Genomic DNA, 221,495 nt, shown 5'->3' on the forward strand with positions numbered 1-221,495 from the left:
TATGTTTCCCCCAAGAACTTTGTGCAGACATTATTATGCATGCATTTGGATGTCACACCCTTTATTATTACACTGTTCGTACAAAGGTACAAACCTCCACAGTGGGCTTCATGATTAAACAAAGGCTGCTTCAGGTTTGTATTGATTTGCATAATAATGCACGTGTTGCTTTTTATTGCTTGTTACACATTGAGTCTCCATATTGAGAACTATAAGCACTGTAGGGTTATTTACAAGCACACAAACGGCTTCAGCAGACCTTAAAAAAGACATGTAATTTTAAATCATCTTATATGAAACTCCTTTTGCACCCACCAAGCATTTTTTAATGTATGGATTTCAACATCTTTGCCATCCTAAACAGCAACTTTATATACGGTATAAAAGAACAAAAAACAAAGAAGGTGATTTAAAAATATAGTCTTGCTACTTCTTAATTCATAATTTTACATTTTTGTGACATAATGCAGTGTTTTGTGGTGAGTTGATGAAAGAAAACTCGCCTGAAAGCTCTCAGACAGTACTTCTGAAATTGTTCAAATATCTTTAAGACCCACACAGATGCAATCATCAGTATTTTGTAATACGGGTTGAATAAATGGACACATTTGAGGAGAGAAAACAATTTCTGGGGTGGCCTAAACCCTGTTGGTGGCAGCTAAAGCTGTTTTTGCCTTATATACACTGTGTTTCCATGTATGTTTGCTCATGTTACAATAAATCAGCGCACCTATTTCTCATTTTCACAGGAAAATATGAAGAAATGAGAGGTCACTCAAGACTTTTTCACAGTACTATATATACAAACAATAAAACACTCCTTACTCACTGCTCAGTCAGTAAAATGAAATAAAGTATCATATAAAGTTTAGCTTTTTCTAACAGGTTACTACTTCTAATGAAATATTGTGACATTATTCCTTTGACTTTTATTGTTAGGACATGGTGTGCGTTCTTCCACTTCTGCATATGTTTTTATGTCTAACTTATGCGTAAAATAGCCTGATTCAAAAGGCTAAAAAAAAATCTTTGGTTTACTACCAAACTACGGCATTAGTTCTCAAGGGACACCTAAGACATCCTTCATTTAATCAGTGACTGAGTACCACAAAGATACTCTCTATTTAAACTAGCCTAGTCAGCTAGTTTAAATAGAGACTCAAACTTAATGTCAGACATCAGCAGCCATTTACACAATCAGTAGTTCTCTTTAGCTAGATCAGACTCCCACAAACATTAGCAGCAGCAGCTTTAATTATGTCCTTTTCATCTAATTCTAATCCTATTATTGGTGTTTTCAAACATTAAAAATGTGCTTCAGAAAGTTTTTTTAAAAGAAATTTGATTTTTAAGGGCCTGAGCAGGTAAATAAGGAGCAGTGATAGGTATGTTGATGGCATAATGTAAAAAGTTTTTTGGTTTTTTTTATTTAATGTGAAAAGAATATTAAAATTATTTTAGGACTAGACACGTACAGACGGCATTAATGAAATGTGTTAGTGATTTCCTAATCCAAGTGAAAACAGAAACATTCTGTAAAAGACAATAAGGAGTGTAAATACAGTAGATATGATTGGTTACTGGTTTTAAAAATACATTTAAAAAGTGGTGTTAGTTGGTTGTAATACTCCAATTCTCCACTAGGTGGAGCTGAAACCCCACGCTCACCTGTGCACACAAATTGGGGCAATTAAAGTTCTCATTCAGTCTGTTAACGTAACTTCTTCTGTGGTTTTCTTTCTTTCTTTATTTGGTGATGCTTTTGTTTCTTTGCTGTTATTCAAAGATAAATATTTTACAGGTCAGTGACGTACGAAAACATCGACGGGCGTGTTGCTGTTCGTGTGTGTGTGTGTGTGTGTGTGTGTGTGTAGAAATGTAGGAAGTAACGTTAACCTAACTTTCGGACCAGGACGACGCGGAGACGTAAATCCTGAGTTTCTGAACGAAGTTGTGATTTCTAGGAGGAAGGACGACGCCGACCTGCTGGGAAATTATTCTGTCTTCATTTGAAAGTCTCTCTTAACAGTTTCTTGGCTCGCTTTTACTTTAACACTCAGGTGAAGGTAGTTTTTTTGTTTGTTTATTTATTCCTCCTTAAAAGTAGTGTGTTAGGAGTCGGTTAGCGCCAAACGGAGGTGCAGAGATCTTCGTCTTCCCGCGGCTCTCAGCGCCTTTTCTGCTTTTAAAAGATGAAATGAGAGGTTTTGCTCAAAAGGTGAGGCTCGTTTTGGCATTTTAATTCTTTAGTGCTGTTTACCTGTGCGGCTGTTTACTTGGGAATTTAGATGGGAATAGTGGGAACTTAAACACTGCTGTTTGTCCTTCTTTTCCTGATTTTAAGTGTGTGTGTGTGTGTGTGTGTGTGTGTGTGTGTGTGTGTGTGTGTGTGTGCTTACACAGCGGACCCCTGCTGAGGTTTTGGAGCAGTGAGTTATGCTGAGGACTGTCTCTGACTGTCAGGATGAGCACTACAGATGGATCTGGGGCCCTAGAGTATGATGAAGAGGCCCGTGTTGTGCAGATTTACCCCAGGGTGTCGTATGACACAGCTGCCTACTGTCCCCTGCAGATCAGTGTTGGGGACACCGTGGCGTTGGTCATCCACAATGCTGTGGTTACTCTGGACCTGGACCCCAACCAGGCATACGACCTGCTGGAGGTGAGGAAGAGCGGGGGAAAGGAGAGGCCGCTGGAGGCAGGGGACTCCCCTTTGGAGCGAGTCCTGCTGTGGCCCAGAGAGGTGCAGAAGTGGCACCCTCAGAGCAAAGGGTACTACTTCATCCTGCAGCAGCAGCAGGTCAACAATGGAGGGTGCAGAACAGAGATCTGCACAGGGGAGTGTGATGACCTCTGCAGCCTCTCCACACTGACCGAGGAGAATGTTCTGGAGGTTTTACGCCAACGCTTCTACAAGCACAAAATCTACACCTACGCCAACAAGATCCTCATCGCCATCAATCCCAATAAGTTCCTGCCTGTTTACTACAACCCCATGTACGTCAAAATGTACGAGAACCAGCCACTGGGAAAACTGAGTCCTCACATTTTTGCCATCGCCGACGTGACCTTCCGCGCTATGCTGAACAGGCAGGCTAACCAGTGTATTGTGATAACTGGTGAGAGTGGCTCAGGGAAGACTGAAAGCAGCAGTTATCTCATTCATTGCTTGACTTCACTCAGCCAGAACATGTACTCCAGCGGGCTGGAAAGGACCATCCTCGGGTCCGGGCCGGTGTTGGAGGTAGGTCACTGTTATGTGATGCTGCTCAAACCACTGATGTAAAAAAAAAAAAAAAAAAAAATTCAAAATAAAAGTTGGAGCAGTCCAGAGTTTGCCCCCCCTCAAAAGAGGCAGAGGCAACAAGATACCAGAGCTTCTCACATAGCACAACATCTGATAAAAATCACCTTCGATTGTTATCATTTAGGTGTAGAAACACTGAAGAATTCACATTGTTGCCTCCTGAGTCACCAAAACAGTTCACCAAGTCGACTGATTCCAACTGCCACAAACATTTTTCACAGCGTCTCTATTACCTGTTAAATATCACTGCAAACTGAATGAGCTAAACCCACGATTGAAAAAAATCAGTTCTTGCTTTGTGACATTTGACAAAACACTCAACCTTTTCTTTAAAAGAGAGGTGATTTCCTGGTATGAGAAATTATCACTTTAGATTTTAGATCTTGCAGATAGCAGCACACCCATCTACCTCTCTGGGGGTTTTTTTTTCTTTCTTTTACTGAAAACATATTTTCAGTATTTCTACCTGTAACCCCAATTTTCTCTCTTTCTCTCCCTCTTTTTTTTCTTCACCAGCACATACTGCAAACCCCAAATAACATTTTAAGTTTTGTTGAAACATATTAGTTTTGGTTAATTTTTCGAACAGGTGTGTCAAACTTGTTTTAGTTTATGGGTCACACATTGCTTGAGCTGACGGTACAGTGGGGCAAACCAGTAAAACCACTGTAACATACACTAAATAAAAAAGATAAAAGAAGTGCAAAAAAAAGTACATTCAAAACCTCCACCTGGGCCATGGCCAAGCCCTTAGAAAGCTGCAGCTATACACCAGACATCAGACGGATTAACAGCATGGAATGTCTTAACAAATGTGGGGAAACGGTTAAATCTATACAGCTTGACACTATTTTCATTAGACTACATTGCACTGTGGTTTGTAAACTGTAAAGTCATAAAACCTTCAGATCAATGGCATTTTTGCCATTGATGGTGGTGTAGTGGTTAGCACTGTCACCAAAGAGAGTGGCTCAGCGTGGTTTACCTGGGGTTCCTGATTCCTCTGTGTGGAGTCCGTTTCACGTGTAACTAAATGCCCGCATTCACCAAGTGTTATTTGGCACAGATTTTCACACTGGGTGCCCTTTCTAACATGTCCACGATACAGGGATTTGTGTTTTCTCCCGGTCTCAAACCAAGATTTCTTGTATATTATCCGAATGTGTTAGCTGCTACACTGTGGAGTAGGGCTGCCACACACGATTATTTTGATAGTCGACTAGTCACCCATCATTTTTGCGATTAGTCAACTAATCAGATAATGCGTAAAACATACATCTTATTGCACCAGCATGCATCTTCTCTTATATAACTATCATTAGCTTACAGTTTAAGGTATGTGCTAACTAAAAATAAAGACAAGATGATCGTTTATTAAACTTTTAATGAAATTAGCAGATTGTCTCGGTTGAGTTTAATAAAGTCAGCCAGCTACTCCTTGCTATCCAAAATGTAACAGGACGTTGGAGTAAATTCTCGATCATCTCACACTTCTGTTAAATCAGTTGTCTGTTTGACGTTTATCCTACTGCTTTCGGATCTTACAAAGCTTCAAACGACGCGTCGACTACTAAAATAATTGGTCGTCAATGATTTTGATTGATTTTGTAACCAGTTGGGAAGTGGTTCCTGGCAGTTGCAAAGTGAAATTGGAGGACAAAGGGGTGCTTCACTGAAAACTTCTGTGATTGGTTTGGTAGCTAGCAGACTATCGCAGGCACCAATAGATGTCGACTTGTCAGTTTTTGTGCTATTTGTTCAAGTTTCACCTCAGCTTGCAGCATAATCAAGCATTTGCAGGCCTGCAAGTTTGACAATTTTGGTTTTTACAGAGTGATTATGTCATCTCACTTGCAGACTAATGTTGATCATTTGATTCTGCTGCTGTGAGTGACGTGACTAAAGCAGAAAGATTGCTTCAAGCTGAGGTCTGACTTGTGCTGATATGAGTTTTCTGATAGATGAGGGTGATTTTTGTTTTCTTATCCTTTTTTAGACATGCAAATGAAATGCAGAATGTTCCAAATAGTGAAACCACTGACTAGTAACTTCCTGCAGCAGAAACCTCAACTCAATCAAGAAAAACCACAAAAAAATTCAGCTCTAAAGGAAGCTCCTGTAATCATTTACTAGTGAAAAGCTCTGAAGAGCTATTAATACCATCACATTAGAATAGGAAAACAAATGAGCTTTGCTTTTTTTGTTTGTGATCTATTTGTTTTGCAAACATGTCTCACATCAGGACATCATGACATCTCACATCAGGATTTACATGAAGCTCAAACAATTTCCCAAAATCTGAAGGCACCAGAAAGTAAAGCAAAGTCTGCCGGCTGGGAATTCCCACTTCTTTTTTTGTTTTGTTTTTACCCACCGCTGTAGTTTCACTGTAGTCTGTGTTGTTTCTATCACACCATCGTCATGCTACAGTGTCCGTGTAAATGAGTAACGACACATTTCCCACTTGCTTTCTGTTTCATTTGCCTGTTGCACAATTGCACAGTGCATGACAGAGAGCAGACATGAAACTAGGCCAGATGCTTTTCCTCTTTTAAACTTATCTAAGTGTGTGTTGTATTTGCTCAAGGACTGAGAGGAGTTCGCTGACTTGGTGACAGAGATTTGCTTAAATCTCTCCCAGCTACCAAAATGTGTAAGAATGCTCTGTTTGAGTTTATGTACAGGCTTTATCTCTCTGTTGGTACAGCAACTAACCTCATACAAAGGATATCATCCCACTTTGTTTCCGATTATGCACGCACACATACATTCACACACCCACATGCAAACACAATCCCAAAGGACCAGCTTTTCACTGGACAGTTGCTAAATATGGATTCTTCTTCGCTCTAAACAAGTTGAGCGAGTTTCTCCTTCCAACAGGTTGCAGCATAAATATTTTTCCTGTTAGCTGAGCTTTACCTCCTTTTATAGTGTGTTGTGCTCTGTTCCCAAAAAGCTTATGGGGAATCGCCGATTTAGCTGCGTGGTTTATTTAGTATATCTTTATTTGTGTTTACTGTGGTTTATCTGTTGTATTTTATTTCTTTATTTTTTTTTAACCAGCAAAATGTTGAACAATTTTTACTGATGTCTGAGTTGTCATGCCACAGTGTTTACCACAGAAAGTCTGGCCTTGCAGCATGAAATAGGCACTCTTGTAGCAATCAGGATCAGTTGACGTTAATCTCTTTCGGGGGGGGGGGGGGGTTATTGTCGTGTAGTTAAGCCACTGGGATTTCCTTGTATGCATGAGTCACGCCTCAAGACTTGTTCCTTTTTATCTAAAATCTGAAAATATTGGGCCTTCTGTTTTTTCCCTGTAACTTTCAGTGTTATCTCAACTGTTGTTGGCACGTAGTGGAAAGTACACCTAGCTTTGATCTTTCTGATGCTAGGAAACGGCTACTGACTTCAGACTATTTTCAGTCTTTAGTCCGCAGATGATGACACCTTGCATTATCCAGAAATGGTGAATGATTGATTGGGTAGGTATTGGTGATCAGGAATGAGATTGCTGAGCTCCACTGGGAGGATTTGCAGGGTGTTGTCTTGAAGGGAATGAAACAGAGTAGAGAAAAGAAACAGGAACGTGTCAGAACGTGCTTGGGCAGGCCTGCTGCTAAACATAAAGAACAAAGTATAAATCACTTTTCTCTCTCTCTCTGTATCCCTCTGCTCTCTAATAAAGGCACTCTTTCAATCCATGCCCCTGGTTAGTTTAATCCGTGGATCATGGATTTTCACAAGTCGACATATCGAAGGAGATTACAGATTATTTGAAGCTGTTCTCTGTCCCATTTTCCCCTTTTCCGCCTTCAGCATTCCACAGTCCATTTGGCACCAGTTCCATTACTTATTTTGATTTGCAAGTCAGCAACTGCGACATTTAGGTGTTCACTGGTAAACATGAGCTAAGCCAACCATTCCTAGTGTGGGAATTGGCCCCCAAAAAAGGAGAAGTTAAATGAGCAGGATTTCGAGAGCGTTTAGATGATGTGCTTGATGTATTTTACATGATGAACGTGTCTGTCTGTCTCAGTGTTTGTTTCTTTGCCCAAGTCTTGGTCTAGGACAATCAAACGTGACAAAAATGTATCTCAGGCCCCTGATGGTTATTAACTATATCAGACATTATCATGTCATTGTGTTGCCTAGCAATCACCTAGCATTATGATTATATTAGCAGCATGATAGCATTTATGTACCTATAGCAATAAAAGCACCAAACCATTTTTTTTATTGTCATGACAGTAACCTCTCACCTGTACTGTCAAAAGCCAAATCATACAAGCTTAAAGCAACATGCTAGGTGATTTTTTTTTTTTTATTCTTTTACATATAACCATCCTCTACCACACTTTTCTTTTTTCTTTTTTTCTTTCTTTTTGCTTTAGTTAGTGTGATTACGTATATTAGTTTGCTAACAGAACAAATAAGTCAAACAGTACTGTATTATGCAAATGCATTAGTCAAATAAAACAAGACAGAACATTGCTGCTGTTGATATAATATTCATATTCAAATCAGCGGTGAAAGGTGTCGCAGACTGTCTGCACACAAGCTGGAGAACCACAAAATTTAATGAAAGAACAAAATAACTACTCCAAAATCGGAGGAATTTTTTGACATTAATGCCACATTTTTTTGTGTATTAGCAACTTTATTTTTATTGTCATCAATTATAATTTCATTTCCAATTTTTTTGTTTTTAATCAGGATCTCCATCAGCTTCAGTCTAAGCTGATCTACCTGGGATCTGTACACACACCATCCAACAGCCACGGCACATAAACATGAAAGAAGCAGGTTCCTCTTACACAAGCAGCATTGAGTTTCATAGACACAACAATAAGAAATTTTTTTTTTTTAAAAACACCTGCATTAGAGTCAATGCATAATCACTCTACAGACATAACGTATTCTCCAGTATAATTTCTATTTCATTATATCACTGCATGTCCCATTTACGTATTTATACTTTGCACTCATATTCACACAGCACATATACATCCTGTCTCCATCAACTGTCTTCTGTATTCAGATAACTTTAGTTACAGTTCTTGCTGGTTTTGGTAATACTGCTTTAAATTGTGAATGGGCTGATAGTCGGTCCAACAGTGAGCCGGCCCAATTTACCATGAACTTTCTTTGAAAAGGACCAGAACAGATAACACGACACGGCATTTAAAACCTGTTTCATAATCTTAGCACTGCTTGAAAAATAATAAACTATAAAATATATTAAAATTTATCACTGAAATTTTCTTCTTCTTCTTTCATGAAGAATAGAAAACAGCTTATTTTTTACATTTGCATGTCCTCAATGTGAAAAAAAAAGTTCCCCATTATAACTTCTTTCACTTCTGGTATTTCCCACTATGGTAATTGCTTTTTCTCAAGGCTAATTCATAGAGACCAACCTCACAAGCATCTACATATCTACCTGAATTAGTACCTCCATTATCTTTGGGTCTATAAAGGACCTCCATCTTTTTTCTGCATATCATGGGTTTTCTGAGTTTTGACGAGTGAGTGCACATTTCCAGCATGTGATTGAGGATGGGAGAGGAAGAATACCTGGTCTTTGTTATGTTCACAGATTGGTGGTTTACTGTGATGACTGTGATTTTTGTTCTGGTTTTCTTTACACCATCTGCGTTTGTCAGTGTTGTGATGGTTAAGTTAAAATTGTTACCCGTGTTTGAGGGAGCTGCTCGTTACACTGAGTCTTGATCCCAGTATAAAGTCTTTTTATTTATACTTTATACTGCATACCAGCTATCTTTTTGTCTCTCCACATACCTTTTATTTTTTTCCCAGCTGCATCCACCAACATTATTTAGTTGCCTTTATTCTTTATGTGAAATTGATTCATCTGAAATTTAAAAGGAAATTTGATAGTCTGTCGAAATTTACATGGGTGTAATTTTGAGAACTTTTCAGTGATTTTTAAAGTTGTTCCTCCTGGCATGTGATCAGAGCCGTGTGCGTATCTAGCTCACTGTCTGCACCGCTGCTCTGACCTGTTAGGACATGACCGTCAGCCGAGCAGATAAAGAAGGGGTGTTAGTTTAGCACCTGGGCCTGATTAGGAAAAACTATTTAATCACTACCCAAAAAAATGCAGACAATTACCGTACCTTTCTTTGAGTGTGAAGAAGCATAATTAATTCCCGTAAACATCGCCCATTACAACAAAACCTGAACAGCCTGAGGTTCCTAAGAAAGAGCAATTGAGTCATGACTTTTTAATGTCACAGTCATCATGCTAAAAATACAGTGACACAGACAATTTATCATCCTTACTTCAGTGGAAGGGTGGTGACTTTGTCTTTAAAACAGTCAAACTGACCTAAGTGCTCTGATTTGGCTTAAATGAGCAGCCCCCAAAACTTTGCTTTCCTTTTTAGAAAGTTTTCAAATAATCTGGGGGGACAAATTGGACCGTTTGGTAGACAGAATCCATGTGCGTCTCACTCTGTCGCACATGCATGCAAGCTTTAGATGGTTGGCATGGATGAGTCAGCAGCATCTATTAAGTGACAAACAATTATGGGCCTTTATCTGAGACTTTTAATAGCGGGACTAAGAAGAGACCTGATAACCGTGACAGTGGTCATAAAATTCCTTCAAGGAAGGGAAATAAATCTTAGTTTAATTGATAACAAATATAAAAGACAAAAAGACGGTGGTATAAGAACCAGCTGATGTTGAGAATTTTAAAAGGATGCATTAATCAGCGCTTAGCTGATAGGTTTTAGTTTTTGAATAAACATTTGTGAGGTTGAGCAACAGCAGGCAGAAAATACCAGCCAACAAAGAAGGAACTGGGCCTTAAATGACAGCAAATCTCTTTTCTTTCTCTTTTTTGTTTTAGTTTTTATGAACTCATGAGCAAAACACAATTTCAATGAGCTTCTGTTCTCAGTGCTCCTGCTTGTAATAGAGATGAACAGCTGTTAGCGACCTCTCTGAGCAAAACAGGTTAAATATCTGCAGAAAACACAAAAACAGTTTATAAAGTGAAGGTGCTTTTTTGCTTTCCTTTTTGTGTTCACTCCTGATTTATAAGATGTGCACTGAAGCACAACTCATTTACACCAACTCTATCCATGTCATTACATAAAACCGACTAATGGTAACAGTAATCTGCCATCCACAAACCTACATTTACTGTGTTTGGGTGCCAGTGTTTGTGGAAAACATGCCGATGAATTAGTCTGTTTATTTTACTGAAAACTGATGTTCTTTATGTTTTAAACAGGCCTTTGGCAACGCCAAGACCACAAAGAATAACAACTCCAGTCGCTTTGGGAAGTTCATCCAGCTCAACTACCTGGAAAGTGGTGTCATCAGAGGGTAAAGCGCCCTTTATTGTTTTTCTCATGGACCACCTCTGATTGAGTCGTGTCTCTTCAAAGTTAACCGTTTGTTTCATAGTAGTTTTTCTTCCAGTGTCACAAAAGAACAATTGCAGCTTCATGGGTTTTGTTGACGTTCTCTTCCTTTGTCTCTCGTTCAGGGCCGTTATTGAAAAGTACCTACTGGAAAAATGCCGCGTGGTGACCAGAGATAAGAGTGAGAGGTATAAATAAGACTCAAATAGAATACAAGATTCAAACATGTGCAATTTTTAGAAAATCTCTTCTGGCAATAATCATGTTCACACCACTCCCCAGTTTGTACAAGAAACCTTATGTCTACCATAGCCCAATAAAAGCGCTGAGTCATTGGGAAAGTTGAAGTGAAAATTGCTTCTCCTGCAGAAACTTCCATGTGTTCTACTATCTGCTGATGGGCGCGTCCAAAGACGAGCAGGAGGAGCTACATCTTCTAAAGCCACAGGATTATCTCTACCTCAAACAGGTACCTTTGATCCACAGGCTTTACAGCAGCAGTGAGAGAGAAAGTGGAAGACCAGCTTAAATACATGCCATATATAACGTTATCAAATGCGTGAAAACCAGCGAGATATGTTTTATGGAAACAGACCTACAGGGTCTTGAAACTTCTTGGAAGTAAAGAGAAGCCTGTGAAAGCAGCTGCAGTATAATTAATAAACAGATATTCACATGAAGCTAAAAAAAAAAACTACACTTTAATTGCACTTAACACCACACATGCTTTTCCTCCAAATAATATTACTATATGGAGGACCTAAGAACGTGTCTGACATGTTCGTTACTTTTCTCACTGACTCTTTTACCCTCGTCTCCCTGTTTATAGATGTAGATTTAACTGAAATTACAGGTTAACCACCTGATAAGAGTGTCTCCTGTTTATTGCATCAACCAGGGAAAATTGATATTCCCATTTATATTTTTTAATTTTTTAGCAGCTTTTATATTTTAATGATGGTAAACATTTGTTTTTATATGTTTTCCTTATTATAGTCATGTGACATTCATCTGTCGTGTGTCATAGCCAGCAGCCCATAACTTGAAAGGAAGGTGACTGGATTTTGTGGCAACATTGACTCATACTATGTCACCACACAATGCAACAGTAACTGCAATGCTACAAACTGGAGTAAAAGTAATCCAATTCAGTTTCATTTCTATAGCAACAACAGCAATAGCTATCTGTAGGGGCTGAAAACATGCCTTCTATGTGAGGATGAAGAGGAACCATAACCCTAAAAAGAGCCCCTGGTACACCACCAACCTGTTCATGTCTCTAATTGTTTTTCCTCTCGTGGCGACACACCCACTGAGGAACAAACGCTGGGTAATGGCGATTCTGTTTTGAGACATGTTAAGCTAGAGACACCAGCCGTAGTGAATTGTCGTTTAAGAACCAGACAGTGAAGGGACTTGAACCTGCTGGCCAACGATAAACATAAATGTTGTGTCAGTGTAGATGTGTATGTATGCTTTACCTGAGGTTGTTCATTATGCAGCTGCTGTACAGGAAATAAACATCTGTTCACGTAAAGCTGAAAAACTGCACTTTTAACTGAAACACTGCCTGTGCTTCTCCACTAAATTACATTATTAAATGCAGGACTTAAGAACAAGTCTGGCATGTTTGTTTATTTTTCACTGACTCTTTTACCATTGTCTCCCTGTTTATAGATGTAGATTTAACTAAAATTACAGTTTAACCACCTGAAAAGAGTGCTTGTACACTCAGACATGCGCAGACTGTTTTCCTTCGTGGTGATGAAAGGAAATGCTGGGCTGGCATGTAAAAGGGCATTTATTCTTCCAGGACCTGAAGCTCAGTAAAGGACCTCTCCAACAGCCAAACCCATGACATGACATTGACCAATAAGATGAAAGGAAGAAAAATCTGGTCAAAATTTGTACTTGTAACTCTAAACTTGCACACAAGCAAAGGGACTTGAGCGCAGAGTTTTACAGGTAGTTTTTTGCTTTCTGTGTGCAACCTGTGCGACCTTAACGAAAAAATTTTAAAGTTGTGTAAATATTTTTTACAAACAAAAATCTTTTTTACACGCACACAAATTCTCATCTAAAGATGCACAAACATCAAATTTTCAGATATTTTGGTTTACAAGGTTACAAAACTCAGTTCACAAATACGCATTTGATTTAGAAGTACAAATTATTTATTACCACAATTTGAGCCCATAGTGCAGCAGCTTGTATTCTGCCAGTGTATACATCTGCCACTGCTCTCGTGTTCTTTCCTCTAATAGTTCGTTCACTGTGAAGACGCGATCACTGCTGAAGTCTTGTACGTATCAGAAAAAGCGACTTTTGCTCAGTATTTCAAGTCCAACATGATCAGCTCAGTTTCACTCATGAAGACGTGCCAGTGCACAAGTATACATGGAAACAACAGCGTTACCCACTGCAATACAGACTCTATACCTGTGCATGCACACATAAAAATCCACACAGAAAGCATTTGATCTCAGCGTTACTGAGTTAAACCAAACATACAGGTTTGTGCATTCCTCAGTTTGCATGTTCTTGCATGATGCAGTGTGTGGATTCTTATATAACTACATCCATAAACATCTGTCTTTGCTTAACATGTATTTGTGTTCTGCATGTTCCACAGGAAGACCTGCTTTTAGATGATGAGGAGAAACTTGGGCAAGAGTACAAGAGGCTCCATCAAGCTATGGAGATGGTTGGGTTCCTGCCCTCCACTAAGAAACAGTATGTATGATAATGATAGAAAGAGCTAAAATGCTACAGACTAGAATAAAAGTTATACTATACTAGTGTCAGTAACAGGTCAGAGCTTGTCCGAAAGCACCTGGCAGCCTCGGGACAAGGCATGTGCAGAAAAGCAAAAACAACATAGTTTGTATGCTGTTCAGGTTGGTTTCCCTGACAAAAAAACACCCACAGCAATTCATAGTTTGAAAAGGTGGGAAGTTTAAAAAACAAAAGTAGTAATAAAGGGTTTTATAGATTTGGTCATGATTTTTTTTTTTATATTGAAGGAGGTGCAGACTTACACATGCAGCTTGCTTTTAAGCTTTTTTCTTTTAAGATAATGTGAAGCACTGGATGTCCCAAAAGGCAGCACTGATATATTTAGAGCAACAAAACAATGTTAAATATGCCACCAGTTCATCAGTGATGTGTGGATGAGATTGAGGGGGGGGGGGAAGTTTAAACAGTAATGTAAAAGTAATTGTGTGTCCTTTGGCTGTCTCATTTGGTCTTGGGCACAACTAGATTAACTTTGCATGGTTCACAGTTTTAAGTAATCCGTATTTAGCTCATACGTTTGTTTTGTGGGTTTTGCTGAGATTACTACATTGAAGATGTTGCCAGTGTCATTTAGAGCAATCTGAGGTTTTAAGGAACACTGACCACCTTTAATATGAACACTTAAAAAGTAAAAAAACCAATGAATTTTCTTCTACTTATTTAATTAAAGGGGCGGAGGCCTGGTGCCTGCCCCAAGACAGGCCCTTGGGTTTGAATCCATCTGTGTGGACTTTGCATGTTGTCTCCAGGTGCTCCAGCCTCCTCCCACAATCCATTCAGGTCTTTGGACTGTGGGAGGAAGCAGACGAGGATGAATAGACAGATTATATTACGGATACAGATTATATTGAAATTGAAATTCTGTGATATTATATGACAAAGTGGACATTTGGTTCATACATTTGATAAGATTAACTGACTGTGTTTGTGTCCAATGTGCAGCATATTTTCCATCCTCTCCGCCATCCTCCACTTGGGTAACGTCACATTCACTCAGTCAGACGACCCTCCGCGTTTGGAGGTTGGACCTCCTGAAGTCTTGTCTATACTGTCAGACCTGTTGAAGGTATGATCAGAAACAGCCGATTTAGTGTTACTGCAGTGTACTGCGTACTGCTACATTTGTAATGGTCACTTGAAAGGGTCCAGTTAAGTTCCAGAGAAAATGAAAACTAAACTGCGTCAGTGTGGTTTGTAAATAAACATGTCTCAGTCTGTAATTTTAGTGGCATTTGCAGAAGATTGAAGAAATGCCTCAGTACTTATGTATTTCTTTTTATTTCCAGGTGGAAGAGGAATCACTGGTGAATACTTTGATCAAGAGAAAAATGATAACTGCCAGCTTCACCATAGCTTTACCGTACACGCTAGATGAGGTAGTTTAAATGTTAACTTGATCTTTAATTTTACAAGTCAACTTTTATTGCCTTCTTCCTACATTAACGTCACATTTTAATCATCAGCTATATAGAAGAGAGAGATGATGATGTCACTCAGTAGTTGGTTAGTTTCTTTTTAGGAAGCCTCAAGCCTCAGCATGTTCAGCGTCATCATCAAGATGACTAGACTCTGTGTATGGAAAAAAAAAATCCAAAATTAGTCTCCATTCTGATTCTTACATGAACCAAGATTTACAAAACAAAACAAAACTCATGAGGAAAAGTGTTGCTAAGATTATAGATCAAGGGGCTTGAGCCCTGTTTCTCTCATAGACTTTTATAGAATTAAACCCCTAAAACAGCGGTCCCCAATATTTTCATGGACCGTCCTTTAATGTGTAGCAGATAAATACAACAATACGACCAAGACAAAAACTGTGGTGTTTTGTAACTATAATAATAAACGCGAATTCAGTGTGTAATTGTGTAACTTTATTAGCAGCGTCCATAGTACCAGTTGAAAACACGCCTCAACCACATTCCATAACAAGGTATAGACACCGCAACATTAGTGATTCAGCAATTCCAAGATGAGCAATCATTTGCTGTTGGTTACTATCACTGCAATTAGGGGAGGCTTTTTCCCAAACTCTGGGAACGAGCAGGCAAGTTAAAGCCGTACAGAAGAGGCATGTAAACACATCAGGGTAGAAAGGGAACACTCCCTTTTTACACTGAAAAACGAGTTTTGACACTCGTGATGCTAATATTATGTGACTGTAATGTTATGCTCCTGTGCTTTCAGGCCGTCGCAATGCGAGACTCCATGGCCCAATCTTTATACGGCGCTCTGTTTGACTGGATCATCCTTCACATCAACCATGCGACCATGAACAGACGAGACATGGAGGAGTCCATCTCAGTGAGTCGCATGATTCAATATAATAACGATATAATTGAGATGAAAAGCCTTTCCTTACTTTTCCATGCCCAAATTCATTCCTGCCAGGTTGCTTCACTTTAGATTCATTTAGTTGGTTTTTTTTATACGATTAGATTCAAATAAATCCATTAATATATGTGTGCTTTTTTTTTTTTAAATGGAACAGGTCTGTGTAATATTTAGCTCATAAATTAACACTTTTGAGTATGGTGCCTTTGAATTTGTCTGCATTGCTGTTTTGTTTTTAGTGTTTGTCCATCGGTGTCCTGGATATGTTTGGCTTTGAAAACCTCCAGTCAAACAGTTTTGAGCAGCTGTGCATCAACTACGCCAACGAGACACTGCAATGTTACATCAACCACAACATCTTCAGGCTTGAGCAAGTAGGTTTATTTATACACATTTACAACAAGAAAAAGTTCTTTTCATTATTATAACTGGACACACCATACACGTGCGCTTAACTGGCAAGTTCTGAAATACGTTCTTCTTCACAGCTTTTCACGCACATATTGGCATGTTTTACAACATACACTCAATGGCCACATTTTTTTCTGTTTTTCTCTTTTCTTTACTTTCAAATCAAAGAACATTGAGCAATCAGACAACAAATTGAATATGTGCAATAAATTGAAATTTGCGGATAGTAAATTTCATTTTACTATCATTGCAACACTGTATTACTAACGGCATTCTTGAGCTTGGAAGACTGATTCACAGTAACACATGACATGATTGCGTAAATATGTTGTGATAAATGCCAGGAGGAGTTTGTGGAAGAGGGCATTGTCTGGAAAAACATCGAGTTCAGCGACAACAGCGACTGCGTTCAGCTGTTCGACAAGAAGTCGATCGGACTCTTCGACCTGCTGGAGAAGGAGAGCAAGTAAGTGAACTCATATTACTGTAGACCTTATTAATTTAATTTTCATCTATATATATATTTTTTTTTAATTCAGTTTCCATAGTTCATTTGCTTGTTGAAATTATTTTTTTGTTACATAAAAATGTCTAATTAGTTCAGGTGTTCGTTTTACACTCTAATTAGACTGTCAAGACACAGAAAATGTTTCAGTACTTAAAGCCACCTCAGGCTGGCTGTGTAGGGAAAATAAACTATGACATGTTTTTTAAAAAAATATTGTTTGTTAGTTTTTTTTTGTTTGTTTGGTTTTTTTTTTTTACTTTCGCTAAAATGTATTTTAAAACTAGTGTGAAATCTTAGTTTAGTTTTTGTTAATATTTTGGGGGGGGGGGGGTTAAAGAAACAAATAAAATTTACATTATTGAAACTATTTAATTGTTTAATTACAAGGTAATGTAGTTAAAATAGAAATTTTGTATTAATGAATAGCCTATAATGACAATTATAACTTCGGTGAGGACATACTTTATACTTTAGTTATGTATTAGCAGACGAGTTAAACTTTTTGCCTTTTGCATCAGTTCATTTGTTACCAAAAATATACTGAAATCAAAGAAGTATCCGAGAGCACAAACCTCCAGCGAGGCAGCTCACATTCTGGGCAGTTTTAATTTTATTTTGCACATATTCAGATTGTTTTGTTTCATTTTTGTTTTTCTTCACACTTTAAGAAGTTTTTAGTGCAGTAAAAACAAGTTCAGACGGGCTTTTATTTGACCTGGTGAAAGACACATTGATATACATGACATAATTCTGTGTGTAATCATTGTTTTTGGTTTTTTTTTAATGCAGCTGTAGTTCATGTGTAGCGTTCATTTAATTGTAGTAAAATTCATTCAAGTGTTCAGTAATTAATATTAATTGAAGTTTGTTTTGGTTTAAAACAGGTTGTACACGTATTCAAATGGTTATATATTTAAATGATTGTAACCTGTTACTGTAATGAGAAAAAAAATCAAGTACACTTGCATTAGAACAGACTGTAATTAATCTTTTATGAACGCTCAAATTAAAAAGGAGTTAAATAAAAATTCAGTTTGAATTATTTTTCGGGCAAATCACAGCTAATAACAGGTAGAGATGATTCAGTTCATCACAGTATACTTTCTGTATTGTCAGTCTAGTAAATATGCCAGAGCCAACTCTTCTTTTTAAAATGTAATTATTTCTCTATGTAACGTCAGTTTAAAAAAAACAAAAACCACTATGGGATGAAATGATTTTTTTTATTTATTTTTGAGGTTGCCTTTATCTCGTCTTACCATTGTTTAGTCGTACATTTATTCCATATGTCAGCGGTCCCCAACCCCCAGGAGTCGTTTGGTGCTGGGCTGCGAGAGTTGAGGCTTTCAGGTCTTCAGGGTTTTTATTGTTTTTTATCTTTTTTTTTTAGTGTGTTTTTATTTTTTATTTATTTATTTAATTTTTTTTGCGTTTTTTATCGTTAACTCCGTTTTCCTGGGTCTTTTCCTGGGTGTTATCAATAAATCTTCTTTTTTGGGTTATTTTTGTTGTTGTATTTATCTGCGACACCTTAAAGGCCGGTCCGTAAAAATACTGTTGGACATAAACTGGTCCGTGGCCCAAAAAAGGCTGGTGCCTTATGTCATGTATTTTTCTTTCTCACTGTGTTTCTTCAGCCTCACCGAGGCCACAGACAAGAGTCTGCTGGTAAAGATAAAGAAGCAGCATCAGGACAACCCATACTTCAAACCATCTCCACACACAGAGCCAACTTTTGTGATTCAACACTTTGCTGGGAGGGTTAAATATCACATCAAGGTGGAGTAAAATTCTTCTTCTTTTTTTTGGCTTTGCAGTAACCTTGTTTGATAAGGAAGTGTGGGGGAAAAAAACTCTTTGCAGCCAAGTAAATCATTAATTCCCTCCACAGAGAAAACTGTGGAAGCATTGTTAGTTTTTAGTGTCAGACACATGTGTAAACACTGCGAAGGCTGTGAACCACACACGGTTGTGTACTGATCATTACTATTTCTCATTCATTAGGACTTCAGAAAGAAAAACACAGAACACATGCGTCCTGATGTCATATCACTTCTACGGAGCAGTGAGCGCTCCTTCATCCATCACTTGGTTGCTTCCAGCCCGGAAGCACAGTTCAGATGGGGTGTCCTCCGAGCAGCCATCCGCATCCTCACAGTATTCAAGAACCTGGGACGTCGACGGGAAGAATTAAGTGGGTAGTTTAGTTATGGTTGACAGTTATCTAAAAAAAAAAAGAGAGAGAAAAGTGAATTTCCTTTGTAGGACAACATTGGCACCTTTGTTTGACTTTCTTTCCTTAATGAGTTTGTCAGCCTTTATCAAGACAGTCGAGTTTCTTTATGTGAAATGTTTCTCATTTTTGTTATAATGTACAACTAGCTTGCTTTACTGTCGCCACAGCTGCTGCAAGGCGGAAGTCTTTTAAAGAGATACTAGATAAGCGCCGGAGTACTTTGACTCAACTATCCAGGTAAATATAACACACAAGTACATGAATGGCACATATTGGGAATTGGTCTCGATGCAGACACCAACAAGATATATGTCGTTTAGCACTGGATGATGAATAAAAAGCTTAACATCCAGTGAGTTAAGTTTCACATGGTCATATAAGCAAAAAACAAAACATAACATAAGAACGGTTCTGTGCTGATAAAGTTAAAGAGGTTCTCTCATTCTTGCAGTACCAGCACGAGTCTGGATTTCTCCTTTGATCACTCTGATGAACGACCAGTTGATGTATTTGATTTTTTGGCCATGGGTCACGACCAAACCAGCCAGCCCGTCTGCTGTACTGTGCAGAAAAGGTGAGCTTGCTTTTGGTTAAACAGTTATATTATATATAACAGTTTTTCATAATCCTCTTTCTGTCTGTTTTCTGCAGGAGAACTAAAAGCGGTCGACAGAAGCAGATTATCCCAAAGGTAAAGCCTCATAACTCATGGATGTTAACTGATTCTTTATCAATAGTCTTTGATTTTGTTTTAGAGTCAGGAAGCTCACAGTTATATTTATGTTTTATCAAACAGAACCTTGTTGATTTGCGTTCTCTCCGACACATTATTGGTCTCACGGGGCACGACCTAACCAGCAAATCCATCTTCCATCCTCACCGAAAATCAAATCCTTCTACAGTAGGCTCTCAGTTCCAGGTTTGTCTTCAGCATAACATCTAAAATATCCCTGGTGTGGAAACATTTTAATACTATGTCATTCTTAACGGTGATATCCTCAAGTGACACCCTATCAGAAAGGCTTAAAAACTCTGTTGCCGTTTAAGATGAAGTACTTTAATGAAAACTTGCTCACTGTTTGTATGCTTCTTGCAGGCATCACTCACAACTCTGATGGACAGAATTGCAAAAGCCGAGCCTTTCTTCATTTTCTGTGTGCGCGCCAATGCTGAAAAGGTAATCTGTGAATCTGTGGCATCATCATTATGAAGTTTATATGTTTCACTGAATAAGAAACTTCATCATTTTTTTTTTTGTTTTTTTGTTTATTTAAACAGAAGGAGCTGTGCTTTGATGATAAACTTGTCCTAAACCAAATCAGGTATACAGGCTTACTGCAGATAGTTCACATCCAGAAGTCTGGCTACAGTGCCAAATACACATTTGAGGTGGGCACTCGTTTTAATGTGATTCTACTTATAAATGTATATAAATAATCATCCTCAGGAAAGGAACAACTGATTCATTCATTTTCATCTTCTGATGCTGTTTTTCTCTCAATGGCAGGAATTTGTTGAGAAGTTTAGGATTTTGTTTCCACAAGGAACTGCTGCAACTCCAGCGCACATCACGGCACTGTTTGAGTGGATGGCTTTGGATAAGAAGACCTACCAAATAGGAAAAACAAAGGTAGATCACAATATCGCTTTTCAAACCAATCAGCCCCATATTAAATTGCCTCTGGTCTCCCTTTAAAAGCGTTCGTTAATAACTACAATTTCAGAATTACAATAATACATTTTAGAATTCTGACGCAAGTAAACTAATAAACACGCATAAATGTCAGAGAAGCAGGGTGTGTGTGTGCTAAAATCTAGAGAAGAGTTAACTGCACAAATGTGTCTGCATTTATTATATGTATGGCATCTTCTTATCTACTCAGGTTTTCCTTAAGGAAAAGCAACGGCAACTGCTTCAAGACACACTCAACAAAGAAGTGATGCGCCGCATCATCACCCTGCAGCGCTGGTTCCGCACGTGCCTCATAAGGTTCCACTTTCTGCACAAAAGAGATGCTACAATGATCATACAGGTGCAGCACTTTTGTTTATGCTCACTGCTAAACAAAAACAAAAAACTCTGAGGCTGAGCCAGTAAGATTTGGGTCACTTAGGCTCTTTTTTTTTTTTCTTGCTGTGCCAGTAACTGAAAATGTTCCTCAAAGTCAAAAACATACTTGATTAGGGCTAAAATAGTATTTCTGCTCTTACAGAGGAGATGGCGTCAGTTTTCTCTGACCCAAAATCGAACCGCTACATTGATGCAGGCAGCATGGAGGACGTCCATGGAGGCATCCAAACACACGGAGTGGAAGCAGGATGATGGCGGCTCCAAAGACCGGGGCGGACGGGAAAGGTACTGATGTGGCTGAAGTGCATTACAGGAGTAACAGCTCTTGTAGTTATTATTCAGATATGCCATTACTCGGATTGTGAGCATTACACTGATTGATCTCTTTGAATTGATGATGTATCCCACACTCAGTGCATTAGGCTCATTTATCTGGCGCAGAGTGCTGCATTCAAGGGCATGCAAGCAAGCAGTAGATGATTTCAGATTAATACTATAAGGAAATATGTGTTTGCTCACAAACACATGCCCTTGACAATCCAGTTTATTTTTAAAGGCATGCATTTATCAGGGTATGTACGCTGAAATGCACCATTTGAAAAATATGCTTGTCAGTGCCCTCTGGTGGCTAAATAATAGTAGGACAAAATAGGATATGTGCTAATCTGCTGTATCTGTGATAGCTTTACGGAAGCAAAATGGTCTCTGGTTTAATAATAAATTTCAGGTAAAATGAGAATTTAGCAGTTAAAAACTGTTAGGATTCATATTCATTTCACTTTTTTCTCTTATCTTTTTCTTTTTTTTTAATAACAGCTTGGGAAAAAGGGAGTTGAAGAGGCAGGAAAAAATGGAGCAGCCTGACCCAGTCAATAGTCTTGCTGTACAGCGGGACAAAGGCAATGAGAAACGTCAAGGCAAATCCCCTCCATCACTCACCAGACCCTTCTCCGTCCCTGTAGATCTAGTTTCCATTAACAATGACTCCACCAGCCACACTAAGGGAAACACACTTCAGCGCTACAAAGATTTCGGGGGATTCAAGGAGAAGGCCGATAGGTGGAAGGACAACAGACATAGTGAAGGAGATTCAGGTTCTGAAGCACTCCGGCAAAGAAATTATAGGAGAAATAAATTTCAGTAAGTTTTTCAACTTCTACAGTCAGTGGTTCTGCTAACATGGCCTCAGAAAAATGTTTTGAATACAGTCCAAGGTCCAAATTTGGGCAACCACCACAGTGCATTTTATTATTGATGTTTTTGAAGTGAAGACTTTGAGCTCACAAAGACTCAAAAGTAAAAGTTTAATAGGATGCCTGTTTCCTCATTCTTCAGTGATCAATTAAGCAGATAAGTGTTTAACTTTTTTTTTTTTTTAGATTTTCACTGAAAATCTGATCGTGAGACTCAGTGAGACGATGATGTAGGTGAAGGAGGCCATTGTTAGGCTGAAAAGAAACCCACCAAGAGATTTTTGAAACTTTAGGCGTGGCCACATTAACAAATCCAATAAATTTTTAAAGAGTAGGGAGTGCAAAGCACACCAAAAGGCCCAAAATGGGAGACACGTTTTTTCCTTAGCTAAGAAAAACCTCACCCAGCAAGTCCAAAACATTCTTTAGCAGGTAGGCGTATCATTGTCAAGGTCTGCAATCAAGAGGCGCCTTCATGAATGTGAATAGGGTGAAGATGAGACAATAGCCGGGAAAATGTCTGTTACTGCAGCTTTAAAAAAAAAAAAAAAAACTTTGCTCAGAAAGTTGAAAGTCACACTAAAGAAGGAGTTCAGTTAAACAGCGAAGAGCTCAGAGAGTCCAAATCTAAATGATTCAGCAAGAAGCTTAATCCCAAAATGAATGTAGGGCGTGCAGTATGACCAAGGTTTTCTGAGTCTGTCTTTGTGGCAGCACAGTGCAAACACGTTTGAGAAAGTGATTAGCTGCATCTCCACTATGTGGTGCAGAGGATGGTCATTATCCACAGCCACAGTTATTTGGATGACCTCCGCATCACCTGACAGAGGAATCCAAACAGTGTGTGGATTCACACTAGATCCAAACACCAGCAGCAAGGACAAATTCCCTTAGTGAGTAATACGGATGCATTTCTGCAGGAAATTATTACGCAATCAACATCCCAGTCTCCCTGAAAAGTCCTGAAGTCATGGAAGGTCACACTGTGGTCCGGGAAGTGAGAGTGTGTCTTCATGAAAAGCGCATCAAACTGCACTCTTTGTTCCCTCTGGTGTTAATCGGCTCACCACAGCTGGTCCATCTTATATTCCACAAAGATCACATGCTCCCCGATGATCGTTAGACCAGCTCCAGATTTCAAATCGCAGCTGGGATTTCAGACTTTGCTCCGGGCAGTCACATCATCATTGATGATCAGGTGTTGGAAGTTCTCTGTCGTTGAGAGTGCAAAGGAAGACAAGTAGTAGGCTTTTAGATCTTGACTTTGAAAGACTGGGGGGAAACAAAAGACAGCCACTTCATTTGCTTGAATGTGAGCCAAAAAAAACAACGTTAGATGGAGATAAAGTTAGTAAAATGAACAAAAAGCACAACAGCAGCAGGTTCTGCCACTTGCTTCCAATGAATGGCGTAATAAAAGCAGAGGGTTTACACTCAGGCAAAGAAAGGCATTAAACTTGATTGGGCTCGCACAGTTCTGGAAAAGAAGACAAAAAAATTTTTTGGACAGATGAAATCACCTGAAATTATGTCAGTTTGTCCAATTACCTTTGAGCCTCTGAAAATGGGGGACTGTCGGTGATTTTGGTTTTTTGGTTTTTTTTTTAAAGGCTGTAATTCCTAAACCCTGTACAATAGTACTGGTACAACCCTCGAGTTAAAGCTGCAAGTCTGCACAGTCTGCCTCAAAACTAAAAAGACAAAACTACAAAGATGATACCATTGTCCAAATAGTTATGGGTCTAACTGTATGACATGCTTTCTGTTTAAGCATCTTGAATAAGTATTTCTGCCTTAAGATCCTAAAGTATAGTTTCTCATGCTATTAATAATGATTGGAAAGTGTTTTATATTTAGTCAAACAATCACTCATTGCTTTTATTTCCCTCTACAAACAGCACCAAAAAGTCCATGTCTGCAGATGAACTTTCCAAGATCAGCTCATCAGGCTCTGACAGCTCATCTTCAGTCAACGAGGTAACATCAGCTCCTGTATCAGTGATTGACCTAAAAAGTTTAATTTAACCTGTCTTTATTATTTTTGTGCTCTTATTGAGTGATTGTTAGTGTCCTTGCTGCATGTATGATAGTGTTGTAGCTTTGTGTACTGTGAGCTAATGTTACAGTGAAAAACACATGAAAGGAGGCTTCTTGCACATCAAAGGAGGTCTCGCAGACCTCGTACCTCATCACTTTCCCTGGCCCAATTAGGTCAAGGTCCGGGTCCGCAAGCGCAAGAAACACAAGCGGCGCTTAGCCTACGCCCGCAGTGGTTTGATGTGTAACTTTGCTGGCTCCAAGGAGAGCGAGTACTGGAGCTTTCCACTGCCGCCCATAAGTCCCTGTGTGGCCAGTCTGACGAGCTTGGTCAGTAGCGCCGATGTCCGGGACCTCAAATCCAAGGTTGGATATAGGGATTTTTTTGCCAACCAGATCTCTTCTCTGCATGCAACTCTTGCATGTGTATGTACCAAATGGTTGGATAGCTTGGATTGTTCTGGGACTTCTGATTTCTGCTGTGCAGGCCAGGACAGTGAAAAATGGGCTGTTGCTTTCAAGCAGAAGGGAAATATTAAAGCCCGTTTTTAAAGCTCATTTCTGATCTTTCTTGTCTTTCCGACCAAAATGAGGAGAGGGTCAGCAAGGACAGAATATTAGAATATGAAAAGAATATTATTATGTGCTCTGATGTCAGTGTGTTTGGTCACTTCTTGTCGTTATGGTTATGCAACACAAACTAACATACAGTATTTAATAGGCGGCCATTATTAAATCAGTTTTGATTTATTAACTTATCATCAAGTCTTTTTAATTGTGGACTGAAACTTCTATTAATATTTAACTATAAGGAATTGTACATATTAAAGTAACATATGTTCCCCTTGACCCTGATAATGCATATATGCAAATATGACTTGTTGATTTCCTCTTTACAGAGCCATCCTGGTCTATTAACGACTGCTTAACATTAGGGCTGCCACAAAAAGATTATTTTGTTAGTAACCGATTATTTTTGCAATTAGTCGACTAATCAGATCATCATCCATTGGACGTAAAACGTACAGCTTATTGCACCAGCATGCATGTGCTCTTATATAACTATCATTAGCTTACAGCTTGAAGTGTTTAAGGTATGTGCTAACTAAAAATAAAGACAAGATGATAGTTTATTAAACTTTTAATTTTTAAATTTGGAGTAAACTCTCTACCATCTCACACTTCTGTTTAATCGGTTTTCTGTTTGACGTTTATTCAGCTGTGTGAACAATATAACAGTAGTTATAGTATAGATTTGAATGCTCGAGGTGTAAGTGCAGCCACTCAGCCTGTACTGCATGTGTCACAAGTTAAAAGACAAAGGCAGACTATGCTTACAGGATGTGATGTTACAACACTAGTGAAATATTAATGTGTCATATTTCAAACGTATTTCTTTGTTCTAACAAAGAAAATTAAAATCATGATGAACAACAGGAGTAGTGATTACTGTAACTATATCACCAAGTAAACTCGCAACATTTTTAAACATTTTGTTGTTCAGCAGCAACAAGACTGACGGACTGTGTTTGAGGTAATATCACAAATGTCACAGATTTAATATTTGGTGTTTATTTGCTGGCTTGTCGGTAGCGGCCCTTTAAAAGCAAGTCTACCACACATCTATTCGACCAACGCCAGCTGATCTGCGATGCCAGTTAATCTGGAACACCGGCTCTAGTGAGCCTTAACCACCCGGCTAGCTATCGAGCTGGTGGGTAACAGACGTCTCCGAAAACGTCAGGGCACTTTTGCAAATATGTGATGTCTTGATAAATTGGGCAAATATTTGAAGTTTACACAGCTACATTCTCGCCTAAAAATATCTTAAAAGTTTATTTTGTGACCCAAAAAGACACCCGACACAAATCTGGTAAAAGGGAGGACGCATTTGTCGCAGCATTTGGAGGAGTCTTTGAGTTTGGACATCCTTTGTCGCATCGCTGTTACGTAATCGACCTGCAAATGCGACTTCCGAAAGATGCAAAAGACACCTCTGAACTTGGACACAGCTAAGATACCGAAGACTGCTTCTTCTTCTTTGGCGTTTAACGGAAGCTGGTGATGGACTGTCACTATTGTGCTGCAGTTATATCATGTGCATTGGGTGTGGTTTGGTGGAGGCACTTGTAAATTTAAATGTAAGCCTTTAAGATGATATTGGTGCTTGCGCAGCAGGGGAGCACGGTTGGGGGGAAAGGAGTGACTGTCACTTTGGATCAGAACGTGATTTGTTTTGTTGTTGTTGGCTTCTTTACACAATTTGTGCTCCAGTTTTTAAAATCTTTGTGTTTCAGATAACTGATGGCTCAACGTTCTCCCTTCCAATCCACAACACCAATGAGGACAGCATAGGACATCACGACACCAGCACCCCTGATAGGTGAAGCCCTCACTCAGTTAATTTATAAAAATTCAAAATCCAACATTAACGTTCTGTGGTAATTTGATATTCTGCTACATGGAATTTATGCAGGTTGTCTTTTTTGCAGGACTTGGTCTCTCGGTAAATTCCTGAGGAAAATGGCACCCAGAATATCCCCCAGCAGTGAATCTCCAACAGATAAAGCAGGTAACCACAAGTCTGGAAATGCAGATTCAGTGTATTTATATAATGCAACACTGATGACACTTTAATGACTGACATGTAGTAAACTTTAAATGGGCTGCAGGAGATATTTAAGTCAAAAGATGTTGGATTTAGAACTGTATTTGATACGTTTTATAGCTTTAACTGTTGGATAAAGACCTCCTCCATGGCCATTCCTGCTACACCAACATAGTTTTAAAAAATGAGCATTTCATTAAAATTACAGGATTTAACCTTCAGTTAAGTCAAATCTTATTGTAATGTTATTACTAATATTGCTATCTGTCCTTTTGCTGCCAACAGTCACCTTCTCCAAGCACACTTCACATTCTAACCAAACGACAAACCAAAACAGTGCGAAATCAAATCGTAACCCCACCATTCGAATCAGCCGTGCCACACGGGGGTTGCAGTGGGACTCCTCTCTGGACCAAGAGGTTACTGACAGCAAGGAGCTACGAAACCTGGATGAGTTCCTTGGGAATCAGGTGAGATCACAACTTAAGAGGGAGAAGGAGCAGGTTTCTAACTTGAGTTTAAACCCACACGACTCTCTCATTTATACCATAAATGTGCTATTTTCAGGACTTACTTCTTAGGTAGATTATCATTGTACACATAGATGGGCAACATGAAATGGGTCCCAGTTATAGCCAGCCCAGTTATTTTACACAACTTTAAAACCAGATTTACAAGTTATTTAAAAAATGCCTTTTTTGGCACTAAATATTGTCCATATTTAGCACATTATTTCCTGTCTTCAGCTTCAATATCAGCTATCCACGTTTAGAAAAACGTCTAGTTGTTCACACTTTCCTCACCTTTGTCATCAGGTGAATGAGCTGCAAACTAGAAAGGATCTGTCGCCAGCTGAGACGATTTTTCTCACAGCCACGATGCAGTTCAGAGAGAACATCAAAGACATGTACTCTGTCCAGGTCAGTCAGTGTTTTAACTTGTTGGCTCAAATGACAGAGGAATATGGAAGGCAGCTTTTTCATGTTTTCCTTGTGAAAATCTTCATTTTTTTTACACTTTTACTGACCAAATAGCTTGAAAATAATAATTCTGTTGGCACCCTCAGAAGCCCCAGATTCACTACAAAGATCTGATGAAAGGCTTCCATAACAAGGTGAACACGCTAGCAGGAGCCACTGAAAAGGGAGAAGTTCCAATGGTGGTAAACCTCTTCCAGTCTGTGCTGGACGGCTTCATCAGGGCCACAAAGAAACGAGCAGCGTCTGAACCTGCAAAGGTAAATTTTATTGCATTCGGTCGATCCTCAGTTGCTAAAATACTTTAAGAGTACAGCTCATTTATATGTATATTTCCCTTCTGGGTTCTAGACGTTGAAGAAGAGAAGGAAAAAGGATAAAAGTGTAAGTGAAATATCATAATTGAATTTACTTCTCGTGAATCTTGCTGAGTCTCATGAGGGATCTTGCTTTATTTCTTGTGTCTACAGCTTGACAGTCCTCTGGATCACCTGTTCAGCACATACCAGGTGAACATTATGCAGTCATGTGACTTGTGTGGCTCCTACATCTGGGGAATGGAGAAAGCCTATATGTGCAGTGGTGAGTTAAGAAAACAATTTGTATGAGCATTTCAAGAAACAATAGACAGTTCAATTTGACTGTGTTTTCCTCCTGTTTTTATTTTAGCGTGTAAGTTGATATGTCACAAGAAATGCCTGAGCAAAATCATCACGGACTGCTCGACACGGTGTGCCAGGCAGGTAGGTATTTTTCAATCAAATATCGTAGTATGAAAGAATAAGTATAAAAACGTTCCCTTTTATTGCTTGAGACTCATGTCTACTCTTCTTATCTTGTGATAGGATGGCAGTTTACCAGCCTCAGCTCACTTTGGCGTGCAGGTGTGCGCCCTCACCAGTAAAGCCAACCCCGTGCCCATAGTGATGGAGACGTTGCTGATGCACGTGGAGCTAAACGGCCTCTACACCGAAGGGATTTACCGCAAGTCGGGCTCGGCCTGCCGAGCGAAGGAGCTTCACCAGGTTCTGCAGAAAAGTAAGAAATTAATGAAAGTTGAAATGCACGAAGTTTCCAGAAAAACTATTTTACAAGAGTATAAATTCTAAAAAAAAGTCATCAAATCTCCATAACCTAATGGCAAAAAAAGCCATTTAAAATAACCTCTTTTTGAGTATAATTTTTTGTGTGTGTGTGACCTGTTTTTTACCTTCAGATCCTGAGACAGTATGTTTGGATAACTACCCGATCCACACCATCACAGGCCTGATTAAACGCTGGCTCAGAGAGCTGCCTGACCCCCTCATGACATTTTCCCTCTACCACGACTTTCTGCATGCTGTGGGTGAGGAACTGTTTAAACTTTGAGCACTTTTTTTTTTTTCAGAAATGCCTTAATTCTCTGCAAACATCCTCTTAGACTTTGGTTCCATGTTTACATGTTAGTGTCACACAGCTTCTCCACATTTTTAATTACCTGCTCAGCCACGTCCCAAAGGTCCTCCACTTTATTGAGATCTGGAGACTGTGGAGGTCATTTAAGTACAGTGAACTAACTGTTCAAGAAACCAGATTGAGATGATTTGAGCTTTTTGACACAAGAGCAATGACACAATGTGATCTTCGTTTGGCACAGTTGGTAACAATATGCAGGTAGGTGTGGCATTCTGAGATGCTTATCAGGGCATTTTCAGCCAGAGAACTCCTGTTCATTCGGTTTCTGATCATTCTCTGTAAACGTTGTGTAAGAAATCCCAGTAGATAAAACACTTTCTGAAATAATCAGACCAGCCTGTCTGGTACAAACTACCACACCACAAAGTCTACTTTCTTCCGCATTCTGATGCTCAGTTTGAATTTAAGCTTGTTACTTTTACCATGTCTATATGTTTAAATGCATTGACTTGCTGTCGTGCATTTGGTTAATTAGATATTTGTGTTAATAAACAGTTGAACATGTGTAACTAATAATGTGGCGTGTTATGTGTATATGTTATTGCTTAAAAAGAAACATAGCAGTTATAACTGTGTGACTATTCTGCATAATATTGACAGACACTATGTACATGTTGACTCTGTGTTTCAATGGTGACTTTAAAATTTTCAGTATTTTCAAATATAAACAAATGTGAGTGCAGATATTTAAAATTTCCCCTGTTAATTCATCCCCAGAATTACCCGAGGAAGAAGAGAGAATAAAGGCCGTGTACCAAAAGCTCGAAGAACTTCCTCCTGCTAATTTCAGCACGTTAGAGCGGCTGATCTTTCACCTTGTCAGGTAGGCAGAGTCGACTTTTCTTCAGTCATGTGGTGAAAGTCCAGTGAGATTTTGACCCGTTTGTTTCTCTCAGAGTTGCAAAGGACGAAGAGCACAATAAGATGTCACCAAGTGCACTTGCTATTGTGTTTGCCCCCTGCATCCTGCGTTCACCTGATTCTGATGACCCCCTCCTCTGTATGAAGGACGTGCCTAGGACTACACTGTGAGTGATCATATTGTGCACTACTGCAACTTTACACAGTCCTTGTTAGACACTGTATTTCTAAAATAATAATAATATTAATTGACTGTTTTGCACAGTTGTGTGGAGATCCTGATCACTGAGCAGTTCAGGCGCTACAACGAAAAGATGCAAAATATCCAGGAGCTGGAACACGCGCAGGCCATGGCTGTCAATCAACTCAGACTCAGAAGACAAGCCACGGTGAGAGGACGCTACAAAGGAAGAGCAGAACAAATGCGACACCAAACAGCGTTTGTTTAACTGCATCAGTCCGGGTGATGTTTTGCATTAAGACAGACCCTGCTAAAGAGAAAAGTAAACTATCCCAGAAACACATATTGGAACTGTCCTTTCTGGGGTTCAGTGACTGCTCCAAGCTCGAGATGCGTTGTTTGTGGTCTTCCACCGCTTCCCACACAGCTTGAAATTTGGTCTCATACTTCTTGTAGGTGTCTCTTATTTCTGCCAAAGGTTCAGCTTTGTGCTCTGCTAGCTTCTCGGTTAGCGGAGCTGTGATTGTGCTAGCAAGGCTCGCCGACTCATCACGTTCTTGTTCCTCTTTCTTCCTATTTTTCGACATTTTCCAAAATAGCGGGCGCAAATGGTCCTTAGCAAACAGTTCTGAGCACAAAAAAAGTAAAGTAGGTAAATGATTAAGTAGAAGTTATAAAAGTTCGGGAGCACTAACAAATACGAGAGAGAGAGAGATAAACCCACAGATAGCTCACAATAATGCTGCTCTGGCCTCTGTGCAGGTTGTTGAACAGTCTGAGCTCAAGGTTCCACAGGAAACACAGCCTGATGAAGCGGTGAAGACCCTCCTTGAAAGGATCAAGTCCCTCAAGCAAGAAAAGTGAGCTAGTAATGTTTACTTCTAGTTGTACTCCTTTTATTCCTCTTATTTCTCTCATTTGAATGTTAATATCTTTTTTTGTTTACAGGTTGGACTTGGTCTCCAGGTTGCCTGAGCTGGATCAGGAAGAATCTGACATTGAAAACTTAGACTCCTCATCATGGTTGAGCACCGACAGCCTGGACCTACTAGGGACACTGGACTTGGAAGGTCAGTAAAGAGGTATGGTATTTTCGCCTTCCTCTGGGTGTAACAATGAGAGTTTGTCACTTGGTTAAACATTGTAAAGTTGTTTTTCACAAACCACCATTCACTTAACCTGTGTTCTGTGTTTTTTGATGTCACTGAGCTGGTCCGGGGTCTGTTTTGGCCACTTTAAAGTTTTTGCTCTCTCTCTCTCCCTCCCTCCCTCCCTCACTCTGAGAGTGTGTTTACTTTTGTTTTTTTGGGAGGGGGGGAGGGGTTGTTTTTTGTTTGTTTGTTTTGATATGATAGTATCTTTCACTTGCACTGATCTCTCATTATAGTGCAAAGCTTTAAAGTACATATTCAACACTGAACCAACTTCAGGTGTTATATCTGCCGCATTTCTAATGAAATTACAAAAGAACAGGCCTCGCCTGGCCATGAAACACATGTAAATGAGGAATTATGTATAAATCGCAGTAATTCCCTAACAATAAATCTTTTTTTTTTTTTTATAACACAAAAATTATGTCTTAGGTCAACAAATTATGACCTAAACGGGAGCTTCTCTTGTGTACTACATCTGCCATACCAAGTGTGTTTAGTAATGTTTGTGTTCTCAGGAAAACCAATCACGCATGTGAAAACCCAGGAACCTGACCTCCCTCCCAAACCTGCTGACCGGACACAGAGAATTAGACATCTAATGGTTCAACGCGATCATGAACAGAAAGAGTTCACATCTGGAGAAAAAGCAGATGTTATCCAGCCTCGAAAAGACACTCCCTCCCCAGCCAGCACGCCCCAGATAGCCAGTAAGAAGTTTAACGGGAGCTCTGACGACCTGGACATCCCTTACATTGACGAGGATGAAGATTTAAACGGAGAATAACACCATAAATTGTTATAATTTGAAAAATTCCCAAATGTGTATTAATGGAAACAAAAAAGTGTGCGCTTTGTTTTGTAGACGTTTCGATTTGTCCATGCTGGTATGGAAATGAACTGCTTTGAAAATGTATATGTATTTAATGGGAGATGATGCTGACTGTTCTTTCGGGGGAGGTTTTATTATTATTATTATTATTATTATGGCAGATCTGGATTAGTACTTCTCTTTGTATCAGTATACTGCGTGTAATTTTTTTAACCTATTTCAGAATTGTACAGCTCTGATTTTAATAAAAGGCAGATATTTTTGACGTGTTCTTTGTGACGAGCTCCGTCAAGAAATATAGAACGTGATAAAGAGCACTCAAGTACACAAGAGTGTCTTTTACTAATTAACTCTGAGCTCAATCACTGTGTTACTAATGAATGCCTTGTGTGTTGTTGGGGAATAAATAGCTTGTGCTTGTACCAGAAAACTTCTGACCTTGTACATAAAGTGATTCTGTCTCCTAAAGACTTCAGTGCTGCATTTTGTGTTCTCATCCTGCTCACAAAGACATCCCTTTAGTTGTATTTCTAGTTATATTGATTTAATTCTACACTACTGTGACTGATTAAGTTTACCTGACTGACTTTATTTGCTATTGCAAAGCTGTGCAACTTCACCAAGTCAGCATCTGTTTATAATTTCGTTTTCTTTTTTATTTTAGGACATCATCCAAGTTTTGCCAATATCACCGACTGAAATAAACCAAATGTTATCAAGGCTCAGCGTGCTGCAACATCCTCTAGTCACTAATGTACTTATTTTCTGTCATGTGTTAAAGGTTAATAGGAAAAATTTATTTTGATTATTTTATTACTCAAGTCAAGAATAAAAAATAAAAAAATGAAGCTGGAAATCGGGTCAAATCATAACAAGCTGAATTTAAATGTAATGCTGTTGACATTCAAACTCATATTTGCGGCAAATTTAATAAGTGAGTATTTAATTGGAATAAGTGTTAGAGTATTTTTTATTTATTCCAATAGCTGGGAAATTACAGTGTTACAGCAGTCAACAGTGAAACACAACTCAGTAAAACAAACACAACATCGGAGAATGAAGTAAAGGTATGAAATGACACTAGAATAGAAAGAAGTGAAGCCCTGACCACATCAAAATTGAAATGTCAGACAATTGGAGCTTAAATCTAAAATGTATGCAGATATTGTCATATGAGGTGGTTTTGAAAAACTGTTTGTGACACTGGGAAAAAAAATCACATCACATGTGAAAATATCAAGTTATCTCAAAATCTTTACTTAAAAACTTTACATTTCTAGTTATTTACTGGGAGGCTTGAGTTGGTAAGTTCAAATTGTGAGATTCTTATGTTATGCCTGTTGGAGAGATACAGTTCTAAATTTCAATGTTCTTGTATAACAGCCATAAAGTTTTTACTGTTTAATTCTAAATGAGATTTCAGTCACAAAAATGTGAGTTCAATAATGATATTAATTGAATTTCGTCTTCATTGATTACGCTCTTCAGAGGGCCAAACTTGGAGGTACATGGTTTGTTTTGCTTTATTTGTGGCTCACTGTGAATGTTACATCTGCACACATCCTGTGGTGGTTTTGCGTTTCCATTACCCAGAAGTCTAAAACTTTCATTTGTTTTAATTTCTTTTTTCTTTTTCTGCTACACAAGCAAAAAGAGGCACCAGCCCCTATTTGCTTTACATAGTAAATTTTATGTTTATATATAACTAGACCGTTTTTGCTGATATTTTAAATCATAATTTTCGTATAACTATTTCACATTTCTTATTTGTTTTTATCAATTGGTGTTTACATATTTTCTCTCCCACTGTATTGATTTTTTAATGCCATGCAAACTTTTATTTTAAGGCTACATGTAACCAAACTTTCACCTACATCTATACTACACACACGCACAATCGCTAACTTAGTATGCATACTACACAATCTTAATCCTAGGTTTAATAAAATAGCCATCTTTAGAGTATGATGTTCATTAAATATTTTGAGTTTGAATACGTATTTCCTCCAAAGGAATTTTCTTCACTGGGTTCGAAGAAGTAGTCAGACACGGTTTACGTTTCTTCGTAAACACAGTCACTCTCCAAATAAAGCATTTCCTCTTTGTTACCCGCGATGTGATGCTCACAAATCACCGTGTGAGGATCGATAGCGTTGACATCATCTGAGCCAATCCAACGCCCTGTTCTGCTTCGCCCTTGTATTAGACAGCCAATCGCTGGACGTCATTGCGCCAGAAGGGGTGGGTTGACATCTAGTACAGGAAGCCAGGCTGAGGTGAGGTGGGGAGGAGAGATCACAAAATAGTTAGCTCGCTGCTAGCTGCCTCCTGGAGCCGATTTGCCCGAAGTGCGATGAGCCCAGGAGGCGAAATTAGTGGGTTTTTTTGGTTTTGATTGGCGCAACGATGACCCTCTGACCCCAAGAATGGACATAAGTTAATGATGACGGGGGAGAAGAAGAAGAAGAAGCGGCTGAACCGCAGCATTCTTCTTGCAAAGAAAATTATAATAAAAGATGGAGGAAGGGTGAGTTAAATATTTATTTATCTCCCGTAAGTTAGCCTGCCATTGAGTTAAACGGGCTCTCGGCCGCCTGTGCTGGTGTGTTTATTTCGTGAAAATACGCGAGGTAATGCAGCTTTTGTTGCGGCTGTCGGTGGTAGCGGGCAACGTTGACCGTTAACGGAGGCTGGGTGTTGGGAGGGCTAACACTGCTAGCTGTGGGCTAGCATTTCCAGTATTAGCGGCCTGCGTTAGCTGCTTGTTAACACGTCAGCTCAGGTAACGGTAGGTCGTTGATACCGTTGTTAGCTCTGTTTCTTTTATTGATAAAGCAGACATTCAGTTACCTTTACTTTTAGCTTTTTCACTCTACATTAATGCTAATAGGAACTCACGTTTCTTTAAATTATGTGGCACTAAAAGTACCAGCTGGGACTAGCTCAACGTTAGCTTACAAGCATATGTGTTTAATTGGGCTTATTTTTTATTTGCCCTTACTAGCTGAATAGTTACATCTGGGTAGTTTTAAGGTGCTGTATGCGGTACAAAGCTAATGTGCAGTTACTTGGTTAATCTTATAAGTAGGTGAGGGCAGCATATTTAAACATGGGGTTTGTCATGTTGGTTAAAAACAAGCAGAACACAACATCGGACAACTAAAAACATTGGTATTAGCTTCCGAATTTAGAGCCAATCCCGATCTGATGTAAGGTAGGATAAGTGTACGTTAGCTGTCCAGAGTTTGGTGAGTCAGGTCCTATTGCCATATTTTTCTCCTGTCTCTGGTTTATTGACACCTGTAAAGCTGTAATGTTGTGACATTTTTTTATTTTGGATATTTGTATAAAGTTGCCTTGACTAAAGGGCAACTCCCATACAAGGGATTATATAGGTGATTCATTTAAATTTGTTTTGACTGTTGACTGTAGATGGTGGTGATTCTTCTAAATTAGGCTGCTGGCAGTGTGAGTATGGTGGAGCTGTTATAAACTCAGTGAGGCATCTGTACCGGTTACGTAATCAGTGGGACAGTAATGCCAAACATACTGAAAATCCATATGAAGACTAACAATTGTGATCATAATGAGGAGAACCACTTCAGATGATCACCTTACTTGATGGGGCTCTTTTCCACTCAGGCTCCATGTTTGTAATCAGTCTTTACTGTGGCTGTGACTGGTTCTGACCACTCAGCTATTAAGATTTCATTTATGAACATTGAGCAGGAGTGAATGATAGCATTAGACTCCCTAGTCAATGGCAGTGCATTAAGCTCTGAATGCGAGGCAGGGTGTCATTTAAATGGAGAAGTTGCTGCATCCATTCAGTGACACAGTTAGATGTTGTTCTTCATTTTCTCGGAGAAGCAGGCATCCCAGGGATACAGTTGTGATGGAGCAAAAAGGGTGGGAGCTTATTTGATTTACGCCCCTGTCAGGCCTGCAGGCTAGTGTGGTATGCTGGGAAATTACAAACCGCACAAGAGTCTTTCGGTTTAGGCTGGCGTATTTTATAGTTTCTACAATTATCACACAAAGTCATTTCCTGCCATAATTTGTTCTCAGTGTCCATGTACACGGCATCATGCGACATCTTCACCTTTGCAAAGATTAAATTGAGCTGGAATATAGTGACTTCCTCCCCACGATGTGGTTTTTATAAAAGGCAAAGGGGATTTCTATTTGCGTGTTACTCATTACAGATCTAGGCCTTTATTTTAAGAGTGACCCAGTAAGCTAAAATACTAACTGTTGTACTATGTCATCTGTTAAATCAAACTGTATAATTTAAATTTTTATGAATTTAGTAAATTATGATTGAGTAAACTTGGGTTTTCCCCTGGTTTACAATGGAATTTTGGGTGGTTAACATGATTGGTTTGAATATTGCTAAGAGTTGCCTTAATTGTTCATTTCTTGTTATTTCTGTCTGTTTGATAATGAAAAATCAATTTTAAGCTTCAGGAAATGAAACTCCACTTCAAAGAAAACGATTCTGGAGATTTTTACTTTGCGAGAATGTCAAAACCCATTTAGTAGGCTCCAGACAAACCTCGCATCTCTTGGTAAAAACGAATCCTCTTGATTTACATTCTGGTCATTGTCTTGGACTTAGTGCAATTCATAATGAGGGCAAAGCAGTATAGATGTGTCTTAATGTTGTAAGTATGTAATGCATTAATGTAACCACTGTGCTTCTTTTGCTCATGTCAGCTTGTGCAATTTAGATTTGAACGCTGCATCATTTACTGCAACTTCCTGTTGTAAAGTGCGTTCAGAGAAGTGTGTTGGTAACAAAATATTGCTCATAACTTGGCTATTGCTAGTGAAAACAAATGCTAGTTTAAGTAGAAGCAATCTGAGGTTATCTGTAAGGTCTTATCTGCAGGCTAAAATACAAAAGAAACATTTCTTACTCAGTAAGTGTCCTTTAGTCTATTTTATTTATAGTTTTCACATAATTTATGTGCATGTTAATCTCCTAATCATTGTCAGGTTGAGTAAATGTAGTCGTTTTATGCAGAAAAAGCATATGAAATACAATTATTTAGCAGTGTATCTGTCAAGTCAAAAAGAAAAAATCCCGTAATTTGGACACTTATTCAAATACAGGGTATGAAGTGAATTTCACTCTTGTACCCATCTGTGGGTTGTTCCACAGAATCAGGCGATGTGGAGTCTGTATCATTTAGCAGATTCCAGCTCTAGGTTTGATTTGTTAATGTCTTCCCACAAACAGGCACTTAAATGCATGTTACGGTCTCTGTTGCTTGTCATCTAACCGCCTTTCTACCTGTATGTCTGTGTTTGTCTCCATTCAGCCTCAGGGAATTGGGGAGCCCAGTGTTTACCATGCCGTGGTGGTCATCTTCCTGGAGTTTTTTGCATGGGGTCTACTCACTGCCCCGATGCTCACGGTAAGCCTAGAGTGTACGCATGCACATACACACTCTGTTATGTATACTGACATAACTGTTTATAGTCTAACACACCCACCTTTCCTCCTTTAAAACCCCAGCCAGCGAGTGGCATTTCTCAGACCATTGGTGTCTATGAATAATTGAATCTCCAATCGATTGAGCAAGACCAGGGTGGCGTGGTTTTGGTTTTTGTGAATGTGCATTGGCAGATGTTTTGCCAGCAGCTAACGAACTGAAAAATATGAAAAGGCCACCAAAGTGTTGTATTGTCTGAGCACTAGTTCTTTGTCTAAAAGGCTTATCAGGGGGTCGCTGGTTGGTGCCGTCAGCCCGGAAAACCACACCATACAATCACCTCGCTGCACCACACAGCAGCGTGGGGTGGGGTGGGGTGGTTCCAAGTATTTGACTCACAGTTTGAACAGCGTCATTTAGAGGAACTTCTCTCTAAAATGTCTCAATCAACAAGTATTTTGCACAATTTCATATTTTTTTAAAATAAATAAAGGGCTAAGATGACTGAGACCAATGAAGTACTTTAGTTTATACCAGCAGGGATTGTGTGTTCATCAAGCCTGTAGACTCCTGGTGAAACAAAGGACTGCAACAACACCACGCCAACGGGGGATTGTATGTTAATAGTTTTCATTCTTCTCACCCTGCCTTTTCACATTTCAGCCAAACTCGGCATTTACTGAATTCTTTCCTTTCTAGTTTCTCCTTGGGTTTTTTTTTTTTGTGCACATTCCTTTTCCTTCTCGTGTAAATGTCTGTGAGGAGAAACTGGTGTCTCAACAAATAATGAGTAAACATCTGTGAGCCACATGATGTAAAGCAGACAGGCTTACGCAACACGTGCTTCACAGCAGTCTCCTGTTTGAGGAGCTTGTTGTATGTGTAACTGTTTAGCATTAATTACTGGTTGGATGGGTGGGGTGGATTGGGAGGGCTGTTGCCTTCACAATCCCTGGACAGAGGCAGGATTTGCATTTTAGACTAATCAGAGGACGCCTGAAGATGAGAGCCACTGCTTCACTGCTCCCAGTGAGTGCACTGCTTCATTAGTATCCAGCAGCAACAGTCTTCACAGAGCATTCAGAGTGTGTGTGTTGGGTAACTGACTCCCAGAGGAAAACAGGGGATTCTTAGCTTTGCCATCAGCTTTCCCTCAGTACCCCCAAACAATAATCAGATCCTGTTGTTGTCCCAGTTGTGCTCATCGTGTCCTAAACTGCTTGTTCCTGCGCCAGTGTCAATGAACCATATCTGCCGTGGACTTTAAACCTGTGAACTTCATCTATCTGAACGCCTGTTTCCGTTCTGCACCCACTAATAATGAGCTGCTTGACTATGGCAAAAATCAGAATTGCATTTAATTTGGTTAATACTGAGATCATGTTTATTTAACAGGGTTACTCTTGGACTTGCAGAAAAAAAATAGTGGATTTTTCCTGCCATCAAAAGACACGCTAGGTACAGTCCTTAACAAATTTGTTAGATCACCTGTTGTAAATTAAATGCCAGAGAGAAATAAGTCAGAAACTTGTTTAAAACTGAAAATGACTAAATTAACTGAACTGAAGTCGTGTCTTTACACTCAGATTTGAGCTAGAAAACCAGATTTCTCTGAGAATTTAGAAATGAATCAAACAGATTTCAGGAATGCAAGTCAATGACTGTAATTTGCCATTTCTCTTTTTGTTGTTGTTGTTTAAAAAATTCATGGATAACAAGAATTATTATATTCGACCATTACACTGGGTGGAGTCTACTAATTTTGTTAAGCCCTTTAAGTCCCTACAAAAGAATTTCTTAATCTCAAGAGTGAGACAGAGACTGACAGTTCCCACTTTTTTTCAGCTTTATTTGCAGATTCTTGATTTTTATCAAATTGGTAAACATTTACTCTTAACAGAGCAGAGTGAAACAAATATGCTATAAAACAGAAATAATCATTTTGTTGATCAGTCTCTAACCACTCCACTCTGGAGATGATAACACCGAGGACAAAGGTTATTTATAGTTAACTAAAATTAAACCAAACAAGTAGTTGATGTCATTTTAGTTAGCTGGAATATAAATGAACACTAGACTTTAAAAAATGTAAAAACTAAGAAAATATTGTGTTTAGGTTAACCAAAATAAATTAAAAGTTTAGTTTAGATTCAACTGACAAATTCTTTTTAATATATCAGCACCTTCAACCTGAGATGCCTTTGAATTTATTGAGATGGCAGTGTTTTATGACATTTGGCCATTTGGTTTGTAGTATACTGTTATTATAACAAACAGTGATTGTGAAACCAACAAAAACTGATGTGAAACTAAACATTTCAGACCAATAAAAACTAAACTGAAGGAGTCTAACCCATCGTGGTTACTAAAAGTGAAACTAAACATTTCTAACCAATAAAAACTAAACTGAAGGAGTCTAACCCATCGTGGTTACTAAAAGTGAAACTTAAAACACACATTTGAAATAAATTTGAAACAAAAACTAAAGAAAAACACAAAACTGTAGTCAGCATAGCGCTGAGCAACCCTGGAAGCTTTATTAGTTTAGTAAACTTTGCAGGTCATTTGACTGCTCAAACAAATGAGGCTGTGAGTTTATCTTCCCAACATAAGCAGAACAAAAGCAACTTCATCGTGTTTCCTTCCCGAATAAAATGTGGGCACTCCAACATGTTCGGGTCAGTTGTTGTGGAAAGGAAAACTCAGATTTACTAGGGACCACCGGGAGCATGTTGTCTGGAGCCTTTATGATCTTTGCGCATTTGCAGTTCGATTGTGTTTAGTGCTCACAGGTGGATGGGAAGACAAGTTTGTCTATTGTGTGATTCAACGTGAGCATTGAATCATGTTGTAATAAGCCATTAAAAAATAAAAAAGGAGGGGGAAAAGCCAGGTGCCAAATTCTTTAGTCTTTTTTTTTCCCCTCCTTTTTTGTGCAAGTTTTAACCTTTTTCAGTGACAGTGAAGTCTCTGGGATCTTTTTTCTGTTTGTTTTAAACATGCAAAGCAGCTACATTGTTCATCCAATCAACCAAGTGTGCCCTTATCCAAGCATTTTCCAAGGGCGACTGCCCACATGGTTCTTTCATTCTGCCCGGGTTAACCTTTCAAACAAGATTGCACTGTTGACAGGAAAGGACGTCGTGCAGACGTTCTTGCGGTGGCTGGGTTTTTGTTTGGTTTTCCTCCCCCTATCAGCAGCTCTTGACCTTTTGTGGAGGATTTTTTCCAGCACAATAACAAAACATGAAATTAGGACCTTTCAAAATGATCCCTTTTCTAAATGGACATTTACAGCATTCATAGTAAAAATAAATAAAATATTTCAAATGGCCCTTCTTGAAGATCTGCATCAAAACTTTTTATTGAATGAAATGGCAAGCAGAAAAAATAATGTTACAGAATTATATGTGACAGCAATTTGTAAAACTACATCTGCTGTAACCAGTGTAGCAGGGAGACAACGGTTTGTGGTATCATGGAAAAATACGTTTTGTTTTTTTGTTTGTTTTAAATCTGTGCCTTGGTTGGTTGTTGGGGTTTTGTTTTTAAATATCCATCTGTGTGTTAATGAGTAATCTTATTAAATAATAAAATTTGCAGTGTTCCCCCTAAATAATTGTGATCATGTTTCTTGCCATAATTCTGCAGGCTTAATTCAGTGTTAATAAAGTGGTTTAATTTACTTTTATGTGTGTTTGCTCTGCAGGTATTACACCAGACATTCCCCCAGCACACATTCCTGATGAATGGGCTCATTCATGGTGTGAAGGTAAGAGACAGCACAACAAGACAATACAATAACTGGTCCGATTCATGTGTCTCACTATAAGACAGCTGGTTCTTGTCCTTCCTTCTGATTGGTTGTGTGATGTTCAAAGCTGTTGGAAAATGCTCAGACGTCTATGACTGTGTTACATCAGAATTATTGCACCAGAGTTTTTTGTTTTGAAATAAATAAATAAGGAAATGGGAGAAACACCCTTTAACCATCTTATCAGTGTTGAAGTTGCATAGGACTCATAAATAACTACATATAACAAATGTTATAGATATCTGGTTATGTTTCTTGTTATTGAAAGAAAAAGTACTAGTGGATTTATTGGATTTCTAAATCTGCAAATATAGAAGGCACTTGAGGAATGATAACAATCGCACAGTTAATGCCACTAATCAGATAAAGAGTATCCTCAATCTTTAAGCGTGCTTTGGTTTTTGTGTGTGTTTGCTGATAAGTTTCCCCTTCATATGTCATTGCTTAGCCAAAGGTGAAGAATTTTTGTTTTTGCTCATGTGTACATTACGCAAGTTTAGTGAGATTTGTGCAGTAACCATTTTACAAAGACCTTGTAGTTCACAATGATTTTACAACCATTACAAGGGTCATCTGTCCTTCACATTATATCTCACAAAATTAAATTGAGTGTAATCAATTAGGGTTCTTTTTTTTCTTTTTTTAAAGCAGGCTATAATCTCACTTTAATTTCATCACTGTCAATATATCTCAAGGCTTCTGCAGCAGCCGTGCGAAACAAAGTGATATATGAATGGAAATAAAAACCAAAGCCAATTTAAAAGTACCAAAAGAGGAAAAACAAACAGGGTTTTTAAATGACCCCATTAAAATCTTTCATTATTGTTACTGCACCAAGTGGCCAGTTCCCATAAAAACCCAATCAGTGTCCATCATCATGTTTGCCATCAGTGTATTTCCATGTTGAAATATGACTGCAAGCTGTCCAGTAACTGTAGCAGGTTCCCAAGCTGGACTAAGAATAAATGAAGCTCCTTCAAAGGTGATGTAGCGTAAGATAATCTACAGATTGGTTAAGGACATGCTTGTAATCATTTCAAGTTTTTGGTTACTAGGATTTAAGAATTGTGGCCCAATAATTTTTCCTTGCAAAACTGCAAAGCTTGTTAAATTCAATCCTAAGCAAGGTTCCTCTATGACAGGTCACAGCATTTTAAAGATGGTCTCGGTTCTCAGCGTGTGTTGGCCTGTAAGTCTTTATTTATTCTAGATTTAGCATGCCAGCCAGCTAGCTATAAGCGCTCTGTTATTATTTTGTTTGCTCTGGTTTAAAGTTTCCATTAGGAGTAAGTAGGGACTGAGGATGACTCACAGACAGCTGGAAAAAGTTTTATATAATTTTATTTTCAGTCACAGCAGCATGTTAATAGCAAAACTTTGAACATACAGTACTTTGCTGTTCAGTATTTACAATACCCCAAGAGATAACAGAAAGAGAAGGAAAACAAACCAAAGAAATCCTTACAAAACTAAAAACAAACAACAACAAACACAAAAATAAAATGTATAAGGGACATTCAGTGTACAGTTAAATATGATAGTGATATAGAGATATGGTATCCGGTCATGATAAGGTGGTCATTTTAAATGTTTCCATGTACATTAGAAATGGCTGCCATGCCTTAAGAAATTTGGTGGTTGAACCTGCCAGTGTATATCTCATCTTTTCCAAGTGCAAAAACCTCATGAGCTCTGCAAGCCACTGTTCATGTGTGGGAGGAGCTTCCTGCTTCCATCTTAAAAGTATAACGCGCCTTGCAATGAGTGAAGCAAAGGCAATAGAATTCGAATAGTATTTTGGCAGAGTGATGTTTTGAGGTATCACCCCAAAGATAGCCGTTAGAACAGAAGGATCATATTTAACGTTATATATCTCTGAAAAGGTGTTAAATATAGACACCCAATAGTTATGAAGATTGGGGCATGTCCAAAAGGTATGAAGGAGCGAACCTGTTTCTGCTTTACATCTGTTACACAGGGGGTCAGCTCCTGGATAGAACTTGGCTAACTTTTCCTTGGAGGTATGTAATCAGTGTAGGACCTTGAATTGGAGGAGCCCATGCCTGGCACATATCAAAGAAGAGTGTACCGCATGGAGAAAAGATTGCCAGAGTTCATCTGTTATATTCATCCCAAGGTCTTTCTCCCACTGTACTTTAAGGATGGAGAAAGAAGGAGATTGAAGACCCAACAATATAGCATCGATTTCTTTAATCGCCCCTCTCTTATCACTGTTTATCTTAATAATAATCCAAAGAAGTCTTCAAGTAATTCCGGAAATGAAGAAAAATAGACTCTTTACAAAGTGGCGAATTTGTAAATAGCGGAAAAAATGTTGCTGGGGAACATTAAAGTGCTTCAGGAGCTGCTTCACTGCTTCAACTCAACAAAGCTGATAGGCACGTTTTGACACAATTGGATGACTCAATTTGGAGCCAAGCTGGAGTCTCTGTAGTAAAATTTCTCATCCAGTACAGCATATTTTGAATATTTGCTGCCAAATATGGAAAAAGTTTTTTCAGTCATCGAGACTTATTTTACAGTTTTGAAACTCTGAGTTCTTGTTTACAGTGTGTGCATGTTCTTGAAAGTGAAGGTTACCCATTAGTAACATTACTGACACATCCAGCAGTATCTTATTCCTCTGTTCCCCTCTATCTTTTCAGGGCCTGTTATCATTTCTGAGTGCTCCACTAATTGGAGCGTTGTCAGACGTATGGGGACGCAAGTCCTTCCTGCTGCTAACAGTCTTCTTCACTTGCGCGCCCATTCCGCTGATGAAGATCAGTCCATGGTGAGTGCTGAAGCTTTGAAACGCCAGCATGTCACTGATCAACATTAACCAAAACAATCTGTAGTTTTAGCCGTTGTGTATGCTCACAGGTGAAGCTTTTGTCTTTTATTCAGGTGGTACTTTGCAGTCATCTCGATGTCCGGTGTCTTTGCCGTCACCTTCTCTGTGATCTTTGCCTATGTGGCAGACATCACACAAGAGCATGAGAGGAGCACTGCTTATGGTTTGGTAAGGAGGCACATTTCAAAAGCTTTTCAAAGGTGTCAGTTAAGAATCTGTCAATTATTTCATCCCTCTTTCCCTCTTTCCTTCAGGTATCAGCTACCTTTGCAGCAAGCCTGGTTACCAGCCCAGCCATTGGAGCCTACCTGTCTGAGGCTTACAGTGACACCTTAGTTGTGATCCTGGCCACAGTCATCGCTCTGCTCGACATCTGCTTCATCCTGATGGCTGTACCAGAGTCGCTGCCGGAGAAGATGAGGCCAGCATCATGGGGAGCGCCCATCTCCTGGGAACAGGCAGACCCCTTCGCTGTGAGTAACACAGTAATCTTTACTGATAAATTTCAGTGTACAGGCTGGGCCAACACAACAGCAGTGTGATTTATTATCTGTTAGTCTCTGGCTTAAAGAAAAACACAAAACATTGTGTGAACACTTACTTCACGCATAATTGAATGTTTCTAATTTTAGCTAAGAGCCTTAAACTGAAAGAACACTTAACACTGTGATTCACAACCAGTGATAAATTAATTGAAATAAGTGAGAAATAATGAGAAAAGTAACTACCCTTTACGTTCAAAGCACAACACAAAAAGTACAGTTTTTTTTTAAATGAGTCATTAATAATAATCTTTAAAAATCCAAATTATGCATTTAATCATTTAGCTGCTGGTTGCGCACTTCTCAGATCTTGGTGCTGCTGACAAGAAAACAAATGATTTACCTAAAGTTGTTAAACTATTTAAAGCATAACTTCACAGTGTAGTTATGAAAGCTTAAATCCACTGTTGTGTGGCGATATGTATTCCTTGAGACTTTCGAAGTCTGGATTATTGGAATCGTGTCTCTTCCAAACTTAATCTTTTCAGTAGCAAATTTACTCTGTAAGTACTTTGCTGAGCTGCTGTGAACACATAACACTGGGAGGAATTTGTAGTAAACAAGAGCAGTCTGAGGTTTCATACCAAGGCTGATAATTCCAGCATTGACAACATGCATGAGCTGCATCCCTGGATCCAAGAGGATTATCTGGATCTCGATTAGCTTGTGATATTTTCTTGAACATCTAGGTGATGTCTCCCAGTTTTACTTTTCTCAGTTCAATATGTATTTGTGAAAATACAATGTGGATGTCCAATTTTGAGCTTTTTCATAATGCTAAAAAGACACTCTGACTTTAGTCAGTACAGTCCAATAACCGCGCCAGAGGGAGTGTTCGCCCAGGGCGCCAAACAGGCTAGGACCGCCAATGTCTGTTAGCATTTTAATGCAAATCTGTCCAATTATTCCTAGAACCTCATTCCCACCAGCAAAAACTTGCAAAGTGTCAAACTGAATGCAAACTTTGTTTTTGCTCTAAGGCACTGCGCTGTGGAGTTTTTCCTCCCATCTCTTGAGTTTTCCAGTGAAAACATGTTCAGATGAAATATTTCGATGTCCATTAAGAACAGAAGGAATACATTTCCTCTGTTTAACAGAACAATCTGTTTAAATGTGCAGATTATGGACTTCTCTCATTTTCACACAGCGTCTTCAAAAAGTCCTTTTATTACAGAGTCGTTATCATTGTTGCTGATGGTTTGCAGATTAAGATAAAGTTATGTTAGCGTATATATGTAGCACATGTGAAAGTAAAGCTTTAATTTGAACACTTCACCCTTATCGCCCTCACAGCCTTTGCAGCTTATGGCTTAATAAATAAGTATATTTGATTAAGCGAGCATGTCAGAAACCACTCCTGTTTTGAATTCTTGCTCATGTTAACTCTTCTTGTTGCTCTCTTGGTCAGTCTCTGCGTAAAGTGGGCCAGGACTCTACGGTGCTCCTCATCTGTATCACAGTGTTCCTCTCCTACCTCCCTGAGGCTGGCCAGTACTCCAGCTTCTTCCTCTATCTCAGACAGGTGAACGCCAAACTTTCTTCCTCACACATTTCCAGAAAGACCACAAATGCCTGAAATATACACCAAAGCAAAATTTAGACACATCACAACCACTTGGTGGGACTGAGCTGCTAAATAAAAATGGCATTACTGGAGCATAAAGGAGATGCTATAAAAGTGTAAAATATAGTATACTGGGGGGGGGGTGTTTTGTTTGTTTGTTTTTTATTGAGGACAATAAAATTTATTATTTTACATTTTGGGTAATTAAAGGCTGAAAAGCTCAGGGACATGAGAAACCTGCTGACCACACACTTTCACTTCCACTGCTCCAAGACTGGCCGAACAGGTTTGCTGAGCCGCACGTTTCTTTAAAACTAGAGCAGATTCATTAGGTTTCTCCACAAAATGCTATCACAGGAAAATCATTGCTTTACACCCTAGCAGAAATAAGTGGACGGCTTCATTCATTATGCTGCAGGAGCATACGGGAGCAGCTGTGGGATTGTTTCTGTTTAACTGAAAGTTTCGAGTGGGGGTTTGTTTAGTTTGTGTAAACGGTGTCAGGTGAACCAGTTAGGCAGGTCCTTCACACGCAGGCTCATTTTGTGGGGGGAAGAAGCGACGCTGTCGTTTTGGGGCACCAGGGCTAACACACCCCTTGTCCCCTCTCTGCTGTCTGCATTGATGGAAATAAAAGGGAGCACTCCTGGTGTACTTAGCATAAATACACCAGGAATGTAAAGAACGCATTTTCTCTGAGGAAAAAGTAGTGTTACTGAAGACTCCAACCAAACCCTGTTCTTCCAATGTGCACACAATTGAAGGTTTTATGGTAAGATCTGTGCTCTATTGTTCATGTCCTAACCTGCGATAGCTCAACGCTCTCTCTCACCCTCAGGTCATAGGCTTCTCCTCAGAGACAGTGGCTGCCTTCATCGCTGTTTTGGGAATCCTCTCAATATTAGCTCAGGTACTGCTGTTTATTTACATTTACATCTGATATCAATCATTCTACTTTACTTCCATTAAGCATGACGGTGTTTTGTTTTTTGGTTGTTGTTTTTTTTTTTTTTACTGGCTGATTTATTTTCTCAGTCAAAATGCTGTCTTTGTAAACTTTATAGACTGGCTTTTGGATCATGTTGCCCCACTTTGATTGGTCTATTTTGATCGGATTTCTTTTTCTCTCATTTATGCTTTTATTTTAATGCAGCGCTGTCTTACTATTCTTACTATCTCTTATAGTCTCTATTTTGTTGATTTGTGTTCCCGAACACAAGTTTTCCAGCATTATTTTCATGTTCCTGAACACAATCCGTCTGCGGTCTCATTTTGCTGTCGATGTCCACCAAATTATTCTTTTCCACACAAAAAAATACCTCATTTGGGGGTTGGAGGCATTTGTTGTGGCAATGATGATTTTACTCCTGAGACCCAAGTTGAAATCATAGATGGGTTAGGCATTAAAAGCCATTTGGTTAGAGTTGTTAAAACATCATTTTTGGGGTCTCTGACACTTTTTTTTTTTTTTAGTTTGTTGGTTGACATGGTGACTCTGTGGACCCACATTGTCTGTACAATTTGCTCCCTACATTACTTTTAAAGCCGTGCCGTCAAGAAAAACATGGGGGAGTGTTATGTAAAAGAAGACGAAAACAAAATTTCTCTCATTTGAATTCATGCATAATTATTTCAGCTGCGTTTCAGGACTTGGATGAGAAGCTGTTTAAGTTTAATGTGGGTTTTGATTGTTGTTGATCAGTGCCTGGTATAATTTGGGTCTTTATGTTTTGTGTTCCCTTAGACGGTTGTGTTGGGGATCCTGATGCGCTCTATAGGAAATAAGAACACAATCCTGCTTGGCCTCGGCTTTCAGATCCTCCAGCTGGCCTGGTATGGCTTTGGATCTCAGCCCTGGTTAGTATTTCCTAATGCAAACACTCACATTTCTTCATTTATTCGCATCAGCAGAACTTGAGGTCACAAAGATCCTACTGGTTGAAAATTGGAACGTGTAGTTGTATTTCATATTTGTTTTCACTTCCTCCATGTGTAATGTGTGTGTTCATGGAGCCCGGGTTGAGAGTGTAGCATGGTTTCTCTGGTGACTGCGGTTAAATGTTGTAACACCATCCAGCCGCTGTAATGCTGATTGTGTGCAGAACAGCAGGGCTACAAATGCGACGGAGGAGAGTTAAAGAAATGAAGCCAACGCCTGAGTGCAAAAGCACTGCGGCTCCTCTAGTGGCCATGCTAGCTACAATGCTAGCTACAAACGCCAGTTGGTTCCCGTAGACTCCAGTGCTAAAATGTCCAACTTCATAGTGTTAAAAGCATACTTATAGCCCCTTTGTAATGAATCCATGTGGGTTGAATTTCTTTATACCTCGTAAACACGGTTGCCTCAGTTGGGCGTGGTCTTTTTTGGCAGGTGTCCTAACACAGACAGTTGGACTATAAAACAGCCACAATCTGAAAACATGCAAATACCTGGCGTACCCCTTCAACACAAAATGAAATACAATAACTGTTGTGCCTATGATTTCAAAGAATTGGGGAAGGAAGTTTATCTTGACAAATCATTTCCTGCCCTTTTTGTGACAGTGGTTCTAATCCTTCAGGATTAAAAATAAAATAAAAAAACAAGTAAGTATTAAATGTCTGAGAAAACTTAAAACATTTATTTGTCTTTATTTAACTTTAAAATAATAAGAAATCATCAGAAACACTTAATTTACTCATCAATCAGCACAATTACATTTACTATCGTTAAAACCAGCATCTGCATATCAGGACTGTTTCTCCATTAACACTAAAAGCTTTTCTTATTTTTGCAGATAAATTAGAAAAAACAACAACTTTGTACTACAGCTAGTTATCTATTGGCACTCCTATTTCACTACCCTGAGAGACCACTAGAGGGAAGCAGAGGCTTACCTAATGCTACTATTGTAACTTAAACATAAGATGTAATATTTTTTTATGTGACTCTTTGAACACATAAATGATTGATTGTGAGACGTTAAAACAAAAGTGTAGATATTTAACCCTATCAAACTTGCACTTGACTCTCAGTCAAACAATTAATCGATTTATTTTAAGTCAGATGAATGAAAAATAATATTTCAAGCTTTTCTTGCTTTAAACCTGCTGATATGAAGAACTCGATAAACGACCACCCCGACACATTGATCACGCTCTGTTTCATTTCTCTTCAAGTGTGGTCATAGCAGCTTCAGTTTCTCATGTTGTTTTGGCCTGAAGGAGAAGACGGGCGACTATAATATCTATTGATTCTGAAAGAAAACATTCAGCATGTCTCTCTGCTGCTCCTCTGAGCTTTGGTCAATACTCTTTAAATCGGGTTAAATAAAGGTTAGACTGGCTGTGTCATATATTAAGGGGAGAATCCTCATGTTGCTCACAGAAGGGTAAAAAAATCTGCCTTTAAAATCAGAATAGAAATCACATTCTGATGAAATGCACGTTGACACACTGTTGAAGTTTAGATTTTCAAATAAAACAGGAAGTGCAGCTTCATCTAAAACTAGCTTTGTCATCAGAAAAGTGCATATTTCACAATTTATTCCTTAAAGTATTAGGCAAGTAAAATCTTTGTGTTGTGTTTGGTGACTGTAGGATGATGTGGGCAGCTGGAGCCGTTGCTGCCATGTCCAGCATTACGTTCCCCGCCATCAGCGCCATTGTGTCCCGTAATGCGGACCCTGACCAGCAAGGTGAGAGTGTCATCGGAACAGAGGTCAAAGATGCACAAAAACATGCCTGTTGCCAAATGTCGGCCAACTGTGGTCTTTCCTGAAGTCTGCATGTTCTCCCCGTGTCTGTGTGGGTTCTCTGTGGGCACTCAGCGTCCTCCCACAGTACAAACACATCTATTTTAGGTTAATTGGTGATTCTTTATTGGTCGTAGATGTGAATATGAGCACATATGATCGAAGGTTACAGGAAAAGACCAGTTTTAGATCTCTGTGGGAATCCTGTTCTGACCACTTGCACTTAAGTTAATGTGTGTACTGTCAAAAGTGGTGACCTTTCAACTCGCTTCTCATTTTTGAGAAGGTGTGGGGATCAAGGCAAGTGTTGAGCAAAGCAACGTATTATTATGGCCTGAAACTGCTGCCTCAGCCCACCAGAGTCCGGGTTGTTTCCACAGGATGTTCTGCCACATGGCGATACAGTAGAGCTCACCCTGTGACTGTTGTGGGGGGGGGGGAAAAACAAAAAAACAATCATGACCCTGATCTTCTTCCTCACCTGAGGTCCTGGACACTGTAAACTGCTCAGATGCAGCTGGAGGCCCAGTTTATCACCATCACTATCATCATATTTATTGATCCTCCAGTACAATCCCAGGAGGAGATACAAATCCTGTTGGAGTTGTATCAGGAAGGGCATCCGGTGTGGAAAGTCGGCCAAATCAAACTTGCAGCCCTCTGTGGCAACCCCTTGTGAATAAGGGAGCAGCTGTGTACTTGTGTTATTAGAGGGGTAGCTATGCTCCACATAGTGGCTCGTCTACAGTATATAGGTCGGTGGTTGATATTTTTCAAGGGCCAGGAGAGAACATATCATTGTAATAAATGATCAACATAATTCCCTTCATCTGTCAGTGGTTTTAATGCATTAGCTAACCCGTTCAGAACCAGAAACTTGTGTCCATTTAAATGTTATTGATTGAATGTTGTGTGTTTCGCGTTCCAATTTTTTTGTGGGGGGATCTACTGAAGGTTTTTCCATATGCGTCTTGTTCAGGTGTTGTTCAGGGCATGATCACTGGAATTCGAGGCCTCTGTAACGGTTTGGGTCCTGCTCTTTACGGCTTCATCTTCTACTTATTCCACGTGGAGCTGACCGACACGGACGGCTCTGAGAAAGGTGCCAAACCGAACATGGCCAACCCCACTGATGAGGTGAGCTTGAATCAGAGATGACATTAAAGCCATCTGCAAGGATGTGTATACAGAATTTCCTTATTCATGTGCTCCATAATGACCAAAGTGTTGTCTTCTCCTTCTTAGAGTGCCATCATCCCAGGTCCTCCCTTCCTCTTTGGTGCATGCTCAGTGCTGCTGTCTCTGCTGGTGGCGCTGTTCATCCCGGAGCACACGGGTCCCGGTATGAGGCCTGGCTCCTACAAGAAGCACAGCAACGGGGCACAGAGTCACTCCCACAGCCCGCAAGGCAGCGGGGCAGAGGGCAAGGAGCCGCTGCTGGAGGACAGCAGCGTATAACCTCAGCTCAGGGGGGGCAGACTCCCTCGCTCCACCTCAAAATGCCCTGCACACATGGACAGATACACATAATTTATCACAAGGACACACACACACCTCAGGCACACGTCACACTCGAGTGCCGCAAAGAGATGTTTGTCTGTTTTGCTGTCCACAGCACAAAGTTGGGCGCTCCTTCCTTAGCAGCCCTTTTCTTTCTAATAGCTGGGTTATTGTGAGGACTTTCTAAAGACCCTGTGTGAAGAAAGTGTGTCGAGCATTATCAGGGCTGCAGTGGAAGTGTGTGTGTGTGTGTGTGTGTGTGTGTGTGTGTGTGAGAGAGACTGAGCTGGACTCCAATCTTTGGTTTGTCTGAAGTTGTAACAGTGGAGCACACAACAGCTTGTCCCCCCTCCTGGCGCGAAACAGAACTGAAGTGACTTGGGTTTAAAGTGCGAGTGGGGATATATCTCTGATACGTTACTAAATACCTGTGTGACTCTTGATTATTCCTCTTTAGTTAGCCAAGTGGCACCTTCGTTTGTCTGAGAAGAGCGTAACGAACGCCCTTTCACAAGCTAACTTCTGTTCTGATGCTTGTCTTTATGACTACAGCTCTGTTTAGGCATCCAAGAAGGAAACATAGTTCTTCTTCTAGTTGTTCTTCTGTGGGAGCGCAGCAGCTGTTAAACCTGTGAAAGGAGCCTGCAAACCAGTATTGGAGAGGCGCTGCCTAATTGCAGTCAGGGTTGGCAACCAGTTCAGATACAAAAAGCTTTGTTAGGACCAGGTTTTGTTCAAATATCAAATTTCTTACAGAGAGATGACTAGAAGAGACCACTTTATTAGCTCAAAATGGTTTTTCAATGTTTACTTGCCATTCTCTAGATTAGTAGTACAGTTTGGGTTGTATATTTTTCTCTGTTCAAACTGAAGGCTAGTTGTGCTTCAAGTTTTTATTCAAGAAACAAATGTTGCCTTGAAGTCACTTAAGATATATATGGAGACATTACGTAACCTGTATGAAGACCGAGGTCTGAGAAGGCTCTGTAATCTTGTGCTATTGCTCCCATCGGAGCCGTTACACACTTTTTATTCCTTTGTATTCATGCCCTTCCTGTTACTTTGATTCCTGACGTTTATCACCATCAAGTTGAGGCTTACAGAGGCACGGTTTTATTTTTAAAAAGCCTCTGGACCATTTGGAGCTGGAGCATTGCTATCAGGATGTCGGTGTCGGCACTGACTGTTTGAATTGATATCATTAGGTTCAGCAGAATATCAGCCATGCTGCTGCAGTAGTAAATACAAAGGGTAATCAGTGTGGCGTAAAGTGGTGGATAAGAATCATAACTGTGTCATATAGTCCCTGACGTTTAACCTGACATGTGTACACTCAGAGGCAGGCCACGCTTCTCCAAATGCCTGACATGAAGCACCTCACAGACGTGTCTGGCAACTTATGTAGAAGCTCTGCAGATGCCAGCCTGCGCCACCTAAGAGGCAGAAACGAATAGCAGTAGTGGATTAGATGGCTGAAAATGTTGATGTCATCCTCAAACAGTGAAGCAAAGTAAAATCTGGAGGTTGTGTCGATGTGGAGAGTATTGAGAAATCTGCAGTCATCCCAGATTTCATTAGTTTGAAAAAAGAGAAAAGAAGAAAAAAATCCACTTAAAAGTGTAAGCCCTGAATTTTTATTATCGTCAATGCCTGCAGATGTCTCTGGGTTGGTCTGCAGGTCTGAACCGCTGCTGCCATGTTTTTGGTTTTGTTTTTTTATTTTTTATTTTCCCCTGTCAACAGGTGGCGCTGTCTGTACCTGGCATGCCTGTGAGGTGCTTGTGTGTTTTGTTTTGTTTTTCTTTTTTCGGTCATTTGGATCAGCAATACTGCGTTCCCTTCGTTCACATAATACATCGCCACCTTTCCACATTGTAACTTTGATTTGTGAATGCCTCTCGTAGCTAACAACTGGTTTCATGCTGTTTAACATCTGTATGAACACGTATTTAGTGCCATATCTTCTTGATTTGCTTTTTTCTTTTGTACTGTGTGTGTGTGAATGTACACTTGTGTGATTTGAGTGTTATTGTTGTTCTTTTTATTTTCTCGTCTTCATTTCTTTGACTGAAGATTTAAGTTTTAATGCTTTTTTTTTTTTTTTTTTTTTTTTTTTTTTTTTTAATAGCTTTTTAAAACTTCAGTCATTTTTTAGGCTTAATTGTCAAAATTGGATGGGAAATTATCAAATGTCCATGTGTCCCCTTTGTTATGTTTGTTTTGGATTTTTTTTTCCAGCCTCTGTCTTCATTTAATAACAAGCATTTCACCATGGTTTGTTAAGCTCATATTTTTTCCCAGATTTCTCTGAATGTTTCGAATGAAACTGAACATGTTGACCACACATACCCTCAATACCCTCAAGGGGTTTTTGTCATTTAAGAGGGGATGTTTTTTGTTTGTTTTTTTAAATCATGTAATTGGAAAAACAGAAAATCAGATCCTGCATAAATTGGTAAGATTCTGCACCAGCCCCCCACCACCACCCACGTGCACACCTACAGCCTCCAAGCAGACGACTGTAAATGTACAAAGATCACCTGTACCTAGAGAAAAATGTATATATTTATTCCTCAAGGAGATGGCCACCTCTTGGTCAATTTGGTTGTATGGTGCAATTATTATAATTACTATATATTTCTCCAGAATTACCTGCTAGCCACTCCTGTTTTTAGTACAATGTGGTTTGTGGCCTGAACCCCCCCTCTTTGTGTGCCTAAAATTAGCCAAGAAATGAGTATGGCAACCTAAGTAAGTAAAATGGTGGTTATTAATGTAAATATGGGAAACTAATGATAAACTATTTATTAAAGGTTTATTGTACAATGAAACGTTTCAGGTTGCCTCTGTTTTCTGGGTGGGTAACACAGGTGAAATCGTGTTAATGTGGCAGTGAGTGAGAGTCTGAGCAGCGATAATCACTCGGTCGTTTCGTTTAAGGCGATGATCCAATAGTTAACGGCTGCTAAATCCCAGTGAATCTCACTATAAACTGGTAGCATTCCTGTTGGGCTTTATTTGCTGTTATATTACTGCCCCCCCCCCCCCCCCCCCCCCCCCCTTTGTTTTGTAATGTAATGCTCTGAGTTTGCTGGCTGTTGGTTTAGTAAACCTGCCCTTTGAAGCTTAATGGTACCACTAATGCCTCCTCCACCTACATTGTGTATATAGTCGTGCATTGACCTGAGCTCATTTATGGGTGGTGGATTTGTAATTAAATCCACATGGAGGCGGTAGTTACATCTGGCAGAAACTTTAGAGTCTTCTCCCTGAGTAACAGTGAATGCAAAGCGGGATATGTAAAAAAAACAAAAAAACCCAAAATGTGATATTAATCCAAAATAAAAGAATGTGATAAAGTGGCCAGAATAATTTATTTTTGTTATCAATGTAATGTAGGGGAATTTAATGTCTTACAATTAGCAGCTAATAACTTGCCCATCATTTTGTTGAATTACTGTGTGAATGATGAAGTTTTACTGGGTCAATGCTCAAATCTTAATGTGATTAATGAGTATTTGCATAATATAAAGCAATGTTTCCTGTTTGAAGCCTTACTTGTAATTACTGTTTTCTTTTGAAAAGCGCTTGTGGATAAAATTGTTCGAAAGGAGAATTATTAGATTCATTAATTCTTCCATAAAGCCAGCCTAACTACCCCAGCTTTCTTCTGATTGGCTCTAGATTTAAACAGTAGGTTTGAACAACAGGTGGTTAGAGTTGATGGAAGTACAGCCAGCGCTGCCTGCCGTATCTCACGATGTGTACTCCCGTTAACCTGTCTGAAATTGACCTTTTTGGTCACAGCCATTACTTAGACATACATTCTATTAGGCACACCTGTTTAATTGCTTGTTGATGCAAACATTTAGTTGGCCAATCAATGATAGCAAGTTGACGTAGACTGCTGAAGTTCAAACAGGCCATCAGAACAGGGAAACACAGGTAATTTTAAGCGACTTTGAATGTGGTTGTTGGTATCAGATGGGCTGATCTGCTGGGATTTTCCCATCCAACTGTCTCTCGGGTTTACATTGAAGGGTATGAAAAAGAGCTACTATCTAGTGGATAAATCCCTTGGTCTGATGGGAAGGAAACACAAACACTGGTTACACTCAAAGTATACAGAAGTGCATCTTGGAGGAAGAAAGGGCTACAGCAGCAGAAGACCACACCCAGTGCCATGAGCGCACCAAAGTTGGACAATAAATCATTGGAAAAACATTTCCTGGTCTGATAAGTCTCAATTTACGCTTTGACATTCGGATGGTAGAATCAGAATTTGGAATAAACAATATGAAAGTGTGGATCAATGTAATGATTTCACCGCACTTTGGGGGCATCATTTAAACACACCGCGATAACAGAGTATTGTGCTGGCCGTGTCCAGACCTTTATGACCTTAGTGTGCCCATTTCCTGATGGAGATATGACATGAACGACCGTACGTGACAGAAAACTTTTGTCCTGCAAAATAATAAGTCTGTGGGATTGTTAAGAGAGTGTTGACACGTGACAGCTTCCTGTCATCACACTCTTCACACATGCTGACATGTTGCTGTTTCATTAAGGCTGTTTTTTCATCACTTTTTTTCTTGCATTGGAAAGATGACAAACTGGGGGAACTTCCAGCCACTCTATGCTTAAACATTTGCACTTAAAGAGAAATCTTTGCATGTCTGTGCAGAGTTCCTCTCCAGTGTTTCCTTGTGTCAGCAGGAATATGATGATGTCCGCAAAAGTGCCCAAGTGGAGCAGCAGGTGTTACGTGGTCTTAACCTGGGATAAAAGAGATAATAATAAGGCTCTTAACCATAATCCATGCCCATTGTTTCCCGACGAGCACTCTAACAGCACTGGAAGCTTCGCTTGATTTAGTTACGACAGCTTTATCAGGACAGTGTGGACTCTATCAGTCCTCAGTAAATCACAGACACGCATACTTCAGTAAACAAATGTGCAGCGTGGGAAACAAGCACTGTGCTGCTGTGGTTACATGGCACAATGATTTTGGCTTCCTTTACATATCCCATGAACACATTTGGTTTTAAAAAAGAAACGAGAGGAGATGCTTTAACTTTGCAGCCTCCACTGCTTGTAGCGCCTCAGCAAGTCAACAAATAGCAGGTTCCAGCTTTCCGAGAATTAGGGCCACACAGTCTTGTCGGGATTAACAGCTCTCTGGCAGGGAAAGGATTGGGCATGTTTTAACAAGCAACTTTACTGAGCGCTTTGGAAAAGCTACTCAGGTGACTTCCAAGATGTAAGTGTGAGTGCAGGAGCCCATCTAGTGTTTCCCCTGTCGTTTATTTGTGCTCATGTTTTTGGATGAAACGAGGCCGTGTGACTGTTTGGAGGAGCTGCTGGAATGCATTGTGATGCAGAGTAGCTGTCATGTCGCATTTACTTTCCAGGCCTCTGTAAGGTGCACAAGAGTGAAAGAGCGCTTACATGTTTGAAAACGGGCCTCCTGCACTTGGCTGGAGGCCAGTTCACAGCACCACTGCTAAAAATGTGAGTGTCCATTAACCTCAGAGAGGCACCCATCAAAGTATTATCTTTGCAAGCAACGGAAGGAAGAAATCCTTCTCTGGAGTCGTACATCTCGTATGCCCCGAGGACGCCCTGGAAAGGGGAAACGGACCGAGTTGGTGGATGTCCTACTACGTCCTCACATACGGGAGCAGCTTTCCTGCAGTGAAAAAGTGTAGCACACTGGCGTCTAGGAAGAGCACTGAGATGAATCATATGTGAACCTTATTGTTCCCTCCAGTCAAGCAGGTGGGGTTTTCGCTAACCTCTCCCTCGCTGACTCCTTTCCCATGTTCTATAAGCAGACCACCGATGCGTTCTCACATGACTTCCTGGCACTTGTGGTTGACGATTAACTTTGGGATAGGCGTGGGCCTAAACAAGGTTTAACATCACAGCTCTGACTTTTTCCTCTAAGTCTATACTTAAAGGAACCCAAGTACGTGATATTCAGAGAGAGAGTCGGCCTTATCGCTCTGAACCCTGACCCTGTTGTTTTTGCTGTCACATTCAAACAGGGTGTTACCTACATACAGTGTTGGGACTAACGCGTTATTAAGTAACGCGTTACAGTAACTACGTTATTATTGTGGTAACGAGCACGGTAACTAGTTATTATGCCAAAACCAGGAACGCGTTACTCGTTACTGGGATTTAGATAGGCTCGTTATTCGTTACTTGTGTGGTGGCTATCGCGGAGCTTCCACAGATTCAATAATATTAGCAAGTGGTGGAAGCCAGCAAGTGGATGAAGAAAAAGGGAGGCAGGAGGAGAGACCCGAAGCGGCCGCTGGTCCGAGAGTGTCAGGTGAACTGAACTTCAGGTAAGAAGTTATAACCTGCAGTCCATCTGGGTCAGATATGAACCAAGTTTAGGTGGAGTTTATTTTAGTTATGCTGACTTTTTCGTACTGCGTGCTAGCTAGCATGACGGAGTTTCTATACAGCTGGGTGGGTGATACTGATGTTGAACTTTATTTTGTTCATAAGGTTAATTATTAGAGTTTCCAACCGTCCCGTAAAAAACGGAATCGTCTCGTATTCAGAGAAAATATTACGCGAACAGTTTGTCCCGGACTTCAGCTACAATGAAAAAGACACAAAGCTGGAGTTATTCTGTGTTTACGCCGCACAGCTGCCTCTTCTTCTCTCATCCTCTCACCCTCCCTCTCCTGTTTCTACTTCAATCATGAAACTGATCAATGATCAGCTGATCGGCTTTTCTCTCTTGTTTGTTTATCGCCCACTTTGCGCCAGAAAGAGGAAACCAGCGGATGTCGCGGTAAACAACAGCAGCACTTTTAAGCTTGATCAGCTGTTGTTAGAATTTATTTAATATTAATTTCTAGTATCAGCTGATGTTTGCTGGAGCCACAGCTGTAAACCTGCTGGTTATGATGTCGGTTTGGTTATGTGATGAGAGGGAAACATGAAGATGAAACCAGGAGATGTCCTTACTGGATCATCAGAGCTGAACAGGTGATGGAGAAACAGGTTTACCTTTTAGGTGACATGAATGAGTTGAAGGGAAGTTATGAACTGTTTCTGAGAGACAAATAACACCAGGATCCTTTTCTAAGCAGCTGACAGCTGGTAACTGTGCAGGGGCGGGTCTAGCAAAGTGTTGCCAGGGGTCCATGTAGGGCATTAAAAGGGAAAGGGGGGCACAAAGAAATACTTTCTTATTCTCATTTAAAATGTCTCACTTTTAAAAAAAAATAATTATCTGAGTCTTGCAACAAACAATTGATAGATTGATACATATATACCATCAGAACAGTGTACATCACTGTCACAACAGTGTTTATTTTCATTCAAAGGCTTTATGATTTTTCCTATAATGGTGGGCCGGTCTCTAGTCAAAATGCCCAGGACGATTTTTTTGTCCCAGTCCAGCCCTGTATGCAGCTCATCTTCAGTCTGGTGTTACCTACATCTTCCTATTCAGAAGGCAGAATTTCCGAGTTCTGAGTACAAGCACCACGACTGCAGTTTTCGTGTTTGATGTAAAAAGCAGGCTAGGATAGAATCAGGTGTGGGATTTCTCTTGTGGAAATGTGCACATTATTTTTTCCTTTCTATTGGTAGGTGGCACAGTGCACTTGTGGCAAGTAAGCAAGCTAGAAGACCAGCAATCTTGCTGGGTATCCAGTTACGGAAGCAACACATTAACAAGAGAATTCTGAGTAAAACCAAAGTTACTTTCCCTAGTAACTAGTTACTCTGAAAGTAACGAGTAACTTGAAGTAATTGAGTTACTTTTGATAGAAGTAACTAGTAATGTAACTAAGTTACTAATTTAAAGTAACTTACCCAACACTGCCTACATATAACCATATGTTGGAATAAGGTAAAGTGGCAGAAAGTGCAGCTTCAGCTTTTATGTAAGAGCACTTTAATCCCTCTCAGCAGTGAGCTGATCATTTCAGACAGATTTATGTCATTACTGAGAGGGAGACGGCACACACCAACGCACCTGTGCTATGAGTGGCAGCTCAAAGTACCACAGCGGTGGCTTTCGCATCTGTGAGGCTTTTAACCACATGCCTGTTGCGCTGCATCCTGCTGTTTTCCACAGCACAACAAACGATTAGACCAAGTGCCTTCATCTTTAGCTGAACATCTCCACCCGTTTTCAACCCCCAACTAAAAGTGATTAAAATGGGCCTGTTACAGTTAGCTTCATAATTTGTTGGACAAAAACGTAATTTTTCTAGTTTTGCCTCTTTACGCCCCTGCAGTTGATTTTAAGCCAAAGAATCAAGATGTGATTGAAATGCAGATTATGAGCTTTAATTTGAGAGGTTTATAAATACACGCGTTATTTTCATTCTTCTGTTGTTCTGTGACCGCCCCTCCTGTTAAACACCTGCTGTTTAAATTTTTGAGAGGGAGCCAGAAGGAGAAAGGCAGCCTTAAAGTCAGAGGACCTAAAACAGTTTGTTACAAACAGTGTATGAACTGAGGGCTCCTCCAAGGCTCTGGGGATGAATATAAGATAAATAAAGATTATTTTGAACTGCGATCCATGCAAAGTCACTCAAGCAGAGTCCAAGAATATGAATATAGAGTTTGAATCAGTCTCTGCACAATAATGGTTAAAATCTGTATGAATCAGAGACACATGATGGATGAAGAGTAAAAATCTAAAATAATACATTATATACTTCTACTGGACTTTTACATGGATTTCTGTTTACTGTTAGTGTACTCTGTACACAGTAAAAAATATATATATATTTTGTGTGTTTTCTTTCATAAAAAGTTGCATTATGTTAATCTGCTGGTATTTTCAAAGTCAAATTCTGAATAATGAATTCATATGCAGCAGTTATCATTAAGACCAAGGTTAGTTCAAAGAGTCAATTGAGCAAAAGTTTAAAAAATATTTCTCGAAAAATACAATTATAATTTGGCATGCAGCTCATAAATATGTGGGCGATCCTCCATCGCTTTCGCGATTTAGCCCTATTTGGGGAAATGAAAAAGTGATGGAGGATTTAAAATATGGAAAAAAATAAAGGCATTCAAAAAATTAAAGACCTATATGCAGACGGCATGCTGCTCACATTTGATCAGTTATGTAAAAAGTATTTAATACCCCCAAAGCACTTTTTTAAATATTTACAATTGAAAAACTATTTGTCATCAAAACTGCAAAGGATTGCTGAACTTCCACCATTGACAAAAATAGAGGAGGCATGCATTAAGAATACAAAAGGGAAAGGTTTTCTCTCTATATATTATAATTTACTGATGCTTTCCTCCAAAGACTCAGCAGCAGATAAACTGGATGCTTGGAGAAGGGAGATCCAAGAGGACATAGATGAAAATGACTGGAACCAGGCTTGCTTAAAAGCACAAAAACAAACAATAAACACACGCTTTAAACTACTGCAATATAAATGGCTCACGATAACCTATATAACACCTGTCAAGCTTCATCATATGTCCAATGATATTCCGGACATCTGTACTAAATGTTTAGTTGAAAAAGTAACTCTTCTTCATTGTCTATGGGAGTGTCCTAAAATCCAGGAATTTTGGAAAGATGTTATCAAATATCTTTCTGAAGTGTTTAAGGTAAAAATCCCTTTAAAAGGAAAACTCTGTGTACTTGGAATATATCCAAGGGAATTTAAGCAATCGGGGAAAAAAATGAAATTACTGGACTATGGACTACTTCAAGCCAGAAGAGCCATTGCGCTATGTTGGAAGAGTATGGATGCTCCCTCCATGGGACTCTGGAAGCAGGAAATTGCAGTCTCTCTAGGCCTGAAAAGACTAACATATATTGCCAAGGGCAAACAATGGGACTTTGTGAATATGTGGAATCCATATATGGATATTTTAGGGAGTGGAGGTGAAGGACATTTATGAAAAAGAAGGAAAAGAAGAAGGGAAGGAAGGGAAAATCTTGTCTCTCCTAACCCATTGTATTTTTGTATTACTGTGAGAACTGTGCTCATTTCTACATTTGAATGTGATGTAGGCAGGTTTGATGTATGGATGGGTGTGTGAATGTGAGGGTGTTCAATATTTGTTTGTATTGTACTATAAAAAATTTCAATAAAAATATATGGAAAAAAAAATATAAACAAATATAATTTAAATGTCAGTTATTTGATGTGGACAGTTTTTCTCTTTTAATGACTGATCAGACACACAGATTAACAAAATACAGACACAGCAGGAGTCACAACTTTACAAACATCACAGGAAGCAAAACAAAATGTTCAAGCACACACAGCATCGGGCTGACATAATTACATTTTAATTACTTGGGCTGTCTGTAGTCGGTTCCAATAACGGTTAATTAGGCAGAAAGAAGTCCAGTCCTGAGGGTAGTAAGTGTTTACTGTTTACTGTACGATTTAGTCCCATGTTGCAACCCCGGCATAATGAGGAAGCTCCAGCAGGTGGCTGGCAAATAAAAAATAAGCTAGCAAATAATAAATAAATATCTGATCAACCCCCACCAAACAGCAGTCAGAAAAACTAGCTGGTGAAGATAATCAGTCCCTTTTTTTAATCCCATAACAGAGCCAGTAGTAAGTAACCCAACAAGCACCAATCTGTGCTTGTTGGGTGTATAAATGCTTCATTTTTCTCATAGTGGTTTTTATTTTAGATAATTACTTAGAGAGAACATTAAGTGTTCAGATTCTTATTGTGTTCAATCAGCAGCCTTTTTTGAAGCGTGTGCCAAACTCACCGTCCTTTCCAGTAATACGTGTTTGCTTATTGTTTTGTCTTCCGGGTCTGATTTGCAGACAATGAAAGCCTGTGAAAGCCATGCTTTTCGACAGCCAGCATGTAAATATCGGATGCTGAAGTTTCCTTAAAAGATGCCACAAAAAGAAAAGCTCCTGCCACAGTTGGGATTACCACACCGCAGTCGGGGAGTTGTTCAAAAGTCTCAGCAAAATTACTTTTATATAAATATTATTGTTAAAAAAAAATTGGAGTAAAACTCATGTCTTCGTGAAATAATTGCAGTATCTTGATGGACTCAGTGGAGCTTTAATTAGATTTTCACATTTGAGTTTTTCCATTTTTAATGCAGCGATTTGCTTCCATTAATTTGTGAGCAGTATTATTTTAAGCTTGCTGACACTTGCTTGGTAACATAACATAACCCTAAGAAAGGAAAGGTAACCACAGGAAAAACCCATGAAAATGTTTGTGCAGGCTTGTTGGAAAGGTTCAGCATCATGCATTTTTTTTTCTTTAAGATGTCAGATCAGAGGATTTTCTTATAACTTGGAAAAGAACTGAATCACACTTTATATTTTTGGCTTTGTCTAAAAATCTGTCTGGAAAGGGTTGCAAAACCATTTCTAAGATTTTGGGACAATGAGAGTCCATAAGCGCACATGGAGAAAACTTGGAACTGTAGAGAACCTTTGAGGAGTGGCCAGCACACCAAAATTACTCCAAGAGCGCATGGACGACTCGTGCAGGAGGTCGGAAAAGAAGCCAGAACAAGATCTAAAGAACTGCAGGCCTCACTTGTCTCAGTTAAGGTCAGAGTTCATGATTCAACAATAAGAACGAGACTGGGCAAAAATGTCATCTATAGGAGAGTTTCAAGGAGAAAAGCACGAAAAACCATACACACTGAAACAGGGTGGTGGTAGCGTGATGGTCCCGGGCGGCTTTGCTGCTCCAGAACCGAGACAGCTTGTTATAATTGAGGAACTGTGAATTCTGCTCTTTACCAAAAATCCTGAAGGAGGCATTAGTTGGTGCCCTGAAGCTCAAGCTTACACAGTTTCAGGTGGACAGTGATCCAAAATACACCATCAAGTCCCCCCTAATGGCTCAGAAATTAAAATTACATAAAAATGAAGTTTTTGGAAGTGTCCGGTCAAATTTTGGACTTAAATCAGATTGAGATTCTTTGACACGACCTTAAACAGTTTATGATTGAAAACTTTCCAATGTGGCTTAAATAAAACAATTCTACAAATAAGAGAGGTCTAAAATCATCCACAGTGATGTGAAAGACTTTGTGCCAATTATTGCAAACCTTTGATTGCAGATGTTGCTGCAACATATTAGTATTCTTCTCCTTTAAGTGTTAGCATCAATCCTCAATCAGATATCAGTTCTTAAAGTCTATTTGGGTTTAAACTCTGCCCTGTTAAAAGACTGTTTCCCACCTTGACCCACTGTCTACCTGAAAGTTTCAGGTACACTGACCCACTCTCAGTACACTGACATGACCACAGAGGTCATGATTAAGGAGCCTGTCAGAATGCTTGGGGCACAAAAACAAACATTTTGGTCCCCAGCAGCAGCATTCAAATCATGTGCTTGCGTCATTGTTTCTTGGCCTTAATTACACATCAATAGTTCTGAGACATAATGACCCTAATCTGGTCAAAGTAGCAGAGTAGGGTACATAATCTGCTTTGATCAAAATGGTTAAACTAGAGACAAAATGCCCTACATAGAGCCTGACTAATACATCAGTGGGTGAAGATTTATTGATTTATTGGTATCGGCTGACAAATGAAAATGTAAAAAGTAAATCTACGACTAGTTGTGACAATCTTAGTAGGTAATATCTGAATAAAGATTCATACAATAACATACAATAACTGTTTAGAAAATCTATACATGGTTCATGTGTCTGAAAGGAAAAAAGTATTGTCTGCTACATCGGATTTTCAGCTCATCAAATATCAGTATTGGTCTTAAAGATCATTATTTTAATCTTTGCAGTTTATCACACTGAAATTCAAGAGACCTTCAGCAATGATGGAGATGAATAACTTTTCAACAATAAGTAACATAAGTAAGCTATAAGAACATTTATAATATATTTGTTTTTTTGCTTTTAATTTGCGATTATTATCTCCTTTTATTGTTTTGTTATTCATCCATCCATCTCTTTTCTGGTGCTTAACCAATCCAGGGTCACGGAAGGGCTGAAGACTATCCCAGCTCACAGTCTGTTGCTGGGCTAACACGTCGAGACAACCACTCATGCTAACATTAATAACCTAACCACTACGCTTTACTGTAAGACCCTTAAAGAATTTTAAAAGATTGATAAAAGTATTTTTTAATGTTGCTTGATTTGACAAACGTTTAGGATGTGTCTTCTTCTGCCCCACTAGAAGCACAATATATGAGGAAAAGTGAAAATCTAACCTTTTCTTCCCACGTTATGAGACGTTGTGAGAGCCAAAAATAAACCAGAGGGTAGCTCATGAATGGGAAGTGGGACACGGATTTATCCAACCACTTACTATACTTTCTAATCTCATCAGGACATCTCACTCCTACGAGCTGCACACTCCACATGGGATTAGGCTCAGGATATAAAATTCACACTGCTGCAATTCTCTTCTATTTCATTTGCAATCCTGCACATCCCTGCATTGCATAAAAGTCCTGCAGACAAATTACTGGTAAGCTTTCTCTCGCTTGTGCTTGTGGGAAGGCGACGGCGACCATCACCTCTTGACCCCGCAGCTTCGGCTTTCCTTTCGCCATTTCAGGCATGTTGTTGTGCACATGAGACACTCTGAGTTTACCTTTCATTACATGCTGTGGCAAATACCTCCTGTTTTTCCCATAAGTGGTCACTTTCCCACTGAATTGATGCCTGCATCAACAGGAGATGGTGTTGGTGGCCATTCCTACGGCCTGCAGTGATTTACAGATAAATGCCAACCAGAGGGTATTTCAGAGTAAACCGAGCGTCTGTCAGAGACATGGGACAAACAGAAATCCTGGAGGAGCAGCTCTGATTATTCCAGTAAGGTTTATTTTAGCTAGACAAACAACAGGATATGATTATCTTGCAACAAACAAGCTTTGATGGAGGATGTAAACAGGTAGTGAATTGGCGGTGACGATTAAGATGGCATTGTGGGGTTTTTTTTTTAAAAAAAGGAAAAGAATAAAAAAAGTTTTCAGGAAGAACAGCCTCGGATATTTTCAGCCCGTGAGAGTTCAGTTGTGAAGACGGTGTGAAATACGTAATCCTGGTGTTTTTGCGAGTGTGAGAACATCGCAGGATCAAAGGGAGAATCAAGTTCTGTTTTCAAACAATGGCTGGATTGCAAACAGATTTTCCTTCCTCACTGTTTCTCCCTCGGTTTCCTAAATAACAGAGAATCTTAGTCTATTTAGAGAAGAGCCAGACAGTTACCGGCAGGAAGAAAATTAAGGAAGGTTTTTTGTGATTGGCTCTTTCCTTAACAGCATGTGATCCTGGATTAAACTGGAGGGAAGGAAACAACTAAATTAATTAATGCACAAATCCTCCAAATTAGTTTCTCTCCCGTGTATAGATTATGTGAACGTGGAAATCTCGACTTTTTATCTGAAAATATTTTAATTGAGGAGCCACTGTGTGCCCGTCAATTCATATTAATCGTAACACACTGTGATTACATGACAGGTACTTTCTGCTGCTTCCTTATTTCCCAGTGACCTGCCACAGACGATAGATCTTCATGATTAGGCGCAAATTTTATTTATTTATTTTTTTTAATGCCGGATGCTCTTCCTCACACAACCCTCCCATTTACAGTGGGGCAAAAAAGTATTTAGTCAGCCACCGATTGTGCAAGTTCCCCCACTTAAAATGATGACAGAGGTCAGTAATTTGCACCAGAGGTACACTTCAACTGTGAGAGACAGAATGTGGAAAAAAAATCCATGAATTCAGATGGTAGGATTTGTAAAGAATTTATTCGTAAATTAGGGTGGAAAATAAGTATTTGGTCACCTCAAACAAGGAAAATCTCTGGCTCTCACAGACCTGTAACGTCTTCTGTAAGAAGCTTTTCTGTCCCCCACTCGTTACCTGTATGAATGGCACCTGTTTGAACTCATCATCTGTATAAAAGACACCTGTCCACAGCCTCAAACAGTCAGACTCCAAACTCCGCCATGGCCAAGACCAAAGAGCTTTCGAAGGACACCAGGAAAAGTATTGTAGACCTGCACCAGACTGGGAAGAGTGAATCTACAATAGGCAAGCAGCTTGGTGTGGAAAAATCAACTGTGGGAGCAATCATCAGAAAATGGAAGACATACAAGACCACTGATAATCTCCCTCGATCTGGGGCTCCACGCAAGATCTCATCCCGTGGGGTCAAAATGATCATGAGAACGGTGAGCAAAGATCCCAGAACCACACGGGGGGACCTGGTGAATGACCTGCAGAGAGCTGGGACCAAAGTAACAAAGGTCACCATCAGTAACACACTACAACGGCAGGGAATCAAATCCCGCAGTGCCAGACGTGTTCCGCTGCTGAAGCCAGTGCATGTCCAGGCCCGTCTGAAGTTTGCCAGAGAGCACATGGATGATACAGCAGAGGATTGGGAGAATGTCATGTGGTCAGATGAAACCAAAGTAGAACTTTTTGGTATAAACTCAACTCGTCGTGTTTGGAGGAAGAAGAATACTGAGTTGCATCCCAAGAACACCATACCTACTGTGAAGCATGGGGGTGGAAACATCATGCTATGGGGCTGTTTTTCTGCCAAGGGGACAGGACGACTGATCCGTGTTAAGGACAGAATGAATGGGGCCATGTATCGTGAGATTGTGAGCCAAAACCTCCTTCCATCAGTGAGAACTTTGAAGATGAAACGAGGCTGGGTCTTCCAACATGACAATGATCCAAAACACCCCGCCCGGGCAACAAAGGAGTGGCTCTGTAAGAAGCATTTGAAAGCCCTGGAGTGGCCTAGCCAGTATCCAGACCTCAACCCCATAGAAAATCTGTGGCGGGAGTTGAAAGTCCGTGTTGCTCGGCGACAGCCCCAAAACATCACTGCTCTCGAGAAGATCTGCATGGAGGAATGGGCCAAAATACCAGCTACTGTGTGTGCAAACCTGGTAAAGACCTATAGTAAACGTTTGACCTCTGTTATTGCCAACAAAGGTTATGTTACAAAGTATTGAGTTGTATTTTTGTTATTGACCAAATACTTATTTTCCACCCTAATTTACGAATAAATTCTTTACAAATCCTACCATGTGGATTCATGGATTTTTTTTTTTCACATTCTGTCTCTCACAGTTGAAGTGTACCTCTGGTGCAAATTACTGACCTCTGTCATCATTTTAGGTGGGGGAACTTGCACAATCGGTGGCTGACTAAATACTTTTTTGCCCCACTGTATCTGGGTTTGAGTGTTGTGTGTCCTTCCGGGCTCAAACCGGGGATCTGTGATTACAGACAAAGTCCACCATCCCAAATCACAGGCTCAGCTGTGAAAATGCACCCACCTTAAGATGTTGGAATGCTTATTATAATTTTAAAAGGTTCTGCAGCTCATTCTGAATACGCCCATGTCAGCTGATCTTTTTGTAAACTGTGGTTTACAGTTTGAATTAATAACTATAACAGTAAAATTGCGCAAAACAAGTTAAACAAGTTAAACTTCATGAGGGGGAAAGGAAGTCCAGATATCCTCTGTTTAACAGAGGATTGAAGTTGATGGAAAATGCACAATTTGAGTTCACTTCAATGTTTTTAATAACCGGATAAAAACGGTAATTAAAAAACAATAAACAAAAATTCTAAATGATGCATTTGATAAAAGTCATGGGCATTGCTTTGTTTTATGATAATCACATTACTACTCATTTATCTACCTGATAATTCGCCTCATGTTTGACTGACTTCTTTGGGTTTTTACTGGCAGCACGGTGTTTACAACTTTAGTAAATATCCATCTTATTTCACCACTAACCCATAATCACATCAGTGTCATTTTAAAGGAACACTTTGTCTGCTACTACACAACAATATTGCTTGTTCGGTTCATTAATTTACAAAGAATGTGGGTCTGTACACACAGCGTGCACCTAATATAGTCTGGTTTCAAATCAGGAGATTACAGTACTTTATGTTTCACTGTATGTGATCAGTAACCTCGTGAACTGAATAATGTTTACTTCCGGAGGTTATCTGGCCTTTTTTGGAGCTCTCTGTTCCTTATTTGGGTGTTTCCTGTGTGATGTCTGTTATGGAAAACAAAATGCTCTTTGGTTTATTGTCTTTCTTTTTTTATGTGTGTGTAATAAACCCATAAAATGTGTATTCCTTCGAGTCAGAATATATATATATATATATATATATATATATATATATATATATATATATATATATATAAATAATATGTATAAATATAGTTAACTAGTAAATATTGCTTATTTAAATATTTTTAATTGTGAGATGCACATAAAAGTGCAAAGTGATTATGCTTACTGGCAAAACTGTTGTTTTTCCTTTAATTAATTTTCACAAGGCTCTAGTGATAATAATAATAATAATAATTTCTTTTTAGAATTACAAAGTACCCTGTCTACTCAAATAAAGTTAAATTGAACCTGAAAAGAAAAATATTTTAAGAGATGCTTGTTTAGATATGTATTATTACTGTTATTATTATTAGTAGTAATAGTATTAGGAGTTAGTAATAGTGATATTTAAGGAATAACTTAAATATCACTAAATGGTAAAGTAATTTATTTAGGGAGCAACTTGAATGATTATTTTTTAGCTAATCATTAATATTTAGGTCTTTAAATTTCATAAAGTGTAAATGATTATTGTTTTCAAATTCACAACAACCACAAACATGCAAAAAATAATAATTTAAAGATTAATTGGGAGTTTTTGATGAATTTTATATCGATCATTTGACCGATTATTTCGTCTGTAGTCGTACATTTAAAGTTCTAAGTACGTTTCAAATCGAGTGACACGGCAGTAAATCTAAAGCAGTTTTCGAGGTAAACTTCTCCTTGTTGCAAATTAATCGCAGGAGTAACTGTGTTACTTTCTAACGCGTTACCGGCTGACAGTAGGATCAGTTTGTTGTGTAATCCAATAAGCTCCAGTCCGTATTTCCCCTCAAGCCCATCTGGCTCACTGGCAGGGTTTGTTTACTGGCGGAGGGGCTGGGAAGAAGGGGATCCTACAGGACCAGGGAGACCTACCTCTGTGTGTGGAAGAAGAAGAAAAGGAAAAAAACAACTATAAACTCCGATAAACCTACTTTCCTCTCGTTTAGATACACACTTTTGACCGTAGCGGGCCGCCGTGCAGTGCACTGAGCACAAATTGGAGCGTGTATGTGAATTTCTTTTCTTTTTTTAAATTCCCAAACAAAAACAAAAAAAGGAGAGTGGTGCTTCTGAGCTGCGACGAAGTCTGCGCTGTCAGCCTTTCAGAGAGCGGAGGTGTTGCTGAAATATCTACACGGACTGTGGAGGAAGTTTTCCAGCCAAGCCGACAAAATTCACAACACAAACATGAAAGCTGGGCTGTTTTTTGCTCGCTGTGGGACTTGACGGGATTTTTTCTTCTTTTTTCTGTCTCTATCTCGCTCCCTCTTTTTTTCACGCTAACGTTACGCCACGCATGCCACAACCATCGAGTCAGCAGCAAACGACTCCCCTATTTTTAAAAAAATCCCTCTTAATCACACTAAAGCTCGCTTTTATTAAGATTTTTGTGCATGCATCATTTCTATTTTTTGAGGATGAAATGCATTGCAGCCGAGTTGCCACGCGTCGCATTTGGTGAAGTTAAAATTAACTGAGTGGGCTGCTGAAAAGCGGCGCAAACTTCGCTTGTGGCCTGAGCTGGAGTGGAGCAGGAGCCAGGCTAGCTAGCTCAACTGTAGCACCAGCGCTAACCAGCTTCTTCTCGGCTAGCGAGCCCGTTTTTGCACTTTTTTTTTCACCGACACTGACACACTCAGCTGGGCCAGAATAACAACCAAAAAGCACTTAAAGTCATAAAAGAGCACCCACGCCCTGTGTTGGCGTTTGTTGATGGTTGCGCCCCCCGCCCCACAGTGAGGTGGCTAACTTTAGCAGCAGCAGCACTGCTAGCTTGTGTTTGACTGAACACGTTGGAGTCGTTCCTCCGCCCATCTTCCGGGATGTCTTTTATTTATTTTTGTTTACCTGTTGGCCCACGCCGCAAAACAAAACCAGTTTCCTGAAGGTACTTCTCTCTCTCTCTCTCTCAAGTCCGAGCTGTCCTGCTCGTCGGGAGGTTTTTCTTTTTATATTTTTCTGATTTTCGACCGGGAGTAAGCGCTGCATGGTGTCAGATATGTGGCTCCGGACTTTGCTTTTGGGGTTTGTTTTGACCGCAGTCTGCTTTATGATGAGCTGTCACCAAGCGAGTGCAGAGAGTAAGTAACACCAATTTTCACATTTCATGTTAAGCTCTTTTTAAAAACTGTGTGAAACTTAGAGTAAGTAGCTGTTTGTGCTGTGCAGATGCCTGTTTTCTACCCTGAGAGAAAGCAGAAGTTTTTTTGCGAAAAAGAGCGGAAAACGCACAGATTGAAATTACGCTTGATTAAAAAATGACAGCCAAGTGCTGCGAAAATTCTCCTCAGTTGCAGTGATTGGGTTAACGAAAGCAATCAAAAAAATCTTTACACATATTTTAATAGTGCCAAGATAATGGTTGATCGATTTCATAAGTGACTTATCAGGTTTTCTTTATCTACAGATATTTACACCCACGTAGTAGCTGCTGTAGTTATTATATGAACATCCAAAAACACAGTAAATCACTATTATTATTATTATTACGGTTTTACTCTTAAATGAAGCAAACATCCCGCTGATTAGTCGGATACCCTGCTGCAATATTGCCATACTGTTTTTTTTTCTCTTGTTTTGTTAGTGATGGTGAGTTGATAAAAAGCACGCAGGCTGCAGCAGCAGTGCTGTAGACAGCCCCTGCATTGAAGGGACAAAGGTTAGCAGTTATCGGCTGTGTGAGTCTGCACTAACTGTAAACAAATTAAGTAAGTAGTCTGAGAATTTAGTAGAATTAATTGGTTGTTATTGTAGATGCTTAAGCTTGGCTTGTTGCTCTGCTCTGTGCAGGAATGTGACAATAAGCCCTCTTTAAAGCCCCTCACAATCCCTTCTACACCCTGTTGATAAGAATGAATGAACGGCATTTGCAGTGACTCTGCAAACTGACAGTTTTCCACTGTGGGAATCTTTATTATAAGGGTAATATTACTAAGAAAAGGTGTGGGACATTTTTAAAGATGTCTGCACAGCAGAGCAGTGATATGGCAGAGATCAGTCATTGCCCCATATACCAGGAAGTTCAGTTTTATCAGAGCAGATGATTCATTCCAGGTTATCTTTGATTTATAGGTCAGAAGAAAAATTTTAAAACCTTTTTTTTTAATCTGCAAATAACTCTTGGGTTGTTTCCTTATTGTCCAGCCAGAATAACTTGTTGAAATAATGCTTGTCACAGCCTTTGGTGGAAGAATATTGGCTCGTGTTTGGTACATCTGTCAATACTTTTTGAGTTTTATACAGTGAAATTACTCCCGAAGTGTGCATTTTTAAAATGACTTTAATGTTAAAATCAGACTTTAAATGTGGTGTAAATGCCCTTTTTATATGATCTTCAAAAGTCTGATGTAAACTGGTAAGCTAACCAGTTTTCCTCAAGTTGTTTGTTTACAAAAATGTTTGCCTGTAGGTTCATTTGATGGTCAATTTTGTGCACGGTTGCAAAGTAAAAACGATGTTGTACTCATCACTTTTAATCCTGTTTAGTTACTGTAATATCTAAGAGAAAATGCTCTGCTTTTTGGTACAGTTCTGTTACACAAGCACACAAACACGTTTTCAGATGAACAGATAAACAGAAGCCCCTCCCGTGTATGTACATTATGACATTTATACAGTGTGTGCACAGCCCCAGGTAGCTTTGACACTCCTACTGCTTCACTATATGGCATTGGTTTGACGTAAGAGGCAATCGGATAAAAAGAAAAAGTGCAGAGTCTCTTGCCTTTCATCAGATTTAAATGAGGAGCGTTTGGAGCGATGCCATCAAGTCAGGCTGAGCGAGAATTTTAAGATATAAATCTGAAGCGAGTTGTGTAATTGCTGTGCAGCCCCCCTCTCGCTCCTCTCAGACTTAAGGGTGAACCACAGACGGGAAGAGTGGAACCTGGGCCCCACACTGCTCGATTTCATAAGCTGCACTGACCAGTGTTGAAGTCAGAAAATCTTTTGAGCTACTTGTTTTTCGCTGCCCAGCTCAGCTTGATGGAAAAACTCACTTAATAATGGAAACTTCATATTCACCGTGAATTGATTTCATTCACTAAACATCAATTGAAAATGTTGAAGCCGTCACCATTTTTGGTAAATATTGTGTATTTTATGCTTTTAGCTGGACCCTGTAAAAAGTACCACAGATCGATTAGAAAGAGTTTTTTTTTTTTTTTACATTCACACTTTGAACATTTGGCGACTGCAGAACTGATGTGATAAACATCAGCTTAAGTCATTTATAAGTGTCACCTTCTTTACTGATGTAACAGTGCAAGTCACCAAGAAGAGTAATTGCCAATACATACATCCAAGAAACTGGAAATATGACTTCAAGTGCCAGAAGTTTACGATTCAGAAAGCAAATAATGTAGGAAAAAAAACATAAATACAGTTTTTTCTCCAAACGAGGGCAACAGAAACAGGTGCTTAGTTTGGGGTTGTGTTTTAACGTCAGGGGGGAAAAACAGACTAGTTAATTCTAATTTAAAAAAACAACCGACTTTCAGAACCTCTAATATGTGTAATCCTGCTCTGTTGTTAAATTCTCTTAGTACTTCCCCAAATTATGTACTGTCACCTTTAAAATATACTGTGTGTGCTGTCACATGACTGTTCTGTGACTCCCCCGTCTGTGACATGAAAACATCATGGAGGAAATGTCAAACACTGAGCCAACTGCGCAGTTTGTACCAAATAAAAATGGGTTGTTTTTTTTGCTGTTATTTGGACGCTACTTTGGTTTTAGTAAAGACAACATCAACCAAAGCAAAGGGAACAAAAAAAGAGTGCGAAAAAATAAGGCCATACATCAGTCTGTTCCAACACTTGGAGTACAAATAAATCAATATATAAATATTCAGGGTCTTATCACAGCAGTCTAATAGATTGGGTTAAATTTAAAAATATATTATTAAATATAAAATATATAAAAGCATGAGCTGCTTCGATCTTATGTCCCCTTACGTCGCGCTTCAAGGGCTCAGGTGGTCGAGTCGTGTTATTGTTGTGCCATGATAACATATCACCTTAAGAGCGTTAAACAGCCGGGGCTCGCCATGAAGCCACCGGCACCCTGTTGTCAAGCACCACTTTGGTCAAAAAATCAGGCAGCGATCCAGCAACCTGGCGCCCTTGATTTACGCCACCCGACAAAAAGAGCAATTGTAGGGCAATGAAACTGTCCCTTCCCCCCGCCACCTCTTCAAAAACACTACACACAAGCTGCCACTGTGCCCTCAAGTACCAAAGTCACAAGTGCAGTTGACATGTATACAATAGTGTGATTTTTGCATTTGTCATCCGAAACAATGGCTCTCTAATCCTTGTTGGCACGTTCAGGTTTGAAATTTATGCACTGCTTGAAAACGGTAATCTGACACACCTGCACTCATTCGTTTTATCCACTCATGCTGACGGTGAAACCTTGTAGTTTCTGATCTTTACCCTTGACACTGTGGCCTTGTTTAAAGAAAATATGCTTGTTAGCGTGCTGTCACACTTCAGAGGTAATAATTACCTCGGTGCTCGTGCTGTTTGTATGAACTCTGTGGGGTTTTTTTTTAAAAGGCTCTTATGAATCCCGGTGGTTAAAGCCAGTAGTGACATTAGCTGTTTTGGCTGCTACTGCACTGTGTCAGCAGTTTTGCAAAGTAACAGGCGCCCCAAATTTAAAATGAAGGACAAATAATAGGGTTGTGATTTATATTTTTACATAAAAAGGGGGTACCAGCCGAGAGAATAATGTGTGAGTGCCGCTGAGTGGGTACTAAATGATCTTTGGTCCACAGCCACAGTATACAAATCACACAATCCCAAGGGGAACTTTGTGGTGTGGTCGGGCTCTCTGTTTTACTCAGTTTCACTCTATTTAAAGACTGAGGCCTGATTTCTTTGGTTTTAACGTTTTCCTTGTTTTTTGCACTGTATTGTTAATGTGCTGTGGTTCCCAGTTGCTGACATATTTGATGATTAAACTCTCAACCCACGCCCGCTTTCTGGACTCTTGTAAGAGATTCTACACTGCGGAGGATGACTTTGACTCTTGACCAATTTCTGAAGAAAGTTGCATCTCTTCAGAGTCGTAGTAATGTCACTTTCTGGCTGTTGTAATATCTGACCTTGCACAATTCAAAAATGATAAATTTCTGAGCTGTAATTGGTGCTCAGGAGCTCTCCATAGCAGATAGTTGGATGTTTTGTTTTTGGTTTTTTTTATAAATACAACATTTAGTTGAAGTAATTCTTAGAATAGTTTTGAGCACGATGTTAGATAAATGAAACCTTATTTTTACAATTAATTTACAATTTACAATTTTTCATTTTCACTTTGAGGTTTTAAAACCCGTCTTAAAGAGGATCACATCACGTGCCAGTTTGTGAATGTTCAGTTAGTTGTAGCCCTGTTTGAGAAAACAACACAACAGTGAAACTTAGAAAAGGGAAGTGTTGCAATCACTGAGTGCTTGCGCTCCTGCATGCTTATTGAGGCTCAGTGATAATATACACCATCAGCCTAACAGCCCGAACCCCCCCATCCACTTCCTTCTCTACATCAGAAGCCTTCTGTGCCTGTTGATGCTTGCAGCTGTAGTGAAAGGATTGCGGTTTTGTACGTAGTGCCACTGAGCACAAAGTGGACAGATTGTGGCGCTCAGACTGTGCAGCATTGACTCCTTTGGTTCACATATGCACACAATTTGTGTTCTGCATTAAAGCTTCAGTGAGCTATAGATTAGTGCATGTTGATTCAAATTAAAGTGCAACTTGTGACCTAGGCGGGATTTACACGAGGCATTCACAATCTGCTAACTGTGTGGATTAATTATGAGGACGGTAACATCATAACTGTGTCTGCACTTACTCATGAAATTAATTGTGTGGTCTCGTTTGCTGTATGGCTTCATTATTATATAGAATTGGGTCACACTGTTGGAGCTTGTGGGTAGATTTAGTTTTTCTCTCAAATGTGATCAACTTCTATGGATTTCCTTTTTGCCTGATTGACTTTTATTACAGACTGATTACATCGTGAAGCAGACCACCTTCAAACATCACCCAATGAATCTGAGTGCAATAATGTGCCGTAGAGCTTTTAGAGCGATTAGTCGATGAGCTGGTTAAGGGAGAATTAATCTGCTTGTGTTCTGATGTGAGATTTCTTTCACATTGTCCAACCCTTAAGTTGGATTGCGCACTCTGAAAGTCAGAAAAGCCCCACCAACCCTGACTTCTTAAACACAAGTAAAACTGTAAAACTTGTAATTTGTATTACCGCTGCTGTGTATTTGCAACTCACTAGCAGGCAGCGATCCAACACTCACTATATAAGCTATACACAAGCACGCGGATGTGCTGCAGCGATGTTTTTAAGCACAATAAAACCAGGCATTGTGCTGTATTGCTAATGATGGATGAATGGCTTTACCTTGCTAGGGAGCACAACAAAGGCTGCTTTTCCATCTGCTACTACTGGAATGCAGTCAACTTGGGAATGACGTCACTCCCAGCTCCAATATCCAGATTCTGAGGTAAAAGGGGTAAAAGGAACGCTGCATGAATCCATGTCTGGAAAACTGGGTGATATTGACATAAGGTTGAGTTCCAGACCAGTTGGCTTTAAAAAAAAAAAAAGTTTTATGTATAAAATTATTAAACAATGACAAATAATAATCTGCTTAATTATCAGCTTTAAAAATAATTGTTGGGCTGCAACTTCTACCTGGTGGTGCACAAGTTGTGTTGGACATTAGTACAAAGTCTGTGACGTCGGATTGCACTGGTTTGTGCGAGAGTAATAGAGTCCAGTTAATTCACAGCTAGTCACTGGAGTTGTGAGTCATATGTGCTGCCTCCTAAATGTAGGGATGTCACCAGAACCAATACATATGGTACCATTTGATTTTAAAATACTTCAAGAAATAATTCAAGTTGAGTTAGTTTCAAAAGCATCCAAAGTATTACGTTTCTTTTGTTATTCTGAAATGGACATATTGAATTGGGTATCGAGAATTGCTTAATTCTGCCGGTATCGTTATAGACATTCCTACCTACGTGTTCCTCCTAGGCAGCACGCTCACTTAGGGCCATGTGTATATATATGGTTGCAGACACAGACAGGAAGCTGGAGATGTGTAATTTGTGCATTGTTATGTAAGTTTTCTGTCCACATGGTCACAAATAACATGCAAGCACATGGACATCGGCACGGGTCCTTGTGCTCACCATGATAAAATTGACCTCATGCGGACCCGAGCAGACTTCTGGATGTGGAAAGTACAGTCCGGGTGTAAGGGTGTTTGTATGTCATTCTTAATGAAGGGGCCAGGCACCCAGCAAGCATCTCACTTTCATCTTCTTTCCAAACTTCAGCTGGGCACCACGTCCATTTGTCAGGTTGCTTGCGTCGCCTAGGTCACAAGTGTGACTTTGTTGGTATTGTGTCTCGACCTCTGCACGTGCAACGTAAAGGATACATGGCTATTTTACACCATCTCTTGTGGTCATCTGAAATTCACAGGACATCGTTTCATGTCTGCACCGTTTAGTCGTTTAAACCGAACTCTGGTTTGTTTTCCTGCTTGGTGCGCTTCATTTCTGAAGATATAATTGCATTTGGGTGCAGACCAAAACAACTGCACCAGGACCCTTTAGAGGAGCTGGTCTCGTTTTTTTCCAGATGAACTCAAGAGTCGTTCATTTATCACGAGGTGTTCAGACCTCGAACCAACCTAACTGTTAAGTGTACACTGTAAGTTAAGTCCCTTCCAGGCGCCAGCTTTTCTTTGCATTTTGGGATTGGAGAGAGTACCGTTGACCAGCGGGCCACGGACGACGTACCGGTCCGTGAGTCGTTTGGTACCAGGCCACAAGAGTTAAGGCTCGGGTGTGAAATGTATGGTTTTTAGAGTTTTTAGAGTTTCTTTTTTAATCGTTTTAATCGTTAACTCAGTTTCCCTGGGTCTTTTCCTATGTGTTATGAATAAATCTTCTTTTTTTGGTACCAGTACTGATTTTATTTTATTGTATTTATCCACGACACCTTAAATGCCGGGCCGTAAAAATATTGGTCGGACATAAACCGGTCCGTGGCGCAAAAAAAGGAAAAATAGCCGCAATCTCCAATCGTCCTTTATATTTCTTCATCGTTTGATGTACCAAATGTTCAGAACTCAGACATATTCACCTTACAGTGAATAATTTACATTGAAAGCAGCAAATCTCCTCCAGCTCTGAGAAGCTGATTATTTGTTTAACTAACTGCTTATCAGAATGTTGTTTCAGTGCTAATGATCTGCATTTTCCCCTCATCCAGATAAGATAATCCAGACACGGTAGTATATTGTGGACGTGTAAATGGAGGCTGAGTTATTTGAGCGATAATTAATAAAATGCCCAAAGAGGCCAAAACCAACTATTTATCCTGCTGATGAATGGTGTTAAAAGACCCAGTTTTTCATAATAAAAGAATATGTTGCTCAAAAGAATTCTATTTCGTCTTTTCGTGCGATTTGTTGCTCATTATAAATTTCATTTAGGGAAAACATTTACACTGTGATTATTATAGTTATTATTAATACATTTCTGCCTGCTCTTTTGTGTCTATCATAGTGCTCCTATTCGATTAATTATAAAGTAAATCTCTCTCAAAGGTGTAGGCAGCGAGAGACATGATGGCTGTGGTGAATAGAAATGTGCCCCTCTAACGACTCTAATTGATGACTCAAAGCAGTCTTTTCAGTGTCTGGTTCAGACTAAGGGATGTATGGAGAGTGGAAACCTTTGTGAAATCTCCCAGTTTCTCTGTTTCTCACAATACAGCATGTAAATTCATCAGTGGTCCCAGTTTGTCTTGTTTCAGTCATGACATGTTGTCATGAGCTAAATTTAAGCCGCCTTAGTTTTTGTCTGCCAGAGTTTTGTTTTTGAACTTGCTGTTCGCAGGTAGAGAAGAGTGCTCGGACAGTTTCTTTCTCTGCCGCTGCTCCAAAATTCCTCACTTACACACCAGGGCTGCTATGTTCCACTTTCCAATGTGAGCCACTATCGGTAGGACTGGAGTGTATTAGATTCTCTATTGGGAATGTGGTGCTAAAAATACTGGCCTGGCTGAAAGTGTACACTGATAGGAACTTGCACTCGCCGCCCTGTGATTATTCCCCTTCTCATTTTAGTCCTCTGCTTTCTGCCTTAGCTGTGACTACACAGCCACTGACCCTTCGTATTGTAAACTTCGGCTGTTGTTTGTTCTTTTTAATGGCGTTGCTCGACTGTGTGTGGGGCCTTGTATGATACAGAGAGAAGCTTGTAGTTGTAAATGTGTTTCCTAATGGATCTACAGTAGGCTGCTGGCAGTTTGTCAGTCAGTTTGATGTGAAAAGTTTAAATTTGAAGTAGATGTGCTGAAAGTAAAAGGATTGTGGCCCGTCATATGTGCTTACAAGTTAGCAGTGCCTCCAAGGAGAGCTGCTGATCTTTGTGTAGTTTAAGAAGAGAAATGTGCTTTTTAACAAACTGAGCTGCTTTTTAATGGGCAGCAGCTGAAACCCTCATTTGAACATTTTACGCTCCGTTTTAAACACGCCTCCGAGTTGTAGGCTCAACTCCAGATAAGTGCTGGAGAATTAGCTTCCTGGTTAAGGTTACAAAGTGAAACGCTTGTTGTTCAGTCTCCCGGTGATTGGACTCCGTGTTTGTGCTCTGCTTGTCTTGTACTGTTATGCAACAGAAGGTGTAAAATGAGCTGCGGCCATAAAGACAAGTACACCTAGTGGTTACATTCGTCTCCACACGGCTGACTGGTTGATGTCCCCGGCTCAGCGGTTGGTCCTTTGGTAAACAAATGCAGTCCACTCTCAGCAGGCCGCACACCTCCAGCATGACTAAGGCTGGGGTGACCCATATAGCACTTCCATGAGGTTAAGAGTTTGGCTCATTTGAAAAAAGGCATTTTAGGAAATTACCTTTAGTTTTCTTTATACTCAACTCCCTGTTTTTTTGTAGCTCTTGCAACACACTGGACATTCATCTAAAGCTGACGAAATCAATTTATTTATTAATATTTCTTAATTTCTGCTGCAAGTAATAAAAGTAATTTTATGTCTGCATGACTCTTACACCTGGCAGAGTCATCAAAAGTCCAAAATCTTTTAATTCATGCCTTATTTTTTAATTCTTTCTATTTCAAGCTGGGCATGTTCTGTTTACATAAATATGCAGGTCAGGAAACTTAGTTCAGGGTGAGTAAAAATGTGAGAGGATTTCAAAAAAATACCCAGAAACTGCTGTGGTTCTTAGGGTTAGCTGTAATATTGTTGAGTTTTGGACTAAACATAAGCAGTGGTGTCAAAATAACACTTGACAGACGAATGATAGTTTCTGGCTAACATTAATCTCACGTGTTGCGTCACGGCGATACAGTAGACAGAAAAACATGTAACCCGTCTGCGGGGTGGCATAGTTAAGGAATTTCTCATCGAACAGGATCATGTGTCTGGGTGAGCACTGACAAAGCCACAAATCTGCTACTGGTGCAATACATGGCCATTACCAAGGACAAATATTTTTAATGCATTAGCTAATGTTTTTTATGGTCTTGAGTTACAGAAGCAACTCCACAAATCAACTCGGCATAACCAAGGATGAGCATAGCCTCACGTTGATGACAGCACTCCATATTTGACAGAGGCTCACAGACAGATATGTGGTTGCTAAACAAAATGTCAAGGAAGATGGTCTGGTCTTTATCAAAGTTAGGGACATAGCCACATATTTTCCTCAGGAAAGAAATATCTCCTAATTATCAAGAGATCTATTTTCCCCCCCATCTGTCACGTCTTACTTCTTCGACCTTGTTTTTCCTGTGCACAGAGCAGACATCTTGTGTAATGCACGTTCGGCACTGAGAAGAGCAGACAACACATAAGATTAATTGTCCTTAGAATTTTTTTTTGTCTTCACACCCAAGAGCCAAAACATTTTTCTGAAACGCATCACAGTTTCGTCACTCTTAATGGCGTACTGTACATTTGAACCTCTCCACCAATTTACTGTTTATTATTCTGTATGTGACACTAGAACTCGTTTCTAAAGAATATGTTTCTGTCTTTCTGATTCTCTTTTCAGTTTGTCCAAGCAAGGACATCCGCAACAATGTGACCAACCTGCGGACGCTCGAGAATTGTACTGTGATTGAAGGCCACCTGAAGATCCTACTCATGTTCAGGACCAGGCCTGAGGATTTCAGAGGCATAAGTTTCCCCAAGCTGACAGTCATCACCGACTATCTGTTGCTCTTCAGAGTTTACGGGCTAGAGAGCCTTAGCGAACTCTTCCCCAACCTGACGGTCATCAGAGGCAACAACCTCTTCTTCAACTATGCCCTGGTTGTGTTTGAGATGCTCCAGTTGCGCGAGATCGGCCTTCACAGTTTGATGAACATCACCAGAGGAGCTGTGAGAATTGAGAAGAACCCTGATCTCTGCTATCTCTCCACCCTGGACTGGTCCAAGATCCTGGACTCGGTGGAGGACAACTACATCGTGGCCAACAAGAATGACAGAGAGTGCGGCGATGTGTGTCCAGGGGCGGCAGTCGGAAAGACCACCTGCCAGACGACCACCCTCAATGGGCACTTCAGTGAACGCTGCTGGACCCACAACCACTGTCAGAGAAGTAAGCAGCTTTTTATTAAGATTATCTACTAAAACGTGTGCTATCTGTGATGCAATCACCTATTAACACATCCATTCATCCATGTCAAGTCAAGTTTGTTTATATACCACATTTAAAAAGCAGCAGCTGTTGACTAAAGTGCTGTATTAAAAACAAAAAATAAATAAAATCAAATAACATAAAACAAAGGACAAAATGATAGCCTTTAAGAAAGGAAACAAAGTGAGAAAATCCGAGTAAAAACAACACAAATAAAAGGAACTCTGAACTCAAGCATTTAGAAGCCAAACATTAAAAATGGTTTTCAGGTGTCTAATGTCAGAGAAGTACCAATGTTGGCCAGTTTGATTCACAGTTTTGGTGAAAAAACTGCAAAGGTTTCTCAAAACTTGGATTGTTGTTACACACTTCTAGATTCCTTGCAAAGGATTTTTTAAAAAACATTTTTAAAGGGCTGAGGTCAAAGTCAGGAGCACCGAACACTGACCTCTGCTTTCTGTTCATTTAAGTTAAGAACATTTAAAGCCATCCATGTCCAAATATCTCCCGAAACAGCGCAGCAGGGCCTTCAGAAGAATTGATGTTTGAGTGGCACGTAAATCTTCAAGTCATCTGCATATAAGTGAAACGCAAAAATAAATAATAAGTAATAAATAATAATAAAAATTTTTTTTTTAAATGAGCAAGGGGGAGCATATGAAATAGAAAAAAGGGCATTTGAGAAGATGTATCTCGGTATTAAATGCAGCGCTGAGGTTTAAAAGTACTAAGATGGCAGAATCTCCTTAGTCAGTAATAGTTAAAAGGCATTTAACTTGAAAGTTCAATCCATCCATCCATCCATCCATCCAGTGAAACACCATTCCACCTACCCATTCATCCTGAACTTTTCAGTGACTCAGATAGTCACAAGCCTTCTTTTATAACAAATGTTTTTTAAATACAAATTCATTGGAAATTCAAATTCACTTCTAAATCTACACTTGACAGTTTAGATATACAAAGATAAAACTTGAAAGGTCTCAAAAAAATAGTCCTGCAATAAATCTGGCCTTCACGAGGAGGATAATGTCCAGTTTTCACTAACAATGTTTGAGGTCGTGTGTATTCGGCTGTGTGATCATTCTTGAATGATGCAGTTTGACATTGACCCGTTTCTATTGTGTGCTTATACCCTTATTGATATTAATATGAACAAAAGAACATGGCTACCTGTATGGATAGCATGGCCGTGTGGATACCATGAAAGGGCATGGAGGGCACCACAGGAGCTCCTTGTGACATAGCAGGCATTAATGACAGCAGACTGATTGTAAAATGGCTTAAAGCACAGGTGGTGCAGTTAAAGTAGGTTTTTGTATGCAGGCTGAAGCATCTTAACTGGCATTGCATATGATCTTTGCCAATAGGATGTGCAGAAGGAACTCAGCTGAAGCATCGGCTGATGTGTTGTGGCACTGATTGCTGGTTGAGCTTGACTTGTGGGCTGCCAGAGCCCAAGCTGTGCTCATTTTGTTGAAAGATATTTGTTATTTCCACACAGGTGAATTGCTTTTGCTTCTGTTGTTGACCAAAGGCTCTCTTTTTGGCTCGAGCTGAGCCTAATGGGGAGTGACAGCTGAAAGGTCACCGATGTAAAGGAAAATTGTGCCCTGGATTTACAACATAGCACAACACAAAACAAGGGCTTCAGTACAAAATGTAATGCAGCAAAATCTCCTTCATAGCTTGATTTTTCAGTGTAATTGTGGATTTAAAGTCATAATAAAATGAAATTCCATCGAAACATAAAACCAAGTGAGGGCTATTGTGTTTCAATGCATTTGTTTCCTTCAACAATTTTAATCAAGGGAGTTATCGAAATGTTCAGATCTTTTTATAATGATTATTGTTAAATAATGTCCAGATTTCTCTATCTCAAGTTGAGATCTATTTACGAGCCACCATTTTTATCTGGAGATCAACTTGGCTCAGTTTTTCTCCCCTTTATGTCACCATTTAGTGTTTGCAGCAGTCAAAAAATCACGTGTTTTTTTTTTTTTTTTTTTTTTTTTTTCTCCATGATTGTATAAGAAACTGTGTCTAACATTAAAAATTAGATTTGCCTTTTAGTTTGTTATGATTTTTGCCAGCGATTAGTGGCAGCTTTGCAGAGCCCTTCTCAGCTTCTTTTCATTGGTACATCAATATTTCCATTGGCTTTTGCCACACGTCTTACCCATCCAGCTTTTACAGAGTTCAGTTCAACTTAAATAAGAGCTGATGATGGTATTTGTTAGAAACAAAACATGTCTTTGTGTCAGAGTAAATCTCATAAATATAAAATACAGAGACATAACAAAACAAAAATGGGCATGTCGCTCCTTCTTGATGTTGAAATGTCAGACCTCTGTCATGTGCTAGGGTAAGTTAAGTAGGCCAAGCTCTGTGTCAATGTTGCCTGAACTGTACTCTAATGTGATGCAACACCTTTCCAGTTAGTCTGTGAATGTTTACTCTCAATAAACTGTAGTGTAGTCATTTCTTATGTTGTGGGGACGTTGTATAGAAGACGTTAGACATCATGAATGTTCATGATGTCTAACGTACATTGTGCCTTTTACTGTACAACAAGGAGCCCACCAATTTACACATAAAGAGTTCAAGTTCAAGTGCTGAGAAGAGTTTTACACATGGGTGTCGGCCCATATCATTACACAACGCTGCCTACATTATGTCCTGATGCATGCTCAATAATCCAGGTAAGGAAATCCCAGAAAGTTGATTCTGTTCGTCTGCATGCAGCGCTTTCAGTGGGAGAAACGTTTCATCACTCATCTGAGTGTCTTCTTCAGTCTCAGGTTTATGAACCGTAAAGTTTCAGGTGAAGCCACTGGAGATCCCATATGTGTCAAGATTATCGGTACAGCTCCAAACACAGCATCTCTGTGCCTTTCAACCCCCAAATAACACACTACACCAACAACTGAACTCAAGGGGCTTTATATTGTAAGTAAAGACCCTACGATATTAAAAAGAAACCCCCCAAATCACTTGATCTCCATAAGCAAGCACTTGGTGACACTGGGAAGGAAAAACTCCCACTTAACAGGAAGAAACCTGGGCTCGGGGAGGGGCAGCCATCTGTTGTGACTGGTTGGGAAAGAGGGGAAAGAGAAGAGAGCACAAAATACAGTAGTAGTATATAAACAACCAGAGAGAATGAAGAGTATCAGGAAAACCAAACAACCTCTAGCTAAGTTGATGGCACAACACAGAAGAGCTACCTCATTACTATACTGTCTGTTTACACCTACATGCCAGCGGTCCCTCCTTCGGTGATGAGGATGGATATCCTGGACAGGGAGTAGTGACGCTGAACTGAGGAGGTGCCTTAAGAGTGGATCCTCCACCATGCTAGAGTGCTGTAATTAGGGCTGCTCAATTAATCGAATTTTAATCACGATTACGATCTGGGCTTTCAACCTAAACCAAACCAAAAATGCCTGAGCCGATTATTAGCCCCTCCCTCGTGCTTTACTCTCGTGCTGCTCCGTGTGGCAAATCGAGCGCACCTCTCTGCATTTCGAACACGTGTCACAACAATTAAGAGCAGCGGTCCCCAACCTTTTTTGCGCCACGGACCGGTTTATGCCCGACAATATTTTCACGGACCGGCCTTTAAAGTGTCGCGGATAAATACAACAAAATAAAACTAGTACCGGTACTGAAAAAAAGAAAATTTATTCATAACACACGTGAAAAGACCAAGGAAAACAGAGTAAACGATAAAAACGATAACAAAATAACACTGAAAACCGATTAAAAACCCTGAAAACTATACATTTCACACCGGAGCCTCAACTCTCGCGGCCCGGTACCAAACGACTCACGGACCGGTACCGGTCCGAGGCCCGGGGGTTGGGGATCGCTGATTAAGAGGACCCGAGGGAAGCTCGGAAAGCTAAGCAGAAGTTATTTGGAGAGGAGAGTGACTGCCGTTGGTTGAAAAGAGAGGTAAAAAAAAAACTTCAGGGGTGTGGAAACATTATGGGTTCGCGGAGTCAGACGTGGATCAAGTAGACATAGTGTGTAAACTTTGCTACAGTGTCGTAGCTGCACCACAGAGCAACACTGCAAAGTTCACTAAACATAGATGTTTACATTTTTCATTTATTTTTTATATTGCAAACATTTGCACTGTTATCAGTATTTGCACACTATTTTATATTATTTTTTGACAATCTTTAAAGTCATTATTCAATACATTGTTATTGTTAAATAAATATCGTCAAATAATCGAGATCTCAATTTCAGTGAAAATAATCGTGATTATCATTTTTGCCATAATCGAGCAGCCCTAGCTGTAATTGTAGCCATTTCCCAAGTGTCAGTGAATAATACTCATGGCCACTGATCAATGGCAGTGAAATTTGAATATTAACAGTCATGAAACTGAGGTTGTGGCTGATTGTTTGGCACTGGTGTGAGTTTCGGCTCCCACTGAAAAACTGGGACTGCCTAGATTAGTTTAACAAGTCCACTGAACCAGTGTTTGTTTGCAGCAGCGGTAGTTTCTGTTGCGCTGAGCGCGGCCCCATTATTACGCTCATCAGCGCCTTTGCCACTGAGAAGTGTGTTTATAGTTTTTCCACTAATGACTTTTTTGCTTGTGGCCACTTGGTTCACAGCCATCTGAAGTCCGTCTGAAGTATCTGCAGAATCGGCTCAGAAGACCTGTTGTCAGTTTGCGGTGGCGGTGAATCTTAATCCGGAAGTGTTTAAATAAAAAGTCTCACCGATGATTTCCTAATCGAGACAATGAATCAAGGCCAGATGTTGGCTGGCAAGCACTGATCTCCAATCATGGGCCTGCGGTATTGTGGTCTGTGACCTGCGGTTTTTTTTTTGCCTACTTTCACTAAAGCATGAAAAAGACCTGTTAAGCTCCAGCTAGAACCACAGGGCACAGTGTTGCATTCGGTGTCCTCTTCTGATGTACTCTGTCACTGCTTTTTATAGACCTACAGGAGTGCTTCAAGTTAGAGGCTTTCCAAAAACTTGCTGCATTTATTTCCATGATGATTTACACAAAGGAACATGCATGCATGTTAAATATAAACACAGGAATACACCTGATAATAAAAGAAAAATGTAATGTAACCTCTTTCTAATGCATAATAATTAATCACTTTTACTGCTTTTTGCTTTTTTATTTTGTTGTAAAAGAAGAACTAAAATTTATCATACTGTGATACTGTTATTTTTAAAGGAAGCTTTGGATAGACAGTGGTTAAGTGCCAGGGGTGACTGTGGGTCTCTTACACACACACACACACACACACACACACACACACACACACACACACACACACACACACACACACACACACACACACATACGGGTTTCTATGTATTGTAAGGACACTTTTTCCAAACCAGCCCAGGTGGTGGTCTATGGGGACACCACTTTCCGCTTGTCCCTGAGAGATGCTGAATACGTCAAAAAATCTGTTTTGAGCCACAGAGCACAGATCTCACTTCAAAGTTCCTATACACGCAACACAACTAGAGATATAAGAACCTGTTTTTTTGCAACCTTATCAGGACATAGATAATTAGGTGAGAAGCCCCGCCTATGAAAATATTAGACATTTTAACACCCAACAGGATTTGTGAGGACACTGGCTATACAACACACATACCTGTCACCAAAGTATATTATAGGGCCAAAAATGAATAAGTGGGACATGGCTAAACTCATACACTACTAATGTGTATTAAAATTAATAGTTAACAAACATGTGGTCTTATGACAGAAATCAAACATCACAAAACACAAAGACCTGAATTTGAGAACCAGCTCAATGCAATTTGCAAAGACAAACCTTATTCTTAGATTTGTATTGGAGCCATCACATATTTATATTGTAAATTCAAGGATCTGATAGATCCATATTAAAAGGAGACATATACAGACATATACTCTTCTTTCTTCACAAGTTGACACAATTCCCTATAGTCTTTATGAATTGCCCAATGCTTAAGTCAAAGTAGTACAGGGATAAGAGTTTCACAGGTAACTTTTCAACCATGAATTTACAAGTCTTGTCTAGAAAAATGTTAAAAGTTAGCAATTAGAGGTTAGATCTCCTTGTTTGGAAATAGGACATTAAGCTCATATCTTCCGTAACAGAATTGAGTTATACAACTGCTGATGAGAATTTGCTCTTAGTAACTTCATATGGACCCTCCATATCAGAAAGCCTCACTGAAAGACAAATGTTCAGATCTAGGGGGCCCAAAAAAGCTCCAGGGTTGTGCATCTTTAGTTTTGTAATTGGTAATAAGTTAAGATACCCAAATATATGCTGTCAAGCACAGATAAAGTGCTTTTCACATATCATGTTCCCTTTAAGTACGATCTTTAGAGGCAAAAAAAATATCACAGCCAGCCTGCTCGTGAAAGGTCATGTTTATTTTGAACACGTACTGCAAACTAGAGCAGGGTGATATGACTAAAAATATTTAGCACGATATACGTTTGAAAATTTGCGATAACGATATAACTGACAATATAATTGACACTAGACAAAATACTTTACAACTCCACAACTTTATTAGTGCAAAAAAAAAAACAAAAAACACAACAACCCATCAATGTATTTCCACTTAATCAAGCAGCTGGGTTTTTTTATGTGCATTAAAGTTACATAAAAATTTAACAGTGCAAATTCCTTGCTGACAGTTTAACCAAAATGCATTTCCAGTGGAAATTGGCCGACATATCCTCAGCATAACCATGTATAATGTCCACAAAACGTAAAAAGAGGTTATACACACACACAACACCGTAATACTATGTTGACGCACAGTTCGCATTACTCCGCGAGGCTCCTGCCTACGATAGCCGCAATGCTCCGACAATCCATCAAGCGGTGCGGGTTCGTAGCTTAGCAAAATCATACTAAAACATTTGACAGATTTTTGAGCGCCGTGTACCACATAAAATCGTTTCGAGGTCAGTAAACACAACCAGAATTCATACATAAGGCACACGGGATTATAAGGGGCACTGTTTATTTTCAGGAAAATCAAAGGATTGATTTTAAGTGCCGTATTTTCCAAAAAACATGGTAATAACGACGGCCCGCTAGCATGCTCTACCAAATAGTGCTTTGTTGAGTATCTGATGGACGAAAGCTAAACCAGTTCCACACCACTGAAGTTGCAGCATTTTTGCAAACCAATTCTGGTTCATCCGTTTCATTCAACGATCCGCTTTTGCCCTTCTCATTCTCCGCCATGCTTTATCCGTCATGTGCGTATGAAAACAAAGGCACTGTGCATGCGCGTTTTACCCATATTCTATTGCGATATTTCATTTTCTTATCGTTGCCCAAAATTATACCGGTATTACTGTGAACGGTATGATATAGCCCAGCCCTACTGCAAACTGAATGACTTTTGCAAACATGTATATGTCTCAGATGTGTCTATAGATTTTTTTTAACCTGATTATTTAGCAACTGTTCCTCTTTTTTAGCATTAAGCCACGATTCATGACAAAGTCTCTTACATTTTGAACAGAGCGACTGTCTCATACAGGACATTGAGCATTTTTACACTGTTTGAATTCAATCACAATGGATAGTCTCCCATTAGCAATGTGCCCACTGAAATGTCTCATCACTGCTGCAATCTCTGTGGGACACCATGGAGATTTTTGTTTCCTTTGAGGATTTTTCCCCCCTTCAGCACCATTTTCAGAAAATGCTAAAAGGAGGAGAGAAAATAAGATCAACTTACTTGTGATATGTTAACTATAAAGCTATTATAAAAGGTACTCTTTAAGAACAATAGGGGCGTAAACATCAAAGCCCTTTCATGGTACACATATCAAGAACTCCAGGTACATAAACACAGCATTTTTTAACTGGTTTTAAATAGCTGTGGGGCTTTAGGTTTACACTGGACTTCGTCTTTTTGCCATGTTAGATGAAGACAATCTCTTAAAAGCTACATTCTGATCAGCACATCAAGCTCATTTAAAAAAAACTCAAAGGAAACTATTAAAGATAAAACTTCTATGTGAAAGCCACAGGACACCGAAATACAAAACGACTATGTCATTTAGGTTCTAAACCACACAACTATAGAAAAACAGTAACTGACATTTGTTTCCATCCAGTTTCAACATGTCATACTTAATGTTTTTCTTTTTTCCACTTTCAATCATAAAGAATCCATTTCCGCTTTGTCCCCTGATTCCTTTACTTAGCTTGTCAAGAAAATTATTCGTCGTTTCCCCCACTCTTATTCTCATGCGATTTTTTACTGTGACAGTAAGCCAGTTCAGAACTGCATTATCACAAGTTCTGGGTGATCAGACATCATGCAACCAGCATTAACTAAAGCTCTAAAGATAACCAAGATGCTTTGAGGATGCATTCAAGATCCAGTGATGGAAGGCAAACATTTGTCTGCATTCCTCTGAAAGTCAAAACAATCTGTACCGAAGACGATGTAGGACAGTCTACTCTAATGGCATACTCAACAAAACAAGACTCACGAGGAACCTCTCTCTCTTTTGATGAAAACATCAAATATTAAGTGTTACGGGTAAAAATTTCCACTTGTTATATCTTGACAGATAATCATCTAAAATGAATGAACAAAAAATCCTCACCTTTACAATTTATGTAAATCAATTTCAAAGCAGAAAAGTGAACATTACAAAAGGCACATTTTTTCAGTCTCGTCTCTGATGAATACACTACATCATGCATACAGTTCTCTTGAAAAAATAAAGTTCATTAAGTTTGAACCATGAATTTTGAGTGATTTCATGTAATGCAAAAACATCACTCATTTGAGACACTGCAGCCATTGTGGCATGAATACATCCAGTAGGAGCCAACATTTCAGGGTTTCCCATTCATTGTTTAAGCATGCTTTCTGATAAAGTGACATTATTTTTTGAGCAAAAGAGCATCTGAATAACCGCTCCTCATTTACTTTGAGTTGAAGTATGAGTTAAATCCAAATAAAATCACCTAGCATCGTCTTGATGCATACTCAATCATCGAGGTCAGTAAATCCCCAAAAGTTGATTCGGTTCATACGGACATACCATTTTCAGTGGAAGAAACATTTCGTCATTTATCCAAATGAGTTCTTCAGTCTCATCCAACAAGAACACACAAGTGTTGTTTGGATGTTGATAGTGACTGAAGAGTCTCTTGGATGACTGACGAAAGGTTTCTCCCACTGAAAAAGATACGTCCAGATGAACAGAATCAACTTTTGGGGAAGTCACCTACCTGTTGATTTAAAACCTTAGCAAACCACTGGAAAGCATTTTGTAATTGTTCATTTTAAGAAGAGCCCATCTTTCAATGGATTTACACATGCAAAACACACACAGTCCTCACAATTTATGAATCTTACATTAACCAGCACTGTAACTACTATGTCTACCAACCTCACTATCAACATCCAAACAACTATATTGTGTTATTTTTGCCATAATAACAACAGCAGAAAATTAGTTACCTGCTCATCATCTTTGAGGGAGGACGATGCCATGGGCGCATAAGCTTCATCTTTGGGTTTAAACTTGTCTCTTGGCTGCCTCATTGTAATGCACTTTTTCAGAAAAAGAAAAAATAGTAAATTTGTGTAATACTTCATCACTGTAGTTTACAGTGAAAACTGATCTTTTACAGGAGGTACTAACCCTCTGGAGTCAAGGGTATAATTGGCTGTTTTCGACTATTTTTTTTAAAATTTTACCTTTATATTTCCCCTTTTAAAAAAATGTTTTCCTTGCCTTTTTTTATCATTATTGTTTACACAACAACCTCTAATTCTGACATACTGTATTAACATAACTGACCCAAAAACATAAAATCAGAGTAGGTTAAGGTTATACTTTTCACTATGAAAATCACAAAGACGTTTAGCGATTCATTCTCATTACTTAATTTCACATTTCTAAAACATATTTACACATTTTACAAACCACATTATATACAACTATTTACATGAAAATGCAGGAAATTTCTCAGGTGGTTTTTGTAAGGTTATTTACAAATTTACTGGTTTTCCCTTCTCCTCAGGTTAAGAGCCTTGGTGTCATCCTACATAGTTCACTTTCCTATAAATCTCACATCAATAATCTCACCCGTTCTGCCTATTTCCATCTACGCAATATAAACAGATTACATCCTTCTCTTCCACCCAGTCTCCGTCCATTCTTGTCCATAGTCTCGTTACCTCTCGTACTGACTACTGAAATTCTCTCTTGCACGGTCTTGCACACCTGGAGACAGCGTTTAGATTTCAGTCTGCCTTTGGTAGCTTTTTAGCCAGGGTCAGGGTAACATTCACCTCACCATTTTGACACATAAAACAATCAAACAAATCCAGATTTAACTACAAAAACCTAAATCTCTCACATCTCAAAACTTGATATAGACACCGCTCTCTCCTGCCATCACTCCCAAAAGTTTACCCTCTTCATAAACAACCAAAACAGCCATATAATTGTTTGATCGGCTCTTGTTCATTTATCCACCACAATAGGGAAGGAGAGGTAATACTATATCTATCTATCTATCTATATTTTTTAAAGAAAATCACATTTTTATTTGTTCCTGCACTAAACGTGATGACAATTTTCAGGAAAAAATTTGAAATTATGTATCATAACTCTGCTTTTACGTTGCCTATCAACACATTTTAAAAAACTGATATATACAAATATTGCTGATAAACTGTAAATTTGCCATGTGATCTGCACTCCAGAAAGTTAAATGTTAGCTACCTCAGTTATCTGAAATGTCTCATTACTAGCATGTCACATATATTTTAGCATTGCTTAAAATCTGGAGATAGTGGGATGAATAAATAATAACATCTCAGTATTTCCAAATGTCATAGTTGAACTAAAAAGATATGTGTTAGACTAGGTTGCAATAATTACAACAGCAGAAAATTAGTCACCTGCTCATCATCTTTGAGGGAGGATGATGCCATGGGCACATCAGCTTCATCTATGGGTTTAATCTTTTCTCTTGGCTGCCTCATTGCAATGCACTGTCTCAGAAAAAGAAAAAAATGTACAATTTGTATGATACTTCTCAATGTAGTTTACAGTGAAAACTGATCTTTTACAGGAGGTGCTTTAACCCTCTTGAGTCAAGGCTATAATTGGCTGTTTTCGACTACTTTTGATTATACCTCTATATTTCGCTGTTAAAAAAAAGTTTTCCTTGCCTTGTTTGGCATCATTCTTTACAGAACAACCTCACATATCTGACTACATTTATTTTGTAATTTTGACATATTGTATTAACACAATTGACCTAAAAAAAATTACACAAAAACATAAAATCAGAGTGGGAAAATGTTATACTTTTTACTATGAAAACCACAAACATGTTTAGTGGTTTTTTTCTCATTACTTAATTTCAAATTTCTAAAACATATGTACAAATTTTACAAACCACATTCTATACGAATGTTTACATAAAAATGCAGGCAATTAGTGTATCACTCCTCCTGTTGCACACCTGGAGACAGCGTTTAGATTTCAGTCTGCCTTTGGTAGCTTTTTAGCCAGGGTCAGGGTGACATTCACCTCACCATTTTGACACACAAAACAATCAAACCCAGATTTAACTACAAACTAATAATACACTCCAGACACACTTAATGTCACAAATCTCTCACATCTCAAAACTTGTTATAGACACCGCTCTCTCCTGCCATCACTCCCACAAGTTTCCCTATTAATAAACAACCAAAACACCCATATAATTGTTTGATCGGCTCTTGTTCATTTATTCACCACAATAGGGAAGGAGAGGTAAAAATCTGTCTGTCTGTCTCTCTTTTAAAGGAAATCACGTTTTTATTTGTTCCTGCACTAAACTTGCTGACATCTTCACTCTGGTTTTTCTTGGCATTTTAATAAACAGACATTTTAAAAAACTGATAGGCATGTTGTTGCTAGACCATAAATTGGCCATGTGATCTGCACTTCAGAGAGTTAAATGTTAGCTAACACGGTTATCTGAAATGTCTCATTACTAGCATGTCACGTATATTGCAGCATTGCTTAAAATCTGGAGACAGTGGGATGAGTAAATAATAACATCTCAGTAATTTCAAATGCCACAGTTTAACTAAAAAGATATGTGTTAGACTAGGTATTTAACCTTGACTAATAAATACACAACGTGTCATCAAAAAAAGCTAGATTTAGCCTTTGAATTAGCTTGAAATACAAAGCTTAATCAAGGAATATACATCAAAGAAAAACCTTGACAAAACTAAATCTAACTGGTTGCTGGACTACAAAGCTGGAAAAATTCAAAAGTTTAAAGTTACCTGTTAGCGTCTCCACACCAGTTCATAGCCTTGCGTCAATACTCCTCAACTCAAGTCACGAAGTGAGGGGGAGGGGTGAAAACTGAAGCTCATTGGCTAAAAAGTGGTCAGGTGACGAGAGTGCTTACCCTTTCTTTTAAATGGAATTTCAGTGAAATATTTACAGAGAGGAAGGACTGGGTTTTTATTGCATTTGTTATTTTGTTGTTTTTGTTTAATAGGACATTCCTTTAAAAAAAAGTATTAGTTATTTATTTGAAGCAAAGGTACACTCAATGGAATAAATGTTTCCTCACATACCACCAGCCAAGGGCCACCATTAAAGCAATGGTTTCACACTTAATTTATATCTGCATATGTTAAACAAATCTGAGATTCAACCAGTAACATAGTGGAACATATTTTAGCTTCTTATGTTAAAACAGCATGTATCAAGATGTGGCTTTCTTCTGAAAAATGTATTTATTCATATATTTTTGTTCTGATTTTTTTGTATGAAGATACAGAAGGTGTATCTACAAACCGATGCATTTATTACTAGCAATTATGGATAGTTTGAAAAACCAAACCTTGTTTTGTTTAGCAGTAGGAACATCAAATAAGATGTTCAAATAAATATATGATCAAATAAGATCATATGATATGACTAAAGAAATCTGAAACTTCTAAATCCTGTGGAAACTCTACAGTGTAAAACTGGCTTTGTTTACAATATAGAACTGTACAAAATTATGGCAGCTGGTATATGACGGCATTAATAGCTCCTCACCTAGTATTTCCCAGAGACTCCCATCTTAATCTCATCTTCAGAAGCATAGTCCAGGGTTACAAGCATTACGAACACACAGAACAATACCTTAAAGAAACTTGCCATTTTCCTGCAGTAGTTGCTAGCTATAACAACAAACGTGATAGACTAAATGCTAACCAGTGTGGAAATGATAACCCAGTCTTTCTGGGGGCTGGGAGAATTTGTATTGTTGATTGTTAGGGAGAGAATTAGGTAAGTAAATACAGATTGCAGAACTTGACAGCTAAATCCATTTTTAGTAATGGATGAATATGTTATTTGTATTCCAGGATATACTTCTGTCCATATATTATCAATTATTATATGAGTTACTATGGGTGGCACAGTGGTATGGTGGTTAGCACTGTTGTCTTACAGCCAGAAGGTTCCTAGTATAAAGCCTTGGCTGAGTTTGCATTTTTAACTGTGCATGTGTGTGTTTTCTTCAGGTACTCCAGCTTCCTCCCACAGACCTAAAACATGTATGTTAGGTTGAACAGACATGATAATTTGATAGCAGTTATTGAGTGAGTGGTTGTTTGTCTGTGTGTTATAGACAGGGGTGCACATAACTGGTACGCAGGTACGCATGCATGACAAAAATTAGGAATGCCTAGTGACACTTGCGTTACCAAGTGCCTTTGCATACTTGACCGTGTCAGTTAACCTTCCATGTGTTTCTTGTCACCAGCTAAATGTCAAAAAAAAAAAAAACCCAGACATTAAGCAGCTTCTTTGGTGTGCCACCACCAGCTAAGAAACGCCAACCAGAGCCAGAGCCGAAGAAAATACTTTTTTTCAGAAAAGTGGCTCCAAGATGTGCCATGGCTTGAAGCTAACAATGAGCGCACTGAAATGTGGTGCAAGATTTGCCGCTTTCATCCACATCTAGCAGACAAATCAGGTGCATTTTTTAAAGGCTCAAAGAATTTTAACCATTCTTTATTTGACTAACATGAAAAAGTAAGGAGCACATGAATGTGGCATAAGTCATTGCTAATAAACAAGCTAGCCAAAATGAAATGTCCAGTCACCCACTTAACATACGGCAAAACAAGAAAAATGAAGAACAGCGGTAAGCACTGTTAAATAATACCATTTGACTCTCCATCAGCGGCACTTGGAGTGACAGCTGCAGGCGGGCTGGGGACACAGACGGTGCAGGACGGCTGTTGGCTCCTTCCTCACAGCTGCCCTCGCTTATATGGGAGCACGCCATACTACCGGCTCCTCTTTCACCTCATTTTTTTGTCGCCACCTCTGGCTGTCAGTCCCGGCTCTGGTCAGAGGGCTGCCTGATGAGGCTGCCGGTCGACCCTGCAGCCACCTCACTGTTGAGGTGCCTATGCGGGCACATGGTCAGGGTAGGGGGGCCCAGAGCTTCTGGCCCCCAAGACTCCAACTTGGGGCCCTGGAGATCTCCGGCCCCAGTTTGAGTCCTTCGCAGACGGCCATATACAGGTGAGACGTGGAGGACTTGGAGCTAAGACTCAGCTGTCCTCCAGCCGCCCTCCTCCCCCCTGACACCCTTTGAGTTGGGCCTAGTGGCCAGCTCCTGCTGCAGGCTATGTTCCCCTGGCATATTGCCCGCGGTTCACAGGTTTATATGACAGTCGGGCCACGCTGCGTTGACACCTCAGGCAGTGGTTCACAGTTCTCCAGCCTGCGGTGATGGCACTCTGTCTAGGAGATTGCCCACATGTTGCGGGTTTACATGGCCAGCAGGGGCCCGCTCAGTGAGCTGACACCCGCCGATGAGTCATGTCCCTGACTCTGCCCTCCACTTCAGCTGCAGGCTGTGTTCCCCTGGCGTGTTGGCCGCATTTCTCAGGCTTATGCGCCAGTTGGACCTCGCTGTGGCGAGTGAGCGTTCTTCAGCCTATTTTAGCCAGGTTTCTCTCTGGCATATAGCTGCTGCAGCTGCAAGCTGTGTTCCCCCGGTGTATTGCCTGCATTCACCGGTTTACACGCCAGCTGGACCTCGCTGTGCCTGATTCCTCAGCCGGCGAGTATGTGTTCTCCAGCCTGCAGCACCGGCTGTGCACAAGTGTCTCATTCTCTAGTTCACTCTTGCTGCTCCCCTTTCTGCGGACAGTGCTAGCAGCCACTCAGCCCTGGGGCAGACCTTCGGGCTAAGTCTCCACTTCGCCTTTTAGCGGGCTAGACCGCCAGCCCCCTTTCGGGTTGCATCCCTACCTCAGCCCATCACATTAGCAGCTGTGTTGCCGCTGCAGGCAGTGCACAGGTTTACGCGCCATTTGGATCTCGCTGGGTCTGATACGTCCGCCAGCGAGTCAGTGTTCTCCAGCCCACAGCGCTGGCTCTCTGTCTAGCCAATGTGTTACGACTTACATGGAAACTTCCTGAGTGTCCACACGTGTCTCGTTGGGTCCACTCTTGCTAGTCCCCTGTCTGCGGACAGCGCAGAGTGGCTGCTATGCCCTGGTGACGGACCTTGGGTCGCCTCCCCACTTGGGCCGCCTCCCCACTTGGGCTCTCCACTCTCCATGGACTAAGCCACCAGCCCCTCCTCTTGTGGGACGGTGCAGGTTGGATGCTCGGCTCCTAGCACAGGCCTTGCGTCACATCCTGCTCGGCCATCCACGGCATTAGCTAGCTGCCATGCTTAAGTGGCTTAATAGGCTGTGCTCCCCTGGCTTATTGCCCGCATTTGTCAGTTTACGGGCCAGCTGGACCTCACCTAGTCTGATTCTTCAGCCGGTGAGTGAGTGTTCTCCAGCCTGCAGTGCCGCCTGTGCACAAGTGTCTCTCCGGACAGTGCTTAGCGGCCACTCTGCCTTGGGGTAAACCTTCGGGTTTAGTCCCCATGTGGCCTTTTGGTGGGCTAGGACGCCAGCTCCCCCCAACCAGATGGGCGTATTGCCTGCGGCTCGCCGGTTTATGCGCCAGTTGGACCTCGCTGTGTGTGATACATCAGCCAGTGAGAGAGTGTTCCTCAGCCTGCAGTGATGGCTCCCTGTCTGGTGTCTTGCCCGCATGTTGCAGGTTTGTACGGCCAGCGGGGTTCCCGATCGTCAGCTCAGTGAGCTGTGCTTCTTTCCTCAGTCTGCTCCTGGGATTCCAGGTTCTGGCCGTAGGATTCTCAGGCCCCAGCTGGAGATCTTTTGCAGAGTGTGCACACGGGGCTCGTCAGCCAGTGAGTGTGAGTCCTCCAGCCTGCAGCTCTGGCTCTCTGTCTGGTGCACGCCTGCCTGTCACGGCTTACGCGGCCTGCACAGGCCCACTCAGTGGGCTGTAACTGAATGATTGATCATGAGTATCTTGTTTGCAAGTTCGCTCTTATTGCTCATCTGCCTGCGGGCAGCACATAGTGGCTGCTCGGTGCTGGGAGTGGACCTTCGGGTCCTCCCAATGCTTAGCCCTCCACTTCTGCAGGCTAGGCTGCCGGCCCCCCTTCCCTGTCTGTCGATGGCATGGGGCGGCTTTGACTCTGGGGATGGACAGGTCACATCCCTACCTCAGCCTGCTGCGTTCCCCTGGCGTGTTGCCCGTGGTTCGCCGGTTTACGCACCAGTCAGACCTCGCTGTGACGTGTGTGTTCTCCAGCCTTTGGCGCTGACTCTCTGTCTGGCATATTGCCCGCATGTTCTAGGTTCGCAGCCAGCAGGTTCCAAACTGGTGCTGTGCTTCCTGCCGTCGCTTGGTGGTTCATGGGCTGACTTTAAGTGGCCAATCAATTGTGGTCCTTGCATCTGCAGGGCCAGTTCAGGCCAATCTTGCGCCTGCTGACTGATGCCCCCCCCTCCGGCTTGGCCTTTCCGTCTGGTGAAGCTCTGACCAGGGTGGTATGCTTATATGTACATTTGTCAACAATGGTTCATTGGCACATTCACTCTCGGTTCAGTTGCACCATCTCCTCACGGGGTGTCTTACAGAGTTACCCCATACATATGGAATATGTAACGGAGTGGAGAGATAGTCTCTCACTCACAGAACCAAGGTTACACCGTAACCGTACATTCTTTAGATGCTGTTCTGGCTGTTTTCTTGTGACCTCTTGAATGAGTCATCAGTGCCCTCTTAGAGTAATTTTAGTAGGCAGGCTGCTCCTGGGAAGGTTCAGCACTGTTTTAAGTATTCTCCATTTTTGGATAATGACTCTCTGCTGTCCCAAAGCCTTGGAAATGTCTTTGTAACCCTTCCCAGACTGATAGATGTCAATGACTTTGTTGCTCATATTGTTTCTTTAGATTGTGAAGTGATGTGTTGCTTTTTGAGATCTTTTAGTCTATTTCACTTTGTCAGACAGGTTCGGTTTTAGTGATTTCTTCATTCAGCAGGTCTGCAATAATCAGGTCTGGGTGTGGCTAGTGAAACTGAACTGAGCTTGACAAAAACTGTGTTTAATCACAGCTAATTGATGATTTAACAAGAGGGGGCAGTTACTATTTCACACAGGACTGGGTAGGTGTGGATAGCTTATTTCCCTTAATAAATTTTGTATTTACTCAGATTATCTTTGTGTAATATTAAAATTAGTTTGATGTTCTGAAACATGTGAGTGTGACAAATATACAAAAAAACAAAACAATACAAAACTAAGAAATTAAGAAGGGAGCAAATACTTTTTCACACCACTGCATGTGTTTTACGATCCAGGTGGGAGGGGGCAGTATGCAGAGCTAATGCTATTGCATGATCTGTGAATCTTTTTGGCCCTTCATGTAAACTGAAACAGGTCGAGCAGGATTCGAAGACGTGATGTGAACTTCGACTATATGCTCAAAGCACTTCATAACGATGGAAGTAAGTGCTCTTGGGTGACAGTCACTGAGACAGCTCACATTAGGTTTCTTCAGGACGGTGGTCCTCTTGAAGCACGAGGGGACTATAAACAAGAGAAAAGTCATCACTTTACCTGCTGTCTTATCTAATTATAGGCCAATCTCCAACCTTACTTTTATCTCAAAAATTATTTAAAGAGCACCAGAATGCTGAATCTGTTCATCTGGACATACCATTTTTAGTGGGAGAAATGTTTCATCCCCAACTGGTGACTTCTTCAGTCTCAGCAGACTGCAGGTTTCCCCAATCTTATAAACAGTACATTTGCATAATGACAGAATCTAGCACCAACAATGGGCTGTGAGGTCAGTTCCATGATCATTAGTATCCAAATTGTCGTGACCATCTATCATTGGCCATGAGGGCCTTCAAAACTAGAGACAAGGAGGAGCTGAAAAGGGTGCAGAGACAGCTGAGGGGACTGATAAGGAAAGAGAAGGACAGCTACAGGCAGAAGATGGAGAACCAGCTTCAACAAAACAACACTGGCGAGGTCTGGAGAGGCCTCAGAACCATCTCGTGCCACAAAGGTCAGAACTTTCTGCCTGGGGGGGATGTGAGGTAGGCAAATGAACTGAATGATTTCTTCAACAGATTTGATTCATCCATGAGGCAGTCTTCAACATCGGCTGCAGACTCACCCACCCCCACTGCTGCTGTTCCACCTCTGACACCTCAGATACTTAACACCTCCTCTACTCACCCTGTTCACTCCTCACCACCTCCAACAACAGCATCCAATACACTCTCAACACAAGGCTCCAGCCTGTCTCTCTCAACCACCCAGGTTAGGAGGGAACTGAGGAGGATTAAAGCCAGGAAAGCTGCGGGTCCAGATGGCATTGGCTCACGGGTGGTCAGGTCCTGTGCAGACCAACTGTATGGGGTGATGGAGCACCTCATCAACCTGAGCCTGAGGCTGGGGAGAGTCCCCAGCTCTGGAAAACCTCCTGTGTCGTACCAGTGCCAAAGACTTTACGCCCCAAGGACCTCAACAGCTATAGTTCGGTGGCTCTGAAATCCTGATGAAGATCCTGGAGCGGCTGGTCCTTGCTCAGCTTCGGCGCCTGGTGAGCTCATCACTGGACCCACTTCAGTTTGCCTACCAGCCTGGCATTGAAGCGGATGATGCTGTCATTCACCTCATGCATCGTTCCCTCTCTCACCTGGAGACCGCTGGGAGCACTGTGAGAATCATGTTCTTTGATTTCTCCAGTGCCTTTAACTGACCTGTCTGGTTTGTTCTTTGGACTTCATGGTGTTGTTGCTCCCAATATTCTCTTATACAACCTCTGAGGCCGTCACAGAGCAGCTGCATTTGTACTGACATTAGATTACACACAGGTACACTCTATTTAGTCATTAGCAATCATCAGGCAATGTCTATGGGCAACTGACTGCACTCAGACCAAAGGGGGCTGAATAATTACTCACACCCCACTTTGCAGTTATTTATTTGTATAAAATGTTTGGAATCATGTATGATTTTCGTTCCACTTCTCCCATGTACACCACTTTGTATTGGCCTTTCACATGGAATTCCAATAAAATTGATTCATGTTTGTGGCTTTAATGTGACAAAATGTGGAAGAGTTCAAGTGGGCCAAATACTTTAGCAAGCCACTGTATGTTTCCATGAAGAGAGAGGCTGCAAGCTATACGCAAAAGCAAAGAGCATCTAAGTAATACTAGATACTCATTATTCTAAACTTGTAAGACATGTGGTTGTGAAATACTGCAGTCTAAGAAGACATTCTGGCACCAGAGAGGAGGAAGCCAACTCTTTAGAAGTCCTCACTGATGAGCAGATTAATCACAGGTGCATTGTTCCATGGGTGATAAGAATTTAGACAGCCTCTTTAACAAAAGAATGCTCTCCAAAGAGTGGAGATAATAAAATAGGACACAAAAACACACAATCATGACAACATTTATAATATACAGGATTCCTAGATCAAAATATGAAAAAAGAAATGCTTAAAAAATTGAACTGAAGGGGGGGGCGCTCGTGTGCAGCTATGGAGTAGACGTGTTTTCTGTGCTCTCCGTGCCTTCTCACGGAGAGCACAGAAAGCACTTTAAGTTTATTTCTAGCTGGGTAGTTTTAAAATCTGTTTCGCGGACTGTCGGAGCCGATCTTTTGTCATCATGCCGAAGAAAGATGAGAGCCAGAGGGATACGTCCAAGGCGAGCCAGTCGGCGGCAGGTAATGATGCCATATTAGCGGCTATCGCTAACCATGGAGCTGAGCTTTCCAAAATAACCTCGCTCGTGGACGGGTTGAAGAAGTCGGTTGAGGGCCGTCTCGATGCAATTGATGCAACGCTAACTTCTCTCCAGAAGAAATATCATGAGTCTGAGCGCCGGTTTGAAGACCTTGATGAAGCTATGTCCGCTAACGATAGCCGATTAGCAGCGCTGGAAGCATCGTGCAAAGAGCTACAGGTGGTTAACACTCTCCTCAAAGCTAAAGTCAACGATCTGGAGGGGCGCTCTCGCCGACTCAACGTGAGGATTGCGGGAGTTAAGGAAGGGGATGAGAAAGGCAGCCCTACCGACTTCGTTGCTAACCTACTTCCAGAACTTTTGGGTCGTGAGAACTTCAGCAGGCCGATAAAAATAGACCGAGCCCACCGTAGCCTGAGACCAAAGCCACAGCCCAATGAACGGCCACGTGTCATCATCGCTAAAGTCCACAACGACCGTGATGTGTTTGACATACTACGACTCAGCAGGCAAAGGTCTCCTTTGCTGTACCGCGGAGACAGAGTTTCCATTTTTCCTGATTACACTGCGGAGGTCTCGGCGCAGCGGCAGGCCTTTGGTGGTGTGAGGAAGCGGCTGATCGACGCCGGTGCTAAGTGCTCTCTTCGCTTTCCCGCAAAGCTCCATGTCGAATATAACAACACATCGAAGACTTTTATGTCGCCGGAGGAAGCTGCACGGTTTGCTGACTCCATTGGCTCTGCAAATGAATAATAATTCACAAGTGACTTACTAATTTCACGACATGTTTACATATTCGCGCATTTTCTGCAGTAATGTTCTCTACCCAGCTATGTTGAATGTTTTGATCCAACATCTTTGTCCTCAGCTGATCAATGCGCAATATAAAGGTTTTTTTGGTTTGCATACTGTGATTTACATACTGTAGAGTTCATCTCTTTCCCGCACTGAAACGGTGTACAGTGCCTATTTTGCCTATTGGGTTTTGCCTCTACAGTATTTGTGTTACGTTGTGATATTGGGAATATGCACATGTTTCTGTATGCTCTGTCTCATTTCTGCATATTTGCAGTTTTGTTGCAACGGTTAAAGTTTTATATCCATCTAGATATTTGAGTTGGATCTTTCGTACTTGGTGCACAATTTTGTTTTTCATGTTTGTTAAATAGATTATATGTGGGGCGCACGGGGCTCCACGGTATTTTCTTTGAGTATTAGTGTTCAGTCAGGCTGGCCCTGGTTCCCGGCTGCCTCCCTGTTGGATATTGGGGGTGTTCCGCTATCTTTTTTTCTGCGGTTTGTGGGGTGGGTGGGGGTGGGAGGGGGGGGGGGGGTCTACTTGTTTCTAAATATGTGTCGTTTTTGTTTTTTGATATAAGTGCCAGCTCTTTATTTGTCAAACCTCAAAGCCTTCATTTTGTCCTTCCACATCGTCGTACACCATCCACTCACTTAAGATGGGGATGAGCCACATCACTTTTACAACCTGGAATTGTCGGGGTATGGGCAAAGCTCTTAAACGTGGTAAAGTATTTTCGCATTTAAAATCTCTGTCTTCTGATATAATTTTTTTACAGGAGACCCATATCCAACCTTCAGAGCAGAGGCGATTAAGATCGGTATGGGTGTCACAGGTGTACCAGTCCGCCTTTTCTTCCAGGGCGAGAGGGGTTGCCATTCTTGTTCGCAGAACTATTCCTTTTATATTCAAAACTCAGATATGTGATCCAGGTGGGAGGTTCATACTTGTTACAGGTACAGTCAACTCCACCCCTGTAGTCCTCTTGAACATCTATGCCCCTAATTTTGACAACCCTGACTTCTTTAGTAAAATATTCAATCTTGTCTCACAATACAATGACCATAATATCATTATCGGTGGTGATTTTAATTGTTATTTCGATCCATTGTTGGATAGGTCTTCTTGAGAGCTGTTTCTGTACTCAATACTCTTACTAAATCTTTGGACTTGGTTGACATTTGGAGGCACCAGCATCCGTTAGAAAAGCAATACTCTTTCTTCTCCCCTGTCCATGGCAGCTTCAGTAGAATTGACTATTTTCTTATTGATTCCAGGCTTATTTCGAAAGTGGTTAGTTCCACTTATCACAGTATTTTAGTTTCGGACCACGCACCTCTCTCAACGGTAATTGACTTCAACCTATATACCCCCCAATACAATTGGAAATTTAACCCCTCTTTATATCTAAATGACTCTTTTACGGTTTACCTATCTACTAAAATCGCAGAATTTTTACAATTTAATGATAATGGTGTAGTTTCAGACTCTGTTTTGTGGGAGTCCTTTAAAGTCGTTATTAGAGGCCATATTATTGCTTATCAAGCTTCTCAGAAGAGGGACAAACTCAGGCTGCGTACTAATATTGAGGCAGAGCTGTCTGTGTTGGAGGAGAAGTATCGCGATACCGGGGCTGCTGACACACTTAATACCATTCTCAAATTGAAATATGACTACAACCACATGTTGGGGGAGCAGGTCATGAATTGTATTCGTCGATTAAAACAGAAGCATTTTGAGCTTGGTGAAAAGGCTGACAAGGTGCTTTCCAGACAGCTGAAGGGCATTCAAGCTGAAAGGGCGATACACAGAATTCTCTCTGCAACTGGCCAGTTGCTGTCCAATCACAAGCAGATAAATGACAGATTTCGCAGTTTTTATTGTCAGTTATACACATCTAGTACTACGGCCACAGTTGCTGAAATCACTAATTTTCTTAATGCTTTAGACATCCCGACTCTTCCTGAGGCTGCACGGGGCTTACTCGATGCAGACTTTACGCTGGAGGAAATTAGAAATGCAATCTGCTCCTTTCCTAATGGAAAAGCATGTGGTCCGGACGGTTTCGGGATAGAGCTTTATAAGACACATATTGACGTTATCGCTCCCCTGCTACTTCGGATGGTAAATTGCGCAGTGTTAAACGGCTCATTCCCTCATTCTTTCTACGATGCCCATATATGTCTCCTCCTGAAAAAAGACAGAGACGAAACTAATGTTTCTTCCTATCGTCCCCTAAGTCTTCTCAACTCAGACCAAAAGATAATTGCTAAAGTCCTAACCAACCGGTTAAATAAGCACATAGGCTCTATAATTCATCCTGACCAATCGGGTTTTATCCCCAATAGATTCTCTTTTTCTAATACTAGATGTCTCTTAAATGCGATGTACTCAACGACACTGCCCAATTCTGCGGTGATTTCACTCGATGCCCAGCAGGCTTTCGACCAAGTGGAATGGAGTTATTTGTTTGCTACTCTTGAAAATTTTGGTTTTGGGTCGAATTTTTTGAATATGATTAAGTTGCTTTACGCTTGCCCTCATTCCTCGGTCCTTACCAACCATGAGAGGTCGCTCCCGTTCCTCTTACACCGTGGGACAAGGCAGGGTTGTTGCCTCTCTCCAATGCTTTTTGCTTTAGCTCTTGAGCCGTTGGCCATTGCCATCAGAGCCAATTCCCATATCTCTGGTATAAATTGTGGCACGTCAGAGTACACCATCGGTCTGTATGCAGATGATATCATATTGGCTCTTTCAGATTTAAAGATCTCCCTTCCTCCACTTCTTAAGCTGATTGACAGCTTTGGCCACCTATCAGGGTTCACCATAAATTAGAAGAAGTCTGTTCTTATGCCGCTGTCGTCTGGTCTGGGCCCTGATTTCCTGTCTAGTTTGCCCTTTAAGGTCTCCCAGGATTACTTTTCATACCTGGGTATTAACATCCCTAGGAACTCAAAACTCCTCTTCAGGCTTAATTATTCGGTTCTAACTGATGAGCTCAAGTGTATGATAGATAGGTGGAAACTTCTCCCACTTTCAATGATTGGCCGTATCAATATAATCAAAATGGTTGTGCTCCCTAAATTCATGTACCTATTCCAGAATGTTCCTATTTTTCTCAGGTCTTCCTTTTTCAAAGCGTTGGATGCCATTATCATGCCTTTCGTTTGGGCCTACAAGCCCCCCCGCATCTCGAAGTCTCACTTGCAAAAGCCCTCGGACGAGGGTGGTCTGGGCCTTCCAGTTTTCAGACATTATTACTGGGCCTGTAATGCCAGAGCCTGGGTCTTCTGGAATCTGCCTATAGTTGGTGATGCTGTGGGATGCAGGTCCAGCCCTAAATGGCTCGAATTGGAGCTTAGCACTGCTATCGAGCACACTGGAGCATCCTTGCCAGCTATCTTATTTTCAAAATCGGTTATTAAAAGTGCATGTGATGACTTTATTCTTTGCAACTCCGTAAAAATATTGAATCAAATTAAGAGAATCTTGAACCTCCCGGTAGTGTCAACTTTTGCCCCGATCTGCCACAATCCTAGCTTTACGCCTAGTACAATGGATGCTGCTTTCAAACAATGGCCTGTCAAAGGGTTAATTGCTATAAAGGATCTTTATATCGACAATCATTTTGCCTCTTTTGCTCAGCTTCAGACAAAGTACAATCTCCCTACAAGTCATTTTTTTCGGTACTTACAAATTAGGAATTATGTCAAGCAAGCATTCTCAAATTTAGATACCATCCCCATACAGCATGTCTTTTACAATATGATGAACGAACCTCCCACCTCAAAACACTTAATTTCTCGGCTTGTCAACCTTTTTTCTTCGGCAGCCCCCTCTTGCCATATTAAAGAGGCTTGGACAAGGGACACTGGTTTGGTTATCTCTGACGATCTATGGGCTGAAGTGTTAAGTCGGATAAAACTATGCTCTGTTAACGCCCGGCTTCAGTTAATTCAATTTAAGGTTGTCCATAGACTGCACTATTCCAAAACCAAATTGAACAAGATTTTTCCTAACGTTTCCCCCAAATGTGATAAATGTAAACTTGTGGACGGTACTCTTGGGCATCTTTTTTGGTCCTGTTCTACGCTTACAGCCTTTTGGACTAGTATTTTTAGTTTCTATAGCACTGTTTATGATAGGCAACTGTATCCTGACTGTCTTATGGTGATCCTGGGCTGCTCCGGCGACTCCTTGGCACTTCCCTTTGCTGTTCAACAGGCCCTCATGTTTGGTATGGTGATTGCCAAACGTTTGATTCTGGGGGAGTGGAAATCTGCCTCCCCTCCCTGCTTCAAGAGGTGGCTCGAGGAGATGGTCTCCTGTCTATACCTGGAAGAAATTCGGTTCTCTACGTCTGATTCCATGGAGAAGTTCAGGAAGATATGGGGGCCCTTTATAGACCACATTAAGAAGGACAGTCCACGCCCTGGGTCCTGACCACATTGTTTTAACTGCTTTCATTCTGAGCTGTTGCCCATAACTGTTTTTGCATGATTGTTATCAGCTCCTCCTAGCGATCTTTGGATTTGATCTTGTGGATTGGACTCACTAGATTGTGAGTTGTTTGACATGTATACCACTTGCTTTGTTTGCTTCTCTGCTGTTTTTAATAAGTGCTGGCCTTGTACCCTGTTGTGTGGTTTGTTGCTCTGTTTTTTTTGTTTGTTTGTTTGTTTGTTTTTTTTGGTTGTTATTGTCTTTATTGTCTGTGTTCTTCTGTCCCGCTGTTTGTGAATGTGTAAAAAATTTTTGAAACTTGCATAAATAAATACATTAAAAAAAAAAAAAAAAAAAATTGAACTGAAAAGTGGTGTTTTAAATTTAACAGAGGAGTTTTAAGGACCATTTATCTATGGTCATGTTTTGAAACACACAATTTTTAATAAAAACTACAACAATGGGTACCTTCCAACTGTCAGCCAATCAGAACACAGAATTGTTTTATGTAACACACACTATCTGACAAAAACCGTAATTATAGGGACCTTCCGGCTGTTAGCCAATCAGAAGCCTTAAAAAATACACGTTGTGTGAATATTCATGACCAGGTGTAGTACCCAAACCGGTCTACAGGGGCGCTGTGTTGATACACAGATTATACACAAAAGTTGGGTAATTGTGAATATTAAGGACTTTTTTTTGTTTTTGCTGAAACTTAGAATTTAGGCCTTTGACATCTATATAAGCACTCTCACATCGAGTTTTCATTCCATGAATTGTGAGGACATCGGCCCTGTCCTCATAATTCCAAATGTCCGGACAGTGTGGCGTGTATTCTTGCAAAATGTCCTCATAAACCACCTTTGCGCGCGCGCACACACACACACACACACACACACACATTCTTTCTGCAGTCTGTACAACAGCACGAAACAAAGCTGCGCAACCACGAGGCTTGGCTCGGCTCCCATATTTGGAGTAACAACCCATTTCTCTTCCCTGCTTCTATATCAGGGGTAATTTGAGCCTCTCGGCGAGCAGCCGCTGCAGATTCCCCCTCCTTTTTACCCCAAATTGGAAGCTTCCGTTCAGCATAGTGGCAAAGCACGGTTACCGGAGATGCTCATTACCAAATTTGATTAGATTTAGCTACAGGCGCGCAAAAAAACACCATGTAAACAGCCGTAATAGTGGCAAACATGAGACACCGCCCTGCTCCCTTCTTTATATTTGCAATTTGCTCTTTGAAATGTCCAATTTCAGCTTCAATTCTGTTTGTTATGAAGTTTCATTAAAACTAAATGCCAGACAGAAAATACACATCCACGTACAGTGCACTAGTGTTTCTGTAGTTTAGTCATTCCAAGATACAAAAATGTTTTTGTTTTATTTTTTAATTTTTACAGAAAATGACACAATCACCCCCCAATTAGACAGCTAAGTTGTGGATTAATTAGTAACTGTATTTACTTAGGCCCAAAACAGACTATGCTTTGAAGTCATTATATCAAATAACCTGAATAATAACACATAAACATAAAAGGTAAATAATGTTAAATAAAAGTCAATTATATGTATTTTATTTTAGCTCTTTTTAACTAGGTCATTTACTAAAATCACACTCTCTTGTAGCCTGGATGTTGTTTGGAGGGTTAAGGCCGAACTCCATCGGTGCTCCGCTTCTGTACAGGTTAAGACATGCCACGTCACTATTCAACACCAGTAACCAAATATTCACCTAAAATTAGCCTGGGGAAATGTGCCAGGACACTGGAGCTGTATCGTCACCGCTAGACACTCGTTAGACTTGCTTACAGCATCATTCGTGACACGGTACAACAGAACTGTACTGTGAAATGAAGTCAAATGAAGTGCAATGTTTGTATTTTCCCCATTTTTCTGTAAAGTAGGTTAATATAAAAGAATAAAGGGAGTTGCAGTGTAACCGAGGGTAACCACAGGTTTATCAGCGAAGAGTGATTTATTTATTCATATAAGAGAAAACATGACATTAAACCGAAAGCAGCGCACTCCGCGGTGCATTAAAGCCAAAGTGAACAAACAGAACAGAGATGTTGTTGCAGAAAGGAATGCTGCCTAACCCTAAGTGAACAAACAAGACACAAGACATGTACTGGGCATAAAATCCCTAGAACACACACAGAACAGGAGGAGGAAAAGAAACGTACTCGACAAATACAGAAGGAATAGAAAGAGTCTGGAGGCCAGTGACAGGACCGAGATGATGATGATGATGCTGTCAGTTTCTGTCAGCACCAGAGTTACAAGGCTTTAAACAGTAAGCTGTTACAAAACAATCCATCAGGAGCAGACACTTCAACAGGCAAGCCAACCAGTCAGGTCATTCAGAAACAAACCTGCAGGCCTTATTTAAAAAGGCATGTTTTGGCTACGGGACAGGCTTAATGCACTATTATAGACAAATATTAAGCTTATAGAATGTAGTTTAAAAATGTGATCATTGTTAATTGATCCACAGACGCACATATTTTTCTTTCTGTGACCAGGAAAGTAATTTACAGAACAGTTTCCTTCAAATCTGCAACAAGTGACCCTGAAATAAATGAAGCCAGTTGAATAATGGTGCAATAAGTGTACTGTCCTCTCACCTCATCGTTTGGTGTCATTGTTAGGTTATGTGAATGGCACTACATATGGTTCGTGTGTAGGCTGTAATTTAGCTGTAAAATCTCTTATTAAATGCAACTGCTTTGTCCTGTACTTAAACCATCCATGCACACTGAGATCAGCTGAACCTCACAAGGGTCAGTGTGAACGTGCTTCTATGGCCACATGGTCTCCACAAGCTGAATACGTGCACGTCTTTTTAAAGAGACATCTAATGTGGCGCAAACCAAATCAGCGCCTTTATGCCAAAGAAAATATCGACACCCACTTTGAAAGACGTGGTCGCCACTAACAGTCGATGGTTACAATGCTCCTTCCTCTGTGCATATTTCTGTTAATATCTGAAGTCTTCTGGCTTTTTGTCTGAGAGGCGAAACAAACCAGGCCTTTATTTTCCTTTTAAAAACTGAAATTGTGAGCTGGCACGAGGGGGAATGTTGTACTTGAGTCTGTTTTCTTTTTAATGAAGTGCTGTTTCTTGCCAACGCTCAACTGAAGATAATGGGCATTTGATTATGGTTTGGTAATGGCTGTTATGTGGCACGGCTCGTTTGGCTGTTAAGTCAGCTAAGCCTGAGTCCTTAAAGGGGCTGGCAGCTGAAAATATTGGATGTGCTTCAATAAGAAATCCGGGACTTCCACTGATGATCCTAATATTTTCCACTGTTTAACGCTGCTGACAGACATTTCTCCAATGTGTCTGTCAGATTTGTCCTTTTATACATGAGAGAGAGGGATGAGGAATTAAATGCAGCGTTGCTTCTTCGCTGTCCCCTAGTCTTTCTTATCTAGTAGTCTTTTAATTTGTAAGGCGAATGTGCCTGAAGAAATAACAAACAAATTGGATTAGTGCGCAGTGTTTCACTTACCAGCTAACAGTTTAGCTCTGATTTGAGGAACATATGAAGAATCACATTTACTGAAATGAAGGTTTATTGAGGCATTATCTGTCATTGAGAGGCTAAAAAGTCATAAAAAGTAGACCTATAATGCTCATTTAGCATTTTTCAGGATTCATAGTTCAAAATAATCCTTATTTCTCTTACACTGGGCTCGGCGTCTTTTGTCTGAAACAAGCTGTTTTAGTGCCTCGGTCTTTTTCCTTCTGATTGGCTGGCTCTTACAAACAAAATGCTGAGCTCATCATACAGAGCCGAGAAAAAAAAGCTGTCTCAACTCTTGCTCACGTGCAGACTTCAGTATGCGCATCCACTGTTTTATCAGTGATATAAAAGAGAAACAGAGCTGGGCGGGCTTTAAGTGTGTCTTTCGCCGCACAAACGCAGCCGCACTGGCTACAAAAATGTGTGAATATACTCGTGCAGGCTGCTTGGCGCAAACGGAAAGTGTGATTGCCAGTCAGTTGACAGTTTCAAAGCTTTGAGATTTGAAACTAACACTGTCACCACTGCTCCCTGCAGAGGCTCATAAAGGGCAAAAAATTAAATTGTCATTGGATATTCCACCCATCTGTGTTCTACAGGGTATCTGGGTACTGTTTAATTAATTGATTACATAAAAAGTTGTCAGACTTATTGCAAAGTCTCAACAGAAATGTGATATAGCTTTCCATCATACACTACTTAGGCGAGCATTAAATTGCTGTGTTTGGTATCAGAGATCTTTATATTAGACTGCTAAATACTGCTTGAAGGACGCTGGAGAAACAGTGTTTTAGGAGTTCATAGTCTCTGCCAGAGATGCGACACTCAGCGGGTACCATCCTCATCCTCCTCCTCCCCTGCCACCACAGCAACTTTCACCTGTGTCTGCTACATAATTAATAAGCATCCATGAGGTGGAGTACAGCTCTCTGCAGAGACACAGCCTGCCTCAAATTCAACGTGTGTGCAGGCTGATTCTCTGACAATCGGGGAATTGTTGCGAAACAGCCCGAGCGGGTCAGGTGACGATCGTGTGCCGGACCTCGCTTGAAATGGAGCGCCCAAAATAACCCTGGGCTCATGCCATGTATATCTGCGCTCCAATCATGAGATGAACTGGGAGATTTGTCAGGGTCAGTGTGTCTGTGTAACAGACGGACTATAAATCACACGGGGACATAACCGCTGCCAGTGTGTGTGTGTGCAGACAGAGCGGGCGGCCATTGTTTAGTCTTGCTGCTAGGAAACACGGGAGTAACATTGTGGTGTAATCGTGGATATGAACGCATCAGTTATTCATGCAGGCCGTATCGGAAGGAAAAGCAAAGCCACCATGGGGGTAAGGGAATGGGCCCCACCTCGCCGTTGACCTCAAGCCAGTCCTCTGTGTCGACCTTGTCGCAGGTCCATCACGCAGCAGTCAGCGCTGGCGCCATAATCCCTTTCCATTCTAAACAATGGTGGTTGTAGAAGTTCACGGAGTGTTCTTCCCAATTGTTTCCTGTCTTTGTGGTCCGCTTCCTCTCCGAGGTTATGAATGGACGTTGAGGCCTAGAGTGTCGCCTCGGTAGCGGCAGACACTTTTATGAGACCAAAATACTGAAGGCTGACCTGTGGAGAGTTTAGCTCGCAGAAAAAAAGACAAACTTCGCTGCTCGTAAAGCTGTTTGTAGGGAAATGAAGGATTTTCTAACCAAGTTTTATTATTTGGGAAAATTGAGTCACCTCTGAGAAAATCTTTTAAAAAAGCTTCATCAAAGTGTCTTAAATGACTCATCGCTAATATTTTTATTTTAAACTATGACTCCGCAGGTGTCTCCATCTTTGTCATGAAACTTGAGAGCTAAACTGGTATTTTTCCTTCCACTCATCCCATGAATCTTTTTTTCTCACACACGGCACTCGTTCACGCTGATTTCCTATGATTTATATAATATTAATCCCGAAAGCTTAAATCTGTAGCTTTCTGCACACCCCAGCTGCAAGACGTAAATTAAATGGTATTTAAACTAAAACAAAGGTAGAAAATCCAGATCCGTGTGTGAAAGACGGCGTGTCCTTGATGAGCCTAAACAGCTTTTCTACCTTTAAACACACGCTAACACAAGCTGACTCACTTACACTGTGCACAATGTATCACACCTCCTTAATACAGGCTGCTGTGGTTTTATTAAAGGATTGAAACTGCTGTTTAGTGACGTCACAAATTTGGACCAGAAGCTGTTTTTTTTTTTCCATCCAAAAGAAGCAGCACAACCCCAATTTTATGTCTGAATTCCCTTTCTTTTATTTATGTTTCCGCTGTGCTTCTTTGCCAGTGTGCATCTCATCTGTGAGCTATTTGGTTTTCTTTCTTTCTTTCTTTTTTATCGCACCACAGATGGAGTTGTCTTTTTACTTAGAAATAACCAAAACTACATTTAAGAAGCGCCTTTCAGAACCAGTGCAACAAAGCGGTGCATTTTGGAAAAGTTATGCAAGAACGAGAGCACATCTATCAGAGGAAGGATCGATAAAATGCTCAAAGTTGCTTTGAAGTAAAATAAGTGAGCAAAGCTGCTGAACTGAGGTTGCTGTTTATTTGAGTTGGCCATGGCAAACACCAGCTCGGTTCACAATACAGTAGTTGAGCTGTGCAGTGATGTATGAGGACCTTAAAACCCAGTTAGCTGATAAATTGTGTATAAATTCTGACTCCTTTGACCTTATTGGTATCACAGAAGTTCAATTTGGAATTGGACAGGAAGTGGGGAGGGAGGGCAGAAAAGATGGGACAAATGCGCCAGTCATTAAAACTTGTTCCTCTTTTTTTCTTCCCCCCTCAGCTACAACTATGCTCTTCATGGTCGCAGAGTACTATTTCACCAGCATAAAGCTAGCCTCAGAACCCCCAATACACGCACCACAAGTCTATTTCTTTGAGCTGACTTAAGTGCTCTGGCACTCAGTGTTGTGGAGCTGCACCCTGCAAACCCTCTCCGTTCAGCTACTGGAGCCTTTCCCATGGAATCCCAGACATCTCAGGCATCTGTTAAAGCAGGGCCGACAGGCGTTTCTTCAGCGGCGTGCACGCTCACCATCGCCATAGTGGATTTGAAACATCTCGCCACAGTTTTACAGCTTATTGAATAATATGTTAAGAGGAGATAAAAAGAAACAAGTTACATGCAGCTTCGATCCAGATGTTTTAGCAGTTCCTTGTCGTTCAAGTGCCGCGTGATCAGGGTGGATAACATTTGCGTTGCAGTGGTGATATTTTTTTCCTGTGCCAGATTGTTTTTGTTCTTGAGCCGAGTGTGAGGTATGCGTGTGATCTTCAATGAGCGGTGGAGCAAAAAATATCACTGTTGTATAAATCCATAACACCTCACTCCATAAAATGGCACTGATGCGTCAGAGCCGAGCCCTGTTATGTTTTGTTTTGTACCCGGGGCTACAAATAAATCACAAAATAACAAAATGCCACGTAAAGAGTGCTCTTGAAAACGGTCTTCGGTGAAAGGAAGCAGATTTAGAGACTCGGTTATAATTAATTTTGGCATCCTGGTGCCTTAAAGGTGGTGAATAAGTAAAGCTTCTCATTTGCTTGAATAATGGCTGCTCCTTGCGAAATAATAACTCCTTGAGATGGCTGCTTTTGTTTTATCTTCCTTTGTGATATCGGGTGTTTTTCCAAGCAGATGTTCATTATTTGCGTGCTCAGAAAATCCCTAACTCTCTTTATGGTTTTCAGAGATTTTCTTTTCGTTCCACAAAGTCTGTTCTTGGTTCTGCTAGAAACCTAAAACATATGCACTTTCAAAGATTTAGGAATCATAAGTAAAAAAGAATTTTATATAACAGCAACAGTAACCTTGGTTTTCCTTTCTAAACAAGTCAAATAAGATGTTATCTGCTTAAAAAAGAAAGGAAAAAACTGATGGTGATTGGTTTGGATGCCCTTTGACAGCGTTAATCACGAGTAAGAAGATTATTAAAGACGTTGTGACGTTGCATTAATAACATACATGCTTTTGATGTCATAACAGGTAGTCGTTATTTGACCCTGGCATTGAACCCTGGCGGGAAATTAAGATTCAAGGCTGTGGCGTGCGTCATTTGCCTGTCCAGCAGGAAGCGCAATTACCCATCAATGAGCGCGCTGTTTATCATTTCTATTCCAGTCACGGACAGAGTGGATATCCTGCCTTCAGATGACAGAGATGGCGGCGCAACATTAAAAACAAAAAGTGCTTTTCCATGTTGTTTATGTGTTTTTGTTCTATTAACTGAGGCCGGAGGCAGTTAATGAAATTGTTTACGGTTCCTGTTGCTCTCGTAGTCGTCTTAACCGAGCCCTGCTGCTGCTGCTGAGTCAGATCAGCTGACAAGTTTTTAAACGAGACAAATAAACCTGGCTCGTTAACCGTTGCTCTTTGAAAAGTCCCAATGACACAACAGCTCTTTTTTTTTTGTCTCCTGTGGCATAAGTGGCTTTAGTTTGAATAAGATTGGATGCAGGTAGTTTTAATAAATTCAAGACACATTATTGACTACTTTGAGTTCTTTCTGTTCGGCAAGACTAAATCATTGAAATAAATTCAAGCTCAGAAGAAGACTCAAGTTCAGAATAGCTGACACTCAGATTCTGCTGTCTTTTTGTTTGAGGATTTTTTAAATTATTAATAGTGTTTATTTTGGGGTTTTTTGTTTTTTTTGGGGTTTTTTTTTTGGTTTACATTTTTTGGCTGAAAAAAAACAACAACACCCGACGGTTATGTTGGAGTGTAAAATATCCAGATCCTAACTTAAATGACATCCTCAAAATAAAGCTGGAGATCATGACATTTGTAGGAGGGACATGAATATGAAAATGGAAAAAATTGGGATTTGTAATAAATGTTTTAAAAAATAATAATCGCTGTTTGCTTGACGATGTTTGTGTAAAGTTTTGATTAGATCGGCCCAGATACGATACATGCATACATATGCTTTGATCGTTATAGCAACACATTATGTCAAACCCATCAGAGTTTTGGTTTTGTCTAATCTATAGCTTTCACAATATCAGATTCTTTCTAGATGATTACAGTGGCCACAGTAATTTGAAATAAGTTTATTAGAACAATGTTTATTGATCAGAGCTACCACTCATCTAATTTACTGTGTTTTGTCTTTTATTTGGAAATTGAAAAAGTGAATTAAACTCTGTGTTTGGAGGTGGTGAGAGCGTTTGGAACCACATGTGCACAAAAGCATAAAATAAAATTGAATACAAATGATAAATAACATATCAGCATTCTTAATGATCGTGGTTATTCTTAATACTAGCATTTCACAGTACCATTACTCTGTCTGACGGTTATAGAAAAGCAGCAAATATGGCCACCTAACTATAAAATGAATGTTGACAAAAAAAACAACTATTGAATTAAATGGGAAAAGCACAAACGAGTTCACCTTATTGCACCTACCCTTTTTATTCAAAATGTCGACATTTTTATAACCAGATTTCACCAAAACAAAGACCAGAGAAAATAACACAAACTGATGCCTCATTCATGACACTTGTACTTTGAGTTTATATTTGTTCACTGTCTGACTATATCACACTTGTTTCAGAAGTTTTCCTCTCTGACAGATACAGATTTTATTTTAAATATTTTTTAAATGTATCTACCCCTCAACCTTTCAGTTAACTAGTCCAGACAAAATAATTTTTAAGCAAAATTTCAACGTTTCAAATAAATAAATACACATAAAAGAAGAAATGTGAGATGTTATTAGCAGTGGTGTCGCTGGTCATCACCAGTGGATTGTTGTTGTTTTTTTTTTAATTTTCCTTTCTCTGTAAGACTTTGGTCAAATCAGCATCAGGTCTTAAATGTCACCCACTTGATTAATTGCCACCTTTGCACTTTCATTTGTCATGTATAGAGGGGAGGGGTAGGGACTAATATCACATCTGTTCCCGACAGGCAGTGCTATGGTAGTAAAATGAGTTTGTGTCAGGTAGTGCAATGTGTCTTTACTGCTTTAGATGAGCTGAAATCATGAATTCAGTGATGGAAAGGATAAAATCCTGGATAACTCTGTAAATATTATGTCTTGCAAAAATAACTGTAGAAAATGACTCAGCCACTCTGTCTTCTAAAATTACTCTTTCAGCATATTGGCAGAAAAAAACAGACCAGTGTATATCAACTTCAAGTCTTCATCAGAGTGTGTCACCAACACACAATCAGTCAGAATGAAACACCAGCCCTGGGTGGCAAACAGCTAACGCCTGTGTCAGACACAGGCATAAGTCTTGAGTCACCCCTTATTTCTTTTATATGCTGCAGGAAAACGGGATATAGGTGTAGTGATTTATTGATGCATTTCAAGCATGCATAGAAACAGAAGTTTATAAGGCAAATGCAGGTTTGTACAGAAAGAAATTTGCAGATTGTTCTTTGGACTTTTACCTGTCTCACTGAAGAACACCTGTCAGATCAGTCATCAGAGCCATATATCAGGCAGCTCGCATGTGATTCTCTGTCAACACAGCTGATGTTATTAACAGCGGTGTCCAGAGTAACATCAGATCAGCCAGTAACAAGTTGGAGTTTAGAAGAAGCTGGAGTCAGAGACTGGATATACTGCTGTGAAAGAGTAACGGAAAATAAACTGTTAGCAAAAATATCCCAACCTTTCGTACACAATGCTGCACTTTCTCTTGAGTCCACCTTCCCACGGTTGTTGTGCAAAGCAAACGCACCCAAACTCGTACTCCCACATTAAAGTTCAATCTGTCTTTAATCTGTTACATTAGGGCAGATTATTCTTTACTCTAGGTCTTTCTCTGCTAGCCTTTTTTTCAGCACGATCCTTGAGTTTAGCATCTACAAACAGAAATGTATTTTTTTCTTCATTTTTCTTCTTCTGGGCCTTCAGCAAAAACCTTCTTTCATAGAAACTAAATACTACCCTTGTCATAGCTGTGGAATTTTAATTGCCAGCCACTGCACCACCACGTTCCTGTTTGGCATTTTCTCAACTCTCATGTGATCTCAATGCAAAAAAGGTTTGAATAGGTCGTCGTTTCATCACCACCAAAAGAGGAAAAAGCTAAAAAAAATAAATAAATAAATCACTAAATTATTTCAGGGAGGATTGTGGTTAATGAAAACATGTAGAAACTCTTTACAGTTTATAGCGCTTTAACTGCTTGAAACAACACAATAAGAACCTCTTTATGCAGTTTGTGTTTTAATTGCTCAGCGGTCCAGAACAGTGGACCTGTTGAAAACTTGAGTGCGTCACTTTTTCTGTCTTTCTGACACCCCACATTGCTGCAGCTGGGCAATGCAAATCTTTTTTTCTTCACCCCCTTTTTCCAAGTTGGCACTGACTTGATAGGCTGACGGAGACCTGATGCGGTGTTGGTTGTTGCTGTCCCTTTTGGGCCGCGGGAGATTGAGCGCCTTATTGTGCCGCGCTGCCGCCTCATTCAAATGAAACCTCAGCTTATGAGATAACGTGCCAGACATTTCTGCAGGCTTATTCCCCAGCCTTCATGCAATCCTGCTGTACTTTGCATGGAAAAGACAGAAATTGACCAACGTGTCAGTGGAATAAAGCAATAAGAACCAGGAGACTTTTTTTTATTTTTGCACGCATCTGTAAAGAGAAAAGACAGAGAGGGAAAGAGAAGTGTTGATATATCGATATAATGTGACCAGGTGATTGTACAAACAGAAGATTAGAGATGGAGAACTCAAGCTCAGTGTGTCTAATTGGTACAGATCAAACTGAGAAAGAACCTCTGCTCGTCAAAAACTGCCAGCGTCGGTGTTGACAACAAAAAGAAGAAGAAAGAAAGCAGCCATGTATTTAGGGATTTGCATGTTTTAAGGAAAGAATAGCAAACCCCTCCAAACAGCCTCCTCGGGATCCTTCCCCGTTCTGGAAGATCAAAGGTAGCTTGGTGTGGCCTCGCTCTCACAGGTCATCACGGTCTCCACCTTGAAACATTTCTGACAACCGCACAAGAAATGAGTATCTCCTTCAGTGTGGTCGCTCGTTATTATTATTTAAGCCTGCATGGATTGCGATAGGGGATACTTGTGATAATGATCATTTAGGATCATTGAGCAGCTTCGCAGATATGGCAGAGTGTGGAGTAAGTCATTTGGACAGTGAACAAGTGACTTTTGATTTGTAAGTTTGCTCACTTACAAAGAAATGGACCGTCTCACTTTTATGGTAGTTTCATGTTAATGGAGAGAGACAGAATATCAAAAAACAAAAGTTATAAATTGATTTGCACATCGTTGAGTGATACAAGTGTTCATTCCACAAGCATTGAATTGTTACTTGGTGGAGGAACTCAAACCTTCAGCTCACTCCACAGATTAAGGTCTGGAGGCTGGCTAGACCACTCCATGACCTTAATGTGCTTCTTCTTTAGCCACTCCTTTGTCGCCTTGGCAATATATTTTAGGTCATTGTCATGCTGGAAGACCCATCCATGACCCAATAATCACACCAACAGTGTCATCTTCTTCTTTGTCAGCTTCTTGCTCATGTTTCTTGATGTCCTGTCCTTTGACAGCTCTTTGGTAGAGGTTGAAATGGAAGAAATTGAATCTTTTGTCAGCTGTGCTTTAAACATATAAAGAGTTGAGATAAGGAGTATCTGTAATTGATTGATTGTAATCTGTGCCACATGGAAGCCATAATCTGGATGGTTAACGGGATAAAATAGTTATTTCACTCAGTGCAAATCAATTTAGAACTTTCATGTAAAGTGTTTGGTTTCTGGATTTTTGGTTAATATTCTGTCACCATTAAAATGAAACTACCATAAAAATGAGAAAATGTTCATTACTTTGTGAGTAAACTTACAAATTCAACGGGGATACGACGGATTTGTCTGAGACTGTCATTCAGGAAAATACTTTAGCGAGCCTGAGCATGAGTATAAATGGTGACATTGCTGGTGACATTTATGTGTATATTGGGCTGGACAGTGTAATTTATTTCCTTTCTGATAACTTTCAAACTGTAATTATATGAGGCTATCCTGCAAAAAGTGGCAGTTTTTCGCATTTTCAAAATCTCTCATTTATATTGAGATAGTAGCTTTATATTCTAGTGGTTTACACCATCATCAAACAAATTAGAGAGCTGCGGTTTAATCCTGAGAGGGGCGAGAAATCCCTTTGGGATAGTGTCAGGAAGTGTATCCGTTTCCACAGAAGTGACTGCTTGTAAAAAAGGGAGCAGCTAAACATAACTTTTAATTTGTATTGCAATAAGTAGCAGTGTATGGCATCAACTAAAATTTAATTTGTGTTATTTATTATTGTATGTGAAAAAGGCCTACATGATGTTCTGAGTGGACAAAATGAATCTTTTAACAAAGTATTTCTTAGACCAGCAGTCCAAAACCTGAAATGAAAAGACTTTATTGGGAGTTAATGGCAAAACTGACTAAATATTATTATTTTTTTAACTTTCTGTAAAGTATTACTTCAGCTTTGTTTGTTGCTCAGTTTAAAATCTTAGCACATCCGTGTGGTTTTGCTGCATAGGAGGTTGTAATCGGTTCTTTAATTATAATGGTTCCGCATTTAAAAATTCTCACTGAAAGCATAACGAAGGAAAAACATCATCGCCATCTTTCACCACATTTATGGATTTCCTTGGACTTTAACATTTAACTAACTGCAGTTGCAGCTGAGGGAGGAGCTGTCAGTTGCTGAAAGCGATATTTCAGTCTGGGTGGAAAAGTTTCCAAAGCTGTTGAAATCTGTAAGAACTCGTAACAGGTTGTAGACATGATGAGGCATGATCATCGTCCTGAGGCGCCGAGCTGTTCAGTGCACAATCAAGATTGTCTTAGCATGAGTTTGTAGCAGAAGGAAACCATGTTTTTCTCAACTGGCACTTTTCTTTTGAATGTCAGAGATGCATATGCATGCTAAAATATACTCCAGGCGCTCTTAATGGGAGCAGCTTGTGGTTTATATCAGCGTAAAGGCAGCTGATTCATAGCAGTGAGGAGATGGAAAGAGTGGAGCCACGCTCCTTGCTTTCCCTCAGCTTGAGCCTGTTTCTGTGTGGCTCTCGTGTTGGTTTGCGTATGACTGTTTGAGTAGGACACAAAGGGTTAAACCGTCTGCTTGTCTTCCTTGGAAAGGGGAGAGGCTACTTGAATGGCTAGCTTCTACAGCCAGCCAACACATTGGCTAAGGCTGAGGGTGGATCTGTTGGGTCTGTGCTGCGACATGGAGCACACTGGAGGATCAGGAGTCAGTCAGTACACACAGTAAAGCTTTTGTGTATGTGTGTCTCTTTGTGTTTGTATGTGAGTGGGGAGAAAAAGCAGAAATTCAGCTTTTAAATGAACTTTGGTGATGGAGGCAAAAGGTCAAAGCAAGAAGCAGTTTATTTTATTTTTCTACTGTCTGTAAATCCTGACTGACTGACGTTGATAAGGGGCAATTATATCATTTGTTTTTCTAGCTCGGTGCCCCCCTTTAGCTTCCCTCTCACATTCTCATATTGCTGCTGCCCTCACCAAGCACACTCCTCGTGTGCCTCAGCAGCTTACCTCTGTTAATAAAAGAGGACAGGGGGGTACATGTTGTTTTGTTCATTTAATGGCAGACCTCGTGACACTAATGAAGACAAGCCGTTTCAACACATGCACACTGAATCCGAATGGTGCTCAGCGATCGCTGCCCAGCAGAGGAAACTGCTACAACAACTGCTGCACGTTACTCAGATTCATTGTTTCCTTTCGCACACATTCCCCTTGCATTTAATGTCAGTTCAGCCTCATAAAGACGCACATGCTCACATCTATACGGCCTCACCTGTAACGTACCCTCATTATCAGCCCTGCTGCTGAGCGGTTTTAATCTGACTATCGTGGATGAGGAGCTAATCTCAGCGGGCAGGTCAGTCTGCTGTATTTACCTCTGAGAGTCCTACATCTCCCCTTGGACTCATCGACAACACAGTGTGGCACATTCACACACCTGCCAATCCACACAGCCTCCTGTTACGTAATGACTGATTTACACGCATGCACACAAGCAAACATGTGTAAACAGCCGATCTGCAGACTTGAGTCTTTAGTTGAGCTTGTTTACGCCCAGGAGACATTTAGTCGCATATTTTTTGTAACCGTCAGGACGCTGCGATCTTTCAGTGTTTTCATTTCTCTTGCAGAGCTCTCTATTCTCCCAAAGAGAGGCCCGTGGATACATTTTCTGCAGCCGCTTTAGATCATTTGTTTATTCCGTGGCTGTTTCGGCCAAGAGCTTAGAAATACATGGATATTAAACACAGGCCATAATTAATAATATGTTTTTAGGTTATATCATATCATACATTCCAACACTTTGTGGTGTGTGGCAGTTTTATCAACATTAAGGCTTCAGCTAAATATTGTTTTCATTGAAACAGGACAAGGTTTCTCACAGCCTGAGGAGGATAAAGCTGCAGCAACACAAGCATAAAAATGCCTTTACAAAACATCCCAGACCCAAATGACGAGCTAAACTAGTAACTGACATTTAGATTAAAACATAATTACTTATTATTGACCTTCATAAATAAACTCTGAAATAATTCTCCCAGCATTAATTAAAAAGACACGTTGGTATGTTCTAATGAGCCAGACAGTTTGATTTATTATTTGCCACATCTTAAAGATGGATTGTTTGCATTTTATATTAGTTTCTTTTAAAACCGTTTTGGAGGTGCACAAAATTATGACACACACTGGTCTGTAACACTGAGATCAGAGATGTGGGAGAAGAAATCTTCATAAAGGGCTGCTGAGATTTTAAAACATTTGGACAGAAGTTTGGAGCTCTATCACTGATTTCCAGTCTTTGTCAGACGAGCTCCAGTACTTCTTAATCAACAGCAGGTTTCATTTGATTTTACTGCCTTGCAAGCCGTTCAGATAAATTTTAAACATGTGAAGTCAGCATTTAGGTCTGTTTGGTAAATCCTAAATTCATACTAACTATATGAGGTGGACATTTAAGTATTTTTAAGCATAATTGTATTGCAAATAAATAGCAGATATTGCTATTGAAATGTATTAATTAGTAAAAAAACAAAACAAATCTTTTTAACCCTTTAATCCATCATTTTCAGCTTCTTTGTTATTTTTCCAATAACTTACAGACTATTTAATCTTCTCAGCTGTTTGCTAATTAGTTTTCATTAGCCACCGCTGCCCTTTTCATTATAACAACTATTACAGTCGAATATTAAACGTTTTTTATATAGCACCTTTAAAAAAACAGTCCTTTTAACGTACAGGCATGAGAACAACAGTAAAAGATTAGATTTAATCAGAGAGCAAACATAAAAGTTCACAAAAAACATGAAAATGTTCCTTGACTGATTAACTTAATCTTTCCATGTACTGCTTGGAAAACAAGATAAATACCACCCAGGGTACAAGTATCCCTGGTTACTTGTGGTCTTGTGGAGATTATCATATCATGTCTCCCAAGCACTTCAGTTGCTTAGTCATTGTTTTCTTACTTAACTTCATGAGCTTGGATAGTGCAAAGCTTAAATGACAATAAAAGGGATTGCAAATAAACTCATTTTAACCAGCCCTCACGTGCAAAATACTTGCATACTTTAAATGCCAGTTTCTCCCCTTTGTCTCACTTTCACCAAGCCTTCTGGAGAAGTATTTTTCTTTGGTCGACTTGGTATTGGATCCCTGCTATTTGTATTTAGTATGCTCCTTGGCCAATGGCAGATGGTCCTCGGGGCTGCTGGCTTGCAGAATAGGGAGGGATTTCACTCCTTCTGACAGAGATCTGATCACATGAGGTTTCTCCAAGAGGTAAAAGTTCAGTGTCAGTGGGGACTAATCAGAACATGTAGGTGTTTGATTTTTGATAAGCTCCTTTTCCTGTCCTTTCTTTAACTCGTGTCATCTTCGTTTCACCTGCAGCACACTCTTTCTAACCTCATCCTCCTTCTCCAATCCTCAGTGTGTCCTGTTCAGTGCAAACATCGGGCCTGCACCAAAGATGACCAGTGCTGCCACAGCCAGTGCCTGGGCGGCTGCCTGGAGCCCAACTCAGCCAGTCACTGTGTGGCCTGCCGCGGCCTCCAGCACGAAGGTACCTGCGTGCAGCGCTGCCCAGAAAACCACTTCACCTACAAGGGCTGGCGCTGTGTCTCATTCGAATTCTGTCAGAATCTGCACAACACATGCAAGCGGGAGAAGGAGCGCAGCAAGAGCACGGACTGCCGCGAATACGTCATCCACAACGGCGCCTGCATCCCCGAGTGTCCCTCTGGCTACACGACCGTCAACTCCTCCTCGTAAGTGCACACGCCGTCAGGCTGAGAGGCTCTTAATGGCCCATAGAAGAGCCACTGGATCAATGAGGCTGCAAACATAAACACACAGACCCCAACGATATACATTTACCTACTCAATGGTTTTGTTACACGATGCATAATTTTCCCTACAAACACGTCTAAATTTGTCTAAATTGGGTTGCATGTTGCTAAAAATGCTGCGATACTTTCATTTACCAGTGCATTTATAATAACTGCAGGCTGACTATTGTTAGTGAGCAGACATCGCAGGAATTTTGTTATGATGGTTTTTTTTTGGCACAAAATGCGAGATTGCTTCAGGGCGCTTTTTTTTTTCTTTTTAGTTAGAGGCAATCAATCAGAAAGATCTTTCATCCTGCAGTAACATGAAAAAACAAAAACAGAAAATATTCAACAAATTCAATGTGGAATTAAAAATAGTCGGTCGTGTTGCTGCCACTGTGTGTGTTTGTAGCACACCATGACGGTGCAGGAATTGGTCTTTTTGCTGAGCTCAGACGTTGCTCTGTGTCTGTGTGTGTACACAGACACAGAGCAACGTGCACACACAGACACAGAGACCTCTTTTTCTTTCTGTGTGTATATTTGTGTGTTTGTCAGACACCGCAGACAGCTAGGTCAAAGTGGTACGGCACAGCAGGGAGCCGGGCACGTCTGCATTTCTGAATTTGACTCAGTATCCTACATTTCTGTGTTGCTCACTCGCTCGCTGTGTACCAGCCAGACGCTTGTGTCTGCACTGCAGCGTGCGATCTTTATGTAAATGCAGACACTTGTGAGTGAACTGTGTTTTCCCTTTTCTCTAGCTCTGCAGTTACCTCAAATAGGTGTTGTGCTTGTGCTGACCTGCCAGTGACCTTCGCTGTGTCCCTCTGACACCTCCGCTTACTGTGACTGGGCTGTCCACAAGGGTGGGTGTGCCTGTAAGCACAAACACTCCAGACAGCCGAAGTCTTTCTGCTTGGGCAAAGGCTGAAAATGCAGCTCGGTCTTTCAGGACACGTAGTCGTCTGTTACAGAACCACTGGCCAGTGGTGAAACATCAGGGGACAGGCTGTCAGCACCCCGGGTGCTTGGCCTTGACTCCCCTGGCTGGCTGCGGAGAGATAGAGGGCGTGTCTGGCAAGCAACACGCAGCAACAAAGTCCATGCAGTCTGTCAGTGATGACAGGAAAGGTGGCAGTGCCACTGCTGCCAGGTGTACGGCGTTACGTGTATTTCACCTTTATTAATCCACAGATGATTTGCCAAGCACATAATCTCTGTTTGAACCACATGCAGCTTCACATTCATGGAGTTGCATGCGGTACATTCACACCTGACAGGTCATCTGAAAGCAGATCCATCTCCAGTGGAGCAGATGAGGTGCTTTGTTTGAAAACACCAGTGTTACAGCCTCGGGCTTCAGACAGCTTTAAGCTTTCATTTTCAGGCAGTTTTCTATTCTTTGCTTTATATTATGTGAGTTAGTGTCATCTCACACACACATCATCCCATCTCTGGCTCTAAGCACAGAAGCCCGACCTACATGCTGTTCAAAGGTCATGCCAATCAAATGAAAGTGGGCTTAATTGGTGGTCTGCCTTAAATGCAGAGGAGCTAAGCAGCTTCTTCCAGACGAAAAAGGAACCAAGGCACTGCACTTTTGCTCATCACAAGATAAGCAGCGATTATTTTGATATGCAAATCATACAAAGACACCCTAAAATCTAGGGATTAAAAACTTGGAGCTGGAAATATGAATAATAGGTCCCCTTGAAGTCAGAAAAAGGGTGAGTGTGTAAGTATATGGATGATAATTTATATTATTATCACCAAAAACCTTTAGCAAAAATACTGAATATAATATTTAATATACCTTTAGTTTTGTGTATAAAGGTTTTAAAGAGACGGCGCATTTTCCAGCTGCAGCTGATTTGTGGCGATTCAGCTGTACTCCCATTTCATCCTTTTCACTTTGACTTCCTTTCTGTTCCCTTTTTTGGTTCCTCCTTCTCAATGGCGTCCTCCTGCTGTTGTTGGCTTTAAACTAAGCTGTGGAAATGAAAGTGCTTTGAAGGATAAGCAGTGTACTCAAAGGTGTGATGAGTGTCTGGGCTGAAAGTGCAGATGTGGCACTCGGGAGGGAAAAGGGTCAAGGGTAGTTCAAGGCGGGTTTTGAGCCAGATTAGATAATAAAAGAGAACAAACCTTCCTTTACTCACCGGCATGAGTAAACTTCTATTTTATTTGTTTTTTTAGTCATTCTGGCTTTTAAACTGTTGTCATGTGGCTGGTTTGTTTTGTTGAAAGCTGTTGTTAATTTCATATACAACTATATCAGTGCCAAAGCTCACAGTGTGTACTTCATTTTTGAAATATTAAGTATTTATAGTCTGTAAATGAGTGATTACCATTAAAAGCGTACCAGAAGAATCCATTATTTGCCATTTTTCTCTAATTGTCCTGCCTGCTTAATCAGCTGTTACTAAACAAAGGCCATTCTCACCTCATAAACCAGGACAATGACCTGGAGCAAACAGTCCGCCATCTTCTAATCCTCCACTTTAATCCCTTCAATTTGAAACATTTTCCACAGCAAATGTGTGCCGGCTGTAGGATGTCTGTTCAGTAAGCTGAGAGGGAGAGAAAAACGTGCACAGATGTACTCTGTTTGTGTTTACCTATCAAATATGTTTTGGCCTTTTTCCACTGAAGAAAGAAAGAGGGACAGAAAAACGGTAAAGTAACAGATTCTGTGCCTTGACTGTATTTGGATCAGTCATGCTTACGTGCATAGCCTCACAACAAAAGGCTGATTTTGAGCCAGGAGAAACCTTTGCCAATGCCACTCCTCCTCTACTGGATGTGTAAATAGACATGTTTACTAGCAGGGTTGTCATATCACCTTGAAATATGACGTCAGAGTTGATTTTGAGACGTTTGTCTGCTGTCCAAAAATCACTCATCGCAGGTTTAAGGTTTTAGTATTTCCGTGTGTGTGTGTGTGTGTGTGTGTGTGTGTGTGTGTGTGTGTGTGTGTGTGTGTGTGTGTGTGTGTGTGTGTGAGAGAGACAGAGAGAGACAGAGAGAGAGAGAGAGAGAGAGCAGAATATAATTCAAAACTCATCTTGTTCCTTCCTGTTCTTTAGGCTCAACTGCACTCCCTGCGCAGGGCTGTGCCCCAAGGTGTGTCTGGGTCTGAAAGTCGTGGACTCGGTCACTGCTGCCCAGGAGTTAAGAGGCTGCACCATCCTCAACGGGAGCCTGGTCATCAACCTGCGTGGAGGAAGTGAGTGTGTGCGGTTTGTTTGGCTGAATCAGATTACATCGTGCAGCAGATCAGCACAGCAGAACAACAAACACAGAGATGTTGACATTGCAGGAAACCAGGAAGATACTCCAGAATGTACAATCAAACAACCAGCAACGTTAATTAAAGAGAAAATAAAAGCTATGGGAACTCTGGAAAACATAGATGTGTGATGATTTTTGAACATTTTAAAAGCTAAAATAAATTTTAATAGGAACAAACAGCAAGCTCATAGTTTCATTTAGATTTGATGTACAGTGGTGCAGAAGTTCCTCTTCATTTGAAAGTTAATGGATGTGAATATTTAATGCAGTCATTAAAATATAAACGCTGTGCTGAAATCAATCCAGTTATATTATTTACAAAGTAAGCCTGCGATTTAATGGGAAAAAGATGAAAAGAAAATGGGAATCACAAATGAATGAAAACAGTTTGTTGTGTGTCTTTTATGAGTCATGCTGCAGAATCGGTAGTCAGTTTTTAAAGCTCATGTTTTTTTTTGTTTTTTGGGGGATTTCTGTAGACAACATAGCTGCTGAACTGGAGGCCAGTCTGGGCCAGCTGGAGGAGGTCACTGGCTACCTGACAGTGCGACGTTCCTACGCCCTCGTGTCCCTTTCGTTTTTCCGTAAACTCCGTGTTATTCGTGGAGAGGAGCAGGAAATCGGGTGAGACTCTTTCTTCTTAGCTGTTCTCATCCTTGCCATGTCCTGTAATTATGAGTTAAAAGCGGAAGGACTGACCTTTTCAAAATGTCTTTTTGTGGTAGCCGTTTCTGGTTAGACTTTCCCAAATCATACACGAGGCTTCGTTGAGACGAAGTGGAAGACGCCTGCAGCACAATGAGCTGCACTTACAGAAGAAATAGCAAAGGACAGACATGATATAAATTGAAGACTAGCCATGCTCAGATAACCTCCTGCTCATGTTACTCAAAGGAGCTTTTTGTACCCTCAGCCAAATGTCATGTATCATTAAAGTATGTTCATGCTGTCTTCACTCTTCTTTTCCAGGAATTATTCCTTCTATGCACTGGACAACCAGAACCTGCGGCAGCTCTGGGACTGGTCCAAACACAAGCTGACCATCCAGCAGGGGCGCATGTTTTTCCACTACAACTCCAAACTCTGCATGTCTGAGATCCGCAAGATGGAGGAGGTGACGGGAACCAAAGATCGTCAGGTCAAGAACGACATCGCCTCTAAGACCAACGGAGACCAGGCTTCATGTAAGACCCTCGGCCCTCGAGTCGGCTTTTGCAGGATGTTATTATAGCAACGAAAAACACCGAGTCGGGCTTGGTACATGCAAACATACTCATAGTTATTGTTATGATGGTCATTTCCTGTCCTGTGTTTGCAGAAGTCTTCCTGCAGACCTTTTACCGACATTGTGTAACTTGTGTAGGAACAACCAACAAAGCAAAGCACTCATAACCGCTATGCATGGTAACTTGGTGATCTAGGCGTTGCTCTGATTGTGTCCTTTCCATCCTAATTCATATGTGTACGAGCTGGTTAACAGGATGTTATAAAACCTGGCACCAGCATGGTGCCTCGACATTGCTGGACCAAAGGTTTGACTGAAGAAATTCATGATTTCTCATCAACCTGGGAATTTTATCTCAGTTTCGTCAAAAAAATAAATAAAAATCTCCATAGTCACTTTTCAAGTTTTACATTTCCCAAGTGGGGTCCATTCTGTACCCACAGATCTTCAGTCTGTGTAACTTGGACTTGTGTTTATATAGTTGGGATCTTGATGATCAGCTTCTGATTGGCCCTGAGTCTCTTTTTTACCCCTCAGCTGTAAAAGGCTGATGGAGTGTTGTGTCACCCTCACTTTGTGAATACAATATTTCTACAAATAGACAATGTGAGACTTTCAAATTGACATCATAGGTGGATCTAATAGGAGGGTGATGGGGGTAAGACTGGCGGCCATCAGGGTTTTTGATAACTCTGAGTTCAGGTAGATTTCCTGTCATCCGTGTTTTACTTCTGCTGCAAAGGCCACAGAAAACATTTGAATGCCAGAGCAGTGCGTCTTCATAAATTGAGCCACAGAGATGCACAAGGCCAAGGTCGTCTTTCTTTACTGACATGTTAAAAGCCTTCGTTTTTTCTTTATCAAAGACCTTGATAAATTTGGTAAACATGTAGGAGTGAAGCTGCAGACAGCGGCGCTGAGGAGACCTTTGTTGTTGTTGTTGTGTGCTGGAAGACTTTAATTGTATGTCTGCTGTGCTTTTGAATTGTTAACCCAGTTTTGTTAGTTCTTTGTAAGCAAGAGATGTGCTTTTACACATGTTCAGCAAAGCAAATGAAAAAGGATTTAGTTTGTAAGCTGAAGAAGAATTTAAGTTTAGAAAAGTACAATTGGCTGAACAAGTGGAGTTCATGAAGATCTTCTCACAAATGAACAAAAGCAGATATGATTCCTTAGTTTTCTCCAGTCAACAGAGATTTAAAAACCTGCATAATTACTCATTATCTTTAACCTTCACTATTTCTGTCTTATGTGCTCTCAGGTGAGAACCACGTGCTCAATTTTACCCAGATTCGAACCATGAGCGATAAGATAATGATCAAGTGGCAACCTTTCTGGCCGAAAGACTTCAGAGACCTGCTGGGCTTCATGGTGCTGTACAAAGAAGCGTGAGTTCATCTCGAGTCATCAGTCAGCCACTCTCACAATCAGACTCAGAATCTGACTCGGCTCTTTGCCAAACCAATATTGTTCTAAGCTGCTCAGATACTCTGCAGAGGACAGCAGAGATACAGTAACTTCTGAAAAGTATGTTTTAAAGCGACCAGATCAGTTTTAAAGAACGTTATTGTTTGTCTGTACTCACACATCTGATACATGCTCACCAGTGTTTACTGGCCCCTCAAAAGTTTCCTATAATTAAAAGTGATCCCTATAGACCGATAAAATCTTAAGATAACATCCTGGAATACCCTCCTTTCTAACCAGAAGCGCTGTGAGCGTCACTCTAACATCAGTAATCTTATATGAGCAGATTTTCCTCTGTAGGCTGTTGAAATAAATCGATAAATTATTTTTCTTACAACAGACCGTTTCAGAACGTAACGGAGTTTGATGGGCAGGACGCTTGCGGCTCCAACAGCTGGGTGATTGCCGACGTGGACCCTCCGCGCCGAGCCACAGACGGAGAAAAAGAACAGATCGAACCGGGTCATCTAATCTTCCCCCTAAAGCCGTGGACACAATACGCCATTATGGTGAAAACCCAGCTCTCGGCCTCTGACGAGAACCAGGTCCACGGAGCCAAGAGCGAGATCATCTACGTCCGCACCAATGCCACAAGTAAGTGTGATGAGTGGATCGCAGCTTCTTCCACCTGAGTATTGCCTTGATGTAGTTGAATTGTGAAGTATATTTTGATTGAAGACTGTGGAGTTGATTTAGGAGACTTTGTCCTCATGCAGGAACTTTACTACCTGCGACTGTTTTCCACTAGTTTGTTTTTTTAATACCAAAAATGTTTTGTGACTCTACCTTAACATTATAACAGAAGCAACTTGTCAGGGTATTATTACCAACCACAGCACTACTCAGACATCAATGATGTTGCATTGTCAAGCCTGTTCTGGACCTGAATCTAAGGACTGTCCTACCAAACCAGGCATAAAAATTGCTCTGTGTAATCTAAACATGGAAACCACTGCAAACCTAGAGCTAAAGATGTATCAGCTTCTTCAAAAGCAGGTCATCGGCTGTGAAATTCTCACAGTGGAAAAGGTCAATATCTTGTCCTGTACTAGAATTCAGCTATTTTTAGGCTCATCCCGCGGTGTTACTATCATTGACTGGTGGAGTCAGTGTTGTGTGTGTTGCTGTTGCCAAAATGTCCTTGGCACAAGAACAAGGAGGAGCAAGACAGACGGCATGATTTGCTTACAGTGCCACAGACCTGCAGGGCCTTACCGCGTGCAAGGTGTCCGTATCAGTCACTCAAGCAGCCATCACCGTGCTCTTCCCCACTGCTTAATTGTACCTTGCCACCCACAGATCTCGCTGTGTGCACCATGGTGATGGCCTGTCTAGCTAGCTTCCTTTTAGACAATATACGTTTCCTTCCAGATGAACCGCATGAAACATGACATCTCTCGCTCACATGAAATAGGCTTCCAGCAGAGGCGCATCACTCACACAGACAGCCATGTCAAGCAGGGTTTTGGTTTTTTTTTGTTTTGTTTTTTTTACCCGTCTGGCAGGCGCTCCGGGTTCCTGGCCTGTGTCAAATCTAACCAACAGGGCAAAGCTGTCATTACAAATAAGCTGTTGCTGGTGAATCTTTGTCAGACAATGTGGTCTGACCAGTGTGTGGCAAGAAACAAGGACAACATAATCACAGTGTGACAACAGAGCTCAGGTCTCTGCAGCTCCCAAGGGTTCTGTCTGGCGCCCCACTTTTCTCACGTACACTCTCCTGATCAAACACTGGAAGCTCGGCAGCGTCATAACGATACTCCATCTCAGGCCAGAACACTTTTGAGATCTGAAGTGTCTCTTGTTCTTCCTCCTACTCGAAAAATCTACGTCACACTCAGAAAGAAGGCCATGTGTCAGCGATCAAATACAGGGCGATGCCAGTCACTGATCAACCCACAAGCTAGCAACCTATTTTTTCTGATCTGCAGGGCTTTTTGTTATCAGCTGACCACAACTGATACAGATTCCAGATCATGAAACCAGATGTTAAAGAAAAACAAACTTGCAAAGCTGTCAGATTTTCCCCCCCCACATATTTACTAAACCTCACCAACAACACACACTTGTATAAATTACACACACACCCCCAGCAGTTAACTCAGTGTCAACATCAGTGCATGTGACACCACAAAATAATCACCGGGGTAATTACAGTAAACTAGAAGCAAAGCAATAGCTAGTTGTTTCAGTAAAACTGTCATCAAATTGCAGCTGAATGAAAAAGTTAAAGCTACTGCCGAAAGCACCCATGAAAAGTTCGATCTTCATTCCCCGTAACCTGAAACGCTGGGCTCTGTGAGAGTTGCACGTTACAAGCATCAAACTGTAATAACAAATAACAAAACTGACGGGGAATACCCTGAGCAGGCAGCTGCTGGTCACAGAGCCAAACTGTGCCAGTAAGCGTGTTTCAGTATGAAATGCAAATTGGATAGAAAGAGGACTCCTCGTCCTGCAATAACAACAAATGCAGATGATCAAACCGCAGCCCGATCTGTGGAACAGTGCAAGTTTTCATCTCAAAGAGAGTAGAGAGTCTCAATATAGACTCATAGAGAGAGTCATAAAATAGACTCGTAGAGAGTCTATTTTATGTAAATTCAGATTCCTGGTGCTTTTAATATGTGTACATTGAAGCGAGATGTTCCTAGTTCATTAAATGTGAGTGAGGGGGAAAAATGAATAATCAGTAGAAAATTACAGTGAAAATAGTCAAAACTGAGTTTAGACATTAAACAGATGGTCCTTTGCAGCAGATAACCACAATCTTCAATAACTTCGAAACTGTTTTAATCTGCTGAAACGGCAGCTGCTGTTTGGGATGCAACAGGCCTGTGTTGAGCAGAGTGTACAGGGTGCAGAAAAGCCAAATGTAATGTCCCCATAAGTATGCAGGTTCTCAGGAGCTTAAACTTAGCTGAGTTATGGTCCTGCAGATAGCAGTGCTAGGTGGTGACACGGCCTGGATCCAGCTCTTTAATTTATGCACCAATATATGGAAGAACATGGTGTATGTTGTCTGTCTTATTTATTCATTCTATTATGCATCTATGTGATGGTAAAATAGTGGAAAGACTAATTTCCTCCTGGCAAATTTCAGAGAATTCACAAATACAGGAAGAAAGTAAATATAGAAAAGTAATTTTTTTTGGCAGCAATTCTGGTAACAGGTCATAGTATTCACGTCCCGCAAACAGCCATCCATGTGTTGATAAAACACTCTGGGCAAAAAACAAAGATTTCCCAAATTTGGGAGTCTGACTATCTAGGGAGATCATGAATGACTAATTGAACACATCACTAACAATGAGTAACAATCTCAGTATTGTTCTTTTAATGTAAAGTCATAATTTAAGTATTTATTAAGTCTTCTGTGTATTTCTGAACTGCACTCTTGGGATAAATAAGGCGATTTATTACTCGGTGTGCTTAATATACGTGTTGCTTCATTTTAATCGGCTACTTCTGTGATTTTCCCCCCAGAACCGTCGGTACCGCTGGACCCCATTTCTTCCTCCAACTCCTCCTCCCAGATCATCCTCAAGTGGAAACCTCCCAATGACCCCAACGGCAACATCACTCACTACCTGGTCTTTTGCCAGCGTCAGCCCGAGGCCAGCGAGCTTTACAAGTTTGACTACTGCCAGAAGGGTTAGCCACATTGTTTGTGGTCATTTTGTGTTTGTGCGTCTGCTTCTGTGTCCGACACGCTGAATGCTTTTCATTAGCTCGGGAGCTCGTCTCAGTTTAAGGCTCTTGACTACTACAGGCTGCTGCAGTCTGCTCGTATGACACAGTAAATATTTTGTGATGTAATTCTTCTTGATGGCTTTTGTTACCTTGAAGAAAGGAAAGTGCTGTGATAGTTTTATTTAACCTAAAGTGTATTTATTATGGCAGGGCAATTAACTGAATTTTATCTATAGTTGTTGTTTTGCTTTTCAGTTAATTTGAAAACAGATATCTATCTTGTCACCATCTTAACTGGCAGGTTCCTCTTTGTTTTATTGTGCCGGTCTCTACAGATAACTCCTGTGCAAGTAGCCCGACCAGTGAGAACACAATGGCTTCACTTTCAGCACCTGAAAACAAATAACTAATAGATTTGCTGAATCTATTTTCAGAATAATGCTTTTGTTTTGTCTCATTAGCCAAAGGACCAGTGACCTTGGGTCATGGTGAAACGTATATCCACATTTCACTAGAATCACTAATTCCCCTACAGTTTTGGTAAGAATTTGATCAGACTTGCACATAATAATAGGTCTCCACGATAGGTTCAAAGTTCAGGTTAAATATGTCCAATAACCTCTGAATTTGAATGCACTCTGCCCCAGATGAGCTACTACGTCATTGCTGTTCTGGTATTGAAAATCCAGCTTTTGTCTTTACAGCCGTGTGAGGGAGTCTTAACAAGTTTCCGTAGGTGAACCTGCACAAACATCATTAATGGTTGTTGTACTACCCTTTCATTTGTGTCTGACACTTGGGGTCTCTCCCTCAGTCCAGTGCAGGCTCTATGCACCAGAGCTGTTTGTTAGCTGATGACTTGGGACTCATTCCCTCTCCACGAGTTCATTATCTCAGGAAGCCACTGTTTCCTCCATCGGCACCTTTGGACCTCCTGTGGTGAAGGCAAAGGATGGAGGAGACCAGTGGATGAAAGACAAACTGAATAATCAAAAAGAAAACACACTGTTTAAAATATATTTTAAATGATGTTCCCAAAGGAAATGAGTCACCCAAACCAAAACACTGGCCTGTTTTTTCTAAAAGTCACTAAACAAGGAAATGAAATTGAGTAAAGTTGTGTCTTTTGTTAGGGCTGCAGTGCATAACTGAAACTAAATGAAACGTGGTACTAAAACAGCCATATTCTTCATCCACTTTAACTCCAATTCAGGAAGACTTCATATCTTAGTTGATTTATTTTGGTCGTAGCCCAGCCTGCATGTGTGCCTTTCCATCACTGCCCGTCTGTGTCAACGCAATCGCTCCTTTTTTAAACTCCCATAACGCTCGCTCATACAGAGATGGGAGTCTGCAGGGAGGTCGTGTCACTCGTAATTTATCTCCAGCAGAGAGAATGAGGACCTGGGGATGACAGTGACAGACATGCCACCGGGGCATGGGGGGTGCGAGGGGTTGTGCATAAGACTGTGTTGTGTATCCGTGTTTATCGCACCTGTCATCCCAAACTGCCTGGCTGAAATGCATTTTTATTCTCTCCTGACTACGTGTCACTAGGGATGAAGGTGCCATCACGACTGCCCACTCAGGTGGACAGTGACGAGGAGCAGAAGTGGAACCAGACAGAGGAGCAGGGCCAGGGGACACGATGTTGCGCCTGCCCCAAAACCGAAAAGGAGCTCAAGAAGGAAAAAGAGGACTCAGAGTACCGCAAAACCTTTGAGAATTACCTACACAATGAAGTCTTTGAGATCAAGTAAGACTCCTGACAACAAACCTGCACAGGAACAATAACAGTCACTAAAAATGTCCTATGTTTGTTTGTTTGTTTGTTTTATTGGCCTGACTTTTTAAATCATTTTTAAAGGGTTGGATGCACATAACAAGTAATGTGGTTTCTGTGTTTGAATAACTTTAAATTTGACCTCTGTCATCTAGACGCTCGAGAGACCGGCGTGATCTGAATGGCATCGCCAACCGAACGTTTTCCTTCCTAACCACCGCACCAAGCCCTCGCGCGGGTACGAGCATCCCCGAGGATGAGGAAGCCTTTGAAAGCACCAAGACCGTGGTCACCGTCCATGCCAAGGAGTCCACCATTATCTCCGGCCTGCGCCACTTCACCAGCTACCAGATCGAGGTCCATGCCTGTAACCACCCAACCGACCCGGCGCGCTGCAGCATGGCGGCGTATGTCAGCGCACGCACAATGCCTGAAGGTAAAGAGGCATTGCTAACGTTACCAAGGAACTTGGTTATGTAGGTCTGTGTAATAAACCCGGATCTCTTTTAGCTAACCTTCTTCTGACTCGCTCCTTGTTGCAAATAGAAAGTTTGAAAAGAAATGACCATATTTGGGATTTCCCCTCTCTGGGACATCATACAGAGCCAAAAGTAGTAAAAACCTGTGTATAACAGAGTGTTTAGCACAGAATGAACCCCTGAGCTTTTCTCTGTGAAGGTTCTCAGTCATCCAGGTCATCGTAGTCAAAGGAGCTTGCAAAGAAAAGCGCCTGGACTTCTTTAAGTTGCTTGAAGACGGATGAGAGGTGAAACGTCTTCAAGCAACTTAAAGAAGTCCAGGCGCTTTTCTTTGCATGCTCCATTGACCCCTGAGCTTTTGGCTCACAGGAAACAGTTTTTAATATGAGCAGCTCATCTTTTATTTACTCCAAACACGCCCAACTCTTCACACAAATATGACTCATGTCGTTTTGTTCGCCACAGACAAAGCCGATGACATCTTGGGTCTCATCAAATGCGAGGTGACAGAGAAAACAGTACACATCACCTGGATGGAACCGCAAGCCCCGAATGGGATGATCATCCTGTATGAGATCAACTACAAGAAGCTGGGTGACTCTGAGGTGAACATGTCCACAGGCTTCCACATCTGCATGCACATTTGTCATGGCTTTACTGCCTTAGTATATGTAATAGTTTGAATCTTGGATGGCAGAGTTCATTGCAAGTTCATGCCAATGCAAATGGTTCTTACACCAAGCAATTTTTATATTCCTCTTTCTCATTAAACATAATGACTTTGGCTTTCAATGGAAAACAATATAGAAGAAACAAATTGTTCAGCTTAAAGCTCACCACGCAGCACAGACGGCTAAAAGCAACGCTTATTATTTGGTCTGTTGGTCTCACTAATGTCATTTGGGAGATAACCTTAATGGAGGAGTAATTTTAACGATGCACCATGTTTTAGTTGCTATAGAGATCAGTTAGTCAGAACATCTTGTTGATGCTGGTGATTTTATTTGTAGTGCAAAACAAACCAAAAGAGTAACAAACTTGTTTTTAACGCACAGATATGAAACAAAATGAGTCTAAATTAAGTTTTAAACTTTCCAAACCTGAACGGCCGCGTTGTTCCTCCGCAGGAGCTGCACTACTGCGTGTCGAGGAACATGTACAAAGCGAGTCGTGGCTGCAGACTGAAAGTGATGCATCCTGGGAATTACACGGTGAGAATCCGGGCCACCTCACTGGCTGGGAACGGATCATGGACCGAGCCCACGTACTTCTACGTCGAGGATCCAAGTAAGTAGACAGAATGAGTTCAGACATGGTTTGTCTACGGACACCTTCTGTTTTCTGAAGGCATGTGTAGACGGGTTTGTCCATTTATTACAGTCTGATCTATATCACGTTCTTTGTAAAACATGATGAAAATGTATGTTTTCTTCTTGGCTATCAGTACATTTTGATTTATGCACTAATAAGAAAAAAAGTAATCTCTCTTCTATAAACCTTGGCACTCTAATGTGCCAGCAAAATTAAAACAAAGATTTTGAACTTAGCTTTATGGAGTGTTTGGATATTAATTTACAAATATAAGTAAATATAAGTTTCAGCATGGTGACTTTGCTCTAGTCTTGCCTGATCTGACCAAATCCTGCTAAATCAGTTGTCTATTTTAGACACACAAAAATAATCTAATTGGCCTGCTGTGCACACAAAATTATAAAAGCTTTCAAAACCGTGTTTAATAAAGCACCTCCTGTGGTCCTACCTAAGAAACCAAGGTGCTTATATTAAATTTTATACAGTTTGATGTTCTTATTTTGACCTGCTGCTGAAAAAACCCCTCTGAGTACAGCTCAGAAATGAGTGTAAATACAAATAAATGCAGAATTTTAACTTGAAAACACGCAGACAGACACCTGGCATGACTCAGTCTTCTTAAACCAAATCAAAAGCTTGTACTTGAAGCAGATTAGGATCACAGAGCAGCATATTGATCCCAGCTTAGCAGGTTTATTGTGTGCAGCTTGTTTTTGTTTTTCACCTGAAATTTGACTCACTGTCCGGGCGGACTTGTTGAACAGGCGATCCTCTGCATGTCGTCAAGATCGTCATCGGGCCCGTCATCTGCTTTGTCCTGGTGCTGTTTGTGGCTTTGGTAGGCTTCGTCATGTTCAAGAAAAGGTAAATATCTTTCACATCCGGCTCATTAGTCATTCTCTTATTATTCGACGTGTTACCAGTGTTCTTATTAAGCTTGTTTTATTTTTTTCTCCTTTTAGTCAAACCCAAGGACCCAGCGGGCCCATCTATGCCTCTTCAAATCCCGAGTATCTCAGCACTGATGGTAAACAGGGTTTGGGTCTCCTGTCAACAACAGAATAGTTAATGATTTTAGCTAATTTAAGGGATTTTGACAACTTAGTAGCAATTACACATCAGCGTTATCAGCGATTGGATCCCCTGGTTTGTGATTGGCTGGTGAAATTGTTCCTGGTGGATCAACTATTAAACTAACTGTTGCACCACGACATCTCTGCAGGATCTCATTAAATTAGTTTTGTTAGCATGAATTTAATTGCTGCTGCATTTTCTACTCTCACTTGCAAAGATTTAATCCAATAAGATCTACTATTGCATTAGTTGATAAACATTATTTTTGGGGTTTCAGCAGTACAACTAATGAAATTTGGATTTAATTTCATAATGTTATTCACATAGTTTATTTTATTTTATTATTAGTAATGATGGGCATGCCTGTTTTCCTATGCATTTAAATGTTTTTTTCTTTCCCTTTTTCTTTTTGCAGTGTATGAGGAAGATGAGTGGGAGGTGCCCAGGGAGAAGATCACCATTTTGCGGGAACTGGGTCAAGGCTCCTTTGGCATGGTCTATGAGGGCATTGCCAAGGACATTGTCAAAGGCGAGGGTGAAACACGAGTAGCGGTGAAGACGGTGAACGAGTCGGCCAGCCTGCGGGAGAGAATCGAGTTCCTGAACGAGGCCTCCGTCATGAAAGCCTTCAGCTGCCACCACGTGGTAAAGAGAAGCAACATGTTTTTCTCATGTTGTTCATGAGCAGAGGACATTGATGGTTTTGGTTACTGGCGATGTGTAAAAGTTTAAGGTGGGGTTGGAAGCAGTGGGCCGTAGCTGTGTGTGTGTGTTAGCTGTTATTTTTGAGTATTTAGAACAGAAAGTACTAAATGTACTAAAATCAGAGCTGTGTGAAAGGCAAGCACCTGCTTCACCTGCTGACTTCTAATTCCCGTTTTTGAAAAAACTAAACTACATTAAGATGAAAATCCCCATGTTTCTATCTGCCAGGTGCGTCTGCTGGGTGTGGTGTCTAAGGGGCAGCCCACCCTGGTGGTTATGGAGCTGATGACCCACGGAGACCTGAAGAGCTTCCTGCGCTCTCTGCGACCCGACGCTGAGGTAAAACATTAGTTTGAATTATGTTTATTCTTCTTTTAGTTCAGACTGTACTTCTGGTTTCTTTTCTTCTTTTCACTTCTGCATTTTGTGAGTATAATAGGCAAACTAGGCTTAGGTTGCATTTTCTTGACTTTATGCAAAACAATCTTTTATAACTGGATGCGGAAATTATTTTTACACTGAGCAGCATAAAAGCTTTTAAAGCGTCATGTTTTAATTGGGCTAATTCTGCTCAGTCGAGGAGCTATTGCTGCTCTTACTGACACATTAGGCTCTACTTTGGTTCTTAGTGAGGTCTTATCTAGAGAGGTGCTTTAAAGATACATTCAGTTTACTGCAAAAGTGCAGATAAACAACACTTTAAATCCATCAGTGTTTAAAGTAAGCAGCTGTTAACAAAGTTGGAGTCATAGGGTATTTTTCCTGGTGAAACATCTGCTATTTTGTTTCCAGTCAGATTGTTTTGGACTAAATCACATCTACAGAATAATAGTGTGTTACATCAGAGACTGTGTGCACAAATATGGATCAGTTTATGTGGCATTAACACTGAAGCCTTCAATATCAAAATCTGCATTTTCTTTTAATACATGTTGAGGGGGCTTCTGTGTACAAAGCGATGCGGCGCCTTTTTAAGTAAACATGCAGATGGCGTTTTTGTTAGAGCAGAAGCAGGGCTGAGCTGCAGGATGCTGACAGAAGGTTTTAGCAGTAAAGCCAACTGAAAACATGGCAGCTGCCTTGAAACGGGTGGCTGGTGTGTTGGGAGCAAGGTTATAATAATTCACTAATCTAAAAACTAAAATGACTTAATATTGATTTTCTTGTTTTACTACGGTGACCTGACCAGACCTCAGAAAGAGAACAAGTCCAGAAATTTACTTTTTATTTTTCTAATTTTCATAAGATTAAAACACATCTCATTGATCCATCTTTGTTTATTTTCTTTCAGTTTTTAACTTGAAGATGTTAAACTGTGTCCGTTCTCTGAACTATTGTACTTTAGTTTTTGCATTTTTTTTAACTTGTGAAAAGAACATCATTGATCAATCACAGAGTTAACAATACAGTATGGTAACAAAAAATGTATGTGTGTTCAGTGTGCGCACTTTTGCCTTTTTAGCTGAGACGTGTGCTGGATGAGGATTTGGGACATAAAAGTGTGTTTGGGGTTTTTTTTTAATCAGAAACTGTTCAGTTGGCTACATTTTTCAGGCATAGTTTTGAGAAACAGTGTAGTTAACACAACAAACAGTGGAAATCTGAAATCTGCTGTATGGCTAGATAATGAGTCAAGTGTTTGTACAATATTTTGCTTGGTTGATCTTCAGTCTGATATCATGAAAAACTACTACTTAAACTGAAATTGAACATCTTTAAGATTAAAAATGTAATTTGCAATGAGTAAAACTCACTCTGGAAATTAAACTGGAACTAAATTGATTAAACTAAATTGAATTCAAAACTAAGAAAACTGCAAAAGTGTTTCTGAACTGACATGCTATGTTTGTTGACATCTGCACAAACCTCATTATTTTTCTGATAAGTTCTGAGTGTTCAAACTGAAAGTCGAGCCTGTGTCGGGGTGTTATGTTGTGTAACCGTGTACGATGTGTTATCTTGTCAATAATTTACCTAAAGTGTAATAATATAATGACTGTGCCTAGGGCTGCTCGATTATGGCAAAAATGATAATCATGATTATTTTCACTGAAATTGAGATCTCGATTATTTTACGATATTTATTTAACAATAACAATGTATTGAATAATGACTTTAAAGATTGTTAAAAAATAATATAAAATAGTGTGCAAATACTGATAACAGTGCAAATGTCTGCAATATAAAAAATAAATGAAAAATGTAAACATCTATGTTTAGTGAACTTTGCAGTGTTGCTCTGTGGTGCAGCTACGACACTGTAGCAAAGTTTACACACTATGTCTACTTGATCCATGTCTGACTCCGCAAACCCATAATGTTTCCACACCACTGCAGTTTTTTGTTTTTTTACCTCTCTTTTCAACCAACGGCAGTCACTCTCCTCTCCAAATAACTTCTGCTTAGCTTTCCGAGCTTCCCTCGGGTCCTCTTAATCAGCGATCCCCAACCCCCGAGCCTCGGACCGGTACCGGTCCGTGAGTCGTTTGGTACCAGGCCGCGAGAGTTGAGGCTCCGGTGTGAAATGTATAGTTTTCAGGGTTTTTAAATCGGTATTCAGAGTTATTTTGTTATCGTTTTTATCGTTTACTCTGTTTTCCTTGGTCTTTTCACGTGTGTTATGAATAAATTTTCTTTTTTTCAGTACCGGTACTAGTTTTACTTTGTTGTATTTATCCGCGACACCTTAAAGGCGGGTCCATGAAAATATTGTCAGGCATAAACCGGACCGTGGCGCAAAAAAGGTTGGAGACCGCTGCTCTTAATTGTTGTGACACGTGTTCGAAATGCAGAGAGGTGCGCTCGATTTGCCACATGGAGCAGCGTGAGAGTAAAGCACAAGGGAGGGGCTAATAATCTACTCAGTCACTTTAATGATCGTTGAAAGCCCAGATCGTAATCGTGATTAAAATTCAATTAATTGAGCAGCCCTAACTGTGCCAAACCTTTTGTTGGTAGATCAGAATTTCAAAGTCTGTCTCATGTTCCTCAGAATAACCCTGGCCGTCCACCACCCACTCTGAAGGAGATGATCCAGATGGCTGCTGAGATTGCGGATGGCATGGCTTACCTCAACGCCAAGAAGTTTGTTCACAGAGACTTGGCAGCCAGAAACTGCATGGTAGCTCACGATCTTACAGTCAAAATAGGAGGTAAGAATTCATAAAGTAAATGGGCACAAAAAACTGCTTAGATTTTGGTGCCTCATAGTGGAAGCATGAAAAGCCAACAATGCACTGTCACACTGATGGGTGTTTATATTCAGTCATCAGACATTACTAAGACAGTATTCAAATCCACAGCTTTAGGTGCCATGTATTGACTGAACAGGTGTGAGCAGAAGCAATGGTAATGGCACCCTTATAATTAAGATAAATTAGATATATCCTGAATACAAAAGGGAACTTCACAAGGTTACACAAGCTGATATCACAGCAGATAGTGAATGTAAAATAACAACCACCAGATCTTTCTGATAATTGGTGCAGGTTTGGCTGTAATTTGGAGTCTGATTTATGTTTTCCTTCCAGACTTTGGTATGACCAGAGACATCTATGAGACCGACTACTACAGGAAAGGAGGGAAGGGTCTGCTGCCCGTCAGGTGGATGGCACCTGAGTCTTTGAAGGACGGCGTCTTCACTGCACATTCAGACTGCTGGTTAGTGACACGTGTGAATTTTAGACTCCATCTCCTCCTTCATCCTTTACTTCTCACTTTTGAAACCATCCATGTGGAAGTTTTAAATATATGACAGATATTTAGGCGACATGGGAGCAGACAGCATTGTTTATCAGTATCACCTGCACCTGTCTGCACTCTGTCTATCTGTTAACAGCATCAATCATGTTTGCAGGCAGATTTATTCTAGGGTCTAATTGCTGCGTTTTCATTCTCCTCATGTCGTTCCCTCTTCTTCGCTTGTTTACCAGGTCATTTGGGGTGGTGCTGTGGGAGGTAAGCACGCTGGCTGAGCAGCCGTACCAGGGCATGTCCAACGAACAGGTCCTCAAGTTTGTCATGGAAGGAGGCTTCCTGGACCGGCCGGACAACTGCGCTGACAGACTGTGAGTATGATCACGGGGATTTGGTGGCTACGCACTGAGAAAAACAACTTCTCCTGCTTAAACTACAAACTGTGTCAAAACACTTTTAAGCAGTTATTTCACAAGTCCACAGTCAAAAGTTGAACTTTATTCAATTTAGATCACTGAGATTGGAAGTGAAGCATAGGATTTCATGATGTTCATAAATAACTATTAACGATGTGCTAAAATACATTATAAAATGGAATGTGCAGGGTGCTAAATCTGAACTCAGCTGTGAGAGCAAATATGTAAATATTTTTTTAAAGAAAAAAAAAAGAAGCTGCTAACAGATGTACAGTTTACTTTTTAGTTTCCTAAAACAGCTGGGCAGAGCAGTTTTTAGCAGGTGTTGCTTAAAGTGTGCTCTCAGGGTGGCCATATTTTTAGCTGTTGATGTCTGAGCATTTGCTGCAGCAGGACAGTGACTCAAAATAATCAGTGCACATGGACAACAGAGGTGAGGGGAAGGGAATAATATAAATCAGGGAGTTGGTTTTGTTTTTAATGTTGTTTATTAAAAGGATAATATCGTATCTATGAAGCCTGATCAGGTGAAGTTGATTTGACTGAAATATTCTTAACAGAACAACCATAAGTACATTATAAAAATAAAGATGTAGACAGTTCAGCTCCTAATCTCCCCGTCTCATCCTGCAGACACAACCTGATGCAGATGTGCTGGCAGTACAACCCCAAGATGCGTCCCACCTTCCAGGAGATCATCGAGATGCTGCGGGAGGACCTGCATCCAACCTTCCAGGAGGTCTCCTTCTTCTACAGCGAGGAGAACAAGCCGCCAGAGAGCGAGGATTTCGACCTGGACATGGAAAACATGGAGAGCATACCACTGGACCCCTCGTCGTACTCGCAGAGGGAGCAGTGTTTGGACAGGGACGAGGCCTCCTCCATGGGCCTGAGGGGCAGTTACGAGGAGCATCACATCCCGTTCACACACATGAACGGGGGAAAGACCAACGGACGAATACTGGCCCTACCACGGTCCAGCCCCTCCTAACATACTGTACACATCCCACACAAACTCATTGATGCTATAGATTTAAATATATTTTTGTTGTTTTTGTTGTTTTATATAGCTCACACTCAAACACTCTCCTCAGCAGCCCCTCAGTGCATATCTCAGGACCTTATTTTTCTCTTCAGATGCCACAAACACACACTACAGCAAGTCCAAGCTCGGACGCCAGAAGACACTTTTTGTATTTAAGGATGAATCTCCTGTGTCTCTCTTGTTCATGATTGTAGGTTATATACTGTATATAAATATATATATATTGCCAAGTTTGTGCTAGTCTGGGTGGATATTCGATTCAACTGTGAAACAAACTCTTGACAAACAAGAAGGCTGCTAACCCCACTGACCCCCCACCCCTAATTCTAGACTCCGTCTCCTCTCCCTTATTTCATCACAAGAGTTCATCCTGAGTTTTTGGGGAAAAGAGAAAAAAAAGTGCCCTTCTATTTTGTCTGTGGCCTACATCACACATCATGGAGCTGCGTCTGAATCTTTGCACGCACACGAAGACGAACTGAAAAGGAAAGCTTCGGGAGCTCCCTGCTGGATGGTCAGAAGCGGCCCATCCTCGAACAAACTCTTATTCACTGGAGAAGCTGGCTGAAGCAGCCTACCTCCTCACACTCTGCAGTATTCCAAAAAAGGCACACGGGATACACACAGGACGTTTGTCGGGTTCTGTTTTTTAATTTATATAATGGTCTTTCTTTTTTGTTTTCTCCTTTTTCCCTACTTATTTTTGTTTTGGAGTTTTCACACTTATAGCTGAAGGATATTTAAACTGTTTTCAAAAACACGTTGCCGAACGAGTTCCTCAGATTGACCAATAGCTGCTTCGTTGGTATATTTTAGGTGGGTATAGAAGATAAAAAAATATATATATATATATATAAATGTTATATTGATGTTTTTGTACATAGTTGATGTCAATTTTGAGGTATTTCCGGTCATAGAAAATGTTTTTACATGTTAGTCTATTACCTTTATTTTTTCTAATCCAGAAAATCATACTAATTAGCTTTTTTGGACTCATGATCAACCAACAGCACTTGGTCTTTTTACTATGTGATCTATGTGATGCCCGGGGGAAGGAGTGTGTGGCGTCTTCGGCTTAAGATGTTTGCCCGTCATATCAAGATCAAATAAAATAGTGCTGTAAATAATGCAGCGAGATGCATTTGTGAGTAGGCTCTGCCACTGCTTGTCTTATTTTTCCAGCATGTTTGTGTTCACAAAATGGTTATGTGTAAATTTGATGTTTGTGTTTTTCCCCAGTGAGTACAACACATCTGAAGCATTTTGTTTACCTAAAAAATATCATATACATACACAGAAGTTAGTTTACATACAAAGTGGCGGCTCTGCGTTACTTCAACACTTGATGCGTGATGTTTCTGGGTGTCTTTGCCATAGCAACAAACACCTGTCACTTACAAAGCAACCTAGCCAAGCTTTGGTTAGGAGTTGGCTATCTGTCTGTTACTAAACAACATGGTGATGATTAAACTCTCCTTCACTTTGATGCTGAACTCCACAGCCGGCTACCTCACGCTCTACTGATATATTTCTAACGGGATTTGATTGGCTGAATCCGGCTCTTTTACCAGGAGTGAAGAAACAAATCTACAATTCAGCAGCATACGACTTCACCCCATTCAAAGTAGAGATGGACCGATCCGATATTAAGTATCTGTCCGATACTGGCCTAAATTACTGGATCGGATATCGTAGAGAAATAAAAAATGTAATCCGATCCATTAAATATCAAAAAAGCACCTCACAAAACTTGCGACATGGCGTAACTCGGCTCATAACCGTAGCGTGTTGGAGCAGTATGCATCACGTGATAGAGCGGCTGTGGCGTGCGAGATCTGTTGTCTGGTTCAGCATTTGGAGCTTCGCTACCAAAGTGGCATTTCATCTCCGAGAAAGTTATCCCAGAGAGAAGTAAAGCAAGTGTGTAAGTTCATCTCTGAATGTTTGTAAAGCATTCCAGAATTAAGCTCAACAACCTGAACAGCCTCTTCTCTCTCCTGCTGCCACTTCAATCGTGAAACTGATCAATGATCAGCTGATCAGCTTTTCTGTCGCGAGTGTATGTCTCTCATGTTTGTTTATCGGCCACTTCGCGCCAGAAAGAGGAAACCAGCGGCTGAACAACAGCAGCACGTTTAAGCTTGATAAGCTGTTGTTAGAATTTATTTAATATTACTTTGTACACCACGATCTTTTTCTACTTAGCTGACAGCTGGTAACTGTGCAGGGGCGGATCTAGCAAAGTTTAGCCAGGGGGGGGCGATAGGGCATTAACAGGGAGAAGGGGGCACAAAGAAATACTTTTCTTTCTTATTCTCATTTAAAATGTCTAGTTTTTAATAATTATCTGAATCTTACACCCAAAGTTTTAATCTGATGTAAAATGTATAGAAGTCCATTACTGTATATAGTAACTGTTAAGTCTAATATACCTTAATATACACTTTTTCCTTTGGGAAGATACCATCTGTGCAGTCTGCACTTCTGTTGAAGAAAGATGTTGAATCTATTTAATTATTCTTGAAAAATAATGGATTTCTGTGCATTTTCTTTCACACTGAATCAAATTAAAGTTGATTACATCGATTAAGCATCATGAGGTGGAGGGTGGTTCCCAATTTCTTTTTTTTGCTGGGAGCTTGCAACCCTATTAATTAGGTTGCTTATGATATCACTATGAAATATTTTGGGTACATTGTATTTTTTTGCATACAGGTATAACAGAATAGCTTTAGTGTTTGTTTGTTTGTTTGTTTTTAACTTGAATTTGAACTTATACAAAATGCAGCAAGATATTACAAAAACAGTTTTAATTAAAAAACACTATATCAGATTCATATCGGTATCGGCCGATATCCAAATTTATGATATCGTATCGGACATAAAAAAGTGGTATCATGCCATCTCTAATTCAAAGCAAATGACAGTAGAGAGCTGTGAATTCTCATTACATGTAAGATCAACCAAATCTGAAAAAAGTTGCCACCTTACATCATCAAAATCAAATTGTTTGTGTGGTTACTGAAGCAATTCAACAGTTTTTCCCTCAAAATATGAAAATCTGCAGTTAGAATTATTTTGTACAGCATTTTTGCTGGTACTAAGTAATTACTGTAGTTAGCCAGATGGAGTTTTCAGGACTCTTTCCCCATTGTACACCCACCAGGGTAATCCTTGTTTCTTTTCTGAACTGAGCGGTTTATGATATTTCAGGCCTGTTTCTAGAACAAAATGATTAGGTATGGATCAGAAATTTTTGAGGATAATCTCTCCCTGTATAGCCTACTTCTCTTTCCTTGGGAGAATGGCTGCCAAACTATGCCTTTAATGTTATATATTAATATGTCGAAACATACTTCATTAGGGCTACAAGTGAGTTTGTCAAATACTAAAAAATGTTGATGGGGGAACAGTTAACGCTTAAGTAAAAACTAACCAAATCCACTTTACACTTTTTCCAAGTGTCACTATTATGGAATATATCATTTTTACAGTAGTAAAAAAGGCACCAGTCTATGGTCTGTGACTTCTTTCTACCTACATTTTGATACCAAGATTCATAGCTGGAAGGTAAAATTTTGCATCAAGTGTACATGAGTTAGTGCTGTGTAGCTGACCTGGCACTTCTACTCCATGTCTGCGTGGGTTCTCTCCAGGTACTTCAGCTTCCTCTCACACAGTCCTCAGACATCGAATTAGGTTGTATGGTGATTCTGTTAGGCCTGTGGCATATTGGCAACCTGTCCAGAGTGCACCCTGCCTCTCACAGCTTATGCTGTGACCCTGAGTTGGATGAATGGATGGATCGATCTGCTAAATAATGTAAAACTGTACTTGAGACTGAATTGTGTTTTGTTGTTTACTGGATATTGTTGTTTGTTTTGTTATATCTGGGCCTGCAGGATAGGATCAATTAAGCTGAACTTCCACACAGTTGATAGTGAAATGGCGCCCCCTAGTGCATATCACTGTATATATGTCACAGGATTCTCCACAGCATTACATATACAAACATTTCAGATGCAGTGCATGATGTGACTAAATTAGCTTTCAGTGTGTACTGTTTTAAAAGTTTAACAGCTAAGATGAGGTTACATGCACTAGTGAAACAATCTGTAACTCTGTGGTGTCTCACTCACTCAGAATATATCCCTTAAAACAGCTTCTAAATGGAAATGAAGAGAGTCACATTTAAGTCTTGCTTGCTTATACACTCAAATCCCTCTGAAGCTACTATGATAATTTCCTGAGGTAGTGCTGCTGGACAAAACCCAAACTGATTTTTCTCTTATGATACCTTAGCATTCTGAAACTGATGGAAATCATTCAAAGTTAGTTTAAGGAGCTTAGAAAGAAAGCAACTGGACTTCTTTAAGTTTCTTGAAAACGTTTCACCTCTCATCCATGAAGCTTCTTCAGTTTTAAAACCAAAATGTGGAGAGTCCCAAGTATTTAATCCCTGGTGGGAGTTGTCCCTTAAGAGTTGTCACTATTGATCATCTGGCTCACCACATGAGCCACGGTGTGAAAAAAGGCGTCGGTCATTATCAACAGAAGTTTCAGGTGAGGGATCTCAAAACTGCATTATAGGTGGCAGACAGTTGGTGTTGCAAAGTCTGTTCAAAGATTTTTCATTCAGTGGACACAGATGGCCCCTTTCGCTTCTCTTTCAAACCATCTGTCTTCTCTGTCCAAAGTGTGAACATCAGCATCCTTAAAAGTGTGACCTTTATCCTTTAGATGATGCAGCTAAGTCTTGTTGCTCTCCATAAAATCAGCTCAGCTCTATGTCCCGACTGTGGATCCAAGGCACAAACTCTTGGGAACAAGTCGGCTTTGTCTGCATCTTAGGTTAAAGTGGAGGTAGTTTCTATAGTCCGTTGGTTTTCTTGATTCCCTTTCATATTAAAGCAACAGTTGCAGTTTTTTCCTCCCAAAGTACGAGGCAATATTTCTGTGTAAGTTCTCAGTCATCCAGGTCATTGTAGTCCAAAGAGCTTAGAAAGAAGGTGTGTGGACTTTCTTGAAGACATTTCACACCTTGGTTGTGGTGAGGCACATGTGGGTCAACAACCCTCTTCAAAGGACAACTCTCACTAGAGATTAAATAGTTGGGATTCTCTTTTTTTTTTCTTTTAGAACTAAAGAAGCCGCTGAAGAAGCTGCCCAGGTAAGAAGTGAAACGTCTTCTAGAAACTTAGGTAGAAGAAGAAACCAGTCACTATCTTTCTAAGCTCCTTAGGCTACATAACCTGGATGACTGAGAATTTACACAGACATTCAAAATTTGTTATTTTAGAGTTTTCCTCATTATGCTTCACTGGATTGTGACAGAATAAGAAATAGGAAATTTGGTACTAAAAAGTATAACTCTGAGAAACTTTAACACCTTCTAATAATATACTAGCTGATTATAAATATCATTAGAGTTAGGATTTTCCCATCCAATCATCCATTTTTATTTAACCATTTGGGAGTCCATCTCAGGTCCCACAGAGAGAGAGGCAGGGTCCACCCTGGATAGGTTGATGGCCCATGAAAGTGTTGACAAATAGATGTGAATGATGTCTGTCTCTATGTCCAATTCAGAATCACCAGTTAAGCTAAAATATATATTTGGACTAAAACTATTAAAAAAAAATTAACTAAAAGATTCACTCTGGAAACTAAGTTTAGGTAACCTGAACTGAAAATAAAATAAAAACCAAGAAGAAAAGATGAAACTAAACTCTGGACCAAATCTTCTGGGATACGAGATGATAGGAGCAGCAGAGCAATGTGTTGGGGAATTCTTAGAACTCTGCTTTCACTTGCTCAGTGCAGTTCAAGGATGTTCAAAACCTCAACTTTCTGCCGCTGCTATGTTATCATCATTGGGACGACACAGTGGCGCAGAGGTTAACACAGTGGCCTCACATCTGATCATCTAAAAAATTATTATTATTATTATCATGAATTGGTGGATTTGTATGAAAAGTTTACTAACACAGGGCTTGGCCCAGCATAGTGATTAACTTGTGGAGTTGGTGTGGATTCAAAAGTTTTGGAAGAACTTTATCAACATAAAACAGACCAATGTTAAAAATACACTGGGAAAAATGAGAGACAGCAAGAAAATATTACAAACTGATCCTGATACAGATATGCTTCTGGATCCAGGAACTCAATTTGAGCATCCAGGGGACTTCTCTTGTATTGTTTCTTTCTATTCTTTTGGACCAACAGCGGTCACTAAATACACTATAAACTGAAGTATGAACCCGTTGACTACATCTCTGTGCAGGTTAACTTTTAAGGTTTAGCTTAATTATTTTCTTTCAAGACCCGAGCTGTCAGTGTTTATACCAAAGGCAGGTTCTTAAAAGTATAGTGATGATATTTTGCAAAACAAGCCTTTAATTTTGATTTTCCTTAATACTTCAAGGCCCAATTGTCAACATCGAATTAAAGTCTTGACACTCAAAAGTCTGACTAAAAGGCACATTTTTTTCTTCCACTATAAAATGACTGAATGTTTTTCCTTTCTTTTGGGCTTTTTAGCCTTTATTTGATACACTCAAAAGAAGTCAGAAAAGCTTGGGGGAAGAGTAGGGGAGAGACATACAGTAAATTAACTTGGGCACATTCATACCCAGCCCTCACCAATAGCCTGACAGCACATGACAGATATTTTTTATCCTGTAGTTTGCTTGAAAACAACAACAACAACAAACCCCAACCCATTGCAACTCAATTTTATTAATAGTACCAACTGATGATGATAGCCACCTCAAGGACCTTTATATTTTAATTACAGATCCTGCAGTATTAGAACAAGAATACCTACAATCAATCAATGTGAGACAGAGTAGACAAAAGTTAGTAATATGTAGTAGGGACATATGGAACAAGTGAAGAAGAAATGCTCAGTCCATCATGGATTAACACTTCTGTTAGAGATTGGTCACATGATCAAGTCCTTTATCATAAAGGGAAATAATATACAGGTCTTCAGATGCAGGTTAACCTGCCAACACCACACCCTGATGTAAACACTTCCACAAAACATAATACAAAATACTAAATCCAGCTACAATGCCACAGTTGCCTCTGAGTGTGGTACAATCTTCTTCTTCCAGCTGCTCCCTATACACACAGCAGATTATCTACCTCCACCTCATCTTGTCCCTAGCATCCTCCTCTGTTACACCAACCCTCTGAATGTTCTCCATCACTAGACCCATCTTCTCCGTGCTCTTCCTCTTTTCCTTCTTCCTGGGAGCTCCATCTACAACATCCTTTGTCTAATAAATTCACTATCCCTCCTCTGTCATGTACCTCTACATACCTTTTTGTCTCCAAACCGCTCAACCTGAGCTGCCTCTCTTATGTACTCATTATTAATCCTGACTATCGTGGTGACTCCCAATGAAAATCTCCAATTTTACCAACTCCAGTTTGGCATCCTGGTTCTCTGTCAGTGCCATCGTCTCCAAACCATAAATCATAGCAGGTCTCACTATCATCTCATAAACCTTAGTTTTACTTTTGTTGTTATCTCCACCATCTCCACCCAGCCTGCACTCTCTTGTACACGGTTTGTTGCTTTGGATGGTCAACCCCAAATTTAAACTTATCTGCCTTCACTATTTCTCCTCCTTGCAGCTTCACTGTTACTCCTGTCTCCTTCTCATTCACATATGTATTGTGTCTTGCTTCTACTGTCTTTCATTCTTCTCTCCAGAGAATATCTCCACCTTTCCAGGCTCTCGTCCACCTGCTCCCTACTCTCACCACAGATCACTCATCTGCAAACATCATAGGTAATTCCTAGGAGACTCCTGTCTGACCTCATCTGTCAGTCTGTCCATAACCACTGTAGCGCTTGCTTCCTCTATACTAATTCTTTGCACATCACTAACTTTCTTCCTTCTCTCCTCCTCTCTCATTTTTATCATTCATCAGCTTCTCGAAGTGCTCCTTCCATCTTCTCAGCACACTCTCTTCACTCCTTAGTACACTTCCATCTCCATCCAATCATCCTAACCAGCTGCACATCCTTTCAGCTCGATCTCTGCCTTTTCTCCTTCCTTAGTGTCCAGGCTCACATTAAACTCATTATATGCCTTTTCCTTTGCCACCACCCCTGTCTACTCCCTTCATCTCATTTTGTCTTTGCTGAGCTCTTCCTTTGAAAACTTTACTGAATTTCCTTGTTCTACCACCAAATCTCCTTGTCCTCTGTCCAAAATACCTTCTAGACACTGAGTGTAGTATAACTTCTGTTAGTATTAGCTTACCAAAAACGCACAGACACACACCCTCAAGACAGTTGCTTTAGCAAGCAAAATAAATTAAAGAAATGCTGTCTCATTTATGCTAGCTGAGCTCCTACCTGCAACACCTGATTGAACCTACACAAAGGACAAGTGCTTGTTTTTGCCAAAATAAAAGCATGTAACTATTCACAGCAGTTGTTTTTCACTAAAAATGGCTACCAGAGTTTCTTACTGGGAAGGTGAACTGCAGCAGATGCCAGCTGTCTGTATTAATTTAAGGATTGAGAGAAGAGGTAGTTGCTGTATGAAGATCAGGTATTACTGAAGCAGCACATTCCCACAATGCTTAGAGGAGGAAGGAGGGTTTACACAAAAGAGGCTGGGATTTGTTTTAAAACACTCCCTCCCTCCCTCCCTCATCAGCTCCATTTTTTTCCTTCTTATTTGTGCACTTGTTCCTTCGGAGACATCCTCTCTGTTTGTTGTTTTTAGCGGGCGCTGCTGACAGATAAGATTGATCTCGCTTACCTTTACCTGGAAATAACAGAAAACCTGTCTTCTCGTTCTTTCGGCTTCATTTCAATAGCAGGTAAGATGAAACCGTTCTCGGAGTTAACTATTATTGTTTAGTATATGAGCATCAAGTGGATAGAAGTAGTTAACAAGCATGAAGGGATTGCGTTAGCAAGCTAAATTAGCTTACTAACCCCGTAAAACGCAACGCTGCGTCGCGAACGCAGAAAGTTTTAAGAAGACGTGAGCAGGAAAACTGACTCGACTTGACTGTCTTGAATTTGGTCGCTAAATTAGCATAACTTCAGCTCCGTATGCCAAGTAGTGGGAAAAACAGGAGTCATAAACTTTATAAACAAGGTTGGGATACGTGTTCAGTCACCTGTTGGCGCTCCCTTCTCTCTCGACTCTCCTGGCTTTACACCTGTTTCTGTTCCTTTCGGTGAAAGCAGATTCACTATGACAGGTTCTTCAATAACATACGCACTGAATTAAAGTTACCTTGTCATACCTCACATTCACATTAGAATGTAGTCGGAGTTTAGTTCGAGAGTTTATAATTATCATGTGTAACTATCCTATGAAATTAAGAGTATTCTCTGAACTTTCCTTTTGGGGTGTCAAGTCACTAGCTACGCAGTGACATTAATCCATAACCGTTAAAAACGTACAAAAATAGGGTTATTCCATACGCGGAGTGATATTCATATACAACGTCGAACCAATAAAACGCACAGGAATGGAACGTTTTTCCTTTGGCGGAGTGATACGTAGAGCTCTGCCAGCTGCACATATATTAAAATTAGGACGTGTCGACCAAAATAACATAAAATAAAAATAAGTAAATTTTAATAAGAAATGTATCTGAAATCCATAAATTTAATCATATACAACTGAAAAACCTCAAGTGTCAGCTAAATTACAATTGCTGATAAATCTTGGTGTCCGCTGAAATGTAGGCTAGTCATAAAAGTTTTTAAACCTTGGCTGATTAAAAAAAGAAAACAAAAAAATACAGAGCATTAAGAAGCTAGTTGTATATGTAAGCATATAACTTGTAACAGTAAAAATAAAAACAATGTATGTGTGGTTTTTAAATAATGCCTCTGAAAAATATTTCTGATAGACGTGTTTATGCAGGTCTGAAACCATTAAAACTTTAGATGTAAGTTTGAACTAAGAATTTTAGACAAACCAAACATAATCAGAAAAGGAAAAATCTAAATCTGCTTAACAAAGCTTAACAGTTCTAGTTGGAAGTATAGACTGTATACGAAAGATGGAAGTAGCCATTGCAACGTCATTACACCATTTGTTTTGGTATTCGCAGCCTCAGGTCTAGCGTTTTATTGGCTACCATTTTGGGGGTTTTGAAGCCAGAAGTGGCCATATTTAGATCATATTAAGATCTGAAAGAGTTCAGGTGTAGCAGGAAAATTATAGAAGTGGCATATTAAGTTTATTATCTGAGTAAAATTGAAGCATTTGAAATTGGATTAAATGATAGAAGTCACAAATTTACCCGCAAGTTTAAGTTCACTGAAAGGTTAATCTTTCAAAGTTTTTGTGTACATAAAGCTTAGAGCTGAAGACAATTTTTGCTGGTTTTAAAAGTGAAGATTTGAGAATTTGAAGGACTGGGCTGTAGTTACGTGCTGCAGATAATTAGTGGTATTAAAAGCCCAGAGAGGCAGACAGTAATCACTGACTTTTTAAGGGCTTGTTCAGATTAAGTAGAACAAGATACAAAGCATTAAAATATGTTAAAAACACAACAGCCTTAATAAAAACAGAGTAGTTTGGGCCTGGAAGCAGGGTTCATACGTCATCACTTGACAACCGGATGGATGTCTGTGCAGGATGTGATTATTATTTATTTAGGTTTTAAAGAGGACGTGAAACATTAATCATATAAAGGCAAATTTAGATCATGGAGCCCTGCTCTTGAACACTGACATAGATGTAACACTGTGAAGCTGGATTTAAGAAATAAATACTTAAAGTTTAAGTTTTAAAAACATGTTTATCGCCATTTCTGTCAATATTGAACTACGTCATGTGGTTGGTTGTGACTAATAGACTTAGTTTATGTTGGCTAACTAGTGACAGAATCGGTAACTCAGAGGAAAATAAGGACAATAAGACCATTTTTGATCTGCACCTGGCTGCAACAATGAGTTTTATGTTAAATAACCAAAGATATACTGTCCACTTTCACTCTGTATTGTTTGGCTAGCTGCACTCAAACTGAAAAATGCAGCTGTTAGCGGCCATGTTTGGGTTTGTAAAGCACTTTTCATGGTTGAATCAGAAGAAAAAATATCCTGGGTATGTTAACGTGCTTTTTAAGGGCTTTGTACCGTATCATTAATACATCTTTACGTGATATAAAGCTCACATCATCATGTGTTTATATATCCCAGTATGCACTGTAGGTAGGTAGATAGAGCCAAATATTGATATTATCAAATTAATATCGGCACGATAAGATCAATACTTTGTTTCTATCCTCTACCTTTAGTATGTAGTCCACTGAATTGTGTTAACAAATTATCATTATTATTATTATTATTATTATTATTTAATGAAAATATATACCTCAAATTGTGGAAAGTAAAAAACTGATTTAGTTGTCATGAAAATGTTTTCAAAATTTGCAAACTGATGATTCATCTCATAAATCATGACACACTGCTCTCGCCTACATAAGCTGACTTTATAAGATATAAGTATTGGTATAGGCAGTACTAGCCATTGTATCAGATAACTGCCTAAATTTACAGTATTGCACAACAATGAAAAAAGCTCAGGCGTGTCTGATAGCAAGAGTTGTGTGTTGCCCTGCAATGACGTTTTAGTATCTAAAAAGGGAGCTACTTCAGCAATTTCCGATAAAGCACAGAATTTTGCAAAGTATGTAAGAAATCCACTCCTGATGAAGACTGGAAACAACAAACTTGTTGGGCAAAAACACACCGTACACCGAGGCTACAAAGGAGGCGATACTATCAGCTGGTGATGTGTGGCCTAAATGTAAACAAATGAATCTGCTGAGCATTACAAGCTGCATTCAGCTAGCTGCACTTCATAATGACAGGAAGTGCAAACAGTGGATGATGCGCTTACATGTTGGAAAAGCAGGGCTTTAAGCAGCTGGTTTAAAAGATAAAATAAAATAATAATCCAAGGAAGCGAATATTTTTTCAATCTTATTGTGTGACATCAAGCAGCACATTTTGTCATGTTTACAGCCGTATTCCAAAATGGAATAAATTAAATGGACCTTTTATTGAATTACAGCATCAAGTCTTTTTGAGTGGGATGCTACAAGTTTTTTTGTGAAGTTTTTCCCATTCTTTTTGGCAGAACCTCTAAAGGTCCATTTTCAGATCTCTCCAGAGATGTTCAGTCTGGGTCAAGTTTGGGTTCTGGCTGGGCGACCCGGGGGTATTTAGAGTGGTCCTGAAGCCACTCCTTACTGGTGCGCCTAACTTTTTTTTCTTAGGTCCGCTAGCCGTAATGCTCCAACAATAAGGTACACTTTTGAGGAAATGAAAGGATTTTAAGTGCGCCTTATAGTCCGAAAAATACGGTACTGAAAAAGTTCTTGTGCTTAAAGTGTTTCACTGAGCTGAAATTTAAACTCAAAATATCTCAAGATGTATAAAATAAAAAGAAAGTCAAAATTAAAAGTGCCTCAAAGGCTTCGAACTGAACATCTCAGTATCTGAACATCTTACCTTGGGCATGGGCATCTGAGAGGTTCTGCCCTTGATTATCTCTGATTGGTTTAGACCAAGATATGGGCATAATGTGTGTCTGTTGTTGACCACACAGAGACATTCAGAGTTGCGGCTGGTCGTACCAACCTAGGATTTTTTTTGGCGGAACAGTAGCACATTGGTGGAATGTGCAGGTGTCGCCGTGCACTATTGGATTATCTTGGGAATTCTCTACGTTATTTCCCCTTTCTGCGCATCTATGCAGAGATGCGCGTGACACACAAATCGATCGAACAGCAGCAGCACGGAGTCAGTGCTGCGATGCTTCAGCGGCGTGTTCAGCTACTCTAAGCAGCACCTTCATGATTGGTTTAGGCCACGATATGGGCATAATGTTGTCTGCTGTTGGCCACATAGACTTTCAGAGTTGCGGAGACTGTTTTATATACTGTTGGAAGATGAACAGGTTTTCGTCAAGGACGTCTCTGTATATTGCTACATAAATCTTTCTTTTGAAAAACATCCCCCCCCAACATGATGCTGCCACCACCATGCTTCACTGTAGAGATGGCATAGACCAGGTGACGAGCACTGCCTGGTTTCCTCCGCACATGAATTGAAGGTCAAATTGAATTGACCTACTGTTGCATTGTAATGCTGCTGCTATTTCAGTAGGTTCACACCTAAAATTAGGTATTAGGTGAGTCATCAATGACAGTAGCTCATTGAAGAATAGAAAAGGCCTTTCATTTACTTACACTTATAAATGCTGTGAGCACTGATAATGTTGAGTATTTTTGTTTCTATATCGTCAATCTTATCTTTATCACAGATTTTCTTGAAATATGATGGGATGATTAGCGGCTGTATTGCCCACCAGTCATTTGTACTACAGGTCCCACTACAGGCTCGAGATTTAGTGAAGGAAGGGCACCCGGAGTAAAGTCTATTCAATCAATTATAGTAATCCATCTGTTATAGAAAATAATGGAGCGGCTAAAAGGGCCTTTTGTTGACATTTAAGGGAGCTGCAGATGAGTGTTGGAAAGGCGTTAAAGCAGCATAATCGGTCTACTGTTTTTTTTATATTGTTTTACAGTATATTTAAGTATTAAAAATTGCACATAATATACTTTAAGGTTTCTAAGGCTTATTAATTAGTCTCACACACTTTAATGAATTCAGGTGAACCAATAGCAGCTTGAAATGGTGAGAAAATACAGTAAACGTCTGTAATCTTATAAATTCAGACCACAAATGGAGCTGAAGGCCTTGAGGTTGGTGTAACATTTAAAGGTTTAGCCGTGCTCTGGGTTATCCGGGACTCTAACTCCACGATGCAGACACATGCTCTTGCTCCAGCCTCACATTGAGGACTCAGTAAAGGTCAGATTCACCTCTTCATACTGACAGAAACACATTGGCATGCGGTTACAGCACACTGCAGTGGAGTTAAAAACACCCTGTTTCTAGTCAATAAGTAAACTGTGTGTCAAGGCTGCACAAGAGAGCAAGCACTGCAGTATTTCTCTCTCTGATCATATTTTCTACTGTAGTTATGTGTGAAATGCACGTTGTTTGGGTTTTATGAGGGCCAAGAGCAAATGGATCACTGGATTTGTGGCCTCTTCTGGCTCTGAGCTGTGGGTGGCCTTGCTGGGGCTGTCTTGCCAGGAGAAGTCCTCCTGTTGCTATGCTGCTGTAAGTCTGAGTAAAGCTACTCTTCAAACACGTCATTCACCAGTATTTTCCCGTCTCTGTCCTCTGCAGAATACTCGGCAGACTTGCCAGTCTTGTTTTTTGTTTTTATTTCCTTGCAGAGAACGACCTGTATTTCACGCTGCTCTGCTCCCTCTCCGCCCCATGTGGGTGAATCATTTGAGGTGTGGCTTCTGTCTTCAACGAGCTGTTTTTTTTTTTTGTTTTTTTTTTCTAAATGACATCAGAAACAGCAGTATGCGACATTACGTGATGGCAGAGCTTCAGTTCATCCTTTGTCATTTTTTTTTTTTTTTTTTTTTTTTTTTTAATAAATAGGACAGGGGGAATGAATGAGAGAGAGAGGGGGAGAGAAAGAAAGAAAACCAAAGGGGAGAAGAGACGGTGAGAAGGGGGGGGAAGAGAGACAAAAAAAAAAAAAAAAAAAAAAAAAAAAACCCCTGGGTCACCTGTATGGAGAAAAAAAAAACAAACAAACAAACAAACAAACAAACAGAGGAGACAGCAAACAACAAAGAGCAACATAATAATAGAGAAAACAAAGCACCATCACAATAAACTAGCTAGTCATAGATATCAGTATTTACTAAGTAATAAACAATATTGTGCAGCACGCAAGATAGACAGCGCACAGTGTGCTTTGAGGCAGCAGCCAAGAAAGCTTTAGTCCGCGTCTGTGAATACCCATGTGTGCATACCTGTGTGGATCAGCATGCTTGCATTCCAAAGGTTTCTCCATGTAATGATCTGCTAGGGAGTGTGGGGGGGCCTCAGCCCCGTCCTCCAGGGTGTGAAGCGGGTATGGAGGAGATCAAAACTCCAGACATCCAGAGGCCCCCAGAACACAAAAGACCATGGAAGACCAACAGAGGGGCAGCCGCGCCACTGTTCCAGTAAGAGCTGAGGAGAGTCCCAGATGAGGGCTCACTCAGCAGCCGCGGAGCAGAAGCCAGGGGGGGTTGCAGTGACGCGCCCGTGAGCTCCGCCGGCCCCCAGCTGCGCCTGAGTGACCGAGCCCTAGGCCGAGAGGCCGGGGGCACCCCACCTCCAAAGGGGGCCCGAGCGAGCCCCAGGCCCCAGGCCCCGACAAGCGGCCGCCAAGGAGTGAGCCGGTGTGTACCCGGAGCTGTTGAATGATACAGCCACTACATGGATAACCATATGCCATGCAGCTTAAAAGCTGGTTTTTAAAGAAAGTGCTGTAACATGATACAGTAAGGCATGATGCTGTCTTTGTATTCTCACTTTGGTTTATTTTGTAACCGTTTTGATTTATGTGGACATCATAAAAGATATCTCGCCCTTATCTGGTCTTGAGTAAATTGAGTAAATACAACTTCAGATGAACAACAACTGATTACATCTTATGTACATCCAATTTATTAATCAAAAAATAAACAAATATGCAGATGCAGTGTGTGATTCAGTTGCTGGTAGAGCCACCTTCAGCAGCAGTAACCTGAAGTAATGGTATCAGCCTCTCACATCGCTGCAGAGGAATTTTGGCCCACTCCTCTTTATAATGTTGCTTCAGTTCATTGAGGTTTGCAGACATTCGTTTATGCACAGCTCTCTTAAAGTTCCACCACAGCATTTCAATAAGGTTGAGCTCTGGATTCTGAAAATAAAACCTAAGAATCAGTGTGACTGACTCTGTCAGTCATTCATGACCCACTTTCAGTCAGGCTTTAGCTGTTGTTCAGTCTGACGTCACTAGCCATGTCTGGGTCTAAACTCCGCTGCAGGTCCATATATCAAACGATCACTATGGCATTACTGAGAGTTGAAAAACTGTCTAAAGTCTTTCATCTTTAATAAAATGATCAGCGTTCTGCTCTACCAGGTGTAACAATTGAGTTTAACATCCAGGCATCCATGAAAACGGAATTTATGACATTTAACGGAGTTAGAAGTTAGCAGGGAGTTAGCTCGCTAGCTTCTATCTAAATACAATATAGCATGTCCTGACTGCGGGGTTTTGGAAACAAATTCAAACGTACAGCTCTGCTATCACTTCCAACATAAATGAAGACAGAAAACTAAACAGCAGTGACGTTTGTAGGGTTACTGAAGTTGGGCTAGCTGGTATTTAATGATGTGCTACGTGACCGCTAGCGACACAGCTATGTTAGCATAATATAAACAAGCTAACTTTTTTTCCACTCGATAAAAGTTACCGTGAGTGTTCTCGGTGGTCAGGAACAAATGTAATCGCATGGCAGGATGCTGTAAAAGGACCAAACTTCAGCCAGGAGAACAACTGAGATAATCCATCCACAATACGAGGTTAGTCATTCATATACTGCTGCATGGGCTGGGCTGCAGTTACATCCTAAGGTTTTAAAAACTGAGCTTAAATAAATGATTAGTGGTAAAAGCAGAGGGAGGTCAACAGTGATCACTGACTGTTTTAGGAGCTTTTTGAGATTAAATAGAAGGAAATACAAAACATTAAACATGTTAACAACACAAAAGCCATATTAAACGCAGACTACTTTAGACCCGGAAGTAGGATTCGTCGCGTCATCACTGAACAACCGGGTTGGGCAGATGTCCTCACTCTTTGACGCTAAAATACTTTGGTATACATCATGGTGCACTCAGTGACTGCAAGGTGCCCAAATCCTCAGCTCTCTACTGATGTGCTGTGTTTGGTTTTTTGTTTTTTTACAGCCAAACATCTCTGCTGTCCAAAGGACATCTGTTCAGATGCAGTTTTGCAAACCTCAGCTGTGCACTCACTCTCTTGGCATACCTGACAAACAAGCCAAGTGTATTCAGTCTTTTTTTTCAATTACTCTGTCATGAACTTTTATGAACTTTAACATTTAACATGCTAACTGAGACTTCCAGAGTCTGAGAGAGAGCTCTTGGATTTTTTTTGCGGTTTCTCTGAGCATTGCACTGTCTGACCTTAAGATTATTATTATTATTCACATTATTACATGTGAATAATCTTTTGCAGTACAGAAAGATGCAGTTCGATTGTTTGGAAATGTCCTTATAGCCTTTCCCAGATTGATGGGCAGCAGCAATTGGTTCTTTAAGATTGCTAGCAAAAACATCTTTTTAGAGGTGCTAACACCTGCTTATTATCAATGAGTTGCTTTTTATTAGCAGACCTACGTCTCGCACTCTTAATTTCTGTGGAAGCAGTAACGGGTTACTGAGTTTTTCCACACAATGCTTCTGTATTTTGACTTTTTGTGAATTAAGTGCAATATGCCCCATTTTGTAGTTCATCCTAGATTGTATTTCCAGATTATTTTTGTTAAATATACTTATCTCCTGATATATAAAATGTTAGAGACAGTCAAAGTAAATAGGTAGGTACACCGCCTTTAACTTCTAACTTGCTTGGCTCATGCTGTAGCTCTGTATCCTAAAGATCACTTCTGGTTCTACAAATAAATAACATGATGGCAGCCAAAAGAATAATGTTGAGGCTCCGAAACTGCTTCTTTGAAGAGTGTGCTGCAAGTATAAGTTTAGATTTCTTCTTGTTTTACCAAAAAAAAAAAAAAAAGACATAAGTTTGCAGGCGAGAGCTATGTGTGTTTATGAGTTGTGTCATAGTAACGTGTGTGTGTGTGTGTGCTTTAGGTGTGTCTGGCTTTGAACAGCTGCTGCCTTTCCTCCTTAAACTGTGGGGTGAAATGATGAAGCTTTGAGCTTGGGTGTGGTGGGAAACCAGTAAAATACAGATCTTTGCTGCTAAAGTTGTGACTGTTTTTGACGTTTACTCCCATCATCATTTTCTTCATTGCGTTGTTCATTCTTTTGTCAGACCTCCAGCAGGCTTTGCTGCTGCTGATTAAACACATGTAGGTGTGTGCAAAGACCAGTAGATTGTTGTCGCTGACACTTAAGCACCCATTAGCATGCGCACACTGCCAGCCAGCAGGCCCCCATATACTTTTTTTCCTCCTTTTGTTTCTGTGCACTAATTTAAGTGTCTTTTCTCTGTTGCACCCCCCTCCCTTCCCCCGCCCCTTGTCTCAGGGAAACGGTGACACGCTTAAGTTGGAAAACAAGCGAGGCAGAAGTGTTAGAAGCAGATGAGTCACTCGGGGTCACAGAAAAGAATATGATAAAAAGTCATTTGAGGGACGAGGAAAAGCTGAGTGTAAAAGGATGTGTCCGTAGTCATCTCCCTGCAGAGATGCAGATCTCTGAGTCAGGAGGAAAATGCTGAGCGAAATGACCCTTCAAAGAATAAAAGGAAATGTTGATCTGTGTTTGTGCAAGCAGCTGCTGTACCTGTGTTAATTGAATAAATGACATCACTTGTGCAGCTCCACTTGTCTTGCATAATTTTTTCTTCTTTTAGTTAGCCTGAAAGCTGGTCTGACTTGAGCTGTGTTGTCACAGTTTGCTAAACCAGTTCCCTCTACACAAGACTAGATTAGTTTTGTAACCACTTGTCTGCCAATATTGTTCTTTTTCTGTGGTAGGAAGTCTTTTTGTGTAACTGTCTGAGGACAGAGAGATTTCAGAGCCGAATAATAAAGTTATATTTTACTTTATTTCCCCTAAAATGATAAACTTGTGTTTGAGTTTAAGTTGTGGCTTCACAGATGGCAATAAGCAATCACGCTGTGACCTTCAGCGGTATCATGTTGCCCTGACTACATAAAGTTTCTGTCTAAATTGATATTCTAGTAGTTTGCTTTAATCTCCAGTCACACAGACCTGGAGACCGGTTGATTGGCCGGTTGATTGAGGTTTAATTGCTGTTGCTACGTGAAATTACTGGCCGAGAATTACCACTACATCGAAAGCCTCCTTCCATTGGGTTATCTGCAATGAAGAATAGAGTGAATGGAGTAAATGAAGAATGTTTGCCTTCAGTTGCACACTTCTACTTTGAGGCAGCTCAGAGAGTAGTTGGCGACTGTTTGCAGACAGGAATGAAGTCTTCCAAACAAGTTGTGGGTAACAGCAGCAATCCGCTAGTGACGAAGCAGCAGCAGGGTGACATTTGTGATGTAGCAAATTTGCTAGAGATTCAGTGTTTTAACCACCTGACACTTTAGTCTGTTAGCAGTCCTCATCTTTCTGCTCATGTTTCTCACAGACTGTTTTTTGCTCTCTCACACAGCCCTGGGGAGAGTATTTCTCCCCCAGCCCACAATGGCCTTTCAGCCAACTTCCTCGGTCCACGCATGACTGCCCCCCACCCCACCCAAAAACACCAAAATCAACCCCTCTCTTCTTACAGCAGCACAAGCCCCAGGTGTGTACGTCCCCAGGTTTAGTTTTACTCCTGATACAATAAATAGGCTGTTTTCTAGTGAAGAAACTCAAACCTAACCACACATTCCAAGTTGTGTGATGTTTGTGTTATTCTTTGTGACGTTGTTCCTTTGTGGGGGTTTTTTCTTTCTTTTCACTCAGTAGAAATTGACAAATTAGCACAGATGGAGGAGACCGATAGCTGGAGAGATCGGTTGAAGCTCTCCAGTGAGGACTTGACTGATCCCATCAACCTCGAAGGTCAGTCGGTCAAGCACGACCTGGAGCTGCTCACAGCTCCTCACTTCTGTCACAGTCGGAAAATAATGGTGGAAACTTCCTGGGTGAAAATACCTTTTTATAGTCTTTGTTGTTCTTGTCCATAAATATATTTAACACAGTCCAGTGCTGCTTAGTTTTACTCACTTTTAATATTTTTGTATGCAGTTGTATATAAATAAGGAAAAGACCTAAATCTGTTGCTATATAAAGAAAAGTTATTAAAAGCAGATTCAAAAAAACCTGTGTAACCAGCAGTGAATCACTGACACGCACTCATATGACCACAAAGCACAAGCCTTGTTTCATGTAACGTGTGTGTGTGTCATCCAGACTCCCATTATACCCTGCTGCAACTCGAGCTTGAAGCCGATGCCCAGAATTTGGAGGCAGACTCCTGGAGTCTGACTGTGGATCAGAACTACCTAAAGAACCTGAGCAAAGAGGAAATAAAAAGACAAGACATCATCTATGGTACGCTGAGCTATACTGAATCAAGTTGAGGCCTAAATGTTGAATGCTGTTTTGCTCTTTATGGGTATTTTTCTATAACCTGTCAAAATATATCCGCGCATAAATTCCTGTGTTTGTCAGCGTGTCAGAATCTTATGTCAATCACCCATTGAATTGAGAGCTCTTTCTAATGCCTATAATTATGATTACAACAGCGGTGGTGGATTCTCTCTTTACCTCATAGGACCTTTTGCTGAGACACACTTCTGCTGTGATAATAAGTACGATGACATTAGTAATTCTCTTGTCTGCCTTTGAACGCTGCTTTGACCTGCTGACCCTGTCTTTTACGCTGCATTGGGGAAACATTTAGAGTCACAGTGGTTGGTGCTGAGAAAGAAGAATATTTTATCAAGAGTTTTTCTCTTCATGTACTTCCTAGAATTGATCAAGACCGAGGTGCACCTCGTGCACACCTTAAAAATCCTTCTCGGGGTCTTCATGCACGAGCTGAGGCAGTCCCAGCTGATAGAAGAGGATCGGCTGGAGAGGCTCTTCCTGGGCATCGAATCCCTACTCGTCATCCACGAGCACTTCCTCAAATGCCTCAAAATGTGCCGAAACCAGAGTCAGGAGGAAGGAAACCCGATTAACTACCAAATATCACAGATAACAGATGTCCTCATCTCTCAGGTAAGCTGGGAAAGCAGTGCGCCGTATCTGCTTACATGTTTATTATTTACTCATCCTGAGGGTAAAATGCTTTAAGAGTTTTTATGGTAACACAACGCAAAGTGATGCGTTAAGGTCAGCTTCCACAAAATACTTTCAGGAATCTGGAAGCCATTAGAGGTCCAAATGGGGGGAAAAGGTCCTGAAATTGGAGAATAAACAGGTTGTTCAACATCCTGAAGGATCACTTTTCCTGATTGAAATTCCAATTCCAAAAATAAGCCTATCAGAGGAGTGGCTAAACCAACAGTCTGGTTCATTCTTGAAAAAGGAATGCACTGACCAGCTCAGCTACTGAAAAAGGCCCTAACAACCACAGACCACAGACAGACCTTGATAGTCACAGTAGGAGTGATTATCAAGGTCTACAAACAAGAGAAGGCTTCATGAATGGAGGTAAAAAGGGATTATAACAAGGTAAAAACCACAAGAACAGGAAGGCCAGATTAGACTTTTACTTTAACGAGAGCGTGCACAGTTCTGAAATAGATTTTTTATTTTTGGACAGATGACAGAAGCAGCAGGATGAATTGTGAAGCGCGCAGGGCTCTTCACTCTGCCCAGATTTAGCCCGATTCTGCAAAACTGAATGGATGTTCACCCAATATTTTCTTAAGGCAAAGAAATAAGATATTCTTCAGTGCGCAAATGAGTCAAATGAGTCTGACCTCAACCCAACAGGGCAGTTTTTCAGTGACTCAAGACAAAACTGAAGGCACAGACCCACAAACAAAGAGCAGTAAATACGTGCAGGAACGATGCAATGCCACTGACGTCATATTCCCACACACACTTTTTTTTCATGCTCCCCATTTATCAACACATTTCCTGAGTGAGAAATGAGAATCCACACAGTGCCACACTGTTATAGGCCCTCAAAGTAGTTTGGGAGTGGGTCAAAAATGCTCAAATGCTCATGTGGGATAAGTAATCTTCTTATATGCCTGATCTCAACTGGCTGTCATCAGTGTGGAGGACTAGCTGCTCTTCTCCCAAATGACAGAGCTCCTCACCCTGTCTTTAAATGAGGTGTCATTTAGAGGAAGCTCAGTTCTGCTGCTCATATTACTCAGTCTTATTCTTTAGGTCAATACCCAAAGGTGAGCCGGAGGTGAGAGCAGGTAGACCTGCTGTCCCTGGAGCCAGGCTGGGAGCTCACTGACCTTGAGCTCACTGGCCTTAACCTGTAGAGCCCGTCTAAGTGCATCCCTCTGTGAGCTGAATTTGTTGTTGGGCAAATCCAGACACCTCTGATGATTTTTACAGTCATTGGTCAGCTGGGAAGCAAGAAGGAAAGCTCGGATCTGAATTTTTCTGTTTCATATTCATTTTTCACACAAGTAGAAATGTTAGTCTTCGTTCTCTAACCTCTGCTTCTGACACAGTGTATGGAAAACTTTTTCCAGTGTAACTCGATGCTAACACAGAGGGTTCATGTTTATTAAAACGCCTACACCTGTTGTTGTTTTCTAGGTAAACTCACAGATCTGTGAAATCTTAACGCAAGTCAGCACATCAGCATATATCAATGTCCTTTTAAAAAAAAAAAAATCTCTTATTTCCAGCATCCACACACCAGGAAAATGTTGTTGCGTGAATTCAGCACATCATTGTTAGTATTAATGCCTTCATATCCCTTTTTCCCCCCCCTGAATTATTTCAGTTTTCAGGTTCAAAAGGAGATCAGATGGTGGCTTATTACGGGATGTTTTGCGGCCATCACTTAGAAGCCGACCGCATCTACAAAGATCTGATCCAGAACAACAAGCGGCTGCAGGCCCTCGACAGAGTAAGAAATCCACACTCGCTGTTTGCATCAAGTCGAAATGATTTCCTTCAAATTTTAGCTGAAGAACAAGAGCAGGTCCGCTTTGTTTATCCTTTGTTTATCCTTGTTTATTCTTATTGTATTCTAATTTTTGCCTCATAACTTTTGCACTGTCCACTTCCTGCTGTGACAAAACAAATTTCCCACGTGTGGGACTAATAAAGGTTATCTTATCTTATCTTATCTTATCTTATCTTAAATTTAGATCAAGTGTTTACAGTATCAGGTCACAGGAACCATTGTGTCAGCTGCGTTCTTTAATACAAATTACTAAGTACGAGTTTTCAGGTACTGCAATGGAACTTTGCTTTTTCAGGCTGTCTTTGAATTCAGCCCCTCTGCAGGTTGATCATTTTCATTCCTATCAAACGATGCGGCATAGATATCCAGTACGATTATTTATTTATTTATTTATTTTTCTCATTGACATCTGATGTATTTTCAGCGTTTTTGACCAGTGTATTTCTTTGTAACCACACAAAGCGGCATGTTTTTTCTTATTCTTCAACATGTTGTGTGTATCACTTTCTCTGTCTTGCTGTCTACTGTCAAACAGTGTTTGAGACTTTCTCTTTAAATGGCAGTCACACATCTGGTACTCTAATGTAATCTCTTGAACAAGCAAATACAGTAACAAATTTGATCAAGTATCTAAAATGTATGAAACTTCTTTGTTTTTATTTTATTTTTTTTATAAATAAGAAAATAGGTCAGCTGCCTCTGGTGCGGAGGTTGGGAATCTCCGACTGCTTACTGTTGGTGACTCAGCGCATCACAAAGTATCCCGTGCTGGTGGAGCGACTCCTACAAAACATCGACGGTAAAATCTCAACAGCCACCTTAAAGAGACTTTCAGTGTTTAACTAAGCAACATGTCTACAAGCTGAAATTAGTGAAATCTGCTCACCTTGCTGGCTGCAGGGTTTTAAAAAGAAATAAATGTGGTTGGATCGTTTATTTCTTGCTCTTACAGCCGACACAGACGACCACAGGTCTCTCAGCAAAGCCTTGGAGTGCATCAAAAACACCATCGCCCAGGTGAACGCTCAGGTCAACGCTCAGGTCAAAGACTATGAGAAAGCCGCTCGTGTGAGAGAGATCGGTTATCGTCTGGATCCAAAATCTGTGGGGCGGCTGAACGGAGGCGAGGTCATCCGCAGGGAGGATCTGATTCAGGGCAACAGGAAGCTGGTGCATGAAGGCGCGGTCACCTGGAAGTCATCTGGTAAACAGAAAGGTGTGTGACGAGCTCTAATGACTGTGGACGTGCGTCTGTGTATGTCTGCGTTTTACTAAATATCCAAAGTAAACAGTGACTGACGGTCCGGTCAGTTTTCCTGAGTCCCGACCTGAAAAGGATAAAAGTTCTCAATGAAAATGTTAGTTTTCAATGTTGATTTGTTGTGATAAATTCTTCATTTTTATTTTTCTTAGTTATACATTTATATGTTATAAATTTCTGTTTTATATTTTGTAGACTGTGCAGAGAGACAATAGTTTATTAAGACATTTTGATCTTCGAGCCGAGCTGCTGAGCTTGTAATGAGATCACAAACCAGCAGGTCTCATGTTAAACAAGCCTGAAACCTGAGCTTTTGGCTTTTTTCCTCATTTTTATTCTTTCCGCTTCTCTTGGTTCAGCATGATATTCGTGTTTATGTATATATAAATAAGATTTAGCCACACAGATTCATTTTCAACTGCAGTCCTCAGCAAGTTGATGGTATTTAAATGAATGAACAAAACCAAATGCACAGAAGCGCATGAAAATTTAAACGCAGGAGCATATGTTACATAAAACACACATGCATGTAATATATCAAAGATCAAACTTAAACTCAAACAGTCAAAAGGTGTCACAATCAAACACTTTGATCTAGTAATGGCTGTTTTATCTGTGTTCTGTCTTAAGCACATTTAATTATATGTAAACTCAACGTGCTTAAGACGGAACCTGTGTAGGTTTTTACAAGGCCTTGAGCCATTGAGAGCAGCAAAATAAAACAAACCCAAAAAAAACGAACGTAAATGCTCAATATAAGAGGATTGTTTTGAACTGTGAGTCATGCAAAGCTGCTCTGAGCATAATAGAGACTTTAAAGCCTGCTGCTTACAGTTCAGAGTGTGTCCTGCTTTGTGAAACAGTTTTACTTCCTCGTGCTGACAGCAACATCCATTAGTGTCGTATTCGCTTTGTGCGGCTGTTGCCTTTGAGATATTGCCACAGAGTTAAATTCAGCCGGGGGGAGAATTTGTAATAATACAAAGAGCATGTCACATGTCTCAGCCAAGTGTGACGCACATGAAGATTCCCACAGATTTCCACTCGTGTCCATATTTAGACTTATGCTTTACACATAACTTGGACCCGCCTTGTTTTCAAAATGCAGTGGTGACTGTGAAGCGATCAGCAGAGGTCAGACGGTAAACTGAGGTGAGCGTGTGTGTACTCTGGTGTGATTTTTAATGAAACTTTGAGGATTGAGTGCTCAGTGGATTACCACTTTGACTTCTCAGTGCGGCTTTTGTCAAAATCCGAAACAATCCGACAACCGGCAAAACTACTTTTTTGTCATTAAGCGATGATGAGCAGTCCTGTTGAGTCACAGCATTAAGTGCTTGTGTTGTTTTGATGCTGAGCAGCTTTAATCTCCCCCTGCAGACGTCCATGCTGTGCTGCTGTCAGATGTGCTGCTCCTCTTACAAGAGAAAGACCAGAAGTTCGTATTTGCTGCTGTTGTGAGTTCTTCTCAAACGTTAACGGCTGACACCGTTTACACACCATTTACTGTATCATTTATACATAAAAGGTTTCACTGCATTTAATAATGAGATCAGTGTTTATGATTGCGCCTCGTGCAGGATAACAAACCTCCAGTCATCTCCCTTGAAAGACTGATAGTCAGAGAAGTGGCCATGGAGGAGAAGGCTATTTTCCTCATTTGTGCACGCACCGTCGGCTTGCCGGAGATGTATGAGATCCGCATGGGCTCTCGAGAGGAGCGCATCACGTGGGAGGCCATCATACGAGAAGCGTTGGAACGGTAAGCCGAGTGCTTCTAGGAAAAACGTTCAAATCGGACGTAGTTTCTGGAAAAAGGAAGCCAGTGCAGTCTTTGGTATGAGGTCATCTCACTAAAATGACCATAGTGTAGTATCAATAGTTCTCTATGTACCCCAGGTCCTCCTTGATGGGTGGACCAGTCTGAACTAAAGTTTGCATCATCAAATGTACAGCAAAAACATTTATTATAAATTTTGATTTTATCATCTGCCTGCGAATGCACCGTTGCGTTCTCTGTTTGCTTCTGTTCACATGTGTCGCATTCAACATATGTCACCATGTGTAAATGTGTAACCAAATTTAGTCTCTGGGACTGAGTTTTGCTCGAGTCACCTCTAAATATTAGAATGAAGATTTAGAAAAGTTGTTGCAGGCTCAGTATCAATGTGTTCAATTAAAGATCAATTCTACTTTGGTTATTGGAGTCACACAGGGAAGCTTATCCAGGGGAAGCTCATTGGCTAATGATTAGTGTTGGGATTAAATAATTTGCAGTGCCTTAATAATGCTATGCTTTTTATTAATAAGTGCTATAAAGTTGTATAGTATAGTATTAAGTGGACACAGCCCTGAAAAATAAAAGCATTAGACCATGTGTCCTTGGGGATTCACCCTTCGCTCCACCCATCGATCCTTTCTGGCTTCCTTCCAGTTAGCAAGTTAGTCAGTATAAATGTTACATTTCATTCAGAATTTGGTAACATCACTGATTAAATAGCCTCCTAAGGGAGATGTTTTGGGCGGGTCCTTCCAGGAGATCAGGATGGAATCATTGCTGGAGACAGTGATTCAGTTTAATTCACTTTTATTTATATATAGCTCCAAATTACAACTGTCACCTAAAGGCGCTTTATAGCGTAAATACCCTACAGTAATACACAGAACACCCCAACAATCACACAATCCCCTTTGAGATGGCTCTTGGCGGCTGTGGGAAGAAAAGAAACCCTAACAGGAAGAAATCTCCAGTTTCTCCAGGGAGAAGTTGATCTCTGTTTAGACTGACCCTGACCAGGATAAGGTATAGATGGATTTTATTTGATGCATTTTATTTCTAAATAAAACAAATTCCTTTTCTTAAATCATGGTGAGTGAAAGCCTTCCTATTAAATTAAAAACAAGTCAGTTATTTAAATTGTTTTTAAATCTGGCCATTGGTTAACATCTCCCTGATCAAAGTGTGGTGTCTCTTTACTAAAGACTTGAACGTTAAAGCATTAAAGCAGCCAACAGCCAGCTTTTGTTGTCTTTGTGAGATCATACCCATTTATTTCTTAGTGTTTATATTTATTTTACAGATTATTTCTTATTGACACTTGTGCATGTGTTAAAGTGGCACGTTTCACGTCATATTCTCGTCCCTGTACAAATAAAAATGTATAAATTCTAATTAAAAATGATACATAAAAGTGGATACTGAGTAGGTTGTCTGTGTTTTTCAGTCATCAGCAAGAGGTGCAGTACAATGAAATGATCACTACTCTGCAAAGGTTTCAAGGTAAGCCGGCCGAGAACATCGGCCACTTTTGTGCTCGGCAAATCCTCCGGTGTGACATTTTTGCAGTAATTAATTTGAGGGAAACTTTACCTGATTTTACTGCATACATCTTCATAAAGGAAAGGGATTTAAAAGATTTAAAAATTGCATTTTTGGAAATTGTTTTGGAGATTTGCCAGTTTTTAACTGATTTTGGGTTTGTGCTCACCCACCTTCTTTACTTAAGATTTTTTTTTTTTTTTTTTAAATGCATTTTCAACCTGTCCCAGCCGGAAGATCAAAGAGTGTGGAAAACGACCTTCTTCCTTTCTCTTCTTGTTATAATGTTAGGTGTACAAAGCGAGAGTCACTGTGTGCTAAGCAGTGTTGGGCAAGTTACTTCTTCAAAAAAGTAACTGAGTTACAATATTCTAAAAGTAATTAATTACTTGAAAAGTAACTATTGCGTTACTTTAAAAAGAAAAAAAAAACGTTTAACCCTCTGGGTATAATTGACCATTTTTAACTACTTTTGATGTTTCCTCTACATTTCACCTTTAAAATCGATTTACTTTGCCGTGTTTGGTATCATTGTTTTCAGCACAACCTCACGTGTCTGAATTTACAGTTATGTTTTCATTTTGACATACTGTATTAACACAATTGATCTAAAATCAGACAAAAAACATAAAATCGGAGTAGAAAAAGTTATATTTTTTTTACTGTAACAACCACAAACATGTTTAATGAATCATATTTCATAACTTTAAATGCAAATATAAATTGTCAATTTTAAAGTTAAAGTTTTGCAAATAAAGTTATTTGCATCCATTTACCTTTTACCTCGATTTTTTAAATAACCATTTCAAACCATTTCATTTATCTCCAATCTACCATTCCTCTCAAAAATTCTTGAAAAAATAGTTGCTTCACAAGTCCATCTACACCTAACTGATAATAACCTTTACGAACAGTTCCAGTCTGGCTTCCGTCCTCTGCATAGCACCGAAACTGCTCTTATAAAAATAACAAACGACCTTCTTATGGCAGCTGATTCTGGTCTCCTCTCCATCCTTATTCTCCTTGATCTGAGTGCAGCCTTTGACACCATCTCTCATCCCATTCTTCTTAGCAGATTAGCTTCTATTGGTCTCTCTCATACTCCACTAGCCTGGTTTAAATCATACCTGTCTGACCGCACTCAGTTCATTCAATTAAAATCCTTCACTTCTCAGCCTTCTCCTCTATCTACTGGGGTGCCCCAGGGATCTGTCCTCGGGCCCCTTCTTTTCATCATTTACCTTCTTCCACTCGGACATATTTTTCGTAAATATAATATTCAGTTCCACTGCTATGCCGATGACACCCAGCTTTACCTCTCTACCAAACCCGATTCTACTCTTCCTCCATCCTCCCTTATCCTCTGCTTAGCTGAACTCAATTCCTGGTTCTCCTCCAACTTCCTTAAACTCAACAGCAATAAATCAGAACTTCTCCTGGTCGGCACTAAACGACTGCTATCCAGAATTAACAATTTCTCTCTCACCATCAATAACTCACTGGTCCCTATCTCTCCCTCTGTGAAAAGCTTGGGTGTCATTCTTGATAGCACATTATCCTTTAATTCACATATCAATAATGTCACACGTGCAGCATATTTCCAACTCCGTAATATCAATCGCCTCCGCCCTTTCCTCACTCCTCATGCCACTGCCATTCTCGTCCATAATCTTGTTATCTCTCGAATTGACTACTGTAACTCACTATTATTTGGCCTTACACAAAAATCTATTAACAAGCTCCAACGTGTCCAGAACTCTGCTGCCCGTATTATTACTAGGACTTCCTCTACCCACCACATCTCCCCAATCCTGAAGCAGCTTCACTGGCTCCCGGTTAAATTTTTCGCATCCATTTTAAAATAATCCTCTATACATTTAAGGCTATTCATTCTCTCTCTCCACCATACCTCTCCGATTTAGTACAGATGAACTTCCCATCCCGGTGCCTCAGATCTTCATCTTCTCTTTCTCTCTCTGTTCCTTCCGCTCGTCTGATTACAATGGGGGGGCAGGGCTTTTAGTTCCTGACCTCAGAAATATTAGTTCATTCCCTCTTTTTAAGTCCACCCTCAAAACTCATCTGTTTAAAATTGCTTATGTTTAAACCTCTGTATGCTCTAACCTTTATCTGTTATTCTTATTATTGTGTATATTTCCAGTTTCTGTGTTTTTATCTGTTGTACAGTGTCCTTGGGTGCTTTGAAAGGCGCTATTTTTAAATAAAATGTATTATTATTATTTATTATTAAACTATTTACAGAACAATCAGCTGTTCTGCATTCAATAAGACACACACACACACACACAAATTATTTGTGCCACTCCAAAAAAATTATTTCTGTCCACTATAAAGGAGAACATCACAGCCTGATACCTGCAGGTCTGACAGCAGCAGGAGTATCACTCCTGTTTCTACCTGGAGACAGCAGTCGCCTCATTGTTCTGACACACAACACAAAACTATCCACAACACTACACACTGACTACACAAGACAACACATTAACTACACACTCCAAACAAGCTAAACGTCACAAATCTCTCACATCTCAAAACTCGCTCTCTCTTTTTCTGCTCTCGCTCTCTCACTCCTGAAACTTCCCCTGTGGGTTTTTTTTTTTTTGTTTTTTTTGTTTGTTTTTTTTTGTCATAAGCAGAGAGTGCTTGCTAGCGTGACGAAACTATTGAGGAAAAAACGCCGCGTATATATTGTTTATCATGACTCTGGTTTTACGTGGCCTATCAACACAATTTAAAAACTGGTATCTATCAACTTGTTGCTTTGTCTTTAAGTGGTCATGTGATTGGCTTCCCACGAATACTTTATTCTTCCTCAGTCAAACAGCAGGACTCATGCGATCGTTTTGCCCCCTTAGCTCCAGGTGTTGTGCTAGACAGTGATCGTGATTACCGTCCGCGGGAGCGCGCGCAGCTGCTTAAAGCTGTAGCGTCCAGATTACTTACGTAGGCAGCTACTTCCGTGCAACTGATATAAGATGCCGTAAGCTGAACACAGCTTCAACCGTCTGTTTGTTGAAAAATAGTAACGGACCGCGTTTTCTTGTTAGTAACTGTAACGGCATTGTAACGATAGGAATAGTAATTGGATTACTCGTTACTGAAAAAAAAGTAACGCCGTTACTAGTAACGCCGTTATTCCCATCGCTGGTGCTAAGTCTATTTTTCTCTGAATAAAAGATTTCCACTGATTTATTTATTTATTTTCATGGCGCAAAAAAAGTGCTTTTGTTGTGTTCTGCTGCTCTTTAGTTCATCTTAAGGAGAGGGACGACCGCATAAAGGAAAGTCTGACAGAGAAGCAGCAGCTCTTTGCTGCTCTCTATAAACATGTGACTGGACAGGAAACCCCCTGTGATGGACTGCATCCCGTAGGAAGCGCCAACGACCTCCAGCAGCGGGAGATGCTGTTGAACACAGCCATCGACGAAGGTGAGGGAGCGACTGAGATGGAGGTGGACTCAGTTTTGTTGTAGTTTCCGGTTGTTTTGTGTGATGTTGCTGGAAAACAGCCGCGTTTTTAAGGTAGAAGACGTATGCTGAAGGAAAAGTGAAATTCACGTCTCACACTGTTGAATCATGAGTCAGCATCTTATCTTTTAAGGAAGAGATTAAAGAATTGTTTCTTTTTCTTTTGTCAGTGGAAATCCTGCAGAACCTGCTTGCCTTGAAGACAAGCAACACAAACGCTCCCGTGGATGAGAGTAACGCACGGGGAGGAGTGGCAGATAGTAAATCTGCAGCTAGCACTTGGAAATGTAAGACTGATGTGCTGTCCTGCTTTGTGTGTGGCTCTTATAGGACACATGTATACTAAAGTAACACAGCTAATGCAGAATCAAAGCTGTGACATGTTTAACTTGTGGTGACATCAGTGAATGGAAAGCTGCCTTGTAATTTTCTCAGTTACCTGATGGAGGTATCGGTGGAAGTGTGTGGTGCCCTCTTTAATCTGTCGGCTCCCTGCTACATAGTTTTTGATTGTACCGATTAGAGCTGATGTGAGCATGACACAACTGGTCTCACATCCAAAGATCGGCAATACGCTTCTTTCAAACGTACCACAACCACTACCCATGATCTGCTAAAAACAAAGACATCCAAAACCTGCAGTGACATCAAATATGAATGATGAGAGGATTTGTTTTTCTCAGATGGCGAAGAAGCTGATGACCTTGAAAATTTCAGTCCCCCGACTATGAGCCACAGCTTTAGTGACCAGCTGCAGCAGCACCACTCCTCCGAAGGCCCAGAACAGTCTGTGAGTGATGTGAGACAATGTGAGAACCTGACGTCCATCCTGTGGTGAAACATGAACATTTACACCATTTGTGCTTTTTCTTTTTTTACTTCCAGGCTGATGAAGAACCCCACGATGCCTCGCTGCTACATTTAACCGAGGCTGAGGTCAAAATCTCATATCTATCGTCTTAGTTACTGCAATCGTTTCCTCTGTTTTATTCATGAATAAATGTTACTTTTTTGCCCCCCCTCTTTTTTTTTTTTCTCTTTACAGGTTTATGACAGGGTGATAATGCTCGGGCAGATGCTCTATAGCTTAAAAGTAAAGCAGCTTATCTTAAATTCGGATGTTTCTCTATTTGGTATCAGCCGGCTAAATTAAACTTTCCATCGTGCAGGCAATCGTTGCTCAACAGGACAGCCAGAACGCGCTGCAGCACGCTTTCCAGTCACAGAACCAGCGGGCTGCTACCTTCAGCAACGCTTTGTATGAGTACGAGAAGCAGCGCAGCTTGGAAAAGCAGAGGGAGGAACTCAACAGCTTGAGCAAGCAGCAGGCGCAGCTTCGAGAGGAGCAGCAGCACTGGGAGAAGGAGAAGGAGCGGCTCAGGCGCCAGATGGAGGTTCAGGAGGCTCAGCTGAAGCAGAAGGAGGAGGAGTGCAGGAAGTTTGAGGAGAAGCTCAGCGAGGAGAAGACCGAACTCGACGTGCTGAAAAAAGAATACCAGCAGGACCTGGAGAGACTGAGGGAGACCACAAGATCACTGGAAAAAGAAAAGGAGCGGCTGGAACAAGACAAGGAGCGCTTAGATAAATTTAAGAAGAAGTTCATGCCAAGCTACGACGATCCCACACAGGTGAGGAATGGGATTGGAATTAGATGAATGCAACATTTATCACCATTAACGGTGTGATTGTGTATTCATGTGGCCATTTTTTTGTGTCCACTGAGCTAAACAAAAGGAAATACAATCTCCAAGTACGATCTAGTGAGGAAACATTACACCAAGGCAAATTCAAATGTGAAAGAAAATTTAAATTGCGTATTTATTTTTTTTTCCCTCCGAAGTGTTTGATGTACTCGTCATTCAGGGGAAGCACAGTGAACGGAGGCACTCTGACCTCAACGCTACAACTCTACACAAAACCGTTCGATTCTCTGGAAATCCCCCCAAAAGTTCCACCGCGCAGGGAGAGCATCTGCATACACCCGGCCAAACCCAGTCTGCTCCCCAACCTGGTCAGCACCACCAACCAGGCGCTCAAATCTGTACCCGTGCAGCAGAAGATCCCCACAAAACTGGCCAAGGAGAAGGACAAAGTCTCCAAGAAGAAAACCCACAAGAGGGCCCAGAGCGCAGGTCAGGAAATAGGTTAACGTTTAAAACCTGAAGTTTGAAAAATATTTATCAACACTTAATCTGAAGCCAGCTGTTACACCACATGGCTGTGAACTGAAACCATTTCTCACTGTGTTTCTAATTCCAGCCTCTATAGACCTGAGCGAGGTGGCGCCCATCCAGGTGACGGTGAAAGAAGGAGGAAGTCTGAGGTTCCAGAGAAAAACCAGTCCTCAAAGGATCATAAATACAGGTACGACCGGAGAAAAATGTAAAAAAAAATGTTTTTACTTGGTTGGCTAAGAAATAAGTAAAATAGATCTCAGTATGTGCTAAACGTGCACAGTCATGGCTGGGAAAAGTTGCAGGAGACACAATGAGCAAATCAGACTCGAATCCCAGAGAGTATAAACAAGTTTTAAGTTTAGATTTAAAAGACTGGATGGAGGGAGCAGATTTGACTCTTCAGTATTTCACTTGTCAGTATTTTTTTAACTAGAATTATTGTGACTGTGTGCACGGAACTTGTGAACTCGTTGCCTTTGAAATGTGACTGAGACCAGGTCTACGACCGCTAGCAGTCAGTTGCCATCTTCCAAGCAACTTTTTTTTTGTGTTAACACGGCAGTAAAATTGCAATAAGACAGGAGACATGTTCATTTTGTGTGTGTGCTCAGTTTGGCAGTTACTCCTGTAACTTCTGTAATCTGGTTGTGATGCGAATAACTGTGAAGAATCAGCCATCCACATCACATTAAGTAGTTGTATTCAGAGTCCAGCCAAAAGCGCAAAACTTCCTCCACAAATAGTGATGTAGTTCCTGCAGGACAGCAGTTTACCTGCAATATGATGTGGGCCACCTTGCATTTATACAGAAATGGATCCAGAGTAAAAGCAACGAGTGGCAACGCCCGTGATCGTATTTGTAGTGTTCATCCTTAGTTCACGAATGACTGAGCAGCACCCTCTTGTGGAGAGTTTGTACCTTTTCAGTTTGGTGGCACAGAACGGACGTGACTGAGGTCCTAATAATGAGATCCTGCTCTCATGTCTCATAAACAGGAGGGACATAAAATTAGAAATGTGGTCATTGCAGTGGGTTGCACTGCTACACCTGTACAAACTGCCGCCTCAGTGATAAACACCACTGAATTTGAGCTTTTATTTCCCTGGAGTGCTGGATTTGTCTTCTTTCTTCCTTCAGATACTTTCAGTCCTCCAGCATTTGTCCAGAACGTGAAGACGCCTCAGAACCTCAACAGACGGAGGAGCAGCGACACTACTCCACCAGCTCCACCTCCTTTCCCCAAGGACATTGCCAAACAGAAAAAAGAGAAGGAAATCTTTCTTTAACCCTAAACTTCAGACCATCGGGCGAGTCTGGAATTATAGACGGAGCTTCAGGGGGTGTGTGTGTGTGTGTGTGTGTGTGTGTGTGTGTGTGTGTGTGTGTGTGTGTGTGTGTGTGTGTGTGTGTGTGTGTGTGTGTGTGTAGAAATAATTGTAAACAAAGCAGATGTTTGATGAATGTATACACCGTCCTGCTAGAGCATGTTGAAAGAGTGAAGACGTTTGGCCACGTTTGTACATTTGAGAAAGATCTTATTTTGTATTTTTATGGCCAAAAAAAGGTGTTCTTTTTTTTTTTTAGTCATTTTTGTTTTAAAGTATGATCTGTAGCCACGTAGCACTCGTGTCTTAAGCTCTTGCTTTTATATAGTCAACGATGGTGTGTGAGTAAGTGAGCAGTACATCTGACAGATTTACCTATTTAAAACTGAACTGTAAAGCATTTTATTTTACTTTTGTTTGAGTGAATCAGATATCAATGATTTTAAATTTTTTCTTTTTTTTTAACCTGCTGAGCATGTGTACAAATTTAAAGTGTGTGTGGAAGTAGTGTGAGCGCATCGTTAAATGAACATGAACAAAGGCTCAGCAGATTGCATCCACAACACTTACAACTCTATTAAAATAATGTTCTGGGGATGTGAAATATTTAACCTCATGTGCCTAATTTTCTCTGGCAGAAACACTCTCGCTCCTCTTTGTTCCATGTAAAATATTTGACATGTCGTGGAATAAAAGCAGGCTGATTTTACAGTCGTGTAAATTTTTTGTTGTTGTTTGTTTAATGACTTTTGCTGAGGGTTGAGCCTCTGAAAATAAAACTAGATGTGAAAATCATTTTAGGCAGGTGGAAGTTATAATTACTTCACTTTTTACTTGGGTAAAGAGTACAAAGAACACAAACACTCATCACACAATCCACTACGAGCAAGCAATGGGTGATGGTGGGGAGGAAGAACTGCTTTCTAACAGGAAGATGCCTAAAAATTGATTATCTTAAAATTCAGTTTTTCTCTTTGGTAATTTTAAGTTAAAATGTGGACTTTTTTCAGCGAGGGAGAAAAGCTAAAACAACCAAGGATCAGTAAAAGTTAGAGGATTATTTTGAACAGCAAAGCATGAGTTAGACTCCAGCTAAGCCGAGAAGGTTCCTGGCTCAAGTCTGCTGGTCCTGGCTTTCTCCTACAGCCCAAAGGCCAATTTAGACCATAACAAAAGCAGAGTCCCACCTGTCCAGCAACAACACATGGGAGGTGTGGCGGGGCGTACAAGACTTTATAATCCACAGAGGCTCTGAAAACAGAAAACTTGAGTGCTCACAGAGGAGATAAATTGCCTCTTCGCCCACTTGGAAACACCACAACAGCAGCCCTCATCTGCTTCAGGCCTGCTCCCATCCACCTCATTCCTGCACCGCTCCACTCACTTTACGGAATATGATGTCAGACGTGTATTCTTAGCAGTGAACCCCAGGAAGGCTGCCAGTCCAGACAGAGTACCTGGCAAGACGCTAACAGCGTGTGGCCACCAGCTCACCCTCATCTTTACCAGAATATTCAACCTCTCACTAGACTGGGCACCCTGTCTAAAATCAGCCACAATCATCCCAGTGCCGAAGAAGTCTCCCGTCACTAACCTGAACAACTACCACCCTGTGGCCCTCACTCTGGTAATCATGAAATGCTTCGAGAGACTAGTCCTTCAGCACATCAAGGACTACCTCCCCCGAGACCTCGACCCCTACCAGTTTGCATATCATGCGAACAGATCCACAGAAGACAGCATCACCATAGCCCTGAGCGCTGAGCCCCCTCCTGTATTGTGTCTACACCCACGACTGCAGTTCCACCCACCACAACCTCATCATCAAGTTTGCTGATGACACCACGGTAGTCAGATTCATCTCAAAGGGAGACGAGGCAGACTACTGAGAGGAAGTCCTGAAATTGGCAGCATAGTGTTCAGAGAACAACCTGGCACTGAACACCAACTTGTGGACTTCAGGAGGCACAGCACTGACTTAGCCCCCCTGTACATCAAAGGGGAGTGTGTGGAGAGGGTCCACACCTTCGGGTTTCTCAGTGTCCTCATCTCCGCTGACATCTCCTGGACAGACAACCTCACAGCAGTCGCCAAGAAGGCCAGCAGCGGCTGCACTTCCTGAGGCTGCTGCTGAACTTCTACCGCTCATCCATTGAGAGCCTGTTGACATATTGCATCACAGTATGGTACGGGAGATAAAGTGAGGCTTCAGAGAGAAGTCAAAGCAGCACAGAAGATCATCGGCTGCCCTCTCTCCTCCATGATGGACATTTAGTCCTCCCGCTGCCTCAGCAGAGCAACAAAAATGCGCTACAGGTGCATCAGCATAAAGACTGACAGACTCAAAAATAGTTTCTTCCCAAAAGCCATAACCACCCTGAACTCACACATGCACTGACAATACAGTCCCACCCCGATTCCAAGGCCTTCCCTCTATAAACAGACTACACAACTATCATTACTGTGCAATAGTTTACGTGCAATAACCCTGTAACACTGTAAATATATCACACTAATTATTAATTCCCCCCATATGTATATTTTATATATTCTTTTGAATACTGCTCATATGTATATAGTGCAGCAGAACTGAGCACCTCACACCCGTTTCTTTTACCACGTTTGCACTGCGTAGGAGATGCTCTGTATCTCATTGTACATGTGTATAGTGACAAAAGGCATTCTATTCTATTCTATTCTATTCTATTTGAGATGCAGCAGTGTGTGGATATAGAGTATAGATAAAGTGTATAGAGTAGATCAGTCTTGAAAAGTGTGATATAAGAAACACAGCAGGCCTAATATTAAATACAATGGTTCTTTATTATACATATGCCTCTGTGGAGGCATTAAAAACCACTGGGTGACACCAAACTATCCTGGTGAATGAATAATGTCGTCCAGAAAACTGTTCAATCACATTCGGACACCGAGGCCGGACTCACTCGCAGCACGCTGCTGTCCAACATGATGCCCTCGGGTCAGACAAACAAAAGCAGAACAAATATGGGACAAGTAGGTCGTTACCATGGTTTCCGTATCTTTAAACCCTTATAATTATGCATAAACATACACGTACACACACATGAGCCGACAACAGGCCGTTTCATGAGTTAAAATGCTGTGCAAATGTTTCAATACAAACTAAAAACAACCAGAACCACATATTCTCCAGTTCACACATGAAACTGCAGCACTTTGAGTCCAGCACACGGTTTTCAGAGAGCCTCCCCCCACCCCCCCACTCCAGACGTGGACACGGTAAGGCCAAAAACCCAACTCTTAATATAACATGAGCGCCTCCCGGGTGATGCAGACTGCAGCGCTCAGCAACATTTACAAAGTCTGGGTCATATATCTGGGCTAAAATCAAAATAAAAGCATGCAAACACAAAATGTAACAAAAGCTTGATGAGAAAATAACAAAAGTGCTTTGGCTCAGTCAACAACCAGGTTAGCACCACATTTTAAGGGGTATGAAAGTTTTCAGCGGCTTCATGCTCTGACTCTGGGACACACGCTTCAAAAAGGGCTTTTTAAGGGGATTTAAGTCTCAGTGCGTTTCAAATTAAGTGCTTGAAAATTGATGGGCTTGCAGAGCTGCTGCCATCGCTTTCTCGTGTTATGACCCAAGTCATTTTGCTGTATGTTGTTTGTGCTTATGTAAGTTCCAGGTGGAGGCAGATAATTGGCTAAGCATGGAATGAGGCTGGCTGCCCCGCCCACTTTCTATTTCCAAACAAGCTGTGCATTTAGCCATGGGTCTTGTGTTTAGTGGTGAGCTGTGTGACCAAGTTACTGTGATGAGAAGAGCTTGGTTGTCTTGTATTGATTGTAAACCTTGGTGATCTGGTTGCTGTTGGGGTTTTCTTTTAAAACCTTTTTCTCCTGTTTAGCTTAGTGAAATTTTCTTTTGGGTTTCTCGTCATAGGTAAATCAGTTCTGTTTCATTTCTGGAGTGTTTTGTTTGTTGTTTTGGCCATTCCCTCCCTGCTGCTTGCTATCTTTGGAGATTAATAAAATATCTGGTTGTTGTGAAACCGCAATCCTGTGGTAGCGTTGGTCTTTCCTTGGGAGCAGGCAGTGTGGGCATTACGTTTCCTTTTCTTTTTTTTGTGTTGCGCTCCGGTTTCCCCTTGGCTGGGTTGTAGCCAGGACCTTTAAAGCCCGGTCACACCAGAAAGACGAACAGCTAAATATTTGGGTCCGAGGCTTGGTGACTGTGGCAACAAACTGGATCAGAGTATCTTTCCACACCTCTCTGTCATCAGAGAAGTTTTAGCACTTTATTCTGAAGACTGAGAAAAATTTTATATTCGTTCGCTAACAGGAGCACCTTGAGGTCAAACACATCTGAGTCTGCTCTTCACTCGCATAGTAATTGTTCGATTTAGGATCCACTGTGGTGCAGAGAGGCAAAAACTACAAAATAAATGTGCCTTTCTCCAACAAATTATGAACCTGGCACTACCTTTAACTGCTAGATAAAAAAAACTGACTGCTATTTAGAATTTTTTTCTTTTGTCCAAAAGCAGAAAACAATGTTCGAGATGCCTTATTTTACAAGTTTTGTTTGTGTGATCAACATTTCAAAACCCAAATACTCTGTTTCTTATACATAAATGAGAAGCTGGAGCAAGAATGAATATTTAAATCTTTAATTTTCTGTTTGCCACCTAATATTTTACCATTTCTCTTTTTTCGCTCCATCAGGTTAGTTGGATCCTGGAGTTATTTGTATGAGACTGATCAGGCACTAAATACATTTTTTGATTGCTCAAAGTTCATTAAAGTTGGTTTTCAGGGGTGCAAAACATGCAGCTCACGGCTCACTAATTAATTCATTACCACGATTCCTTTAATAGCGATGCCAGTATTTCTACACAGCAACTACTACTATCGCTTATTTTTTTCTGCTCTAGACATGCCGTTTGAATTGTGAAGCACTAAAACCTCCACATGTGAAGTTTTTTCCCCTTTTCTCTGATCTGTAACACGTCAGGGTGCTCATTATAATTTATTACGATAATACGATTTATTAAACAATAGGTCAAAAACATTTTTTACTCAGGTTTAGATCTCAGCTTTTAAAAGGTCTTTTTTTCACCATAAACCACTTCTTAAATGTAAAGAAAACCAAAAATCAGGAGGGGTATTTTTTTTAATCTGCCATTTAGCTCTGGTGTTACTGGTCAAGTTATACATTGCACTGTTATTTGCTGGCGTGACGGGGTCTTTAGGTTGGCACAGAGCTGAGAGGAGTGGAAATATTTATTGTTTTCTCAATGGAGTAGTGTAGATTGACTTTTCACTCCCCTTTCGGGTGGTGCAAATTGTATGTTAGTAGGAGGTGGTGATGGGACTGCTTCTGTTTGTCTGTGCCCGGCTGAGCCCGACATTCAGAAAACACAGATTCGTACTTGGCACCGAGTGCAAACAAGCATGAGTATGTGAAATGTCCACTGACTCGGACACACTGTAGAAAGAAAATGAACAAAGTAAACACGGTGAAATGGAAAAGTGCCGTACTAGACGTTATTTCAGTTGGGTTTTTTTCCCTCTTCATTGCTCTCCACCGGGGGAGTTTTCTGAGGCGGGTCCTGGGGGGAGTCTTCACTCTGACTGGCTTGCTCCTCTGCGGTTGGTGACTCTGGTTTAGCTGAGGCCTCCTTGGTCGGCGGCGCGGCGGTTTGTGTGCAGTTGATCGGTGCGAGCACTATGGCAGGCTGCAAGGGACAGAAAACAAAAGCCTGCATGAGTGAAGGGCGCCAGGCTGAACACAAAATTTAATGACAGGAGCTACAGGAGAGCAGAAGGCAAACAGAACCAAACGCTACACAGGCACAAATTTAACCCCAGCTAAAGAAGCTTTGTGCCCTCAGAGGTATTCGCAGGGATAGAAACGTCCCACTGAGGTTTTTAGCCCCATCAAGCTACGCAGAAATAATCTACATCAACATCAGCCCCACTAATGGGAGTCAGAGTTTCCCATGTGATCACTACTTTATCATCAATGCAGAAATGAAGCAAGGTTAAGAGAGCAGAGGGAGGTACTACGAAGCAAGTTCATAAAGCCAGGCTTACTTTGTGTTAGCTGGCTCAACAACACCTAAAACCCCAGTCAGAGGTAACAGGCATCTCAACAGTGGTTTTCAGCTTCCTGTGTTAGCTCAGGTTTTCTGCTTCAGGCTCTGAGCATGCTCACAATAAAGAGCAGGCATCTGATGAAAGTTATTTTACAGATTTAATATTCTTGTTTGTAGTCCTGATAAATGGACAACAAACAAACAGACCGACTTTCTAATCTGTGTTTTTTAAGCTAGAATTTCAGCAGGCTTGGCAGCAGATTTAAATAAAATACAAAAACAATCGTTTTCTGCATTAGAAAATAAATGCTAACATATTCCTGCCTCTCTTTCGGGGGTTATAGTGAAACACAGCTCTACCATGTATGTAATCACTTATGTATATACAAAATTTTTTATTCCTGTGCTAATTTTATTCTTTTTATACAGCTGCTGTAACAATAATTTCCCTTGTGGGAACATGAATGTATATATCTGCACATGGCATGTATAAAACCTATTGCTCCAGCAGAGAATCTGAATCTATCTAGAATCAGTGAAAACGTGGCACTTTTTAAATAGCTTCAGTTACCATGGTGATCAAGAAAGCCACCCCCGGGACACTGAAAACTCTGACTTAAGGCTCGACGTAGCTCACTAAGCCATTGATTTCGCTTCGTAGTACGCCCGTCGGGGTGTTTGATGGTAGAATGAAGCCCGGTTTGAATACCTGCAGTGACATTCACAGACAGCTGAACCCTCAGCAGCAGACTAGAGCACACCCACAGTAAAATAAAGGGTGAGGAGTAGCGATGGAGGGGGACATTGAAAACAGAAAGAAGCAGTTGGAATGGATGGAATTATTTAAAGGGGTTACTCAACTTGAAATTCTACTTTAGTCTGCATGTTATTTAAACCTAGATTTTTTTTTCTCCTTTTTTTTTTGTTAAGTCTTTTTGTTCTTCCGTAGTAGGCAGTCATATCAAACTGGTATTCACCACAAATCCACTTCCAGTCCAGAACTGGGGCAACTCCCTGCGCCATAGCGCAATACTGAGGCTGGTGAGCAGAGTGCAAGGCACCAGGTAGAGTAACGCCGGTTGACCCATCTGCATCACGGCCAGCGCCACGAAGGTGATCAGCAGGCCGATGCCATAAGCTGACGGGAGAGAGACAAAGACAGACGTCACTTTAGCTCCTGCAGGTGTTCTGCAAGCTGGTGTGCTGCTATATTCTTATTTACAGGTCGTCCTTGGCCTGCTTCTACCTTACTGAGCTACAACCATCAGAAAAGTTACTGAAGTCTTTTGTTCCTAGACTTGTTCCTAAAGCTTGTACCAGATCTGGCAGGAAAATGAAATCCTCTCTTTTTTGCTCTAAAACTGAAGTCCTCAGGAGAGGAAGTGCTGATGTTTTCTACTGGCTAGTCTTAACAATCTGTTTATTACATTACAAGCACCACGGTCATTTTTCTCGGGGTAAAACGATGAGTTGAACTACAGAGCAGAACCTCCCCTTATCAATGTCATTCCCACCTGAATGAGGCTCATCATAACATCAGCATTTCACAGAGTACAGCCCACCTCCATCCCCTCCTCCAGCCCACGTACGTACCAACTGTACAGGCCATGAAGTAGATCCTGTAGGATTGTGTTAAAATGTCAAATCTGTGACAGTACACAACCAGCAGACCTGAGAAAAGAAAACCAAAGAGGCATTCAGAACAAAGGGAACGACTAACAGCAGTTTCACAAAGCTTTCTTAGCAGACTTCCAGATTTAGTATTTGTTTTAAATTCTTTGATGAAAATCTCTCATCCGTGACAGACTTACTGTTGGACAAGCCCTTGCTCTTATTTTCAAAGCATGTGAACTGTGTCATCATAAAACATTTGATTTGCATACCTGGTACTAAGATATCTCCGAAGCCAAGCAGGGAGAAGGGGCGGTCACAAAGAGCCAGGGGGGAGGAGTTTAACCGTGGCACTTTAAGCACCATGGGAAGCTGGGGAAAACACAAAAATTAACATTACCATCAACTACTGAGCTGAGAGGGGTGTTTGGAGGACTTAACCGAGGTGTACCACGTAGGCTCACCTTTTCATGTGTGGAGGAGTCAGAGGGACCAGCTGCTACCTCCACCATTATACTTTGCCCACTCTGGAGAAAAGGTAAGGAGTAAAAACACAAAGAACACAGCAAACAACAACTAAACTAAAGAGACGTGTGTGACAACCTGACATACCTTTGTGAAGGAAGGTGTAATAAATACGAAGAAAACATCATAGACGAACAGGACGGTCATTAGTAAAGTGCAAGCCTGCATCAGGGAGCAAAAGAAAACAGTTTATGATCAAACTTTTATTAAAACAATCAAACACAGTTAAAAACCTTTCAAAAAAAAAAAATCGCGTTGTGGTTCAGATCTGTCACCTTAAATGTGGGCAGCCTGACTGTTTTGAGCATGTAGAGACAGAAGGCGATCCCCAGGGCGTCCTGTAACACCCACGCCCACCTGGAAGACACATAACACATTAGTCAGCCAGCACCATCACCATATCATGTACCTCAAAGGCGTCATTACACACAGACTTTACGCCACCCGACACACACACCCACAATAATTCTGCCCTCAAACCAAAATTCTTGGGTGCTGGAAGAAAGTGTGCAGCACAGCCTGTAGGAAACCAACAGCTTCAGCTCTTTTGATACTTCAGCAAAAGCATCTTTCCAAGTGAAAGTGAAAAATTTCCCCCCAAATATAGCACCTACGGGGTCACTCTGAATTTTAAACCAGAAGATATGCACTTCTGGAGAAGCCCACAATAATAATTCCTTTCTCAAAAAGCTGAAATAGCCCGAGTGGTGACACTTCTGGATTATGTGATAAGGTATCTACTATTAGGGCTGGGCCATATCATACCGTTCACTGTAATACCGGTATAATGTTAGGAAATGATAAGAAAATTATATATCGCAATAGAAAATGGGTAAAACGCGCATGCGCAGTGCCTTTGTTTTCATACGCACATGGTGGAAAAAAGCATGGCGGCGACAGAGAATGAGAAGGGCGAAAGCGGATCGCTGAATAAAACTGATGAAGCAGAATTGGTTTGTAAAAATGCTGCAACTTCAGTGGTGTGGAACTGGTTTGGCTTTCGTGCCCTCAGATACACACCAAATCACATTTTTTGGTAGAGCATGCAAGCGGGCCGTCGTTATTACCGAACCGATTTTATGTGGTACATGCCGCTCAAAAATCTGTCAAAAAATGTTTTAGTACGACTTTGCTAAGTTACGAAGCCGCACCGCTTGATGGATTGTCAGAGCATTATGGTTACCGTAGTCGGGAGCCTCGCCGAGTGATACGTACTGTGCTTGAACATAATATTACCGTACTGAGTGTGTATAACCTCTTTTTAAGTTTTGTGGATATTATACATGGTTATGCTGAGGACATGTCGGCCAATTTCCTGGAAATGCCTTTTGGTTAAACTGTCAGCAAGGAATTTTCATTTGCACTGTTAAATTTTTATATAACTTTAATGCACATAAAAAACAGCTGCTTGTTTAAGTGAAATTGTAAATGGTCTGTATTTGTATAGCGCTTTACTAGTCCCTAAGGACCCCAAAGCGCTTCACACATTCAGTCATCCACCCATTCACACACACATTCACACACTGGTGATGGCAAGCTACATTGTAGCCACAGCCACCCTGGGGCTCACTGACAGAGGCGAGGCTGCCGGACACTGGCGCCACCAGGCCCTCTGACCACCACCAGTAGGCAACGGGTGCTGGGTGAAGTGACATTATTAGTACAAAAAAACCCCATCAAAGTTGTGGAGTTGTAAAGTATTTTGTCTCGCATCAGTTATATTGTTATGGCAAATTTTCAAATCTATATCGTGATAAATATTTTTGGACATATTGCCCTGCCCTATCTACTATGAAACATTTAGTCACAGGTTATGGTTAAAAGTTTACTTTCTAATGTGAGCCAATTCTGATCTAAGTTGAAAGGGCCGCCTACATATAAGGCTTAGACCATGGCTATTCAACTAAGAAGTTAGTTGGGCCAGATTTTCAAACAGAGGAGTTTATCTGGGCCAGATATTTTTTTGCAGCCAGTAAGCAGCAGATCATGATCAATTTCAAACCCACACAACTGTATTGAAAAACAAGTAATTTCTTTTATTCCTTTTCCCCTGTAAATCTGGTGACCTCTCAAAAATGCACATCGAAAGGTTCATTTATTTTAAAAAAAAAGAAAAAAGGAAAAAAAAGGGAGGTATAACTAGCTTTTTTTTTTTTTGCACATTTGAAATAATAATAATAATAATAATAATACATTTGGACATTTCCCTTTCAAATTAAAATAAATATTTTGCTGACCACTCACTTTTCCTGCCATGAATGGAGCCCCATCTGTCACAAGTATACAGACACGCTTCATATCCAGACCATTTTCCTCAAAAAGAGCTGAAATCTTCTCAAACATTATTTCGCCAGCTGTGTGTCCCTCTAACGGTAGTAAGCCGAGCAATTTTCCATCCAAAAAACGGACATATACGCATAACTGTGCATTATCAGTTCTGTCTGTGAACCCATCTCCTACTATAGACATTAAATCAGTTTTCTTCAGGTCATCTGACAACATTTCAAACTCGTCTGACGCCAAAACTTCACAGAACTTCAACTCGATGAATATTTGAACTGTCTGACAGGGGTACGTTTTTAATAGCAGATGTCACACTTACTTTAATTTTTTTTGTCACTTATTACCGCATCCACCACGGCCAGCATGCAGTATTTCACTGTTTCAGAATCTTCGGCAAGAAGCAAACACGAAGGGAAGCTGCTGCAGCTCTCTCTCGGGCTGTACAGGACCCTCACCATGGTAGTACAATTCCAGTTGTAAGATTATTAAACTCGCAATTAAACTGTACTTGCTGTTGTCACATCATACATTACAATGATAGTTTAATATATTTACATTACGGTGCATTGTGGGTTAAATATTGCTAGGCTACTAGGAGTGTTGCATTCACAGTCTACACTACGCTGTAGGAATTTTTAATTTTTTAAAATTAATTAATTAATTTTTTGCGTTTTCTGTGTTTCTGCCAGGACCACAGGCAGGGCCACTCGCAGGTTGCTTCTGGGCCACATGTGGCCCGCGGGCCGCCATTTGAATAGGCTTGGATTAGACCCAGACAGAGGTCTAGGTTTTTATTTTTTTTATTTTTTAAAGCTATCGCAGTTATTACTATCAGTATATCCTGGTTATTTCCCACCGCTGCACATGTCAATCAATAGTATTCCTTACTCCCATTCACCTCAAGTTAAACTTCGTACCTGACCTCATTTTTCGCCTCTCATGATTATTCCCCCTTTAATCGCTACAAGCTGGTGAATTTGACCTTTTCTTCTAGGACTGTGAAGCCCTGCAGCGCCTTTGTCTGTAGCTGTAGTGGAATGAATTCAATTGTTTTTTAAATTTTGTGTTGTGCACTCACTGGTCTTCGTTGCGAAACACCATCCAGATGATGCTGACACCAATGCAGAGGGCCGACAGCAGCAGCATGCGGATCTGCGGCCGCTTGTGCAGGTACGGCAGGTTGTTCTCCGGGATCCTATTTTTCCAAAACATAGGTCAGATGTCAGCCACTACACCACAGCACTTTCTCTCAGAGAAATACAGTCACTGTTAAGCATGAAATGCAACTAAAAAGTGTTTTTATTAGCATTAATCTGCAGATAATCATGTTAACCATGTATCATTTGGTCTACAAACAAAAGAAAAAAGGGTGTACAGAAGAAACAGGAAACAACTGCTCAATCCGCATTGCTGAAAAAAATATAAAAAAAAGGTTCCTAAACTGTTCATCATGCTGTAAGTATAATGAGTATTTAAGTATTTATATGAGCTTTTCTGTTTCCAGGGTGGAGTGATTGTACAGCAGGCATCTTTATTGAATTTAATAAATAAGAACTGGGCGAACAAGTTTGAATTTATTTTAGATTTGAGAAGCTCAAACATATATATACCCTGACTAATATTTGGTTGAATCATCAAGTTGCACCTCGACCAGACATAGAAAACATACATGAATGGAGAGAAAAAAAAACCCAAATGTCATGCTGTTTAAAGCATCATCGCACCTGCTAATATGACCTGAAGACTCACCTGCACTTGCAGAAAGGAAGTCTCCTGACGAACGGCCACAGGCAGCTGTACAGGCCGACAGAGGAGGCCAAACAGAAGATCCTGATGACCCAAATGGCTAAACGGTGAAGAAACAGCAGACAGAAGCTGAGTAGATATTATCGTGTGAGGAAACCCGCTTCTTTGGCATCCCCCCTCCTTAAACGCCTGAATAGTGGTATTGCTTTCCCTTTTGTACACTATTGCCATCCGCAGCTTTCAGCAGCTTTTTAATCTGTTTAAAGGCGAAATGTTATCTCAGCCATTGAGCTCTTTATCAGTGCAGCCATTCTTTACACTCAGCAGGGTTTGACTCTGCTGCAGCTTAATGCTGGACAACAGGTAGCTCTGCGAGAGGAAATGATCTCTGAAGAATCTCAGTTTACCCTGGAGCTAAATGGAGAGGGGATTATTAATTTAATAAGATTAGTTTAGAAGCTTGGACTTTTTAACCAGAAATCCTGTTTTATTCATTTTGTGTATTTTCTTGTTGCACCTGTGTGTGATGTGCATTTTTTTAAATTTCTTCACCCTTCTTCTTTTTTTTAAATTTTTTTATTCACAACCTATTCTACTGTATTGCATTTTAATCTTTACTTATTTTGCTCATTTAATTGGTTTTATTTAATTGAGCTCCTTTCTATTATTTGGTTTTTACCTTAAGTGAAACTTGCTTTGTCGTATTGTCTTTTTATTTTGTTAGCAAAATATTTATTCTACTTATTTAAGCTAGTTTTTAAAGGAGGAAAGAGGCAGCAATGTTAAAGGCTTAAGACACTGATGGTGAGCCTTCTATCATCGTGGACAAAGTGAGACTGCACAACAACAGGATTAACAAGCCAGCGGACTTTATGAGTTCAGTGCCAGTGATTCCTCCTGTGCATTTCTGTCTAATTTTTCCTGGGGATTCTGGGGAATGGAGTCTAATAGACTAAGTTTCATCATCCGAGCGACATACAATGTGCTACCTTCCATAAATGTTAAAGAGGTACATATTTCTCAGCTGCAGTGAATAGATAGAATAAACTGTAGAAAACTAAACAGGAGAAAGAAGAAAACAATTTTAACATAAACCATTGACACACTCCGGGGCCTGATCAACCCTGGCAGGGCCTCCTTGGATGAGGGTGTCTAGTGATAATGGCCGAAACAACCGATGAATTCAAGGTCCACCACTGACGATGTGTCTAAATTTTAATGATTTAGATCAGATCTCTAACCCCTAAACCTAACCAAGGAAAAATGGCAGATTAGCTTGTGTAAAAGAACAAAAGTTGAGACACATAACGATGTGTGCCACTGGTAAAGTTTCTGGGATGCTTTTCCTCATAACACCCATCCCTCAAGATTTTCTCCATTAAAAGCAATGCATTGTCAGGAATTGTGACATCTAGTCCTTTACCAAATCAACTTGGCTTTTAAATTTATCAGCAAGAGAGCAACAATATAGGAAATAATAACCGTATTCTTAATATAAGGACCTTCAAATATCAGTAAATTCCTGGAGGGAGATAGCTGAAAGTATCAGAAGTGAGATTCAGAAACGTGTAAATAAGTTGTTGTTTTTTTTTTTTTAAAACGTGAGCGATAGTTATGTTTACCTCTAAAGAAAACTGACCACAACAAGTAGCATGGACCCCGGAGGGGAAAAAGTGCCAGCATTTTACTTGTTTCTATCTGCTGGCTCTGCATATAAAACACTGAGACACAACGAACCTCAGCTGCCGAAAACTATGCTGCACAAACATGTAAATGAGCTGTTATCAAGGATGTACTCAGGATGGGCCTGAGTGTGTTTAAGCATTAAAGTCCAGCTTGTTTGACTAACATAATTAACGTGCTGTGCCCGGGTGCGGTTCAGTTAGACTCGGTACAGTATGCATGTATCGCATTCCCCTGCACTTCCCTCTTTAAATATAACTCTGAAAGGAAAGCGTTCCACCGCTTTCATAATAAAGTCCCAAAATCCACAAACTCATAAAACTCATCAGGCTCTGCAACAGTGTTTAAGTAAATCAGAGAGTGACTGTGAGAGAGGAGCTGCTGCCAAGATAAATGTAAGCATCCTCTGGCACAGTGTGAGCACTGGGCAGCAGGAGGACAAGTGTCCCTAATCTGAGTAAGCTACTGCATACTGTAGATAAAAAGAATATAAACTTGCCAAGTGGTGAGGAGAAATTTGACGCTTAAATTAGTTAACAAATTTGACAATGAATGCCTAGTAAGTCCAGGAATTATCCATACAGGTGTTTCAGTCAAGAAAAACAAGGAAACCTGTAAGATCCAGTTAAAAGCTGCAGGCTTGAACTAAATCAGCTGCTCTGGAACCATTTTTTTGATTCTGACAGACTGTAAAAATAAGCATATCCTAAATTATCACTTCATTTGATTCTAAACTACAAAGACTTATTGCAAAAGCACCATTCTGTGTTTCTTTGCACTTCTGGAGGTTTTTTTTTCAAATATGTTTTGCTCTGTTTTTTTTTGCACATAGCAAATGCTGGGTTTTTTTAGGTTTTGTCACATCTTTTGCACAACCTCAATCCAGAGAAAATCCCTACTGAGTGATGCCAAGCCACAGTGAGTAAGGACAAATTAAAAGCTTTGAGAGGCTAACCGCCCCCAACACACTAATGAATACTGGGCAGAAGGAACTGAAACCACCATCATTTACTGTTCCCATAAACGTGCTTCTGATCGAACGGATTTACTTATCTTTTAAATGTTTCCTTCAGCGCGACTAGTAAAGCAGCGGTTATATTCTGTGTACGCTTCGTGAGTATCTGCATCGTACCCAAGTGGTCGTAGAAAAAGTATAGTAGCACCAGCATGTTGCAGCACATGACGACGAACACACAAATCATGATTGGGGTTACGTCTACGGTCTCCTCCTCTTGCTTCTCGGCACTGTCGTCCCGCTTGTGCTTCATGTACCGTCTGCAGGAGGACAAGCAACAGTGAGTAACTCTAAAGACAAAGAGTATATATGCACACATGTTTGCTCTGAGGTTTTGTCTTTCACATTTTAAATTGCAGATTATGGTCCAATTTTTGGTGATTTACCAAAACACACGGGATAACCATATTGCCATTAAAAGTCTATATTTATAGTCATTTGGTCAGCTGGCTGGCATTCACTTCCATCCTGAGTTGAAAACACGCACTCATGATTCCAAATGTTTTTTTCTCTGCGGTGCTGTGCGTCAGCGACCCCATCTCACTCTGCCCTCCTTCACCTCAGAAAACTCCAAAAAGATGGACTCAGATTGGCTTAAGCCAATGAGTCACCCATACTCAAATAAACAGTGCTGCCCTTTACTGGAGTCGCAGCGGTAAGATGCAGATTGCTTGGTTTGAAAAGAAGAGAAGCACTCATAGTCACCCAAAAGGAAAGTCTTTTGCAATCATGCACTTGTATTTTGTTGCCAGGAAAACTCTGACCAATGTTCTCTGGAGCCTCTCCTGATGAAATATCTCTAATGTAAATTTAGCAGCTGTGACTAAATGCATCGTTTGCACTCACTGAAGGAATTTCTTTGATACCCAATACTTGCATCATTGTATTTTTGTATCACTTAATGCAGTTTTGTTCAACCCAGACTAAAATCACTTTTTAACTTTAATTTTTTCAAAAAGTCTGAAAACTCTGGCTGTCATACTGCAGTACAGCTGAAACTCTGGCACTATGGGATTTTCCACTGAATCGCTTCCACAGAAGCACTTTTACAGGACCAGTAAACTTACTTCTTGCTGTCTCTGCTGCCGGCCCAGTAGCCTCCAATAGCCACCGTTCCTACTGCCATCAAGAAGATGATCACCATGTTATAGTCTAACACTGGCTCATTGGGTGCGTACATGGCAACCAGCTGTCCTTTACCAAAGGTCTGCAGAAGTAAGAAACAGCATTAGATTTGCCAGATGTAAACCTTCAAAACTAAATAAAACATGCCAAAATAAGGAAGTGCTACTTAATTTATATTAAATAAACCCTAATTTAGCCTACTTCAAAGTAAATTAACTCTGATGTTGTGATTATTAAGCCCAATTCAGTGCATAACACTGGACTGAAGTCATGAATTGCAACAAGAGTCTCCGTCATGGTGCTCAGTTTTAGATACACTTTTCCACTTAGATACATTTTCCACTCCACTGGAAAAACAAATCTGTCTGAAAAGGAGCATTTAACCAGTTGCTTCCAGCTGGATAGACGTGCCATGTGCCGTTTAACGTGTATCAAAGCTTAAACCATCTCTAAGTAGTTCCCTGAACATGTCAATCAGTTCACTGTACTCAAATGGACTCTGCAGTCACCAGATCTCAATCCAGCACAGCACCTTTAGGATGTGGTACAATGAGAGATTCTCATTGTGGACAAGGAGTTAACAAATCTGCAGGAACTGTGTGACACCATCATGTCAATAGGGAGCAAAATCTCTGAGAAATACTTCCAGCACTTTCTTGAATCTGTACCATGAAGAATTACAGATGAAAGGTAGTTTACCCTGCTACAAACAAGGTACACATATTAAAGCATCCAGTGACACAAAATTAGAAAAGGGATAATAAGGCTAGGTGTAGAGCTTCTAAAGTGAGAAGAGAAATATCGGTTGGTAGCTGACTTCTCACCTTGCTTATATCCAACATATCAGAGTAGCTGAGCAGTGCCACAGGAATGTCAATCTCTTCATACTGAGTCTTGTTTCCTGCTGGTGGCGTCTGTAGGAAAAAAACAAAAACAAAGCACATTTCTGATTTGTCATGAACCAAAAGACCTGTTTAATTCTGACACAGAATAGCTGTGAACAGCTGTCTTACCAGTCTGTCCTTGCTGACGATGAGCAGGCCCTTGGCACCATTAATCTGGGCCAGGCGAACTTTTTCATAGAAAGTGCAGTTCCCCCTCATCACCATGGGGATGCGGTTCGGGAAGCCTCCCTCTGGGACCTCAGAGGGTGAGCACAGGACCGATGTTGTCAAGTCATGGATCTGGAGACGTGACTTTGAAACAAAAGGTTTGGAAATACTCTCAGAGGTTTCAAAATACAGTAATTAGAGATGTTGTTTGTTTTAATTAATTACTCATTATGTACTGTTTATTATTCTTTAATGGAACAAAGAAGCTTCCTCATTTAGTGTAAAAAGGGGCAGCCTTGTCATAAAAATCCTTGTACTTCTAAAAGACTAGTTTGTTTCTCATTATTTCTCATTATTGCCTTGAAGCAATTTGAAATTTTACAATGTTTGGTTAACCCCCTTTGTTAGTGACTTACTGCCTTATTGAGATCCTGAGGTAAACGTGCCCACTGGGAGTTGAAGAATATGCAGTAATCCTTTCCTTTGCTCTTGCCCTTGTCACTGAAATGGGCCATGCCGTACTCTCCCACCACCTGTCAACATAAAAACAATGGCTGGATCATCTCACATGTCCAAGAAAAAGTAAATTTTTATATCACAGAGTTGAGCTTTAATTCTAGCAGCCCTATAAATGTTGATGTTTCGCTGTCTGCATCAATTTGAGACGGCATAAAAATTCCCAAAAGCCTTTTTGAAGCTATGATTAAACTATTCGTACCCCTTTTAGTTGGTTTTTGTATACCCTTCTTCATATAAACGGGGTGCACACAATATGATAAACCCTTGAATGTATAATAAAGCTCAGCAGCACTACAAACTACAGCCTTCAGTGTATAAAAAGGCTCAGTAACAGCTCCTACAATCAGGGTTCCTGCAATGTACTTGAAGTTAGATTTAAGGCTTTTAAACACATTTCTCAAATACCTCTTCTTTCTTTCTCTTTCCACATGACAATCTTTAGCTAGATTAATAGTTTTTTCACTGCACACAAAACAGAAAAACCTGTTCAAATTTTAGTTGGCTCACTCAGTTATATTGTTTCTGGCAGTGACTTGAAATATTTCACTCTTAAACTCTAATTTCAGACGCGTTCCATATTTTACAGCACTACCGCAGTCCAAGTTGTCAGTGGTTAACATCATATTCGCTGTCTCGTAATCACTGTGAAGATAAACCCAGTGTCGGTTTCAGGTGAGGTGAATCGATCGGCAATAATCCCCCTTCATTAATGCTGCATCAAAAGGTGAGTAATGTACGGAAGCGTAGAGCTGCCACCCAGGCAAAAGAAAAATACAAGTGTATCACGTTATAACGTGAAAGGTTTATTGTTCTAACAAGATACTTTTCCTGTTTGTACAATATACTATCATGTTTGTACAATATACTTTTCACGTTTGAACAACATAATATCACGTTATTACAATATACATAATTATCACGTTCGTACAATATAATTATCACGTTCGTACAATATAATATTTATATTGTACGAACGTGATAATTATATTGTACGAACGTGATCATATATTGTACAAACGTAAAAAAAAATACCATTACAATAACATTTTTTATTGTAAGAACGTAAAACGTGTTGCATTCGGAAACCCAAATCCATGGTAGTTGTGGAGAGTGCACGCTCGTCAGAACTGGCACTTAACTTTGAATGCCCTGCTTTCAACATGGACACAAACACTGATAGCCCACTTCTGAGATTTCTTCGGAATCGTGGTGTACCTGAGGACTGTCTCTTACGAATGCTACAAGAACACGTAAGTGCACTCTTGAGGGGGAAACTTGTAAAACTCGCTTTTTACGAAGTTACAGCGTCTAAAAATGTGACATATTGCTAAGTTAGCAACCACAGCGGTTTTCGCTTCTCTCGCTTTGACTGCGTAAGGACGTAACGGTAGGCTGCATTGGTGTGGATCTTTAATATGGAATGGAAAATGTAAAACAAATTAACCCGCTGTATAAAACTGGGTCGTTGTATGACCACATGTTACTACTTAACCCGTATGCAGATTCCAGGTTTCTTAAATATATCGCTATATTATGTGATGCACAATGTTTCCTTGTTTATCTAAAAACAAATGAATTAAACTGTGTTTATATTGATATTTGTCTTCAATTAAAAAAAACAGTGAGTTCAACCCTTTGTGCTCTGTGCAACTGAAAGATACGTGAATACTAATTTACTTTTTCAAAGGTGGGCGTTGTATATACTGTAATATTTCTATTAATAACATGTTAGAGAATCTCATTAATGTTGCTGCCATAGAGAGAGGAAAAGAATAAATGCTAAATATTGATGGCTGCCACTAAAATAATAACAGACAATTATCAAAACACATGTGAAATTTACATACATTTTTTTAGTGAGGTACCTCATGTGGTGTGGCAGCAGGTATACCTTGTACTTCTGTATAGTAATAAATATCCCTGTTATTACAGATTGATGCCACAGTGATTGATTTCATGGATGACAAGACCCTGTCTGATTACATCCCAACATATGGTGACCGGATAGCTGCCAGACGGTTCTGCTTGGAAAACAGTGGTGCAAGTACTAAGGAATCAAGAAAAAACTCATTGCTCGAAAAATTGAAGGAAAAGATGGGAATCAATGAAAATGAGAAGAAACCTGATCATGAGGAGGCATTTGTTTCTAAGAGAAAAAGAACATATGCAAAAAACAACAAATGGGCTGAGAAAAAGACACGAAAAATTGAGTTAGGGTGGATCCATGAAGGTAAGCAAGTGAGAAAGCGCAGAGGAGGAGGAACAAGGACCTTTGATGTGCCCAAAGACTCCAAAAAAGCTGACATATTACAGTATGCTAAAGATCTTTTCTTTCCAAGTGGAAAAAGCAAATTTGGAAGATGGGAAGTGTTCAGTCATGACATATTAGACTATCAGGAAGAGGCCGTATTTGATGAAGATGTCACAGTTGGAGAACTCTATTCAGCACTTAAAATGGGAATGTTGAGATTTTACTTGTGCACAAGAAGATTTTCCAATGATGAAGATGATGAAGAAGTTTATGATAGAGGGAAAACACATGTAAACAATGTTACACAACTGACTGACTCACATCAAGGAGATGAAGAAGCTTCTCACACTGTTGTGATCTCATCATCAGAATCTAGGAATGCTGATGAAGATGTATTATTAGACACATCTGAGGTAATGATTGGACCCTACCTTGGAGAGCCTCTGCCTTGTCAACTTGATGACACTGTAATAGATGAACCATTCCTGCAGTTTGAGGAAGATGATCTGGTCATCACATCCATTACACTTCCTCCAACAAACACAGCAGTCAGTAGTCCAGAAACATCTATAAGCAATGAAGCAATAAGCTCTGCAGGATCATATGATGTTGTCTGTGTTACCATCAAACTTCACAGGGTTACTATTCTGGAGGAGATGATCAGCCAGTTCAAAGATCCAACACTCCTCATACACCCTCTAAAATACACCTACATTGATGAAAAAGGAGCTGACGCAGATGGCGTATCAAGAGATGTGTATGCTGCATTTTGGTCAGAGTTTGTGGACAACACAGCTGAAGGAGAGGAGTTCAGAGTGCCATCACTGTCTCCTAAATGGCAGGAAGAAGAGTGGAAATCCATGGGTAGAATTTTACTGAAGGGATTTCAAGACCATGGATATTTCCCTTGTCGCCTTGCTCCTGTTTTCACAGTGGCACTCATCTTCGGTGAGAATCAAGTATCAGATGATCTGCTGTTTGAAAGTCTTCTCTTTTACCTAAGTCAATCAGATAGGGATCTGATAACAAGGGCACTAAAAGAAGATCTTTCAGATGAAGACAGGGATGAAGTGCTGGATCTCATGGATCGCCTGGATGTATCAGTGCTTCCAACCAAAGAGAACTTAAAAGGCCTTCTTCTGAAAGTCGCACACAAACAATTAATCCAAAAACCAGCATATGCCGCAGAGAAAATGTCCTTAGTTGCAAGCTACTTCCTAAAAGAAGCTTTTCAAAGCCCACAAGATGTCCTACAAATGTATGAGGATAAAAAGCCAACAACGAGAAAGCTTTTGAAGTTGCTTACTGCCTCTCCCACCACTCAAGCAGAGAAGCAGAGCTTCAGATTTCTGCACCAGTACATCAGAGGACTTGACGATACAGGGCTCAGAAGGATGTTCAGGTTTCTTACTGGGTCAGATGTCATCTGTGTTGACAAGGTTGAGGTACTGTTCACGCCTGTGGATGGACTGGCACGACGACCTGTGGCACACACATGCGGCCCTCTTCTGGAACTACCATGGACATACACGTCCTACCCAGAACTACGAAATGAACTGAACAATGTTTTGGCTGCTAAAAGCTCTTATGAGTTCAGCATAGCTTGATTAAAGTCCATCATGTTTAAACCAAAGAATGAAAGGTTTGCACTAACAATGACTGGCTATGAAGCTCTAAAGTTTGTTAAACCCACAAACAGGGAACACATCATTGTATAAAAAAAGAAAGAGCTTAAATTTCAGGGAAGTGTTTTATTTCATATTTGAATTTATTTTCAAAAATTGTGGATAACATCAATTTGTTTCCACCATGAAAAATGTAAATTTCAGTTTAAATTTTCATACTTAAAAGTTTTACTAGTTTAAATGTTAACTAATTATGTTTAATAAGTTCATATGGTTAGCAGCAAGTGGTGAACTATGCTTATTATTAGTTCTTATCATGTGTCAAGGTCCTTTTCCACAGGTCTGTGGTGCAGTTTTGTAGGATACAAGATGTCTGCTAGAGGGGATGTTTTGTTTAGTAATAATTCAAAAGACTTAATATTAATTATTTTCAAGTATATTTTTTTTACCTTTCCACCAGTCATTTGTTTAGAACATATTTTAAGGGAATAACTTTGGAAGGCAATGTGTTTGATGCAATAGTTGACTGGAATAAAAGACAGAAAATTGGCACATAAGTTAAGTTTTGTAGTGTTTATCAAGAGTCCGTGTTTTCTTCTCCTTGAACACAAATAAAAGGGAGGTTAACATCTAACACTATTTGTTAATTATTAAATAATGCAGAATTTGTACATTTACCAGTTTACAAGAAACTGTTCGTGGATGAATAGCAGTTGCACAATGTGTTCAGTAAAATTGAAAACAATATTTCATGAATGATAATGTATAGGATCAGCAGTTTAAAAAATGTTTTTTTGACAGTCTTAAAACAGAAATCAGATATAATAGAAATTCCGTTAAAAAATAATTGGAAATGCCAAAAGGTTGGAGTACGCAGATTTGGTTAAATATATTTAGACATGCTTGCTTGCTACTATCTTGAACCGAAAATCCAAACAAAATAATAATGAATGTCTTTTCTATTGTTTATTGCACAAATAAAACATTGTACCCAAAAATATATGCGTAAAAATTCCCAAAGCCCAATTATATTTAGGTTTATAAGTCCTTCAGTATATAGGCTCTCAGGAAGAGATACAGTTCAATGGATTCATCTGCTGTGCTTGGTGGAAGTAAGAAGTTCTCTGACATTATAAGGCAACACAAGCTGAAAACGGTTTCATCACAGGTATAAGGTCCTCTCTGTTGACATTCTTGCTTACAAGCATCCACTGCCTCCCAAGAAACCTCTTTCAGATGATCCTGTCCTCCAAAGAGATGAGGGATGGTGTACATGAGAATTGGACGTCCACTTGGAGCAACTGCATTTCTGCTTCTGCGTATTAGATGGGTGTTCCACATATGTGCAACTTGCTGCAGCTCTTCCTATTAAATATTAAAAATTAAAAAATCTCATATCAGTAAAAGAACACATTTCTCTTGGCTCAACATGTTACCCAAAACGGCGCTGGCACGGCTGGCAGCCTTAACCCAATTTCCCTCGGGATGAATAAAGTACGATCAATCAATCAATCAATCAATCAATCAATCAATCAATCAATCAAAAGCACCACACAATGACAGTCGGAAAAACAGAGTTTATCAAAAATACTCAACAACAAGAATAACAGTGGTAGACACGTGATACTTTGGAAAATTTTAAGTAATTATTAAACGTGAATTGTTTTAGACAGTGCGATTTTATGTTTCTGGCCAGTGAAATATGCATTTTTTTTCATATCCTCAACGGAGTGATAATAGGGATGGTGCATGGTAGGTGTTAAAGCAAACTTTTTATTCTCTCTCCGTGTCTCTCTTTCTCTCTAACACACACACACACACACACACACACACACACACACACACACACAATGACTCATTAAAAGAATATAAACATGGTTACATACCTCGATGACGTTCAGGCACGTAAACAATATGAGCTGCTTGTCCAAAAAACATCCAGAAAAGCAATCATGGTCTTTTAGTTCCTGGAGACGATTTATCCAGTGCTGAGCATGATGTCGTCTCAGAAAGGCCCACCAGCCTTCAATACGCTGATTGTGATTGCTGGATCCAGTAATAAAACAGTTTCTGACGTTCGGATCCATAGTCCAGCGCAAGAATCGTTGCATCTCGGCCATTATGACATTTTCTGTTCCCAAATCAGAGCGAATCCTAGCAGGTGTTCCCATCCTCTTTTCAACTTCTGCTATGAAATATCCAGCAATGACTTTGGGATCATTGTTTGTTGAATAGGCATGAAGCCAAATCATAACTCTCGAAAACCCATCAATAGCTCCATTTATACAGATTCCAAAAGGCTTCAGTTTGTCACAGGAGTCAACATGCCACATGAAATTTGGTCCAGGATTTACATACGTGCGTCGCATTAGGCGATTTCTGCGTCGTTGCTCAACACCGTAAGGGTCAAGATATTTCAGTAAATGTCTCACAGTACTCTGCGTGACAACATAACCTGCCTGAATGCAGTTCAGGTGATGTAGTTTGTATCCATGGAGCCTCCCATGTCCCTCCAGTTGATCAATAAGAAATTGTGCCACCTCAATCGGATCGGACTCATTCTTTCTCCTGTACAGTCCCATGCGTTTTAGGTTTCTTCTAAGTGTCCGCATGCTTATCACAATACTGTCCAAACTGCTCAATAACAGCAAAATCTCCCCATGCCTCAATCCAAGCATAAAATAGAACTTAATTAATTCCAATAAACGAGCCATTTTCTCGCACTCTGATCTGCACTGTCACCCACTTCACTATGTTTTACACTTCCGTATCTTTACGGCAATATATCATGCTCGAACAATAAAATATATGTTATAACGTGAAAATTTTATTGTTCAAACAATATAATTATCACGTTCGTACAATATAATATTTATATTGTACGAACGTGATAATTATATTGTACGAACGTGATAATTATGTATATTGTAATAACGTGATATTATGTTGTTCAAACGTGAAAAGTATATTGTACAAACATGATAGTATATTGTACAAACAGGAAAAGTATCTTGTTAGAACAATAAACCTTTCACGTTATAACGTGATACACTTGTATTTTTCTTTTGCCTGGGTGGCAGCTCTACGCTTCCGTAGTAATGTGTGGGTTTCCAGGGCCCACAGAAATCTCCGCAAGCTAACAGACATAGCATCTATGCTAACGTTCCCGGAAAACCGCAGGGAAATAAAAACCCAAATCCTTGTTTGTTAACCGCAGGCTGCTACCCGACAAAGACGCACTGAGGGACAGTTTTCGAAGAAACAGACGTGGTGTCTCTCACCTTCTGGATGAGAAAAGCGACCCAAATCAGTGTTTCGGGGACCCTCATGATGTCTAGCTTGTTGTTGTCTCCCCCATCGACCAACCAACCAAACGTTTGGCTCGAACTCCCTGCACGAGAGCCCCCAACGCCGGCTCTAACAGGCCGCGCCCATTTCGTTCGGCTAGGCTTTTTAATTGGATGATATTGTCATGTGCCACTTTGCTGTTTGGATAAAAACAGACTGCCAAAAAACTATAAAAATAGTAGCGGTCACTGACAGCACGAAAAGCCTAACATGCTTTACAGTTAAACATAAGTTTTAAAAACCCCCAACAACAAATAAAAGAGGAGTTATAGAGTTTGGTTAAAAGTTTTTCAATTCATTAGCATGAATACATAAATCAATCAATCAATCAATCAATAAATAAATAAAGGGAAACTATTTTTCTTCAATTTTTCTTCATTTTCTTCAAAAATGCAAAACTCTTAGAATGTTTAACCCAAAATTTCTAAAAAAAAAAAAAAAAAAAAAAAAAGAAGAAGAAGAAATAAAAATACAAAAGAAAATTACAAACAAATACAAAAAAAACAACCCAAAAAACAAAAAACCCACTTGTATGCAGGTGATTAATTCCAATATCTTGGAGGTAAGTGGAGCGGCTGCTCCTGGTACAGCTTCTGCCCCTGCTGAGCTCATCACTGGACCCAGTTCAGTTTGCCTACCAACCTGCTGTGGCACCGGAGTGGATGACCGTCATTCACCTCCTACATCGTTCAAAAATCATTTTCACTGAGTTATCCAGTGCCTCTAGAACCATTCTTCCCACAGTTCTGAAGGACAAGCTGGAGAACATAGAAGTGGACCATCACCTCACAACATAGATACTGGACTATCTGACCGACCACAGTATGTGAGAACTCAGGCTGTGTCGGACAGGGTCATCTGTAGTACGGGGGCCTCACATGGAACAGTTCTGACTCCGTTCCTCTTCACCATCTACAATGCAGGCCTCTCCCACAACTCCACCCAGTGCTTCCTGCAGAAGGACGGACAGTGTAGTTTGCTGGGGCAGCAGCATCACTGCTGGGGACAGAACGAGCCTGAACAGGCTGATCCAAAGGACCAGCTCTGTTCTAGGATGCCATCTGGACCCAGTGGAGGTGGTCAGTGACATGATGGCTAAGCTGTCATCCCTACTGAACAACAAGATAAGATAAACTAGGTTTATCTTATCTTATCTTACTTCAGTCACTTTAATTTTAAAACTGTGTAATTTTAAAACTGTATATACTGTATATTCTGTGTATTTATTATTTCAATCTTATTGCCTGTTCTTATTGTCCTTATCTTCAACGTTATGCTGCTCTGTTGTTTGTTAATTGTCCCTTGGGGATAAACAAAGTCTTCTGATTCTGATTCTCCTATCTTTGATAAAACAATTATCATATACATCCCCACTCAGGTGAGGGATCTCCAGCCACTTACCGTCCCTGGTGGTCTAGTGGTTAGGATTCGGCGCTCTCACCGCCGCGGCCCGGGTTCGATTCCCGGTCAGGGAACTAATTTTTTTCAAACAATGTCAACTCTGCGCACATTTGAGCACATATCAAAGTCTAACTATGAACTCCTTGGCTCTTTTAACCGGATTTACGCACAAAACTAAATATCCTACTCTCAAAACTCTAGTATCATAAGATATGGTCCTTACTTAAACTTCAATCATAATTTCCAAGAGCAGAGTGTGGAGGACTGCATGGGAAGATCCGAGAAGACATGAGGGTCTACTCGGATGTCTGCATACTGTATATTTTTTATGATCAATACTTGTCCACAGAAACAAATACATGTTGTTATTAGAGCATGTTTCTACCAGCAATTCCTTACATTTTTTATCTTTTAACCAGGTACACTCTCAGAACAGCATTCAGGTCAGATGACCAGATGCGTCTGGTCGGACAGAGTAGCAGATTAAAGCACTGATGAGATCTTATCTCTGCTGTACCTGCACCTAAACTTTGGAACAAACCAGAAGCTCATAGTCAAGCTCATATTCAACACATGTTCAAAACATGTTCACTCTCAACCTCCACTCAGCCTCCATCTGACGATATCAACATTATATGCAGGATTCTGAAGGCGCAAAAACCGATGCCCACAGTCCCTGGTGGTCTAGTGGTTAGGATTCGGCGCTCTCACCGCCGCGGCCCGGGTTCGATTCCCGGTCAGGGAACTAATTTTGAAAATGTAAGGTCGATGAAAGTTCTGTTCATTCCTACCCTGCGTCAACCCCCCTGCTAAAATCCCGACCTATTACACTAGCCAGATGTTAATTTCCAGAAATGTCTCTCTGTCATAGCTTTGAAAACATGCTCGTATTGTGTCTAATTACAGTATTTTAATAAATTAGTCGTTATTAGCAAAACCCGTTGTTATACGTTCACTGTCTAATAGTGCGCCTCTTCCCTGCTCTGGCCTCTCTTTAATCTTCGCTGCTGCATGCTCGGTCTTGTTGCTCACTGACGTACTGCAGCAGGCTGATTCACTCAACATGATGTCATTCCATATGTCCTCCCTTCTGTCCGGTGTTTACCTGCGTCAAGATGCGCAACGACAGCGGAACTTAAACTACTTCAACTTTCACAATAAAGGTTTTCTTACAAAATCAAGGCTAAATATTTCTATTTGCCTGATAAGATCTTAACTTAAACTTAATACAGTGCTGCCACATAGTGTGAAATGATTCTTATTAGTTTTTATGGCTGGTTGATATTGTAAACAAAAAAAAGATTGCTAAAGAAAAAGAACTGTGAAGCCAAACGAGAGCCTAGCTATGGTTTTGTGGGGCCTTAAATAGAATTTGACATCACCCAAGCTGACCACATCTTGATTGAATTGAAGGTTTGTTTGATGATTCTGTTGATCTTATATTACTGATAAGTATTTATGGAAACATTACTTCACGCTTCTCTCTTTTCTTTTTAGCCCCAGAGGGATAAATCCTTTTGGTAATAGAATAGAATAAAATAGATCTTTGTAGTCACTGTTACAAGAAAAATGAAACATAGTTTGGCATTCTCTGTTGGCACATGTAGATTTACATTCAGATTGTTTTAGCATAGGAGAAGAGATAAAAATAGACATAAGTTTAAGGGCACCTTCTCAGGGAATGTGTGTGACACACAATAACGTTAGTATCTACACAGTAACACAGGCATTTACACACACACACACACACACACACACACACACACACACACACACACACACACACACACACACACACACACACACAAATCTACTTGCAAGTACAGTGTGCATGAATGTGATTCCAGGTCTGACAGTGAAAATGATAACATCAGTAGCATTAAGTTGTCGGTCTATTAACACACTTATGATTAATATTTTGAAAATATTTAATAATATGCTGACAAAAACACAGGCGCTGGAGGTGGTGGAATTGAAGATGTTAACACGTCAATTGGGCGTGACCAGGACGGACAAGATTATAAATGAGTACATCAGAGGGAGACTTTGAAGTGAGTGGTTTGGAGACTGCATTGATTGGCGCCGAAGGTTAATGCTTTTACTTTTGAAGGACACCGGAAGCTATGTGTTCCGCCGCAGTTAGCCTGATGTTTTCTCAGTCGGGGAGTTCACACACAACTACTTGGCAGAGGAATGCAGCACTCGTAGCCAGCCGTACTGTAAGTATCTGTTGTAGAAATCCCTTCACTTTTGTGTGACTAAATATATGCGTTGTTGTCAGTATTTGAGTTACTATGAATCCTTTTCTTTGTCTTTATTAAGCGCTGTGTTTCTACGGGACGCTAATGTTAGCTTCACAGCTAAGCTAGCTGGTTTCCGTCGTCGGGATTCCCTTTATTTCTTTCCTTAAATTCTTTAATCAGTGTTCAGATTGTAATAAGTTAACACGACGATCCCGTTTCACGAGTTTACCTTTGTGTTTGCTTTAAATAGGTCTTCCTTTGTGCCGTTTTTCTTTTATGATGGAAAAGTGCAATATAAACGTCGCAATTTAGCATCTTTTTAAAGTCATTATCTGTGTATTGTCAGTTAAACATTGATTCATTTGGCTCGTAGTTTGTTATCTAGCCAGTGAAAGGTAACATAGTTGGTTGTGTAGTCCCTTTAATTGAGTCGGAGAGCTGATCCTGGGAAGGACATGATGTAGTAGGACTGGTATGCAGAGGTCTGACATCAGCTAAAAAGTCTCCAAAGCAGCGTTGACTCCAAATAAGGATGAAGAAGCCCTAAAGTGCTAACACTGTCTTATCACTTCCTCCATACTCTGTACTCTGTGGTGTCTGTGGCCTCTGTGTCACATATCCACGTTTAAGTTATTTTTTTATTTTTTGGCTGCAGGAAATCTGAAGGCGTTACTCCCATCATCATCATCGTAAGAGTCAGCACACCATGGCTGGCTTCAGGCAAGAGGATGTTGAGTTGTACTACGAGATGGGAGAGGAGCTGGGGAGGTAAGCTTTGTGGGCCTGTTTTAAAACGTTTAATTGAAAGCATTATATGTGAAAACCCTGCTTTCTTCTTCATTGCTGTCCTATCCAGCCGTTGTGCTGTGTGCTTCAGTTCATCTGAAAGTGTAAGAACACTTTTTTTGCATTTGTAAGACACATTTTTTAAGTTGTGTAAGCGATGAGTTTTCAGCTTATCAATGCTTTCCATAATTAAAAACAGATCTAAATGTGAAATGCTGCTTGAGATGGATTTTAATGCCAGGTTGGGACTGATCTGAACAGGGCTAGATATTTAATATGTGTGAGCAGCACTGTATTAAATGTCATCTTTAATTCTTTTCTGCTGTGCTGGATAGTTTGTGAATGAGTCATCACATTTTTGGAGATGAAACACAACTTTCTGGCTTACCTTTTTTTTTTTCTGCAGTAATGCAGCAAAAGTGTGACGTCACTGCCTCTCAATGTGCCCTTGCACCTCTGCTGTAGTGTAAGAGAGGGGATGGTGTGTGTGTGTGTGTGTGTGTGTGTGTGCGTGCGTGCAGATACTAAATGGATCTAAACCACACTGTTTTATTTACAAATGTCTGTTTTAGTCTATGTGGAATAAAACAGAATTTTCTTGTTTTTAGTTGTGTTAATGATTGTTTTGTTGTGCTGACAACACACTGTTTTGCTTTCTTGAGCTTCAGTCAGAGATTTTAACTTCTGTTTGGATAACAGACATTTAATTTAATTCTGGATGGAGCACTTTCAGTGGCAGAAACTTTTTGTCACTCATCCAAGTAACTTCTTCAGTTCAGTCTCTGCTGACTGCAGATTGCAGTACCACTGATTAACAATGGGCTGTGAGGTCAGTTTCATGATCATTGATCAATGCCCAAGAGTACCTTTGTTAGGACGGTGTTCTCTCTGTGTTGTAGTGTCCTGATGACACATTTGTGCTCTAGTGGATGATGAGAGTCAAAACCTTAAATGCTGATCCGTGTGCGTTGGTTTACGGTACACGTCGACTTTTAACTGTGCCCCATTACTGATGGAAATTTCACAGTCTAAGAAGGCTAGCACAGCACAGTTGGATCAGGCTTAAGCAGTATTTACACTTGTAGGCCAGTGGCCAGTGACTCTTTCAATGATGAGGATGTACACATCCTGGACAGGGAACATTTATGTGAAAATGGAAAGACCATCTCGGAATTGAGGAAGGAGCTCAGGGTACATCTTTCACCATGTTACAATGCTGTGATTGCAGGCCATTGATCAGTGGCCATGATAATATGCACATCAATGATCATGAAACAATTGTTAATCAGTGGTGCTAGTTTTGATCATCATCATGTGCGGTTTGTTGGTGAATTTTGGCTCATGCTTCTTCACTATGTTGCTTTAGTTTATTGAGACATTGGACATTCATTTATCACAGCTGTCTTGAGGTCTTTTCACAGCATTTCAGTCTGGTTGAGATGTCAGTTTTAATTTACTGTGGCAACACCTTCATTTTTTTTCAGTCATTCTGTTGGAGATTTGTTGCTGTGCTTGGGGCCATGTCCTGCTCCATGACCCAGTTTCAGCCAAGCTTTAGCTGTTGGACAGATGGCCTCACATTTGACTCTAGAATACGTTGGTATACAGAAGAGTTTGTGGTTAAGTCAGTGACTGCAAGGTGCCCGTGTCCTGTGGCTGCATTACAAGGCTGGATCATCACCCCTCCACCACAGTGTCTGACAGTTGATGTGTTGTGTTTGATTTTGCTATATGTTGGTGTGCATTATGGCCAGATATCTCCACTTTGGTCTTGTATGTCCAAAGCAGATTGTTTCTGAAGTCCTGTGGTTTGTTCAGATGCAATTTTGCAAACCTAAGTTTTGCTGCCATGTTTTTGTTTTTTTTCCCAAAAATTTAACAAACTTTAACATTTAACATGTTAACTGAGCTCTCTAGAGTCTGAGATGTAGTTCTTGCGTGTGTTTTGCAGTTTACTTGAGCGTTGAATGGTCTGATGTTAGGGTGAATTTGCTAGGATCTAAACTTCTGGGATGACTTAATCCTAAAGATCAGCAAACTCCCAAAACGTCTGCTTTTATAGAGGTCCTCACACTTACGGTTGATTGGTTGATCAAGTACATTTGATGACCTTCTTAATTCCTATGGAAGCAGAAAGGGTGTGCTTTGTTTGCCATAGGACTAGGGCTGCCACGATTAGTCGACTAGTCACGATTACGTCGACTATTAAAATCGTCGCTGACTAATTTAATAGTCGACGCGTCGTTTGAAGCTTTGTAAGATCCCAAAAGACGCAGGAATAAGTAGTAGGATTTAAGAGCCACCATTCTCCCGAATTTCCACCCGGACAACAAAATTGAAAAACCATATCGCAGAATTCATAGCGCGACCCAGCCAATTCCAGTTTTCAACAATGGCGGCAGCTACTTAGTTTTAATATCACTCTTATTTCTCTTTTAACATATTTTCAGGTGAGAATGTAGCCGTGTAAACTTCAAATATCTGAGCCGACCGACACATCGTTTTCAAACCCCCGCGGTCTTTCACTACTCGGGTTAAACATGATGTACAAGTCACTTTGATAACTTAAAAATGTTATTTTTTGGCTTTTTCAGTGTTTTATTTGTTCGTGAGTAAATCGGTTTGACTGAGATTAAAGTTATTAGATTAAATTAAATTTACCTTTATTAATCCCTCGGGAGGGTTCCTCCGGGGTTTTCACACAGCTGAATAAACATCAAGCAGAAAACTAATTAAAGAAAGTGTGAGACGGTCGAGAGTTTACACCAGAGCCCGGTTATATTCTAGATAGCAAGGAGCAGACGGCAGAGTTTCACTCCACCGAGGGAGCTCGTGCCATACTACCCGGCTTTCTTTAGACCGTGAAGGCCGGGTCCTCAGGTGGAAGCAGCCTCTGAATTTGGACACCCCCGCTGTTTCCGGGCCGGTGTTCTGGGAATCCATCCTACCCGACAAACCATCCTACCCGTTGTTTCTGCGCATGCGCACAACACGAAATTAAGTGGCGAACCATCCTACCTTTGTGAATGTGACCTACAACCATAATTTAACAGCTAAATTTAGTGGAAAATTGTCCTACCTTTGTGAATATGAGCCAGAAGCATACTTTAACGGCTAAAATTAAGTGGCAAATCATCCTACCTTTGTTAATAAGAGCTAGAAACATACTCTGACGGGTGAAATTAAGTGCCAAACCATGCTACCTTTGTGAATGTTACCTATAAGCATACTTTAACGGGTAAAATGAAGTGGCAAACCACCCTGGCTTTAAGAATATAAGCTACAAGCATACTCTGATGGGCAACATTAAGTGGCAAACCGTCATACCTACTTAAATTTGTGCTGGAATTACTCTGTGACTGCAGAAATGTGCATAAACTACCTACGGTAGGACGTTTTTGCCAAAGTAGGATGGTTTGTCAGAACACGGGTCAATAATAATGGTGACATTTAACGTATTTTATCCGATAAATAAACACTGTAAACTGTATTTATCACCCCCCCCCCAACAGCCCTTTTGAATGTCTCTCTAAATCTGAGGTCTCAAGGTTGGCAAGTATGGCCACAACAGCACCTCACTCTTGGAGCACTTTTTTGCCACATGTATCACAAACCACGTCTCAGCTGTTTGTGGAAGTAAAATGCGTCCGCACAATTACACTCAGCCATTGTTGTGAGTGCGCACACCAAGGGGCTGCGAGACATTTATACAGCCGTATTTCGCACATGACTATGAAAGGCGGAAGAGGAAGTAGTTCCTTTGAATGTAGACGATCTGAATGTTATAGTTTCTTTCCACTGTGTTCCTGTTAATGATAAACTATAAATTTACTCTAAATTACTAAAATATCGATATTTTAATGTGAGAATCGATTCTAGAACATAAATGATTGGTATCGGAGGAATCGATATTTCAGGATCGATCCGCACATCACTACTGCTCAGTTGTCAACAATGGTGGCAGCTAGTTAGTGTTAATATTACTCTTATTATTCTTTCTGGGTCACAAAATAAACGTTTAACATATTTTCAGGCGAAAATATCTGCTCAGTTTATCAAGACATCACATATTTTCAAAAGCGCTCCGACGTTTTGTGCTCCGACGTGGGTAACGGACGTCTCACCAGCTCGATAGCTAGCCGGAGTTCAAGGCTCACTAGAGCCGTGAGAACACCGGACTCCCGGCAAATCGTTTTCAAACCCACCGCTGTCTTTCGCTACTCAGGTTAAATATATATAAGTCACTTAGACAACTTAAATATGTTATTGTTTGGCTTTTTTTTAGTATTTTATTTGTTCCTGAGTAAATCGGTTTGGCTGAGATTGAAGTTATAGTTTTTACACAGCTGAATAAACGTCAAGCAGACAGCTGATTATCAGCTGTCTGCTCTGTGTAACACTAGATACAACTGAGGTTATTAGCTAACAGCATTTAGAGGTCTTTGCTGATAAATATCTATGATGATAGACAGACATGCAGTGCCTTCTGCTTAAGAAACATCTTTTTTTTTTTCCCCATCACAACATGAGGTAGGAGAACATTGCGTTGACATCTCTCTGATCTTTCCTCTCTGCAGCGGACAGTTTGCCATCGTCCGTAAGTGCAAGGAGAAGAGCACAGGCATCGAGTACGCAGCCAAGTTTATCAAGAAGCGGCGGCTGTCGTCCAGCCGGCGGGGGGTGAGCCGCGAAGAGATCGAGCGCGAGGTCAACATCCTGCGCGAGATCCAGCACAGCAACATCATCACCCTGCATGACATCTTTGAAAACAAGACTGATGTGATCCTGATCCTGGAGCTGGTGTCTGGAGGAGAGCTGTTCGACTTCCTGGCAGAGAAAGAATCTCTGACTGAGGAGGAGGCCACGCAGTTTCTCAAGCAGATCTTGGATGGCGTTCAGTATCTCCACTCCAAACGCATCGCTCACTTCGACCTCAAGGTCAGCACTGAGGGGAAACTTGAGGGGCTCTTATACAGCGGTGGTAGATGACATGTTGGTGAGAGCAGACAAACACGGCTGCCCTGATTCTTTTGGGCTAAAAACATGGTAAAATATATTTTGGGCTAAATATCTTAACATTAATGAAATCATATTTTCAGGGAGGACTACTCTCAATGGGGTTAATGTACTAATCTCATTTTTGATAGCTAAAAGTTAGACATAAGCTTCTAATAAAGGAAAAGACTACTAATCTTTATCAATAAAGATATGGTGACCAAAGCCTTTAAACTGTACTGCAACATTTAACTTCACGAGGATAGAATAAAAATCGTATAATAGGATTATTTCTGTATTATTTTAGTTGGTGGATGATGGCATGTACAGGAGCAAAGCTTATTTTTATGGACTTGTATGCAAGCTGCTGACAGTGGTGATAAAATGCAAGTGTCACGGTTCAAAAGCTCAAGTAGAAAATGCTGCTTTGTCAGTGTCTAATGTCATCGACTCGCCCTCCTCCTCCTTTCAGTGATATAGTTGTTTTGTTTTTTTCTCCATTTTTTTTTTATCTTTCAGCCTGAGAATATCATGCTGCTGGACAAGAATGTCCCCAACCCCAGGATCAAGCTAATAGATTTTGGGATCGCTCATCAGATCAAAGCAGGAAACGAGTTCAAGAACATCTTTGGAACACCAGAGTTTGTTGGTGAGAGCCCGTGGCCTCCTAAATATTCACTTCCAGCCTTGTGCCAGATTGTTTCCATGCAGTGAGTCAGACCCTGTGAGAGGGTGATCGTGGCTTCAGATTACATCTGCTTTGAATTAAAGGGCTCATTCCTGTGTTTTACAGCACCAGAAATAGTCAACTATGAGCCACTTGGACTGGAGGCAGACATGTGGTAAGATACCAACCTGTTTTTTTTTTTGTTTTTGTTTTTTTTTTTGTTTCCCCCCCCACTTTCTGAAGCTGTGGTTTAACCTAACAGTTTTTACTGATCTTTATTTATCCTCTCGTCTCTGCAGGAGCATTGGTGTCATCACGTATATTCTGTGAGTGAAGCTTATAGTTTGTAAAAAAACAGAAACCACCTGATTCTTCAAAACGGGCTCTAAAGTAAAGTTTCTGACTGGTTACAGGTTGAGCGGTGCCTCGCCGTTTCTGGGCGAGACCAAACAAGAGACGCTGACCAACATCTCAGCTGTCAACTACGACTTCGATGAGGAGTATTTCAGCAACACCAGCGAGCTGGCGAAGGACTTCATACGCCGTTTGCTAGTAAAGGATCCTAAGTAAGAATATCTTTATGATTTTTATCCAATGCTTGTTGATGTCACAATTCCAGAAATGTATTAGCTATAGCACATTGTTGTCGTCTGCTGTGATGAGCTTTTTTCTAGACTTGCAGAATTTTAACTTTTGCTTATTTACCTTGATCAATCAATCAGCGGTCGCTCAGCTGCAGCGGGAAGATAAAAAATTCTTAAATACGTAGTGTAATGATTGTAGAACATGCAGAAACTGAAAAAATGCAGCACACTAAATCAACAAACACGCGCATGGTGAATCTCTCTCTCTATATATATATATAGATAAATATATCTATATGAATGTACAATTTGCATAGAATATTTGTATACTTCATGCAGATGCTGGCACTCACAGTGCCCTGGTCTTCAGCATTTAACCAACACTAATGGATTTTCTTTTGCAGGAAAAGAATGACCATTGATGACAGTCTTGAGCACCCCTGGATTAAGGTTTGCAGTTTAAGTCTTTGTTTACATCTTTATAGATTAAACATTCAGTGAAGTGGGAAAAAAATTGAAGAACTTCATGTGAAATTTCACATCTGATAATCAGGCCAACTGAAAATATGACTCTTTTTACTCCCATCTTTTGGTTCTTGTCATCAAATTCTTGCTCGTTTTTCAGACCTGTACCTTTTTACCTCTTCAGGTCATTAAGAGGCGGAACGTACGCCAGGAGGACAGAGATCACAAGACTGAGCGCCGGCGCCTGAAGACTACTCGTCTCAAGGAGTATACCATCAAGTCCCACTCCAGCATGCCTCCGAACAACACCTACGCCAACTTTGAGCGCTTCTCCCAGGTGCTCGAGGAGATTGCGGCGGCTGAGGAAGGCCTGAAGGAGTTGGAGCGCAACCAGCGCTCTTGCCGCGAGGACGTGGCAGCGCTGCTATCGATATATGAGGAGAAGGAGGGGTGGTACAAGGAAGAGAACCAGAGCATCTCTGGCAACCTGAACCACATCCGCCAAGAGCTGCAGCGCACGCAGACGCAGCGCAAGAAGTGCCAGGAGGACGCGCGGGTCACTATGCAGTCGGCCAACATCCTCAAGCGCAAGTTTGGGCGCCTGGAGAACCGCTACGAGGTCCTGGCCGAGCAGGTGGCCTCCGAGGTCCGCTGGGTGGAGGAGCTGGTGAAGTCAATATCGGCAGAGAAGGACGGCCTCAGCTCTGGCAGCACGCCGTGAGCGGCGCTGACATCCAGCAGTGAGGGTTTCATCATCAAGCTTTCATCTTGCCTGTCGTCTCTGCTCGTGCACTACACAGCGGAGTTTGAGAGGGTCAGTCGTCATCATAAGCTACGCCGCCGCTGTCGCCCATCAGAAAGGGAAAAAATAAATAAATAAAAATCCTACTTTTGTCACGTTTGAGAGAACAAGAAGCAGAGAGGCAACATGTGGAAGCCATTCCTCTTTGAAAAATCATTCCTGTGTCAATGAATTTATTTAGATTTTTACTAATTTCATGTACTGTAATTCAGCTGTTTGCTTGTTTTGGGGTTGTTTTTGTTTGTTTGTTTTTTGTTTTGTTTTGTTTTTTACACAGAAATGAATTCATTTGTTTACTTGGTTATTATTATACCTGGTTATTATTTTAAAAATTGGTCTTAACTTCCTGTTGCTTTAAAAGCCTTCACTCTCCAATCATCTGTTCCCGCCTCAGGTCACATGAGAAAGCTTCACAATATTCGGTGTATAGTTTCAGGTTTGAGGCATTAGGTGGTATTTATTTTTTGCCTTTTTACATTTCAAATGACTTTAAAATTCATATTTGGGACGTGTAACTATAAATTATGCAAACCCTCAGCACAAAATAAAAGTTTTAGGGCTTTATTTTAATGTCTGATTATTATTTTTTTAAGTTTATTGAACATTTCTGGGAAAAATAAACAGATTACATATCAAACAGAGGCAGTTTTTAGACTTTAGGGTTAGTTTTTCACAAGTTACATTAACAAAGGTTTTGGGGTTTGTTTTTTTTGTGCACCTCAGACATTTTAATGCAAAAGAAATCACCAGCAAAGTAGAGCAATAATTATTTTAATCAGTTTTATTTCAATCAGAGACTTTGCAAATGTTATTTCTTATCTTTTCCTTTGTTTTGCTCAAAGTCAAAATAGTCTGGAAGAGAGTCTGTTTTACCTGTAATTGGTATCAAATTACATGTTTTTTCCCCAGTAAGTGTCCCAGGAACCAATTTGTAAGTTGTCGTTTCTTGAATGAAATGGAGCAGTGGGAAAACCAGATCTGGGAATGTATATACTCGTCTTTGCAGTGCCTGTAATCTCATTGACCTTATTGCCTCTGTGAGCACTCATCCGTCACCCAGTGAACATCATCTGCTCAGTGTCTTAAAACGCAGTGACTTTTGCACAAGCAGCCTTGTAAACCAAATAGTGTGCATGGAAACTCCGTACGTATGCTCTAAATCCCTGCGCACCTTAAATGCTCCATCGATGAGTTCCACATTCAGCCGACACATTCCACATGTACAGCATAGAAGGCATTGTTGTATAATCTGTAGTATTTTTCTGTAGAGAAATGTATCCATTTGCACTTATGAGTGTAGAGGAATTTTAATGTATTTTAATCTGTCTGTTGATGTAAGAAAGAGCTGTAAAGCATCTGTCCAGACTCGTTTCAAGCAAATAAAAGTGACACTTCAACCAAAGCTTACCTGTGTGTAGATTATTATTCATTTTATCACGCTAGCACAACACCATGATGCATTCAACATTACAGGAGTTAAATCGCTTAAAGTGAATACCTTTTTTTTTAAATAAAATGTCTTTTCTTTTTGAGAAACTTAAAAATTACAGTGGGGCAAAAAAGTATTTAGTCAGCCACCGACTGTGCAAGTTCCCCCACCTAAAATGATGACAGAGGTCAGTAATTTGCACCAGAGGTACACTTCAACTGTGAGAGACAGAATGTGAAAAAAAAATCCATGAATCCACATGGTAGGATTTGTGAAGAATTTATTCGTAAATTAGGGTGGAAAATAAGTATTTGGTCAATAACAAAAATACAACTCAATACTTTGTAACATAACCTTTGTTGGCAATGACAGAGGTCAAACGTTTACTATAGGTCTTTACCAGGTTTGCACACACAGTAGCTGGTATTTTGGCCCATTCCTCCATGCAGATCTTCTCGAGAGCAGTGATGTTTTGGGGCTGTCGCCGAGCAACACGGACTTTCAACTCCCGCCACAGATTTTCTATGGGGTTGAGGTCTGGAGACTGGCTAGGCCACTCCAGGACTTTCAAATGCTTCTTACGGAGCCACTCCTTTGTTGCCCGGGCGGTGTGTTTTGGATCATTGTCATGTTGGAAGACCCAGCCTCGTTTCATCTTCAAAGTTCTCACTGATGGAAGGAGGTTTTGGCTCAAAATCTCACGATACATGGCCCCATTCATTCTGTCCTTAACACGGATCAGTCGTCCTGTCCCCTCGGCAGAAAAACAGCCCCATAGCGTGATGTTTCCACCCCCATGCTTCACAGTAGGTATGGTGTTCTTGGGATGCAACTCAGTATTCTTCTTCCTCCAAACACGACGAGTTGAGTTTATACCAAAAAGTTCTACTTTGGTTTCATCTGACCACATGACATTCTCCCAATCCTCTGCTGTATCATCCATGTGCTCTCTGGCAAACTTCAGACGGGCCTGGACATGCACTGGCTTCAGCAGCAGAACACGTCTGGCACTGCGGGATTTGATTCCCTGCCGTTGTAGTGTGTTACTGATGGTGACCTTTGTTACTTTGGTCCCAGCTCTCTGCAGGTCATTCACCAGGTCCCCCCGTGTGGTTCTGGGATCTTTGCTCACCGTTCTCATGATCATTTTGACCCCACGGGATGAGATCTTGCGTGGAGCCCCAGATCGAGGGAGATTATCATGGATTTCTAGTGTGGTTCCCCAGCTGCACCAAGGCCGATCAGCAAGCACTCCAGCGGGTGGTGAAAGAAGCTGGCAGAATTATTGGAACAAGTCTGCCAGAGATCAGTAATATCTTCCCCACTCGCTGTCTGAGGAGGGTGCACAGTATCCTGCGGGACCAACATCACCCTGCGCGCCACCTTTTCCATCTGCTGCCCTCAGGGAGAAGGTACAGGTCTATACAGGCCAGAACATCCAGACTGGCCAACAGCCTGTATCCACAGGCTGTGAGGCTCCTGAACTCTCTGCCCCCCTCTCACGGACAATAACCATATCCAACTTCTTAATTGCAATGAACTGGTCTGCATTGGTGCATCATATCTTTATTCTCTTCCCCCTCCTGCCCCCCCCCCCTCTTTCTTAAATAGATAACTATCATATCTGATATCATATCTCACAGTACAATAATATTGAATGGGTTGCATTGTTGTATTTTGTCATGTTTCTCAGGTCTTTGTCTGAATTTCTACGAACATTATTGCTAAGGATTGTCTTATTGCATTGGAGTCACACTGGGTTAAATATGTACACTTGGGTTTTAAGGGGTATTTATTATTTTCTTCTTTTTTTTTGGGTTGTATGGAAGCCCCAAACGCAATTTCATTGTTCTTGACAATGACAAATAAATAAATACTAAATTATCAGTGGTCTTGTATGTCTTCCATTTTCTGATGATTGCTCCCACAGTTGATTTTTTCACACCAAGCTGCTTGCCTATTGTAGATTCACTCTTCCCAGTCTGGTGCAGGTCTACAATACTTTTCCTGGTGTCCTTCGAAAGCTCTTTGGTCTTGGCCATGGCGGAGTTTGGAGTCTGACTGTTTGAGGCTGTGGACAGGTGTCTTTTATACAATGATGAGTTCAAACAGGTGCCATTCATACAGGTAACGAGTGGGGGACAGAAAAGCTTCTTACAGAAGACGTTACAGGTCTGTGAGAGCCAGAGATTTTCCTTGTTTGAGGTGACCAAATACTTATTTTCCACCCTAATTTACGAATAAATTCTTTACAAATCCTACCATCTGAATTTTTTCCCACATTCTGTCTCTCACAGTTGAAGTGTACCTCTGGTGCAAATTACTGACCTCTGTCATCATTTTAAGTGGGGGAACTTGCACAATCGGTGGCTGACTAAATACTTTTTTGCCCCACTGTATGTCCATAATTATCTGGACTATGACAAATTAGGTTTTGTCTCTGCCTTCAGCTTTGCATTTGATAACTGAAAATCATGCTGTGTTGGGCTGAAGTCATCGACCCATCATCAATATAAACACCAGCAGTCATGCATGCCCATACCATAATACCGCCTCCACCATCGCTGAAACTTGTCTGAGCCCCTCTCTGTTTATGCTCCAGGAAAAACCATGAGGTCTAGCTCAAACTTAATGCTATCCATCCCATGGACTCATCTCAAATCTCGTGGTGATAGAGCCTTCTCTGTGGCAGGTCCCAGACTTTGGAATAGTCTTCCCCTAAATATTATATTAATATAAAATAGATCTGCACAAATAGTTGATCCATTTAAATCACTACTAACAACACATTTTTATGCCCTGGCTTTTAACACACAAGCATTTGTCTTATTTAATAGTCTTAGTTATAGTTTTAATTCTTTTATTGTCCTATCATTGCTTTATATTGTTATTGTTGTTTTACATCGTTTCTTTTTAATGGCATTTTTATATTGTTAAACACTTTGTGCAGCATCGTCTGTCTGGAAATGTGTTACATAAATAAATTTCACCTTAAATCAAATTTCCTGTTCTCCAGTGTAACCGGTGGCTTGCACCTTGTTGTAAGCACTCTGTATTTACATCTGTGAAGTCATCTTTTGATTGTAGACCTTAACGGTAATACTAATACCTCCTAAAGAAGTTAGGTGTTGGAAGGCTGCTTTTGTTAACAGTGAAACAATTCTGTCATCATCCACTTTAGCCGTCTCCTGTGGTCTTTGCATTCCTTCATTTAAAAAAAAAAAAAAAAAAAAAAAAAAAAAAAAATTGAACCAGATGGTTGTTTTGGCCACTTTAAGGTTTTGTTGTCTCTCTGATTGGTTTATTTTAGCCCAATCATGACATAAACATTTCTTTGGCTCTCACATTGAGAGTTTGGGTGACTTCAGATCTTTTATGTGCTTAATTTGTTCACAAAGTGTCTATTTATTTGTCGTGAGGTTCAATAAACACTATCGCTTTAAAAAAAAAAAAAAAATTCTGATACTTATTTCATTGTTTAGGCTTTACAGGTTTAAACTAGTGTCAGCGTTAATCTCGTTAAAATGATGTTGCATTAACGCAGCAAATCTCAGTTAGCGAGTAAGCACAGATCGCTCTGTGCGTGGGGCAGCCCCTCGCAGTTATGCCGTTAACGTCATTTTGACGAGATTAAACGCTGACAACACCAGTTTAAGCAAAAAAGGGAAAAGACAAAGAATGAATTTTAGATAAAGAAGGACCCTAAATCTCAGTAAAAAAATAAATAAATAAATAAAACATTACAAAGAAAACACTGTTTTCTAACTGTTTTATTTGTATATTAATTATGACAACAATAAATAACAATAAATAACCTTGTAGTCAGTAAAACTTTCATAAGTCAGCACAACCGTTTGCTGATGGTGAACGTATCAAATTCCATCTTGAAGACATGAGGCAATAATCTGCTTTGTAAACAGTGAGATTGTACCGCGTTTGTCGAATGTAATGATGATCATTTGTTCTTTGTCTACAAATGATACAAACAAAACAAAACAAAAAAAAACATTTAAAAACCATTTTGAAACAAATGGATAACTCGAGTCAGAACTGCTACGATCACTACAGCGAAATGACAAGCGGTGAGAGAAAGAACTGCTCATCTTTGTTGCTTTGGCTCACTTCTCATCTCAAAAATAAATGAAATCTGACCGTCTCAGCGTCTGTTAACATCTTTAACTATTTTAGGACATTTAGGGAAATCACTCCTGTTTATCAGAACTAAATGAAACTCCAGTTTTAGCTGTTTTTTGCTGTTCTACAGCAGCTCATAGTTTGTTTTAGAACAGATTTTATGGATGACTTTTAGGGCCCTTCATGGCCTTGCTCCAGGCTATATCTCTATCCTCTGAGCACCATATGCACCAGCATGCACCTTGGGCCTTGGGCAAAGGCGCCAACCTTGCCTGAGGAAATCATGTCAGTAGAGTCAGCCACTTCCTTTAAACCTATTTTTATGGGAAGGCTTTTTTATATGAATTTCCTTTGAGACGTCTTTTTATCTCCCACAGTTCACAATCCCTGACATTTTTACTACAATTTATTGGTCTTGGAGTTTGTTTTATTCTGTCTAATGTCAAAATCTCACTGATCTCACAGGTGTAGCGTGAGTACTGAACATACTGGAAGATATGCACAGAAAATGAGCGCCATGTCAGTGCAGAGGAAGATATCGGACCACGTGAAAGTCAACAGACTACAGAAAGATGCAGAGGAGTTTTTCACCTTTGATATTGCAAATCAAAGCATTTG

At 40.5% G+C, this 221,495-nt stretch overlaps 7 protein-coding genes, 1 long non-coding RNA gene and 2 other non-coding genes across 16 annotated transcripts; 8 read left to right on the top strand and 2 right to left on the bottom strand.

The window, feature by feature from the left end:
• The first annotated feature begins 1,446 nt into the window (after positions 1-1,446).
• myo9b (myosin IXb) lies at positions 1,447-33,129 on the top strand. Of its 3 annotated transcripts, none has more exons than XM_085388409.1 (41): positions 1,447-2,218; positions 2,404-3,244; positions 10,575-10,669; positions 10,833-10,895; positions 11,077-11,176; positions 13,340-13,440; positions 14,446-14,569; positions 14,790-14,879; positions 15,688-15,804; positions 16,074-16,208; positions 16,590-16,711; positions 18,391-18,532; positions 18,758-18,947; positions 19,157-19,226; positions 19,441-19,563; positions 19,641-19,680; positions 19,786-19,908; positions 20,086-20,166; positions 20,268-20,378; positions 20,497-20,619; positions 20,873-21,022; positions 21,203-21,345; positions 21,877-22,200; positions 24,152-24,230; positions 24,465-24,656; positions 26,588-26,673; positions 26,783-26,862; positions 27,184-27,368; positions 27,714-27,818; positions 27,965-28,135; positions 28,227-28,259; positions 28,346-28,457; positions 28,545-28,618; positions 28,721-28,913; positions 29,092-29,220; positions 30,048-30,153; positions 30,227-30,358; positions 30,457-30,580; positions 31,135-31,232; positions 31,321-31,454; positions 32,042-32,177. In XM_085388409.1, exons 2-40 carry the CDS (start codon positions 2,465-2,467, stop codon positions 31,448-31,450), a joined length of 5,376 nt encoding a protein of 1,791 aa, XP_085244535.1. In that variant the 5' UTR covers positions 1,447-2,218; positions 2,404-2,464; the 3' UTR covers positions 31,451-31,454; positions 32,042-32,177. The 3 variants fall into 3 exon arrangements, with proteins under 3 accessions (XP_085244535.1, XP_085244533.1, XP_085244534.1); XM_085388407.1 differs by having other exon boundaries at positions 1,631-2,218; positions 31,321-31,442; positions 32,042-33,129; XM_085388408.1 differs by lacking the exon at positions 24,465-24,656 and having other exon boundaries at positions 1,657-2,218; positions 31,321-31,442; positions 32,042-33,127.
• A 1,500-nt stretch (positions 33,130-34,629) lies between these two features.
• Positions 34,630-55,125, top strand: slc71a1-2 (solute carrier family 71 member 1-2). Its single transcript, XM_085388669.1, has 12 exons — positions 34,630-34,882; positions 37,680-37,775; positions 41,503-41,565; positions 44,274-44,401; positions 44,515-44,629; positions 44,716-44,934; positions 46,412-46,525; positions 47,406-47,477; positions 48,312-48,424; positions 50,147-50,244; positions 51,281-51,438; positions 51,547-55,125. The coding sequence occupies exons 1-12, from the start codon at positions 34,796-34,798 to the stop codon at positions 51,757-51,759; spliced, it is 1,476 nt and encodes a 491-aa protein (XP_085244795.1). The 5' UTR covers positions 34,630-34,795; the 3' UTR covers positions 51,760-55,125.
• Positions 55,126-69,768: 14,643 nt separating this feature from the next.
• Positions 69,769-145,311, top strand: insra (insulin receptor a). Its single transcript, XM_085388399.1, has 21 exons — positions 69,769-71,024; positions 81,058-81,606; positions 123,583-123,919; positions 127,072-127,211; positions 127,756-127,900; positions 128,246-128,460; positions 129,763-129,889; positions 130,309-130,562; positions 133,455-133,622; positions 135,219-135,417; positions 135,600-135,880; positions 136,389-136,528; positions 137,051-137,210; positions 137,999-138,098; positions 138,197-138,261; positions 138,724-138,953; positions 139,242-139,352; positions 142,006-142,165; positions 142,544-142,673; positions 142,946-143,080; positions 143,759-145,311. Exons 1-21 carry the CDS (start codon positions 70,931-70,933, stop codon positions 144,114-144,116), a joined length of 4,098 nt encoding a protein of 1,365 aa, XP_085244525.1. The 5' UTR covers positions 69,769-70,930; the 3' UTR covers positions 144,117-145,311.
• A 7,549-nt stretch (positions 145,312-152,860) lies between these two features.
• On the top strand, positions 152,861-178,597 carry arhgef18a (rho/rac guanine nucleotide exchange factor (GEF) 18a). 3 transcript variants are annotated; one of them, XM_085390329.1, is made up of 20 exons: positions 152,861-153,017; positions 163,484-163,618; positions 163,780-163,878; positions 164,230-164,370; positions 164,792-165,042; positions 166,745-166,870; positions 167,612-167,729; positions 167,883-168,146; positions 169,572-169,648; positions 169,772-169,953; positions 171,416-171,471; positions 174,781-174,960; positions 175,170-175,286; positions 175,683-175,789; positions 175,885-175,935; positions 176,045-176,092; positions 176,169-176,627; positions 176,840-177,131; positions 177,259-177,363; positions 178,315-178,597. In XM_085390329.1, exons 3-20 carry the CDS (start codon positions 163,803-163,805, stop codon positions 178,461-178,463), a joined length of 2,799 nt encoding a protein of 932 aa, XP_085246455.1. In that variant the 5' UTR covers positions 152,861-153,017; positions 163,484-163,618; positions 163,780-163,802; the 3' UTR covers positions 178,464-178,597. The 3 variants fall into 3 exon arrangements, with proteins under 3 accessions (XP_085246455.1, XP_085246454.1, XP_085246456.1); XM_085390328.1 differs by having other exon boundaries at positions 163,783-163,878; XM_085390330.1 differs by lacking the exons at positions 163,484-163,618; positions 163,780-163,878 and having other exon boundaries at positions 152,865-153,017.
• A 2,703-nt stretch (positions 178,598-181,300) lies between these two features.
• On the bottom strand, positions 181,301-203,432 carry sppl2b (signal peptide peptidase like 2B). Of its 3 annotated transcripts, none has more exons than XM_085390331.1 (15): positions 203,305-203,432; positions 196,045-196,161; positions 195,590-195,772; positions 195,401-195,490; positions 194,519-194,658; positions 193,569-193,711; positions 190,757-190,853; positions 190,086-190,202; positions 187,000-187,081; positions 186,812-186,886; positions 186,664-186,726; positions 186,472-186,571; positions 186,182-186,259; positions 185,566-185,726; positions 181,301-184,228 (listed from the first exon to the last, which is right to left on the bottom strand). In XM_085390331.1, the coding sequence occupies exons 1-15, from the start codon at positions 203,350-203,352 to the stop codon at positions 184,043-184,045; spliced, it is 1,680 nt and encodes a 559-aa protein (XP_085246457.1). In that variant the 5' UTR covers positions 203,353-203,432; the 3' UTR covers positions 181,301-184,042. The 3 variants fall into 3 exon arrangements, 2 of the variants coding, with proteins under 2 accessions (XP_085246457.1, XP_085246458.1); XR_014908643.1 differs by having other exon boundaries at positions 184,090-184,228; positions 185,450-185,726; XM_085390332.1 differs by lacking the exon at positions 185,566-185,726.
• LOC146647846 (uncharacterized) lies at positions 197,150-200,410 on the top strand. The gene is made up of 2 exons (XM_085390333.1): positions 197,150-197,397; positions 198,080-200,410. The coding sequence occupies exons 1-2, from the start codon at positions 197,242-197,244 to the stop codon at positions 200,003-200,005; spliced, it is 2,082 nt and encodes a 693-aa protein (XP_085246459.1). The 5' UTR covers positions 197,150-197,241; the 3' UTR covers positions 200,006-200,410.
• On the bottom strand, positions 200,968-203,298 carry LOC146647847 (uncharacterized). The gene is made up of 2 exons (XR_014908644.1): positions 201,910-203,298; positions 200,968-201,388 (listed from the first exon to the last, which is right to left on the bottom strand). It is a non-coding gene; the product is annotated as an uncharacterized LOC146647847 (long non-coding RNA).
• Positions 203,433-204,774: 1,342 nt separating the features above from the next.
• Positions 204,775-204,846, top strand: trnae-cuc (transfer RNA glutamic acid (anticodon CUC)). The gene has a single exon. It is a non-coding gene; the product is annotated as a tRNA-Glu (tRNA).
• A 599-nt stretch (positions 204,847-205,445) lies between these two features.
• trnae-cuc (transfer RNA glutamic acid (anticodon CUC)) lies at positions 205,446-205,517 on the top strand. The gene has a single exon. It is a non-coding gene; the product is annotated as a tRNA-Glu (tRNA).
• A 1,339-nt stretch (positions 205,518-206,856) lies between these two features.
• dapk3 (death-associated protein kinase 3) lies at positions 206,857-216,716 on the top strand. Its single transcript, XM_085389440.1, has 9 exons — positions 206,857-206,991; positions 207,671-207,783; positions 212,379-212,739; positions 213,316-213,445; positions 213,590-213,638; positions 213,763-213,789; positions 213,877-214,029; positions 214,452-214,497; positions 214,697-216,716. Exons 2-9 carry the CDS (start codon positions 207,722-207,724, stop codon positions 215,231-215,233), a joined length of 1,365 nt encoding a protein of 454 aa, XP_085245566.1. The 5' UTR covers positions 206,857-206,991; positions 207,671-207,721; the 3' UTR covers positions 215,234-216,716.
• Positions 216,717-221,495: the final 4,779 nt, after the last annotated feature.

This window comes from Rhamphochromis longiceps, linkage group LG18 (assembly GCF_057381845.1).
Source record: "Rhamphochromis longiceps isolate RC_006_pf linkage group LG18, R_longiceps_female_GT1.1, whole genome shotgun sequence".
NCBI classification, from domain to species: domain Eukaryota; kingdom Metazoa; phylum Chordata; class Actinopteri; order Cichliformes; family Cichlidae; genus Rhamphochromis; species Rhamphochromis longiceps.

Coding starts and splice junctions, on each gene's coding strand:
- arhgef18a (XM_085390329.1), top strand. CDS start 163,803: ATGGAGGAGACCGATAGCTGGAGAGATCGGTTGAAGCTCTCCAGTGAG. Junction 164,371..164,791: donor AAGACAAGACATCATCTATG/GTACGCTGAGCT, acceptor TGTACTTCCTAG/AATTGATCAAGACCGAGGTG. Junction 176,628..176,839: donor GCTACGACGATCCCACACAG/GTGAGGAATGGG, acceptor TTCCCTCCGAAG/TGTTTGATGTACTCGTCATT.
- insra (XM_085388399.1), top strand. CDS start 70,931: ATGGTGTCAGATATGTGGCTCCGGACTTTGCTTTTGGGGTTTGTTTTG. Junction 127,212..127,755: donor CATCAACCTGCGTGGAGGAA/GTGAGTGTGTGC, acceptor GGATTTCTGTAG/ACAACATAGCTGCTGAACTG. Junction 142,166..142,543: donor TCTTACAGTCAAAATAGGAG/GTAAGAATTCAT, acceptor TTTTCCTTCCAG/ACTTTGGTATGACCAGAGAC.
- myo9b (XM_085388407.1), top strand. CDS start 2,465: ATGAGCACTACAGATGGATCTGGGGCCCTAGAGTATGATGAAGAGGCC. Junction 19,227..19,440: donor ACTTTGACTCAACTATCCAG/GTAAATATAACA, acceptor TCATTCTTGCAG/TACCAGCACGAGTCTGGATT. Junction 27,819..27,964: donor AAGACATGTACTCTGTCCAG/GTCAGTCAGTGT, acceptor TGGCACCCTCAG/AAGCCCCAGATTCACTACAA.
- sppl2b (XM_085390331.1), bottom strand. CDS start 203,352: ATGAGGGTCCCCGAAACACTGATTTGGGTCGCTTTTCTCATCCAGAAG. Junction 190,203..190,756: donor CTTCCTTTCTGCAAGTGCAG/GTGAGTCTTCAG, acceptor TTGGAAAAATAG/GATCCCGGAGAACAACCTGC. Junction 186,572..186,663: donor ACTCCTCCACACATGAAAAG/GTGAGCCTACGT, acceptor TGTTTTCCCCAG/CTTCCCATGGTGCTTAAAGT.
- LOC146647846 (XM_085390333.1), top strand. CDS start 197,242: ATGGTAGTTGTGGAGAGTGCACGCTCGTCAGAACTGGCACTTAACTTT. Junction 197,398..198,079: donor TACGAATGCTACAAGAACAC/GTAAGTGCACTC, acceptor CTGTTATTACAG/ATTGATGCCACAGTGATTGA.
- slc71a1-2 (XM_085388669.1), top strand. CDS start 34,796: ATGATGACGGGGGAGAAGAAGAAGAAGAAGCGGCTGAACCGCAGCATT. Junction 34,883..37,679: donor TAATAAAAGATGGAGGAAGG/GTGAGTTAAATA, acceptor GTCTCCATTCAG/CCTCAGGGAATTGGGGAGCC. Junction 51,439..51,546: donor TGGCCAACCCCACTGATGAG/GTGAGCTTGAAT, acceptor TCTCCTTCTTAG/AGTGCCATCATCCCAGGTCC.
- dapk3 (XM_085389440.1), top strand. CDS start 207,722: ATGGCTGGCTTCAGGCAAGAGGATGTTGAGTTGTACTACGAGATGGGA. Junction 213,639..213,762: donor GGACTGGAGGCAGACATGTG/GTAAGATACCAA, acceptor TCGTCTCTGCAG/GAGCATTGGTGTCATCACGT. Junction 214,030..214,451: donor TTGCTAGTAAAGGATCCTAA/GTAAGAATATCT, acceptor TTTCTTTTGCAG/GAAAAGAATGACCATTGATG.